The 247,096-nt window shown below is 47.0% G+C and overlaps 1 protein-coding gene across 2 annotated transcripts; it reads left to right on the top strand.

Annotated features, from left to right (window-relative positions):
- The first annotated feature begins 51,983 nt into the window (after positions 1-51,983).
- ADGRD1 (adhesion G protein-coupled receptor D1) lies at positions 51,984-233,194 on the top strand. 2 transcript variants are annotated; one of them, XM_040251588.1, is made up of 26 exons: positions 51,984-52,594; positions 52,684-52,720; positions 61,723-61,806; positions 63,960-64,055; positions 65,896-66,018; positions 80,492-80,671; positions 85,866-86,117; positions 89,056-89,120; positions 89,827-89,982; positions 94,901-94,960; positions 97,977-98,094; positions 99,329-99,439; positions 101,303-101,378; positions 116,632-116,773; positions 174,730-174,803; positions 178,981-179,104; positions 199,067-199,170; positions 200,793-200,904; positions 203,407-203,560; positions 209,172-209,238; positions 211,569-211,635; positions 222,581-222,672; positions 226,500-226,626; positions 227,882-227,923; positions 229,492-229,584; positions 230,957-233,194. In XM_040251588.1, the coding sequence occupies exons 1-26, from the start codon at positions 52,529-52,531 to the stop codon at positions 231,050-231,052; spliced, it is 2,718 nt and encodes a 905-aa protein (XP_040107522.1). In that variant the 5' UTR covers positions 51,984-52,528; the 3' UTR covers positions 231,053-233,194. The 2 variants fall into 2 exon arrangements, with proteins under 2 accessions (XP_040107522.1, XP_040107521.1); XM_040251587.1 differs by lacking the exon at positions 63,960-64,055.
- The last annotated feature ends 13,902 nt before the right edge of the window (positions 233,195-247,096 follow it).

Genomic DNA, 247,096 nt, shown 5'->3' with positions numbered 1-247,096 from the left:
AAGACCCTCTGATGAAAGTGAAAGAGGAGAGTGAAAAAGTTAGCTTAAAACTCAACTCATCAGAAAACTAAAATCATGGCATCTGGTCCCATCCTTCATGGCAAATAGATGAGGAAACGGTGGCTGACTTTGTTTTTTGGGCTCCGAAATCACTGCAGATGGTGATTCCAGCCATGAAATTAAAAGACGCTTACTCCTTGGAAGAAAAGTTATGACCAACCTAGATAGCATATTCAAAAGCAGAGACATTACTTTGCCAGCAAATGTCAGTCTAGTCAAGGCTATGGTTTTTCCAGTAGTCATGTATAGATGTGAGATTTGGACTATAAAGAAAGCTGAGCACAGAAGAATTGATGTTTTTGAACTGTGGTGTTGGAGAAGACTCTTGGGAGTCCCTTGGACTGCAACGAGATCCAGCCAGTCCATCCTAAAGGAAATCAGTCCTGGGTGTTCATTGGAAGGACTGATGTTGAAGCTGAAGCTCCAATAATTTGGCCACCTGATGTGAAGAGCTGACTGATTTGAAAAGACTCTGATGTTGGGAAAGATTGAAGGCAGGAGGAGAAGGGGACGACAGAGGATGAGATGGTTGGATGGCATCACCGACTCAATGGACATGAGTTTGAGTAAACTCCGGGAGTTGGTGATGGACAGGGAGGCCTGGCGTGCTGCGTTCATGGGGCCGTGAAGAGTCACACACGACTGAGTGAGTGAACTGAACTGAACTGAACTGAACTGATATAACATATAATAGTGTTAATTATATTTACCATGTTGCACATTATGTCACTAGTACTTATTTATCTTATGATTGGGAGTTTGTACCTTTGGTCACCTTCATCCAACACCCCTTCCTTCCACCCTCCACCTCTGGTAACCACAAAACTGATCTCTTTTTCTATAAGTTTATTTATCTGTTGGTTTTTGCAGTGTGTTTGGCCTACAATACTGTGTTTGTTTCTGTTACATAGCAATTTGATATTTCTATACATTTCAAACTGATCACCATGATGTCTAGTTACAAATACGTCACCATGCAGAGATATTCCTTAGTTGTTGACTACACTCCCCACACTGCACATTTCACTTCTATGACTCATTTATTTTGCGACTGGAAGTCTCTATCTCCCTTGTCCCTCCCTCTGGAAACCCTGTTTGTTTTCTGGACCCCTCAGCCAGCCATGTCAGGAGCCGGCCCTGTGCACCAGTAGGCTGACACAAGGTCTGGAGCTCCCAGCACTGCAACCACCCACACCTGAGCCTGGCTCTGCGCACAGTGGGACAGCAGTAGCCCCAGGACACCCCAGGGCTATAAAGAAAGCTGAGCGCAGAAGAACTGATGCTTTTGAACTGTGGTGTTGGAGAAGACTCTTGAGAGTCCCTTGGACTGCAAGGAGATCCAGCCAGTCCAGCCTAAAGGAGATCAGTCCTGGGTGTTCACTGGAAGGACTGCTGTTTGGTTTGGTGGTTCATGTGTTTTGTTTTTGATTCTACCTATAAGTAAAATCATATAGCATTTGTCTTTTTCTGTCTGACTTATTTCACTTAGCATATTAAATCCTCTAGGTCCATCCATGTTACAAATAGCAAGATTTCATTCTTTTTTATGGCTGAGGAGTATTCCATTACATATGTGTGTGTGTGTGTGTGTGTGTGATGTTGTCTTTATCCATTCATCTGTTGATGGGCTCTTAGGTTGTGTCCATATTTTGACTACTGTAAAGAATGCTGCAAATAAATATAGAGGTGCATTTATCTTTTTTGATTAATGTTTTTGTTTTCTTTATATATAACCAACAGTGGATTTGCTGGATTACATGGTAGCTTTAGTTCTAATTTTTTGATGAATCTCCATTACTATTTTCCATAGTTTATATTCCAGTGTACATTCCCACCAAGTGTATGAGGATTTCCTTTTTCTGCATCCTCACCAACACACTTCTTATCTTTTGGAAAACAGTCCTTCTGACAGGTGTGAGGTGTTTTGGCCAGTGTGGCTGGCCTCTGGTCTGGTTGGTGGCTTTGTGTGGTGGCTGCTGGTTACTGGTGCATGGGGTTGGGTCATGAGGTCGCTGACTGTGGAGCTCTGGGGTGTCCTGGGGCTACTGCTGGCCCACTGTGCGCAGAGCCAGGCTCAGGTGTGGGTGGTTGCTGTGCTGGGAGCTCTGGACCTTGTGTCAGCCTGCTGGTGCACGGGGCCGGCTCCTCACGTGGCTGGCTGAGGGGTCCAGTGCCTCGGAGCTGCTCTTGGCCTGTTGGGGGGTGGGGCCCAGGGTCTCTGGCTGCAGGGCCCTGGGGTCCCGGAGTTGGTGTCGGCCTGCTGAAAAGGGGGGCCGGTTCCTCACACAGTTGGAGCTGCAGGATCCTCATCTCCCAAACCTGATGGGTGGGGTGGGATCCCAAGGGGGCTGGTTAAGGGGCCCAAGGCCTCCTGGGTCTGGTGCTGGCTTCTCGTGGTTGGACTGGCTCTTGGCGTGGCAGGCTGTTGGGCTGCGGTGGTTGTGGGGCTGATGTCCACTCACCGGTGGGTGAGGACAGCTCCTGGAGCTGGTGCTAGCCTGCTGGTGGGTGGTGCTGGGCCTGGACGGCTGGCTGTGGGGCCCGGTGGTTCCCTGGATTGGTGCCATTGACCTGGTGTGCCATGGGCCCTCCGGGGGCAGGGCCAGGTCCCAGGTGGCTGTGAGCTCAGAGGGTCTTCATGCACCCAGCCTGTTGCTGGGTGGGGCTGTATTAGGGCCTGGTTAGACGCTTGACCTGAGGCATCCCCATTCTGGTGCAGGTCAGCTCAGAGCTAAAAAGGTAGCAAAATGAATAGGAATGCCACCTGCTGGCACCAGTGTCGATGTGGTAGAATGGGCTCCCCCCAAATGGCCATGCCAGTGTCTGTGTCCCCATGGCCTCCTGCCTCTCAGGGAGGCCCTCTAAGATCAGCAGGTGGGGCCGACCCAGGCTCCTTCCACATTCCTGCTTCTGCCCTGGATCCCGGGATGAGTGAGGCTCTGTGTGCACCCTGTAAGAGTGGAGGCTGTTTCCCTGTGTGTCTCCCAGAAGTAAGCCCTGCTGACCTTTAAGGCCAAATGTTCTGGGGGCTTGTCTTCTTGGTGAAGGACCTGTGTCCTGGGGAACCCAGTGTGGGGCTTAAACCCTTCGCTCCTTGGGGAGAACTTCTGCAACAGTAGTTATTCTCCTGTTTGTGGGTCACTCACCTGGGGGTGTGGGACGTGGGACTTAACTGTACTGTGTTTCCAGCCCTCCTAGCCATCTCATTGTGGTTTCTTTTTTTCCTTAAATAGGATTGTGCTTTTATTTATTCTTATTGCTGTGCATGGGCTTTAGAATGTGCAGGCTTCAGTAGTTACAGCACGTGAATTCCGTGGTTGCGGCTCACAGGCTCTAGGGCGTGGGCTCGGTGGTTGCAGCACATGGGCTTGGCTGCCCTGAGGCACGTGGGATCTTCCTGGACCAGGGATTGAATCCGTGTTTCCTGCATTGACAGGGGGATTCTTTACTACGGGGCCACCAGGGAAGTCCCTTTTTTCTGTCTTTGGTTGTGGTAGATCTTTTGTGTTAGATTCCAGTCTTCCTCATCAACAGTTGCTCTGTAAATTGTTGTGATGTTGGTACCTGTGGGAGGAGGTGAACTCAAAGTCTTCCTACTTCCTGTCCTGGCCATTCCCTCTCCAGTTTGTTTTCAATAAATGTATTGGAACTTTAGCAGGGCTTCTCTGGGGGTTCAGATGGTAAAAAATCTCTGCCTGCAATACAAGAGACCAGGGTTTGATCCTTAGGTCGAGAAGATCCCCTGGAGAAGGAAATGGCAACCCATTCCAGTATTCTTGCCTGGAGAATTCCATGGACAGAGGAGCCTGGTGGGCTGCAGTCCATGGGGTCGCTGGGAATCGGACATGACTGAGCGACTTCACTTTCACTTTTCACTTTCATGCATTGGAGAAGGAAATGGCAACCCACTCCAATGTTCTTGCCTGGAGAATCTCAGGGATGGGGGAGCCTGTTGGGCTGCCGTCTATGGGGTCGCACAGAGTCGGACATGACTGAAGCGACTTAGCAGCAGCAGCAGCAGAAATAACAAAGAAAAAGAAAGAAAATTTTAGGTATGTTATGAATGCATAAAACATATGTAGATGCTAGTCATCCTTACTGGAGAAGGCAATGGCACCCCACTCCAGTACTCTTGCCTGGAAAGTCCCATGGACGGAGGAGCCTGGTGGGCTGTAGTCCAGGGGGTCACCAAGAGTCGGACATGACTGAGTGACTTCACTTTCACTTTTCACTTTCATGCATTGGAGAAGGAAATGGCAGCCCACTCCAGTGTTCTTGCTTGGAGAATCCCAGGGACGGAGGAGCCTGGTGGGCTGCCGTCTATGGGGTCGCACAGAGTCGGACACGACTGAAGTGACTTAGCAGCAGTCATCCTTACATAAACTGAGTGATATTTCATATAAAATTAATAGCATGCTGGTTTTCTTACTGTTTTATAACTTTGGTTTCAAAGAATTACATTCCTGTACAGTATGCCTCTCTCTCTCATAATTTGAGAAACTGCCTATCAGCTATCATCACAGGGGAAAGGTTTTTAAAAATTATAACAAGGCTTTCCTGGTGGCTCAGTGATAAAGAATATACCTGTTAATGCAGGAGACACGGGTTTGATCCCTGGTCTGGGAAGATCCCACATGCCTTAGAGCAACTAAGTAACTAAGCCACAAGTATTGAGTCGGTGCTCTAGAGCCTGGGGGCTGCAACTACTGAGCCCGTGCTCCACAGCAAGAGAAGCTATCACAGTGAGAAGCCTGCTCACCGAGACCAGAGAGCAGGCCCCGCTCACCACAACTAGAGAAAAGCCCGAGCAGCAACCCAGACCCAGCACAGCCAAAATAAATCAATAAAATTAATTTAAAAATATAACAGCGTTGCCAATACTGTATTAAGAATAGGACTGTAATGCCTGGGGCCATAAAAATGCTATAATGATTCATTCATTAGTGTACAGGCTGAACTACCTTCAAGCAATCACACTGATCACACTAGGTGACCGTAAAGCATACTGTGGCTTCTTCATTATCAAGGCCTGAATTGTTATATCTGTAAATAAGTGCAGTTCCATTTTCACATTATCTTTTCATTTTTGATGTCAAGTGTTAGTAACACATGTAACATCTATAGTGTTTTATACAAAACAAAGCAGCATTGATGGTATACTGGCAGATGGACCATTCATTTCATAAACAGATGATGTAACTTTAAGGTGTTCACACAGTCAGTACCATAAATGCATTTTCTCTTCCTTAAGGCTTTCTTAATAACATTTTCATTTCTCTAGCTTCTATTATAAGAATACAGTATATAGTATGCCTAACATACACAATATGCATTGATCAACCCTGTGTTTTTGGTAAGGTTTCTGGTCAACAGTAGGCTACTCGTAGCTAAGTTTTTGAGCAACCCGAAGGTATATGAGATTTTCAGCTGTATGGGATAGTGGGGTAGTGGGTGGCGGAGGGTTGCCACGCCTGACAAGGGTTACACCTGTGATTTTCTTTTCCTGTCATTTCCTTGTCTGGCTTCTCTTTTTGTAGATTTTTTGATGTGGATCATTTGCAAAGTCTTTATTGAATTTGTGACAATACTGCTTCCGCCACATGTTTGGTTTCTTTGGTTGGCATGTGGGATGTTAGCTCTCTGACCAGAGATTGAACCTGCATCCCCTGCATGGGAAGGAGAAGTCTGGACCACTGGACCACCAGTAAAGTCCCTCCTTGTCTGGCTTTGATATCAGAGTAATGCTGACCTCATAAAATCAGTTTGGAAGTGTTTCTTCCTATTTTTTGGAAGTGTTTGAGAAAAATTGGTGTTAATTCTTCTTTAAGTGTTTGTAGAATTCACCAGGGAAGGCATCTGGTACTAGACCTTTCTCTATTGGGAGAAAGGTCTAGTTTTATTTTTTTAATTGTTTTTTATTGGAGTATAGTTGCTTTACAATGTTGTGTTAGTTTCTACTGTATGTTGGGAGGTTTCCGATTACTGATTTTAGTTAATAACCTTTCTCATCATTGGTGTGTTCAGATGTTCTATTTCTTTTCTTCTTTAATAATACATTTACTGATTTATTTTATTTTTTTGGTTGTGCTGGGTCTTTGCTGTTGTAGAGAAGCTTTCTCTACTTGCAGGGAGCAAGAACTACTCTCCATTGCTGTGGCTTCCCTTGTTGCAGAGCACAGGATCTAGGCACATGGACTTTAGCAGTTTCAGCACAAAAGCCCAGTACTTGCAGCTCATGGGCTCCAGAGTATTGGGTCAGTAGTTCCGGCACACTGGCTTGGTTGCTCCGTGACATGTGCAATCTTCCCAGACCGGGGATTGAACCCATGTCCCCTGTACTGGTAGGTGGACTCCCATCCACTGTACTACCAGAAAAGTCCAGATCTTCTGTTTCTAAATCACTCAGGGTATAGTTGAATGGACTTCCCAGTTGGCTCAGCAGTAAAAAATATGCCTGCCAATGCAGGAGACCCAGGTTCAATCCCTGGGTCTGGAAGATCCCCTGGAGGAAGGTATGGAAACCCATTCCAGTATTCTTGCCTGGAGAATCTCATGGACAGAGGAGCCAGGCGGGCTATAGTCCACAGGGTCAAAAGAGTTGGACACGACTGAACTGACTTAGCATGAATGCATGCATTGTTGAATATAGAAATTCCTAGACTTCACCCCATACTTAGAATCTTCAGAGAATGGTCTGGTAATCTGTTCTTTTAAAAAGTCCCCCAGAATTTCCTTACCACCAATCAAGTTTGGGAAATCACTGAGATGGTTCTCTTCTATCCAGAATGATGAAGTCCTCATTTCATCAGACAGTTTGCCAGTGGTTGTGTGCACCATCAGGCCTGGGCATGGTGTCCTCATGGGATAAACCTGTGCAGGGCTGCGGCTCTGCCTGTTTCATAAACAGATTCAGATCCACCATGTCTCCCGAGGCTGAGAAAAAAAAATTCTGTTAAATAAAAGGAAAACCTTGCCAAAGATCTCTGTAAAGTTTAAATGATCTGTGTACCTACACTACTTAAAGCAGCCCCGCCTGGCCCTAAGAGTGAGACCCAGCCTCCCCATGGTCCTGCAAGCACATCCTGACTTTCCTGGCTTGGCTGGTGCCTCCCTCCCCCTGCTCTCTCCTCTGGTTTGCTCCCAGGCCCCACATATGCCAGCCTCCTGGACACCCAGTGCCTTTGTTCTGCTGTTTTCTCTGCCTGGTCTCTGTTTCCCTGTAATCTCTCTCTCTCTCTTTAGTGGCTTAAAATAAATTTATTCTCTTAGGGTTCTTGAGGTCAGAGGTCAAAGGTTAAGGGGTTTCCATTCTTCTGGAGGCTTCAGGGGAGAAGATTTTCTTGACTTTTCAGCTTCAAGAGGCCGTCCAATTCCTTGGCTTGTGGGCACCCCCTCAAAGCCCCTGGACTTCTGCTTCTGCCCTCACCTCTCTGACTCTGACCCTCCTACTCCCTCTCAGAAGGACCCGGTGATGACCCTGGGTCACCTGGGTGGCCCAGGACCTTCTCACATCCGGAGCTTCTAGCTCGGTCACACCTGCACAGTCTCTCCACCCTTCGAGGGTGAATCCCACAGGTAAATCAGGATGAGGATGCAGGACCTCTTTGGGAATCCTTACTCAGTCGGGCACAGTGGGTGCCTCCATGGTTTGCACTGCACCCCCAACCTCCCCCCAGGAGCTCCGAGCCCTGAAAGGCTTCACACTGGGCTCGTCGGATCCCAGTCTCAGGCCACGTGGCATCTCAGAGCGGCGCCTCCGCGACTCTGCGGTGCCCTCGCCCAGGTCACACTCTGCGCTCTGCCTGCATGGCGGCTTTCACCGTGGCCCCTCCTTGTCTCATTTTCCTGTATCCGTTTAATGCTGTGTATTGAGCACCCATGTCAGGCCCTGTTGCAGACGCTCAGGACCATCGGCGAGTAAAGCGGAAGCGCCAGGCCTCAGGGCCTGGTCTGGATTGTCAGGCGTCCAGCGACTTCCTCCAAGTCCCCACTGCCCATCCCGCAGGCGCAGGGCCCTGCTCCGTCCTGTTCAGTTAGGAGTCGCTCAGGCAGGTGTTGGATGAATTCCCAGAAGAGCCACCAGGGGGCACTCATGCCCCACATTTGTGGCCACACACGCGATGGAAAGAACGATCCACGGTAATGACACCTGCAGTTTACATCAGGAAAGGGGATGTGAATGAACCTCCTGTCATGAATGACCGCAGAAGGGATGTGTAAGCCATTAGGGAAAGGAGGCCACCTGGTGTGTGATCAAGCGGAACAAGTGCGGTTTGGCTGCCTGGGCTGGGCCAGAGGACCTGGTTCCCTTTGGTATCAGTTTCCTTAGTTCTTGCCCAGGGATGTTTGTTCGCTGCCAGGGAGCCCTTGTAAGCACTCCAGAGCACTGGGACTTCGGGATGGTGGTGGACAGGCTGGTGTGTCTTCTGAAACGCCAGGAAGAGGCACGGGGGACTGGAAACCCTTTACGTTTGTCTACTTGAGCTGATGGCCTCCAGGGAGGGAGGATGTGAAGCCCGGGAACCTGAATGCAGGGCTGGCAAAGCGACCCTCCCACCCCCACGCCCCGCCGCCCCAGCAGTGATGCCGGTGGGAACCGTGGTCAAGCTGATGATGCTCAGCGTCACATCATGTCATGGTGGGCGGGGGAGGGGGGGCGGTGGTTTAGGGAGATGATTATGCCCTTGACTTGCATCCAGACATAATTTAGTGTTCTAAGCTTAAATGAGATTGAGTCTCTGGCAGACTAAGAGCTGAAAATAAAAAGTCCATCCAGAGAGCTAGACTTTGCAGCAATGTTCCCTGGGGAGGGCTTAGGAAGCAAGTTAATGGGGGGAGTTAACATGGGAGTTAACGTGGGAAGCACCAGGCGTCTATTTGAAGCTGGAAAATGCTTTGAGGTGTCAAGGTGCTTTGTAGGACGACACAGCTCTCTCTGCCAAAGCTGCTGCTTTGGGGATTCCTAAGATCTTAGAAGATATTGGATGCTTGGGAAGAAGAAAGGAGTATGGTTTTAGCAAAAAGATTCAGAGACAAAAGTCGTAGCTTTTTCCTTGTTTACCTGTGTTTTCTAAGGAGCCCAAGTGTCACCTGGGATCCTGTTCCGCCTCTGACTCAACAGGTCTGGGGTGGCCCAAGGGTCTGCATTTCTCACCAGCTTCCAGCGATTCTGAGTCTGTGGTTCTTGGACCACACTTAGTGTTGAGGCACAGCGAGGAGGGCATGTTAGGGAGATGATTTCACAAAGGATGTTGGCCAACCTCACTCCATTGGCCATCTGCCCTTTTAATCACCCTCTTTCATTCAAAAATATTGAGTGCCCACCACATGTCCCAGGGACAGGAGGGGAATGGTGAGTAAACTTGAACTTGACCCCCAAGTTGTTGGGGTTATTATTTTCATTTGGGAGACACAGAATCACTGAGATGGGCGATTGCTAGCTTTCAAGGCCACAAGCAACAAAGCGCAGCAGAGGGCTGTGGACACATGTGAGCTTGTGAGCTGGTTTCAGAAGTCAGGATGGAACCTTAGAGGTGATGTCTACAGGCTGAGTGGTGGTCTGCTGAGGGTGTCTTAGGTGGTAATGCGGGCAGAGGGAGCTGTGTGTGCAAGGCCCTGGGCAGGAGGGACCGGGGTCTCTTTGAAAAGAGAGGGAAGGTCCCCGTGGTTGGGACACAGTGAGAAGGGAATATCTGTAGCCAAGGCTGAAGGAGACAGCAGGACTTGGTGGGATGCTCTTTCTGTTGACTGGGTGATCCTTCCCAGGAAAATCAACAAAAGTCTACTGCATATTATGGTTTTTTCCAATAGTCATGTACGGATGTGAGAATTAGACCATAAAGAAGGCTGAGTGTTGGAGAATTGATGTTTTTGAATTGTGGTGCTGGAGAAGACTCTTTAGAGTCCCTTGGACTGCAAGGAGATCAAACAAGTCAATCCTAAAGGAAATCAGTCCTGAATATTCATTGCAAGGACTAATGCTGAAGTTCCAATATTTTGGCCACCTGATACGAAGAGCCAACTCATTGGAACAGACCCTGATGCTGGGAAAGATTGAGGGCAGCAGGAGTCGGTATCACCAACTCAATGGACATGAGTTTGAGCAGGCTCCAGAAGATAGTGAAGGACAGGGAAGCCTGGCATACTGCCGTTCATGGGGTTGCAAAGAGTCGGACACAACTGAGCCACTGAACAATAACAAAGCATCCTGTCTCCACAGTAAGTGCAGCCTGTCTTTATCTGACGGACTTATCGTTGCAAAATGTGAGCTCAGAACTCGGGGCCCAGGGAACGGAGAGGTGTGAAGGAATCTCCACATGAGGGCAGCAGACAAGCGGGTTTGCCGCCTACTCCCAGGACTGAAACTGCATTGCCATCGAGTCCTTCTGCTGAGATTCTAGACATCTTGGCAGAAACCCTCACAGACAGTCCATATGCACTATATCCCCACTGTCCAACTTCACTTCTTGTCAATTTCCAGGTGAAAATGACAGATGGAGAGGATGAAGGGCACCTGCTTTCTCCATCTCTCTTGTCTCATCCGGAGCGTGTGGCGGACACCTCCCAGTGCCGCTGTGGATGTTAATTCCCATCCTGACACGTTGCAGGGGTCCCAGCGGACACACAGAAGCTTTACCAGATGGTTAAAGTAATTAAATCCTGAATTAGCTCTGAGGGGGAGCAGAAGATGCCATCCACTCGAGGGGTGTGGGTGGTTTGGGAGACAGGTGGCCAAGTAAGCATGTGCGGTGGTTCCTCCGGATCTCAGAGGCATGAGGCTGCCCATCCTTTCTAATTCGGGGAAAGAAGCAGCTGGCAAACAGCCCTCTAGAGAGAAGGATGAAGGCAGTCTTCAGGTGAGACAACTTCCTGCCAGCGTCAATGTCACCGTGGCGAGGGGGACTGTTTGAGCCAGTGCACAAGCATAGCTGTTTCCTTTCTTACACTTTGTTTGGGTGGAGACAGTGACGGAGGCTCCAATTTCTCCATAATCTCAGGGCAGTGGGGGGTCAGCTGGCTTCCCTGAGGGTGTGGTTGATCGAGGTGGACACCATCGTGTGAGCAACCCAGTGGCTCATCCTCTGGCATCTAAGAAATAAAAAAGGCTTGTATATTTCCCTGCACTGAAATCAGAGCCGTCGATTGGAGTCATACATCTCTCATCCTGTCCTGGACTTGGCTCCGGGGTGTAAGGCAGGTGGCCATGAACGTGCTGGTCCTGTTGGACACATGCTGCTTAGGCTGGGTGGCCGGGGAGTGACTGGAGGTCCATGGAGGAGGAGTGCTGGTGGTCCTGTCGGACACATGCTGCTTAGGCTGTGTGGTCTGGGAGTGACTGGGGGTCCGTGGAGCGGGGAGTGCTGCTGGTCCTGTCGGACACATGCTGCTTAGGCTACGTGGTCTGGGAGTGACTGGGGGTCCGTGGAGCGGGGAGTGCTGCTGGTCCTGTCTCTCCTTTCTTCGGGGGCCCAGGGTTTGCTGTCCTGGCTTCCCGCACATGTGGGTGTGGCTGATGGAAGTGAGTGGACAGAACGTGATGCTTCCAGTCTTGACCTGGGAATCACGCCACAGCGGCAGCCGTTTCCTCGAGGGCCTGTCTGCTGGCTTGAAGTTGGTTGCTTGAAGGTACCCTGGTCCCTGGTCACCACACAGAGATCTGTGTGAGTATGACCACAATTTGGGGTCTGTGTGAGCGAGAAGTGGTGTGCGGGCATCGGCGATTCTGGATTTGCTTGTTCCTGAGGTTGGCATTGTCTTACCTGACACAGAACCAGGCTGTCTTTTGGGCTTCCAGGTGGCTCAGCGGTAAAGAATCCACCTGCAATGCAGGAGATCCACGTTTGATCCCTGGGTCAGGAAGAGCCCCTGGAGGAGGAAATGGCAACCCACTCCAGTATTTTTGCCCCTGGGAAATCCCATGGACAGAGGAGCCTGGCAGGCTACAGTCCACGGGATTGCAAAGAGTAAACAGCAACAACAGCAAGGCTGTCTTTCCGATCAGGGGCCGAGGGGCAGGAGGAGAACCAGCTGGTGGGGTGAGAGGTCATCCACACTGCCTCCAGACTCGTGTCGGTAACACCATCGCAGGGTGATCCATGTAACGAAACTGGAACCAAACCAGCCGTCAAGGGGTCACCAAGGCTCACCTCCACGGCTGCCATCTTTAGAGTGGCGGTGTGAGCTCCCCTGACCTTTCTCCTAGTGGAATCAGGTCTTATCACTGACACTCAGAAATCAGACGCTGCTTGTGGAATTCAGCACCGCCTTCACCGGCCCTTCTCTGCCAACACGCACTTCGTGGCCAAATGATGATCAGGCCAGGCTGTTTGGACTGTCGTAAATTTACAAGCCCATGTTCCTGCCAAGGGCGTGCCGCTTGGCCTCAGCATCCCATCGAGTTGCGGGGAGGAGGGGTTGCCGGCTTGGCTGACAACAGACAAAGTATGTGTAAACATTTTTCCCCTGCTGATATCAAGCGTATTAGTCAGGGGTCTTGGTGGGAAGCCAGAGACCGCCCCTGGCTCTCTTGTGCAAAAAGGAAAGTTTTGAAAAGGATGTTGAGGGTTCAGAGTCACTGGGGCGATGAAGGGTGGGGCTTAGAAAATAGAACTGACTGAGGGGGCTTGGGAAGGCTGGCTTGCAGGAAAAGCAGCAAGCCCAGGGTGTGAGCCTGCAGTGGGCTTTGTTCCCCAGGACGTGGAGGCCAGGGAAGAAGACCATCCTCACAGATCCTGGGCCACAGGCTTCCCACGAACCTGCCGTGGTGGGGAAGTGGAGGATTTGTCCTCTTCAGGCTCCAGAGTAGGTATGATGTCGCTGCCTACCACATTCATGTATAATGACAAATTCCTCCAAAACAACTAAGAAATTTTCTTTCTGAGAAATACCGTATGACATCTGTTATATGCAGAATCAAAAAGAAATGATACAAATGAACTTATTTGTGAAACAGAAACAGACTCACAGAGAAGAAATTTGTGGTTGCTGGGGTGAGTGGAGGGAAAGGATAGTTAGGGCGTTTGGGATGGATATGTACACATGTCTATATTTAAAATAGATAACCAACAAAGGGGCTTCCCCGTGGCTCAGTGGGAAAGAATATGCCTGCCAGTGCAAGAGATGCAGTTTTGATCCCTGGGTAGGGCAGATCTCCTGAAGGAGGGAATGGCAACCTATTCCAGTATTCTTACCTGGAAATCCCATGGGTGGAGGAGCCTGGTGGGCTACAGTCCGTGGGATCACAAAGAATCAGACATACACATACACCGCAAGCAGCCAGGACCTGCTGTATAGCACAGGGAACTCTGCTCGATGTGATGTGGCAGGCTGGATGGGAAGGGAGTCTGGGGGAGAATGGGTACATGTATATATATGGCCGAGTGGCTTTGCTGTTCACCCGAATCTATCTATCACAGCTTTGCTATACTCTCCAATATGAAATTAAAAGTTTAAAAGAAACACACACACAAGAAATTTTTTCTTTCTTTCCCACGGAAAAGTCTAGATAAGGGTTGGTGATGCTCTTCCATGAGGAGTTTCAGGGATGCAGGCACTTCCAACTTGAGGCTCAGAATGCTCTGCCTTCAGGCAAAGAGCGCAGATGGGAACCCCAGAAAGGCCTGGCCGGGATGGGAGCAGGGGAATGTAGGACACACGTCTCTTCTTATCATCACAGTCACAGAATTGGCGACGTCACCCAAAGAGACGCTAGGAAACAGAAGCAAAAGGATGCAGGTGAACTGTCAATTGAACAAATATGTGCAACCTAAAAGTTGAGAGTTAGGTTTTATTTGGTGGAAATGTTAGGACTCGAGCCCAGGAGACAGTATCTCAGGTGACCCCAAGAGAGTTGACTTCAAGGAAGCCGGGGAGGAGCCAGGCTATATACAAGTTTGCAGGGAGGAGCAGATTATCTGAACACTAAAAGATTATTGTTAATTAAGAGAAAACTAAATCTCTCACGGGCTTCCCCAACGGGTCAGCGGGCAAAGAATCTACTTGCAATGTAGGAGACACAAAAAAACTAAGATCATGGCATCTGGCCCCATTCAGTTCAGTTCAGTTCAGTTCAGTCGCTCAGTCGTGTCTGACTTTTTGCGACCCCATGAATCGCAGCACGCCAGGCCTCCCTGTCCATCACCAACTCCCAGAGTTCACTCAGACTCACGTCCATCGAGTCAGTGATCCCATCCAGCCATCTCATCCTCTGTTGTCCCCTTCTCCTCCTGCCCCCAATCCCTCCCAGCATCAGAGTCTTTTCCAATGAGTTAACTCTTTGCATGAGGTGGCCAAAGTACTGGAGTTTCAGCTTTAGCATCATTCCTTCCAAAGAAATCCCTGGGCTAATCTTCAGAATGGACTATTTGGATCTCTTTGCAGTCCAAGGGACTCTCAAGAGTCCTCTCCAACACCACAGTTCAAAAGCATCAATTCTTCAGCGCTCAGCCTTCACAGTCCAACTCTCACATCCATGCATGACTGCTGGAAAAACCATAGCCTTGACTAGACGAACCTTAGTCGGCAAAGTAATGTCTCTGCTTTTGAATATACTATCTAGGTTGGTCATAACTTTTCTTCCAAGGAGTAAGCATCTTTTAATTTCATGGCTGCAGTCACCATCTGCAGTGATTTTGGAGCCCAAAAGAATAAAGTCTGACACTGTTTCTACTGTTTCCCCATCTATTTGCCATGAAGTGATGGGACTGGATGCCATGATCTTCATTTTCTGAATGTTGAGCTTTAAGCCAACTTTTTCACTCTCCCTCTTTTACTTTCATCAAGAGGCTTTTTAGTTCCTCTTCACTTTCTGCCATAAGGGTGGTGTCATCTGCATATCTGAGGTCACTGATATTTCTCCCAGCAGTCTTGATTCCAGCTTGTGTTTCTTCCAGTCCAGCGTTTCTCATGATGTACTCTGCATATAAGTTAAATAAGCAGGGTGACAATATACAGCCTTGACGTACTCCTTTTCCTATTTGGAACCAGTCTGTTGTTCCATATCCAGTACATCATGGCAAATAGATGGGGAAACAAAGGAAACAGTCACAGACTTTATTTTCTTGGGCTCCAAAGTCACTGCAGATGGTGATTGCAGCCATAAAGTTAAAAGATGCTTGCTCTTTGGAAGAAAAGCTCTGACAAACCTAGACAGCATATTAAAAAGCAGAGATATCACTTCACGGCAAAGGTACATATAGTCAAAGCTGTAGTTTTTCCAGTAGTCATGTATGGATGCGAGAGTTGGACCTTCATAAAGAAGTCTAAGTACTGAAGAATTAATGCTTTTGAACTGTGGTGTTGGAGAAGACTCTTGAGAGTCCTTGGGACTGCAAAAACATCAAACCAGTCAATCCTAAAAGAAATCAACACTGAATATTCATTGGAAGGACTGATGCTGAAGCTGAAGCTCCAATACTTTGGCCACCTGATGCGAAGGGCAGACTCACTGGAAAAGACCCTGATGCTGGAAAGATTAATGGCAGGAGGAGAAGGGGCGACAGAGGATGAGATGGTTGGATGGCATCACCGACTCAATGGACATGGGTTTGAGCAAGCTCCAGGAGATGGTGAAGGACAGGGAAAGCCTGGTGCACTGCAGTCCATAGGGCTGCAAAGAGTCGGACATGACTGAGTGACTGAACTGAACTGAAATCTCTCACATGAAGAAATTTAGTGATCTTCTATATATGGGAAGATGCAAACGTCTGGGCTTGCTGAAATCATTTCTTTCATGTGCATCTAGCTACTTGGGGCCAATCCTTCTTTCTTTATTGTTCACATACTAATTCCTTGTTTACTGTAAGAGATGGCAAATGTAATGGTTGGCTGCCTCTCCATCCCCTCCAGCTCCTCAGTGCTTAGCGTGAAGGAAGTAGCTGATGGCTTCCAAATAGCCGGCTCAGTTTTACCTGGGCTCAGAAATTTACATTTGGAAAAGGCTTGTTTACTGGTAGAGCATAAAGCAGAAAACATTTCATTTCACAATACCATTAGGCCCTGCTCGAGGAGGCCCTCAGAGAAAGGATTAAAAAAATATGACCAGTATCAGCTTCTGGATTCCCAGGTGGTGTTAGTGGTGAAGAACCTGCCTGCTAATACAAGAGACTTAAGAGACCAAGAGTCTCCAGTTCGATCCCTGGGTCAGCAAGATCCTCTGGAGGAGGAAACAGCAACCCACTCCAGTATACTTGCCTAGAGAATCCCAAGGACAGAGGAGCCTGCAGGGGCTACAGTGTCCACAAAGAGTCAGAGCAACTTAGCACATATCAGCTCCTGGGGCTTGACAGGAGCATGTGGTACCCTGGGCATTTGAAGAGAGGGGGTGGGCACCAATGCTTGTTGAGGCGCTTATCGGACATGAGACACTTTGCTAATATAATCTCACTTAATCCTTTGGAGTAAATGTTATTCCTTGCACTTTACACAAAGAACGCTCACTACACAGGCTGCTGTGGTGTTTCTCAGCCAGCAGGAAGTAAGAGCTGGGACTCACACCCAGGTCGACCACTGCGAAACCTTTCCATCATGACCCAATATAAGGATCACGGGGCTCTGGCCTTCAACCTGGAATATACCCTCCTTTTTACTGGGAGGGTTTGGAATGAAAGTCTAGATTGGAATTAAGATAAATCATAGGCAGTCAAAGTAAGCAGCAGGGGTCAGAGGTTGAATTTCCCCAGGGAGACACAATTTCAGGAAAATCCTGCAAGGGTGGAGGGATGAAGAAGGGAAAGGGGAGAGCCTGGCTCAAGTGTGGGCGGTTATCATCAAAAATTTCCCTAATTGCCAAAAAAATGGACTGGGGGATGCCAAGAAAATAAAGTGCAAGTGTACTAGGCGTTGGCTTTTTTGGCAAAGCAGATTTGTCTGAAATCACTTTCAAAAGATATAAAAGGAATTGCCTCACACAGTGTGATCACTCCAGACTAGCTTTTATCTGTTTCTTCAGAAACATTGCATTTGAAGGAGCTGCATTAGCTGAAGATGGTGGATTGTCTGTTAATTGCTTTCTATTATAAATCGCAGGAACATTTAACTCCATGGGGGGAAGGCGGAATGATCGAGAAAGCTAAAAGTAGAAATGGTCTTTTTCAGAGTTGACAGTTTTGTTTTCCTAGTGAGGATGGATGTTTTCACATTCACAGAGAACCATTTTGTATCACTTAGGGTAATTACGGGAGCAGAGATTATAAAGCTGTAATAATCTCAGATGCTTGATAGGTTGAAAGAAGTGCCTGAGGCAGGTCACTTGACCTACTGGGCAAGGTCTGTTCATCAATACTCAGCTCTAATAAAAAAAAATTCTATCTTGATCCTGGAGTGGGGGAGGGGAAACATTGCCTTGCCTCTCTTTTCTTTAAACATGTGTTATGGTCTTTGTCCCAAGTGGTATTCTTTTCTTTGTCAAATCCCTATTGTTAATTTGTCAATAACCTCTCTTAAAGAAATTCAGACTGGTAGCCCTGGAGCCTTATTTGACTTGCACACATCTTTTCAGAATATTTGAATTAGTTGGCAATGTTGAAACATCAAAGACTTTTACATAAAATTTAGAATTTCCAGCTTCTCCAAAAAATCCACAAAAATCAGAAGATCTTACAAACTTGAGCCTTCATTTCTACCTGGCAGAAAGAACTGTATCCTCAAGGTGCCCCAGGAAAAGCTGCATAGCCTTCAAAACAGGTGCCAATTACTTTAAAAAATATATTTATTTATTTGGCTGTGCTGAGTCTTAGTTGCAGCACTCGGCATCTTCAGTTGCAACACGTGGGATCTAGTTCCCTGACCAAAGATTGAACCCTGGCTCCTGCATTGGGAACTTGGAGTCTTGGCCACTGGACCACCAGGGAAGTACCTGTATATTTGTTTTATTTATTTTTTTTATGAATTTTATGATTTTCTTGTGCGGATTCCTTTTTGGCGGCCCAGAGGTCAACCACTGCATCTTCCTCCATCCATCCCTTCCCTCACATTCCCAGCAATGTGTGGGTGTTCAGACGCCACCATATCCAACACTGGGGGGTAGCCAGTCTGTAATTTTAGCCACGCTGGGTGTGTGGAGTGGGAAGTCACGGTGGTTTTGATTTGCATCTTTCTAATGACTAATGTGTTGAGCAATGCTTCATGGGCTCATTGCCCTCTGCATCGCTTCTGTTTTGAAGGGTCATGATGCCGGAACAGGCTCTCTACCACAAGCTTTCCGGTTGTTTCCCGCCCTCCCAGAAGTACCTTGTCACATGCTCTCAGGGATACCAGCCCCAGCTGGGCAACTCCCATGCTTGGAGGACTGACTTCAGCTCCATGGGGACCCAGTGGAAGTCAGACACCTTGATCCCTTGATGGTAGCATCTTTGGAGGTCAACCTCCTTTCATGCAGAGCACATGGAGAGTTGGAGCCTTCTCATGATTTTCCATCAGGTGGCTTGAGCCTTTGTGTCTGGCCTCGGGTCAGAGAGTGGCTTAGAGACGTCATCACATAGGTGAACAAGTACATGGGGGTGGGGTATGATTGGCAAGCGGAGAAAACCCACAAATGAACAATATAAATGTTATCCTACCCAGTGTGTGCCCCCTTGCTGAGTCGCTTCAGTCGTGTCTGACACTGTGTGACCCCATGGACTGTAGCCTGCTGGTCTCCTCTGTTCATGGGATTCTCCAGGCAAGAATACTGGAGTGGATTGCCATGCCCCTCTCCAGGGATCCTACCTAGTACCGGGGCTCATTTATCCAATGAAATCCTCTGCTGATCTCTCATCTAGAAAGCAGTTAAAGAATACCATTTTTAAACATTTGGTAATATGTATGTTTCAATGCTACTTTCTCAGTTTGTCCCACCTTCTCCTTCCCCTTCTGTGTCCACAAGCCTATTCTCTATGTCTGTCTCTATTCCTGCCCTGCAGATAGGTTCATCAGTACCATTTTTCTAGATTCCATATATATGGGATGGGGTAGCGGGCGGATGGAAGGAGGGTTCAAGTGGGAGGAGACATATGTATACTTATAGCTGATTCATGTTGTTGTATGGCAGAAACCAACTCAACCTTGCAAAGTTGTTATCCTCCAAATAAAAAGAAAAGAAAAAGATAAATAATAAAAATGAAAAGAAAAAAAGAATCCCCTTTGCCTTCTCCCAGTGCCATTACATCATCCTCCTTGTACAGTGGATACGTCATGAGTAGAGATGCTCTTAGACTGATGGCTGCTTATTTCTGGCTGCTCATCACACACCACCTTCCATGGTCTTTTCTTTCATTCACGTGGGTCCGCTTTGTCTTTCCAGCAGGACTGTGAATTCTTTGAGTCAGGAGTCATCTGTTGTATTAATCCGTGTTCCTTCTAGCACTTACCAGTGAGCCATGTACCAGCCTCGTTTTCCGCAGATGGCTGATTCCAACAAGTCTAACCAGGCAGTAAAAAGTAGGGACTGTGGTTTTCCAAACATGGACCAGTTTCTTACTAAAGAAGGCAGACACTGCAACAGGGCTGCTGACGTTGCCCAAACAAACAGTTATTCATCTGAAGAAGCCCGAGCTAAATATAGAAGTAAATAGAGGTCAGAAGCTTTGAGAACATATGGCATTCTTTCATCTGCTATTTTAAAGTCTTCGAATTGGTAAAGAATATTCTTTATTTTCTACTTCTGAGAGAAAGTAAGGGATACGTTTGGTTTATGTGGTTTGAGAGGAGGTTTGTTTCTCTGCTGTTGATGGATCTCAGGTTCTTGAACATCATATGGGTGAATTTTATATATTTGGAAAACAAAAGATGAGTGAAGAATTGAATCTAATAAAGAAGAGTGCAACAAGCTCTTTTTTTTTTTTACCATTTAATTGAAGTATAGTTGATTTACAATGGTGTATTCCTTTCTGCTGTACAACAAAGTGATTCAGTTATATACATATATACATTCTTTTTCATATTCTTGTCCATTATGGTTTATCACAGGATATTGAATATAGTTCCCTGTTCTATCTAGTAGGACCTTGTTGTTTATATCCATCCTGTATATAATAGTTTACATCTGAATCCCAAACTCCCAACCTATCCCTCCCTCAACCGTCTCCTCCTTGGCAACCACACATCTGTTCTCTAGGTCTGTGCGTGTATTTCTGTTTCATAGATATGGTCATTTGTTTTATATTTTAGATTCCACATATAAATGATACCATATGGTGTTTGTCTTTCTGTTTCTGACTTGCTTCACTCAGTGTGATCATCTCTAGGCCCACCCATATTGCTGCAAATGGCACTATTTTGTTCTTTTTCGTGGCTGAGTAGTATTCCATTGTGTGTGTGTGCGTGTATACCACATTTTATTTATCCATTGACCTGTCAATGGACATTTAAGTTGTTTCCACATCTTGGCTATTGTTAGTCCTGCTATAACATTGGGACATGTGTATCTTCCCAAATTATAGTTTTGCCCAGATGTATGCCTATGAGCGGAATTGCTGGATGATATGGCAACTCCAAAATCACTGCAGATGGTGACTGCAGCCATGAAATTAAAAGACGCTTACTCCTTGGAAGAAAAGTTATGACCAACCTAGATAGCATATTCAAAAGCAGAAACATTACTTTGCCAACAAAGGTCTGTCTAGTCAAGGCTATGGTTTTTCCAGTGGTCATGCATGGATGTGAGAGTTGGACTGTGAAGAAAGCTGAGCACCGAAGAATTTATGCTTTTGAACTGTGGTGTTGGAGAAGACTCTTGAGAGTCCCTTGGACTGCAAGGAGATCCAACCAGTCCATTCTAAAGGAGATCAGCCCTGGGATTTCTTTGGAAGGAATGATGCTGAAGCTGTAACTCCAGTACTTTGGCTACCTCATGGGAAGAGGTGACTCATTGGAAAAGACTCTGATTCTGGGAGGGATTGGGGCAGGAGGAAAAGGGGACAACAGAGGATGAGATGGCTGGATGGCATCATCGACTTGATGGACGTGAGTCTGAGTGAACTCCAGGAGTTGGTGATGACAGGGAGGCCTGGTGTGCTGCAATTCACGGGGTCACAAAGAGTTGGACATGACTGAGTGACTGAACTGAACTGAACTGAACTGATGGCAACTCTATTTTTAGTTTAGTTTTTTTCCAGGAATCTCTATACTGTTTTCTATAGTCAAGCTGGTTTCTCCGAATGAGAAATCCTCCTATGTGGTCTAAACTTTCATGATACAGGATTTAGTAAAGTCATATGTGGAGTCATTCTTCTTGTAAAGATGTGAAATGTTATATATGAGACTAGATGACCTTTTTGACTTCTGGCCCCTTTATTTCCAGAGGTACATTCTTTTCTGAGTTTGCTGCCTATGCTTCCAGAACAGTTTCTATACCTTTGTATACACTTATGTGTTCCGTGGCAAATTATGTCACCTGCCACTACAGTAAAAAAAGGATTTGCAGTAATAAAGCCATCATCCATTGCAGCCCTGAGGGGATTCAGGATGGAGAAAAGCAGGATGCTGGTGCTACACTGTTAAAATGCATATCAAAAGAATCATTTCAATAAGCCCAAACTCTTACATCTTTGCATATATAGAAAAATTCTAAAATCATTAACTTGAGATGTCTGTTTTTTGTGACTGGCAGTAATCTTTTTAAAAAATTTTATTTATTTGGTTGCACACAGGATCTTCATTGCAGTACATGGAGTCTCTAGTTTGGTCTATGGGCTTGGTTGCTCCTAGGCATGTGAGATCTTAGTTCCCCAACCAGGAATTGAACTTGTGCCCCTTGCATTGCAAGGTGACTCACTGGACCACTAGGGAAGTCCTCTAGCATGAATCTTTTGATGTTTGGCTGCATTTTCCTCCTCACCAAATCTCCTATGTATCCTGCCCCCTCTCTGACTTCTTTGGCGCTGTCCCTCAAAGCGATCTGAAAGGCTAAAGCGATCCCAGGCTAAAGTCCTCAGTAAGGCCACCAAGTGAAATATAATTCTCAACTTTAAGGCTGTGAATTTTTTTCCAGTCAAAAGTATCTAGAGAAAAATGATGGTATGTGTGTGTGTACGTACTTTACATAAATGCATGCAGGCTTGGCCACTCAGTCAGGTCCTACTCTTTGTGGTCTCATGGACTGTAGCCTCCCATGCTCCTCTGTCCCTGGGATTTCCCAGGCAAGAATACTGGAGTAGGTTGCCATTTGCTTCTCTGGGAGATCTTCCTGACCAGGGATTGAACCCATATCTCCTACATCTTCTGCATTGATAGGTGGATTCTTTACCACTGAGCTACCTGGGAAACCCACTTTACATACATAGTGTCAGTTCAGTTCAGTTCAGTCATTCAGTTGTGTCCTGCTCTTTGCAGCCCCATAGATTGTAGCACGCCAGGCTTCTCTGTCCATCACCAACTCCTGGAGCTTACTCAAACTCATGTCCATCAGGTCAGTGATGCCATCCAACCATCTCATCCTCTGTCATCCCCTTCTACTCCTGCCTTCAATCTTTCCCAGTATCAGGGTCTTTTCCAATGAGTTAGTTCTTCACATCAGGTGGCCAAACTATTGGAGCTTCAGCTTCAGTTAGCATCAGTCCTTCCAAAGGATATTCAGGACTGATTCCCTTTAAGATGGACTGGTTGGATCTCCTTGCAGTCGAATGGACTCTTAAGAGTCTTCTCCAATGCCACGGTTCAAAAGCATCAATTCTTCAGTGCTTAGCTTTCTTTATAGTCCAACTCTCACATCCGTACATGACTACTGGACAAAACATAGCTTTGACTAGACTGACCTTTATTGGCAAAGTAATGTCTCTGCTTTTTAATATGCTATCTAGGTTAGTCACAACTTTCCTTTCAAGGAGCAAGCATCTTAATTTCATGGCTGCAGTCACCATCTGCAGTGATTTTGGAGCCCAGAAAAATAAAGTCTCTCACTGTTTACATACAAGTATATGGTTCTGCATCAATGGTTCTGTAACTTGTTTTTTTCATGAAGTATTTCTTGGACATCTTCCTAGATTGGAACCTGTAGATCTTAATCATTCTAAAGATCTAAATCTTAAATCATTTATTTAGCTACTTCTAAAGCATTTGGGGGTATGATGGGACCTCTAAAAATTCATATAATCTGACTTGGTTCCATTATCAGGGAATGAGTAATCTTGGATATTTTTAAGCTTCCTAAAATCCCCAATCATTTTGACAATTTCCCCCCTTAAATATCTGCAGCAAGTTCAGAGTTCCTTTTGGGAAAAACGGTAGAGTTCTTTTTAGCTAACTCAGGTTTGACTGCTCGTGCTTGAAAGGCAATACTTGAGAGACAGCGTTGGTCGGAACGGAAAGTTTCCTTTATTCAGGAGGCCCGCAACCTGTGTTAGTTACTCAGTGGCGTCTGACTCTTTTGCGACCCCATGGACTGTAGCCCGCCAGGCTCCTCTGTCCATGGAATTTCCCAGGCAAGAATACTGGAGTGGGTTGCCATTTCCTCCTCCAGGGGATCTTCCCGGCCCAGGGATGGAACCCACGTCTCCAGCATCTCCTGCTTTGGTGGGCGGATTCTTTACCACTGAGCCACCTGGGAAGCAACCTGGGGAGGAGGCAAACCGGTGTCTAAAAACCAAGATCGAAGATTCTGCTCAAACAGGAAAGTTTTTAAAAGGAGAATCATTTGGGAAGCAGGGTCAGAGTTTCTGTTATCCTCTGCTGTGTGCAGGCTTTTTCTGATTGGTGGGTGGTGAGGTAACAGGGTGGGGCTCCAGGAATCTTGCGCTCAGCCTGAAGTTATCATCCTCCACCTGGGTGGGGGCCTTAGTTCTTGCAGAAGAACTCAAAGACTTTGTTATATATCTTCCTTGAAGAGAAACCGGGACCCTGCCCTGTTGCTTCTGGACTGTTCCTCCTCTCTGCAACCCCTTCCTCCCCTGATTAGCAACAGTTGGTTTGAATCTGCCCTTTGAAACTCAGCAAGGTCAAGGAGGCTGAATGAAGCCTATTTCCTACAAACGAGAAATAGGGAACACAGAAATAATTTGTTTCTGGGAGGGTCCCACAGAGTCCTGCTCCCCTTCATTCTCCCCCATGAGGCTCCCTTGTTCTCCTATATGTTTGTTTCAGGAAGGGACCCTTCCAGGTCCCGAGAGTGAGCTCTTTTCTAACACCTGGAAATGGTCTGTCCAGGGATTCATGTGTTGACAAAGTAAGAGCCTGTTGGGAAGGGGTGCCTTGACAGAGAGAAGCAGGGTAAGGTAACCCAGGAGGACCGCTCTGTCATGTGGCTCGCAGTCTCAGCTTTTATGGTGATGGGGGTGGTTTCCAGCTTGTCTCTGGCCAATCACTGACTCAGCGTCCTTCCTGGGGGCACTGTGCATTCATTGCTCAGCCAAGATGGATTCCAGTGAGGAGGATTCTGGGAGGTTGGTTGGACATATGAACTGGCAATTCCTCTTGGCAATTCCTCCTTTTGACCTTTCCTGAGTTCTTTCAGATGGTGGTAGCTTGTTAGTACTGTGTTCCTTACCAGGACCTCCTGTTTAAGATAACTCATGCAAGTGGTTACTGTGGTGCGTGGCCAGGGCGGGTGGTTTCAGTTGGTGGTTCCCCTAACATGCTGACTTGTCTAGATTAACTGTTGCTATGCCCTCTCCCACTCTTTGATAACTGAGGTTTAAATGGACATGACTTCTCTGTGGTCTTTGTCAGAAACTGGTCTGAAGACAGAGTCACAGTGAGTCAGAGAGGGAACCCGGGCCTGGAGCTGCTAGCATCTTCCCACAGGTCTTCCCGCAAGGACAGGGTCTGAGGACAGCTGACATAGGGAGACAAAGCTGTGTAACAAGATGCCATTCAAGTTCCTGGATGCAGCTGTGCCTACAGCCAGAAACCGCCACTGGCCATTTCTTCCCTTGGACCAATAGGACATTTTCCTTTTGCTTCCATCAAATGGGTTGGCAGCAGGTATGGAACTCACTGGCAGAGCTTCTATGTCAGACTTTTTTTTCACTATTTTAGTATTTTGTTTTTTTTTTTTCTGGTTGTAGCATCTTCCATTGGAGAAGGCAATGGCAACCCACTCCAGTACTCTTGCCTGGCAAATCCCATGGACGGAGGAGCCTGGTGGGCTGCAGTCCATGGGGTCGCTGGGAGTCGGACATGACTGAGCGACTTTCACTTTTCACTTTCATGCTTTGGAGAAGGAAATGGCAACCCACTCCAGTGTTCTTGCCTGGAGAATCCCAGGGACAGGGGAGCCTGGTGGGCTGCTGTCTCTGGGGTCGCACAGAGTTGGGCATGACTGAAGCGACTTAGCAGCAGCAGCAGTAACAGCAGCATCTTCCATGATGCTCTTTCTTCACTATTTCTTTCAAACGTGCAGAAGACCAAAAAGGTCAAGTCTGTATACCACTTTTAATCATTACAGTAAATTCCTTACATACAAACAAGTTCCATTCTGAGAGCACCTTCGTGAGTTCAATTTTTTCATAAGTTCAAAAAAGTTAGCTAAGGTACCCAACTAACACAATTGGCTATAAGTAATGTACTGTAATAAGTTTATAATACTTTTCACACAAATAATGCATTAAAAAACACAAAAAATAAAAAGTGATCTTTTTGGTTTGTTTCTTAAAGTTTCTATTTTGTATTGGTGTATAGCTGATAAACAATGTTGTGATAGTTTCAGGTGAACAGCAAAAGGACTCAGACATACATATGTATGTAACCATTCTCCCCCAAACTTTCCTCCCATCCAGCCTGCCCTGTAACATTGAGCAGAGTTCCATGTGCTATACAGTAGGTCCTTATTGGTTATCCATTTTTAATATTGTAGTGTGTACATGTTCATCCTAAACTATCCCTTCCCCCCTATTCTTTGCTCCCCACCCCCAACAGCCATAAGTTAATTATCTAAGTCTGTGAATCAAATAAAACAGTTTTTTTTAATCTCACAGTACAGGACCTTGAAAAGTATAGTGAAAAAGTGAAAGTGAAGTCTCTCAGTCGTGTCTGACTCTTTTCGACCCTGTGGTCTATAGCCTACCAGCCTCCTCCCTCCATGGGATTCTCCAGGCAAGAGTACTGGAGTGGGTTGCCATTTTCCTTCTCCAGGGGATCTTCCCGACCCAGGGATCGAACCCGGGTCTCCTGCATTCCAGGCAGACGCTTTAACCTCTGTAAAACAGCTGACATACAGGGGCTGGTATTGAGTGAACAGACAAGAAGAGTCACTGACTGGAGGAGGGAGAGGAGGTGAGAGATGGTAGAGCTGAAGGAACGTCAACAATAGGAGACGGAGGGCAAGTTGCAGTTTCACTCATGCCTGAGGTTGATGGACTTTTCCATCTTTGAAAGTTCGAAACTTAAAGGTTCTTATGTGGGGCACTTACTGTACTTGCTTGACTGCCCCATGGTTACTATGGGTGCTGCATATTAGCTCATATTTGGCTTAGGTAATATGGCCCAAAAGAAAAAAAAAACCCTCAAAATCTAGCAAGAATTCTTTTCTCTGCAGCTATAGTGTAACCTATTTGGCAACACGTTTTACTGGGAAAGTAACATATGGAGAAGTTTTGCCGCCTCCTCATTACATTTATGTTTCCTTGTATTTATCATTCTTGAGTTCTTTCCAAAAGTTTACATCTAATTACTGCTACATCACATTCCCCCCCATCAAACAAAAAAATCGCCTGCCTTATAAATTGTTATAAACACGTTCACTGCACATTGATTTTGTTTTCTTGTTCCACACGGACTCACAATTTAAAAATTCTTCGTAAGGTGCCTCAGACTTTATTTCAGGCAGAGCGAAGTGTGAGTGGTACTATTTCTCCTCTAATGAGAGTCCTGCTGGGCATATTGGCCAGCTATTTCCATGCTTTATTATTGTGGCAAATGGGGAGGGACAATTGTTAAAAGGCTCAAGCAGGGACGGAATATGAAGGCTTTTTTTTTTTTAATAGGTTAAAGAAAGAAGCATTCTCCTGAGAGGAAGATGCTATGAGACTGGGAAGTTTTCCAAAGTCTTTGAATCACTGCACATGAAATCACTGTGAAAAATTTAAACCCTTCAGTGGTACATGTGAATGTGAGCCTGAATGTATATTTGAGAAAGAATGAAACAGGCAATCGTATGTTTTTTGTGTGTGTGGTTGTGATAACTATGTATTTGTGCACTAATGAATAGAAGACCCAGGTAGGAGTAACCTTGACAAATCTTTATGAAACATTTTTCTTTTGGAATATTTTGGACATAGAGAGGCTGCGCAGTGTAGTGGTTAAGAATGTCGGTGCCAGAATAAGACTCCCCGGGTTCCAATCTTTATACCCCTACACATAAACTGCTTGATCTTGGACAACTCACCACACCTCTTTGGGCTTCAGTTTCTCATCTGCAAAACATGGATGAAAGATAAATCTCTGGCACCCTCTCCTTGGTATACTTTCAGAAAAGATAAAACTTCTAATTAAAAAAGATACATGCACCCCAATGTCCATTGCAGCACTATTTACGACAGCCAAGACATGGAAGCAACCCAAGTGCCCATCAACAGATGATAGGTTTAAGAAGATGGAGTATTACTCAGCCATAAAAAGAATGAAATATTGCTATTTGCAGCAACATGGATGAACCTAGAGAATATTATACTTAGCGAAGTAAGTCAGAGAAAGACAAATATTTTGTGATGTCACTTACATGTTGAATCTAAAAAATAATAGAAATGAATCTATATACTAAACAGAAGCAGACTCACAGACACATAAAACAAACTTGTGATTATCAAAGGGGAAAGGGAGGGAAGGAATGATAAATTAGGAGTATGGGATTAATAGATACAAACTGCTATCCCTGAAATAGATGAGGGGCAAGAATTTACTGTATAGCAGAGGAATGATATTCAATATCTTGTAATAACCTTGTAATAATGGAAAACAATCTGAAAAGAAACAGAATCACATTTCTGTACACCTGAAACTAATGCAATATTGTATATCAACTATCCCTCAATTTAAAAAATAGCATATACTTCATTAGGGTTGTTGTAAGAAGTCAATGAACTGTTATAGGTAAGCGCATAGAAGGAGGTCTGCACAGGGTTATTGCTCCCTAAGTGTCTGCTTTGAAGAGGAGGATGAAGGTGATGAGGATGAAGATTCTGATGAAGAAGATGATATGACCTGCCATGGTGATGAGGGGTAGGATGCCTATGATGATGATGGCTACAAAGAAGGGAAATGATCCAGTCTACTTCTGCCAAGACTTTGCACTGTCTAGTAGTCGGCTTGATGGAGGAGCTCCTTGTGAGTGCTGAGAAAAAAATGTCAAAGGAAACTAAGGCTATGCTTGTTCAAAGTCTCAAAAAGGTCATTGTTTCAGATGTGTTTTCTCATTTTCCAAAATGAATGAAAACTTCCTCATGCCACTGCCTCTTCTTCGGCTCTTAGATTCTGGGTTCCTCTGGATATCCAGTTCAGCAGCTGCACAGATTTGAGGAAAACAAGATTGATTATAGACACAATCATGCTTTTGGAGCCAAATGCAAGGATTTTTTTTCTCCCTCTTTGATAATGACTGTTTCTATAGGTCTAAGTAAGGTGTGTTGACAGTCTGCACACTTCAGGTCAATCTGTCTTTCTGATTTATAAGCAATGGTTTATTATTTCCCACATAACAGCCTTCTTGGTGCTTCAACATCTTGGAAGTAACCTTCATTCTGAACTTTCAAATGACTTTTTTTTTTTTTTAACATTGCAAGAGATATTTAATAACCTGTATGTGGAAAGAATCTGAAAAAGGATATGTGTGTGGATCTGAATCACTTAGCTGCTGCTGCTGCTAAGTCACTTCAGTCGTGTCCGACTCTGTGTGACCCCATAGACGGCAGCCCACCAGGCTCCCCCATCCCTGGGATTCTCCAGGCAAGAACACTGGAGTGGGTTGCCATTTCCTTCTCCATCATATGACTTTTTGCAAATGATTTTGAGAGGATTTTCTTGACATTTTCCTGACATTGTGTGTAGATTACGATGTTTTAGCTTTATGTTATACTCCAGTTTTCAAATGGACTTTGGCCAATCCACCATTCCTCACTACAGGATATAATTTGGAATCTAGACCAACTGCTCTCAGAAGAATATACTATGGAGTAGTTTAATATGATTAATTTAGATAAATTAGAAACAATATGATTTTCCACATTTACAATTTTTATGTGTCATGTCTGATTGGAGAAGGGAATGGCAACCCACTCCAGTATTCCTACCTGGGAAATCCCATGCATGGAGGAGCCTGGTGGGCTACAGTCCATGGGGTTGCAAAGAGTCAGACGTGACTGAGCGACTGAGCACATGTCTGATAATCTCTGAGTACACGTACAAGGGAAATGAAGAAAAAGATAGTTCTTGCCATTACAGGAATAATTTAATAAAAAGAAAAGAAATAAAGTGCACCAATGATGCCCACGCAGCCTGCATAGGAACATTAATAACAGAATTGACTAGTTTGAAACAACCTGTAGGAGATTAGGTCCAGGATTCAGGTTATTGGATCGTTAATGACTGCAGAAAGAGTATATTTTTCTTCAATGATGTGGAACAATTCGCAACTGTTAAATGTGAGACAAACAGATGAGTTCAGGGCATAAAAACTTTGTAATTTCAAAAATTCTTCATGTTCTGAGGCAATTTCTTAAATATGGTTTAGAGGCATCCAAAATTTAGGGTTAAGGAAATAAAACTCATTCAGACTGGGACACATGAGCTATTTAGACATCTGAGTTCTATGACCTGGGTTACCCTACTCTGTGGCAAATGTGAAAATGTCCAGTAATTAACATTAGTGATTACTGGACAGATGTTTTCTATTGTCCCTTGACCCCCTGAGGCTGAGGGGTTGGACACTATTTCAAAAGTACAATTTGAGCGTTGGCATGCTCACAGTCTTCTTGCCACACCCCGTTTCCCCTGTACCCCAAATCTGTAAATGTACTACGGCCTTCCGTCCTCAAAACCATCTCTCCATCAGCAAAGTCATTCCAGTAACACCGTCTTTTTAAAATTTTTATTACTTTTCTCATGAGAGTAGTGTCAAACCCATTAAACGGTCAATGGCAGTCATCACTTTATTTTAGAAACACTGCTGAATGAGATAACCCATCTTCTCTGGAATTTTTAGTGAGTTGTAAGTCTTCATGGGAAATGCGGTTTACCAGGAATGAAATGGAACAGCTGGAAGTATGTTCAAATCTTTTCTCCCAGGATTTACGAAAGGTTTTAAGACCAGCAATACATAAGGCCCTCTTAGATATATTACCAGTTAAATCCCAAGTAAATTTGTCGTTTTTTGCTTTTCAAAGATAAAATGATAGAGTATCTTCTTTGGGACAATGTGAGATTACAAAAAAAAACCCAACCAACCAACCAAAAAAAGAAAAAAATAACAAATAAAAGCAAACCAAAAAAGCCAGTGTGCAAACAACAAAACACCCTGATGAGATTTCTGTTGGCCCACAAAGGGAGAGTTTTAGTCAGTTTGCTTTCCTCTCCTCTTTGACATACCCAGTAGCCAAAATCACATCTAATCTACTGAATTCCAAGTCATTTCATTCAAGAACAGGGTTTGGTTGGGGTCTGAGGGCTCTGAGGTTGATATTGGGTCTAATCATGCTCTAGGGTCTCAGAAGATAAGACTGGAGGAAGGTATCTTACATTCTGGGAAGATCTCTGATAGCTGAGAAAGGAAGAGAAGCGGAGAGGGTGCTTCCTGCTTGTTTTTTTCTAACGTTACTTTTAAGGAATTGACTGTAGTGTCAGCTGCCTGCTTTCCTGTTCTGTTCCAGCTCAGTTGGCAAGAGAGGAACATTCCATGGACACTTAGCAAAACACCACATTGAAAACAAATAAATATGGGTGAGCCCCCTAGGAGGATCCTAGGGAGAGGTCTACGGGGCCATGAAAGGTTCTTTTATGAACAACTCCAGCCGCTGGGGCCCAGGGACAGACACAGTGGGACCACTCCACTGAAGTGGAGATAAACACACTTCAGAAAGCAAACTGAGCAAGTGGGTGTTTCCACCCCTTAAAATTACAAGCCAAAAAGTCAAGAAGGACATTTTTAGTTATACAAATAGTTCCTAAAGTGGTTCTTGTGGGCGATGTGTGAATTCTCCAGAGCTCCACCAGCCCATGCTGTGGAGCAGATCATGGAGCTGTGATGTGTGATTCAATACTGAGATATGAGGATGCCAGGAGCTCTCAGGGGTCGCCAGGTCCCTTCTTCTGCCTCATAGCAGAAGTTTGCTCTTGCATCCCAGCTGGGAAGCTTTCACATTCTCTGATGTTCTTACAAGACCCCTGAGTCTCCTGGTGTCCAGGCCACTCCTTGAGGACCTCCAACATGGTGGAAGGGGGAGAATGTGCTCTAGTCAATCTGTCTTCACACTGGGGCTCACAGCTCACATCAGTCATCACCGAAGACCCACATGGGCCCTGGTAGAACGGGGGTCCCTTGGAATCTGGTTATCTATCTAATTCTGGATTTCCTGTGGGCTTGCGGTGGCTCAGAGGTAAAGAATCTGCCTGCAATGCAGGAGACCTGGGTTTGATCCCTAGGTAGGGAAGATCCCCTGGAGAAGGGAGTGGCAACCCACTCCAGTATTCTTGCTTGGAAAATCCCATGGACAGAGGAGCCTGGTGGGCTACAGTCCTTCAGGTTGCAAAGAGTTGGACACGACTGAGAGAGTAAATAACAAACAAATAAAGTGGGTTCAGTATTGCCCCCACCCCAGCCTTGATTCAAATCTCCTGCTGCCACCAGCCAGTTCCTTTTCAGGGTCCTTCTTGGTTTCACCATCTACTTGGTTGTTCAAACCAATAACCCAGGAGTCAGTGTTGACTTGTCAGAGTCTCTTCTTGGCCTTATCCAATCCATCATAATCCATCATCAACTCCCACCAGCTTTATTTTTCAAAAATACATCTTCATTCCCATTTCCACCACCCTGCCCAAACCACCATTACCTCCTGGCTCAATGTCCCCCAAAGCTTCTAAACTAGATTTCCTGTCTATGGCCATACCACCCTGGATGTGTCTGATCTCAGGAAACTAGGTATCCTGCATACAACGGTGCCCTGCCCTCCAAGTGTTTAGCATCTACACAGCCTCTGGAGCAGCCTTTTAAAAATATCAAGGAGCTCATCTTCTCTCCTCTTCAAAACTTTCCAGGGGTTTCCCACTCTCTGTTGAATCCAGTCCAGCCTTCTTTCCATGGTCTACAAGAGCTGTTCATGATCTAACCCTTGCATCTCCCACCTTCCTTTTGGACCATTTTACCCATTCTTACTGTGTTCTAGCCATGTCAGTTTTTCTAATTCTCATGGACACCAGGTCACTTTTGCCTTTGGGAATTATCTGGCATGCTCTTCCCTCAAGAGTTGTACATGCCTGGTTCCATCAAATTCAGTACTCAGCTCAAATATAACTTGTATAGCAAGGAAGTTTCTCCTGGATCATCACCTAGAGTCATACCTCCATTCCCTCTCCCCAGTCTAGGATACCAAACAGTGTTTTATTGTATTTAGAATACTTTTCACAGTTTTCTTATTTTTTGTTTACTTGTGTCTTATGTGTTTCTTCTATCCACCCCCCGCCCAATGGAATATATGTTCCTTGAGGGCAGACATTTGTTTTTCTTGTTCACTGTTCCATCTCCAGGAGCTGGTGTGCAGTAGATGCTCAATAAATATTTAACAATAAACAAATCCTCTGAAAAGGTAGTGGCAGAGGGACTGCAGATGATGAAGTGTTTTGTTCAGGGTCTTCTATGATGATGGGTTTATGGGTATATGTGAAGCTTATCCACAGATCACTTCTCCCAGCTGAAGCTTCTGTGAGGGTGTTGATGCACTAAAAATCAGTGTTTGGGGGGAAGGCAATTAGTGGGTGCAAGAAAAAAGGCTGATGCTTAGCCTTATCTCAAGACTTCTTATCTTCCATAATCACATGAGCCAGTTCCTCAAAGTAAGTGAATCTCTCTCTCATATCTCTCATCTCAGTACATATTTGCTGTCATTGTTCAGTCACTCAGTCTTGTCCAACTCTTTGTGGCCCCAGGGACTACAGCATGCCAGGCTTCTCTATCCTTTGCCATCTCCTGGAGTTTGCTTAAACTCATGTCCATCGAGTCGATGATGCCATCCAACCATCTCATCCTCTGTCGTCCCCTTCTCCTCCTGCCTTCAATTTTTCCCAGCATCAGGGTCTTTTCCAATGAGTCAGCTCCTCACATCAGGTGGCCAAAGCTTTGGAGCTTCAGTTTCAGCACCAGTCCTTCCAATGACAATTCAGGATTGATTTACCATCTATCTATACATATATACACTTATGTATATAGAATATACATATGATTATTTATTTATTCAGTTTACCTAGAGAACACTGACCAATACACCGTCTCTCTCTCCATCCCACAAATTTGTATTCAGCTTGAATTCTATTTAATAGAGAGTAGATATGACCCGGTCTTTGTGCTCTAGGAACTGATAATCTAATAAGAGAGTTAAGGACACAAACACTCAAAATTCAAGGCAGGATGTAATTGCTGACACAAGACAGGTGTAGACACAATACTCTGAGGGTTCAGAGAAGAGTAACAGACCTTAAAGTGGTTGGGAGGATTAATTCAGGAGCCAGGCTGTCTGAGCTCAATTACCTGTTCCCAATTTTATTACCTGTGTGATCTCTGGCAAGTTATTTAATGGTCTGTGCCACACTTTCCTTACTTACAAAATATAGAAATAATTAGTACCTACTTCACGGAATTATCAGAAATAGTAGGCAAAATAAAGCATGTAAGACAGCATCATAATATTAGAAGTATTCAATATGTAGGACTGAGGATGGAGCATTTTATCCTAAAGTTGGGACAATTTAAATTTTAAGGTGAAGATTGGAAAGGAAATTCCAAGTGGAGTCATGTGAACAAAAGGAGCTGGAAGGGGTGAATGACAATGGTTGAAATATTCGATTTGATTGGAAAACAAAAAGGAGAAGAAGATAATATTGGGAAATGATGTGGGAGCATAATAGCGAAGGACAGTAATAATCATCCTCTCTTTGGCATTGGCTTTCTTTGCGATTGGAATGAAAACTGACTTTTCCAGTTCTGTGGCCACTGCTGAGTTTCCCAAATTTGCTGGCATATTGAGTGCAGCACTTTCACAGCATCATCTTTCAGGATTTGAAACAGCTCAACTGGAATTCCATCACCTCCACTAGCTTTGTTCGTAGTGATGCTTTCTAAGGCCCACTTGACTTCACATTTCAGGATGTCTGGCTCTAGATGAGTGATCACACCATCGTGATTATCCGGGTTGTGAAGCTCTTTTTTGTACAGTTCTTCCATGTATTCTTGCCACCTCTTCTTAATATCTTCTGCTTCTGTTAGGTCCATACCATTTCTGTCCTTTATCGAGCCCATCTTTGCATGAAATGTTCCCTTGGTATCTCTAATTTTCTTGAAGAGATCTCTAGTCTTTCCCATTCTGTTGTTTTCCTCTATTTCTTTGCACTGATCGCTGAAGAAGGCTTTCTTATCTCTTCTTGCTATTCTTTGGAACTCTGGATTCAGATGCTTATATCTTTCCTTTTCTCCTTTGGTTTTCGCTTCTCTTTTTTTCACAGCTATTTGTAAGGCCTCCCCAGACAGCCATTTTGCTTTTTTGCATTTCTTTTCCATGGGGATGGTCTTGATCCCTGTCTCCTGTACAATGTCACAAACCTCATTCCATAGTTCATCAGGCAGTCTACCTATCAGATCTAGGCCCTTAAATCTATTTCTCACTTCCACTGTATAATCATAAGGGGTTTGATTTAGGTCATACCTAATATGATTTATAATCATAAGGGATTTGATTTAGGTCATACCTGAATTCCAAAGAAAGGCAATGCCAAAGAATGTTCAAACTACTGATCAATTGCACTCATCTCACATGCTAGTAAAGTAATGCTCAAAATTCTCCAAGCCAGGCTTCAGCAATACGTGAACAGAGAACTTCCTGATGTTCAGTCTGGTTTTAGAAAAGGCAGAGGAACCAGAGATCAAATTGCCAACATCCGCTGGATCATGGAAAAAGCAAGAGAGTTCCAGAAAAACATCTATTTCTGCTTTATTGACTATGCCAAAGCCTTTGACTGTGTGGATCACAATAAACTGTGGGAAATTCTGAAAGAGATGGGAATACCAGACCACCTGACCTGCCTCTTGAGAAATCTGTATGCAGGTCAGGAAGCAACAGTTAGAACTGGACATGGAACAACAGACTGGTTCCAAATAGGAAAAGGGAGTATGTCAAGGCTATATATTGTCACCCTGCTTATTTAACTTATATGCAGAGTACATCTTGAGAAATGCTGGACTGGAAGAAGCACAAGCTGGAATCAAGATTGCTGGGAGAAATATCAATCACCTCACATATGCAGATGACACTACCCTTCTGGCAGAAAGTGAAGAGGAACTAAAAAGCCTCTTGATGAAAGTGAAAGAGGAGAGTGAAAAAGTTGGCTTAAAGCTCAATGTTCAGAAAACGAAGATCATGGCATCCGGCCCCATCTCTTCATGGGAAATAGATGGGGAAACAGTGGAAACAGTGTCAGACTTTATTTTGGGGGGCTCCAGAATCACTGCAGATGGTGACTGCAGCCATGAAATTAAAAGACGCTTACTCCTTGGAAGAAAAGTTATGACCAACCTAGATAGCATATTCAAAAGCAGAGACATTACTTTGCCGACTAAGGTCCGTCTAGTCAAGGCTATGGTTTTTCCAGTAGTCATGTATGGATGTGAGAGTTGGACTGTGAAGAAGGCTGAGCACTGAAGAATTGATGCTTTTGAACTGTGGTGTTGGAGAAGACTCTTGAGAGTCCCTTGGACTGCAAGGAGATCCAACCAGTCCATTCTAAAGGAGATCAGCCCTGGGATTTCTTTGGAAGGAATGATGCTGAAGCTGAAACTCCAGTACTTTGGCCACCTCATGCGAAGAGTTGACTCATTGGAAAAGACTCTGATCCTGGGAGGGACTGGGGGCAGGAGGAGAAGGGGACGACAGAGGATGAGATGGCTGGGTGGCATCATGGACTCGATGGATGTGTCTGAGTGAACTCCGGGAGTTGGTGATGGACAGGGAGGCCCGGCGTGCTGCGATTCATGGGGTCACAAACAGTCGGACACGACTGAGCTGAACTGACCCTCTCTTTGGTGAGTAATTATATATCACCGAAGATTTCCAAGCAGAGAATTGTTGAAATGCTCTAAATTTCTGCAACAATTTATTGGCTCAGAAATCTTTGGTGACCTATACTATCTTAGCAAGGGCTTTCCTGGTGGCTCAGTTGGTAAAGAATCCGCCTGCAATGTGAGAGACCTGGGTTTGATCCCTGGGTTGGGAAGATCCCCTAGAGGAGGGACTGGCAACCCACTCCAGTATTCTTGCCTGGAGAATCCCCATGGACAGAGGAACCTGACAGGCTACAGTCCTTGGGGTCACAAAGAGTCGGACATAACTGAGCTACTAAGCACAGCACAATGTCTTAGCAAAACGTTTCTTTTATTTTGATTTGGGTTCTTTCCTCTTTATTTGGGTTTATTTGACTTTCTTTTCTAGTCTTAACATGGCAGCTTAGTTTATTGATTTGGGATCTTTCTTCATTTTAATATACTTATTTCATGCTATAAATTTCACTCTAAGCACTGGGTTAGCTGTAGTTCACATTTTTGTTGTGGTTTTCTTTTTGATCTGTTCAAAATATTTTCTGATTTCCGTTGACTGTCCGTCTTTTGCCTGTGGATTAGTTGGGAGTCTGCTGTTTAATTTCCAAGTGATTGGAAGGTTTTCTGTTCCTTTTCTCTTACTGATTTCTAGTGATAAAAAGAATCTGCCTGCAAATGCAGGCAATGCTAGAGACAAGGCTTCAATGTCATTATGTCCAGAGAGCATACTTTGTATGACTTCACTTATTAAAATTGGTCAAGATTTGTTTTATGGCCTAGGATTTGGTCCATCTTGGTGAATGCTTAATGTGCACTTGTGTATTTTGCTGTTATTGGGTGGAGTGTTCCATTAATGCCAATTAGATCCAGATGGTTGATCATGTTGCTTATTTCTTCTAAATCCCTTCTAACTTTCTGCGTCCTAGTTCTATCTGTTACTGAGAGAGTGTTGAAGTCTCCACATCTTACTCTGGCTTTGTCTATTTCTCCTTTGAATTCGTCAATTTTTTCTTCATGTGTTTTGAAGCTCTATAGTTAGATGTATACACATTTAGTATTGTTATATCTTCTTGATGAATTGACTCTTTTATATATGTGATATTCCTCTTTATCTTTGGTAATTTTGTTTTGATGTCTATCTTGTTTGATACAAATATAACCAGCCCATTTTTTTTTTAAGGGAGTTAGTGTTTGCTTGGGTGTCTTTTTCCACTATCTTACTTTTAACTTATTTATATCATTATGTGTGAGTAAGTTTCATAGAGCTAGCATATATTTAGGTCATCATATAAAATCTAACCTGACAGTTGTCATTAAAATTGCTGTGTGCTCAGTCGCTCAGTTTTGTTCGACTCTTTGTGACACCATGAACTGTTGCCCATCAGGCTCCTCTGTCCATGGAATTTGCCAGGCAAGAATACTGGAGTGGATTGCCATTCCCTAGTCCAGGAGATCTTCCCAATCCAGGGATTCAAAGTGCACTTCTAGCTTCTCCTGCATTTGCAGGCAGATTGTTTATCACTAGCACTGCCTGGGAAGCCCAAAATTGATGTGTTGTGTATAATTTATCATTTTAATTATTTTTTGTTTGTTTAATGTTTTTGTTTCTCTATTTCTTCTTTCCTGATTTCTTTTGGTTTGTTGGATTGTATCTTAGCATTTCATTTTATTTATTATTTTCATTTTGACTGTGTCTGTTTGCTCTAGAGATTACAAAATGCATTCTCAACTCTTCACAATCTGTTTAGAATATTACCAATTCAGTTTGAATGTAGACGTCCTGTCCCTCTAATGTTCTTTAACCCCAAGTTTTTGGGTTTTTTTTCTTGGCCACATTGCATGGCATGTAGGATCTTAGTCCCTCAACCAGGGATCAAAACTCTGTCCCATGCAGTTTTAACCACTGGACTGCCAGGAAAGTCCTACCCCTCTCTCTTTATGCACAATTGTCTTACATATTACATTCACATATGTTAATGACTTCATCTGTCAATATTGTTGTTGCTATTATTTTTATATTATTTTGCTTTCAACTGTTAACATGTTTTAAAACTTTCGGGGAGGGGAAGTATAGTATATGATATTTAGCCATATATCCACTTTTCCTGTTATTCTTTCTCTATTTCTAGGGAATTGAGCCAACAGAGAGTAAGTGGAGACTGACAAATAGAACCTAAATTTCTGATGACCTTGACTGAGTTCTGAATATGGCTGTATTATCCTCTGGACTTTTCACAACTTTTTTTCCCTGTTGTTGAAATCTGTTTTCAGTTTGATTTTCTGTCCTTTCTAATGGAAAGCAGCCTGGTTGACACAGGAGGAGGTTTTGGGGAAGGGTACTATGATAATTAGTTTTGGGAAGGAGGTAATATGATAATTCTTTGGTTGCAGTATAAGTTGTAACAGGCTAATAAATCACAAAATTGTGGGTGTAATTCAACTTGATTTCAAATCCAAATGTTTTTAAATTTTTTCTAGTTTAATTTCATTTGTAGTTTAAGAAAATCAGGATTAGAATATTTGTTGCTGTAGTCTCTCCTGGAATAAATCCCTTGAAATGCAATTCTACCTTTGAAGGTTTTTATGGATCTTGACATCGTTATTCACTGAGACAGACAGTAGAATATTAATTAATTGCCAGCTTCACTACAGTGGTCCAGCATGATTTCCTAAAAGGGGCAAGATGACTGTCCTTTTCTCTGCAGCTGATTTCATTTCTAAAGAGCAAGTCATACTGTTTGCTGAAGGATATGTTAATTACTCATATGATGATGGTGGTGATAATGATGTACAATTATTACTTAGTGACTCATTGGCGCTGGTCCCATCTGTTAATATCTAGAGTTGTTTATCCCTCAATTTCAGGTAGATGAAAATGAACATGGATTTGTAGGTAGGTACCCATGATTGTTTAAGTGGCCGAGTTTAGAACAAAGTGGGAAACTCACTGTGGACTGAGAAATCACTTAAGATGAGCAATTATGATGAGGTCAAAATTCATTTGTCATTTTGTATCAGTTGGAGATTATTTTCAAGTACACTTAACTGAAACTAGACTCCACTGGCTTAGGCAAATAGAGGGACAGGTATGATAGTTCATGATGTCATCAAAAGACTCAAGCTTCTGCTTACCCTTGTCTCTGCTGTTATTAGTCGACAGGACTTTGGGGACAGGTATATAATTTATATGTAGAAAAAATTGCCCCTTTTAGAGTACAGTTCTATGAGCTTGGACAAACACATAGGGTCATGTATCCATCACCATAGCAAGATATGGAACAAGCTGAACATCCCCTACTTTTTTTGCTTGTGCCCCTTTAGAGCTAGCATCTCCTTTCACCCCCACTCTGACAACCAACGATCTATTTCTTATCTTTATAAGAATGCCATATAAATGAATGTATTCTTTCACTTGGGATAATGAATTAGAGCCTTACGCTGCTGTGTGTATCAATATTTTTCCTTTTTAGAAAAATGAAGAAGTACTTTTATGGATATCCCTTTGATGGATAGAGTTTGTTGATCCATTCACTAGTTGAAGCACATTTGGGTTGTCTCTAGTATTTGTTGATATGCTATCAACATCCGCATGCAGGCTTTTGTGTGACCATGTTTCATTTCTCTTGGGTACATACCTAGTAGTGGGATTGCTGGGTCATATGATGGGTATGTGTTTGGTGGTGGTGGTGGTTTAGTCACTAAGTCGTGTCTGACTCTTGCGAATCCATGAACTGTAGCCCACCAGGCAAGAATGTTGGAGTGTGCTGCCATTTCCTTCTCCAGGGGATTGTCCCGATCCAAGGATCGAACCCTGGTCTTCTGCATTGCTGGCAGATTCTTTACTGACTGAACCATCAGGGAAGCTTTGGGTATGTGTTTAGGCTTATACAAAACTGCAGACTTGTTCTTCAAATGGCTGGAACATTCTCAGCAGTAATGTTCGAGAGTTCTTGCTGATTTACCTCCTCACCATCACTTGGCCTCGTAGTTTCTTTCCAATCTTATACGGGTGTAACAGTATCTCCTATTTAAAAACTTCTTTTTACAATTATTGTTTTGTATTTGGCTGCTTCAGGTCTTGGTTGCAGCATGCAGGGTCTTTGATGCCCCATGCGGAATCTTTTGTTGCAGTGCACGGACTCTGTCTAGTTGTGAGTTGTGCATTGATTCTAGAGTGTGGGGGCTCAGTAGCTGTGATGCCTGGGATTAGTTGCTCTGCAGCATCAGGGATCTTAGTTCCCTGACCAAAGATTAAATTCATGTACCCTACATTGCAAAGGATGCTAATTTTCCATCAAAATGCATCTTCCTTGGTGAAGTGTGTCCTCAAGACCCTTTATCCATTTTGTACTGAGTTGTTTTATTGAGACTTGAGAGTCTTTTATGAAAATATGCATTTTGCAAATATTTTCATCTAGTCTTCTGTCTTCATTTTCTTACCACTGTCTTTCTGAGAGTTTAGGTTTAACATTTAGTTTAGTTGGATGGACTTCCCTGGTGGCTCAGATGGTAAAGCGTCTGTCTATGATGAGGGAGACCCGGGTTTGATCCCTGGGTTGGGAAGATCCCTTGGAGGAGGAAATGGCAAGCCACTCCAGTACTATTGCCTGGAAAATCCCATGGACAGAGGAGCCTGGTAGGCTATAGTCCATGGGGTCGAAAAGAGTCAGACACGACTGAGCAACTTCACATTCACATTAGTTGGATGAAGTTCAGTTTCTCATTTTTTTTCTTTCATGGTTTGTACTTTTTGTATCTTTTCCAGTAAGTCTTTGCCTTACTCAAGGTCACAAATATTTCCCCTATGTTTTCTTCTAGAAGTTTTATATATTTAGATTTTATGTTTGGAACTATGATTCAATTTGAGCTAAGTCTTTGTTGCATGAAGAGGCTTCAGTTGAGTCTTTTTTTTTTTCCTTAATGTGAATGTCCAATAGTCCCAGTCCCATATGTTGAAAAATCTATCCTTTCTCCATTGTGTTCCCCTTGTTGAAAATCAATTAACAATGAGTTTGGGTCTGCTTCTGCATCCTCTTGTCTATTTCATCTATTTAAACATAAAATTTTTTTCTAATGCTATGCTCTATTGATGACTGCAGGTTTATAGTAAGCCTTAAAGCTCTCCAATTTTGTACATATTTTCCAAAATAGTTTTGACTAATGCAGTTTCTTTGTCTTTCCATATTCATTTTAGAATCAGTGTTGATTATATATATTTAAAAGGTGGGATTTTGATTGGGTTGTAGAATTGGAATATGAGTTGGATTATTTGGAGAGAGAATAGACATTTTAATAGTATTCAAGAATACAGTGCATCTTTCCATTTATTTAGGTATTCTTTGTACATATTTTGTTAATTTATATGTATTTCATTTGGGGGCACTGTATTATTAATGACATGTTTATATTTTAATTTCTAATCATTCCTTGTTAGCATGTCAAAATACAATAAATTTTTTATGTTGACCTTGTTTCATGTGACTGTGGTAAGCTCACTTGTTAGTTCTAGTAATTTGTATGCTCTAAAGTTTATTGATTTAAAGTGTACAATTCAGTATTTTTAGAGTATTGACAGAGTCATGTAACCATCACCATAATCTAATTTTAGAACATTTTCATCACCTCCAATCCAAGTAGCTCTCTTTCCTTTGGATTTCTAGTCTAACTCCATTGATTAGGGACCATACTTCATATGATTTCAGTATTTTATATTTGTTGAGGTTCTTTTTATGATCAACTTTGGTTAATGTTTTATGTGCATTTAAATGTTGGAGAAGGAAATGGCAACCCACTCCAGTACTATTGCCTGGAAAATCCCATGGACGGAGGAGCCTGGTAGGCTACAGTCCATGCGGTCACAATTGGTTAATGCTTTATGTGCATGTACAGGGATACCATTTCTCTGTTGTCGAGTGAAGTGTTTTATAAATGTCATTATACACCCCAGCAACGTACGTTGATAGATCTGTTGGTGTTGGTCAGGTCTGTATCCTTAGTGATTTTCTGTCTACTTATTTTATTGATTACTGAGAGAGGAGTCTCCAGATATAACTGAAGGTTTACCTCTTTCTTCTTTCACTTATACCAGTTTTTGTATCATGTATTTTGGTAGTTCTATTGTCCGTTGAATGTATATTTAGAGTTGTTATGTGTTGTTGCTGAATTCATCCCTTTGTAATGTAATGACTCTCTTTATCCCTGATAAAATCCCCTGTTCTGAAATCTACTTTGTCTGATAATATAGCCACTTCAGTGTTCTTTTGTCTAGTGTTTGCAAGATATATCTTTTCTGTCTAATTTTTAACCTTCCTGTGTATTTATATTTAAAATGTGTTTCTTATAGACGGTATATTTTTTGGCCTTTCTATTTTATCCAGTCTGAGAATCTTTGTCTTTTATTTGGTGTTTTTGGATCAACTAGATTCAGTGTGGTGACTGAATAAAATCTACTTTCCTTGCCAGTTCTTTTCTTTATTTTGCTAGTTATTTTCTATTTGTTTCATTCATCCTTCCTTATCTTTCTATCCCTCATTTTTGGTCTGCTTCTGGATGAATTCAGTTTACTGTGATTCTATTTTGTGTATTATTGGAGTGTGTGTTTAGTCACTCAGTTGTGTCCAACTCTTTGTGACCACATGGGCTGTACTGCGCCAGGCTCCTTTGTTCATGGAATTCTCCAGGTGAGAATACTGGAGTGGGTTGTTATTCCCTTCTCCAGGGGATGTTCCCAACCTGGGGAATGAACCTGAGTCTCCTACCATCTAAGCCACCAGGAAAGCCCTTATGTATTATTATTAGTTTATTATTTGTACTTCTGTAAAAATTTTTTTCTGGTGATTGTCCTGAGTTTTACTGCATTTTCTCCCAGTGGTTATCGAAGGATATATTTCTTTAATAGGTTACATGCTACTGTTAACTTAAAAAAATGCACAATGTGAGAGTTGTGAGTCAAATTTCATTTCGGGGCAAAATGAGGACTGCCGCCTGGGAGACAGCACCTCAGATAACTCTGAGAACCTGCCCCAAAGAGGCCAGTATATACGTGGTTTTGGTGAAGTGGGAATACATGCAATCAAGCACATATTTCTCCAGAAGATTTCTGCTAGTCTCATGAAGCTTTTGCTAGTCATGAGGAACAATTGTCACCATGCGGGATTTTAACGCTTTTCTAAATATGAGGAGATATAAGAACTGGGCTCATAGAATCTGCTCCTGAAAATATCTAACTATCGGAAGACCTGTCCTGCCAGACTTCCCAGAGCACAATGTGCCTCATTTCTGCTCTCCACCCTCAACTCCTCTCAGGGGCTGTTGAAGGTCAGCAGCTGCAGCAGCACATGACTTAATCCTATGGAGATAGATGGCAAGTGCCAATTTGTAGTTGACACCACCTTCCAATCACATTATACCTCTGTGTGTAGGACAGGCCCTTCACAACTGTACATTCCCACTTTCTCCCTCCCTTCTTCTGTGGTACTTCTCATACATCCTGCTTTTACACATGCTGTCAACCTACAGCATGTTCTACTCTTTTTTTGACAATTCAAGTTTTACAGCAATTAAAAATAAGAAAAATAGTCTTTCCTATTTAAGACTGTTGTAACCATTTCTGGCTATCTTGGGGGCTTCCCTGGTGGCTCAGCTGATAAAGAATCTGCCTGCAATGTGGGAGACCTGGTTTCAATCCTCTAGGTCCGTCCAACTCACTTTTTTAAAGTGCAAAATTCAATGACTTTTAATATCAAACCATGATTTGTGCAACCATCCCTGAAATTGTTCTAATTTCAGGACAATTTTATCATCTGTCAAAAGAAACTCTATACCCAGGATCAGTCACTTCTTACTCCCCTATTGTCAGTCTCTCCTTTCATTTTGAAAAATACTATTATTAAATACAGAATTTTGAGTCACAGTTTCCCTCTTCCTACCATCCCAAACTCCAGATATTTCACTTTATTGTCTTTTGACTCACATACTTACCAATAAGAAGGTTAATGTAATTCTTGTCTTTACTCCTCGGTATGTAATGTATATTTTTCTCTTATTTCTCTTATGATGTCACATGTCTAGGGGTGTGTGGTTTGTGCGTATGGTGTGTTTATCTGGTGTGTGAGGTGTGTGTGCATGTGGCATGAGGAATAGGCACATGCCTATGTGTGTTCTGTATGTGTGGACACGTGTGCATACATGCACATGCATCTCTGTGTTGTGTGCATGTGTGTGGCATGATGAATGTGCACATGCATATGTGTGTTGTGTGTGTGCATGTGTGTGCATTTGTGTGGCCTGTTTGGGATTTATCCTTTTTGGGGACTGTCTGCACTTCTTTAATTTGTGGTTAAATGTACACCATTATTTTCCAACATTCTTAGTTATTTGCTCTTCAAATATATTTTGTTGTCTCAGTTTCTCACTTCTACTTCTGGGATTTCATATACACATATGAGAATATTGTGACACTGTTCCTTCATGCTCTGGTTTCCAGAAGTTCCTTTTTTCACTTTGTGGTTTAGCTCAGATAATTTTAATCGACCCATCCCAGGGTTCACTGATTCCTTCTCTGTCTGTATTGCATCTACTTTGAGCTCCCAGAAGGAGTGTTTGATCTGTTATCTGTTTTATTTTTAGTGGCAGCATTTCCATTGATTCCTTCCTATAATTTTCATCTCTCTGTAGAATTTCCCCCTCTGTACATGAATACTGTCACACTTTCCCACTAAAGCATTTAACATATTAGTCACAGCTATTATTTAAAACTTTCTGATATAATTTTGATTTTTTAAAATCTCTAGATGTGGTTTTCCCTGCGTTTTTGTGTGTCATACTTTTAGAATAAATGCTGGGCATCAGGTGTAACACAGTGAGGACTGAGGTCAACAGTACTGCTGCTGGGAAAAGAGTACAAGAGCACCTGTCTGCTGGGCATTAATGTGTGTGTGTGCTGTAGTGCACACATGTGCTTATGCAGGCATATATTGCATGCATGCATAAACATGCATTTTAACTCATGACTGTGCACTACACATCTATGCATGTTATATGTGTGTATGCCTATGTGTGTGCATGCACAAGTACATGTTTGCTTGTGCACGTGTGCACATGTATGCTCATAATATATGCACACATGTGAACACATATATGTGTGTATACACGTGCACATGTATATGTATGTGTCTGCACATGTTCACGTGTATGTGTGTGCATGCATGAGTACAGGTTTGCTTGTGTGCGCCTGCACGTATATGTGTGCATGTGTGTGTACACACATTTGTATATGTATGTGTGCATATGCCTGTTTGCATGTATGTGCATGTTAAATCAGTCTGGTGGGGAGTGGAGCTGGCTTGGGTTCTGTAGTCATGGATACCGTCAACCCTGCCCTGGCTTTAGTCTCCTCTGGCATCACCTTGCACTTGGGGTGGGGTTGGTTCAGCAGAGGGAGTTCCTCACTGTTCCTGCTCCACTTTCTGTTCCAGGCCTTTCTCCTCAGCCAGAACAGCTCCCCACGCTCTCGCCTTTCCCATTCTGAGGATGCTGAGTCCAGCTGGCCTGAAAGTGTGGTGGTGGGAAGTCCGTTTCCCTGGTCAGCCTCAGGCTCAGGTTGCCCAAGTCCCTGCATTGTGGGCAGATGTCCTCAGTGCCTCTGCCCCTCTTTGGGTACAAGGGGACCTTTCTGCCCCTCTCTGGGGACAGAGAGTAGTGTCTCGCCTTCCTCCAGCCACGGCGGTTCTTCCCTGTACCCTGGGGTGCAGTGGCAGCTGTCTTTCTCCAGCAATGTCAGGATTTTGGTTCCTGGGGGAGAAGGTCCAGGCAGGTGTCATGCCTGTGGCATGGTGGCCACTCACTTCTCCTGTGAACCCCGCTCAGAGGCTGCCTCCCAGCTTGCACCACCAACATCTTCTTAGCACCTGCTGATTATGGCGAAGGGCCTGGGCTGGGGTGTGAACTCCCCTTTGTCTACAGCAACAAGGGGCCTTATGCTCTCATCTAGCTCACACCTGCCTTTCCAAATTCACTGCAGTTCTTTTGCTGAATTCTCCTTACCTGTGTGGGCCCCATTTCCTCATGCCCCCTCTCATGTGAGCCAAGACTCATGCACACCTCTCCTTAGAGGGGTCTGTCTTCCTCACATTTCAGGCCTGGTGGGCACCCTGACCTCTGCGTGCTAGTGGACTCAAGAAATTCTCACTTTTGTAGATGTGGAGGCTGCTCTTGTGATGAAGGGGGTAGTGCTCTTTCCAGCCTTCCATGTCCTTGGAGAAAAAGTTTGGGTTTCCATGCCCACGATCACAGGACAGCTGCTCCGTCTCTTCTCATCACTTCTGTGTTTGGGCCAGAGAAAAGGTAAAGGTCAGCAGGCTTCAGGAAGAGCAAAGGTCAAGAGTGTTTTCTTGGAAGGCTGTGCCACAGGCATCTGCCTATATCTCACTGTGTGTGGTCCCCTGGTCACCCCAGCTGAAAGGGAAGTGACTGTTTTTAACTGAGTTATAGGCACACTAATGCACTTATTATTATTATTATTTGGCCATGCAGGATCTTAGTTTCCCCACCAGGAATTGAACCCACGTCCCTGCAGTAGAAGCACAGAGTCTTAACCACTGGGCCACCAGTGAAGCACTCCCACCCACCCCCACCCCGCCCCCGCCCCGCTGCCCCATGCACTTGGGATTCTGCCTGGGGAGAAGGGAGAGACTGGATTTGGGGCAGGCAGTTAGCCATGTCTTCTAGGCAATCTTCTTAAAACCCTCCTCCCCAAACTCAACAATTTCTTAAGCTGTAACCCTCCCTTCCTCTTTGGAAATTGGATGAAAGCTATGGAACACTCTCCCCTCAAAAGTTCATGTCTTTGCATTCAAACAAAATTGTGCATGTGACTTCAGGGCGTTCAGTGACTCTATGAGGCTCTGCCTGCATGTCAGGACCTCCGGGACTGTCATGCCTGAGGCTTAGTCTTTTTCTTAAAAAATTTTAAATTGGAGGATAATTGCTTTACAGTATTGCATAGGTGTCTGCCATTCGACACAAATCCACCATAATTATATATACATATCTCCTCCTTCATGCGAAGAGTTGGCTCATTGGAAAAGACCCTGATGCTGGGAGGGACTGGGGGCAGGAGGAGAAGGGGATGACAGAGGATGAGATGGCTGGCTGGATGGCGTCACTGACTCAATGGACATGAGTTTGAGTGAACTCTGGGAGTTGGTGATGGACAGGGAGGCCTGATGTGCTGCAATTCATGGGGTTGCAAAGAGTTGGACACGACTGAGCTGAGCGACTGAACTGAACTGAACTGACTGATCTCCTCCCTCTCGAGCTTCCCTCCAACCCAGCCCCCCACCTCACCCCTCTAGGTCATCACAGAGCACTGAGCTGAACTCCCTGTTATACAGCAGCTTCCCACCAGCCATCTGTTTTACACATGGTAGTCTATTATGTCAGCGCTAATCTCCCAATTCGTTCTACGCTCCCCTTTCCCTGTTGTTTGCACAAGTCTGTTCTCTGTCTCTCCATTCCTTCCCCGAAAATAGGCTTGTCCATACCATTTTTCTAGACTCATATATATGCAGTAATATACGGTATTTGTTTTTCTCTTTCAGACTTACTTCACTCTGTATGACAGGCTCTAAGTTCATCTGCCTCTGATGGTCAATCTTATTCTTGGTTGCCCAGAAGCAGAGCCTGGGGTTGACAATGTGTGTGTATAGTTTTCTTGGAGGTTGATTCCAGACATGAAGGTGTTTACAGGGAAATAAAACAGGCTGGTGAGAAAGTCAATTCAAGGGGTTGTTATTGGGTTGCCAACCCTGGAGTAGAAGAGGAGGAGGTGTTTATCTGCTGGGTCTTGAGCCTACTGGGCAGGGCTGCTCCCTGTCAGTGAGTGCCCCACTTCTGGGTACTGATGCATGTGGCCACATGGCCCCCCCCATCCCCACATCTCATCTGTCAAGTGGGAGGGGCCCCAGGCGGGCAAAGACACACTGTGGGGAGTGAGGCTGGCAGGGGCTGCTATCAGGAAGATCATCCCAGTGTGTGGGACTAAGGAGTGAGGCTGACAGGACCAGCGGTGATGAGCAGGAGGGCCTGGGGTGCCAGCAGCCAAGCTCCACCTCTCTCTCCATCCCCTCTCCCTTTCTGCCCCTTCCTTTCTGTGCCTACAGGTCACTGAAGGACAAAGGACTGCAGCTTCTCAGATCCATCCCTTTCTCCAGGACTCTTGATCACCAGGGACAGAAGCCAAGCTCAAACTTCCTCCAGGGAAACGTGAATCAATTGGTGCCTGTCGGTGAAAACTGGCTCTAGCATCGCAGATCCAGGAGCTTGGCAGACACCATCAAATCTCTTAGTTCAGTCTGTCCATTCTTTCCACCATAGTAACTCTTTATAGTGGAAAAGCGGGTATGAGCAGCCTTAATTTAAGATCCTTCTGGATTATAGCAGCTCCAGTGTGGGTGGGGGGCCTCTTCTCTTCCAAGGTGCTGGTCTGGGAAGATTAGAGCCTAGCAGTAGGATGCATGACAATCACAGGCCCGGGGCACAGAGGTGCTGCAGGGGGGTTTCCACCCTGCCCCCGCCCTCCTGACAGAAGCACGTGGGCTGATGGAAGGTGCACCCTCCAAAGGAAGACCACTTACTTATAGCCACAGAAGGGGAAGGGGAAGGCTGGGCTGGCAGAAACAACACAGGCCCTTGGTACACCCCAGGCTACTTCCAGAATGTCTTTCCAGAATGTTCCTCCTTCCCTTGTCCCTTAAGAGAGAGAATTCCCCAACTCCCTCCCACCATTTCTGCAATGCATTCATCTCTCAAGCTCTAACCCTGTTGATTTCTATGGTGTCTGTGTGTTGCCTGTACCCCTAACACTGGCTGGGGGCATCATAGTTCTTCCTGGGGCAGCATCTCCATGGAACCCAGTGGGACAGGGTCACTGCCCAAGCAGCTCTTTACAAATGTGATGGTGTGTTGAAGGCTGTGTGGGCGGAGAGGTGCGGCTGAGGGAGAGGAGAATCAGGCATTGAGAATTCATCACCCTGCCAGCGTCTGGGGGGCTCTACAGGGCTCTTCATGATCTCCACGCTGTCCTCCTGCTCAGCAGGAGGACACATATCCAGCTGTGGGTGAATAATCCAGTTAAGCCCCTATTTTCAGTCGACTTTACACTTTGTTTCATCCCCGTAAAACTGTATTGAATAGAGCCTAATTGGAATTTAAGCTTCTTTTGATTTGTTTCAGCTTTATCACAGTATAATTGACAAAACTGTAATATATTTAAGGTGTGTGATGTGATGATTTGATATACATGTACACTGCGAAAGGACTCCCACAGTAGAGCTAATTAACACATCTGTCACCTCACATCTCACATATTTATCTTTTTTAGGGGGTGAGAACATAAATTCTACTCTCTTAGAAATGTTAATTACACCATATAGTCTTATCCACTAGAGTCACCATATTATATATTAGACCCTCATCTTATAATTGAAGGTTTACATTCTTTTACCAATCTCTGGTAAAGGGATTCACAAGGATGGGATTCTAGACCCACACTCCATCAGTATCTTTTCCAAAATCCCCCCACCATAGGAAAGGACGCTTTACATGAAGATGGGCTCATCTCAGCACCTGAAAAGGAGCCAAGAAAGGTAAGAGATGTGAATGAGCACAAACCTGCTATCCGGGATTGAGATGAAAAGCAAGTCCATGGGGAGTGAGGGCAGGTTCTGCTGACTTTGATTTCTACCCAGCCTTTATTGCTGTTATTGTACTGAGATGCCTCCTGTTATCTGATGGTCATTTTCAAAAAATGTTTATTGGAGTATAGTTGGCTCACAATGTTGTGTTGATTTCTACAAAGTAAATCAGTTATACATATACACATAGCCACTCTTCTTTAGATTCTTTTCCCATGTAGGTCATCACAGAGTATTGAGTAGAGTTCCTTGGGCTATACAGTAGGTCCTTACTGGTTATGTTTTATATACAGTAGTGTATATATGTCAGTCCCAGTCTCTCAATTCATCCCTCCGCCTTTCTACCCAGTAACCATAAGGTTGTTGTCTACATCTTTCACTCTATTTCCGTTTTGTAAATACGTTCATTTGTACCATTTTTTTAGGTTCCACATGTAAGTAATATCATGTGATATATGTCTGACTTTCTTCACTCAGTATCACAATCTCTGGGTTGATGGTGATTTTTATGGTTAAAAAAAGAACACAGCCAGCGTGGTTCAGTCTCAGTGATGGGACAGGTCCATTTAAACCGCAATCTGTCTAATGTTTTGCAAATTAAGAAGTGGACTAAGGCAAGTCTGCATTGGCTCCCCCTCCTCTTGCATCTTTCTCTTTCTTCCAGAGGGAGGCGGTGGGAGGGAGAGAAAGCAGATGAAATGCAGAGATAAAGGCTGTAAGTTTCCGCTGAGGCCATCGGCCTAGGCTGCAGGATAAAGGTGCAGTTACCACAGTGGAGTCGCCATTTTTTTCAAGTGCGAAGAGATGGAGAAACGTGCGCAGGAATTTTCTGGAACCCTGCTGCCGCTGTGCAGGGAAGTTCAGGCTATCAGATCATCTGAGAAGTTGTGGGCTACAGGCGCAAGTTAAAAATAATCATTTCACAGTTTTGACATCACTTTTTTTGGTTCTTCCCCATGGAGACTGGAGGTCATTTTCTTATTCTCTTTAGGAAGTACTTGGACTCTGTTCCCATTTAAAGTCAGGACGAAGGAGCTAATAATATTAGTTAACATTTAATGAGTGTTATTTTCTACTTTATAATAATAATCACAGCTAACATTTATTGAGTGATATGTTTTGTTTTGTTTTTGCTTGCAAAAAACAGCGAGCATTTATGGAGTGCTACATATTTTCCAAGCACTACTTTGAAAGCCTTATATGCATTATCTCATTTCTTGTTACAGCTCTTTGGAGCTGAAACTATTACCTCCATTTTACAGATGAGGAATTTGAAACAGAGAGGTTCAGTAGCTTGCCTAAGAACACACAGCTAGTTAAATGTTGGAGAGGGTGCAGGGAGGTAAGTTAATCAAGTATGTGTTAGTTAATCAAGTGTGTGTTAGTTAGGGGCATCCCTGATGGCTCAGACAGTAAGGAATCTGTTGGTATTTGTGTGGGTTAACTGTGTTACTTAACGGTGTTTGTGTGGGGACATGTATGCAACATAGATAAAAGTTTTAGTTTCTAGTAAAGTTAGATGAGGCTGGCTAAGGGTCCCTGGATGCTGTGGCTGCAGGGGAGATGTGGGGTTTGGTGTAATGGCCCAGTGCACCTTGTAAACAGTTTCATTCATCTCTGAAAAGGTTAAAGAGAAAAGTGGCCAGCATCCTGTGGGGGGCATGTGCTGGGGAATGGGTGTGGGTGTTTGTTTGTTTTTTTTTTCTATCCCTAGATCACCTTACTTTTTTCTTTGGGCAAAGAAGACTCAGCTCTAAATAGAGTTTATTGTCTGTTGTACATTTTGCATTTATTAATATTTACACTGACTTTGAAGGTGTTAAGGGAAGGCAGCTAAGGCATGTCCACACCCTGGCTCTGTCTGCTCTGCTTCAGAACCGCAAATCCTGAAAATAATTCCCACTTCTTCTTAACAGACCGGTGTTAGGACCCAGGAAGGATCCAGCAGCCGTGGGATATAAACAGAGGAGCAGAGCTGAACAAAGTTTGAGGAGAGAGCCTTACATCACTCACTCTCTCCACCCCGAGCGCCGTGCCGCCGCGCCGGGGGACAGACGGAGGTGTAAGCCTGAGTCACACCAGAACTTAGGCAGCGACGTGCTGGCCGGAGAGCCCCGGGAGCTCCAGACGCAATTCCTCCTGCTTCCAGGAAAAAAGGCAATGTCCAACTCCGGACCTGAATGGAGACAAATGACGGTTCTTGACAGAAAAAGAAAACCGTGAGGGACCCCCGATTGCCCCCTGAGCCTCGCCACTGCAATCCCAGCCCAGGATCGCTTCTCAGGAGTTTGGATCGAAGCTGTTTCTCCTCCCCTCATCCCGGGGCTGGTTGGTCGCTCCAATGTGTTTATTGATCACCGAAGACTCTCAAGTTTGGAGACAGGCAAGAAACACCTATTAACTCTCCACGACTCTACCTTCACTCTGCAGTTCACAAACTCTAGCTAAACAGATGGTGTTCTTCTTTCTGGAACCTGTGACAATGTCCCTTTCCCAAAGAAGTGAAAGTTAAAGGCAATTCTTTGTCACAGACCCTCAGGAATTCCACTTGGATCATATTTTCACCTCTGAAAAAACCATGAAGAAGCTGCTGCCTCTTTGCTGCTGGCACTCCTGGCTGCTGTTATTTTATTGTGATTTTCAGGTAATGTCCCCAGGCGGTGCTCGCCAAGACGGGAACAGATTTCTGCTGGGAGGTTCCTTGTGTCTTACAGTGTGATGTTTTGTGTGCAGGTGCACGGGGCCCATGCCAGGTCACAAGTCCATCCAGGTAAGGCAGCTTCCCTCATCTTCTGCTCACTACCTGTTCTCCCTGCCCAGGCCAGGGTCTGGAGGCAGTTTGCTTGTCTCTGAGGCTGTTGGGGAAGGAACCCTTCTTGGGCTCCGCTGGCCCCACCAGCTGTCCTGACACCTTGTCCCCTGGGTCACTCATCATCCTCCACCTCTGACTTGGAGAAGCAGGTCTCTGTGCCCCAAGCCATCTAGCTTCCTGAACACTTGTGATTCAAGAAACGGGATGTTCACAGGTGAAGCATCTTCTGCCTTGACTCAGGTCGTGCGTCTCCAGCGCAGATTCACTTGAGCTGCCTTAGAGCAGCTTTTGTCCCCATCCTTTTGTCCCTGCCCTCTTTTGTCCTCATCTCTCCTATGGGAGCTTGACTGCTCCAGCCCCTCCGATGAAACCCCTCGCCCACCCCCGGCTTTCCCTTTGCCATTGTGAGTCTTGTCTGGATGCATCACCATGAAGCTTTCCTTGGGGAGGACGGAAGAAGCGAGAAATTTTCCTTGCTCCTTCCCAGAGAAGGAGGCCTATGTGACCATGGTGGGAGTGCACTTACTGGCCCTTGTTCCCATTTGCTGCTTGGCTGGTACATGCATGGTGGAGGGGACCTCGCACTAACATCCCCAAGTCTTTGCCTGGGAGCCGTGAGAGCAACACTGACCTGGGGGTGAGCGTGCCTTTGGCCGTGATTATTGTCTAGAGCAGCCCTGCTGCCTCCACAACCCACCAGAGATGGTGCGCGCAGCATCCCCACGGTGTGAATCCAGGTCCCAGGAGATGGACCCCGGTCTGGTGGGAGCACCAGCATGGTGCTGGGTGAAGGTGGACGTGGGGTGGGGGTCTGTCCCCGTTGGAGTGACGCGGCCCTCACGGTGGGCGCTGGGGCATCCTGTCATCTCCCTGTCTTTACCTGCAGGTCTCACAGGGCTTGCCGCTTCTTCTTCTTCTTTTTTTTTTTCAAAAGTTTATCCTTAAATGTATAATAGGTCCCAAGACAACACTTCCTCCTAACTATAGGTGGCCACAGACATTATGGCAGGGAATCCAGATGTTTAAGCAGAAGTGGGACCAAGGATCGTCATTGCCTCAGGCACCAGGGCCGGCAGATTTTTCGCCAGATTTCTTTATTCCACCTGTGGCCAGGGCGTTTCCCTGGCAGCCTTCGCTTTTAGTTCCTCGGCTTTCTTCTGCCCCTCCTCCTGTTTGGCTTGGATGTCTTATCTTCCTCATCCATTCCTGGGCTTCTTCTTGGGCTGCTTCAGGGGCTTCTCCTTGTCACCTTTGCAGCTCAACATAGCACCTGCCGCCCCTTTCCCAGACCCTTCCAGGCTGTGCTGCTGTTTCTTTTTATCTGCACATTCAAGTTCAATCTTCTGTTGAAAAGAATGTGAAGGTGGTAAATTTTCGCCAGCTCCCCTTTCCTTGGCCAAAATGCTGAACGATTTGGGAATAAATCAATCATCTAGTGTCGTACTAGAGGGAGGCTGTGTGAGCCCTACCACTAACCCACGCCTCATAATGCACGCTGATTTCCCAGGGGAGATGAGGGGCGGGGTCTGGCCAGGAACATCAGGCAGAGTGAACAAAGCAGTCCTGAGACCCCAGCCCCGTCAGGGAGGAAAGAGAGCTGCAGGGAGGTTCCCACATTGTGCCTTTAGCCACATCTCCCCACATCCACTCACATCCTAGGCTCTCAGCTTCAAGGAGTGGCTTGAACCTGGCCTTGGTTTCATAGAGAGACTGTTCCTCTTACATCCTAATTTAGTGTAGAAGATGTTTTTCTGTTGGTCAACTAACTACCTTAGAGAAATTATACTAATACTGACAATCACAGACATGTTACTAAAAAGAAGCAATAGACAATGAAACCTGGGTGGGGAGAGTTCAAGTTCAAAACCCTGGATTTCTGATACATACATGTACACACACACACACACACACACACACACACACACACACCAGGCCTGGTTTTAAATAACTGGGATATGGTACAAACAGAACAGTCTTTGCACTCAAGTCGCAAAGAGTCTGATAGAGGAGATAGACAACAAATATAATAACAAACAAAAACTTTCAAATTATAGTGTGAGTGCCATGGGAAGACAAACAAGGGGGTTGGTAGAAAGAGTGGATGGTGGGTGATAAAAGGTGATCAGGGCAGGTCTCTCAGAGGGTGTGCCCCGTGGACCGAGGCTTGCAAGACAGAGCTGGTTATGCACAGCAAGAAAGCAAGCAGACTTCTGGGCAGGGGCGACAGCAGGGCGTCCTGCTGTGGATGAACTCGGTGTGTCATAGGCCAAACAGGAGGGGACCCAGTTGGCACGGGACTGGCAGGGACCAGTTTTCCTCTGTGTGGTGTAGATTTCTGTCCAGTGAAGTCAGTGGAACCCTGGAGACATATTCCGCACATTCAAGGGGTGAGGGCTTCCCTCTACTGACACAGAGAGTAAGTAACAGGGAAAGGATGGAATAGAAAAATCTGGAAGAAAAACTGGAAAGGAAAAATGAAAGCTTTTATTAATTTTCTTTCTGAATATTGATACCCCTCCCTCCCTCCCCCTCTCATCAACAAAACATTAAATATGGATGAAAAATTATTCCCGAAGAACTGATTTTTTAAAAAGGTATTTTATTGGCGTAGAGTTGATTTGCCGTGTCATGTTAATTTCTGCTGTACTTGAAAGTGATTCAGTTATATATACGTATATGTGTATATACATATATATTTTTACATACTCTTTTCCATTATGGTTTATCACAGAATATTGAGTATAGTTTCCTGTGGATCTTGTTGTTTACCCATTGTATATGTAATAGGTTGCATCTGCTAACCCCCAACTCCCAATCCATCCCTTCCCTCACTCCCCCCGCCTTGACAACCACAAGTCTGATCTCTATGTCTGTGACTCTGTTTCATAGGTAAGTCGATGTGTGTCATATTTTAGATTCCACATGTAAGCAATATCATATGGTATTTGTCTTTCTCTGTCTAACTTCATTTAGTATGAGAGTCTCTTGTTGCATCCATGTTGCTGCAAATGCCATTATTTCACTCTTTTTCATGACTGAGTAACATTCCACTGTTTACATATGCCACAACTTCTTTATCCATTCATATGTCAATAGACATTTAGGTTATTTCCATGTCTTGGCTATTGTAAGTACTGCTGCTGTGAAATAAGGGTGCATTCGTCTTTTTGAATTAGTTTTCTCTGGATAAATATCCAGGAGTGGTATTTCAGGATGGTATGTTAACTCTGTTTTTAGTTTTTGGAGGAACCTCATGCTATTCTCCATAGTGGCTGCACCAACTTACATTCCCACCAACAGTGTAGGAGGGTTCCTTTTTTTCCACACCCTCACCAGCATTTATTTAGTTGTAGACATTTTGATGATGGCCATTCTGACTGGTGTGAGTTTTGCAGTTTGGATTTGCATTTCTCTGATGTTTAGTATCTTTTCCTTTGCCTGTTGGCTCTGTGTATGTCTGAAGAACTGCTTTATAGTTGTGACCTAGGCTGGAAGTCTGTCTCTCTCAGTTTATTTTTTAGGGCTGGGGGATGTTTTGAAGACCCTGTATGAACCATGTTACCCCTCAGCTGTTGTCTTGTCTAAGTAGACATTTGGTCTGTTTAGGTTTCTTTGGTGAAAACCAGGGTGACTGTACAACCTGAAGATTCCATAGCACCTTCTTTTTGGGAAAATAGCTGAAGTGTCTATTTCACAAAAGAATGAGATCCTTTTCTTTTGACACTTTTAGGGTCATGGATTGTTTACTCTTTAGGTTGTAAAAGGAAATCTGTGTGTTCAATTCAGTTCCTTGATGTGTCTTATTCATGCCACATAATGTTTTAATTAAGAAAAAAACCTAAATTGTTGACATTACCATGTGGGGAGATTTCAAATTTAAAAAAATATGTATTTCTGACTTAAAAATATTTATATAGTATTTATATATTTGGCTGTTCTGTGTCTTAGTTGTGGCATGCGGGATCTTTAGCTACGGCATGCAAACCCTTTGTTGTGGCCTGTGAGATCTAGTTCCCCAACCAGGAATTGAACCTGGACCCTCCGCATTTGGAGTGTAGAATCTTAGCCACTGGACCACCAGGGAAGTCCCTCTGACTTCTTTTTGAAAGTGGCAGATCTGGCAATATTGGGCATATCCTTCTACAGAGGTGGGATCATTGGCTTGGGAAGAAGTCACTTTCTTTGGACAGGACACTTATTTTCTTCCCTGCCCAGCCTCCACTGCCCTGAGACCTGGGAGTGAGAAACTCGGGGGCGGTCCAGGTGTTTGTTCCCAGCACCTTTTCTGATCACCTGTGCCTTCCAAGTTGGAAGCCACAGTGAACATAATCCCTGGCCTCCCTGCAGGTAACTCCTCATGCCCCTGGCCCTCATGGATATTTCAGTTTGCACCTCCTTCATGACTTACTGGACAAACTCAGTGTTGATAGTTACATCTGGGCCATTTGGTGGGTAGCATGCAGGCCTTCTCATGATCACAGACCCCCCTCACCCAATCACTGATACTTCCCATCACTGGGCACTGGCTGGCAGGCAGGTGGGGGGTGCATCTTTCTATGTGAGCAAGACATGATCCCTTGATTCTATGAGCCTTCCTGCCCAGGATGGACATGGCCATTTCTCAGTGGAGCTGATAGGGAAAGAAATTTATTACCCACAGGCTTCACTTTATGAAAATGAAGATTCTGAAGATATAACATCTATTCTTTGCTTAAAAGATGTTATTTCCTTTCCTATTTTTTCCCCCAGATGAATTGAATATCAAGTCAATGATGTCTTCTCCTCTTTAAAATTAATATCCCAGGCTGGTCCGAAGGTAGTGAGTTATCTCAATTGATTGTTCACAGTCAGTTACAGATCGAACTCCTCGTTCTACTCTTCCCCCCTTCTCACTACTGCACTTGACTAGTCTAAAAAAAAATAAAAAATAAAAAATAAAATTAATATCCCAGATTTTAGAAAAAAACAATCATGGTAGAAAGGAAGATGAATATTTTTGATTTTTGCATTTCATATTCTTACTGTTGAGGTCCTGGAATAGAACCACTCATTTCCCAGAGGACATCAAGTCCCTAACAGGTACAAGAGAGTTAGGTGTGCACACAGCTACCTCTCTTTGGCCCCTATTGTAGAACTAGCTGGGTTCTTGGCTTCCATTTTTGATGCATGTTACATAACCCTGAAGGGACAGCCTCACAGATGCAAACTGTAAAAAGAACCCGATGATCTGGACCTGGGCACATGTTTGGCATCCTGGCAGAAATTCAGATGTTAGATGGAGTGCTTCAGTTTCCTCTGAAAGTTTCATGTGAACATTATCTATGGTCATTTTAATTGTGAAAGCAAGACTTAAATGGTTGTTAAAATACAGGTCCTAACATTCAATTGCTTCCCTGGTGGCTCAGAGGTTAAAGCGTCTGCTTCCAATGCGGGAGACCCGGGTTCGATCCCTGAGTCGGAAAGATCCCCTGGAGAAGGCAATGGTAACCCACTCCAGTATTCTTGTCTGGAGAATCCCATGGACGGAGAAGCCTGGTAGGCTACAGTCCACGGGGTCGCAAAGAGTCAGATGTGACTGAGCGACTTCACTATAACAGTCAATAAAACAGAAATGAAAATCTCTATTCTTACACCCCATTTCTCAATTTTGTTACCCCAAACTAATCTTCTCAGTTTCTAGAGTACACAGCCAAGCAGCCTCTCTTTCTCTTTTCCCTGCCCTCTGAAACACTGTATTTTATACAAAATAGTTCACAATAAACATATTTTTCTCACTTTGATTTTTTTAACTTAACAATATGACTAAAGAATATTCTATGTCAGTACATGTAAATCAGCCTCATTATTTATCCTAGCTACACCCTAGATCATTATCTAGATGTTCCATATTTATTTAGCCAGCCCTTTGTAAATGAGCATGTAGGCTGTTTGTAGGTTTTTGTTACTATTTTAAAAATTCTGCAACAAATACCCTTGTACATAGGTCTTTGATCATATGCATGAGAATATGGTAGATCTTTAGAATAAATTTCTAGGAATTAAATTGCTAGGTCAAACATCATGTGAGCTTAAGATTTTGATAGATATTGCCCTCCAGAAAGGTGAACTCCCACCAGAAAAGGTGGTAGAACTTGCCCACTTCAGTATGTTGTTGTTCAGTCAGTAAGTCCTGTCTGACTCTTTGCGACCTCATGGACTGTAGCATACCAGGCTCCTCTGTCCTCCACTGTCTCCTGGAGTTTGCTCAGATTCATGTCCATTGAGTCAGTGATGCTGTCTAACCAACTCATCCTCTGCCACCCCCTTCTCCTTTTGCCTTCAGTCTTTCCCAGCATCAGGGTCTGTTCCAATGAGTTGGCTCTTTGCATCAAGTGGCCAAAGTATTGGAGCTTCAGCTTCAGTAACAGTCCTTCCTAATGAATATTCAGGGTTTATTTCCTTTAGGATTGAATGGTTTGATCTCCTTGCAGTCCAAGAGATACTTAAGTCTTCTAATAAGTGTAACTTCATTTGCCAGTCTGATAAGTGAATAGGCTAGCTCGCTGTAGTTTTAACATGATTTTTAAAATTATCAGCAAGGCTGAACTTCTTATATTTCTAAAAGCAATTTGTATTTCTTTTTCCTTGAACTGTCTATGTCTGTTTTGTGTATAGTAGTTATATATTTTAATCCCAAATTTGTAATTTATCCCTTCCTCTACTTCCCCCTTTGGTAATCATATGTTAATTTTCCATGTTTGTGAGTCTATTTTGTAAATTAATTAATTTGTATCATTTTTTTTTTTAGATTCCACATATAAGTGATATCATTTAGCATTTGTCTTTCTCTGCCTTGTTTACTTCACTTAGTAAGATAATCTCTAAGGTCCATCCATGTTGGTGCAAATGGCATTATCTCATCGTTTTTTATGGCTGAATTGTACTCCACTGTATATATATGTACCACTTCTTCTTTATCCATTCATCTGGTGATGGACACCTAAGTTGCTTCCATGTCTAGACTGTTCTAAATAGTGCTGACATGAACACTGGGGGTGCATGCATCTTTTTGTATTAGAGTTTTCTCTGGATGTATGCCCAGGAATGGGATTTCTGGGTCATACGGTGGTTCTATTTTCAGTTTTTTAAGGATCCTCCATACTGTTTTCCATAGTGACTGCACCAATTAATATTCCCACCAACAGTGTGGGAGGGTTCCATTTTCTCCACACTTTCCAGCGTTCATTATGTGTAGACTTTTTTATGATGGCTATTCTGGTTGGTGTGAGGTGGTACCTCACTGTATTTTTAATTTTTGATAATTAATGTAGTATTTTTGATAATTAGAGATGTTGAGCATATTTAGTAGATATTTTTTGATTTTTGAGTTTTCTTTATTAAGAATAGGTCAAGTCAACTGGTGTGTCCTACATTTCAGGTGGATTCTTTGCCAGCTGAGTTACCAGGGAAGCCCTTCATTTATTCAAGGGTTCTTTTACATCCTTCAGTATGATGTGATTGTTTTCTTCATGAGAATGTTGTGCAGCTCTTATTCTTTTGTTCTTAAATGTCTTCTCTTTACTGATTGCATTTATAAATTTAAACCTTTCTTCTTTTTTTTAGCATTATTATATGAATACAAGAGAGCTATTCACATTTGCATATTTAATTTGTATCAGCCTCCTTCCTAAATTCTTTTACCATTTGTAACAGTTTTTCACTTACTAAATTCTTTTCTTATTTGTAATAGTTTTCCATTTTCATTATCAGGCATACATCATTTGAAAATAATGATCATATTATCTCTTCTTAAAAAATATTTTTTACAATGAACAACACAAAGATTACTTTGGTAATTTTAACTTTTCTGGGACCTGGCAGACATTAAAGGCAGTTGATTATTATTTAGTCATCTGGATCTTTATTTCCATTTCTGGGAACTGTTCACAGAGAATTAATCCAAGAGAAGATTCAAGTTAGGAGAACAGTTGAGTGTGTGATGGTGCAGCCTCTCCAGGGACTATTACTCAAACTCCATTATGAGAGTTAGAGAGAAAAAAAAATAAATGAAATAATTCATATGATATTAAGTGAGAAGAGCAGAATAAAAAAGAGCATGTCTACACAATATGATGTCTACTCAAAGCACAAGGACCCTAAAGGAGACTTTTAAAGGATTGATTTTTAGTATGGAGGAAGCAGAGCAATAATAGAAAGATCAAGATCAACTCAAGAGATGTATATGGAGGATTGTATCTAAAACCAGTTGGCTGGGTGACTGCTGAGGTGGCATTGTATTGCTTGTCTTAACAAATGGCTAGAAGTACAATTATTTCATAGATTATTGTTATACTGAAATAGGACGTATTTGTAAAGAATCTCACGCGATGTCTGCACAATATAGCTGCTGGCTTCCTCCTCTTTTTCAGCCTTATTTTTTCTCTCTTGTCTGACTGCATCAGCTATCTCTCTTAAAGTGTAGGAACTAACGGTGGGATCAGGGATAATGGACATTCTTATCTTTTTCTCTGACACGTGTGGGCATGCTCCATGTGTTGTGCCATTAGGCAGAATGGCTTTTATTTTCTTTTGGCTAAAAGATATCTATTCCTTTTTTTATTTTTTTTTAATTTATTTATTTATTTATTTTTAATTTTTACTTTACAATTCTGTATTGGTTTTGGCATAGATTGACATGAATCCACCACAGGTGTACATGCGTTCCCAAACATGAACCCCCCTATCTATTCCTATTTAGTATGTTTTATCCTGTAAAAATATTCATTTGTTTTTAATTTATTGAGTTTTTGAAACCTGGGAGTATGTGCTGAATCTATTCAAATACCTTTTGAGTACCTCCACAGTCACTCTGATAATTAATCCTTCCCCCAATTCCTGATGTAGGTAGTAAGTAGCTCCTTATGTCCAGATCTTTCTTTCCTAATAGTGATGTAACATTTTTATTCTTTTTTCCCCTCAAGGGTTTGAGGTCCTGGCTTCTGCTTCCCATTACTGGCCATTGGAAAATGTGGACGGGATCCACGAACTTCAGGAGACAACTGGAGGTAGACAGGGGTGGGAACAGAAACTGGGGCCCCATGGGCATCTCTTAGGAATTAGGGGCAGTCCAGAGAGACAGTGAACAACAAACAGCATCAGCTGTGAAGCCAGGATGACAGAGATGAATAGACATTTGTGTTGCTTCCCCTTAATAATTGTTATTGCAAAGTAATTTCACTAGAACTTTTATATGTTTTTATGATTAAAAGACAACATTTATGTTTCAAAATATTAAGATGTGCATTTTCTCCAACAACCTTAAAACAAAAGCAGCTGTTTTCAGCTTTAACCTGATGGATCAACCTCTGTACGAGTCAGGATGTATGTTTTCTAGGTAGACACAAATGGCGTAATCTACACGCCTGCCAAAGCAGGGACCCATTTGAACCTAAGGCCAAAGGTTGTGCCAGTGAAGACTAATGCCCTGTTTGTGGGGTCACAATTTCATTTAGCAAAGGTAATCCCACCCACCCATCAGCTCTTCCATGCTTCACTGACAGCCCCCCTGTCATTGAACATAACCTAAGATGCTTCCAGTGGTCTGCAATTCCATGGAAAATAAAGTTTCTATCTGATTCAGTTCAGACTTTTACCAGAAGGAGAAACCCCAGACATCCCTGAGTACTTTTTCCATCCCAATAAGATTTTTTTAAAGTGTAAGTTTTGAGTAATTTGAGATGTTCTGACATCTTAATTTTTATTCCTCTTGATTATGTCCAATGATTGATTTGTACAGCAGGAGGTTTCTGTACAACCATGCTAGCACATGCTCAGATTGTCTGCACTGGTTCTTTGCAATAGATTAAAAAAAGAAAACCCACATTGCTGCTTATTAGGATTCGCACACCAGCACACTGATTTGTTCCTTATTCCCAGGATGTCATGTGCTGCCATAAATTGTCACCTCAGATTCTAAAATGTCTTTCTTAAACTTTGCAAATCAGGAAGTATTACAGTGGATGTCTCTGCTGCTGGCATCCTTAAAGGCACTCAAAGAGCAGGGCCCTCCAGAAGGATGCTGTCCTCCTTCCTGTGCAGGGCTACCCAAAGCCCTGCCTTCATCCGGCATTATCTCTTCCTTGCCTGCATGTTGGGCAGCAATGGTGGCCATGAGGAAAACTTACACTGAACCATTGAGGCTTCATATATTCTCCAAATAGTCTGTGCTATAGGGATGGACTGTTCCTGTGGCAGTTCATTTTGTGACTATCTCGGGTCAAAAGAAATGGCTTCCCCTTGTCATAATCTAATTTTCTCTTATCAGGGCTTTTATTTTAAAGCCTTTGAAAGGAGATCATTCCAAGTGGAAAATGCATTGTCAAAATAGCTCCATGTTTAGCACCTGGGTGCTAACATTTCCGTAATTACTTTAGACAAGGGTTCAAATAATGATCCGTATAGTTCTCTCCTCACCCTGTCAACTCATCTCATTGTCATAGGTTATCAGATACAATTACATTGTGGTTGGATTTTGTTCACCCAAAATATTAATTTCCCATAAAACTCAAACTATATTGGTGTTTGTCTCGAAACACTCGAATAATGAAGGTTTCACTGCCCTTTTCCACTGGGTCTATTCTTTATGTTATAGTGTTCTGCTGGCATATTTCAATTTGATTACAGGCTTCTTAAGGCAAAAGAAAAAGGAATAGAATCCATCAGCACATTTTACTGCTGGGGACGGTTGAATGGTGTTGGAAATTATTGCGTGGATGCACTGCTTTGTTATTTGTTGCTGAATTAAATCTCTGTTGTTTTGTCCATTTGTCGTCATAACATGCAGTTGTTTTCATGCTGTGCTTCTGTTTCATCAGTTCTTGTGACATCACAACCGTTAATCCTTTTTGTTAAGGCTACTTTGTGGCCGAGTTCAGTTTCATATCTCTCAACTAAGTATCCGGATGGGAGTTGGGGCCAGCCCATTGGAACCAAATACAACAGCCACAGCACCCGAGCTTTGGGACAGCGTGGGGCTGCTGGAGTTGCCATGATGTTGACTGAATAAGTAAGCGGGAGGTGGGGCTGGGAGAGAGAACCCGAGCTGCTTGTGGGATGAAAGCACACTTATGGACGTGTATTATGTTGAGAGATATGTCAATTCCATTTGTTTTTTGTGTCACTCATTCATTGTGCTTTTTTCTTTTGTTGTTTCACCCAGCATCACGAACCCACAACCTCACTGTGCTCCCTTCTCATAATTCTACCTTTGTTTATACCAATGACTCTGCCTACTCAAATTTCTCTGCAACCGTAGGTGAGCATGTGTTACTTCTGTGTTAAGTTTGGATCTGCAATGAACTGAAAGGCCAATCCGATCTGGTTCTATATGAATTCACTATATCTTGACTAGCAAATGAGTGACTATCTTCCCAAGAGCCAAAGATTCAGGGTATTTGATGGTAAGGACTTAAGACCGCGGCTTAATTCTAAAGGAAGTATCACAGACTGAAGGATAGTAGGGTAGGGTGTGTCTATGCACTTTCAAGCAACCAGGGTCTTCCAAACCGGCTGCTTATTTTCAGAACAATACAGACATAAGATGAGATAGTTTCCAAAAAATAAACCTTGTTTGGATTTTTTAATGGATTATATTCTTTTGGGAAGGAAAAATATGCCCTTGAAATGGAAAATTAAAGTCAATTTTAAAATACCTCATCAAAAATTTGATGTCTTGCAAACACTAAAATCAGCATTTCTTCTGTAGCTGGAATTTTTTTTTTTTTAAATCATTAGAAGCTGTTTTCTAAAAGACACACCCACAAGAGTCATGGTTAAATGATTATCTAATTTAATAACCTCCAAGGCCCACATGTTTCATATTTTTCTTAGGCAGCACAGAACAGGACAGATAGTAGCAATTGGGCAGCTTTCTGGTCAGTATGGAAAGTTGGCTCAGATGATTTAGGTCTTGCTCCTGACCTTTTAAAAAATATATGACCTGGTCGTTCTTTCAACTATGGGGTGTTTCACTTCCAAAATTAATTTTGCCAAGCAAATAGTCTGGTTTAGGGGTTTATACAGCCTCATTCAATCCTGCAACTTCAAGTTGCCCATTTTAACTATGTAATATATAGATTCCCCATCCTCAGCAATAAATGAGATAAATTTTAAAAAAATGAATTTAAAACAGTAAGGAAAGACATTGAAATCCTTCAGATTGGTATGTACATGCCAATGGTTGTTAGAGAATCTGACCTGGGGTAGTGGTCAAGTCAAAGGGCCCCTGGCACTTCTGTCCATCTTCAGCTGGACCACCAGCTCTGAGGGCAGGACGCAGCAGCCACAGGGCAGAGGAGGCATCTGGGTGGTTTTGGTCCCAGTCAACAATGTGTGACTCGTCACCCTTGGCTTTTATAGTCTTCCCTTATCTATTCTGTAAACCACTTACATCACACTGACACCATCAGAGAGGTCTGCTATCAGAATGGGACAAACAAAATGATGGTGGAGCTGGCGTCCCCGCCAGGACTACTGGCCCTGCGGTCCAGTCACTGGCAGGCTCTGCTGGGATGACTGAAGTGTGGCTCTGAGTTTCCCTCCTAGAGCCTGGAAAGGAATTCTCTTAAAATCATGGGTCCCCATGTGTCGGATCACGGGCTTTCAGTGAGAGAATTCAGAAGGAGAGAGAGTGCAGGTATAGTTTTACATTTGAAATTGAATCTCAGAGTTTCACCTGAAAAGTCTCGCGTGAAGATGACAGTGAGAAGGACTCCAAAGTTGAGGACAGTAGGAGATTCTAACCATATAGCTCCTGGTAACTCAAATACAGTATTTATAATGTGGTCATATTACAATGCGTATTATACACTGGGATGATATTAATTACTAGGATACAATATTAATAAGATAGAATATTATTTAATATTGACACTAATACATTACGTATAGTCTAGTTCACAGTTATGAAATGTTAAATACCATTAATATATAATAATATTAAATAATATCTGTAATGTCATTGAATAGAAATATTTAATTATAAACAGAAATAAAACAGCATATTTGATCAAAGTTGTTTGTAAGCCTGACACGTCTCCAGACTCTTCATCTCCTGCAATTATTAATCTACAATGTTTGCCATTCTTCTTACTTAGATATTGTAGAAGGAAAGGTCAACAAAGGCATTTACCTCAAGGAGGGAAAAGGAGTCACATTTCTCTATTACAGAAGGAACAAAACTTCCTGCATCAGTAATCCGGCACAGTGTGGCCCTGAGGGTGAGTGATGCGCTCCAGTCTTTTCTTCCTTTCTTTCAAGTTCATTTCACTGCCAGGTACCGTCTGTTCCTCTGGGCTGTGGCAGATGTGGAGACAAAGTCCAGCTGCACCGTGCGTGTGCATGTCACGGACGGACTTGAGGCGAGGGGTGGGGATGGGGATGCAGAGACTGGTCCTGGAGACGGAATTAACACACCATTTCGCAGAGGCATGAGAGCAAAGTATTTAATCTTGTAAAGCAAAAAGCAACAAACAACAACAACCAAACCCCCCAAGAAACAGACGAAAAAGAAGCCTCCATGAAAAGCAGACACGGTGATGTCGCCGTGGACTTTGGATGGGACCATCGAGTTTGTGGGCAGGAAATTGATGGTGTGGCTCACGGGGCGTTATTTATGGCTCCAGGATGTTGGCCATGGGTCTGGGCGGGGCATGCCTTTTAAGACTCGTGCCATGGGTTCGCTTCTTTTATATCCGTGGAGATTGGAGGGGGCAGTGGTGAGAGCTGTCCCAGCCAAAGGTTGTAGGCCTATGGTTAAAATAATACCATGGGTGAAACACATAGGTACAAAAGAGAAGTTAGGAATCTATTCCTTCTTCTTCCTTTTTTTTTTTTTTTTTCTCTATGAAAAGTAACCAGCTCTCTAGGTTCTGGGCTTCAGAAAATGAAGATTTGAGCCACATTTCAAAATGTTCTGGGAAACTGTTCTCTACCATCCCAATCAGTTTCGAGCCTCCAAGTTCCATTATCCTAAGTAACTGAAAATTTTTCTTTCTAGGGAAAAAAAAAGAGTTTAATGCAAGCGGGTCCGAAAGCCCTAAGTCTTTTTGGGCATCCAATGGGCTTATCAAAACTGCCCTGTGATGAATTCATTGGTTACATTCCAGGAAAGCAAACAAAGCTTAACAAGGTGATCACGTGTGGGAGGATACATTTTGGACTTTGCAGAACCCAGAGTTTTGAGAAAGGGATTTGGGGTCTAAAACTACAGCCAGGTTTACAAACCCACAGTTCAAGCTGTTCCTGAGTTCAAGCAGCCCTATAAACACAGCAGAGTTGTTTATTTCTCTAAATTTAAAACAGCCCCGCCTCAGCTACAAGGACTAAGGGAAACAAGAGGGCAGCCGGTGCCTGCCCCACCCTCTCCCTGCCTTGATCAGGACGGCCGAGGAGGAGGAGCAGGGTATGAATGTGTTTCTGTCTCGTTTGTCTCTGGGTCTGAGAGGCAACAGTCTCTCTTTGGAAGAAAGGTGTCTCCACAGCCCCAGCTACCAACTGGAATTGACTCAGGTGGGAGGGGAAGGTCCCAGGAATTCCAGTAACTGGGCACTGGATAACCAGCCTTTGAATGATGACAATGATGGGACCAGTGGTGACTATGATACTGACCAGCTACTGGAAATCAAACTATCGGAAAACTTTACCTGAATTCTGAGGTCGTAAACTAGAGGCCTCTGAGCTCACCCTGCCCTGTGGCTGTGCCTGGTTTTGCAGGCATGGAGTTAAAATTTTTGATTAGCTGCCAAAGTTGAAAAATAGGATGATTTCACATAAAAACACAAATTCCCGGTTTCTCTTGAGAAATCTCCCTCCCTTATTCCGATTTTGTGGGGCTGAATGGAGGGGCCTTCTTTTGTGTTGGACATTGCCCTTCAGCTCATCACTGACTTCTGACCCTGTGATCATTGGACCTGTTGGACATAGAGCATGTTAATGGTTTGGGCTCCAGGGCCAGGTGGCTTGGGTTTCAATGGCGTTCTAATCCTTTCTGTGGTGACCTTGGGCAACCACCTAACTTCTGAGTCCAAATTCCTTACCTGTAACACAGGTCAGTCAAAGCCAGATTTTAGTTCCCTGCTCATGGGGTTGTTCTGAAGACTGGCACGTGGCTGGTCCAACACTGAGAAGCCCTTGGGGTCCTGTCCTGTATGGATGCCTCCCAATGTGCCTCCTGTCCCCAGGATCTCGGTCCTCACTTCGTCTGCCTGCTCAGATGTGACCCTCTGACGGGCTGACGTGGTTGGACCAGTCGTCATAATCACCCACAATCATGCATCGTTTACTTGGTGTCAGTGTCCTTGGACTGCAAGGAGATCCAACCAGTCCATCCTAAAGGAAATCAGTCCTGAATATTCATTGGAAGGACTGATGCTGAAGCTGAAACTCCAGTACTTTGGCCACCTGATGAGAAGAACTGACTCACTGGAAAAGACCCTGATGCTGGGAAAGATTGAGGGCAGGAGGAGAAGGGGACAACAGAGGATGAGGTGATTGGATGGCATCACCAACTCGATGGACATGAGTTTGAGCAAGCTCGGGAGTTGGTGATGGACAGGGAAGCCTGGCGTGCTGCAGTGCATGGGGTCACAAAGAGTTGGACATGACTGAGCGACTGAACTGAACTAAACTGAGTCATCTAATCCCATTACATGTATTAACTCATTTCATCCTCAAAAAAATGAGACAGAGAAGAGCTCACGTGGTATATAGAGCTGTAAACTTTGGCTTCATGTTCCCACCCTGTTGATAGCTTCTCGTGTGTCCTGGTTAACTGGAGCCTTTGAAGGTGTTTTTTGGGTGGCCACTTTTCTAGAGTATGGCCAGATACGTGGTGAAGCCAGGAAATCTCAAGTCAACTTTGGCCCCCTGGGGCTATGCTAGCAGGGGTCTTAATGTGACAGATGCTGAGGGAGGTTGGGTATTTCTTGATCCACCTCACTCAGTTTGGACTTCAGACAGGACCACCAAACATGGGTGTCATCCTAAGGATCACTGTAAGCATTGCTCCATTTTATTGACCATATCCTTTGCTCTGGGGAGTTTCCCTGGGGCCTCAATGAGCTTACATTTCTAGGTTTAAGGAGAATAGGATTTGAACAGGAAAAGTCCATCCAACATTTTTCAAATCAAACTCCACATAGCTTTTGAAGTAGGTGAGATGATTTCAAGTGCACTTTTAGTGATTAAACAATTTTTTTTTTTTTTTGCTTTGCTGGGTCTTTGTTGTTGCTTGAAGTCTTTCTCTAGTTGCAGAGAGCAGTGGCTACTCTGTAGTTGCAGAGCTGGGACTATATATATATATATATATATATATATATATGTTTGGCTGTGCTGTGTGACTTGTGGGATCTTAGTTTCCTGACGAGAGATTGAACCCAGGCCATGGCAATGACAGCACAGAGTCCTAACCACTGGACCACCAGGGAATTCCCTCAACACTTAAACAAAGAGAGAAACACTTCCCACACCCAGTCAAGCAGGTCAATTATTTTCATATTTGTGATTTCCCAATTCTCTTGTGGTCTCTGTTCATATTTTTGGCTGATTTCATTTTTTTTTAAAGCACGTTGTAGGAGACAGGGTTGAGGTTTGAACTTTTCAAAAAAGGATAAAACATCTGAGCAATTTAGCTGTTCCTTCTCCGAGTTCTCAGCTAGAACGTAGGATCTTCCTTCTCTGCCAGCTGCTCACTCTGAGATTTCGAACCCATGACCTGCTTATCTTAGGGCTTTTCTCCACCCACTTGGCCAGTTTCTCTTGTTTCTCTGAGCTGACTGTGTGACCTGCCTTTTGGCAAATTGTGCCTCCTGGGAAATTTTCTCATGGGCATTGGGTGCAAATGGGAGAGAGGCTCTGGAGGATCCTTTGAGAGAGAAAGTCTGTTTGAACATTAACCAAAGGAAGCACAGTCTGTGTTCCTTCAATACTGAGGCAACTCTCCTCCAACTCCCACGACCAGCAGAAATCTGCATGAGGAGGGAGTCTTCCTGGAGTGTTCCAGCATCTTGTTTCACTCCCCTGTAAAGCTTATTTTAATTTTATTGTTTTATTGGCTTTGCTTGGTCTTTGTTGAGGCACGTGGGCTTTCTTTAGTTGCTTTGCACAGGCTTAGTTACCCCTCAGCATGTGGGATCTTAGTTCCCTGACCAGGGATTGAACGCACATCCCTTGCATTGGAAGGTAGATTCTTAACCAGTTGGAAAGTGGATTCTTAACCACTGGACCACCCGGGAAGTCCTCCCTATAGACCTTGAAGGCTCAGCTCCAGTGTGGCTCTTACAGAGATGAGTCCCACACCACCTGCATTCCTCTTTGCTCTCATAGGTCCCTGTATGTCCCCCTCTGTCCCTTGCATCTTTGGTGATGACCTGTTCATTATGTGTCCTCCTTCTTGGACATTTAGCTCTGCAAGGGCAGGGACTCGTCTGTCTTGGTCACTGCTATATTTTCAGGGATGAATATCAGCACGATAGATGCTTGATCCCTATCAACTGAACAGATACATCTAGTCTGTCTTTCTGATGCTTAAATGCCTTTGAATGCTTCCCCAGCACATATCTGATGGGCCATCATTTGCATATCACCTGTGATGAATCCTTCTCCATCCTGAATGGGCCAGTCCCGTTTTTGCACCCCTCTGACTTTTAGAAACTTCTTTCTGATATTGGACTAAATTCATTTTGAATAATTACCTCTAATTCCACTTCACCTCTCAATCATCTTGGATGCCTGCCAGAAAGACCTTCTTCCTGTTTTACTTGTTAATTTTTCCTCCCTCTGGAAATGTACCCTTCTTTTTTTCCCTCTTATGCATTAGAGCTTCCTCTGCTTATAAACACCAAGAAACCTGCTACAACTCCATAGCAGCAGCTGGAAAATCTCAGCATCCACATTCTCTTCTCAGCATCGACAGGACTTTTTAGACCCTTTCCATTAGGTTACTAACTTCAACTTTGCATTAAGTCACTAACTTCAATGCCATCAACAAAATGGTAAGCTATTCTGAATGGTGTTTCAGGACAAAAATTTCCAGAAGGGCCTGACGGTTGGGCACAGATCCAACTTCTGTCTTCCTTAGATGATTGGGAGTTTTAGGGATGTTTGAAAGCCTGATGGAGCTTCAGAGAGAAGTATTCATTCACCACGTCCATTTCACAGATGGGGAGACTGAGGTCCAGAGAAGGCACAAGATAGCCTAGAGCCACAGGGTGATTTAGTGCCGAGTTTCTTGAAGTATTGTTGCTAGACCGTCAGCAGAAGAGTCCAGTCCAGTGCAGAGACTGTTAAATATGGAACTTCTCAGTGTCCAGCCCAGGACCCACTGAATCCAAATCTCTGTGGACAGGGCCTGGAGATCTGAATTTTAACCCAGGGTGATTTTCACGGGCCAAATCTCAGAACTGCTGAAGGCTGACTCTAGCCCACAAATGTGTTTTGTTTGCTGGCATTATGTTGGTTCTCACAAATTTTCTATTTTAACAAGTTTTCGGAATTGTTTTTTGGCAGAATGTATGTGCATGCTAAGTTGTTTTAGTCATGTCCAACTCTTTGCAACTCTATGGACTGTAGCCTGCTAGGTTCTTCTGTCCATGGGATTCTCCAGGCAGGAATACTGGAGTGGGTTGTCACACCCTCCTTCAGGGAATCTTTCCAACCCAGGGATCAAATCTGCATCTCTTAACATCTCCTGCATTGGCAGGCAAGTTCTTTACTACTGGTACCACCTGGGAAGCTTTCGGCAGAATGGGTGGGTTCAAAAAGCCTGCCTAACTGTTTGCAGAAACAGAGCTTCTCTCATGGCGCTTTAAATGTTTTTTTAAATTAATACTCAACTCCCCTGAAAGATAAAATTTCATTAAAAAGTCTCTACTTCTGTCTTCTCTTAAAAAATCAGTAAATCCTAGTGTTACCCACCCACCTGGCATCAGTTGGTTAGAGCTAAGGTGACTACCCAATGGTCTCCAGATTTCCTGAGTCCCTTGGACTCTCACAGCTTCCCTGGTAGCTCAGCTGGTAAAGAATCTGCCTGCAGTGCAGGAGACACTGATTCATGATTCCTGGGTCAGGAAGAGATTCCCTGGAGAACGGATAGTCTTCCCACTCCAGTATTCTTGGGTTTCCCTGGTGGCTCAGCTGGTAAAGAATCCACCTCTAATGTGGGAGACCTGGGTTCAGTCCCTGGGTTGGGAAGATCTCCTAGAGAAGGGAATGGCTACCCACTCCAGTATTCTGGCCTGGAGAATTCCATGGACTGTATATAGTCCATGGGGTCGCAAAGAGTCAGACATGACGGAGCAACCTTCACTTTCACTTTGGACTGTCAGCGCTCTGCTTGATGAGACTGAAGGGAAGTGGCCACTCACCTGTGGTTTTCTTAAAATAATATTGAGGAGAGAAATGGTGAGAGTGAATGAGAGTCCTAGAGCACCAGATATTTCTAGAAGAAATTAGACAGCCTTCTGGCGAGGCAGGAAGCGTAGGCATGAGTAGCATTTCATATGCAGGGCTTGATCTGACAAAGAGTGTGTCTGCAAGTTGAAAAATACGGCCTGAGCTGCCTACGGGAAACATGCTGGCTCTCTTATGGAGCCAGTGCCCCTGCAAAGACAGGCTTTTGAGCTATGGCCTCTGCCGTGCACATTAAAGTCAGAGAAACACTATCCCTCTGGGTCTCAATCACCTTTTTCTCTGCATTTCATTGATCACTTCTACCATTGCAGACTCAACTATGACTGAAGAGGCAGTTCCTCATCTTTCACCCAGTGTCTCTTCTGTTAACCAGGTTCTTCACCACTATGACATTTAGCTTTTTTCCTCTCCAAATTTTGCTCTTCATTATATCATTTCTCCCGCCCTATTTTGGTTATTACTTCCTTGTAATCATGGAGCTGAGGGGAAAAAAAATTTAAGGATACAGTGTGGAAGCTTCAGCATCTTCACCACTTCTCTATGTCAAGTGAGAATCAAGATATTTTCAGGAAAGACAATGAATTTGGGGCCATAGAGTTGATGCCTTGTAACATTTCTACTTTAAGAGTAAGGTCTCTTGCATTCACTTAACCATGTATATACAGCCTCATACTTTGCTCCTCAATTGTTCTATGATTTTTAGGATGAATAAGAAAGTCTTAGGAGCCATTCTCTGTGTTTTTTAGCACCTGGGTCTCTGCACTCTTGAGAACAGGTGAGAATAGATCACTTGAAAGTTTTACTGAAGAAATTTACACAGCCAGACATAATTCTATCCTTACAGTCCTAATGTGGACCAAAAAAAAAAAAAAGGCATGTCATCCCCTTAACTCAGTTTATATAAAATAGACTATGAAGGCAGCAAGGCAGGATGTATTTATGCCAAGGAAGTCCAAGGGTGGGTTATTTACTTTAATTGGTTGAGGTTGAATGATGCAATTATCTAAATTTCCAGTCAAGCTAGAATGTTTTTAAGACAGTTTTTAAGATTCTTAAATTTTTCTCACTTTTAAATTGCTTTTATGATTTTTTTTTTCTTTACTGTATACACGTAGCACCTGAACTATAAAACTTGGGCTTCCTGGTGGCTCAGCTGGTAAAGAATCTCCTTGCCATGTGGGAGACCTGGGTTCAATCCCTAGGTTGGAAGATCCCCTGGAGACCTCCTGGAGAAAGGAACGGCTACCCACTCTAGTATTCTAGCGTGGATTAATGGAGAATTCCATGGACTCTATAGTCCATGGGGTTGCAAAGAGTCAGACACGACTGAGTGACTTTCCTTCACTTACTAGATTCAATTGAAAAGTAAACTTATCATCCCCAAGAACTGAAACCCAATCATCATTTTCTTAAGTAGAAGATTCCTGTGTTGTTGAATTCCATGTGGGTACCATTGCCCACCAGAGGCTCTGAATTCGAGATGTGGCATTTCTTTGTTAAAACAGGGATTAGCAATTGTTACTTACATACAAAGGGACTTTGTTCTCATCATAATCAGAACTGAAAGATGACTGAGAAGGGATTAGCATCTCATACTGTGATTCCTGTTGTATAAAGGTGTGAAAGTGTTAGTTGCTCAATGGTGGCTGATTCTTTGCGACCCCATGGACTGTAGCCCACTAGGCTCTTCTGCCCATGGAATTCTCCAGGCAAGAATACTGGAGTGGATTGCCATGCCCTTCTCCAGAGGATCTTTCCAACCCAGGATCAAACCCAGGTCTCCTGCCTTGCAGGCAGATTCTTTACCATCTGAGCCACCAGGAAGCCCATATAAAGGCGTGCTGATATGCTAATATTCTCTTGGAGAATCTGTCCAAGACCAGAGTGACTGAAACTATCAACTCTTAGAAAGATGTAGGGAGAAATCATCATATCGCCCTGTACTCTGCTGAAATGGGGAGGTACAGATTACACTTTAGGGTCTTAAAAATCAGAGTTAGGAATCTGACTTGATGGCAGAAGCTTGCTGGTTGACTGCCACGAGGTGTCTGGGTCTTTTCCCGGCTTAGCCAGAAAGCCCAAACCTCCCCATCAGTGTCTCCCAGCCTGTGCTCCTTTAGAAGCTCTCAGCAGGCAGCCACTCCATAGAGATGCTCTGTTATCAGAACCCTGGACGTTCCTCTCCTCCTGCACAGTGGCCACACCACATGGAAAACCCGCTTAGAAGCCTACAGTTGGTAGATTCCCTTGATGTCTTCTATTTTTTCTACAAATAAAGAAACCAAGGCCCCAGTTCTGGAGGCTCTCTTGACCAAAAACTGGGAGAACATCCAACTCCCATGCCTGAGATACGCTGTAATAAAACTGGACTTTGAACCAGCCAGATCAGATTAAAGGCCTTCCCAACCGAGCAAAATCTCTTTTATTTTCTCTTATGAGATCCTTTTTATTTTGAGATAATTGTAGATGAACAGGCAGTTGTAAAAAATAATACACAGTGATCCCATGTACTCTTTATCCATTTTGATGAAGTTGAGTGGTTACGTTGAGGAACTTGAGATGGAGACTGTCCTGATTGTCTGTGTGGGGCAGAAACATCACAGGAATCCTTATAAAGAGAGAGGGCAGAGGGGCAGAGTTAGAGATGTGGAGGTGGTTTAAAGATGGCGGAGGGGCTATCTTCTTTACCCATTCATCTGTTGATGGACTTTTAGGCCCATCTATGTCCTGTCTATTGGGAATAGTGCTGCAACGAACTCTTGCATGCATCCTTTTCAGTTACAGACTTGTCCAGATATAGACCCAGGAGTAGAATTGCTGGACCCCATGGCAACTCGATATTTAGTTTTTTGAGGAACCTCCATACTGTTCTCCATAGTGGCTGTACCAGTATACATTCCCACCAACAGTGGAGGAGGGTTCCCTTTTCTCACACCCTCTCCCGCATTTGCTATTTGTAGCCTTTTTAGTGGTAGCCATTCTGACTGGTGTGAGATGGTGCCTCATCGTAGTTTTGATTTGCATTTCTCTGATAATCAGCAATGTTGAGCAGCTTTTCTTGTGCCTGTTGGGATGGCCTTGGTTTTGATGCCCTCAACTCCCCACTCCAGAACGTTCTTGAGCCTGCTCTGCTGGCTCTGGGTGGTTCTCATGGAAACCTGCTATCAGGTGGCTGACAGGTGTGGATGAGCTCATTTCATGCTATCACATTGTAGGTGGATGTGTGTCTCACACAGGCTGAGAGCCACCTCTGTCTTGAACCAAGTCCTCTTGGAAACAGAAAAGAAGAGAGCATCTCCTTGCTCCCTCTTCCCTGGTGGCTCAGATGGTAAAGAATCTGCCTGCAATGTGGGAGACCCAGGTTCAATCCCTGGGTCAGGAAGATCCCCTGGAGAAGGGCATGGCTACTCACTCCAGTATTCCTGCCTGGAGAATCCCCATGGGCAGAGGAGCCTGGCGGGCTACAGTCCATGTGGTTGCAAAGAGCTGGACCTGACTGAGTGCCTAACACTCACTTTGCTCCCTCTGCTCACCCTGCAGCAGCTTCCCCAGCACCCCGCCCCCCGCCCCCAGATCTGTCACCCAAGGTGGTGGTCAGCAAGGAGAGAGGAAGCCACGTGCACGTCCTTGTGGTGGTCTTTGGTGGACTTCAGGGTCAGGAAGGGGACTCATTCTCTGCGGACAGTCATAGTCAACTGAGAGTTTGTAAGCAATGGGAATTCAACTCAGCTAGGTTCGGGGGATTTATTGATAGGCTCCAAGTAAGACTGAGTTCTGGTTATTGACTGATGCATAAGAAGCACTCCCAAACTTAACAAGTGAAACATAATTTAGCATCACCTCTCACAGTTCTTGGGCTTGGTAGGGCTCTCGCATGGCTATAGCCGTGGCAGCCAGGACTGGGTCCCTGAGCTGGTTTCTCAAGACCACTTTCTTCACTCACATCTCTGGCACCTCCGGCTCCTCTATGTGGTTTCTTTCTCTACCAGCAGAGCCTGGACTTGTTCCGTGCTCCAAGAAGCCAAAAGCGGAAGTTTCCGGACAATTAATGGCTGTCTCTGGAACCTGGCCAGGCCCACTTCTGTCATTTCCTCTTGGTCAGATCAGCCAGAGGGCAGGTGGAGAAACTGGCCTACGTCTTGGTGGAGAATGGGAAGGTCGCATGGCATGAAAACAGATGGGCTGGGAGATGGGGTGGCTTCTTTGGGAAAATTCAGTCAACCACGACGAACTGGGTCCGGGTGCTTAGATGACGTCACTGGAAGCTCCTGTCTCCATCACTTTGGCTCTGTTCTCAGAGGGCTTTCCAGGTGTGATAGCAATGTTGACTCAGAGCCTCCAAGAGTCCCTTTTATCAGCTGATGCGTGGCCATCCCTGAACCAGTCACTGTGATTCGGACTGCTCCAGCCCGCGTGAGCCTGGGGCTGTGTAATCAGTCCCACTTGACCTAGAGGACACAGAGGTTCGGGGGGGAGTGGTGATTCTCCCCAAGAATGCTGTGCTGGGTGAGGAAGGATGGATATCCAGGCTGCTACATCACCTGCGGGTCTCCTTGCCCTCCCCGCTGGCCACTGCTCTGGTCCACCTTGAGTTACGAACACGCAGGACGTGGTGCCGAGTCTGCGGGTCTGGTCCTCTACCTGGAGAGATTCCCTACCCATTCCTACCTGCTGCTTCTGCCCCACTCACCACAGACACAGAGGTGATAATGCACAGCAAGACTTCCACATCTGTAGGCGTTTTTCTCCTCCATGGAATTCTTGAGAATCTTTGTTGTCTAATTCAGTAAGTGAGCTGTCTCCCAAAGAACATCATCTCCAAAAAAGGATAGAGAGATGACAGGCACGGATTCCAGAGCCCGACTGCCTGGTTCCAATGCTGACTCTATCACTCGCTATGTGGCCTTAGACAAGTTGCTTTACCTCCCTGAGCTTCAGTTTTCTCATCTGTAAAATGGGGACCATACTAACCCCTACTTCACAGGGTTGTTGGGAGGATTAAAAGAGTTAACTCATGTAAAATTCTTGGGACATTTTATTTTGCACGAAGTAAGTTCTTAAACAGTAGAAAAAAGTAAAGAAAAAAGAAAATAGTAAGTTCTACTGTTTAAGAACTTACTTTTCTTTCTAAAGTGTTCTTTATATAGTAAGGACATTTATTTCTTGCTTGTTAAATGTTTTACAAATATTTTTTTCCTGGGCTGTCATTTGTCTTTTGACTTTGTCATGGCTTTAAGTTTTTTGGCTTGCAGAATTTTATAATATTTATGCATTCAAATGTATCCATCTTTTCTTGGGACAGCTGGAATTTCTTCTGTTTGTTTGTTTTATCAAGAAAGAACTTTCCTCTCTTTACTTTTGGGATGGATGAGGATTTAATGCTCATAAGAAGAAAAGTGTTGAATCAATTTGTCAATACTGCACTTCTTTTTCCTTTAGACTTTTTCTTCTTTGTATTGACAATTTCAAGTGCAAGAAGCAAAGTTCCTGAAAATACTAATATTAAAGGACTCATTGTGAATCTTTGAAGACTCCATGAGGACGTAAATTGATGTTTAAATACAAGCTGTTCCTCAGACAGAAATGATTATTTCTTATAGAAACCATCATCTGCTTCGATCTTCCCTTATCTAAGGCCAAATTGAATGTTTTATGTTTAATTTTTCTTCCTGGACAGAAAGACATTCCGCCAAGACAGGATTGAGCGAAAGGAATTTTTCAATGCAGCAAAGTGTTTGGGAAAAAAATGGACTTTTGTGAATCCCACTGGGGATCGTTTCATAACAGAAGTTTCACAATGTGCTGTGTTCGTGTCCCTGTGAAATTAGTTGTTTCTGAGTGGATAGGCAAAGCAAAGAGGCTTGGGGTTTTGTTTTCGGACTCTATGCCCCTGCAGTGGATGGCAGACAGAAGACCTGGGGGATCCCGGGCCTGGGACTCCCCTCCACCTGGTGCCTTTGCAAAGGCAAAGAAGAACAGTGTCTGGAACAGCCCAGATGCTCTCTGGACAACCTACCAAAGTCCTGTCATTTAGTTGCAGTGACCCGTGTCCCAGGACACTTTTGAGGACTTTTTTCTTTCCTCAATAGCCCTGAGAACATACTCCTGGCGACCTGAAACTGCTCTGTAGTCTCTCTGAGCCTCATCCATTATTTCAAGTTTCATCTTTTTTAAAAAAAATTATGATATTGTTTTACGAATTTTTTAGAGACACATAGTATTATGATGTACATATTACTTTACTAGCTTTTAAAACGTATTTATTTATTTATTTTTGGCTGTGCTGGGTCTTCGTTGCCGCACGTGGGCTTTCTCTAGTTGTGGCAAAGTGGAGTTACTCTCTAGTTGTGGTGTGTGGGCTTCTCATTGAGGTGGCTTCTCTTGTGGAGCTCATGCTCTAGGGTGCATGGGCTTTAGTACTTGTGGTGTGAGCTTAGTTGCTCTGTGGTATGTGGTGTCTTCCTGGACCAGAGATCAAACCTGTGTCCCCTGCATTGGCAGGTGGATTCTTAACCACTGAACCACCAGGGAGTTCCAATCTTGGGCCTGTTTTGATCAGCCCTGAGTACCTCCTCTCACAGCATCTTTGAAGCCTGGACTAGGTTGAGGGGGCCAAGGCTGCCTGATTTATTTCCAGCTATTACAAGCTGTGCCCGGCAGGTTGCATGCATTCTCTCTCTCACACACTCACACAGTTTACTCACAAACAAAGAAAGGGTAAATGTTACTGGAGTTGGAGAAGCAGAGTGGGGGTGATTGGGCTCCAAAGGGCAATAACAGGAGCCTCTAGCTGGTCTGGCCTTTGTCGGCCCTCCCTGGGGAGCCTGCCCCTCTCCCCTTCTCCCTCTTCCCTTGTCTGCAAGGTGATCCTGGGTCAGGTCTTCACCATTAAGAGCTGGACTTGGCTGTCTTGGCTGCCAGGGCCTCCATGGGCCCTGCTTTGTTGGAAATGAACAATTATAGGTTTCATAACCTTTCAAAGTGGGCTTCCTCTTTGACTAAAAATGCTCTACTGGGAATCTATTGTAAAGGCATATAATCTGAGATGTGCAGAGAGGTTTAGTTTCCAGTTCGGTTTGGGAAGTTAAAAGTTGGAGAAAACTTAAAGACTTAGTCATGGGGAGATTGCTGTTTAAAAAAAATCTACAGGACTTCCCTGGTGGTACAGTGGATGAGAATCCTCCTGTCAATGCAGGGGACATGAGTTCGATCCCTGGTCTGGGAAGGTTCCACATGCCGAGGGGCAACTAAGCCTGTGTGCTGCAACTACTGAAGTCTGCGAGTTTAGAGCTGGTGCTCTCCAATAAGAGAAGCCATTGAAATGAGAAGTCTGCACACCACAACAAAGAGTAGCCCCCATGTGCCGCAACTAGAGAAAGCCCTCGAACAGCAGTAAAGACCCAGTGCAACTAAAAATAAAATAAACATATAAAAAATTTACAGTTCTTGCTTACTTATTTGTTGCTTTGCTTATTGGGTGCACCAAGCAGTTTGCAGGCTCTTAGCTCCCCAATCAGTGATTGAACCTGTGCCCTCTGCAGTGAGAGCAGAGAGTCCTAAGCACTAGGTCTCCAGGGAATTCCCTACAGTAACTATTTAGAATGTCATGTTGTGATATGACAAAACAAAGATGACATCAAGGCACATTTATGAACATTGGAAGGAGTCTATGATACCACAAGTTTAAAAATGTGGCTTATAAACCAGTATGAATGAATTGGTTCCTTTCTTTGTAAAGTGTTTATGGAAGAGGTTTTGGAAGGATCTGCCTTAATAGATGATGTCTGTGCATCAGATTTTTTGAATCTAATCAGAGTCAGTCTCTAGTTTAGGGACCTTGGGCAAACCAACCTTAGTTTCTTCATCTGCATAATGGGGGTGGTAACCTCATTTTGTAATATTAAAATTTTAAGAGGTATATGCTCAGTGTTTAGTCCTGTCTGACTCTTTACAAACTGGTGGGCTCTAGCCCACCAGGCTTCTCCATCCATGGGATTTTCCAGGCAAGAATACTGGAGTGAGTTGCCATTTCCTTCTCCATATTTAAGAGGAGAGCATTTGTTTAAAACCCTTAGAAAAGTGTCTGGTACCCAGTGAGCTCTTAATAAATATTACCTGTTATTATTGTCTGTATTTTCTGCATTGAACATACATTGTCTCTAGAATGAGAAAAAAATTACCTTTTGAATGAACATCAAAAAGCAGGGAGACCGACCTGCTTCTGTGAGGTTAAGTCCCATTCACTTTTCATTAATAATAACCGCACCTCTTTCCTGTCCTCAGGGGTCTCCTTTTCTTTTTTCTGGAAGACACAAGGAGAACAGTCCACATCAATCCCTTCTGCCTATGGAGGACAGGTCATTTCCAACGGGTTCAAAGTCTGCTCCAGCGGCGGCAAGGGTTCCGTGGAGCTATACACGCATAACAAATCCGTGACGTGGGAGGCCAGCTTCAGCCCCCCAGGTAAGGGCGCCACTGGCCTGAAAGATGCTCCTGGGAGGTCGGGGAGGGGGGAAGGCGGGAGGAGGCCCGGTGTCCCGCCCCCTCCACCTCCTGATAGGAAGCGGATGAACCCAATGGATGTAGAGCTGCGGGACGCTCTCCTTGGGGCACGTGAGCCCATTCCTAGTCCAAGGGGCTGCTTGGGAAGACTTACCGGAAAGGGTGAGATAGCATCCTTTGCTTAGATGTCTGCCTGGTTAAGGGCCACGATTCTGCAGCCAGGCGCTTGGATTCTGTCTGACTGCAGGCAGTGTTACTGCGTCATGTTAGTGCATGGGAGCCTCAGTTTCCGTGCAGTGAAGATATTAATGATACTTCGCTCACAGGCTAGAATACAGCTGTCGGCCCAGTGCTTATTGTTTCTCCTTTTCCTGTCTTCCCCTTCTTTCTCCTGCATCTTCCTTTTGCCTTCTCCTCCTCCTCTTCTACTCCTTTTCTTCCCTTCTTCTCTGGCCCTCCTCCTTCTTTTTAGTGGTGCAAACTTGCAAATGTTTCGACTTTGATGTGAAAAAGCCTTTGGAAAAGAGGGGCTGATGATTGAGGGAAAGAAAGGATGCTGGAGGAGAGGTGAGGGCACCAGGCAGGGAGGGGCCCCGGGATTCAGGAAGGACGCTCCAGGACCTGGGAAGGGGAGGTGGAGGGACGGGGAGCTGGGTGTGTGCAGATGTGCCTGAGATCCTAGGTGGGTGTTGGAAGGCCACATGGTTCTGTTCCACAGATTCCTGTTTTCTCTGGGGGCACAGTGCGATCCTAGCTGACCAGGCAGGAGGGCAAAGGTGTGGGGCAGGCACCTGGGGGAAGCTGGAGGTCCGTGAACTAAGATGGAGAGAGGTGACCAGGGGCTCAGAGCATCTTCAGGTGGCATGGAGGGGGCATCCAGTCCAGACTGCAGACTAAGAAGGGAATCTCGCAGGTGGAAGGCAAACTGAGAGTCTAGAATGATCTCCTCCAGGAGAAAGTGATGACATTCCTGACCTAGTTAAGGAAAACTCATTTTCTGGACCACTTCAAGGAAGGCTGCGTGTCTCCATTTTTTTTTTTTTTTTTTAAACATGGAGCCAAGCAGCCTGGGTCAGGTCTTGCTCTCTGTACCTCTGTACCCTCTCTGCCAGCTGTGTGGACCCGAGTGCCTTACTCACCCACCCTGTGTCTCAGCGTCCTCAACTGTATTGTCAGCACAGTGGCAGTATTAGGTCAAAGGGTGACTGTCAGAGTGAAGTGAATTAACACACAAGGAACCTGGAAGAGACCGGTGCCCAGGGAATACCAAATGCATTTGCCTGATTCTGCTGGTACTATAAGCTGGGGTCAGGCTTGTACCTCTGGAAAGGGGGCAAATTCAGCGCATGCGGACTTTGCGAGAACTCTGCGTGTCTGCCCTCTCTGATCCTCAGGGCCAGAAATCGTCTCTGCCTCGCCTCTCCTTCCTGACGCGCATGTCCTGCACCTTGTTCAGAGCTCTTATCATGTTCTAACTGCTATCAGTCTCTTATGTAACAGTCTGCTCTCCCTGCCCCTTTGGGGCTGACACAGTATCAGGTACTGAGAAGGTTTCTTGGTATGTTTTAAGGTCAAATCTATTGAACCCTGATTGTTCATCTACCCAGAGAAATGGGGAGAATTGTAAATATTTCTGCCTGACATTGTGCTCTTATTTGTTCCTTGAAGGTATTTTCACATTCAAGGACAATGATACTTTTCTAAAAATTATGAAATGAGAAACATTTTTATTTTTTATTATTAAAAAAATGTATGTATCTATTTACTTTTGTCTGTGCTGGGTCTTTGGTGCTGCGTGGGGGCTTTTCTCTAGTTGCGGTGAACAGGGATGTTGCTAGCCAAAATCTGGGACTTCTCTACCCACCAAAGCTGAATAAAAAAACAATATGAAAACAGAGTTTGAAAGAAATAGAAAGGTGGCTTTAATTCTCAGCCAGCAGAGAGAGTAACACAGTAGGCTTATACCTTAAGAATTGTGGCCCCCCTCCATGAGGAGTCTAGGGGTTTATATAAGGCAAGGGCTCACAGTCAGGAGTCAGTGATGAGGAACAAGGTGGTAGGATCTTGACTTCTTCCTCTTGCATTGTTTCAAAGACAGTCATAAGCTGGCTTCAGTAACCCAGTCATTGAGTCTGGCAGTTGGGCGGCTCTGTGGCCTTCTTTATGATATGTAACTGCACGGGGAAGGGTGTTGTAAGGATAAACACCAGATACGGGATGGATTTAGCATAGGCAAAGGGAAAAATGTGAATTGTAGCTTCTGCAGAATTAGGAGGCAGAAAAACAAACTTTGATACAGACATGCAGAGTTAAGAGCAACTGAAGTAAAAAAAAAAAAAAAAAAACTAGGAATATTCAGGCCTGCTTACTGTTCTCTGTATCTTCTTTGTTCTCAAGAAAGGGAAAGACAAAAACTCATTCTCTGTTTTCCTTTTCATTGCAACAGGGGCTACTCTCTAGTTACAGTGCGTGAGCTTCTCACTGCGGTGGCTTCTCTTGTTGCAGAGCACAGGCTCCAGGGCTCGTGGGCTTCAATAGTTGCAGCATGGGGGTTCAGTAGTTTTGACCCAAGAGCTTTAGAATGCAGGCTCAATAGTCGTGGAGCATGGGCTCAGCTGCCCCATGCCATGTCGTATCTTCCCAGGCCAGAGATGGAACCCATGTCCCCTGCATTGGCAGGTAGGATCTTTAATCACTCACTGGACCACCTGGGAAGTCCTGACAGTGATACTTTGGACCTATCTGGGATCCATGCTCTCTGGAGACTGAAGGTTAGAAAGTTGACCAATCCTGAGCGAGAAGCCTGGGGTAACTGCTTACACATCCTATAAAGGGCCCCTTTCAGCACAGGTCACTGGGTGCATCTGAACACCCACTACACAATGAAATGAGGCCCTCTGTGGGGCCAGCTGTTGTCAAAGTCCGGCGAAATTTCTTCTTGTGGGTCAATGTGGTTCTCATGCCAGAGCCATGAGTCACCACCAAGGCTCCTGATGGAGGGTCTGGCGGAGCCAGGAGTGGTCTCTCCTCCCCCACGCTGCCATCACACGCTCAAGGTCAGGGCGGAGTTGGGTACCGGTGGCCTGAGGGCTGAATCAGGCTCTCAGGTTTGTCTCACTCACCTGCCTGGGGGTGGTCTAGGCTGGATTAAAAAATATTTTTGAACAAGTTAATTTTTTATAAATAAGCTCTCCTTTTTAAAAAGTTTACTTTTTTAATTATTATTTTTTTGACATGTACAGACTGGACCATTAGTTATTATTTCATTTAACTTAAAATGGCAAAGGATATCTTTGAATAGGCTTCTGGGCTTTGGGGAGTGAGAGTAACTTCTTTCCTGAGCTTCTAAGACTGAGGGGAGTCAGATGTGTATTATGACCCAGGTGTGTGTGTGCTAGTTGCTCAGTTGTGTCCGACTCTTTGTAACCCCATGGACTGTAGGCCACCAGGCTTCTCTGTCCATGGAATTCTCCTGGCAAGAATACTGAAGAAGGGTTGCTATTCCCTTCTTCAGAGGATCTTCCCAACCCAGGGATCGAATCCCGGTCTCCTGAACTGCAGGCAAATTCTTTACCATCTGAGCCCCCGGGGAAGTCCATATTTTGACTTCAGTTCAGTTCAGTTCACTCAGTCGTGTCCGACTCTTTGCGACCCCATGAATCGCAGCACGCCAGGCCTCCTTGTCCATCACCAACTCCCGGAGTTCACTCAGACTCACGTCCATCGAGTCCGTGATGCCACCCAGCCATCTCATCCTCGGTCGTCCCCTTCTCCTCCTGCCCCCAATCCCTCCCAGCATCAGAGTCTTTTCCAATGAGTCAACTCTTCGCATGAGGTGGCCAAAGTACTGGAGTTTCAGCTTTAGCATCATTCCTTCCAAAGAAATCCCAGGGCTGATCTCCTTCAGAATGGACTGATTGGATCTCCTTGCAGTCCAAGGGAACTCTCAAGAGTCTTCTCCAACACCACAGTTCAAAAGCATCAATTCTTCGGTGCTCAGCCTTCTTCACAGTCCAACTCTCACATCCATACACGACCACAGGAAAAACCATAGCCTTGACTAGACGGACCTTAGTCAACAAAGTAATGTCTCTGCTTTTGAATATGCTATCTAGCTTGGTCATAACTTTTCTTCCAAGGACTAAGCATCTTTTAATTTCATGGCTGCAGTCACCATCTGCAGTGATTTTGGAGCCCCCCAAAATAAAGTCTGACACTGTTTCCACTGTTTCCCCATCTATTTCCCATGAAATGATGGGACTGGATGCCATGATCTTCGTTTTCTGAACATTGAGCTTTAAGCCAACTTTTTCACTCTCCTCTTTCAGTTTCATCATGAGGCTTTTTAGTTCCTCTTCACTTTCTGCCATAACGGTGGTGTCATCTGCATATCTGAGGTTATTGATATTTCTCCCAGCAATCTTGATTCCAGCTTGTGCTTCTTCCAGTCCAGCATTTCTCATGATGTACTCTGCATATAAGTTAAATAAGCAGGGTGACAATATACAGCCTTGACGTACTCCTTTTCCTATTTGGAACCAGTCTGTTGTTCCATGTCCAGTTCTAACTGTTGCTTCCTGACCTGCATACAGATTTCTCAAGAGGTAGGTCAGGTGGTCTGGTATTCCCATCTCTTCCAGAATTTCCCACAGTTTATTGTGATCCACACAGTCAAAGGCTTTGGCATAGTCAATAAAGCAGAAATAGATGTTTTTCTGGAACTCTCTTGCTTTTTCCATGATCCAGCAGATGTTGGCAATTTGATCTCTGGTTCCTCTGCCTTTTCTAAATCCAGCTTGAACGTCTGGAAGTTCATGGTTCACGTATTGTTGAAGCCTGGCTTGGAGAATTTTGAGCATTACTTTACTAGCATGTGAGATGAGTGCAATTGTGTGGTAGTTTGAGCATTCTTTGGCATTGCCTTTCTTTGGGATTGGAATGAAAACTGACCTTTTCCAGTCCTGTGGCCACTGCTGAGTTTTCCACATTTGCTGGCATATTGAGTGCAGCACTTTCACAGCATCATCTTTCAGGATTTAGGACTCAACCAATGACTTACTGTTATAAGGGAGAGAAATGTTTGTAAAACTAGGATGACCACCGAGTGTTGAGGTAGAACCCACGTATTCAGAAGGGTGTGTTTGCTCTTTCTCAGGCCACTATTGGACTCACGTCCTGTTTACATGGAAGTCCGAGGAGGGCCTGAAAGTCTACGTCAACGGGACCCTGAGGACATCAGACCCAAGTGGAAAAGCGTCTCCTGCCTACGGGGAGTCCAATGACAACCTCGTGCTGGGGTCTAAGGACCAGACCAAGAGCTACGAGAACAGAGCTTTTGACGAGTTCATTATCTGGGAAAGGGCTCTGACACCGGATGAGATCGCCATGTACTTCACAGCTGCCATTGGTCAGTGAGAGGGGAGGGGCTGTGAGCCAGATGTGACGTCAGCTCTGGGGGGCGGGGACCTTCCTACCTACTGCCCCTTTACCAGCAGCAGATAGCTCTCTGCTCTCTCCTGCTGGGCTGTTGGTACTGCAGGCTGACTGCGTCCTGATCAGTTTTTTCTAAAACTCCTTCTCCCTAAGATGGAGGAATTCATAATTTACCAGAAACACACTGAGGCGAATATTCTCATGCTGGTCACCAGGGAATTTTTGAAGTTTGTGATAGATGGTTATGGAAAGTTTTGGGAAGCAAGTGTTCCCGGTCCATTTGATCCACAAATGTTTGCCACATGCCTTCCGCGTGTCATACTCACCCATGGACCCTCAGAGAGCCCCTCTGCCTACCTCCCTTCCTGCTCAGCACAGAGTGGTGGTTCAGACCAGGGACCTGGGAGACTGGCAGACCTGGTTTCAAAGTCTCGCTCAACCACGATGAGCCGTGGGACTTGGGAAGTCACTTTGTTAAAAAATTGAGGTAAAATTCATGTGATGTGAATGTCACCATTTTACAGCACACGATTCAGTGGTACTTACTATGTCCACATGTTGTGCGACCATCCTCCCCAGAGAAACCCCGCCCCCATGAGCTGTCCTCCCCATTTCCCCCTCCCCTGCCCCTGGCAATCACTGACTTTCTTTCGTTCTCTCTGGATTTACCTATCCTGGATATTCCATATACATGGAATCATATAATATGTGAACTTTGGTGGCTCAAGTGATGTCGCTAGGGAATCTGTCTTGGACTTTGCCTTCTTTTGTTTTCTTGTGGTGCCAGGATGGCTGCCATCCCTCCAGGAGCACATTCCTACCCCCCCAATCCCCCCGGAAACCTTAGCAGGAAACAAGGAACTTCTTTTTTCTGTCATCTACTACAACCCGGCTGGCCATCACTGTTGTTGGCCCACACTGACCACGAACCGATTACTGTGGGTGGGGATGTGGAATATTCCGATTGGCTTAAGCCTGGGTCACAGTCCACCCCACTGAAATGGCAGTGAGGTCAGGGCTCCCCCAACCAGTCCCCCTCCAGAGGACAGTCAGGGCGCTGATCTCGGAGCCACTGTGTAAGCAAAACCAGCCTATATCCACAGCAGCCTCTGATGTCTCCATCTTTCACCGAGAAAACAGAATCCATTCCCTTTCACAGAGGTGCCACAAGACAAAATATACCATCCTTTAGGAGGAAAAAGGATATCAATCGACAGCAGTTTATTGCCTAAGATTCCAAGATTTGTCACCTAGAGACCAAGATAGCATCTGTACTTGTGTTATTGAGAGTCTCAAACGACTCCTGCCTCCCCAGGAGCTTACTGTTTTAGCATCACTGGAAAGAGGCTTTAATGTTCCTGGCCCTTTTAGCTGTCACAGCAAAACCTGTCACCAGGACATCTCTGGGCTCAGGGATGTGGCCTGTCAGTCTCCCCATCCCCACCTCCACCCCAGCTCTCCAGGCCCTGCTGCCACAGTGCAGTGTGTCAGGAAGTCCCTGCAACTGAATCACGTGTGTGTGTTCACCCTCAGTCTTCACATTTGGGGAGGGCTCTGTGCGATTTTGGGAGACTGGAGAAGTGCTCTTTTAATACTTGTGTATCCTGGGGGCTTCAGGCCCTACCTTTACTGAACCAGAACTGGACTCCTAATCCCACATCTCTTGGGGATTTGGTTCTGAAGACAGAGGCCATGATGTAAATCCTGTATTAAAAAGTGTCCCTCAAAGACCCCTGAAGACCTGGTGTGGGGCTCCTGGACCATTACTTAGTCCAGCTCAGCTGGGTTCAGGGCAGCTGTGCTCAGACAGACAACTGAAATCCAGGCTGAAATCCAGCTGCCATGGTGCTGTGCCCACAGGACAGGGTAGAACCTGTTCTTTGCATAAAGATCTGTCTGCACATGAAGCTGTGAGCTAGGCTGCAGGTGCCCAAAGAGGGAGCATTTCCCTGGGTGAACTGTCTGGAGGGGGCCCTTCTCCTAATCCCTTAGCTCGTGACAAACAGGCAGAAAACAGTAAATCATGGCATGCGTCTTGTTTCTTTTTGACTGTGCTGGGTCTTCATTGCTGTGCATGGAATCTCACTGGTCAGTGAGTGGAGGCTACTCTTCCTTGCGGTGTGCAGGCTTCTCATTGTGGTGGTTTCTCTTGTTGCAGAGCAGGGGCTCTGGGCGAGAGGGCTTCAGGAGTTGCAGCTCGAGCACTTAGTGGCCCTGTGGCATGGGGGATCTTCCCAGACCAGGGGTTGAACCTGTATCACTTGCATTGCAAGGTGGATTCTTAACCACTGGACCACCACAGAAGTCCCATGGCTACATCTTTGGTTTTGGATGTCTTTCTGATTGTGGTCATTCATAACTGACCACATGGGTTCTTGAATAGAATCCTCTGGATGGGAGGGGCTCAAGAAGATGGTCTCCCCACCACTTGACTGGGTTCCAGTGTCATCTCGCTGGAAGGGAAGGGGCCAGGTTTCCTATCTGTCCTAGCCCAGTGATTCACAACCCTCTGTATTTTATGTCTAACTAGTCCACAGGGCAATGGAAATCCATTTCTTTTGCTTCTTTATTTATTTGAAATTGGTGCAAGCTTGTATGAAATCATCTTTTTATATGATATTTTGCCTGAAGGGTGTTTCCAAGCAATTTAGACTATAAATGGAAAAATAATTTGATCTGTGAAAATCCATACCATCTCCCCATTTGGCTGATTTATTAGACCTTTATCTTTCCAGAAGCATTCCTACTCACAGTGTTCTCAGGCTCTCTTAGTTTGTGTCTGAAACTGGTAGATTTTTGTAAAAGAAAAAAAGCAAAAAAACAACAACAACAAAAAACAGGCCTTCCTGAGGATGAATGAAGTGACCACGTTTCAGTCCTTAATTAAGTATTATTATTATTTTTTTTTCTAGGAGAGCAGCTTTCGCTGTCTTCAACATCACCCAGCTTCTCCGTGACACCCACAGTAAACACCATGGTGAGCAGATGCATTTAGTTTTGCCCCCCATCTTGGTGATGTCTATTTGCGTGGATTATGTGCCAGGAGAGTGGGAATCCCATTAGACCAACTGGCTCTGTCTTGGTAGCCAGCGTTAGCACTAATTCTTGACGCTCAATGTGACTGAAGGGAAGACCCTCGGCTCCCCCTGACCGGTAGCCTCAGGTGCCCACATGGAGTTAACAAGACTTACAAGGATCACCCAACATGAGGCTGTTTCTTGGTGCACTTGGCACCATGACTGGAGAGTGAGAAGGAGGTGGCCTGGACACTTAGCTTGTCTCTGCATCATCTTCTTCTGATGTTTGAGGAAAGGATCCATTCCTTTATAAAGTGTTCCCTTCTGATATGAGCATTTGTAATCAAGAAACTTTCCTTCCATGAGAACTTTAATGTAACAGTGAGGGAATAGACTCTAGAACCACCTGTTTGGGTTCAAATCCCAGTTCTCTCATTTATTTCTGCATAATATGCTTAGTTTCATCTATCAATCACGTGTGTATTTCATGAGGTGGTTGTAAAGATGAAACGTTAATATATGTTAAATGGTCACAAGAGCATATAGGAAGTGCTATCATCATGATTATTATGGTGTGAGAAGCATGAGGCCCAAAGGACAGACTGAACTTCTGTAGACATCTTGGCTTTAGTCCTTAACAGAACTCATGTCACTGATTTCTTTCAGGTGCCCACCGATGCCTACCATCCCATCATAACCAACTTGACAGAGGAGAGGAAAAACTTCTGGAGTCCTGGAATTGTTTTGAGTTACCTTCAAAATATGTCCCTCAGCTTACCCAATAAATCCCTCTCAGAGGAGACAGCATTCAACCTCACCAAGGTAAAGGCTATGTGATTTCTGTGCCCAGTTGATCAGGGATGGCAAACTGCCAGACCATGGCTGACAAGTGTGTCTTGTTTGACCTACATGGAGCTGAAAAAATCAGAAACTTTTATATAGAAGTCTGGATTTCAGAATTCTTATGAACAGCCAGATGGCATGGACTGCACACTGTGTAGTCAGCTCTACACAACTCGGTGGAGTTTCCTTCAGATGAGACTCGACTCTTCATCTCCTTTTCCCAGTGTCCAGCCAGGCTGTCCTGTCTCTCCATCTACCTGGCCCCTTCTCATGCCTAGTGGCTTCAGTCATGTCCGATTCTGTGACCCTATGGACTGCAACCCACCAGGTTCCTCTGTCCGTGGGATTCTCCAAGCAAGAATTCTGGAGTGGGTTGCCAATACCCTCCTCCAGGGGATCTTCCTGACCCAGCGATCGAACCCGGGTCTCCTGCATTGCAGGAAAATTCTTTACTGTTTGAGCCACCAGGGAAGCCCCACTTGACCCCTGTAGGCATCTGAATTTGCAACTCTGGCTCTAAACTCTGCTACCTCCCTTGGCAACAGCTAGAATGCAGAGTTGGGTCTTTGGCAGATTTAGCCATGGGGTCCTAGTGTGACCCCAACGCTGTGACATATCTCAATGGGAATTTCCAGAGTTATTGAAAACACTTAGTGAATGCATCGTGTATGGCACTAGAACCAAGGTACTTTACATTCTCCTTAAGATCTTTCCAGGTCAAGGTAGAGGGGGATGCTGGGCTTGTATGGGCCTGATAACTTCAATCTCAGCACAGGGCTCTTGGCTGCTGATATCCAGAGAAAAGGAATGTGAGACTGTTACACTTCAAAAGTGTAGATAAGGGTGAAGAGCAGGATGTATAGGGTCTGATTGCTGGGCTGAACATCCCTCTGCTGGTTACTTACTGTGCACCCTTGGTCAAGTTACTTTATATCTCTGCCTCACTTTGCTCATCTGAGATACGGGGAGATAATAGTAGTACTTACTTTATTGGGTTCTTAGAAGGTTCCTATGTGCATAGTATGACTCTGGCACTTTTTAAGACTTCTCAGTCCTTCCTGGCTTCCTTGCTGAAGACAAACCCAAAGAAGCAGCCAAAGAAGCACGGGAAAGCGTGTGTTCAGTAAACAAGACGTCTTGATTTGCTAGGAGGCATTTGTCCCAGTAGCTCTCCTGCCCAGGTGAGAGAAGCAAGAGTAAGCCTTCTCAGATTTTGTTCATTCATTCATAGAATGTGGTAAGTTCTGGGGATCCATGATGACCAAGAGCTACTTCCTGCTTCCAAGAGGCTCAGGACTGAGAGGGTGAAGATGGACCATGGAGTCTGAAAAGTTTCCTGAGCTGCAGCCGCTCAGTGACTCTGGAGTCAGCCAAGCCTGGGTTTAACGCTTAGATCTATGCTGTTTTCAAGCCTCAGTTTCCCAGTCTGTGACATAGGGATACTTCGATGACCCAAGTCTGTCTCTGTTAGAATGGTTTTGGTTGCAAGTAAGCAGTAATATGACCAAGTATTTTAAAATAGGGGCATTTAATTGCTTCACTCCAGGTTTGATTACTTCAGTCTTTCGTTCACAGCAGGGATCTAGGTGGCAGAACTGCAGTTCCCTTGGCATTCTATTCTATTTCCAAGTGACTGAAATGGCTCCAAACACTACACCTCACTGACAAATACCAGGAGGAAAAGGAAAGGCAGGGGGCACTTCTGTCTTTTCAGGGCAGGAAATTCTTTCCTGTGGTTCCCCTTGCAGCTCCCCTGACATGACCACGCCTAGACCAATCACTGGCCAAGGGAACGGAACTGGCTCTGTGGCTCAGACAATCATATGGAGAAATGGGCGGGGCCAAGACAGCCCTGTATAAGCATTTCCAGGCTTCCTGCAGGGAGCACTTCTGGGTTCTTCAGTTGAGCTCAGTGGGTGGGAGTGAGGCTATCCAGAGGGAGGGTCGAGGCCCTTCTGTAGTCTTGCAGGGATGTCTATATGGGAACATAAAATTCCATGCAAGTCTACACAGGAAACTGTGTTAAAGCTGGGTGATTTACTCTTTCAACTCCCCTGTTTCCCCTCAGATACATTGGATAGCGTCAGAGGCAGCAAAATAAAATGCTTTCAGGAGCCAGATGAACAAAGTAAATGTATATTAGGTCAGACAGGCAATAAGGAGGAGTAGAGACTGTGGCTCACTGGGAAGTACCCACCCATGGGGAGTTCAGTTCAGTAGCTCAGATTTGTCCGACTGTGACCCCATGAATCGCAGCCCGCCAGGTCTCCTTGTCCATCACCAACTCCCGGAGTTCACTCAGACTCACGTCCATCGAGTCCATGATGCCATCCAGCCATCTCATCCTCTGTCGTCCCCTTCTCCTCCTGCCCCCAATCCCTCCCAGGATCAGAGTCTTTTCCAATGAGTCAACTCTTCGCATGAGGTGGCCAAAGTACTGGAGTTTCAGCTTTAGCATCATTTCTTCCAAAGAAATCCCAGGGCTAATCTCCTTCAGAATGGACTGGTTGGATCTCCTTGCAGTCCAAGGGAACTCTCAAGAGTCTTTTGCAACACCACAGTTCAAAAGCATCAATTCTTCGGTGCTCAGCCTTCTTCACAGTCCAACTCTCACATCCATACATGACCACAGGAAAAACCATAGCCTTGACTAGACGGACCTTAGTCGGCAAAGTAATGTCTCTGCTTTTGAATATATTATCTAGGTTGGTCATAACTTTTCTTCCAAGGAGTAAGCGTCTTTTAATTTCATGGCTGCAATCACCATCTGCAGTGATTTTGGAGCCCCCCAAAATAAAGTCTGACACTGTTTCCACTGTTTCCCCATCTATTTCCCATGAAGTGATGGGACCGGATGCCATGATCTTTGTCTTCTGAATGTTGAGCTTTAAGCCAACTTTTTCACTCTCCTCTTTCACTTTCATCAAGAGGCTTTTTAGCTCCTCTTCACTTTCTGCCATAAGGGTGATGTCATCTGCATATCTGAGGTTATTGATATTTCTCCTGGCAATCTTGATTCCAGCTTATGTTTCTTCCAGTCCAGCATTTCTCATGATGTACTCAGTTCAGTTCAGTCGCTCAGTCGTGTCCGACTCTGCGACACCATGAATTGCAGCACGCCAGGTCTCCCTGTCCATCACCAACTCCCGGAGTTCACTCAGACTCACGTCCATTGAGTCCGTGATGCCATCCAGCCATCTCATCCTCTGTCGTCCCCTTCTTCTCCTGCCCCCAATCCCTCCCAGCATCAGAGTCTTTTCCAATGAGTCAACTCTTCGCATGAGGTGGCCAAAGTATTGGAGCTCAGCCTTAGCATCATTCCTTCCAAAGAAATCCCAGGGTTGATCTCCTTCAGAATGGATCTCCTTGCAGTCCAAGGGACCCTCAAGAGTCTTCTCCAACACCACAGTTCAAAAGCATCAATTCTTTGGCACTCAGCCTTCTTCACAGTCCAACTCTCACATCCATACATGACCGACTAGATGGACCTTAGTCGGCAAAGTAATGTCTCTGCTTTTGAATATACTATCCAAGTTGGTCATAACTTTTCTTCCAAGGACTAAGCATCTTTTAATTTCATGGCTGCAATCACCGTCTGCAGTGATTTTGGAACCCAAAAAAATAAAGTCTGACACTGTTTCCACATCTATTTCCCATGAAATGATGGGACCGGATGCCATGATCTTCGTTTTCTGAATGTTGAGCTTTAAGCCAACTTTTTCGCTCTCCTCTTTCACTTTCATCAAGAGGCTTTTTAGCTCCTCTTCACTTTCTGCCATAAGGGTGATGTCATCTGCATATCTGAGGTTATTGATATTTCTCCCGGCAATTTTGATTCCAGCTTGTGTTTCTTCCAGTCCAGCGTTTCTCATGATGTACTCTGCATAGAAGTTAAATAAGCAGGGTGACAATATACAGCCTTGACGTACTCCTTTTCCTATTTGGAACCAGTCGGAGCCTTCTGATTTTAACCATTATGTTTATCTCTTCTGATTTTGCAAGCAAAGCAAAACCCCAGAATTTTAAAATGGACTCTCACCCATTAAAAGAAAAAATTGGGCAGCTAACAAATTTAAAAGCAGTTGTGTACAAACCAAATAAAAGACATTTATAAATTGGATGCAGCCTGAGGGTCATCAGTTTGAAATCTCTGGTGGGGGCCGTGTGGGGATGGATACTTGACTCTGAGTGTCCTTTAGAGGAATCATGTGGATTTACCCCAAACCCCACCAATTTGGATTGGATGAGAAATAAAAATCTTTGGCATCCATTATCCAATTTTCCACGATGTCCTGGCTTCTCACCACCAATAGCTGAACAAGAAAGTGAAGAGGAATTTCTTATGCTGCATAATAAGGTGGCCATTAGCCACACAAGGCTCTTGAACACTTGAACTGTGGCCAGTTCAAATCAAAGTGTAAAATACACCCCGGAGCTCTAAAATTTAGTGTAACAGAAGAATGTAAAATATCAAACTGGTGATTTTTATATTGATTGCACGTTGAAGTGATATTTTAGCTATATTTGGCTAAGTAAAATATATTATTAAAAAGTAATTTCACCTATTTTCTTTTAACTTTTAAAAATGTGGCCACTAGAAAATCTAAAACAAAAATTTGGCTTGCATTATATTTCTATTCAAATGAACTGCTCTAGATCAGGAGTCAGCAACCTAAATACTTGCCACTGACTAATGAGTGTCACCTGGAGCAAATAAGATACCATCTATCAAAGTGCTTTGTAAATATAATCTGATGCACTGATGAGAGCTATTTTCGTTTACTGCTGTATATATGCAAAACCCAGCCTGTGGTTGATGGAGATGAGAAAATGAAAGGTCTTATGATTTTGAGGCTTAAGAATATATGCTAAGCAGTGTCATCCTGTCTGCCTTTAGACTTTCTTAAACACCGTGGGAGAGGTTCTTCGGTTGCCCAGCTGGACTGCTGTATCAGAGGTAAGAGAAAAGAACATTTTGGTCTTCAGAAGTACCTTGGGAACCATTTTGTCTTCCTTGAAGTGGCATAAATATGGCCCAGTTCACATCTATAAGAGAAATGATGCATCTCTCAGTCATGAGATCTGGGATATTAGAGCCCATTTCGACAGGATATGTGATTAATTTTCAATGCTCTGTTTTCTCTATGGATCAGAGCTCTGCAAACATCAGTACATGGTGCAGTCCTCAACACAGAGCAGGGAAATGGTTGGATTTCTTCATGAGGGTTGTATGCTTGTTTATCATTTGAGTAGGTTTTTTTTTTTTACCATCACATTGTCCTTGAATGGTAATAAAACATATTTGATTAAAGATCACTGTATTAAATGAGAAAAATCAAACGTGATAATATACACTTCATGATTATGAGTGATTATATGTAGAAATCAAAGCAGCTTCTCCTTTTCTCTGTATTCTAAAGAATTAGGAGAATAAAATGCTTTTTCTTTTCTTTTTAAAAATAACTTTCTTGATTTTACTTACCCGTATTGGATTCATGTCAATGTATGGCAAAACCAATACAGAATTGTAAAGTAAAATAAAAAATAAATAAATTTAAAAAAAAAGAAATAAAACATGTGAATATGTTTGGAGTAGTTAGAAAATGCAGATAATAAATACGTATAAAATAAAAATCACCTGAAATTCTCAGACTGAGTGATGATGATTGTTCATATTCTTATATATGTGTGAAAGTGAAGTCGCTCAGTTGTGTCCAACTCTTTGCGACCCCATGGACTGTAGCCTACCAGGCTCCTCCATCCATGGGATTTTCCAGGCAAGAGTACAGGAGTGTATTGCCATTTCCTTCTTCAGGGGATCTTCCTGACCCAGGGATCGAACCCGGGTCTCCTGCATTGTAGGCAGACGCTTTTACTGTCTGAGCTACCAGGGAAGTCATATATATTTATGTGTGTGTGTGTGTGTTTCTTACAATCTAGTTTTCAGTTCTCTTATATGCATATAATAGAAATTTCTCTCTCTATTTCTCTCTTTTTTGGCCACAACATGTGGTTTGTGGGATTTTAGTTCCCTGACCAGAGATTGAACCTGCACCCTCAGTAGTGAGAGCACAGAGTCTTAACCATTGGACTGCCAGGGAATTACATATAATTATATATAATTCTTATATGCATATATTCTGTAAATATGCTATCTGAACTTACTAGTTTCTCTTTAATTAGAATCTTTCCTAATGATAGTAAGTATTCTTCAGCAATGCTGTATAAGTCAGGCTAGGTTAGGCTATGTCACCGTTACAAATAGACTGTACATCCCAGTGGCTCCATGCAGTGGACATTTAGTTCTCATCCATGCCAAATATGATGTGAGTCTGGGGAGCCTCTTCTCTGCCCAGTGACCTGATTCCTGGCTCTGCCCATTTTCTGAGGCTACTGTTTCAACATGTGACTTCCTGGGTTGCCCAGCAGGGGTGGAGAAGCGGGGAGGAGGAGAACTCTTGACTGTCTTGCCTGGAAGGGCTCCAAGCACACTGTTATTTAAAGTACTCCTTCTCCTGAACTCCTATAGTGTTTAAAATGTATCTGCCAGTTTGTGGCAGAATGGCCTCTTCTTCTCATTATGAGTGAGATTGCTCCAAGATTTACACCTGAACTTTTTATTTGAACAGCTTCAGATAGAATGGGAAGAGACTTCACAGTGGCAAGGGAAGAGAAAAACAGTCATGAGCTTAAGATCAATATAATATTCCCTAGAAACAAATTCTGTTTTAAAAGACACAGTCCTCCAAAGTTGATGATTTCCGGGGGGACAAAACTGCCACCTAGCAAGCCCCCAGGAGATGGCCAAGGAGGACCTGAGCAAACATACTTTCAGCATCATTTTACATGAACTTTTTCTGAATGCTCTGCCACAAAATGTGAATAATCATGAAACTATTCAGATTCAGGCAGGCTCTGCTGTGTGTTAAAGGGAAGGTATGAATCAGCCACTACCCAACAGAACTGCATGCCAGAAACACAGATTTTCATGTGCTTAACTGTGCTTGGCTGATTGAAGTCAGGCCATGGGCCTGAAAGAATATGTCTAAAATTGGCCTCCATGTTCTATTTCCAGCTCATTAGACTCTTATGGAGCATATGTTTGTGAGAGAACGCCTGGGACACTTAGCAACAGATGGATGCTTTTTTCAGAAGGGCGGGAAGGAGAGAGGGGTGTGATGGCAGAGATTCACACACCACACCCTCAGGGGAACTGAGATGCCCCCTCCCTGCTAGACATGTGTCTGAGGATAAGGGGCAATCAGCCCAGTCTGAGCAGGCTGCAGAGATACAGGGTGTCATGGAGGGACTCCCTGCCTCCTTGGGGGCAGCGCCCACTAGGATTGCCTCTGCTTTGGGGACTCAGAGTGGAGAGGACCTTGGAAAAAGGAAGATACACACCAGGCTTGTCAAGGAGGCCAGGGATGACTTGGGTGCTGGCACTTTCAAAGTACCCTCCCCTTTGTGGAGATTAGGACAGAACTGCTATCTTCATCCTGGAGGGTGTTGGGAGCAATGAGCCCCCTCCTCATGAAGCAGAAGAGGATGGAGTAGGGGGCACAGATCAGAGAGATGCCAAGGTCCCCAGTGAGTTCAGAGTGGACCCAGGACCAGGTCCGGTCACTCTGTGTCTGAGTGTGGAAGCCTTGGAGCTGATGCTCTGCTGACTGGGGTCAGCCTCAGCCAGTATTCACGTTGTGTGAGCTCTGCTGGGGCGGGTGACCTCAGCGGTCCCCTCCACGCCTGTGAAATGGGTCAGCGGTGTGACTGTTTCTCCTCTCACCTGGTTGTCGTGAGGCCAGAGCTTGGCTGGAAACATCACTCAGCCGATGCTGGGTGTCCTCCTCTGCAGGAATGTTGACAGTGAACTTGAAGCTTGATCTTGTGCGTTTGTGCGTTTGATGCCTCCAACTCATGCACGTGCTGAGTGAGCTCCATCTTCACGTCTCCTTCCTGTCATGATGTTGTTTCAGGACAGCGCTGTGGTGCCGGGCTTGATAGACACCATCGACACCGTCATGAGCCACATAACTTACAACCTGCAGGCCAGCAAGCCCCAGGTTGCCATCGTGGGTTCCTCGTCCATGGCAGGTAGCTCGGCAGTGGGGGTGTGGGTGAGGCTGGCTGTGCAGCAAGCGAGGGCGGGTGGAAGCGGGGGTGCAGGCAATGCCACCTGCTTGTTGAATTCTGCTGCACTCCTGCATTTTCTTGCGTGCACCCAGGTACGCACAAACCTCACATGCCGTCCGTGGAGATGCACCTCTTCCTTGTCCTAAACTACGTTGCCTGATGTGCAGTGACATTTTGGAGGAAGACAGAGTTAGGTCGGAGCAACTGTGCTCAGCTGGGATGTGCACATAGGACCACGGGAGCCTTTGAGACTGACTTAAGGGCCAGATTCATCTCGGTGACAACTGTCTCAGTGCAGGGCAGGAGATGAGCGGCAGCAGCCCCCAGAGTGTCTGTGGGGGACCAGGTTCCCTAGGGTCAGCTGCAGGTTTCTCCAAGATATTGGTCACATGGTCCCCTACAAGTGGACATCATGGTTCTTGATATTTTCAGAGTCTGTCTAGGGAGCATGTGTGCATGCTAAGTTGCTCAATCATGTCCGACTCTCTGTGACCCCATGGACTATAGCCCACCCGACTCCACTGTCCATGGGCGTTTCCAGGCAAGAATACTGGAGTGGGTTGCCGTTTACTCCTCCACAGGATCTTCCTGACCTAGGGATCTGACCTGCATCTCCCGTGTTGACAGGCGGGTTTTTTTTTACCACTAGCACCACCTGGGAAGCTTGGTACCCTAATATTTTATCACCAGAGCCACAGTTCTGGAAAGGAAGCTTCATTCACTCACTTGGGTTGGTTTTAATGGGAGTTTGTCAGCCAAGGCAGGTCCCTCCATGCGCTGATGCTTTTAGCCTCACTTAGAAGATGAGTGTCATGGGCATTTCACTTTCCTGTGTCTTGTGGGGTCCCCGGTGTGGAGGAGGAGCCCTGCAGCACGGGGGTCTCCCTGCCAGATTGGATGCGGTCAGTGCTGAGGCATCTTAAGCTAAGGGGCTACCCTGAGGGCAGAGGGGTCACCTCAGGCCAGGAGCCCCATCCACCCCCACACACAGCGAGTGGCAACCAGACAGGTCTGCCACATGGTCACAATTACTGCTCTGGACACTCATTTTTTAGGTTCTTGTTTCCCAAAGGTAATTACACTCCCCAGGAGAGCTCATTCTGTCAAAAGAAAGCAAAAGCAGATGGGATTTTACAGCCCAGTTTCCTGCCCTGGAGTTGACTGACTACAGCTTCATCTCTCTGGCTTGTTTTAGACTTTTCAGTGGCCAAAGTGCTCCCCAAGACCCTGAATTCCTCCCACTACCGCTTCCCAGCCCGGGGGCAGAACTACATCGAGATTCCCCACGAGGCTTTCCACAGCCAAGGTGAGTGCAGCTTGGGACCCTTGCAGAGGGACTCAGCCTGTGAGCTGTGACCAGGCCGAGGGGCTGCCCCGGCCCTCCTCCCTGTGCCAATAGGGCCAGGTTTCCGTGGTGGGAACACAGTGCGTCATTGACGCTCCTCAGATGTCTTCATCATGCCAGCTCCTGGGATGTCTTCATCATGCCAACTGCAGTCCAGCCTTCTGCACTGGGACGGAGGAGGCAGGCTGGCAATCTGCATTCTACGCTTGCTCACTGGAGGATTCCTAGCGGATCATGAGCTGATGTGGCCACCTCCCCTCCCTGCTGGGGTGGCCTCAGGCTGGGTGGCTGGGTGAGGGATTTTGTCTGCTCAGGAGCCTGGGGTTCTCCTCCTGGGCAGTTGAAGTCAAGGTTAGTGATGGGACAGCAGCCAAGGTGATCTCAATTACTCTCTAGGGGGGCCCGGGTGGCTCTGGCCATTTTTGCTATCATGACTGTCCCCCTGCCCCTTGAAAGATGACTGTGTCTCTTGGTGTGTCATTCTGTCCCAAGGACCTTGGGCAGTCAAAGGAGTTGTGGATTCTCGGCACCTGTCCATCTGGCCAGAGGCCCACGCTTCCCATTCTGCCTTCAAGACTGAGGACCAGTCTGGGTGGTGGTCCCCCCTCCAGCTCGGGGCCCTCACTCCCCAGCCCTTGGGAGCTGACCTCTGCTCCCTGTACCCTCTGGTTTGCTTTGTGAAGGGTGCTCAGGGATGTCGGGGTGTCCTGCTCTCAGGGGACTGTTCTCCCACACTCGGAGTGGACTGTAGAAGGGAGAGGTCCAGGGGCAATGCCAAGGTTGACCTAACGCATACCACTGCACGTGGGGTCTCATCTCATGTGGCTGCTTTTACTATTAGAAATCCCCAGGTTTTCAGAATCAGCGAGATCGCAGCCTCATGTGGTCTGCCCACATGGAAACTTCTCAAACTTGGCAGTAGAACTAACTGGTCACAAGCACCAACACCGTGGCTGAAATTCCTGGGCTCGAATTCCAGTTCAGCGACTCAACTGGGCAAGTTACTGAACCTGCCCGGCCTCCATTTCCTCATCTGTGACTTAGGGGACAGTCTTAGTATCTGCCCCAATCTTTTGTGGTGAGAATTAGAAGAGACAGCTCTTACGCCAGTACTTGGCCCATAGTAAATGTGACGTGGATTGTTAATATACATTCCTGAAGTTTCAGCACACTCAACAGATATCCTGAAGAACTCAGGAAGCATTGGGGGACTGGCTCCTCCCAACCTCCTATTAAGCTAGTGGAGGGAGGTAACAGAATGGATGATTCCTGTTTCCAAGTTGGAATAGCACAGAGAGGTGGGACCCAGCAGAAGGAGTGACAGGTGTCTGGGTGACTTGTCAATCCTGCATCCACTGCCTCACTGGAGTGCTGAGATTGCTGTAAATACTGCAAACACAGATAGCCCATAACATTCACTCATGGCTGCAGCGCTATCGCCTGGTACAGCCAACCACAGCTCAACCGGGCTCTGCCTTCGGAGGGGCGTGGTATTCCTGGAATGTCTACCCACCCACCCATCCACTCTCTGCCAAGAGTTGTAGCATCCACGTGCCCAGAGATGGCTCAGGGGCGGAGCAGGGAGTGGTTGCCGTGGTTGCATTCACAGTTGAAGGGTGGAGTGGAATCTCTGCTCGAACTCTGTCCTCATGGTCAGTTCTGCCCCTGAATGTCCCTCCCCTTGCCCTTGAGGAGCTGCTGGGTTCCCGGGTCTGAGATCGACACTGTGTGTTGCTAGGCAAGCACTTTTGATGGGGGCTTTGTGTTTCTCTTGTTTATCACTGGGGATGCTGACGGATGTCTGGTCGTCTGCTCTTTCCCCAGCCTGGACCACCATCGTGGGGCTTCTCTACCATTCGGTGCACTATTACTTGAGCAACATCCAGCCGGCCAACACCAAGTGAGTTTCTGGGGGCCAGGTAACATGGCGTGGGGAGGGGGTGCCTGTTTGCTGGGTAGCAGAGCACTGGGACACCCTCACCTCCCTGCCACCAGAGGCTCATGCAGTAATGTGTCCGCGAACTCGTGCTGCCAGTGCCTGGTGTTTCTCTGTTAGAGCAAAGGAAGAGGACGCAGGGACGCCTGCAATGGGGATTCAGCAAGCCTCAGGGGCATGGGCTGATAGTGCAGTGGTCAGGAGCACTGGCTGAGTGACCATTCCGCCTGGAACTGCGTGACCTTGGACAAGTCAGTTGACCCCTCTGAGCCTCAGTTTCCACTTCTGTAGAATGGGAAATGAGCAGCACATGCCTACATCAGTCAAGACTGTATTGGATATATCAGCTTAGGCAGAAGGGAACTGAGGGCTCATGGCACTAAGAAGGGCAGGAGTAGTCAGCTTCAAGTATGGCTGGATCCATGGACCCAGAAGATACTGCTATGACCTGGTCTCTCCTTTCCCTGCCTCTGCTCTCCCCCATGTCAACTCATTTCCTGGCAAGCCCCTTCATAGAGGTATGGCTGGCTCCCATAGATTCAGACCCATGTGGGTTTGGGTCCTGAGATCTCAAGAAGGAAAGTAATTGTCTTTTATGAATGAAAAGTCAGTTTCATTCAAAATCTAGAAGAGACTGTGATTGGCCAACTTGGGTCACATGCCCATCCTGGCCCCCAGGCATGGTGGGAGAAGATCCTGCTCTCTCATTGGCCATGTCTGTTCACATGACCTTCTAGGATTTGGGGGTGGAGCAGCTAAAAAGGGGACGACAGAGGATGAGATGGCTGGATGGCCTTACTGACTCGATGAACATGAATCTGAGTGAACTCCGGGAGTTGGTGATGGACAGGGAGGCCTGGCGTGCTGCGATTCATGGGGTCGCAAAGAGTGGGACACGACTGAGCGACTGAACTGAACTGAACTGCACTGAGCAGCTGTACTCAGACCACAGGGAGGGCCTGGTTCCCTCAGGAAAGATTAGGCATGGGGCCTGTTCCTCCCTTTCAAGGGGTCCCTTGGAGGGGACAGGGAAGTAGAGCCTAGGGCCGGGGCAGAGAAATTGCCAGTGAGGTATGAGCCCAAGGGGCCCATTTCTACAGTTAATGTTTGGAAGGCAAAGCCATTTCTGTTGGCCGCAGATCCGCCCTAGACGGGGGCCCTGCAGAGGGCAGCAGACAGGCTCTGGTCCATCTCTCTTCCCGGTGTCTGGCACAGCGCCCGGTCCAGAGTGGAGGCTCTGAAAAGGCGCCTGGAGACAGGGCTGTGCATCTCAGAGGGAGCCGCACAGCGCCTCCACCCCTGGCCCTGACGAGGCCCCGCTTCCCTCCCCTGCCAGGACCACGCCTGGGAAAGCTGATTGTATGAGAAAGCGTGTTCCTGCAAGCTCACTATCTCTGCTGATGGGAAGGCGCTGCGGGGGCGGGTTTCGGACGCTGGTGCGGCTGCTGGGTATTTGGAGTCCTGTGTGATGGAAAGCAGGCAGCTATTTTTAGCCGCTTACAGATAAACGAGAAATGATAAATACTTTCTAATGATGCAAATAGTCCTGTTATCATGGGCTCTCTCAGAAGAAGCCTCTTCTCCCACCTGATACCAGGGACCAGCTCTTGCTACAAAACCCTGGGCTAGGCCTGCGGGAAGCAGGCAGTCGTGGTTTAGCTGACTTGGAGCGAAGCCTTGCTCTGGGCGTGATTGGTGGGGAGAGCCTGCACATTGTCAGATCACTTTTAACCTGGCACCATGGGCGTGCTTTCCAGAATTCTTCAGGAAAGTCACAAAGGAAGCAACCTGCTTTCCTTGAAAATATGCCCTCTAGACTATTTGGGGGAAATTTCTCCAAACCCAAGATTATGAATGAATAGTGGACCCAGCCTTAGCCCCAATTTATGTATTTACCTCTCACTGCTGGAGGTTCAGACTGAAACAGACTTTTCAGTGAAATCCATAAAAATGTGTATTTCTGGGGATGGCCAAATCCTTCTGTGGTTTGGAGTAAGGGTGTGGGGAGGACCGTGTTTATACCACATCTGCAGCGCCCCTCATCCTTGGGAAAGGGGACAAAGGCAGGACTGAGGGTTACAGATGGCAGTGGGTACTTTGATTCACTGTGACCAGAAACACACTCTCTCTGGGTGTTGGCAAAGTTTTGCATAAAGGTCCAGATGGTTAATATTTTTGGCTTTACCTCCTATACTGTTTCTGTCACATCTGCTGTGTAAAGGCAGCCCTGGACAATACATAAAGAAACGGGTGGCTGAGTGCCAGTAAATCTTATTTATAAGGCCAGGCAGTGCCTATGGTTTGCACAGCTCTAGTGGGCACTGTTATATCGGTGCTGGTGGCAGTGACAGGGACAAGGCTAAGTATGCCCTGCTGTGGGGAGTCGAACCCCATGCTTAAAGTTTGACCACCAGGTGTGATTGTCCTCCATTCTAAGCAGGGGTCTTCAAGCTCCTGGATCTAATGCCTGCTGATCTGAGGTGGAGCTGATGTAATAATAAAGTGCACAATAAATGTAATGCACTTGAATTATTCCAAGACTGTCCCTCAACCCCACCCCTTGTTCATGGAAAAATTGTCTTCCACAAAACTGTTCCCTGGTGCCAAAAATATTGGGGACCACTGATCCTAAGGGCTCCAACCCTCCCATCCCTCTCCTCTTGCTGCCCAGGGGTCTCCAGGCAGAACTCCCTGGAGCCTAAGGACCCAGGGCGCCATGATCTGCTCTCACACCCTCTGCAAGTTGTGGGCTGAGAGACTCACACAGGCAAAGAGCCCCCCAACTCACAGCCCTCTACCCACTGAAACATTAATACCATGGACCTCTGAGCTCTGCCAGCAGTGAATGCAAGCATTCAGTTATTTTCCCAAAGACTTCTGTGAGTTCTGAGTTAATGGTTTAAGAAAAGCTTGGTGCCCTTGAACATGATATGTAAGCTCTTCCTTTGTCATTGCATAAGATGCTTGGCTGTTCTCCCATTTTCTGCCTTTAAGATGATTATGAAATTCCATGCACAATTGGAAGCAGATTAATACAATTGCCTTGATAGTGTTCTGGTGTTCCCACTTGCTTGAACAGCTGACATCATTCCACTTCAGTTTTGTGTTATCACCCTTACACATTTATGTTTTTCGGGTGTGAGGTTGAAAGGATGCAGTGAAATCATGACATCCTTTAAACCTGCCTGGGGTGTGGAGTCAGCACATGAGATTGATGGGATAGGAGGGCGACAGGGATGGATGGGCTCTTCCCCCAACCCTTCGTTTTTTGACCACTCTGGGCCCCTCTGATGTCTTCTCTGGGGCAATGACTGACCATCCACAGGTCCTGGATTGGGGCGTCCTTTGTCCCTGCATGGGCCTGGACACAAGAGATCCTCTGAAGTCCCTGTCTCTGGTCCCATAGTGATGAGAAATGTTCAATTCTTACTGATTCTCATCCGTCATGTGGGCAGCTGGGACAGCTGTTCCTTCAAACCAGCGATCCGAGCTGGATAGGGTGCAGAGTCACCTGATCCTCCTCCATAGATGGGCCTGGGACTCAGAAGGGATGGGACTCAGAAGGGATGGGACTCCTTGACTGAAGGGCTGGGACTCGGGCCTCTGGATTTCAGCCTCTCAGTGATGGACTCACTTGTGCTTCAGAAGGATATGTTCCAGGGGGTAGACTTAACTTTAATGTCTGCATTTCTTTTTATTCTTAATGCTACGTGTTTTCATTTCTTTTTTGGCCATGCTGTGAGGCATGTGGGAGCTCCCCGGCCAGGAACTGAACCCTTGCACCCTGCATTGGAAGCATGGAGTCTTAACTGCTGGTCCTCCAGGGAATTCCCCTGTCTTCACGTCTTTGTAAAGCCAAGCCATCCAGGCAGAAGGAATGACAGGGTCAGAATCACCGTGTAGCAGCCCATGGTATAGCCACTGATTCGGGCAGTCATCCTCAATGCTGACACCCCTGGGCGAGGGGTTGTGTGGAGACAGGGTTCTTCCCTGTTGCTCCACAGAATACCTGTTAATCACTATGTGAGAAGGTCCTGGAGAGCAGAGACCACTTTAGTCAAGGGGTCATGCTCAGTCTCACAGACATCGGGGCAGGCTGACGTCCTGCATCCCCTGATGGGAAGCAGTGGCAAGAGTCATCCTGCCCCCAGATGCTCGGCCTGATGCTCCCCATGAAGAAACAGTCAAGGGCTATTTTGTAAAACCTTGATTTGGACTGTCACGTGTCCATGCAGTGAAAGCAGTAACAGGAGCAGGGCCTGTTCAAGGTCAGAGGGGACTGGGGGGACATGGTGACTAAGTGGATGCTGCCCCTTCCTTGACAGGAAAGCAGAGCTCTGACAGACACCCTGGGGACACTGAGGATGCTGGACTGTAGACTGGGCACCAGATCACGGGTTGAAGCTGGGTCAGATTTCTGAGCGTGGTGATGGTTAGGGTGGTTATGTAGGAGGCAGTCTTTATTTTTAGAAGATACACTTAAAGTATTTAGAGTTGGAGTATCATGATGTACTTTCTGATGATTCAGCAAAAAGAAGGGGTATGTGTGTGTGTGTGTGTGTGTGTGTGTGTGTGTGTGTGTGTGTGAGAGAGAGAGAGAGAGAGAGATGCCAGACAAAGCAGAAATGGCAGAATGGTGGGAGCTGGGAATCCAGGTGCACTGTTTCTAGCATTTTCTGTTGGCATGACTCTTGCAATGCAAGGTTTGCAGAGGAGGGTCCTGGTTGGGGCAGAGATTCTGGTTCTTGCCATTCTCTCTTGAGAGACCCCACTGAACTACTTTATTATATTTTGGCTGTGCTGAGTTTTTGTTGCTCTCTGGGCATTTTCTCTAGTTGCAGTGCATGGGCTTCTCGAGGCAGTGGCTTCTCTTGTTGGGGAGCATGAGCTCAAGGGCATGGGAGCGCAATAGTTGCTTGCAGCTATTGCAGACACAGGATCGAACCTGTGTCTCCAGCATTGGCAGGCAGATTCTTTATCACTGAAACACCAGGGAACTACTTCTTGATACCAAGAACTTAGTGACTTTTAGAGCTTACCTGGGCACCACGGAGGTCATGTCCATCATCCTGGTGGATGCTCTCTTTTTCTGTCAGTCAGAGGCTTCTCATACCGCTGGAGAATTCTCCCAAGTCTCTCCAAGGCTCTGCCCCACATCTCCATGTGCAGCACCTTTCAGATCTTTCAGGAGGTTTAAGTTTCCTCTGCTTAGCATCTCTTGTCCCCTCACTGCCACCTCAAGCATCAGTGAGAATGCAGCTCTGATAGAAAGGAGGGAGATGGACTCCAAAGTGAGCAGGACACCATGTTTGAGCAGGAACTTGCTAGAAAAGGAGTTCATTTACTAGGAGATATTTCCAGTTTTACTTTTTGTATTAAATCTCCCTGTACAACCTGGTTTACCTGTTGCTGTTGTTCAGTCACTCAGTCGTGTCCGACTCTTTGCGACCCTATGGACTGCAGCACGCCAAGCTTCCCTGTCCTTCGCCATCTCCTGGAGTTTGCTCAGACTCATGTCCATTGATTCAGTGATGCCATCCAACCATCTCATCCTCTCACCCACTTCTCCTCCTGTCCTTGATCTTTCCCAGCATCAAGGTCTTTTCCAATGAATTGGCTCTTAGCATCAGGTGGCCAAAGTATTGGAGCTTCTGCTTCAGCCCCAGTCCTCCCAATGAATATTCAGGGTTGCTTTCCTTTAGGATTGACTGGTTTGATCTTCTTGCTCTCCATGGGACTCTCAAGAGTCTTCTCTAGCACCACAGTCCAAAAGCATCAGTTCTTTGGTGCTCAGCCTTCTGGTTCGCCTGTGGGGCCCTCATACCTGGAGTGGTCTTTTAATGAGACTACTTTTTCTTGTTCCACGCATGCTGATTTCTCTTGCTTGAGGACCAGAACTCATCTCTCCATATGCTTGGGTGTTCTGCTTGCAAATTTCAAAGTTCCCAGATCTGCCCTAGAGATCCTGAAATCTTCCATCCTCTTTATGCTTTCTTTCTTTTTTTTAATTTTTAAATTTTTGCAATGTTACGTTGGTTTCTGTGGTACAACAACTCGAGTCAGTCATACATATGTCCCCTCCGTGTTGAGTCTCCCTCCCCTTCTGCATCCCATCCCACAGAGCACCAGCCTGGGCTCCCTGTGTTATACAGCAACTTCTCACCAGTTATCCATCTTACACAGGACAATGTATATATGTTGATGCTACTTTCTCCATTCATCCCACTCTCTCTGTCCCCCATGGTGTCCATGTCCACAAATCCATTCTCTACATCTGTGTCTCCATTCCTTCCTGCAAATAGGCTCTTCAATATCATTTTTCTAGATTCCATATATATGTGTTAATACATGATATTTGTTTTTCTCTTTCTGACTTACTTTGCTCTGTATAACGGGCTCTAGTTTGATCCACTTCACTAGAACTGACTCAAATTCATTCTTTTTTATGGCTGAATAATATTCCACTGTATATATGTACCATATCTTCTTTATCCATTCATCTGTTAATGGACATCTAGGTTGCTTCCATGTCCTGGCTATTGTAAACGGTATGCAATGAACACTGGGGTACATGTGTCTTTTGGAATTGTGGTCTCCTCAGGGCATATGCCAGTAGTGGGATTCCTGGGCTGCGTGGTAGATTTATTCCTAGTTTTTTAAGGAATCTCCATACTGTTCCCCATAATGGCCATTTCCATTTCCATTCCACCAACAGTGTAGGAGAGTTCCTTTTTCTCCACATCCTCTCCAACATTTATTTTTTGTAGATTTTCTGATGATGGCCATTCTGACTGGTGTGAGATGATACCTCATTATAGTTTTAGTTTGCATTTCTCTGCTAATTAGGGATGTTGACAGTCTTTTCATGTGTGTTTTGGCCATCTGTATGTCTTCTCTGGAGGGATGTCTATTTAGGTCTTCTGCCCATCTTTTGATTGGCCTTTTTGCTTTTCTGATATTGAGCTGTGTGAGCTGCTTATATATATTCTGGAGATTAATCCTCTGTCAGTTGTTTCTTTTGCAGTTGTTTTCTCCCATTCTGAGGCTTGTCTGAACCTTGTTTATTGTTTCTTTTGTTGTGCAAGATTCCTCCTGACCCACCTCCTAGAGTCATGGAAATAAAAACAAAATAAACAAATGGGACCTCTCCATGCGTAATCTAAGGCACAGATGACCAGCAGAGGGGTCGTGGCTCAAATGTGCTGAAATATGTGAGGGTGTAGGGCTGGACTTTGGCCTGTGTCAATCAGGTCCCCAGGGGGACCAGATGGGTAATTTGGGGGAAGTTAGAAGGAGAGGCCATTTGCCAGGCTGTGCTCAGGGTGTGCTCCCTACTATAAAGGATAGAGTAATAACAGGAGGGCTTCCCAGGTGGCTCAGTAAAGGGGGTAAAGAATCTGCCTGCCAATGCAGGAGACTCAGGTTTGATCCTCGGGTTGAGAAGATCCTCTAGGGGAGGACATGGCAACGCACTCCAGTATTCTTGCCCAGAGAATCCCATGGACATAAGAGCCTGGCGGGTTACTGTCCATGGGGTCACAAAAGAGTCCACATGACTTAATGGCTAAACGACAACAGAATAACAGGAAGTGTTCTCAGAAGGAGGGAGTGGGGTGTGATGCTGCCACCCTGGGCTGATGGGGTCTGGAGAACACAGCTCCTAGGGCAAAGATGCAAGGGTGTGGGGAGGGGCACCATGCCCTTTTCGTGACCCCGCAAAAATAGTGCTGTCTGGGTCTCACTCTCTTCTCCGACTGGCTCTGATTTCCTGTGGGTGCTGCCACTGGCTGAACGTCCCAAAGCAGAGGGCAGGGCCTGTACAGGGGAATACAACCATGTGGCCCCTACTCCCGGGACTGTGTTCTTTGCCATTTCTCCCCTTGCATCTAGAATGAGCCTGTTTTCTTATCCAGAAAGGCCCCCAAGCCCTGGTACAGTCAATTCCAAAGTGACAGATATTCCAATCTCCAGGTGTTACTGCTCCCCAGATAACAGGTTAAAATAAAAGAAAATCAAGCCTGGATCAGATTTATGAAGACATGGGAAAAACCTTATTAAAACTGGAGGTACCAGAGAGGTTAAATGAAGTCATAAAAAACCCTCTTTTTATTATGAAAAAAAATCGAACATCTGTAAAAACAAAAGAGACGGTCATCACCGGGTTACAACCAGGACCACCCACAGCCGTTTGGGCTTCCTCTGCCCAACCCACTCCCTCACCCTGGCCCCACCAATTATTTTGAGGCAAATCTCTGACATCATGTAGTTTCATCTGTAAATATTTAGTCTCTATTTTTAAAAGACAAAGACTTTTAAAAATACAGAATAAACTCCATGCCATTATCCCATCTAAAAAGTAAACAGTAATTTCTTAGTCCATCTGATGTCTTGTCATTGTCAACTTGGGTGGTGGTGTTGGGATGGTGGGCTGCTTCTGGCTCAGCCACCATGGACCCCGACCTGGGCCTCTCTGCAGGGCAAACCCAGCCAGAAGGAAAGGCCTCCCTGGCTGCATGAGAAGTGAGTCACTGGAGACCGTCAGTGTAAACCCATCCGTATTGGGAAATCGTACTTTTCCAGATTAAAAATGCTCCTAAGGGCACACTGTAGACTGTTGAGTCTGATATCAGTTCCTGTCCTTAAAGGCAGTGTCTAGTAGGCTGCATTTGGCCGAATCCACGTGTTCTGGGGCCAAATCCAGGAATCCACTCAGGACTTGCACTGTGTTTGTGGAGAGAAGATTCTCCATGGGTTTTCCATTTTTTACATGTTTTTCTTAAGATTTTGATCTAAGTCATCATGGTCTGTCTGTGAGAAGATTAATTCACTGAACACATTAGTTGAGAACCTACTGTGTGTCAGGCTTGGTTCTAAGGGCTTAGAGAGCTGTGAACAGAATGGGTAAGAAGCCAGCCCCCGGTGGAGCTTACATCCTAGTGGGAGATGGCAGCTGACCTGATGAACTGTTCGAAAATGGACGTGGATGGGGAGAGGGGAGATGGGACACATACCGATGAGTTTGTAGGGTCTTGTGCTCATGGTTGTGATTTTGCTGTTGGCGAATATATAGTCCTAATTTTTGCTAGACAAATAATTTCTATTATGTTTGGTGGAATTACATACATGCTGACTTCACACAGAGAAGCATGGACTGTGAGGTGTTGGCAAGCATTTCACCGTATCTCAGTGGATACTGCACTGAGCTCAAAACATCTCAGCTCCCTGAAATCCCAAGCGGAGAGGCGGTCTACCTGGGCAGCCTCATTGTTCTGCAAGAGAGCAGGCCTCTGTGTCACCGAGGACCGCATCTTTCTATCTTTGGGTCTGAACTGGTCCCTGGTGACAGCCAGCCAGTCTTAACTTTCCATACCAGTGGCTGAACTCCCTGGCTTTTTAGTGGGGACAATATCACCTCCAGAAGGTGAAAATTGGTTTTGAGGGCAAGGAGTCTGAGAATTACAGTGGCTATGGCTCTGCAAAGTTACCTAAAGCATATTGAAGTACATAAGCAGATTTCCTCTATGTCTGTGGTACTGCGATTTCACAGGATGGGCAGGTGTTGATGGAGTAATGGTGGGGTGTTTGGAAAAATGGGTCTAATAGGACTCTTTCTGCTGCTGCTAAGTCGCTTCAGTTGTGTCCGACTCTGTGTGACCCCATAGACGGCAGCCCACCAGGCTCCTCCGTCACTGGGATTCTCCAGGCAAGAACACTGGAGTGGGTTGCCATTTCCTTCTCCAATGCATGAAAGTGAAAAGTCAAAGTGAAATCGCTCAGTCGTGTCCGACTCTTCTCGATCCCATGGACTGCAGCCTACCAGGCTCCTCCATCCATGTGAATTTCCAGGCAAAAGTACTGGAGTGGGGTGCCATTGCCTTCTCTGAGGACTCTTTAGGGGGCCATAATGAAAAACAATGGCTGAGAACCACGAGCTAGAGTGAGACTTGCTTTTCAGTGTCTTTCACTTTTTTAAACCTGTGTGACTTATTCCATATGTGTCTGGTAGCTTGGGGCTTGCACAGTGATGTCTTTCCAGAGAAGAATAATCAGAAAGCAAATCAATCATGTTCTCTGAGTTTCCAGCAGCTCCTCAGCTTTCCAACCTTGGTGATATTCACAAACACAAGGAATCCATGCCTCTGTTTTGCTACAGGGAATATTTTCTGTTGGAAATACCCTTCAGTTCAGTTCAGTTCAGTCGCTCAGTCGTGTCCGACTCTTTGCGACCCCATGAATCGCAGCACGCCAGGCCTCCCTGTCCATCACCGACTCCCAGAGTTCGCTCAGACTCACGTCCATTGAGTCCCTGATGCCATCCAGCCATCTCATCCTCTGTCGTCCCCTTCTCCTCCTGCCTCCAATCCCTCCCAGCATCAGAGTCTTTTCCAGTGAGTCAACTCTTCGCATGAGGTGGCCAAAGTACTGGAGTTTCAGCTTTAGCATCATTTCTTCCAAAGAAATCCCAGGGCTAATCTCCTTCAGAATGGACTGGTTGGATCTCCTTGCAGTCCAAGGGACTCTCAAGAGTCTTCTCCAACACCACAGTTCAAAAGCATCAATTCTTCGGCGCTCAGCCTTCTTCACATGACCACAGGAAAAACCATAGCCTTGACTAGATGGACCTTAGTCGGCAAAGTAATGTCTCTGCTTTTGAATATACTGTCTAGGTTGGTCATAACTTTTCTTCCAAGGAGTAAGCGTCTTTTAATTTCATGGCTGCAGTCACCATCTGCAGTGATTTTGGAGCCCCCCAAAATAAAGTCTGACACTTTTCCTACTGTTTCCCCATCTATTTCCCATGAAGTGTTGGGACCAGATGCCATGATCTTCATTTTCTGAATGTTGAGCTTTAAGCCAACTTTTTCGTTCTCCTCTTTCACTTTCATCAAGAGGCTTTTTAGCTCCACTTCACTTTCTGCCATAAGGGTGATGTCATCTGCATATCTGAGGTGATTGATATTTCTCCTGGAAATCTTGATTCCAGCTTGTGTTTCTTCCAGTCCAGCGTTTCTCATGATGTACTCTGCATATAAGTTAAAGAAGCAGGGTGACAATATACTGCCTTGACGTACTTCTTTTCCTATTTGGAACCAGTCTGTTGTTTCATGTCCAGTTCTAACTGTTGCTTCTTGACCTGCATACAGATTTCTCAAGAGGCAGGTTAGGTGGTCTGGTATTCCCATCTCTTTCAGAATTTTCCACAGTTTATTGTGATCCACACAGTCAAAGGCTCTGGCATAGTCAATAAAGCAGAAATAGATGTTTTTCTGGAACTCTCTTGCTTTTTCCATGATCCAGCGGATGTTGGCAATTTGATCTCTGGTTCCTCTGCCTTTTCTAAAACCAGCTTGGACATCAGGGAATTCACGGTTCACGTATTGCTGAAGCCTGGCTTGGAGAATTTTGAGCATTACTTTACTAGCATGTGAGATGATTGCAATTGTGTGGTAGTTTGAGCATTCTTTGGCATTGCCTTTCTTTGGAATTGGAATGAAAACTGACCTTTTCCAGTCCTGTGGCCACTGCTGAGTTTTCCAAACTTGCTGGCATATTGAGTGCAGCACTTTCACAGCATCATCTTTCAGGATTTGAAACAGCTCAACTGGAATTCCATCACCTCCACTAGCTTTGTTCATAGTGGTGCTTTCTAAGGCCCACTTGACTTCACATTCCAAGATGTCTGGCTCTAGATTAGTGATCACATCATCATGATTATCTGGGTCATGAAGATCTTTTTTGTACAGTTCTTCTGTGTATTCTTGCCACCTCTTCTTAATATCTTCTGCTTCTGTTAGGTCCATACCATTTCTGTCCTTTATCGAGCCCATCTTTGCATGAAATATTCCCTTGGTATCTCTAATTTTCTTGAAGAGATCTCTAGTCTTTCCCATTCTGTTGTTTTCCTCTATTTCTTTGCATTGATCGCTGAAGAAGGCTTTCTTATCTCTTCTTGCTATTCTCTGGAACTCTGGATTCAGATGCTTATATCTTTCCTTTTCTCCTTTGCTTTTCGCCTCTCTTCTTTTCACAGCTATTTGTAAGGCCTCCCCAGACAGCCATTTTGCTTTTTTTGCATTTCTTTTCCATGGGGATGGTCTTGACCCCTGTCTCCTGTACAATGTCATGAACCTCATTCCATAGTTCATCAGGCACTCTATCTATCTCAATGAAACCAAGCCATGCCTATGGGGCAACCCAAGATGGGCGGGTCATGGTGGAGAGGCCTGACAGAATGTGGTCCATTGGAGAAGGGAATGGCAAGCCACTTCAGTATTTTTGCCTTGAGAACCCCATGAACAGTATGAAAAGGCAAAATGATATGATACCAAAAGAGGAACTCCCCAGGTCATTAGGTGCCCAATATGCTACTAGAGATCAGTGGAGAAATAACTCCAGAAAGAATGAAGGGATGGAGCCAAAGCAAAAACAATAGTTGTGGATGTGACTGGTGATAGAAGCAAGATCTGATGCTGTAAAGAGCAATATTGCATAGGAACCTGGGATGTCAGGTCCATGAATCAAGGCAAATTGGAAGTGGTCAAACAAGAGATGGCAAGGGTGAACGTCGACACTTTAGGAATCAGCGAACTAAAATGGACCGGAATGGGTGAATTTAACTCAGATGACCATTACATCTACTACTGCGGGCAGGAATCCCTCAGAAGAAATGGAGTAGCCATCATGGTCAACAAAAGAGTTCGAAATGTAGTACTTGGATGCAACCTCAAAAGCGACAGAATGATCTCTGTTCGTCTCCAAGGCAAACCATTCAATATCACAGTTATCCAAGTCTATGCCCCAACCAGTAATGCTGAAGAAACTGAAGTTGAACGGTTTTATGAAGATCTACAAGATCTTTTAGAACTAACACCCAAAAAAGATGTCCTTTTCATTACAGGGGACTGGAATGCAAAAGTAGGAAGTCAAGAAACACCTGGAGTAACAGGCAAATTTGGCCTTGGAATGCGGAATAAAGCAGGGCAAAGACTAATAGAGTTTTGCCAAGAAAATGCACTGGTCATAGCAAACACCCTCTTCCAACAACACAAGAGAAGACTTTACACATGGACATCACCAGATGGTCAACAAAATGAGATTGATTATATTCTTTGCAGTCAAAGATGGAGAAGCTCTATACAGTCAACAAAACAAGACTGGGAGCTGACTGTGGCTCAGATCATGAACTCCTTATTGCCAAATTCAGACTTAAATTGAAGAAAGTAGGGAAAACCACTAGACCATTCAGGTATGACCTAAATCAAATCCCTTATGATTATACAGTGGAAATACCCTTAGGCAGGGTATTTCCATGAAGGCAGGGCTAGGGTTTTAAATCTTTTTTTTTTTTTAATTTTGGACTATGCTTGGTCTTCTTTGCGGCATGCAGGCTGTTTGTGGAGGCACGTGGACTTCTTTAGTTGTGGTGTGCAGGCTCAGCAGTTGTAGATTCTTAACCACTGGACCACTAGGGAGGTCCCAGGGGTTTTAAATCTTTACAACAATATTTTTAAAAAACATCTCACATTGACAATTCCAGGAATAGTTCTGTGTGCTGCTGGGGACCTGCTCTTTTTTAGGGACTGATGTTAGGGGCTTGTTCAAAGAGCTGGGTCCCATGGTGATGATGGTGGTGTTCGGGGGAGATGCGTGGGTCTCATTGGCTCTAGTCCTGGTCACCAGCTTTGAGTCTAGTTAACAGGTAAAACTAGTTGAGGGAGGAAGTAGATTGTACACCCAGCTCCCAGGGATCTGCTTGATGTTATGAAGATGATTCTGTGAGTATAAACACAGGGAAGGGACAGAATCCCCATGCAAAAGTCCAGATTAGGAAAGAAACCAGCAGATGACTGGGTGACCTGAGTCGGGGCTGAATGACTTCATGTCGCAGGCATCCTAGTGAAATGTCTGAAATTCAGAGCAAGGCAACAGACATTTGCTGATTACTGACCATATATCAGGCAGGGCGAGGGTGAGGGCTAGATAAGCAGTCACCAAAAACACAGTGTTCAGAGTGGTGTTCATTCTTGGCGTCATTCGTGTGCTACAAGTGGCAAACCCTGAATGTGAACACCTTCTTAGATCTTGCACCCCAAGTTCCTTGTTTCCCTCATCCTAGTCCTGGCCCTGAATGTCATTTCAGCTTCATAACGCCATGAGACAAGTACTATGTCTGTCAGCCAAGATTCTTTTGATTGGGCATAAGCAACAGAAACCCAGGCATAAGCTGTTTTAAACAAAAGGGGAGTTTGTTGTATCACATAAGCTGAAAGGTGCATGGACAGCTGGCTTCAGAAGCAGCTTGATCCAGTGTCCAGCTGCTATCTCTCAGCTTTTCCTGGGTGTGGACCTCCTTCCCAGTCAGTCTCTCTGTTCATGATTATAAGCCACTGCTGGAACCTCTGGAGAAGGAAATGGCAACCCACTCCAGTGTTCTTGCCTGGAGAATCCCAGGGACGGGGGAGCCTGGTGGGCTGCCATCTATGTGGTCGCGCAGAATTGAACACGACTGAAGCGACTTAGCAGCAGCAGCAGCAGCTGGAACCTCATGGTTCCAGACTGACATCTAACAAAGAGAAGTGGGGATCTCTGACCCAGCATTTCCATCTGAATCTTGTTACTTCTCTTCGGATCTTAGTGGCATCTGAACAATCAATATGGTCTGAGGAATGCAGTGCACTGATTCACTCAAATTGTGATAGCGGGGTTTACTCTTGAGTTAAGGATGGAGGTCCCTCCAAAGCGTATGGGCTACAAGTCAGGAAGGGGTGGTCACTTGGAGGGAAGCTGAGGTGCCTTTATCAGGAGAGGGATAAAGGGCTACTGGGTGACAAGACAACAGGTGTCCATCACATTACTGTTTGCCACAGTGGTTTATAATTTGGGCATGGCAAATTCCAACAGATAAGTCACTTGTCCCAGGTCAAGTGAATGTATGGCTGAGATTTAATCTCATTGTTTTGATCTTCCTGTTCTTCCCCACTTCCTGGATTACCACTTCCTTCTACTAGACTACAGACTCTGTGAGGTCAAGGGCTCCATCTCACCTTTGGTACCGACACCAAGTCTTGGAGCAGAATGTGCTATTTGATAGAAATCAAAACTCCACCCCCAAAAGATTTCAGTCTCAAAAGTCTCAGGCTTAACATGAAATTTTAAACTCAAGGTTTTTTTTTTTTTTTAATTTCTGTTTTGTAATGATTTTTCATTTGTTCCCAAGGATTGCTGAGGCAGCAAATTACAAAAACTGCTTGCTCTCTGCGACCAGCTATCTGATCTCCCTGGAGGTCTCCCCGACGCCGAAGCTCTCCCAGAATTTATCGGGCTCCCCTCTTATCACTGTCCACCTCCGGCACCATTTGGTGAGTTAGAGTGAATTTGTCCTCATTTCTGCTCTTTGATTTCCTTTTGCAGCAAGGAATATTTGATCGTCTGTATGATTGTAGAAAGAATCTTGGATGGATTGGTGCTGGCCAGAATTAGGATTTTGGCATCCATTTTTGTGATTATTTTTGAACAGCAGTGGAAAGTCCCCTGGATAGCTCTGGGGTTGGACACACAGTATTAATTTTGTGTAAAAAGGCCTCTGAGATCAGACGTTGCTTTCATAGATGTATGCACAGCAACTGTGGCTATTTCTGTTTTACAATAAATGTTGTCTTTGGAGGAGGGGATACCTTGGCTCATTCTCACTTAGTTGATAGCCATTAGCAAGACAGAGAGCTTGGTTCTTTCTGGGAAACACTTTAGCATTTTGAAGAGACGTTTCTATGCTTTCAGTTTTGAGCTATTTGTTTTGCCCCGTTGTAACTGTGATTATCTCCACCTTCACTCTATCTTTGTGATAAGAATGACAGGTGTATCAGGGACACGGAAGTGCACCTGTCCTTTAAAAAGTGTGACTTTCCTTGTGCCAGGATCGTGCACTATGGTTGAAGCTTGACGTTTTCAAGGAATTTATTAAAGAATGCAATATATGTATTAAATTTTTATTGAAGTTTAGTTGATTTATAATGTTGTATCCATTTCTGCTGTATAGCAAAGTGATTCAGTATACAGTCTTTTCCATATTCTCTTCCCTGATGGTTTATGATAGATGTTGAACGGATGTTGAACTGTACATTAGGACCTTGTTTATCCATTCTATGTGTATTAAGAACTCAATCCACTTTTGATCCTTTGAAGTCCTACAAAGACCGTTCCCGCCAGGATCTTCTATTTTGTTCCATTTTATACTGTTCCATCCCATTCTGCCAACATTATCTGAAGACCTACTGTGTGCCGACCCCTGTGTCTGTCTACCTGTGTTTTTATCACCTCCTCAATGAGACAGCATTGAGGGAAGCTGATGAGTCAGGACAAGCTGCTCTCACTGCAGCTCCTGCCTCTCCCTGCCACCCCCCAGCCATGGTTCCCCACGAAGGTCAGGCCCCTTCTCGGTTCCCTCAGAACCCAGTTCTGCCCATTTGTCCACACTTTCCGGCCAGTGTCTGTCTGCACTTGTGCTTTCCCAGGCAGATAGACACCACCAGACAGCTGTTGCTCCATTCCCTCTTTCATCCTGACCATCTTGCTGATTGGGATTGGAATGAAAACAGACCTTTTCCAGTCCTGTGGCCACTGCTGAGTTTTCCAAATTTGCTGGCATATTGAGTCCAGCACTTTTACAGCATCATCTTTAGGATCTGAAATAGCTTAGCTGGAATTCTAGCGCCTCCACTAGCTTTGTTCATAGTGATGCTTCCTAAGGCCCACTTGACTGAGCACCCCAGGATGTCTGACTCTAGGTGACTGATCACACCATCGTAGTTATCTGGGTCACTAAGATCTTTTTTGAATAGTTATTCTGTATATTCTTGCCACCTCTTCTTAATATCTTCTGCTTCTGTTAGGTCCATACTGTGTTTTATTGTGCCCGTCTTTGCATGAAATGTTCCCTTGGTATCTCTAACTTTCTTGAAGCGACCTCTAGTCTTTCCCATTCTCTTGTTGCCAGAGAATGTTTTAAACTACTGCACAATTGCACTCATCTCACACGCCAGCAAAGTAATGCTCAAAATTCTCCAGGCTAGGCTTCAGCAGTACATGAACCAAGAACTTCCAGATGTTCAAACTAGATTTAGAAAAGGCAGAGGAACCAGAGACCAAATTGCCAACATCTGTTAGATAATAGAAAAAGCAAGAGAATTACAGAAAAACGTCTACTTCTGCTTCATTGACTATGCTAAAGCCTTTGGCTGTGTGGGTCACAACACATTGTGGAAAATTCTTAGAGATGGGAATACCAGACCACCTTACCTGCCTCCTGAGAAATCTGTATGCAGGTCAAGAAGCAATAGTTAGAACTGGACGTGGAACAATGGACTGCTTCCAAATTGCGAAAGGGGTACGTCAAGGTTGTATATTGTCACTGTGCTTATTTAATTTATATGCAGAGTACCTCATGCGAAATGCCGGACTGGATGAAGCACAAGTTGAAATCAAGATTTCCAGGAGAAATATCAATAACCTCAGATATGCAGATGACACCACCCTTATGGCAGAAAGAGAAGAGGAACTAAAGAGTCTCTTGATGAGAGTGAAGGAGGAAAGTGAAAAAGGTGACTTGAAACTCAACATTCAAAAAACTAAGATCATGGCATCCGGTCCCATCACTTCATGGCAAATAGATGGTAAACAATGGAAACAGTGACATACTTTATTTTCCTGGGCTCCAAACTCACTGCAGATAGTGATTGCAGCCATGAAATCAAAAGACACTTGCTCCTTTGAAAAAAAGCTAGACCGCATATTAAAAAGCAGAGACATTATTTTGCCAACAAAGGTCCGTCTAGTCAAAGCTATGGTTTTTCCAGTAGTCATGTATGGATGTGAGAGCTGGACCATAAAGGAAGCTGAGCACCGAAGAATTGATGCTTTTGAACTGTGGTGTTGGAAAAGACTCTTGAGAGTCTCTTGGACTGCAAGGAGATCCAACCAGTCCATCCTAAAGGAAATCAGTCCTGAATATTCATTGGAAGGACTGATGCTGAAGATGAAGCTCTAATACTTTGGCCACCTGATGTGAAGAACTGACTCATTGGAAAAGCCCGTGATGCTGGGAAAGATTGAAGGCAGGAGAAGGGGATGACAGAGGATGAGATGGTTAGATGACATCACCGAGTCAATGGACGTGAGCTTGAGTGAATTCCAGGAGCTCGTGAAGGACAAAGAAGCCTGGTGTGCTACAGTCTGTGGCATCTCAAAGAGTCAGACACCACTGAGTGACTGAGCTGAACTGACTGATCTCGCTGACTCCTCGCTGCCTCTCTCATCACTCCTTCCTCCTCTGCTCCATGGCCAACCTTCTTCAGGAACCTTCCCTCCATCCCTGGCCACCGACCCACCCAACTGCAACCTGCTCCTTCCCCCTTCTCTCGTCCTCTTCATCCACCTGCAAACAGTCTTTACCTGAAAATGTTCCCCCACCCTGTCTCTCTCCTCTCTCTTTTTGAAAATCACAAAACATTAAAAAAAAAATGTGGTAAAATACACATAAAATTCACCATCTTGACCATTTTTAAGTGCACAGTTCAGTGGTGTTAAGCACGTTTCACATTGGTGCGCATCCTTTACCACCGTCCCTCCCCAGAACTCTCCTGATTTCAAGAAACCAAAAGTCTGTCCTCATTAAACGCGAATTCCCCCTCCTCATCCTCAGTCCCTGCTCGGCACACACCCTTTTCCTTTCCATCTCTGTGGCTTTGACTACTCTGGGCCCTTCGTGTAAGTAGAATCAGAGAGGATTTGTCTCTTCATGTCTGGCTTATTTCACTGAGCATCAAGTCCTCAAGGTTCATCTGTGTGATAGCAAAAGTCAGAACAGAATGTCCTCCTTTTTTTGTTTGTTTTTTCTTTTTCTTTTATGGCCTCACTGTGAAGCATTCGGAATCCTAGTTCCCAGACCAGGGATCAAAACTGTGCCCCCTGCAGAAGAGCAGAAATTTAACCATTTGGACTGCCAGGGAAGCCCCAGAATGTCCTTCTTTTTAAGGCCGAATCCTAGTGTATGGTGTGGGTGGACCACGCTTTGTTCATCCACACATCCATCAGTGAACACTTGGGCTGTTCCCACATTTAGGCTATTGTGCGTAATGCTGCCATGAACATGTGTGTGGGCAAGCATTTCTCCCAGACCCTACTTTCAGTCCTTTTGGGTATGTCCTTGCAGAAGTGGCTTCGCTGGATCCCATGTTTCAGTGGTCTTATTCAACACCCACCTCCCCCTTCTCTTCTTCAACCTAGGTTGATTTTTACCATTTCCACTTTCTATACACATTTTCACACTGCAAAGATGGTCTCACATGTCTTCAGAGGAGCTTCCCAGGTGGTGCTAGTGGTAAATAACCCATCTGCCAATACAGGAGACATATAAGACTCGGGTTCCATCCCTGGGTTGGGAAGATTCCTCCAGCACTCATGCCTGGAGAATCCCCATGGACAGAGGAGCCTGGTGGGCTATCATCCATGGGGCAGCAGAGAGTCAGACACGACTGAAGCGAGTTAGTCTGCACGCAGCGCATCTCCAGAGTCCTCTGCTCGCCTGCGCTCTGTCAAAGCCCACCCCACCCCCTGCAGCCCCTGAGGCTCCCACTTCCGGGTCTGCAGGACATGTCCCCCCCTTTCTCTGGTATCAGCCCCTCCTCCACTGCACCACCTGCTCCAACTCCGTCTGCAGGAACGTTTACCTCTCTGAATTCATGGGGTTGCCTTGATTTCAGACACCACTTCCGGACTGATGTTCCTGGTGACGCAAAACCCACCTCTCCCCCTGGCCTCACTCCTATTCTCCAGCAGGTTTCTCCACCCCAGGGGTGCAGGTGGGCACGTTACCCCCCAGCCTGCATGTCCTCTGTGTCTGACCTCCTGTCACTGTATCGCCTTCTCTCTGCTCAGAGTTTGGCGCCCTGGTGCCCTCCTGGCTCCTGGTCTCTGGGTGGGGCCAGCTGTGACCCTGTTTTCTGAGCATCCCTCACCTTCTCCCTCCCGCTGCCCCGCCCCTGGTTTGGAGTCTCACTGCTGGTTTGGTTCTGCCTGAGCTAGAAGCTTCCTGACTGTTCTTCCTGCTTTATTCTTCCCGAGTTCCCAAGCTTATCTTCCAGAAACACGTGCCAGGTGGTCTTACTCAGCTATTTAAAATCTTTCAGTGACTCAGGTTTCCCTGAAGACGCATTTCAACTTCGGGCCGCGCGGTCAGTCTTGAGTGGACCTTTCCAGTGTAACTTTCTGCTTGAACCTCTGTCCAGAGGAACAGAAACACTCACTCTCCTGTGAAGTCTGGGCCTGGTGGCCTCTGCCTTTGTGTGTGCCTCTCCTGTTATCTGGAAGGCCTTCCACATCTCTGGGGTCTAGTCCCACCCGTGTCAAGGTCACTGGAGTCATTACTGCCTCCTCCATGAAGCCCTCTCTGATCTCCCCAGGGAAGAACCCCGTCTCCCGCTTTAACGGCTTTGCTCTGCACTAGTGCCGCCTCCGAGGATCGCATCTTACTATTTATGCAAACTGACCATCTCTTCTTTTTTGACATTTGTGTGTAAGAAGTTTACTCAAGAGGGACTGCAAGCTTGACTTATATGGGAAAGGAAGGAAGGCTGAGTAGAAGGAGAAGGCTGCCTGTGATGCAGTCTCAACAAAGACTGAAGGTGACCCCGTGATGAGCTCTGAAGCTGGGATGGCCCTTCAGAATGGTCCCCTTGAAAGTTAGGGGCTCTCACCTTTAGTCCAGTACATGACTGAGGGCTGTTTAGGAAGGGAGTGACCTTGGACAGGAAGCTCTTACCTACTAAAAGCAATTCTGGCAGTTGAGGACTCTCAGTAGCTGAACTCACAGCAGTTGTGGGTGTACAAAAAGTATATGTAAAAGGGCAGGGTAGCTAGAGAGGAGTGGGAATCAAAATAAGCGTTCAAACTGACCATCTCTTAAACCAGCCTGTGCAATTGCGGGCAAGCTGTCCTGGACCCCATTTGGAACCATCGATTCCTTCCTCTTGATGCCTGGCATTGAGCTTTGGCTCAGAAAATATTTGTTGAACGAGTGCTGAGCTCAGAGGCAGCAGCACCATGTAAGTAGCTCTGTCCTGATTTGTGTTATTTGTGTGTATTTGTGTGGCTCCTCTTTCGATGGAGAGGATGCTCACCCGGGCCAGAGGCTCTTCCCCAGCTGCCATCCAGAGGAGGCAGCTAACTAGGCAACATGAGCTCGGCGGGCTCGCCTGTTTTGGAAATTTGGTTCTAGTGTGAAACAGAGGCATTTTTAGTGCTTCTGGTGTTGGCGGTTTTATGATGTGGCATGGAGGTATTGCAAGTCTCTAATCCAAGTGCATAAAAGCAGAGAAGGCTTGCTCTGAATGATTCTGGAAGCAATGTGTGTTTGAGGTTGAAGTGGCCCTAGGAAAGGGGGCTGTGAGTCTTGGCAGATGTCAGGGGGCATGCTGAGCTGGGGCTGCAGGTACTGGGGAGTTGGGGGCTTGGGGACAAGGTCCTGAAGCTGAGATAGGAGGCTGAGCAGGCAGGGGAGATGGGGACAGAGGACTAAATGCAGGGCTTCTTGGTGTCCAGACCCCCAGAGAGTTCACAGGGCGTGGATGTCCATGTGCACACACACACATCCCCAGGACGCACACTGCCACACAAATAATATGTGCACAACCAGATCCAGCACACATACAGACACACACACACACAGTACACCCACCTAAACACACATATATGCACACACTCTGATGTAGCACACATACAGACACACATGCACACACAACCCCCAGGACTCCTCCAAACTCCCCTCCCATCCAGGCTGCCACATAACACTGAGCAGAGTTCCCTGTGCTATACAGAAGGTCCCTGTTGGTTATCCATTTTAAATACAGCGGTGTGTACATGTCCATCCCAAACTCCCTAACTGTCCCTTTCTTCCGTCCTTCTCCACCCCCTTGTCCCCAGCAACTGTAAGTTCATTCTCTAAGTCTGTGAGTCTGTTTCTGTTTCGTAAATGAGTTCATTTGTACAGTTTCTTTTTAGCTTTCCCATATAAGGGATTTCATGCAATATTTGCCCTTCTCTGTCTGACTTACTCCACACAGTATGACAATCTCTAGGTCTATCCATGTTGCTACAAATGGCATTATTTCATTCTCTTTAATGTCATGCCACTTGATTCTTTACATTAAAACAATGTTCTCACTAGTTTTTCTTTTTTTAGGAAACCAACTGAAGTCAGTTACAAGTACAGTGAAATAAATTAGAATCCACTGCCCTGATATCAAGGGGCTTTGCTTGGAGACCCCAGTGCTCATTAAGTGTTCTGTGTTGCCTGTGGGTGGGGACCTGGGTCAGGTAGACCATGATGGCCAGTGTGGCCTGGGCTCCTGCTCCACACCTTGTTCAGAGTTGATATGTTGGGCGTGCCTGGTACCCAGAGTGTGTATCATCAAAGCCCATGCTCAAACCATCACAGTGCCTTCTTACTTCACATTCCTTGCTCCCCAAATCACCAAACAGACCAGATTCTGACCCATCCTTTGGCTGATGCCAGTTGTGCTGATTTGCAGGTCTCTGCTTACGGGTTCCTGCGGCTCCTCTGAGTGTCCTGTCTTGCATGGGGAACCTGCAGGGCTGTGACCCTTCCCAGCTCAGAGCATGTAGCCAGGCAGCTGGCAGCGGGGTACAGACTGTTGTGATAGACAGTCCAATTGAAGGGGATGGGAATGGGGAGCAGATGTACACCACCCTCGAGAAGTTACTGAGGGCACTTCCTTGCTGTAGTCAATTCTGGGGCAAGTGCCAGAGTCCCCTGCCTAAAAGATGCTTCAGAAATGGCAGAGCTCTGGCCAGTTAGAATTGTGCTTAGCTGCTAGTCAGAACCTTTATTTGAGAATCAGGACGGAACGGTCATCTTTCCTTGGTCAATGAAGATGTGTGCCTGCATGCTCAGTCGCTCAGTCGTGTCCAACTCTGTGACCCCATGGACTGTAGCCCACCAGGCTCCTCTGTCCATGGGATCTCCCAGGCAAGAATACTAGAATGAGTTACCATTTCCTTCTGCAGGGAATCTTCCCAACTCAGGGATCGAACCCGCATCTCTTGCGTCTCCAAAGAGGATGAGACCTTTGTTACCCTCAGAAAGAAGCAGACTGAGAGAAGCAGATTCTTTGGAAACTTTGAGAATTAAAAAACCAAAAGTCAGTATCTTGAAGCACTAAGTGCTGTCAGTTTCAGTGGCTGTTATCTAAAATTCACCCATCTATTGGCCTTCGCTCCATCTGACTGTCAGTCCCAATGACAGGCCATCCATCCGTCAGGCTTGTCATAAAGTTTGGAAGGGATGGAGCCCAATATTGGTGATGTTCCAGTAGCAGGACTCTGGGAAGTGGTCAAAATGGAGGGTCTGTCCCTCTGTGTATCTGATACCATCTCCCGGAGGACCAGTGACGGGGCTGTGGACAGAGCCAGACTGTGCTGGGTCTGCCTGCCTCTGACCCGAGGCTGCCGTGTGCCTCTCAATGGGAGTTGCTGCGGCCACCATGGGGGAGGAGACCCAGGCAGGATGGGGACCACAGTGACCAGCCCAGATACTGGGGAAGGTGTGGCTGCCATTGCAATTCACAGTGTGAGCCTCATGTGGAAGGGGCTGGTATTGCCCACCCGAAGTTATTTCAGAGTCAGAGAGGTGAGTAGTCTAGGGAGTAGTAAGAAAATCTGCATCACAAAACTATCACAGGTATAATTTGTCCTCCGAGAAGATGTTTATTCATTGGCTCATACACTAACTCAACAAATACAGCTGTGTGCTCCCCAATGGGGTGCTAGCCTCCCTGCCTCTGTTTCATCCTTAGTAAGCCAGGATAATGACACCCACCTAGGAAGTAGTTTGGAGAAGGCAATGGCACCCCACTCCAGTACTTTTGCCTGGAAAATCCCATGGACGGAGGAGCCTGGTGGGCTGCAGTCCATGGGGTCACTAGGGTCGGGCAGGACTGAGCGACTTCACTTTCACTTTTCACTTTCATGCATTGGAGAAGGAAATGGCAACCCACTCCAGTGTTTTTGCCTGGAGAATCCCAGGGACGGGGGAGCCTGGCGGGCTGCCGTCTATGGGGTCGCTCAGAGTCGGACACGACTGAAGCGACTTAGCAGCGGCAGGAAGTAGTTAGTGCGTGTTCAGTTCATAGTCTGCAACAGGAGCAGACTCTGGCTTTGGCTGACTTTAGTGAAGAGAGAGTTTTCCAGAAGGGCACTTTTAGCTCGCAGGACTGGAGGAGCTCCGCCCAAGGGTGGTCTGGGCTGGTCAGGGACCCTGTGCTGGTGCTGAGTGAGGGTCGCCTCTCTGTGCATGTCCCCTCGTCACCATGGGAGGCCCCAGGAGAGAGCAGGAGGGAGGGTGTGTAAGTTGGTCTGCCTGGACCATGAGCCTGTCCTGGGCCAGAGGGTGGCAGGCAAGTGGGTGCAGTTCCCCCAGGATCACCTGTGAGGGCTTGTGCACCTTGACTACTGTAGCATCTAAACAATGGAGTGCAGCTCCCCAAGCTGTGGACTGTGAGAGCAGAAGCCCTGATGAATTCTAGCACCTGGACTTCTATCTGACTCTCAGGATGCCCAGGTGCTTGTGGACTAGGGCTCTGAAGGGAGCCCTGGACTCCGCCCTGGGGGGAGCTGGGACCCATGTGCCCTTGGGATTCCGTACCCTCTCAAGCCGTCTGGCTGCCTGGGCTGAGCCGTGCAGTGTGCGAACATGGCTCTGGGACACCGGGGCCTTTGGTCCTGAGGATGGGAGCGTGCGATGCGGCTTCCTCGGCGGTAATGCCACAACGTCCGATGTTCTGAAAAGAAGCCATACATCTGGATGTAAAATTGCATCTCTGGATTTGTATTGTTGGCAGCTCATTCAAATTTGCTTTAAACATTTTCAACCAAAATGCATACATCTGTGGGTTGAATTGGGTCAGCTGATCACCAGTTAACAACCTCTGTGATTTTTTCTTTAGATTTTTATTTGAAATGATTTTAGACTTAAGGAAAAAAGGAAAAATTGCAAAATAAGACAGAGTTCCCATATACCCAGCTCATCCTAATGTTAATATTTTAAGGTACAATTCTTTTTTAAAAAAAATATTGATTTTATTTTTGGCTGGGCTGGGTCTTCGTAGCTGCACTTGGGCTTTCTTTAGTTGTGGCAAGTGGGGGCTATTCTCTGTAGAGGTGCGAAGGCTTCTCATTGTGGTGGCTTCTCTTGGTCCAGATCACAGGCTGTAGGCACCCGGGCATCAGTAGTTTCAACACTCAGGCTCAGTAGTTGTGGCCCGAAGGTTCTAGAGCAGGGGCTTGGTAGTTGCAGCTGGAAGGTTCTAGAGCATGGGCTCAGTAGTTGCAGTTCAGGGAAAGTTGCTCCAGCGCTTGTGGAATATTTCCAGATCAGGAACCAAACCTGTATCCCCTACATAGGCAGGCAGGTTCCTATCCACTGTACCACCAGGGCAGTCCTAAAGTACAATTCTTAAAACCAGGAAATTAGCAGTGATATTAGGTAGTCTACAGTTGTGCTTTGGATCATGTCAGCTTTTCCACTTAGGACCTCACCTGTCTCCTCCTCACCTCCCAGTGTGTCGTGGTTCCTTAGTTTCTTGGTCTTTCAGCACCTGGACACTTGAAGAGTCCAGGATGGTCACTTTGAAGAGCATCCCTCAGTTTGGGATTACCTGATGTTTTTCTCACAATGGGTTGAGTTTAGGTGTCTTGGACAAGAGCACCATACAAGTGGAGTTTTGCCTTCCTTGTTGCATCACATCAGCCTGTGTGAGTTTCCTGTGGCTGCGGTAACAAAATAGCCCAGCTTGGGGGTGGGGCAGGGAGCAGTTAGGTTAGACAGTAGACATTTATGGTCTCATGTCTTGGAGGCTGGAAATTGGAGATCAGGGTCTCAAGCAGGGTTGGTTCCTCCTAACGCCTCTTACCTTGGCTTGTCGATGGCTATCTACTCTCTGGGTCTTCATGTGATCTCCTGTGTTCCAGTCTGTATCCTGATCTCCTCTTCTTATAAGAACACCAGTCATATGGGATTACAGCCCACCCTAATGATCTCATTTATCTTTATTACCCCTTTAAGGCCTCATCTCTACACACAGCCACATCCTGTGGTCCTCTGGCCTAGGTCTCCAACACAGGGATTTTGGGGGCACAGTTCAGCTCAAACACAGACATTAAAGATGGTATTCATTATCACCAGTGATGCTCACTTTGATTGCTTGGTTGAGGGAGGTGTTTTCCTAGTTTATCCACTTTGAAGTTATCATTTTCCCTTTGCAAATCATAATCTCTTGTCACAGCTGTCTTATATCTCATGATACTTTCTCCATGAATTTTAAGATCCAGTGATGGTTACTACCTGCAAAAGTTATTACTGTAGTGTTTGCCAAAGGTTTATTTTCTATGTCCATCATTCTTTCTACATTTATTAATTGGAATTTTAATACAAGGGCACCTCATTCAATTATTTATTCATATCAATATATTTTAGATACTTATTTTTGCTCAATAAGCTATAATCCAATACTATCATTACTTATTTTGTTGTTTACATTGTCCCAGCTTTGACCTTTGGAGCCTTTTCCAGTTGACTTCTGTGTCCTTTTGATATGTCCTCATCATTTTTGAGTCTTTCCTAACTTTCTAGCACTAGAGATTTTCTAGGCTCATGGAACCCACCATTTCTCCATGGAGCCCTGGTTCATTTTATTGGAGAGTAGTGTTTGGAAACCAGGATCTGGGTGCCCAGTGTGCTCATTTCCGTTGTTGTTCAGTTACTAAGTCATATCCAACTCTTTGCAAGCTCATGGACTGCAACACACCAGGCTTTCCTGTCCTTCACTTTCTCCCAGTGTTTGCTCAGATTCCTGTACACTGAGTCAGTGATACTATCTAACCATTTAATCCTCTGCCACCCTCTTCTCCTTTTGCCTTCAATCTTTCCCAACATCAGGGTCTTTTCCAGTGAGTCGGCTCTTCACATCACATGGCTGAAAGATTGGAGCTTCAGCTTTAACATCAGTCCTTCTTCCAGTGAGTATTCAGGGTTGATTTCTTTTAGGATTGACTGACTGGTTTGATCTCCTTTCTGTCCAAGGAACTCTCAAGAATCTTCTCCAACACCATAATTCAAAGGCATCAGTTCTTTGATGCTCCCTCTTTATGGTCCAACTCTCATATCCGTAGATGACTACTGGAAAAGCCATAGCCTTTGTCAGCAAAGTGATGTTTTTGTTTTTTAATATGCTCTCGAGGTTTGTCATAGCGTTTCTTCCAAGGAGCAAGTGTCTTTTAATTTTGTGGCAGCAGTCACTGTCTGAAGAGATTTTAGAGCCCAAGAAGATAATATTTGCCACTGTTGTCACTTTTTATCCATCTATTTGCCATGAACTGATGAGTCTGGATGCTATGATCTTAGGTTTTTAACTGTTGAGTTTTAGGCCAGCTTTTCCACTCTCCTCTTTCACCCTCATCAAGAGGCTATTTAGTTCCTCTTCACTTTCTACCGTTAGAGTGGTATCATCTGCATATCTGAGATTGTTGATATTTCTCCTGGCAATCTAGATTCCAGCTTGTGATTCATCCAGCTTGGTATTTTGCATGATGTACTCTGCATATGTTTCTGCTGGAGTGTTATTGCTTCTTGATCCTCTGAACAGAATTTGGAAATGTATGTATGTATTTAAACAAGCAAACACATGCATCATATTATGTATTTATATTAATCCATCTGTATGTTTTTCTAGATTCCATATTGAGCCTTTTCTCACATCCTTCATTCTCCAAAACTGGCTGTCATGATTCTCAGTGTTTTTACTGGTTTGTGTAAGCCCCTCACACATACACAGTAGTTCTGGGATTGCTAACCCACCCACTGTGGGAAACAAATGTACCAAGTAGAGGACGGTATTTGTTTCTATTCTCTCTGTCATTTGCTTACACTATACAGTGAAATTCTCTTTTATAAAGTTACCTAGGTAGGTTTCTTTCTTGCCTGTCCCTTCAAGTGATTTAATCATTTGTGATACAGTTAGATTCATCTGTGGTTGTTTGTATTCTGTGATGGTTGTGCCCTGTTCTGGCTGATTTTAGCTATTGGTTTATTTGGGAAGTATGTGGAATGTTACCATAGTCCTAAGGGCTAGGTCTCCATAAGCAGGTGCACTCGGAGGAGTGGCGCCCTCCTCTGCCCTACTCCTCCTCTGCTCCTGCCACTCCATTCCCACCCACACCCTCGAGGCAAGCAGTTCTCTAAGTTTCTGGTTTCTCCTTCCTGTGTTCCATTTGTGCTGAACAAACAGGTGCATGTGTGTTTTCTCATATTTCCTTCTTCATTCCATGAAGGATAGCATGCCATAAAAACTCTTTTTAAAAAAAATTATTTTATATTGAAGTATATTGTTTTACAATGCTGTGTTAGCTTCAGGTATGCAGCAAAGTGACATATACATATATATATATATAATCAGTTCAGTTCAGTTGCTCAGTCATGTCCGACTCTGCAACCCCATGAATCGCAGCACGCCAGGCCTCCCTGTCCATCACCAACTCCCGGAGTTCACTCAAACTCACGTCCATCGAGTCGGTGATGCCATCCAGCCATCTCATCCTTGGTCGTCCCCTTCTCCTCCTGCCCCCAATCCCTCCCAGCATCAGAGTCTTTTCCAGTGAGTCACCTCTTCGCATGAGGTGGCCAAAGTACTGGAGTTTCAGCTTTAGCATCATTCCTTCCAAAGAAATCCCAGAGCTGATCTCCTTTAGAATGGACTGATCACCAGTCACATCCACAACTGTGTATTGTTTTTGCTTTGGCTCCATCCCTTCATTCTTTCTGGAGTTATTTCTCCACTGATCTCCAGTAGCATATTGGGCACCTACTCACCCGGGGAGTTCCTCTTTCAGTATCCTATCATTTTGCCTTTTCATACTGTTCATGGGGTTCTCAAGGCAAGAATACTGAAGTGGTTTGCCATTCCCTTCTCCAGTGGACCACATTCTGTCAGACCTCTCCACCATGACCCCCTCATCTTAGGTGGCCCCACAGGCATGGCTTGCTTTCATTGAGTTAGACAAAGCTGTGGTCTGTGTGATTAAATTGACTAGTTTATGGTTTCAGTGTGTCTGCCCTCTGATGCCCTCCTGCAACACCTACCGTCTTACTTGGGTTTCTTTTACCTTGGACATGGGGTATCTCCTCACGGCTGCTCCAGCAAAGCACAGCTGCTGCTCCTTACCTTGGAGCAGGGACTCCTCACTGCCGCCCCTCCTGACCTAGAGCGTGGAGTAGCTCCTCTAGGCCCTCCTGCGCCCGCGCAGCCACTGCTCCTTGGACATGGGGTAGCTCCTCCCAGCCACCGCCCCTGGCCTTGGGCGAGGGACCTTGTGGGCTACAGTCCATGGGGTCATAAAGAGTCGGACACGACTGAGCAACTAACAGATTAACAGACAGATATGGGGAAAGAAATCTGAAAAAGAATATGTGTGTGTGCATATATATAGACATATACATATATATATACACACATATATCAGTTCAATCGCTCGGTCGTGTCCAACTCTTTGCAACCCCATGGACTGAGAAGCTTGGCATGCTGTAGTCCATGGGGTTGCAAAGAGTTGGACATGACTGAGCGATTGAACTGATATATGTGTGTACATATATATGTATTTGTCTATATATATGCACACACACATATTCTTTTTCAGATTTTTTTCCCCATATCTGTCTGTTAATCTGTTAGTTGCTCAGTCGTGTCCGACTCTTTATGACCCCATGGACTGTAGCCCACAAGGTTCCTCTGTCCATGGAATTTTCCAGGAAGAATACTTATATTAAGTATAGTTTCTTATGCTATACAGTAGGTCCTTGTTGGTTATTTTATATATAATAGTGTGTTTATTATATTATATATATATTATAATATATTATATTATAATAGTGTGTTAATCCCAACCCCCTAATATAAAAACTCTGTTGAACTTTACAATTTTTACAAAAGATCCATTCGTTTACTTTTGGCTGCATAGTCTTCCTTGCTGTGTGAGTGCTTTCTTTAGTTGTGGCGAGTAGGGGCTACCCTTCGTTGCTATGTTTGGGCTTCTCATCGCAGTGGCTTCTTTTATTGCATAGCGCAGGCTCCAGGACATGCTGGCTTTAGTAGTTGTGACACAAAGGCTTAGCTGCTCTGCGGCATGTGGAATCTTAGTTCCCGGGCCAGGGATCAAACCTGTGTTCCCTGCATTGGCAGGAAGATTCTTAACCACTAGATCGCTTTTTCACTTCACAGTTTACCCTGGAAATTACTCTAAACCAGTTCATGGAGATTGCCCACATCTTTTTTTTTCCTTTCCATTGCGTAGTACTCTGTTGTGTGGCTTTATTCAACCGTCCTGTGGTTATCAACTCCTGTCTTGCATATGGGCATTTGAGTTGTTTCCAGTATTTTGTAAGCGGTTTGTTAGAGTAAAAGGTCTTGTGCATCCTCCTGTTGTGAGAGGTACCGCCTCTATTCTAGGCTCTTGGGAAAGTGTGTGTCTACTTGCAAATAGACCCCAGGCTGCTCCCTCCTCCCCTGTCACGGCCTCTGTCTGTTCTGGGGCAGTGGAGTGACAAGTAACAGAGACAATGGGAAGAGCTGAGTCTCTACACAGGAAGTCACTTTGAGAATGGATGCTGCCGGCCAGATTCCTTCTTCCTGGCTGCTCTGGTGATCTGCATGTCTGTGTTTAATTAATTTCTGAAAATGCAGCATTATGAGCTGTCAACCACAGGTGATATAGGATAGGTCTCACAGATTAAATATCTCACTCCGGTTATCACCCACATGACCCAGATGAATAGCAGTGCGGGGAGCAGCAGAGCCTGGAACTAGCCGCCCCATAGAGACAGAGCGTTCCTGGCCTCCAGCACAGAGGCTCCGGAAGGTGTGGGTGGGAAGCAGGTGCAGACAGCTCTGCCTGAGCTGTGCTGTGTGACCCGGGGCCTGGCTGGAGGGAGATGGGGGTTGGCTTCAAGGGGTGTTCTCTGTATGATGCAGGGAACCCAAAGCCAGGGCTTTGTGACAACCTAGAGGGGTGGGATGGGGAAGGAGGTGGGAGGGGGGTTTGAGAGGGAGGGGACATATGTGTACCCAATGCCGATTCATGTAGATGTATGGCCAAATCCATCACGATATTGTAAAGTAATTATGCTCTAATTAAAAAACCAACAAAAAGCCACTGGCCTTCAGGTGTGGCTGGAGAAGCAACACCAGATACAGCTGAGTGTTGCTGTGCTTTTTGAAAACTTTTTTTTTTTTCTTTAAGAACACCACCCTTCCAGACTCTAGCAGCTACGGAGAGATGTTTGGATAAGCATCCCTTTATTCTAGAAGGCTCTGGGCAGGGGCTCCCGATGACACTGTCTCTCCCTGGTTCTTGACACCTTCTTGTCGCTGGAGTGGTTCAGAAAGTGGTGTGCATTAAAGGAGTGAGGTGGTGGGGGACTCAGTCCTCCAAAAATACATGTTCTCTTTCTTGGTGGAGCTTGAATTCCAGCTTCTGCTGGACTTGCTGCAGCTGCTGGACATTTTGTAGAGGTTTACTTTTTTTTTTTCCTTCTCTGAAATCAGGAAGGTGCCAGTTTGGAAACCAGAGAAAAAGAAAGGGTGGATTAAAATGCAATCCCCATTTTAATAGTGGGTTACTGTAGTTATTTTTAAAAAAGAAAGTTTTCTGTCATCCAGAGGCGAGGCAGAGAGGAATTTTTATCAAACCAACCGAGGACGATAATTGAAGCTTGTCTCAGCCAAGCGTTCTCCAGGGTTTTGGAGGTTTTTCTTTTGAAGGATACTTTTACATTTCTGAGGATGTTTTTGGAGGCATGCTTTTTTAAGTTAAAATGATTTGTCCGATGGGAAATGTTTTTTGTAGAGGCCCATGCCAGCGGGCAAAGTGGGGGTGAGCGGGGCTCAGTTGAAACGTGGGGGCTGGGGGACTGTCCCCATCATCACAGTGGGACACGTGGCTTGGAGCTGCTGCACTTTATTGCATCACCGGGGACAAGTCTGATGTGGCTGGCATCTTTTCCTGGCACAAAGCAGGAGCTCCATGAGGTCTCCAAGGGACAGTGGCCACAAGCCTGTCCTGGGGGTCTTGTAGAGGACACTTAGTGAAGCCCAGGCATGCAAGAGGGTGACCCACCAGAGGACCCAGGTCTGTGTTTCTGGGACACATAACCATGCCATTCTGTCCACTTCCAGATTCGTCAGGTACTGTCAGTTAGTCTGAATGGTCAGGCTGCAGAGGGCAAGTTGGATCGGGGCATTTGTGAGCCCAGCTTGGCCTCTGACCCTGGGCAGTTGAGAGGACAGAGGACTCAGTTGCCACCTCAGCCTGTCCCCTTGTCCCCCGGTTGTACTAAGCTTTCCCGTCTAAGCAGGACAGATTTCCTCCCTGAAGAATCTTGGGGGGCACCTTGACCCCTGAGTCGGCATATGTCTCATCAGCCAGGATATTTGAATAGAGAACCTCCGGGGATGGACCCCAGGTGGGTCCTGTGTGACACCGAGCTCCGGCATTAATGTCCCCACAGCACAGAACTGTGGCTCAGATGCGCGTGGGCACTTGAGATGGCCAGCATCACTTTGATGAGATGTGTGTCAGACAGGGCTTCTTGTGTGCAGAACTATTGAAGTGGGGCATCACGTGCACCTGGGCAGCTTCCCTGACCTCTACCCATGCAATGCCGGTAGCTGCCTCTCCCAAACTGTGACAACCAAATACATCTCCAGATGGTGCCAGAGACCTCCAGAGACTCCCTGGTGTGTTGTTGCAGCAGCAGCAATGGCCAGATTGTTCTCAGTGCGGTGTAATAGTCCACCCAGTTTATTTCTCCATGATGAATGGATTTGGTCATTTCCCACTTTGTACTCTTAAAAATAGTCGCTTTTCTATGCTTCTTAAATTTTAATATTCGGAACCAGATTGAAGAGAGAGGCACAGAAGTGGGCTGATATTATTGTAAGGAATGAACTCTCCTGGCTGGGGTCATGGCATGCAGCTGTTACTTCTCTAGGGTTTGTTGTGGAGGAGAAAATGGTTTTACTTTGTGTGAAACAAAAGTTTTATTTTCTTCCTAGCGTCATTCTTTGGTGCACTAGGGACCTAGGCTATTCCTGGTCTGCAGACTGCCTTGCACACCATGGTGCCTACATATGGGTATTAAAAAACACACATGTGCCCACACGTGTGTGCACACACACATGCAAACATGTAGACACACATGTGCACACACATACACATACATGCGCACACCCACACATAGCTCAGTATCATTTGGAAGTCCCCCAGTATGAACACCAATATGAATGAGCTTCCTGGAGGAGTTTCTGGGTAAATGTTTTGGTCTGCACACAGCTTCCTGTCATGGGGCCGTGCTTGTTGTGGTGTCTACTTTTTAATGTCTGTTTTCATGCCAATAGCTATACATCGATCGTTTTCATGGTTGCATGATAGCCTATTTATTTATCATTCTTCCATTGTTGTCTATTTAGTTCATTGCATGCGTTCATGATTATAAACAACTCTATAATGGGCCTTCTGTGCTCTAGTTCAGTTATCTCTTTAGGACAAGTTCTTAACAAGTAAAATTGCCCTGCTCAATGTCTACTCATTACTGTTCTTCTTTGAAAATTTCTTTTGGGATGTTTGAGCTAGATCTCCATTTCCTTCCCAAGGGAGCAAATGGAATCAAGGAATCCAAATGTGAAAGCTGAGAGTTCAGATTATTCAGAGCAAACTTCTCATTGCCTCCCAGTTTGAAGAGCAGATGTCTTATTCAAGTAATAACGGACTTACAGGAAAGCACACACAGATGTGTGCAGTGTGACACTTTTGCAGAGCAAACACACTCATGAAATCATCTCCTCCCATCAAAAATTGAGCATGGCCAGCATCCCAGAGCACCCCTCTGGGATTCCCCCATCAGACCATTTGGGATATTACAAAGAGTGCTGCTTGAACATGTCTGTGACATTTGGTGACTGTGTACAGCCATTTCTGCCTGGCACAAGCTTAGGAGAGGAACTGCTAGGCCATAGGGTGTGCATACGTTCCTTGAATAGGCAAACGCCAAACCAGTTCCCCAGAGTGGATTGCTGTTTCCACTCTCCCACCAGTGTGAGAATTCCAGCTGCCAGCACTTGGCATTGTCTGCTGTTTCCAGGTTAACTATTCTGTTGGTTAACAGTGTCTCATTTTGGTTTTTATTTGCTGTCCCCTAATGACTAATTCCTTGGAGGAAGAAACGGCAACCCACTCCAGTACTCTTGCCTGGAAAATCCCATGGACAGAGGAGCCTGATAGGCTACAGTCCATGGGGTTGCAAAGAGTCGGACACGACTGAGCGACTTTACTAATGACTAATCCCTGGGTTGGGAAGAGCCCCTGGAGAAGGAAATGGTGACCCACTCCAGTATTCTTGCCTGGAGAATCCCCATGGACAGAGGAGCCTGACAGACTACAGTCAATGGGGTCACAAAGTGTCATGTGACTGAGTGTGCACACACGCACGCGTGCACACACATGCACAGGCACAATGACTAATGCAGTCAATCACCTTTTTATATACTTATTGACCATTGTGATATGCTTTTTTTTGTCCATATTATTCAAGTCTTTGGCCTACTTTTCTATTGGATGTCTGCTTTGTCCCCCTTATGATTATTTTAGGCATTCTTTATATTTTGAGTATGAGATATTCATTGAATATATGAATTGCAAATATCTTTTCCGACTGGATCTTGCCTTTTTACTCTTAAGCGGTCTCCTGGTGAACTGGAGTTTTCAATTTTAGTGTGGTTAACTTCATCAAGCTCTCCTTTTATGCTTCATGCTTTTTGTGTCCTGGTCAAGGAATGTCGCCTCACCCAAAGTCATGAAGATACTTCTCTGAGCTACATGAAAGTTTTATTGTTTTCTCTCTCACCTTTAGATCTAGTCCTTCTGGAGTGGTTTCTGTGTGCTATGAAGGAGAGGTCAAGATTTATTTATTTTTCCCGGGTGGCTATCTAATTTACCTCGCTCTAGTTGTTGAAAAGATATGCTCCCCCCCGCCCCACTTTTTACCCTGCGGTGTCACCTTCGTCATAAATCAGTTCACTGTTTACATGCAGTTCTGTTTCCGGACCCTGCCCCTACTTCACTCTGTATTCTGTGCCAACACCTCACCCTCCTAACTGCTGCAGATTTCTGAGAGATCCTGAGATGGGCTCAGGGCGCCCAGCTTGGTTCTTCTAAGGCTGCCTTGACAACTTTTGGTGAGATACACATTTTAACATTTGATACACATTAACACACACATTTGATACACAAAATGCCCTTCAGAAAGCTTGTAACAATCTATGTTGTCCAGAAGAGGCACCTATTTCCCCACAGGATTGCAAATTCTCTTGGCAAGAAGTCTCCTGCTGCTCTTGTATTTTTATTTGCATTTCTTTGATTACGAGCGAGGCTAGACACCTGTTCCTATTGAATCAGTGATTTGCATTTTTATTGCTTATATCCTTGGTTTCCTTATTGACTTCTAAAGGCTGTCCGCCTCTCACAGTATTAACTCACTGTCTCTTATGTTTTATTTTGACTAGTTTGACTATTTTTTGCAAGTTAAACATTTTTAAATCCTCAAATGTACCTACCATTTTCTCCAGAAGAAGGGTGTGTTTAGTTTCCTACTGCTGATGTAACAAAACACCACAAAACTAGTGGCTTAAAACTGCGCAACCTAATATACAGTATTTGTTTTTCTCTTTCTGACTTACTTCACTCTGTATGACAGACGCTAGGTCCATCCACAGCTCTACGAATGACTCTGTTTTGTTTCTTTTTATGTCTGAGTTAATATTCCATGGTATTTATGTACCACATCTGCTTTATCTATGTGGATGAACCTGTTTGCAGGGCAAGAGTAGAGACACAGATGTAGGGACACAGTGAGGCGGGGAGGAGAGGGGGGGGCAAACTGAGAGAGTAGCGTTGACATATATACACTACCATGTGTGAAACAGGCAGCTAGTGGGAACCTGCTGTATAGCACACGGAGCTCAGCTTGGTGCTCTGGGATGACCTAGACGGGTGAGATAGAGGGGTGGGAGGGAGGTCGAAGAGGGAGGGGATATATGTCTACATATAGTTGATCCACTCTGTTGTAAGGCAGAAACTGTTTTTTTTTGGGGGGGGGCAGTTTATTTATTTATTTTTAATTGGAGAATTGCTTTACAATAGTGCTTTGGCTTCTGCCATACACCAACATGAATCAGCCATAAGCATACATATGTCCCCTCCCTCTTGAACCTCCCTCTTACCTCTGACCCCATCCCACCCCTGTAGGTTATCACAGAGCACACAGCTCCCTGTGCCATACAGCAAATTCCCACTGGCTGTCTCTCTCTCTTTTTTTTTTTTTAAATTTATTTATTTTTTATTTTACTTTACAATTCTGTATTGGTTTTGTAGAAACTGTTTAATAACACAACATTGTAAAGCAATCATTCAATTTAAAAAATAGACAAATGAAACACACACACACTTTATCATCTTACAGCTCTAATATTGATCCCCTTGGACTGAAATCAAGATGCCAACAGGTCTGCATTCCTTCTGGAGGCTCCAGGGGAGCTCTGTTTCCTTGCAGCTTCTAGAGACCCCGGCATTCTTTGGCTCATCGCTCCCTTCTGCGTCCAGAACTAGCAGCACAGCATGTCCAAACCTCTCTCTTTGACCTCGGCTTCCGTCGTCACGACTCCTCTGTCTCTGCCCCTCCTTCTCCCCTCTTGTAAGGACCCTGGGGATCATACCAGGTCCTTACATAACATCTAGGATAACCTCCCCATCTCAAGAATTTTAACTTAACCCCATTTGCAAAGGACTTCCCTGATAGCTCAGGTGGCAAAGAACCTGCCTGCAATGTGGGAGACCCGGGTTCAGTCCCTGAGTTGGGAAGATCCCCTGGAGGAGGAAATGGCAACCCACTCCAGTATTCTTGCCTGGAGAATCCCATGGACAGAGGAACTGGATGGACTGCAGTCCATGGGGTCACAAAGAGTCAGACACGACTGAGTGACTGGGCACACACCACCTGCAAGGCCCCTCCCCCTGTAAAATAACATTCCCAGATTCTGGGGATTGGAATATGATCTCTTTGGGGGAGGGGGCACTGTCTTGTCTACCACAAAGGGTAGTTTACGAGACTAGTACGTCAGTAGGGCTACTGAAACACTCAGGGAGGGTGACCAGGTTGCTGTGTTGACATCCATCATTCTGGGATGGGCAGACTTCTCTAAGCCATGAGATTTCTGTGCCCAGACCTTTCATTCTGATTAGTGTAATGGGTCACAGAGGCAGATACATGCACCTTGTCCCTCCTCCACAGAGGAGCCTGCTCAGCTGTGCCTCAGGGCTAGGATGCAGGATGTCAGCCTGCTTCCCTAGGAACCGTGGTCCTCCCACTTCCATGGAACAGTGCTCTCCCCCTTCTTTTGTGGACAAACGTGGATGCTGGATACTTTAGCATGTATCGCCTGCCGTGTGTCCCAGTCACACTGAAAAGAAACAGAAGACCAGTAATCCTACATTTGTGTAGAAGCCCATCAAACTAGCCAGTTTGCCGAACACAGAACATCTGCTGTGTGCTGACAGTGTGGTCCTGGAGTGACCATGGGTACCAGGCTCCTCTCATCTCTCAGTGAATCTTAACCATGTAGCATCCACCTGTAGGGCATTATGGCTACACCTAGGCAGAGGAGATGCTGCTTCTCATTCTGTGCTTTTGAAATCACTACACAGACACCCTGGGAACAAGGACTAGGCAAAGCTTTGGTCCTCACTGCCTGCAGTTCTAGTTAAACATGGATGGAAAGGCCTGTTTGAACTCCCTGTGTTTAGTTTTATGGCTTTTCCTGAGAAAATTGCTGAGATTCAGTGCCTCCCACTGGTTCATGTCTTTCCAGTTCTTTCTCTTGGGCCTGCCCACTTTCCTCCATGCAGATCACTGGGCTGAGGCCTTTGAGAGCAGAGCCAGCTTGGGTGGGGGAGGAGTGAGTGGCAGGTGTTTGCCCAGCTCAGCTAAAACCCTGGGTTATCATCTTATTCCCTCCCTTCAGGCCTGGCTTACTGTCTTCCAGGATCTGAGTTCATGGGTCCTGGCGGATTTTGTGGGATTGATGGAAATTCTGGGACTTGGCTGGATGCACCTACATATTGGCCCCTTATTGGCATGACTTGTTCACAACTCAAGACACCATGCAGTCACATCACACAGTATGTTCTTTTCAATTGATCACCCCTTTACCCGACTCTGTGTTCCCAACACCCATATTTAATCTCCTGTTATTTCTCATTCATTCTCATGCTCTGTCCCAAAAGGTTGGGTCTTAGCAAACACCAGCCTTCCACCCTTAATTCAGTCCTTGTCTTCCATTAGGTCACTGGCTTCAGGGGCTTCAGCCTAGACATCCCCTCCGTCAAGGAAGGGATGCTTCTAGGCCACGTTTCCTTTCTCTGCCACTGACTTGACTGGAGCTCCCAGGTCTACCGCACAGAGCTCTGAGACTTTGCCGCTCACGATGGGGGTGCCGACTCCGTGTCCCCAGAGACCTCAGGCTCCTTAGGCAAAGTGACCTACCTTCCCTCCAGGGACCAGCTCTGTGTGCCAAACAGTGGGGTTGCTTTTGTGCATGCGTGCTGAGTCCCTTCAGTCGTGTCCGACTCTGTGACCCCGTGGACTGTAGCCCGCCAGGCTCCTCTGTCCATGGGATTTTCCAGGCAAGAGTACTGGGGTGGGGTGCCATGCCTTCTTCCAGGGGACCTTCCAGACCCAGGGATCGAACCCAGATCTCTTATATCTCTCCTGCATTGGCAGGTGGGTTCTTTACCAATGGTGCCACCTGGGAAGTCCCATGGCTTTTGCTGCTGCTCAAAAATCTACAAGATATTGGCATCCCCCACCTCCTACATCCAGGGTGTTGACCTGCTGTTTAAGTGACTCCTCTGTGAAAGGCCACGTGGGCAGGATGCCTTTGAGATAATCCCAGCTGGCCTCTTTCCTGGTGCAGATTCTAACAGCCCCATCCCTGCCACTGACCTTTTTGGGCTATGCCATGGCATATGGGATCTTGGTTCCCTGACCAGGGATCAAACCTGTGCCCAATGCATTCACAGTGTGGATGGAATCTTAACCACTGGATCACCAGGGAAGCCCCATGATTCATACCCCCTTGAACCTCAGAGAGAAGAGGTGATGTTTCCATCCAGATGCAGCCCTGAGCCCTTCAGACACAGCCACGAGAGCTTAGCCCAAGGAATCAGCACAACCTCACAAGCTCTCGCCTGCAGGGGTCTTATCAGCTCCATTCCTGCCCCCTGCCACTGGGCTGCTGCTCCCAGGCTGGCTGGAGCTGCCCTCCTGCCTGGGGTCCTGATCAATTTCATGAGTTCTCTTCAAAGACAGTCTCATAAATCCACCCTTTATTGTTCAACTTTGGACAGAGGAGCCTGGCAGGCTACAGGTCATGGGGTCGCAAATGTTCTGACACGACTGAGTGACTATCGCTCTTGTAATTCCATTTAGACCCTCCCCATGGAGGAGTCATCTAACGGATTCTGACACTGAAAGTTCAGCTTTGTGGTAGGTTTCACAACTCAGTTGTTTTCCTGGAAATATATCTGATGCCTCAGCTGAAGCTTCCAGTCATCATCCTGTGACTTTTATGATGACCAATGGCAGCCAGGTAGCTTAGGAGGTATATGTGGGAGTTCCAACTACAAATCCCTCTGCTTTCCTCCAGTGAGGCAGCACAGAGCACTGACCCTGCAGCTCTGGTAATGCTTGGTGGGTTTTCACCAGTGATCTCTCTCCTGCCTCCCCTCCCCGTCCCGAGGCAGTTATGTTTGTTGGAGAAATACCGAGACTGTCCCCACAGCCACTTCAGTAGTCTGATCACTCTCCTCCCCAATTAAATAAAACTGTCATTAACACTCGTTTCTGAAATTCTTGATGAGTCTGTTGTTCCTCCCCTGGTGGCTCAGTGGTGAAGAGGCTGCTGGCAATGCAGGAGATGAGGGTTCAGTCTCTGGGTCGGGAAGATCCCCTGGAGAAGGAAATGACAACCCACTCCAGTATTCTTGCCTGGGGAATTCAGTGGACAGAAGAACCTAGTGGGCTACAGTCCATGAGGCTGAAAGAGTCAGACAGGACTTGGCGACTAAGCCACCGCCTGTGGTTTGTGCAGAGAAACGTGGTGAGATTTGCCTGCATTTATCACTCAGCCATGCAGGAGCCGAGCTGGCGATGCTGTTTTCTGTTTTGTTCGAGAGCCGGCGTTTGGGTGGGTCCCCTCTGAGCTCATCCAGATGGGGTTGGGATGTGGTTTGGAGCAGCAGTGGCAGGAGTTGGGGGTGGTGGTGGTGGGGAGGAGTCTGAGGAAGCAGAGGTTTCCAGAGCTGGCCATGTCCTCGGCTGCCTTCGTGTCGGGTGGGAATCCTGCAAGCTGGCAATGCAGACACTCCTTCGTTCATTCAACAAACACTGATTTGGAGCCACGCCCGTGCTCTGCTCCTCTGTGGGCTCTGGGGGGCACAGATGAGCAACACAGACTTGCCTGCTAGTGGTGTTCTCTTTCCCACTGCGGGGGGTGGGGGGGGTGAGGGGGGGTGGGGGGAGGGGACGTGGTATTCAATTATTGATCTTTTCTCTTTCGAGGTTAGCCTGGATACATGGAATTCTTATGTGTGGCTAGGCTGAGCCGGAAGTGTGTGCCCCGGGCACTTCTTTGATGTGAAAGGGAGTGAGCACTCCTTTTCTCTAGCTAACAGGAGTTGGGGTGATGGGGGCTTGGGGCTGCCACTCTGCCTGCCGTGGGGAGCACAGACTGTGGGTGGGGGTGACCACAGAAGGGGAAGGGACGTGAACCTAGCCAGGGGCTGGCCCAGCTGCATGATGCCCGGTGGTGTTTCCGTGGTTGCCGCATCTGCTTGGACAAGGGTGTGTGTGGGGGTGACAGCTGAGTCAGGTTGGGGCCTCAGTGGAGTGGGTGAGGGCTGGGGACACACACAGAGTCACCCAGTGCTGAAGAAAGTTCTGGGTGTGTTGATGACCTGGGGCATCCCTGCCTTCAGTGTAGGCGATGCAGGAGATACAAGTTCCATCCCTGGGTTGGGAAGATCCCCTGGAGGAGGACATGGCAACCTGCTCTGCTATTCTTGCCTGGAGAATCCCATGGACAGAGGAGCCTGGTGGGCTATGATCCGTGGGGTCACAAAGAGTCAGACATGACTGAGGGACTGAGCGTGTACTTGCCAGGACAGAGCCTGCCCTCTGCTGGCCCCACCACAGGGACGGCTCTGAACAGGAGCAAACAAGACCAGCCTACTGGCTGGGTTCCCAGCTTGTGTCCCAAATCCATTCCTGTCCGGTCTCCACGGTCCTTGCCCAAGACTGTCATCTCCCTTTCAACTGCATGACTGTCTACCCACTGCCAGACTTGTCCCCTCTACACACAGCATCCAGAGGAATACACTCAGTCCTCCATACCAATCTTGGATCAAGAGTATTAGAAAAGCAAATTCCAGAAAGTTCCAAAAGGCAAAACTTGAGCATACTGTGTGCTGGCAACTGTTTGCATAGCGTTTATATGGAATTTGCAATGAATTATGCAGTATTTACATTGTGTTAGGTGTTCTAATGGGCTTCCCTAGTGGCTCAGTGGTAAAGAACACATCTGGCAATGCAGGAGATGCAGCTTCAGTCCCTGGGTCGGGAAGATCCCCTGGAGAAGGGCATGGCAACCCACTCCAGTAATCTTGCCTGGGAAATCCCATGCACAGAGGAGCCTGTTAGGTTACAGTCCATGGGGTCGCAAAAGAGTTGGTTATGACTTGGCAACTAAACGACAGCAAGAACAGATGTTTTAAGTATTCTAGAGATGATTTGAAGTGTGTTGGAGTGTGTGTATAGCCTAAGTGCAAATATTACACCATTTTAAATAAGTGACTCAAGCAGATTTTGGCGTTTGAAGGGCATCCATGAGCCAGTCCCCTGCCGATACTGAGGGACGACTGTCTTTGAGGTGTCCATCGCATCATGTGACTTCTGTGCTTTAAACCTTTCCCCACCTTCTTTGCATTTTGAATAAGATCTAAGTCTGCAGATTCTTATCTTTTCTCTCAGCCTCATTCTGTGCCAGCCTCCTGCCCCCTCTCTGCCTTAGCCACAGGGCCTTGGCACGTGCTACGTCTGCCCACAGCTTAGATCAGCTGTGTTGTCATGCTCTGAGAGGCCTTCCTTCCCTGACCCACCTGGACCGGGTGGGAGTCACTGCTGCGGCCCGTTCCCTGGCGGCACTCACACTCATCATGCCATCATTTGGGGAATGCTTGTCTTTCCCCCTGAATTGGATTCTTGTGCGTTTTTCCTTGTCACGCTTGTGCAGCATGTGGTGCCATCGCAGGATCTCTTGATGACAAGGACACTCAGCTTGGAGAAGTGGGGTGACCTGCTCCTGGTGCTCCAGCTGGGAAGTGCTACGGGGACTGTAGCCACCCAAGCGCTGCCTTAAAACACAGCCTGGATTCTCTGTGGAACAAATGTAACCTCCAGTCAACATCTTTGAACTTGGTCTGTGTTTTATGCCATGAACAAGACAAATACGCCACTCAAGACTTAGCTCTTCTGCATTATGTTGTTGCTGTGATGTTAATAGCTGGACCCAAAACATGATGTTTAGTTGTTTAAAGATCTGAAAATAGGTCCATCACTTAATTGGAGTGATACTGTTATTATTTTTTTCTAAAGGAACTCATATTATAGTAATGTTAATGGAAGTCAAAATAAAGGAAGAAAAATTTTCCTAGATATGGACCTATTAATACCTTACACACACACACATGCACTTTATATTGCGGAAATTACAAGGTAGAGAAGTTTTTGTGCCCTCAGTTAATTATTTCCATTATATCTATAAAAGGCAAGATGATTGCTTGGAGATTCATTCACATCAAAACCAATAGACAGAAAAATTATGACACTATTAAGTGCTCTTAATCTCCTTCTTGTTTATCTACTCTAAAAAAATAATAATAATAAGCAAAGCTTTGAAAACAAATCCGTGTCAGGGAAGCATGAAGCTGCTCCTGTCTCCAGCCTGCCCACGTGGGTGCTTGTTTGCACCATCTGCTGCCAGGGGCTCGGTGACCCAGCACTGGGCCGACCCCACATCCCTGCCAACTGAATGGGTCCCCAGCTCAGCCCAGGCAGCATCTTTGCTGTTTTATTTGGTATCTCAGAGTGAGAGTTGTGTTTGTTGGAGACTGTATGTATTTTCCAAACTAGGCTTGACAAATCTAGTTTTTCAAGCAAATCGGGAATTTTTAATGAGAAATTTTCCAAAATTTTGGAACACTGTTCAGGCCATGTAAAATGCGCCTGGAGGCCGGGATGGGCCAGCTGCAGGACTGCACTTCCCGCGTGTTGCTCACAGATAGTTTGCTCTGGGACAGTGGAAACACAACCAGGAGAGGGGCTCTCTGGTGAAGATGGAGGGAAGGGATTCAGTGGGCTCAGACCTTGGTGGGGCATGGATAAGGAATTCCAGAGCAGGCAGGAGGGGTAGGGCTCTGCAGGGGCAGTGACTCCTTTCTGTCCTGAGGGGATTAAGGATGCTCTGGTGACACCAAGTCAGATGGAGGTGGAAGGGGAGCTGGTCAGCTCAGGGTCCCTCCAGGGGTGAGCCTGGTTTTCCAGGAGGATGGACATCACCTCTGTGTTGCCCCTGTCTGCCCACCACCCTCCACGTGATTGTGACACCAATAACAGTAGTGGCTCCTGAGCCCTCCCCTGAGCTGGGGTCTGGCTGGAGCTCCTCTCAAAGGGATGAGCCCACCCCACTGTCTTCCTGAGAGCACACCCTCTCTCCTCCCCTACTGAGGCCAGACAGCCAGGGGATTGTACTGGGATCCTGGGCAAATGTGATGAACTAATGCTCCCCAGGGCCAGCCCCAGAGTGGTCCAGTGGTGAGACACATGGACACTCACCCCTGTCCCCCAAGCTGTGAGACCTGCCCCTGCCTGGTTAGAGTCAGAGGTAATGGAGGGGCCACCTTCCTCTAACTCTGTGGCAAGAGCAGTGGCCCCGGCAGCCATGCCTGGGACTGACCCTTGACCTTGGAGTCAGGAGAAAACTGGGCATGACTAGGAGCCCCCCATCCCACGGATGGGGCAGCAGCAGTGGGGCACACATCCTGTCTCCTTGCCCTGTAGATTTCCCCAGAGAAGCTGCTTTTGCATAAAACCTGATTTTTCACTACGTGCATGCATGCATACTAAGTCACTTCAGTCGTGTTTGACTCTTTGCAACGCTATGGACTGTAGCCCACCAGGCTCCTCTGTTCATGGGATTCTTCAGGCAAGAATGCTGGAGTGGGTTGCCATTTCCTTCTCTAGGGGATCTTCCCCTTCACTGTGTACAGCACTCAAAGAAGAAGAAGAACAGGTACAGGCTGAGCATGTGGGGGTGGATGCACCTCTGGGCCCTCATATGGGGGAGGGGCAGAGAGCACCCCAGTCCTTGGTGGGGGAGGAGGAGCCACTGACCTCTTGTTAGGGACCTTGAGACAAAATTCATAAGGATGCACATGTGAGGGAGAGGCCTATGTCTGGGGCTGGACAGAACAGGTTCCCCTAGGGGAGCCCCAAAGAGAGGCTGCTGGCTGATCTGGGGATCCACTGCCTTCTTCACAAGGACAGTGGGCGCAGGCAGGAGGTGGTCAATGGAGGGTTCAGCTCTTCCAGGGCCTCATCTAAGCTCCCATCCCAGAAGGATCCTCACAGCAAACACAACTGCTCTGGTCTCCAGGACCAGGGACATGGGGGTGGGGGTGGGAGCCATGCATAGGCACGGGTTCCCTGGTTGGGACTGCATGGGCGTCACATGGGAGGATTGTGACTTAGCGCTGCTCAGGGCCCACGGAAGCTGCTCAGAGACCGTGGAAAAGCGATGAAACAGGGAAACAAGTGTCACCCCTGCAGAGATGCTTGGAGGAACAGCTGGGCACATCAGACTTGAGGGGCTGGATTTGTGTTTATCAGGAGGGAGCCGTCCCCAAGCACACCCCACTGACAGCAAGATGGTGACATGAGGAAGAGCGTCCACCTGGCGAAGGTCAGCTCTACCCGGGGTCTGGAGAGGGCTTCCTGCTTTAAAATAGTGAACTCATTGCAAACACTTTAAGATTGGGAGATTTCTCAAGAAAAATCTGAGTTTCTGTCCGTTTTCTCCCTTGGAATATAAAGGATGGGAGATGGTGGCCCAAACTTACTTCTGAGCCACTGTCCCCTGGGCTCCAGGTCCCTGCAGAGGCCCACCCCCTGCAGAGGGACTGGACTGCTCTGGGCATCACCCCCTTGGTCCTGCAGAAACTCATGTGAGACCCCTGAAATCACTCTCTCTGCACTGGGGTGAGGGGTCTGTTGTAGCTCCGTGGGTTTCCCAGGCTCTGGAAGAGATGGATGGGGTATGTTGTCCCTCTAACAGGATTTGGAAGTGTTGATCATGAGACATGGGTCTTCCCTGATGGCTCAGACAGTGAAGAATCCACCCGCAATGCGAGAGACCTTGGTTTGATCCCAGGGTTGGGAAGATCCCTTGGAGGAGGGCACGGCAACCTGCTCCAGTATCCTCCCTGGAGAATCCCATGCACAGAGGAGCCTGGCGGGCCCTAGCCCATGGAGTAGCAAAGGGTGGGACGTGACTGAGCGAGTCTGAGACCTGTGCAGCTGGTGGAGAAGCGCTTTGTCATTGCCTCCTAGCTCTCCCCTCCCCCTCCTTCCTTCCCACCCTCCCCTTCTTCCCTCCTCCCCTCCTCCCTGTTCCCCTCCTCATCCTGCCTCTCTCCCTCCTCCCCTTCCTTCTTACCCCCCTCCTCCCCGTTCCTCCTTTATCTTCTCCTCTTCTTCCCTTCCCCCTCCTTCTCCCCCCACATCCTGTCTCTCCTCTCCCCCTCTCCATCATCCTCCCCCTCCTCCCCTTCCTCTTCCTCCCTCCCCCTCCTTCCCCTTCTTCTCCTCTGCTTCCGCCCCCTCATTCAGAAGGAGCTGACACTCACTCATTAAAAGGAACCTGCTTGTGAATCATGGATTTGATGCGTGATTATGTATATTTCAGTTACTTAGTAAAACAGGTTTACATTATTTCTTAAGACGAGGGTAAAATCTTAAGCACTAACATCCATGACATCTTGTGCTTGGCCAACATTTTTCAAATATACCTGGAGATATATTACTATTAAATAGAAAATGCTGACATTTCTCCTCCCTGTGTGGACCTGACATCACCTGCGGTGCCCGTGGTAGACGGCCGGCCCCTCGGGAAGCTGTGGGCTGACTCGGGGCTCAGACAGCCCTGGACAGTTCCCGACATGCCCCTGGATTTTGGGCAAATGGTGTGATTTGGGGTAAATTGTGCACCTGTGGGAGTTTGTTGTCTGCACTGCAGGGACCACAGTAGTAATGTCTGTTCCAGCCTTGTGGGGCAGTTGGCAGGACCCATCAGAGGCGAATGTCGCCGTGAACCTGCAAAGTTGTGTTCACACTTGGCTCTGAGCTTGCACAGTGGTGGCCCTCGGACCACCTTCAGCTCATAGATGACCCGGGCCCTGTTTCAAACAGTTTTGAAACCATTGCCAGTATCAAAATCAGGGGATTTTTAACCTTAACATCTTAACTTCCAGGTTCTCTCCAGAAACCCGAGCAGGTCCTGCTGCCTGGTGGGATGGTGGGGCTGTGTGATAGCTGAGTGGTGGCTGCATTGTCCCACTGGCCTCCCCTGTGGACACCTGAGTTATGACCTCGGTCAGCAGGGTGGCCATTCCTGGGACCGCCCTCCTGTGTTCAGGGTGGGTGTTCCGTGTGCAGTTACTGGGAGGGGGAGCGGGGAGCAGGGACTTCGTGCAGCATATGAAGTCGGAGGCGCTGGTCCCTGTGGGGGTGAGTTTGAGAATGCAGCCTTGGGCTGAATTAAGGATCTGTCTGTTCTTCCTCATGTGAGAGCCCCCAGGGCCCAGACTTCTTAGAGAGCGGGCTGTGCACGCTGCACTCCACCTCCGAGGCCCCAGGGCAGCCTGAAGTGTCACCCACAAGTCCTCTTTCTGGCCCTTGGCCCCTCCCGCACTTCTGTCTTGCTCAGAGGGGACCAGACCAGGGCGGGGCAGGAGGCAGACAGGTTGCCCCCTTGGCTCATCAACCTGGATTCTGGAAACAGCACTTCTCCTTGGGACTGGTGGGAGTCCTGAGCCCCAGGTTATGAACTGAGTGATGAAGTCAAGGATGGAAGGGGAGGTGAGGACACGCCAGCTAGGGCGGGAGGCTGAGGAAGCTGCTGCGGGTGGGAGTGTGTGCCCAGCAAAGGGTAACCCAGCAGACAGAGGCTTTCCAGGTCAGTGTCAGGGGCCAGAACCCCTAACAGGCAGGGGATGACAAATGGGGAGATGACTCAGAGGACATGGCCCATCTGAGGTCATAGCTGCAAGGGGCTGCAAGGCCAGAGGCTTGTATGGAATCGTCTTATTTTCAAACACTGGCAGCTAACCCTTGCATTCCCACCCTTCCAATTGCCATGTTCTGTTTTACTTTTCTCCATAGCACACAACAGAGTCTAAATATTATGTATTTCATACATTTGTCTTGTCTTCCTGCACTAGAAAAATAATTCCATGGAGGTGGGACATAGACATTTTGCTCACTGCTGTATCTCATCTCATAGCAGACATCTAATAAGTGTTTGTTGAATGAATGATGGATGTGTAGGCTGAAGAAAAAAATGCATCATAGTTTCTGACTTCATATATTTTCCATTCGCCAAAAAAAAAGTTCCCATTAATCACTTTCCAAACTGAAGACGTTTTGTTTTTGCAGGAAATACCTGCCATGTATAAGGGATGTCCCCCACCTTGTGCTGTCTGGGGGGCCCCTGGGGGGACAGCTCCTTGTTTATGGGATGACCTAAGTGAGCAGGAGGACGGAATGTTCGTGAACTATGTCCTGAGCATGTGTTTGGTTCTGCAGCACAAACTCTGAAATTTGCGTTTCTTCCAAGCGAGTTGAGGGCAGGATTCAGGCCACAGTTTGACAGATGGCTTCCAGTCAGATGGATAATTTGGTTTAGTTGGGGACATTTAAAAACCGGTCAGTTTCATGGAAGTTCCAGTCACCAACGCTGTTGGGGAAAACTCAAGAGTTTGGGGCGGGGCAGGGGGTGCCTCCCTTGGTGATGACAATTGTCTGAGCTGAGTGGCCTCTGGCTCCTTACGTGGAGGGGGTGGGTTAGGGAGAGTTGGGGGGTGGAGGTGTCTCCTCCCATTGGCCTACCTGCGCTTCAGTTCTCTTACCTGTCACTGCCTGTCTCCCTGGGAAGGTGGTTTTATTATTCTTGCTCTCAGCTGGGGGCCTCCAGGTCTCCTGAGTCTACCCAAAGCCAAAGGAAGGGTGGAGCTGGGGGAAGCCTGGGGTTGGGACAGAGGCGCACAGGGGTCAACTGAGGCCTTAGCATCCCCAGAAGCAGCCAGGACGGTATTAATTCTTTGTTATTGTTGTTCAGTCATTAAGTCGTGTCCGATTCTTGAGACCCCATGGAATGTAGCCCGCCAGGCTCCTCTGTCCATGGGACTCTCCAGGCAAGAATACTGGAGTGAGTTGTCATCCTCCTCCAGGGGATCTTCCTGACCTAGGGATCAAACCTGCATCTCCTGCACTACAGGCGGATTCTTTACCATCTGAGTTCTTTGCTGTTATATAAACCACTCCCATCTGTTTTCATTCACTTCCACGACTCTGGGAAGGAGATGATGGAGCAGGTGTGCTGAGCTGGGTGGGTCAGGACCTGAGTCTGAGAGCAGGCAGAACAGGAGGGGGCCTAGTGTTTGGATCCTCTGGAGGAAAGATGGCTGAATGAGCCCAGTGCTGGTCCTGTGCTGCCCCACAGCCTGTGTGGGCACAAGACGGCCATGGTATGTCAGTGCACGGCCACCTCAGGGCAGGTGTGTCACTTTCTGCAGTCAGGTGTGCACGTAACACTAGGGTTACGGGTGACACTCCTGGAGGAGACCCATGTGGGTGTCAGCCACATGCTCTCATGCCCAGGAGGTGACTGTACCTGTTCTCATTTGCTCCCTGGAGGGAGCGGGGTTGAAAGGCAAGAGACCCACAGCCAGGAGGCGCTGGTGGTTCCTGTGAGCCCCTCGCCACTGCCCAGCCCTCGCACCCACACCTTGTTCGTTGGGTGGAGGGTCTTCCGGGGACCGTCTCTAGTGCTGCCACCCTTGGTCGGCTGCTGGGATGGAAGCTGAGATGATTGGGGTCTGGTCAGCAGCCCTGATAAGAGAAGGAGCAGAGGCAGAGGGGATTTCAGCTGTGAGATATGGAAATGGCCAGCACTGCCTTCATCACCAACTGTGTCTTGCTGAATTGGGGCAGGAATTCTCGTCTTTGAGGACAGAGGCTGGCATCAGCGGGAGGGGCGTTCCTGCCACGTTCTGGGTGATGCCATGCATGCCCCACTTCCGTGCTTCATGGCAGGCGATGAATCAGTGAGAGAAGTTTTGGCTTCCATCTATGGGGTCACACAGAGTCGGACACAACTGAAGCAACTTAGCAGCAGCAGCAGCAGCAACATGACATCCTCATCAGTCCTCACCACCTCCCATGATAGTGGCTTGAACAGCAGGCTGTTTCTCTCTCAGGGGGTGGGGCTCCACTTGTCATCCCCACATCACACATCGGCATGGGGGGAGATGGTGGGGCTGGGGGCTCCATCAGCTCCTCTGCAGGAGGCTCCTGACACCTCAATGCAGTGTGTCCACCCATCAGCATTTAGTCACGGGGCAACTCCAGCTTCACAGGAGGGACGTGTGGTCACTGTTGGTGGTCAGTCTGAGAGCCTTTCCCTGCACAATGGAGAACAGATGTTCATCTGTCACAGACCTCTGTCTTGCTCCTCACCTGGCGCTCAGGGTTGTGTATCCTGTTTGCTGAGAGGGAGTCTGTGAACACAGGGTCAGTCCAAGACCAGTGACCTTTCTGAGACTGCATGGGGGCAGAGACAACCCTGGGTGGGGAGTCCCGGTCATCTGGGAGTCTCCCCTCCTTGGGGAGGGTGTTTCCCTCAACTGTCCTGCAGCTGGCTGGGAAGGCACGGCCACCCATCCTCTGGGCTCAGAGTCTAGCTGTAGTTCTGGTGCAGCCCAGATGTGCCTGGGGCTCACCCGACCCTCCTGGGTTTGAGCCCCCGACCTCCAGGAAGTGATGGTATGGGAGAGTGCTCGGGGTGCAGCCCTGGAGAGAGATGCTGGTGCTTTGGGCTCCTTGAACTTGTAGGATGGAGGCATTCCAGGCATCCCAGCTGACGCTCAGATCAGTGACTCACTCCACAATGATAATAGGTTGCTGATCCAGGAACTTTTTGTAGCTCACATCAAAGGTTCTTGTCCTCGTTTGTGGGCAGGATGAAATCACTTTCAGATGTCGGTATGGATCTTCTGCACAGCACGGGACAAACCTGAATTCAAGGGCATCCAGAACCAGGCCTGTAGTCCTGGGCCTGGACAGCAGAACCTGCCTTCTCTTCTCCACGAAACTGTGAAAGGAGGAAGACCTTCTCTTCCACTTGCCCCCTCTCTTGCACTTCATTCTTCTGAAAGTCCTGGCGCTCAGAGTGCAGTGGGGAGGCCGGCTGCCTTGTTCTCCTCCAGATCCTCCATGGTGCTAAGCCAGGCCCCTGCTTTCCCCATTGGCTGAGTGCAGGCTCTGAAGCTAACCCCCATGTTAGCTCTGTCACGAAGTCCCAGCTCTGTCATAGGTTACTGTGTAACCTTGAGCTGGTTGCTAGAGGTCTCTGTTCTCAGTTTCCCCCTGTGTCCAATGGAAGCCGTGATGCTGTCTGCAGACAGGCATGAGGGCTACGTGAGCCCCAGGTGTGAAGCAGGTGTGGCAGGGCTGGCTGGTGACTCAGTGGCTCTCAGGAGGGAGCAGCGGCCAGGTTCAGCCCTGATGCCCGCTCTCAGCATCATTTGTTCACTTCCAGTCCACCCTTGTGGTTTTGCATGTCTGCACCCCACACACTTGTCTGCCTTCATAAGGTTTTCTTTAACCTGCACATCTGCTCTTCTCTCACTCTCTTCGTGGTCTGAAATGCTGGGAATGAAACGGTCATCATAGTCTTTTCTGTGTTAGATACGAATGTAACAAAGACATAGCCTTCATCCACACACCCCTTCCGAAATGATCAGGTGCTCCTGGAGGTGTCAACCGAGCTGGCTTCTGGTGGCAGCTGGGTAGGGATGTTTGCCCTTCCTGCTGACCACGTGGCATAACCGTGAGGCTGACCAGATGGCATAACATGTGGAGGACACATGCTTTGTGGGTTGGGTGTGATACCAGGGTCACCCCTGAGGACATCTGTGAGTGAAGGTGAGTCTGGTACCCAGCTCTGTTGGATGAGAGCAAGATGTGAGCCCCTCACCAAGGACTGGCTACATCTTTGCTTGGGGCTGGTGGTGAGACCGAAAGTCTGTCACCTGAAGGAGAGGTGTCAGGGGAGGTGGAGCAGGGGGAGGTTGAGCAGTGGGAGGTGCACTAGGAGGAGACCAGAGCCAGCACTTGAAGCCTGAAGTAAGTCAGGGCTTATGAGGTTACCCTGGGTGATGCAGGAAGGCATCCACCCACTGCTTCAGCTCTGTCTCGTCACTGTGAAACTAGGCAAAGATGCTTCATTTGCAAGGTATTTGGAGCATGTATTGGATCCACGAGGTTCCAAGAATTTGTGCAGAAAGCTGGGAATTTAGCAAGTCCCAGTTGCCTCAGTGGTAAAGAATCCGCCTGCCAGTGCAGGAGATGCGGGTTGGATCCCTGAGTCAGGAAGATCCCCTGGAGAAGGAAATGGCAACCCACTCCAGTGCTCTTGCCTGGGAAATCCCATGGACAGAGGAGTCTGGTGTGCTCCAGTCCATGGAGTCACAAAACAGACAAGACTTAGCGACTAAACAACAAAAACAGCGTCTGGGACGGCACTGCACTTGTGGCTGTTGGTGGCCCGTTACGCAACAAAACAGCAGACCTCTCGTCTTTTCCACAAGAATTATCACCATCATCACCGCCATCACATCATCATCATCATTGCAGTTCTCAAGACTCACTGGCTGCGTTTGTGGCAGGAAGTGCTGTGAACTGGGCGGGCCAGGAGTTCTGGGGTTGCTCCAGCTACAGTTTGACTTGGATTTTCTAGTCCAGATTTCCGGAAGCCGAAAACCACTCCCGTGGTTCTCCACTTCTGATGTTCACCATCTGTGTTTAGCTGGAGGAACAAGGATACGGTCTTCTTGGTGAGGCCGTACCAGTGTAACATTGAGGATTCTGCCAGTACACCCCAGGAAATGAGAATTCATTGTCTCTTTCAATCGATTCCAACAAAGGCTGCTGGCATACTTCACTGTCTTTTCTACAATCTGATTTGACAGAGAACTTGGGTGTTTGTATTTAAATGATACATTTCCATTGAGAATCCTCTGTTGAAACAGACTGGGAAATCTGAGTAACAACATAGACTTGTCTGGAGTGTAAGATCTTTGGGACAGCAGTAAATGTCTGAATTTCTAAAGGTTCTTAACCTTTCTTCACTAATAAGGAGCTATTTAAAGGAAGACACCTCGCTGGTGGCTCAGTGGGAAAGAATCCACCTGTCACTGCAGGAGACACGGGTTTGATCATTGGGTCAGGAAGATCCTCTGGAGAAAGAAATGACAACTCACTCTGGTATTCTTGCCTGGGAAGTCCCATGGACAGAGAAGCCTGGCGGGCTTCACAAAAGAGTCGGACATGACTTAGCGAGTAAATAACATGTAAGGGAAGAGAGGAGCTTCTCTTTTCCAGGATGCCTGGGACAATGAAATGATACTCACTTGAGAAGGGACTCAGGCTTGTTTCAAAGGATGTTTCCAAACCCGTATCTCACCCAGCAGTTTTTAATTAAATGGTTCACACTGAGTTCTCCTCCTCACATCTCTGCAGAAATCTCATCTTTCGTAGTCCGACCTGGTAAGTGCTGATCTGAGAACTTCCAGATGACTCCTGGGGTCTGTTGATAAGACCAAAAAAGACAAGGTGTCAGGAGGGGAGGAGGGTTCCCAGGAGCAGAGCTGAGGGAGGTCACTGCCCACACCACATGCTGGAAAAGCTTTGCCTGTAAGTGATGCCCTCTGGAGGTGGTCACCTCTGCCCAGGAGCTCACATTCCATCTCTGGCTGCTCTGAGTCTCATCCCAGAAGCTGGCTCAAGGGCTGGAGGAAGAACAGGTGGGGCTGCAGCTGCAGGAGGGCCCGAGAGCCTACAGTGAGTTCAGCTCTGGAAGAGCTGGGGTCCTGAGCTGTTCTGGGAGTGCTCCTTCCCAGCCTCCTGCCACTCCACTGACTGCTGTAGTCACTCCTCATTCATTTCTCTCGTCTGCGCCTGGACTCAGCATACCTTCCGCTTGGGGCAGGAGCACTGGTCTTTGTGGAGGCAGAGTGACTGCTCCTGTTCACCATCACAGAAGAGCCAGCGACCCTTCCAGGGCTTTCCTCCTCCTGGGGCCGACTGGCTTCTCTTTCAGTGAATGGTCAGGAGGGGAAGGTGCACGGATTAGCTTAGACCCAGGTCACGTGGAGCTGTCGAGAGAGAGGGAGAGTGAGGAGAGACCCACTAGAGTGAAGTCGGGGGAAACTGAGGGGTGTGAGGGCAGATTCCGAGCATCCAAAGTAATGGGAATCGAGGGCGCTATCCTTTCTTGGTGGCTTTATGGAATCGAGTCAGGAAGACGGTTTCATGAACTCTTTAGGGGATCATAGGAGCCTCTGGAGGGGTGAAGGACAGCTGTGACATCACCCACCGGACCGGCTGATCCTGTGGTGGACTGAGCGCTCCCTGCATGGTGCGTTCAGGAGCCGCGCCCTTGTTCACAGCACAGAACTCACTTGAGGGATACTCCACCAGCCACGGGGTCCCCTCACATGCACAGAGCCTGGGCCTGTCCTCTCTCAGATTCAGGCACTGAGACCTCCCCTGTAGGGTGTAGGTTTTTCCAGAGCGTCATTTCCAGCTTTTCTTGCATTTGCCTTCCTGACATTCTTCATGGCATTGCCGCTGTCACGGCAGAACCAAGAGTGTTCACCGACCGGATCCCCCTCCTCGCTGCCATCTGTTGGCTTTTTCTTTCGTTTTCCTGTGCACATTTGCATCTTCCTTTTTGTCATATTTACATCATGACAAATGAGAAGTGTTTTTTATTTTTTCCTTGGAAATGCTTTTTGATTCAATGCTGCTAAATTCTAGCAAAGTACTATGCCAGATCAGGAAGATGTTTATCTTTAAGTAAGAGCCTTGTGTAGAAGCAAACATGGTGGTTTGGAAAAATAAATCTCAAATGGCTTTTATACCATGAGAATAACAGGTGTTCATTTCACAAGTAATTGGTCATGTTCATATTTTAGGACCTTCGGGATCTGGCTTACAAAATCGTTTTCTGTGAACTGATCACATTGAAATCTTTAGTTCTTCCCACTGAAATGCAAATGTTGTCTGGCAGAGATGGAGTGTCAGCGAGATGATTAATATCCCTGTGGACTGCGACACCGTTTTGCCAGTTTTGTATCTATTAAGCAAATTTATTTCAGTGTTCCTGATGGTCTCATAGATGCATGATTCTTTGAATTTTCCTTTGAAGTGATACTAACATTTAATGATTGCTTCATTCATTAATGAGTTAGATAATATAGTTTATAGATATTCATTTTATATGGCTTCCCTGCTGGCTCAGATGGTAAAGAATACTCCTGACCGTGCAGGAGACTCGGGTTGGATCCTTGGGTCTGGAAGATCCCCTTGAGGAGGAAATGGCAACCCACCCCAGCATTCTTGCCTGGGAAATCCCGTGGACAGAGGAGCCCGGTGGGCTACAGTCCATGGGGTTGCAGAGCTGAACATGACTTAGCCACTAAACAACAATAATTCATTTTAATTCCACAACCTCATATGGAAAAACTCAAACGGGCTTTTTGGCCAACCCAGTTTATCTGTTTGAGAGTCATGGTTTTACCCTTTTCAAAGGTAGGCTTTTAATATGTGGGAAGAGAACTTCAAGGGAAAGGTTTTATGCATTCTCTCTTGCTTTAAGAAAAGGATTTTTTTGTGTGTGTGAGTTTAAGGCCTGGGGAAATTTGGGTTCAACCACTGTATGGGCTTCCCTGATAGCTCAGTTGGTAAAGAATCCGCCTGCAGTGCAGGAGATCCTGGTTCGATTCCTGGGTCAGGAAGCTTCCCTGGAGAAGGGATAGGCTACCCACTCCAGTATTCCTGGGTTTCCCTTGTGGCTCAACTGGTAAAGAATCCGCCCACAATGCGGGAGACCTGGGTTCAATCCCTGGGTTGGGAAGATCCCCTGGAGAAGGGAAAGGCTACCCACTCCAGTATTCTGGCCTGGAGAATTTCACGGACTGTACAGTCCATGGGGTCACAAAGAGTCAGACACGACTGAGCGACTTTCATTGTCACTTTTGTATATAATATATGAGCTAACAGAATAGAACAGCAAACAGGAAAGTGGGAAGCAAAGATGATTAACAGGAATGTCTCACAGCGCACACTGAAGAGAGTTCTTAGACTGTTCAAGAATGCAAACTGTGGGCTTCTAAATTCCTACTTTCTTTTCTAAGTAAAATTTCTCTTCATTCATGAAAAATAACATCATTTTTATGTGGTTTATTAGAGGGTTCAAGGCGGCAAACCTGATTTATTATTATTATCAGCCACAGAACCAGGCTGTAAAACAGATCAGAATTTTATAACCTTTAAACCCATCTTGTTATTTGCATAGAAATTAAAGTATTACACTCCCTGGGACCTTCCCATGTGACCCCCAGGGGCATACCTGTAATTGAAATTTCCTGATTATGTGCAAATCCTAAAAGTTTTTACGCTGAGACTTCTGCTTTGTAGTTTGTGATATGAAAATTATATTTTTCCCTCCCATCTGAGGATGCATATACATGAGGCACCATTTACCTTTTTTAATTGAAAACTCTTTTCAGAGATACATTCGAGGTTATAGGTTGAGTTTATAGTCCTGGAAGCTTTTCAGACTATAGGAAAACATTCCACTGTGTGAGAGCAAGAACCGATGTGGTTGATTGATTTAGGGACCATCGCCCTTCCTTTTCCCTTCATGGAGACCGTTGTCAGGGCGGGAGAGAAGGGCAAGAAGTTCATTTGAGGAAGATCAAACAGATCAGTGTTGAAGCCGTATTTTAAGTCTAGCTTCTTTTTTTCCCTTCTTGTATCACAGTTCAAATAACATTAAAGTTTGTGAAATATCTTTGAAAAATTCAACCCAGGTATCCAGGGAAAAAATTTTTAACACAAATATTCTATGAGCAAGAGGCATGTGGGAAGAAAAAATTTCCAGAAGGAGACCTGGGGGCAAAAGCTGATCACTTTGATGTGGATGTGGGATGGACTCTGACATGGAGGGGCAGGGCGTGGAAGCCTGTGGACTGACCCTCTGTGGGGCCATCACTTCCCTTTGTTCTGGCCCAGACCACACAAGAGATACTTGTGCTTCAAAGTGGGAACAAAACACACGCATCTCAGGATGCAAAGAGTGGCGTTAATGTAGCAACCAGGGCCCCGGGAGATGGAAGGAGGCCCCAGGGAGGAAGTGAGGGAGCCTACTCAGCCTGCGCCTGGGTCTGCCTGCATCTGTCTGTGCTGGGCTTGCCTGGGAATCATACGTGGTGACAAATAGTTGAGATCCAAGGTGCTGGGAGGAAGGAAGGATAATTACGAATCCGGTAGTATTGTCCCCAACAAGGAGAGTAACAGTCTATCACCTGTGATCCCCTTAGCTGGTTTACCAACAAACTGTGTTCCTCTGCAGATTTCAGCTAATCAAAATGAGGCTTAAATATTAAAATCCCGGGCTTAATGGTTGGGGACATTTTATCTCCTGCTTGAGTTGTATTTATTCCAGCTAGAAAGCTTGGCTGGGTGATCGCTGATCTGATGCTAAACTTTTTTTTTTTTTTTAATTGGGGTAGAGTTGTTTTACAATGTGGTGTTAGTTTCTGCTGTACAACAAAGTGAATCAGCTGTATGTATACACGTAACCCTTCCCTCTTGACCGTCTCTACAGCCGCCCCATCCCACCTATCTGGGTCATCACAGAGCTGTAGAGCCGAGCTCCCTGCTATACAGCAGATTGTACGGTACTATCCCACTAGCTATTTATTTACGTCTACCTATAGAGATGGTAGTGTGTATATGTCAGTCTCAATCTTCCAATTCATCCCCCCGCTTTCCTCCACAACACTGAGTCCACACATCTGTTTTCTACATCTGCGTCTCTATTCCTGCCTTGAAAACAGGTTTTTAAAACCGTTTGTTTTGGAATAATGCTTGATTCACCAGAACATCACTGAAATCAAGGTGCAGAACCAATTACCACCCAAAACATCTCCTTTGGTTGTACTTCCTTCCCCTCACCGTCCCTCACTCCTGGCAACCAACGATCTGTTTTCCATCTTTATGGTCTTGTCATTTTGAAAAGGGTGCCTAAATAGAAGCATACAGATGTTGCCTTTTGAAATTGGCTTTTTTCACTCAAACTAATGCCCGTGAGATCCATGCAAACTGTCACGTGTATCACTAGCTTAAACCCTTTTGGCCGAATGGTCATCTGGGGTCTAGATAAACTGCAGTGTTTAGCCAGTCACCCACTGAGGGATGTTTTAGTTGTCACCCGGTTTTGATTATTACAAGTAAAGCTGCTGTGAAGAATCATGTATGGGTTCTTGCGTGGAAGTAGTTTCTATTTCTCTGGGGTAGATTCCCAGGAGTACAATTGCAGGACCATGGGATAAGTATTTTCAATATTTCTTAAAACTTCCAAACTTGTTTTTAGAGTGGCTGTGCCATTTCACGTCCCCACCAGCAATGTGTGAGCGATTTAGTTTCTCTGCATCTTTGCCAGTGTTCCGTTCAGTCAGTCTTTTATTTTAGTTGTTCTCATTGTGGTCTGAATTTGAATTTCCCTGAGGGTTAGTGATCCTGAAAATCTTGTCTTCTGCTTATTTGCCATCTGTGTATCCTCTTCAGTGAAATGTCTGTTCATGCCTTCTCTCCCTTTTCTAATTGGATTCTTTGTTTTCTTTTTTTTTTTTACAATTGAGCTTTGAGAATCCTTTATGTATGCTTGATATGACTCCTCTGTCAGCTGTATGGTTTGCAAATATTTCTCCTAGGCTGTGGTTCATCTTTTTATCCTCTTAACAGGGTCTTCCACAGAGTGTGAGGTTTTAGTTTTTATGAAGCCCGATTTATTTATTTTTCAATTTTATGGAATGTATTTTTGGCGTCATAGCTCAGTCCTCTTCAATGAACTCTAGGTTCTGAAAATTTTCTCCTGTTATCTTCTAAACGTTTTCTAGCTTTATGTTTTACATTTAAGGAAGGGCTTCCAGTGGCTCAGTGGTAAAGAATCTGCCTGCCAGTGCAGGGGACATGGGTTCTACCCCTGGTTGGGGAAGAGTCCACGTGCCATGGGGCAGCTAAGCCCTTGTGCCACCGCTACTCAGCCAGCACTCTAGAGGCCAGGGAACTGCGACTACTCAGCCCCTGTGTCACAGCTGCTGAAGCCCGCTTGCCCTAGGAACCATGCTCTGCAACAGGGGAGGCCACTGCATGGAGAGGCTGGCACACCACAACTTGAGAGTAACCCTCCCTGCCGCAACTAGAGAAAAGCCTGCACAACCGTGAAGACCCAGCACAGCCAAAAATAAATAGATAAATAAGAATTATCTTAAAAAAAACATTTAATGTAGGATCTATTTTCTGTTAATTTTTGTGTAAGGTTGGGATTTAGGTTGGGTTATTGATTGACTAATTGTCCTATGGATGTCCAGTTGCTTTGGCATTATTTAGTGAAATAGCTAGCCTTCCTTCATTAAATTACTTTTGTTCTTTTGTCAAACGCCAATTCACTGGATTTGTGTGGAACTGCCTCTGGGTCTCTGCTCTGTCCCACTCATCTACTTGCTGACTGTCAGGATGTGTCTTTATAACATTTTCTTTCTGAAAATCCACCCTGTATATTACGGCAATATCATTAGCTCAGGCTCATGGGTTCATACAGAATGTATTTTGAGGCACTGCAAGAAAAATCATGGCATTTATTTCTTTTTTTAAGGTGTATATTTTCTCATGGGAGGAGATGATCCCAGAAAAACAAGGATTTCATGTTTTCCATAGAAAAGACATTTTTGCTACTTGAGTGAACTTGTCCTAATTCAGACAATTCCTTAGGTGTCTTCCACTCTCCCCTCTTGGATTAGGAAAGAGAGGGCAAAGAGGGTCTCCTTTGGGATTTAAACCCTCCAGGGTCAAGGTGCCCCTTTTGGGTATAGCTGGCCTAGCTCTGAGGTCTGTGAGGCACTGTTCCCTGGAGGTTTTCTGGGGACACCTGCTGTCTCTGTGGTTAGCCTGAGGGGGGAATAATTGGGTGAGGAGGGAGGTGGGAATAAACATTAGGGATCTGAGACCAGGACAGTTGCCTTTGTTCTTTTATATTTGAATCAAACTGGAAGCAAACCTATGTAGTAATCCCAGACTTTTGAGAGCCATAAATAAACAAGCTGTCTAGCATCAAATAGTCCTGAGTGTGTGGCTCAACACAAGGTTTTCCTTGTGTTTTAAAAGCAAGAATCTGGACTTCTCTGGTTCAGTGGTTAAGAATCCACCTGGCAATGCAGGGGACTTGAGTTCTATCCCCGGTCCGGGAAGATCCCACATGCCACAAGGCAACTAAGCCCAAATGCCCCAGCTACTGAGCCTGCATGCCCTAGAGCCCACGCTCCGCAACAAGAGAACCCACCACAATTGGAAGCCTGGGCACCACAACTGGAGTGTGGCCCCTGTTTGTCACAGCTAGAGAAAAGCTGGCCTAGCAACAAAGACTCAGCACAGCACCGCCCCCCCCCAAAAAACAAACAAAAACCAGACAACCAGCAACAAGAAAAAACAAGAATCTTTGCAGCCCATTCATGTGAAATAGGGATGGAGACTTTCAGAAAGAACCCTAACCTCCAGGCTGACAAGAGCTTATAGCTGCCTTCGTCCCCACACATTCCTGCCTCTTTCTGCTTCTGTTTTCCGCCCCTCACCCTGCCTTCCCTGGGATCCATCTCTCTGCTCTGAGACATCGCAGCTGTAAATGCCACATGCAAGAACAAGCCTGGGGATGTGTATAGCTTATGTCAGTGCGTTGTCCACTGAGACCTTCCTGACTCCTGTTACCTGGGCCACGGGGATGATGTGAGAACATTTTCTGTTCAATTTGAAGCGGGCTGTTCTAATTCCAGATTCCCGTGTAACTTCGTGAGGTTTTTCCTTTTTTTTTTTTTGCGCTGGAAGCAGCAAAGCAATTTTCTCTCTGCATGTTTCCTTCACCTGCCTTGCAGGTTTACACACTGAATATAAACCGTGAATGTGAGAATCAGGAGGCTGGGGGCCTCACACTGGACCCGTGAGATTTAACAGAGGAGAGAGGACTTGAGTCTGGAGATCACAGAGGATCACATTTAGAATTTAATTCCTTTCTGTCACCAGACCTGCCCCTGCCCAGAACTCCACAGGGACAGTGAAGGCGGAAAAACTCAAGTTTCCTGCAAATGTGGGACTCCGCCTTCCCCAGGCCTCTGGATGCGGTCCTTGGTGGGCATCTCTGACATGCTCCTGATGGCCATGGGTGTGCTGATGTGTCCCGCCCAGGCCCTTCTCGGTGTCTCTGGCTGTGCTCAGCTGCACGTGGAGGGAAGAGGCAGGTCTGGAGGCTGGGGTCCATCTGGGACTGAGGCCCAGCTTTCCTCTGAGGATGAGAACAAGTGTGTATGTCTGTCCACAGACAGGACAGACAAACTTAAGCCCAAAGGAGCCTCTCTTGGCTGGTGGGCCTTGCAGGGTTGGTGGAGATGGGGATTCAGGCAGCATTTGAATGGAGAGAGCCTGGGGGCTGTGGATAAGGGCCTCTGATGAGCTGATCACACACTGAGGATCTTGGGAGGGTCTGAGTGCAGCGCCTGTGTGTTCTCAGTGCCCCAGGCATGGCCCACTCCTCCTGGGAGCCAGAAAGGGCAAAGCCCAGCGTAAATGGTGCTGGAGTTGGGGGGAGGGTGTGGAGCCAGAGAGCCTCGCTGATCCCCTGCTCCATGAGATCAAAGGTCTCAGTTTCTCAGCCCACCTGAACTTTCACCCTCAGCATTTGTGCAACTCAACCCACCAGGCTGCCTTGGTCTCCCCATCCAGAGGTGAATCTCAGGGGTCTCTTTTGTCGGGCTCTGCCTTGCCCCAATCCTGCCAGTGCTGGAACCTGTCTTACCATCTTCAGGAGGGGCTGCTTTTGCTGTGCTGTGCTGCCTGTGATTCTGTGAGTGAAAGAAACACCTGAAAATTCCAGAAGGCTGAGGCTGGATGAAGGGTGCCCCCTGTCATCCCCCACTCAACAATACCTCTGTCATTCTTGTTTCCATAAAGTGGGGATACGTTTCAGCCATGCAGAGGCCTGGCCCGTGGCTCATGAGATAAGCCTGGTCAGAGAGGAGGGTGAACAGCAGAGGGGGCTGCTCCAGACCTCCTGCTGACTAACAGCCGGGCACACATGCCTGCAGCTCTGGGTGGGGGGCAGCGGTGAGCTAAGACCTTCGCCATTGCTTCCATTGTTCAGTCGCTCATTCATGTCCAATTCTTTGAGACCCCCTGGACTGCAGCATGCCAGGCTTCCCTGTCCTTCACCGTCTACATGAATTTGCTTAAGCTCACATCCATTGAATTGGTGACATCATCTAACCATTCATCCTGTCATCCCCTTCTATTGCCTTCAGTCTTTTCCAGCATCAGGGTCTTTTCCAATGAGTCAGCTCTTTCCATCAGGTGGCCAAAGTCTTGGAGCTTCAGCTTCAGCATCAGTCCTTACATGAGTATTCAGGGTTGATTTCCTTTAGGATTGACTGGTTTGATCTCCTTGCTGTCTGAGGGACTCTCAAGAGTCTTCTCTAGCACCACAGTTTGAAAGCATAAATTCTTTGGTGCTCTGCCTTCTTTCTGGTCCGCCATTGCTTTCAGTTCAGTTCAGTCACTCAGTTGTGTCCGACTGTTTGCGACCCCATGAATCGCAGCACCTCAGGCCTTCCTGTCCATCACCATCTCCCAGAGTTCACTCAAACTCACATCTATCGAGTTGGTGATGCCATTCAGCCATCTCATCCTCTGTCGTCCCCTTTTCCTCCTGCCCCCAATCCCTCCCAGCATCAGAGTCTTTTACAATGAGTCAACTCTTCACATGAGGTGGCCAGAGTACTGGAGTTTCAGCTTTAGCATCATTCCCTCCAAAGAACACCCAGGGCTGATCTCCTTTAGAATGGACTGGTTGGATCTCCTTGCAGTCCAAGGGACTCTCAAGAGTCTTCTCCAACACCACAGGTCAAAAGCATCAATTATTCAGTGCTCAGCTTTCTTCACAGTCCAACTCTCACATCCATACATGACCACTGGAAAAACCATAGCCTTGACTAAACAGACCTTTGTTGGCAAAGTAATATCTCTGCTTTTTAATATGCTACTTAGGTTGATCATAACTTTCCTTCCAAGGAGTAAGCATTCAGTCTTGGAAATTTGTACCTTTCTAAGGCAATGACACCCCACTCCAGTACTGTTGCCTGGAAAATCCCATGGACGGAGGAGCCTGGTGGGCTGCAGTCCATGGGGTTGCTAGGAGTCGGACACGACTGAGTGATTTCACTTTCATGCATTGGAGAAGGAAATGGCAACCCACTCCAGTATTATCCCAGGGATGAGGGAGCCTTGTGGGCTGCCGTCTATGGGGTCTCGCAGAGTCGGACATGACTGAAGCGACTTAGCAGCAGCAAGAATTTGTCCATTTCTTCCAGGTTGTCCATTTTATTGGCCTATGCATGCTTATAGTAGTCTTTTATGATCCTTTGTATTTCTGTGGTGTCAGTTGCGTTTTCTCCTTTTTCATCTCTAACTTTATTGATTTGAACTCTCTTCTTGATGGGTCTGGCTAAAGGTTTATCAATTTTGTTTATCTTCTCAAAGAATCAGCTTTTCGTTTCATTGATTTTTTTTTAAAGATTTTTTTCATATAGACCATTTTTACAGTTTTTATTGAATTTGTTACAATATTGCTTCTGTTTTATGTTTTTGTTTTTTGGCCCTGAGGCATGTGGGATCTTAGCTCTCTGACTGGGGCCCAGAATCATGTCCCCTGCAATGGAAGGTGGATTCTTAACCACTAGGCCGCCAGGGAAGTCCTAGTTTCATTATTTTTGGCCAATGTTTCCTTCATTTCTGTTTCATTTTTGTGCTGACTTTTATGATTTCTTTCCTTCTACTAACTTTGGGTTTGGTTTGTTCTTCTTTCTCTAGTGGCTTTAGGTATAAAGTTAGGTGCTTATTTGAGACTTTTCTTATTTCTTGAGGTTGGATTGAATTGTTATAAACTCCTCTCTTAAAACTGCTTTTGCTGCACCCCATAGATTCTGGGTTGTTGTGTCTTTGTTGTCATTCTTTTTTTTAATGTATTATTTGATTAGATGCTCAACATCACTAATGTCGACTGGAAAAAATAGTCACAACCTAGAAACTGAGATTTATGTTTTATTTGGTGGGAATTTTTAGGACGTCAAGCCTGACACTTGAAGCTGTCATGCAACAGCATCCCAAGTGACTCCGAGAGAACTGTTCCGAGGAGGTGGTGGGAAGGAGTCAGGTTATACAGACGCTGGCAACAAGGAGCAGTTAGGTTGAACAACAAAGTATTGAGGAAAACCAGATATCTCAAGTTAAGGAATTTGGTACTTTTCTATGTATGGGAAGATGTAAGAGTCTGGGCTTACTGAAATCATTCTTTTCATACGCATCTCAGCTCTCTGGGGCCAGCATCCTGTTTTTTTCGTGTCCCAGCCTCCTCGGTGTCACAGTAGGAAGTGGCTGCAGCTTGATGGCTGCCAAATCACAGGCCTCATTCCTCCTGGGCCCTCTCTGGGCTCAGAAACTCACATTTGGAAGGCCAGAATTGCTGATAGCTGTAACATCCTTGTTTATTGATATGGTGGGAAACACTCCATTTCTCACTAATTAGAGACATGCAGATCAAAACTACAATGAGGTGTCACTTCACATTGGTCAGAGTGGCCATCATCAAAAGTATCTACAAACAATAAATGCTGGAGAGGGTATGAAGAAAAGGGAACCCTCTTGTTCAGTTAATGGGAATATAAGTTGATACAGCCACTATGGTGAACACTATGGAGGTTCCTTAAAAAAATAAAAATAGAACTACTCTATGACTCAGCAATCCCACTACTGGGCATACACCGGAAAGAACCCAAATTCCCAAAGACCCTTGCATCCCAGTATTCATTGCAGCCCTATTCACAGTAGCCAAGACATGGAAAGAATGTAAATGTCTATCAGCAGATGAATGACTAAAGAAGATGTTGTGCGTATACACAGTGGAATATTACTCAGTCATAAAAGAAACAAAATTGGGTCATTTGTGGAGAGATGAATGAACCTGCTGCTACTGCTGCTAAGTCGCTTCAGTCGTGTCCGACTCTGTGTGACCCCGTAGATGGCAGCCCACCAGGCTCCCCCATCCCTGGGATTCTCCAGGCAAGAACACTGGAGTGGGTTGCCATTTCCTTCTCCAATGCATGAAAGCGAAAAGTGAAAGTGAAGTCGCTCAGTCATGTCTGACTCTTAGCGACCCCATGGACTGCAGCCCACCAGGCTCCTCCGTCCATAGGATTTTCCAGGCAAGAGTACTGGAGTGGGGTGCTATTGCCTTAGTCTGTCATAAATCAGAAAGAGAAAATCTCATATATTAACACATACATGTGGTATCTAGAAAAATGGTACAGATGAACCTATCTGCAGGGCAGAAATAGAGATGCAGACATAGAGAACTGACATGTGGACACAGTGGGGGATGGAGAGGGTGGGACAAACAGAGAGAGTAGCATTGACATTTATACACTGCAGCGTGTGAAATAGACAGCTCGTGGGCAGCTGCTGCACAGCACAGGGAGCTCAGCTCGGGGCTCTGTGATGACCTAGAGGGGTGGGATGGGGCATTGGGAGGGAGGTCCATGAGGGGAGGGAATATATGTATACATACAGCCAACTCACGTTGTTGTACAGCAGAAACTAACACAACATTGTAAAGCAACTCTACCTGTCCCGCCCCCTGCCTCCAAATATACTGTCCTCTCTGCCTAGGAGATGAGAAAGGAAGGCATTGACCTTGCTTGTGAAGCTCTCCTCAGTTCCACAGCAACTGGGATAGGAATGAGCAGATCCTGCCTCCTAGTTAGAGGGCGGTTTGGCGAGTGATGCTCTCATCTCATTTAAAGGGCCTCTGTGCTTGGTTAGTCGCTCAGTCGTGTCTGACCCTTTGCAACCCCATGGACTGCAGCATGCCTCTATCTGACCACAAACAAACAAAAAAAAAAGTCCTCTATCTGACCACAAACAGAAAAACAAAACAACCCCTATAGAAATAGATGCCCAATGGCACAAAGCAAAAGCCGAAGATGATATAGAAAGTGACATGGATATGATGTAGCTTTTGAATTTTATTGCTTGTTTTATTGTTTATCTCTTAATTATTAAGAATTTCATGAGGGTGCTGGTGGGATAACGTGTTTTTCAGACAGGTATCAATAGCATGAAGCCCTGGCTGAATCACTGACATTTTTAGATGCTCTCCTGAGATTTTAAGCAAATGATCTTTTCTAATATATAAAGTGGGAGTAATGATTCCTACTTCAGAGCGTGTTGTGAATAAAAGTTGTAAGTACTCATCTACCATGTTCAATCCATAATAGGCACTCAGTGAATAGACTCTATACTGATTATTCTATGATTAGAATTTTCGATGATTTTCAATAAAGCCAATCTAAGATTAAAAAAATAAAGTATATTGGAGGATGTGTGTAGGTTATATGCAAAAACCACACCGTTTTGTACAAGGCACTTGAGTATCCATGGATTTGGGTGTCCTCAGGGGTCCTAGAACAAGTCCCCCACAAATACCCAGGGACAATTGTCCTTGAATGAAAAGCAAGCAAGTTTCTAAATGAGGAACATTCATAGGCTGCTGTGGGGTAGATTTTCTCTCTTCTAAGGTGTGTCTCTCAGATAGAGACCTCTTGCCGAACCTGCAGCAGACAGTGAACGCCTGATTAATCCCACTTGCTTCTCCCCAAATGGGAAACCGTTATGGTTGTTTGTGGGAGTCTCAGATCCCATAGGAGATGTTCCTTGGGGCCCATGTAGCCTTTCCCCATGGGACTTAGGTGCTTAGGAAGAGATGTCTGGTGAAGAATCAGACTTTCCTTGTAGACCACAGGGCTCTGCAGGGTCCTCAGCCTCAGGGCCCAGGGAGGTCAAGGTGGCTGCTGCTTCTCCCCCTTCCCCGATGGGGACCCCCATTTCCTGGGTCCTGGGATGACTGGTGGGGATGGTTTTCATGATGGCGGGACAGCATCTCCCACATCTCTCTGGGAAAGTGGGCCATGACCTGGCGGACCCGCCCTTCTTTCTCAGGCAGCACCACGCCCGGTGAGTTCACACACACCCTTCCTTCCTCCTGTGCTCCTGGGAACTGTCTAGTCTTTCCTGGAGGCGTGCTGAGAGCCTTTGTTCCATTTTGGCTGCAGAGTCCAAACAGAAGGAGGGGATCTGCTTTTCCCATCGCGGGAGCCCAGCCGGGAGGAACCCAGACGGGGTTTCCTGTTTCGGGTGTGATCCTGGCCCCAGATCCCGGGGAGCGCTGTCTGCTCTCCACCCTGCCGACCACACAGACGCTTGGCTTCTGGGTTGCGCCTGATTTTTAAATTCCCCTTGAAGAGTGATTTAGGTCCAGAGTCAGAGGGTCAGGGCTCCAGTCTCTGTGCCACTCCCACGTGGAAATACTTCCTTGTGCTCAGAGCAGAGCTGGCGATGAGAGAAGGGGTGGCTCCTCGTCCTGGGGAAGCCCTCAGGGCCTCGGACAACGTTGCTGGCTTGCTCTTTCTAGTCCTGGCTGCTCTAACGTTTATTCCATTACACAAGCATCACACAAACGCATTCCTTGTTTAAAAATGGTGCATAGTAAACAAATGGGACCTAATTAAACTTAAAAGCTTTTGCAAGGGAAAGGAGGCCATGACAAAATGGAAAGACAACCTACTGAAGGAGAAAAGGTACTTGCAAATGATATGGCTGATAAGGGGTTAATATCCAATGTATACAAACAGCTTATACAATTTGACATTAAAAAAAAAAGATTTAAAAATAGACAGAAGGACTGAATAGATGTTTTTCCAAAGAGGAAATGCAGATGGTCAACAGGCATGTGAAAAGATGCTTAACATCTCAAGTCAGCAGAGAAATGTAAATCCAAACCTTGAGGAGTTATCATATCACACCTATCAGAAAATGGCCATCATCAAAAAATAATGCAAATAGCAAATGAAGATGTGGAGAAAAGGGGATACAGTGTTGGTGAGAGTGGAAATTGGTGCAGTCACTGGGGAAAACAGTATGTTGTCGTTCAGTTGCTAAGTCGTGTCTGACTCTTTGTGACCCCATGGACTGCAGCACATCAGTGGGCCTTCCTGTCTCTCACCATCTCCCAGAGTTCACCCAGGTTCATGTTCATTGAATCAGAAAATAGTATAGAGATTCCTTAAAAAACTGAAAATAAGAACTCCCATATATATGACCCAGCAATTCCACTCCTGGGTGATGTCTAAAAAAAAAACCCCAGAGCACTAATTTGAAAAGATACATGCACCCCAATGTTCACAGCAGCATTTACAATCTCCAGGGTGTGGAAATGTCCATTAACGAATGGATAAAGGAGATGTGGTATATATACGCAGTGGAATACTTCAGTTCAGTTCAGTCACTCAGTCATTTCCAACTCTTTGTGACTCCATGAACCACAGCACGCCAGGCCTCCCTGTCCATCAGCAACTCCTGGAGTTTTCCCAAACTGATGTCCATTGCGTTGGTGATGCCATCTAACCGTTTCTTCCTCTGTTGTCCCCTTCTCCTGCCTTCAATCTTTCCCAACATCAGGGTCTTTTCAAATGAGTCAGCTCTTTGCATCAGGTGGCCAAAATACTGGAGTTTCAGCTTCAACATCAGTCCTTCCAATGAACACCCAGGACTGACTTCCTTTAGGATGGACTGGTTGGATCTCCTTGCAGTCCAAGGGACTCTCAAGAGTCTTCTGCAACACCACAGTTCAAAAGCATCAATTCTTCTGTGCTCAGCTTTCTTCACAGTCCAACTCTCACATTCATACATGACCACTGGAAAAACCATAGCCTTGACTAGATGGACCTTTATTGACAAAGCAATGTCTCTGCTTTTGAATATGCTGTCGAGGTTGGTCATAACTTTCCTTCCAAGGAGTAAGCGTCTTTTAATTTCATGGCTGCAATCACCATCTGCAGTGATTTTGGAGCCCCCCAAAATAAAATCTGACACTGTTTCCCCATATATTTGCCATGAAGTGATGGGACCAGATGCCATGATCTTAGTTTTCTGAATTTGAGCTTTAAGCCAACTTTTTCACTCTCCTCTTTCACTTTCATCAAGAGGCACTTTAGTTCTTCTTCACTTTCTGCCATTAGGGTGGTGTCATCTGCATATCTGAGGTTATTGATATTTCTCCTGGCAATCTTGATTCCAGCTTGTGCTTCATCCAGCCTAGCGTTTCTCATGATGTACTCTGCATATAAGTTAAATAAGCAGGGTGACAATATACAGCCTTAACGTACTCCTTTTCCTATTTGGAACCAGTCTGTTGTTCCATGTCCATTTCTAACCGTTGCTTCCTGACCTGCATACAGATTTCTCAAGAGGCAGGTCAGGTGGTCTGGTATTCCTATCTCTTTCAGACTTTTCCACAGTTTATTGTGATCCACATAGTCAAAGGCTTTGGCATAGTCAATAATGCAGAAATAGATGTTTTTCTGGAACTCTCTTGCTTTTTTGATGATCCAGTGAATGTTGACAATTTGATCTCTGGTTCCTCTGCCTTTTCTAAATCCAGCTTGAACATCTGGAAGTTCACAGTTCACGTATTGCTGAAGCCTGGCTTGGAGAATTTTGAGCATTACTTTACTAGTTTGTGAAATGAGCACAGTTGTGTGGTAGTTTGAGCATTCTTTGGCATTGCCTTTCTTTGGGATTGGAATAAAAACTGACCTTTTCCAGTCCTGTGGCTACTGCTGAGTTTTCCAAATTTGCTGGCATATTGAGTGCAGCACTTTCACAGCATCATCTTTTAGGATTTGAAATAGCTCAACTGGAATTCCATTACCTCCACTAGCTTTGTTCGTCGTGATACTTCCTAAGGCCCACTTGACTTCACATTCCCAGAATGTCTGGCTGTAGATGAGTGATCACACCATTGTGATTATCTGGGTCCTGAAGATCTTTGGAATACTTACTCAGCCATAAAAAATAATGAAATTTTGCCATCTGCAGCAACATGGATGGAGGGCATGATGCTAAGTGAAATAAGTCAGACAGAGGAAGACAAATATCGTGTGATATCACTTGTAGGTGGAACCTAAAAGAATACCACAAACTAGTGAATATAACAAAAGAGAAGCAGACTCACAGATATTGAGAACAAATTAGCGATTGCCAGTGGGGAAGGGTACATAGTGGTGTCCTGGAGAGGTCTGGTGTTACTCAGGGCCAAGGAAGCCTTGCTGATACTGGGTGGGGCTCACCTCCAGGTTCTTATTTGTATTTTTGACTTTATGGGTTTTACATGTTGCCGTTTCCCTGCTAATGACCTTCTGTGGTTCTGAATGGCTGCAGCCACAGGGCTGTCTGTGAGCACAAAGGTCACAGCAGACTGAGACAGGAGGAGCGGCAGAAGAGGGAGCCTCTGGCTAGCTTTTAGTGGTTCTCAAGTTCGTGTGAGAACCTGAAGGACTTGTGAAAACCCAAAGGCTGTTCCCACCCCGAGAGTTTCAGGTTCTGTGGTGGGGCCCTGGGATGCTGAGGTTTCTGTGGGGACCATACTTTTTTTTAAAAAAAGGTTATACTCCATTTACAATTATTATAAAATATTGGCTATATTCCCTGTGTTGTACAGTTTATCCTTGTGGATTGTGTTTATGTGTTAATTGCTCAGTCATGTCTGACTCTTTGTGACCTCATGGACTGTAGCCCACCATGGAATTTCCCAGGCAAGAATACTGGAGCGGGTTGCCATTTTCTACTCCAGGGGTCTTCCTAACCCAGGGATCAAACCTGCATCTCTTGTGTCTCCTGCATTAGCAGGCAGGTTCTTTACCACTAGTGCCACCTGGAAAGCCCATCCTTGTAGCTTATTTTATTTTTATTTATTATTTTTTTAAATTTTTTCTTCTTGTAGCTTATTTTATTCCTGTTAAGTTGTTCAGTCTTAAGTCGTGTCCAACTCTTTGCAACCTCATGGACTGCAGCACGCCAGGCTTCCCTGTCCTTCACTGTCTCTCAGAGTTTGCTCAAATTCATGTCCATTGAGTAAGTGATCCTCTCTAACCATCTCATCCTCTGCTGTCCTCTTCTCCTTTTGCCTTCAATCTTTCCCAGCATTGGGCTCTTTTCCAATGAGTTGGCTCTTCGCCACAGGAGGCCAAAGTACTGCAGCCTTAGCTTCAGCATCAGTCCTTCCAGTGAATATTCAGAGTTGATTTCCTTTAAGACTGCCTGGTTTGATCTCCTTGTTGTCCAAGGGACTCTCAAGAGTCTTCTTCAGCACCACAGTGTGAAAACATTTATTCTTTGGTGCTCAGCCTTCTTTATAGTCCAACCCTCACATCTGCACATGACGACTGGAAAAACTATGACTTTCACTACATGAACCTTTGTTGGCAAAGTTTTGTCTTTGCTTTTTAATACATTGTCTAGGTTTGTCATAGCTTTCCTTCCAAGGAGTAAGCACCTTTTAATCTCATGGCTTTTAATTTCATCATCATTGTCCGCACTGATTTTGGAGCCCTAGAAAATAAAATCTGTCACTGCTTCCACTTTTTCCCCCTTCTATTTGCGATGAAGGGATGGGACCGGATGCCATGATCTTAGTTTTTTGAATGTTCAGTTTTAAGCCAATCGCCCCTCCTCCCTTTCCTTACCCGCTGGTAACCACTAAACTTGTTCTCTATATCTGTGAGTCTGTCTCTTTTTTGTTATATTCATTTTTTTGTTGTTATTCAGTTACTCAGTCATGTCCAACTCTTTGCAACCTCATGGACTGCAGCATTCCAGGCTTCCCTGTCCTTTATCATCTCTTGGAGGTTGCTCAAACTCATGTCTATTGGGTCGGTTATTCCATCCAACCATCTTGTCCTCTTTGTCCCCTTCTCTTCTTGCTGTCAATCTTTCCCAGTATCAGGGTCTTTTCTAATGAGTCAGCTCTTCGCATCAGGTGGCCAAAGCTTTAGAGCTTCAGCATCAGTCCTTCCAGTGAATTTTCAGGATTGATTTCCTTTAGAATTGACTGGTTTGATCTCCTTGCAGTCCAAAGGGCTCTCAAAAGTCTTCTCCAACATCACGGTTCAAGAACATGGTCCAACTGTCACATCCATACATGACTACTGGAAAAACCATAGCTTTGATTATATGGACTTTTGTTAGCAAAGTAATGTCTCTGCTTTTTAATATGTTGTCTAGGTTTGTCATAGCTTTTCTTCCAAGAAGCAAGTGTCTTTTAATTTCCTTGCTGCAGTTACCATCTGCAGTGATTTTGGAGCCCAAGAAAATAAAGCCTCTCACTGTTTCCATTGTTTCCCCATCTATTTGCCATGAAGTGATGGGACCAGATGTCATGATCTTCATTTACTGAATGTTGAGTTTTAAATCAGCTTTTTCACTCTCCTCTTTCACTTTCATCAAAAGGTTCTTTAGTTCCTCTTCACTTTCTACCATAAGAGTGGTGTCATCTACATATCTGAGGTTATTGATATTTCTCCCAGCAATCTTGATTCTAGCTTGTGCTTCATCCAGCCCAGTATTTCGCATGATGTACTCTGCATATAAGTTAAGTAAACAGCGTGACAATATACAGCCATGATGTACTCTTTTCAAAATTTTGAACCAATCTGTTGTTTCATGTCTGGTTCTGACTGTTGCTTCTTGACCTGCATACAGATTTCTCAGGAGGCAGGTCAGGTGGTCTGGTATTCCCATCTCTTGAAGAATTTTCCACAGTGTGTTGTGATCCACACAGTCAAAGCCTTTAGCATAGTCAGTGAAGCAGAAGTAGATGTTCTTCTGGGATTCTCTTGTTTTTTCTATGATCCAACAGTTGTTGGCTATTTGATCTCTGGTTCTTGATTTATCAACTGGGAATTGATTAGATACCGTTTATTCTGGTTTCCTATGGAGCTGCTGGCTTCCTGAGCTCCCTGGCAAGATTCTTGGAGAAGCCTCTGTGTGTTGCTGAGGGCAGAGCAGCTGATACTAGATACCCCAAGTTGGCATCCAGGAGTAGCCTGGGGACAAGACTTTCTCTCTTAGGGGAGTAAGAATCCTAGTAACAGGGTTGTTGATGGATCTGTTCACTTGTTCATTGGTTCAATAAGTATTTAGTAAGCACTTGCTGTGTGCCAGACACTAGGGTAGGCGCAGGGGATATGAGGAAACGAGACAGCCACAGGTTCTCTGTGTGCACGTTCTAGAGAAGCCAGCAAACAGGAAGTAAGTAAATATGCAACATGCTGTGTGATCAGTACTATGAAAACTTAGTAAGAGGAAAGGGTAGGTTGAAATTGATTTGAATGGGCAGGCGGGTCTCCTGAGGAGAGACCTGAAGGCAGGGAGGAAGAGCTTTCTAGCAGAACCCAGCAAGTGCAAAGGACCTGAGCGCAAAGGAGCCCTGATATGTGTGGGCAAAGGAGCGCCATGTGAGAGATGGGGCTGGGTGACCCACCTTCTCTGTCCACAAGGGTTGCAGCGGAAAGTCAAAGGCTTTGTGTGTCCACAACCTGGGGTCTTGGGCGTCGCGAGCGTTTGGCTCTCACATCAGTGTTGGCAACTTGTCTTCTTGGCTGTATCATGAGGTGTGTCCATCCTCTCTCATTTCAGACTCAAAGGCAGTACATTGAGGCCACCAATGAGAGCAACCAAATCTTCCTGTATTGTGCCTTCCTGGACTTCAGGTACTGTCTGCGTGGGAGGGTCCCTGGGCAAGGAGGGGGCAGAGGAGGGGATGGAGGGAGTTGGAGAAGAGTGAGGGGGGTGGCCAGGATGTCCATGCTCAATTACACACCTGACCAGATTATGATCTACTCTTATTTATTTATTTTTGCTTCTTATCTTCTCCTTTTCTTACTCCATTTGGACTTTTCTGTTTATTTTTGATGCCATTTTTTCTCTGCTATTGACTCCTGGTGTCTACTTCCTTTTAATTTTTTTGTAAGGTTGCCCTAGAGGGCTTAGAATATATATCGTTAATTCATCTGTGTCTACCCGCCAATAATATTATACCACCTCACATGTACTTGGAGACAATACAACGATTGTTTCATAACTCTTCTTGCCCATAATTAGTACTATTCTTATTATACATTTTATCTTTACAGATGTCATAAATGTACAGTATGTTGGGAGTATTGTTACTCTAGGTAATTAGTTGTCCTCTAAAGCATTTAAAATTAAGAAAGTGATAATTGTAGGGACTTCCTTGGTGATCGAGGGGCTAAGACTCTGAGCTCCCAATGCAGGGGTTACAGGTTCAATCCCTGGTCAGGGAACTAGATCCCGAATGCCACAACTAAGACCCAGAGCAGTCAAATAAATAAATAAAAATTAATTTCCCTTCATGTTTTCAATCTCTAGCTATTTTATTTCTTTGTGTAGAACACACTTTCTGTCTGGTATGTTCCTGAAACTCTTCTTGTAGTGCGAGTCTGCTTACGGTAGCAAGTCCTGGTCTTATTTTTCTGAGAACATGCACTTTTATTTTTGAAAGATGGTCTCATTGAGCTTAGAATTCTAGGTTATGTTTTTCCTAGACTTACACTTTAGCAAATGATAGCGGCAATATGTTAAAGCATTATTCTTTTATTTTTTTATTTTTAAAATATTTTTCTATATTTGTCTTTTTTTGTTTTATTTATTTATTTATTTATTTTTAATTTTACTTTACAATTCTGTATTGGTTTAAAAAATAAAACATTACTTAGAAAAGCACATGTGCTGTTGGGCCTTTAGATCTTATCCTGATTTCCTTTCCTAGAGCCTGCAGTAACACAGCGGGGAGAGTTTTGTGTGTATTTTTCAGTAACTTATGCATGTTTTATATTTACGCTCCCAGGAAACATATGGTTGTTTAGTTCCGTGTTGTATCATTCCACCATCCTTTCTTGTGGGCATTGTGCCCACATCTGAAGAATACACATAATATGTAGCATTTTCATATTTATATATACACATTCCATTTATGCATGTGGGTGAATGGTTTTCTGCTCAGATGCCAACTTCCTCGGTCACAATAGGTATTTTCCTGTTGTTTGACATCGCTTGGCCTGGCTTCCATGGCAGATTTATTGACGCACAAACTGGGGAGCGAGGCTTCTTGTTTCCTTGGGCTCCCTGGGACACAGCTCTCTTCACGCAGGCAGAGGTGACACTAGCCGGGGCTCAGGTCCCCTGGCTAATGAAGACATCGTCATGCCCTCATGGCTCCGTTTGGGAAAATGTGACTTTCATGGTTGGCTTTTAATTCGTCGTCACTCTTGGCGTCAGTGCAAGGCACACTTTCCACCCCTGTGATCATGCTTCCCAGATTCTGTGCCTGCTAGTTTTCCAGTCACCCTCTAATTCAAGTGTGGGACTCATATATTCAGTAGACAAAGGTCGCATACAGCCCAGCAGCGGGGGTCTCTGGCTTTCCTCAAGGAATGGGAGCCAGTTAGCCCTCATAGGTGGCATGGTAGGGGAGGGTCTGCCCATCTCTAAGGCCCTTTTATTCTGATCTCATCGGGGGGTGGCGGCTCTAAACTGATAGGTCCCAGTGGTCCTGGCTGTGCTGTCTGGTTTCTGCTAAATGCCCCCACCTCGCTTGTCATGAACCTCGCCTCCAAAGCCCCTGTTCCCATGTCATCAGGCTCAGCACCACCCCGAGTCCCTGCCCAATGACCCTTTCAACTCCACCCACCCTTAGGTTGCATGCTGCTCAGGGCTCACCCAGAGTTACGATCACAGTATCCTCATGGGGAGACCATCTGCCTCAGGGATGAAAATAAAAATGCTGCCCGTGTGTGCTTCGTTCACTGGGCGTGAGCAGGAGCAGGCAGGACTGTCTTTATACATCACCCTCTGGGATGGCCGCATTTCTCATCCACGGCTGATGTTGTCATGAAAACTGAACATAAAGCAAAGCGAAACTAGAGCCTTTAAACTGCTTCAGCTTTATAAAACCTTTCCCCAAGGGCCCCTGCCTTTGGCCAAAGCAAAGATTTGTCTTTGTTGATCATTCAGAGTTGCAGTTTCTGGGAAGAACCATTTAAGCATCTTTTTTTTTTTTTTTTGATTTGAAAATATAGAGCAGTACAGAGAAGAAAATTGTAATTGCTAATATTCTCACCCCGTTAGCATCTGAGCACCCTTGCTTCAAGTAATTTTTGTCTTGGTTTGTACTTGAAGAAATGATGCAGGTAATATGTCAAAATGTGACTGTTTAAAGAATTAGAACATTATAAAGAAAAGCAAACATGTAAAAGATGTTTGCATCTTATCCTAGTCTTTTGCCCTCTCTGTGGGGAGTTTTCTGAATAACTTATGTATAGTGTGTACTTATATTCATAGAAAATATTTGATCTTCTTTTGTGTCATGCCCTTGCTTCATTATTATGCATTCCACATTGGATGTTATGTTTGTGTGTTTTATCCGTATGAACACATGTTGCTTTTTACTAGTGTTTATGCCTTATCCAGGTCCCTGAGGTAGACATTAGTGTGAAAGTGTTAGTCGCTCAATTGTGTCCAACTCTTTGCAACCCCATGAACTATAGCCTGCCAGGCTCCTCTGTCCATGGGATTCTCCAAGCAAGATTACTGGATTGGGTAGCCATTCCCTTCTCCAGGGGATCTTACTGACCCGGGGATCTTACTGACCCAGGGATCAAACCTGAGTCTCTTGCATCGCAGGCAGATTCTCTGTCTGAGCCACCAGGGAGGTGGACATTAGGACTTTAAAGTGTTCTCTAACATCACCCGTCATTCAGTAAATAACCCCAGATGTGTCCCTGTGCACATAGCTCAGAATTCTCTAGTTGGGGTTGCTGGGTTGCAGGACCTACACACTCCATTTTTATGAAATTTTTACTGAAATATAGTTCATTTACAATGTTGTGTTAATTTATTCTGTACAGCAAAATGACTCAGTTATATATACATATACACTCTTTTTCGTATTCTCTTCCATTATGGTTCATCACAGGATATTGAATATAGTTCCCTGTGCTATATGGTAGGACCTGGTTTATCCATTTTATATATAATAGTTTGCATCTGCTAAACCCAAACTCCCATCCCTTCCCTCCTCTTCCCCTCCCCCTTGGCAACCACAAGTCTGTGCTTTGTGTCTGTGAGTCCTTTTTGTCTCTTAGCTATGTTAATTTGTATCATATTTTAGATTCTACACATAAGTGATATATGGTATTTGTCTTTCTCTTTCTGACTTATTTAGTGTGATCATCTCTAGGCTCATCTGTGTTGGTGCAAATGGCATTATTTCATTCTTTTTAATGGCTGAATAATATTCCACTGTATACACGTACCATATCTTCTTTATCCATTCATCTGTCAGTGGACATTTAGGTTGCTTCCATGTCTTGGTTATTTTAACTAGTGCTGCCGTGAATATTGGGATGCATGTATCTTTTCAAATTAGAGTTTTGTTTGAGTACATGCCCAGTGAAGGAAACCATAAGCAAAAAGAAAAGACAACCACAGAATGGGAGAAAGTATATGCAAATGATGTGACCGACAAGGGGTTAATTTCCAAAATATACAGACCGTTCATACAACTCAGTAACAGAAACAAAGACACACGATAGAAAAATGGCACAAGACCCGCATAGACATTTCTCCAAAGAAGACCTTCAGGTGGCCGAGAGACACTTCATGTTTATTGGACGTCAGACCGGTGCTTTCCAAAGTGATTGTGCCAACATGGCTACACAGCTTCCCCCTCCCAGAAGGAAACAGGTGCTTGTTCCCTTGTGGCCCGATCAACAAGACTCATCCGCCTGATGAGTGAGAACAGTTTCTCAGCCCCTGGGGCAAGGCTGGGCGGTTGCTTCCCACTGACCTTTCCTTCTGTGTCCTCAGCTCCGGAGAAGGCATCTGGTCGAACCGGGGCTGTGCGCTCACGGAAGGGAACCTCAGCTACTCCGTCTGCCGCTGCACGCACCTCACCAACTTTGCTATCCTGATGCAGGTGGTCCCGCTGGAGGTAAGCGCCAGGCAGGGAGGGGCTCCTGGGCTGCGAGGAGGCGCGCTTTCTCCATCAGCCCGCAGTGGAGGCCGGGTGCAGGTTTTCCTTGTCAGTGCCTAGGGGTTTCGGTTGCAGCAGGGCAGATGGGAAGAGAAGCCCAGTGGCTGGGGACATCTGTGAAGCTCCACTTCTTTGGTGAAAACTCCTTTGCTCTAGGTTTACTCAGGCAGCATCTGTGCAGACCCTGGGTCCCTCTCGAGGGTTCCTATGCAGCCTGGGAGGTGGTCATTGCAGCATTTTCTGCCTTTGGATCACTGGGTTTTGAAACCCTTCCTGTGCCATGGGATCCAGCAGAGCGTGGTCCTCAACTATAAGCAGTGTGCCTGGCTGTCCAGAGAAGGTGTTGCCAGGAGCATGTATGTCCAGGGTGGCCACACCATGTTCTCTGAGCATTTCTGCCATGACATAGGAAACCTTGGGCTTTGGACCTGTTTCTAAGGGACCTGACTTCCAGCTCCAGCAGGAGTGAGTCCTGAGGTGGGGGAGGAGATTCCCAGCTGACTCCTGGGTCCTCCTCTCCAAAGGAGGCCAAGATGTCTACCCTCACGTTAAGGATGGGAGAGGCCCCTCCTGGTGGGTTTCTCTGCTTCAGAATATTTCATCTTTATTACCTATTTGGCTTGGTCAGCACTAAGGACCGGAGATTAATTTCTTGGGTTCAAGGCAAGCATAGCTTTTAAGAGGAGAGAAAAATGGCCTTTAAAAATGCAGATGCCCTAAGTATAGCCCAATAACAAAACTGGAAATTGACATTTGTACAACCCATAGGGTTTATTCAGACTTCTCTAGTTCTCTGTATGGCAGTTTTATCATGCGTAGGTTCATGTACATGTCCAGCCAAAATATAGAACTGTCCCATCAACACAGGCTCCCCTGGGCAACCCCTCTAATTTCCCATCTTCTGTCCCAAACCTCTGGCAACCACTAATCTATTCTCTGTCTCTAATTTTGTTACTTCAAGAATGCTATATAAATGGAATAAGACAATATATAGCCTCTACGGATTGACTTCTTTACTCTGCATAATATCCTCGGAATCCATTCCAATTGTATCAGTAGTTCATTTTTCAAAATTGCTGAGTAGTATTCCATGGTATAAATGTACCACAGTTTGTTTAACCATTCACCTAGTTTGTTGACGCTTTTTATCATGAAAGGGTACTAAATTTTGTCAAATACTTTTTCAGCATCAACTGAAAACATGTGGCTTTTTACCCCTTAATTCTGTTAATGTGGACAGTTTTTTTTTTCTCACAATATTGATAGTTCTTTATTCAGTCCAACTACAAGTCCTTTGTTGAATAAGTGATTTACAAATACTTTCTCCCAACTAAGTTTTTGTTATTGTTGCTATCCTTTTTGCAGCTTGCCCTTTTTTTCGAGGTAACAACATTGGTTTATAACATATGTTTCATGTGCAACATTATTTTTCTGCTTCTGTATACATTACATTGACAAAGTGGCAAAGGCAATTCAATTTCTCTGAGAAAGAATAGTCTTTTCAACAAATGTTATGGGAGCATCCATAGACAAAAGGCTGTATGTTCCTACACAAAAGAATGACTCTCAACCAAAACCTCCCAGTTTCTACAAACATTAATTTGAAAGAGATCCCAGACAAATATAAAATGTGAAACTATAGAACTTTTAGAAAAAAAAAAAGAAATCTTTAGGACCTAGACCTGGGTGAAGAGTTCTTAGATTTAATACCAAAAAAAAGGAAGAATTGATGAATTAGACTTCAGCATAATTAAAAACGTCTCCTTTTTGAAAGACTCTGTTAAGAAGATACAGAGATTTTGAAGTAAAAACAAAAGGCCTTGATAATCATGGATAGTTAGGCAAAAACAGGAATCTTCAACCTGGCCTTCCAGATACCTTAAAGTATGTCAGAGCTTAAAATCTACTAAAAAATATTATCTCAGGACTTCCCTGGTGGTACAGTGGATAAGAATCTGCTTGCCAATGCAGGAGGCACAGGTTTGATCCCTGGTCCATATGTCTGATCCCTGGGAAGATGCCACATGCTGCATAGCATCTAAGCCCATGGGCCACAGCTACTGAGCCTGCGCTCTAGCACCAGGGAGCCACAGATACTGAGCCGGCGTGCTGCAACTACTGAAGCAGGCATGCTCCGGATCCCATGGTGCATAACAAGGGAAGCCACCTCAATGAGACGCGCACTTGCCGCAACTAGAGAAAGCACTTGGGCGGCGACAAAGCCCCGCTGCAACCAAAAGTAATAAAAGTAATTAACTAATAAAAAAAGAACATTGTCTCAAACTGCCTCTCCCTACCTCCCCTCCCCCCATTTCCTTCCCCCACACTTGTGCTTATATAAGAACAAGACAGATGTTAGGTGGGCCAAACCTTAGACTTACTAAAAGTTTATCTTACCCGATGACAGAGCAATTCTACAGACAGGAATGAAGAAATGACAAGAGTTATGTGCAGAAGTGTTCGTAGCATCTTTGCTTATAACTCAGATCTGGAAATCATCCAAATGACCACCAACTCTATACCAGATAAAATCTTATATAGTCATAGATGGAATAATTACAACAATGATAATGATATGGCATGAACTTTATGTTCCTCTAAAATTCACACATTGGAATCCTAATACTTAATGTGATGGTCATGAACAGGATTAGTCCCCTTATGAAAGAAACCCAAGAAAGCTCTTTTGCCCCCTTCCACCATGTGAGAACACAGAGAGAGTTTGGCAGTCCACAGTCTGTGGGCCCTCACCAGAACCTGACTGTGTTGGCACTCTGATCTCAGACTTCCAGCCTCCAGAACTGTGAGAAATAAATTTCTGCTGTTGAAAAGGCAAAACAAAATTGCAAATGCCCTGGGATGGGATTCTCTGAACCACAATGGGTCCCTGCGCGTGATGGCTTCCTTGGCTTCTTAGGGCCCCAAAGGAAATTGAGTTTTCCTGGTTGGGGCGGGAGAGCATCAGGGTGATGGGATGCCTCCTGGGATCTCCTAAGAAGCAGAGCAGGTCAGGCACCTAGAGACAAGTTTGGTTTCACCCCATACTGTGTTTTGGAAATTGAAAAATTTTATTTATGGCTCTGAATTTCTGGCTCCTTTTGAAGATTTTGGGTGATGCTGGGACAGAGTTCTCAGAATAGTGAGGCAAGAGCTGGGTAAGGACCTCTTCTTCCTCCTTCATCAGCAGACCTGAACGCTGCTGGGAAGTGAGATGCTAGCATAGGGTGAGTCTCTTTGGCCATATGACCTGCCCTGGTAGGCACTCCGGTAAATCCACCCCCAGTAACAGGGACCCACTCTCTCGGGGCACATCCATTCTTGGGTCTGTCTGTTTATGAACAGACTCTATTCTCCTGAGGTTTTGTAGTCCAGGTGCTGCATATATTGGGTGTCAGCAAATATTTGATAAGCCCACGATTGTATCAGTTTTGTTAGGGAAGGAGAGATTTCTATAGCAACACCCAGGCTGCAAGCGGTGTTTACCTAAGGATCGAAATCTCATCCACCATCATTCGACAAATACCCATCAGGGACCTAAGGTGTCAGGCTTGGAGTTTCATTTGTAAACAAGAAAAGCCATGCGTTTCTGCTTTGGAGTAGTTTATATTCTAGTGGGAAAGACAGATCATAAACAAATTAGCAACTAAATAGGTAATTTCAAAGAGCAATAAGTTTAGGAAGACCTTTGGGGAGAAGGATGGAAGAGATGGCAGATGGGGAGGAGGGAGATTGTGGGGAGGAGGCAGGTGTCTCAGAGGAACTGACAATTGAACGGCCAGAAGAGGCTCATCTCTAGAAGGCCTGGGAGAGGAATCTTCCAGGTTAAGAACCAGCAAGTTCAGAGGACAGGAGGCAGGAATAGATGAGGTTGGTGTATCATGGAGGGAGGGCAGTGAGCATGGGGATTTTTCTGTTTGCAAAGCACATCATGGGTTTTCCAAGCAGACTGTGAATTACTTATGGAGACTCTGGAGAGGACTTCTGGGCGATCCGTCGGAGGACATGGGGGGCCTGACACCCTCTGCACAGTCCATGCGTGTACATGCCCGATGCTGTCTATCTGGACAGACGACCCCCTCTGCTCTTGTGATGAAGCATCAAGTGAGAGTTGGGTTAGCAGACTTTTCAGCAACCCCATCAGACAGAGTCGCCAAGAGCCTCTGGGTTTTGCCTGGGAATCCTGATGACACATGAAATGAAGCCCAGGTCTGACATGTCTGGGTCCTCTGGATAGTGAGTTTTTAGAGGTTCAGAGCAGGTGGTTCTATCAGAGGCCTGAGGGGCATGAGCCCATCTCTCCGCCCAGCACCCTTCATGGTGAGTCTTTGTCCAGGCAGGTAGGAGCCCCAAACACTCCCAGTGGGAATGTTTTTTTAAAGGTGTGACATTTAGGGATGAGTTGATTGGTGCTCCTCCCTTTCTGTTTCCATCCTTCCCGCGTGCTCAGTTAAAACCCTTTTTCTTTTCAACCTGCAGTTCTTTGATCCTAAATCAGGGAGCATGCTGGGTCGGGAACCAATGGTAGCTGGGGAGACCAGCCGGGGGCAATTGCTAGTGATTTAAAGAAAAATGAAATAAGACAACAAGAGTGCCTTGAAGTGGAGAGGGTAAGTCCCTGTTTGTGGGACCCAAGCATCAGCTACTTTGACTGCAAGAGGTGGGCCCACTCTAGCGGTCCTTCCTTTCTCTGCCTCCCTTGCTTGTCCTGGTCCACAGGTTCTGCTACCACTCATGTCTCTTAGCACATCAGGCCCCAGAAAGTGAGGAGCACCAGGAGGCTCACTCCCCGCCTTCTGTCCTCCACACCACCCCTTTGTTCTCCCTCCTGCTAGGGCCTTGAACCTCACGGCTCCCTTAGCATCCCTCTGGTGTCACGGGGAAAATCCAGCCACTCTCTTTAGCTCCTGGAAGAGGCACTGTGCTGCCTCCAGGCAGAACCTATGTGATCCTGTGGCCAAGCCCCCTTCCTTGACAAGTGGAGAAAGTGAGGCCCAGAGGGTGGGGTGGCCCAGCCTGTCATCCATCCAGTCATCAGTGAATTGCTGAGGTCCAGGTGACCCCTAGGCTTTGCCTTTCCTAGAAAATTCAGTGCTCAAGATCTTGAGTGGGGATGGAGACACAGCATGTGAAGGCAGTCATGGTAGGGTAAGGTGGGAAGACAGAAATGGCCCCACGGGGCCTCCTGAGCTGGGGGTGATGGGTAGAGACCTCGAGGGACGAAGGGACTCCGAGTGGAGGAGCAGCAGATGCAAAGGCCAGAGCAGGAGTGGCCAGGGGCTGGTGCAGCTCCCAGGAAAAGGTGCCAGGGGCTTCAGACCTGAATGTCCAGGGGGCTGAGAGTGGTGTGAGTGGGGGGCGTCATGGAGGGTGGGGGCGAGGTGAATTGAGACCCCTCACCCAGCTGACCGGGCAGCCTCTGTGGATGCAAATGCCCCTGCCCCTTTTTCGATTGAGAAAAACTGGAGATTAGTTTTGTGCAAAACCTCTTGCTTGTTTAGATGTGTCCTTAATCATCCTTTCTAGGCCACGTGTCAGAGGTGGGCCTGGCCCAGTCCAATGCCCAGAGACCAGCAGCCTGAACTGCACGTGCTCAGGGACCACTGGGTCTTGTGAAGACGCTGACCTAGGCTCCACAGGTCCGGGTGGGACCTGAGTAGAGCTCAGGCTCTACTGGCTCCAGACTGCTCTCTGAATAGACCCTGGGTGCAGCCATCTCCTCTGTAAAAGTCAGGTCAAGCTTGTGCTCACGTCCTGTGAAAATGGCCAGGCCGATCATTACAGATATGAAGGGCAGGTTAGGCTTAGTCTGATTCCAAGTGTGTGCTCACTAGAGGGTGGAAACGGGTGATCTTGGGTGATTTTGATTGGGGTCTGAAGGGAGGGAGTTGGACAGATCCCCGCCGGGAAGTTAGGTGCAGAGGAAGCTAGTGAGACTGCCTTTGGGGAGAGGAGTTCCAGGGACACAGGAAACAAACAAGACAGTGAGCCGCAGGCTGGGCAGACCCAGAGTCAGCAGGGCTAGTGTTCTGCTCTGCAGGGGGGGTCTTCAGGGTGCTCCCCTGACAAGGGCAGTTCTGGAGTCACTGGAGGCAGCTGTGGTCCAAAGGTGGGTCACAGAGCTGGGTGCCTGCTGATGACAGGCACCGCTTTGGGGTCTGTTGCCTCCTTCAGGCCTTGCCGTGGGGGGTGGGACCTGTCACCATCACCATCACAGAGAGGGCTTGGGGGCTTGCCTGAGGTCACCTGGGGACAGAGTCTGGAAATGAGCTCTGCTCTCCGACCCCAGAGCTTAGCCTGGGGGCCATGCCCAGGGACGGCCCACAAGCAGAGCTTCCTCCTCCGCATCTGTTACATGCGTGTGTGTGTGCTAAGTCACTTCAGTCATGTCAGACCATGCGATCCCATGGACTGTGGCCCACCAGGCTCCTCTGTCCATGGGATTCTCCCAGCAAGAATACTGGAGTGGGTAGCCATGCCCTCCTCCAGGCGATCTTCCCCAGCCAGGGATTGAACCCGCATCTCTTATGTCTCCTGCACTGGGAGGCAGATTCTTTACCACTAGCGCCACCTGGGAAACCCCGATCCTTAAAATACCAAGGACTAAATCTAATTTCCTGTATGATGTGGGTAGGTCTGCAGAGCAGTGGGAGTGGGCAGGGGCTCCCAACACTCAGCAGGAAGTTGTGTTTGTGCCTGTGGGTGGGAGAGGATGGAAGGGAGGAGCTCGGTCCAGGAAACTAAGAAACCGGGGTCACGGAGCATCTGTGATTACAGATCCATCCCTACTGAGCAGCGATGCCAGATTTAGACAGCCTGTGGGTGTCTTCGTGGAAGCAAATCATATCTACTCATTGCCAGGAAAGGTCGATTTGAAAATGGTTTAAAATTATCCATGCTAAAAATGAACATTTTCATGAACATTTAAAAAAAAACAAGGCAGTTATCACAAGTAGATGCCAGATCCGTGGTGCTTTTGGAGAATTAGTAAAAACAGCACAGATGGTTTTATTTTCCTGATGTTGAGGCTGAATCTTCCTAAGCTCTGCCTCCCGGCCCTGGTCTCAGGCTCTTGGACAGGTTCTCACTTCCAAGCTTACATCCACCTGTCAGCCCTTCTCTCTGTCCGTCTCTCCTGGCTCCTCTCCCACCCAACTTCCTCCTTGGTGGTTGGCTCTTGGAAGACCTTTCCTCCCCGAGTGAGTCAAATAAGAGTCAAGAGAGACTGGGCTGAACCCTGGCCTGTGTGATACACTCCCGTTGATGAACTTGTGTGGAATGATCCCAAATGAGTGAGTAACAATTCACAGCTTGGAGAAGCAGTTGCTAAAGACTGAGAGCATATCATTGAGGGCTCCTTCCTGACTCCCAATGCCATGTGGCTGAACAAGTGCGTGGTTGAGGGAGTCAGTTCCACATGGGAGAGGAGCTTAGGGAAACACAGAGTGTTCTCCCTGGATGCTGGAATGCTGAGTGCGTGTGGGTTTAGCCTGTAACCCCGATTCCCAGGCATAGGGACCTCAGGTGCACAAACACAGATGCTAGAACCTCCCTCATCTCCAAGGACTGACCAGCAGGGGTCGCCGGGGACCGAGGAACAGAGGCTCCCACTGTCGGGCTGCTCAGGTGGGCTGGTCCAGGCGGGGTCTGGGGATAGGGGCAGGTGGGTTTCTTGTTGAAGCCACGGTAACCGCAGTGTCAGACTTATGAATGGAATTTATAGGCAGGGAAATCAGAACAGGCAGGATTTGGAGGAGGTGAGAACAGGGAAACTGGAACAAAGGCTGAAGGTATATTGCCTTAGGGGGCATTCAGTCCTTCCTGTGTCTGGGATCCCCATCCGAGGCTTGCATTTCAGAGCACAGGCTTGCTGTCTAATGTGGGAAAGCTGTGCTATGACAGTCATGGTGATGGCTGAACCTGGTGATGCCCAAGGTGAGGTGGTCGTGGGCACAGCCCCGAACTGGCGGGAGCACTGGAGGCCCACGCAGCACAGCTCAGACTTCCTCCAGGGCGCTGGCCCCTGGCTCCCTTGTGGGCTCTTTCAGAGCAGCCTGAGTGTAGGTATCTATCCTGGGTGGGGGCAGGAGCTCTGTGCCAGGACAGGTGCCCCTGGGAGAGCTGGACCCCAGGGGCCCCCTCACCTTCCCATCAGCCAGGGAGCCTGGGGAAGGAGCAGTTTCCTAAGACAGGGTCACAGCCCGTGGTCTGCAGGCTGACTTTGGCCCGTAGACCTGTTCTGGTTAGCCCTTTTGTCCATGAAAATGAAAGTGTTAGTCGCTCAGTCATGTCCAAATCTTGTAATCCCATGGAATGTAGCCCGCCAGGCTCCTCTGTCAATGGGGTTATCCAAGCAAGAATACTAGAGTGGGTTGCCATTCCCTTCTCCAGGGGATCTTCCCAACTCAGGGGTCGAACCCAGGTCTCTCAAATTGCAGGCAGAGTCTTTACTGTCTGAGCCATCAGAGAAGCCCCCCATTTGTCAATATTTCTTTAAAAAATATTTTATTGAAGTATAGTTGATTTACAATATTGTATTTATTTCTACTGTACAGCAAAGTGACTCAGTTATGCATGTATACCTATTTGTTTTCATTATGGTTTAATCACAGAATATTGAATATATTTCCCTGTATGATACAGTGGACCTTGTTGTTTATCCATCCTATATATAACTGTTTGATCTGCTAACCCCAAACTCGCAGCCCTTCCCTCCCCCAGCTGCCTTCTCCCTTGGCAACCACAAATCTATTCTCTATGTCTGTGAGTCTGTTTCTGTTTCATAGATAAATTCTTTTGTATCATATTTTAGGTTCCTCATATAAGTGATATCTCATGATATTTGTCTTTGTCTGAAAGACCCTGATGCTGGGGAAGATTGAGGGCAGGAGGAGAAGGGGACGACAGAGGATGAGGTGGCTGGATGGCTCAATGGACATGAGTTTGGGTGAACTCTGGGAGTTGGTGATGGACAGGCAGGCCTGGCGTGCTGCGATTCATGGGGTCGCAAAGAGTCGGACAGGACTGAGCAACTGAACTGAGCTGAACTGATTTGTCTTGGCTATTGGAAATAGCCCTGCGGTGAACTTAGGGGTACATGTACCTTTGTGAATTATAGTTTTCTCCAGATACATGCCCAAGAGTGGGATCGCTAGATCGTATGGTAGCTCTAGTTTTAGTGTTTTGAGGAATCTTCATACTGTTCTCCATAATGGCTCTACCAATTCCCAGTAACACTGTAGGAGGGTTCCTTTTTCTCCGCATCCTCTCCAGCATTTATTTGTAGACTTTTTAACGATGGCCTTTTTGTCATTTGTCGATACTTCAAAATTCAGTTATTATCTAAAATTTTGGATTTCTAGTTTTCTTTTTTTTAAAAAAAAAAAAAAAAAAGGAAAAAAAGATCTGACCACAGAGAGCTTCCACTCCTGAGCAAGCAGTCAGGGCTCCTGCAGGCAGAGGTCTGCACTGCAGTTCTGCACAGCCCCCAGCACTCCCTATTGCCTTCCTCACGCTAGGGGCCATTCATCGTCGTGTTCGCATTGTGCTTTTAGGGAGGCAGCAAAACGCTGCTTATTCTTTTCTAGGGAGGAGAAATGACATATCCACTAAGAGGAACTTTAGGAAAAGAAATGAAGATAAAGATGTTTCTTTTTGGAAGAATAGTCTTGCTTGTTTATTATGTATGCAAGCTCCCAGATGGCCTCATGAATTTATATAAGCTGCCTCTCTGAGGGCAATGGTGTTTGCGGTCTCTGACTCAGAGGAGTCCATGTCCTGAAGCAAACTCCAGGTTTTTCTGGGCATTTCTAAATCTAGCCACTGGTGGGAAAGGAAGGGCACGGCTAGGGCACACCACGCCTTCCTGAGACTGGAGCTGCAGTGGTGGTGGGTGGGGGCACCTGCTTTCACCAGAGCCCCTCCCCCATCTCTGAGGGCCCATGTCCACCCTGGCCAATGGTTAGAGGATCGCCTGGGCTGCAGCCACCTGAGGCCATGCCCCCAGCCCTGGCTGCCAGGGAGGGCACAGGGTGGGTGTGGGGTGGAACCTAATTACAAGGCAGCCTGGGGCTAGTGAACTGCCCCCTCTCTGAGCTGTATTTGTGGTCCTGGTGGGTGTATCAGAGACAGACAGGGCCAGGATTTAGTTGGTGCTGGCAGAGGGCTCAGTTCACCATCAGGAAGTGATGTCTCCAAGTGTGCACGTCACTTACTCTGATGAGTACCTACTGTATACAGCTCTATCCCTAAGCAGCGGCCCCATTCTGTCTCTTGGTCAGTTGAATGCTTGGTTCATCCCCCGACACTCTGCATGGCTTTGGGCAAGTGCCTTCTCTGAACCTCAGCTTACCTGCCTGACATGAGTGGGGACCCTCTCCTTGTGGAGTTGTAGTAGTAAGTCAGATGCATCTCAGCCCTGAGAACTGAACTCCAAGCACCCAGTTGTGAGTACTGAGTTCTGAGCACCCCACCCCAGGCACTCAGGCTGACTGAGACTGCAGTGATGTCAGCAGTGGCACCCGCCTGGGATGTGGTCAGTGGAGCCATGTCAGAGAGGAGTAGGCAGGGGACTGGGGTGCCCTGAGCCTGGGGACCCCAGACCTTCCTACATGGCAGTGTCAGAGCACGTGTCCCAGCGTCATCCTTCTCCTTTCATTCTTTGAAAGGACAGCAGGGTCCTGTGCTCTGGGCACAGAGTCCAGACTACTATTTCCCTGTTAATGGGAGTCCTGTGAGAGGAGGGAGCTGAAAAGTCTCTTGTTTTGCCCTTTTCTCTCCCAGGGTGTAAGGCCTCACCCTGTGGGTTTCCACAGAAGGGGGCTGTCCTAAATGCGTTTCTCTTATGGATCCAGAAAGTCTCCCTACATCACGCTTCAGTTCCCTGGTCTGTTATGTAGCAGAAGGGGGAGCTGACAGGCTCCCACTGGGTCCTGGCTCATCCTCTGGGCTCTGACTTGCACACCTGCCCTCTGTGCGTGTGTGTCATTTGCTCAGTTGTGTCCGACTCTTTGCAACCCCATGAACTGTAGCCCACTGTGTTCTTGGGATTCTCCGGGCAAGAATACTAGAGTAGGTCGCCATTCCCTTCTCTGGGGCATCTTCCAAACTGGGGATCGAACCCAGGTCTCCTGCATTGCAGGCAGATTCTTGACCATCTGCACCACCAGAGAAGCCCTCCTGCAGATTCACCAGCCAAGCCCTTCCAGGCTGTGTGTGGACTACGAACTTCCTCTTCTGACCCTGCACCCTCCATGGAGCCTGAGAGCCTGGGATGGTGCTGAGCTGGGCCCTGGGGACTGCAGAGAGTGCCTCCCTTCTCCCTCCTCCCCACCCCTACTCACTCTCATCTCTCCCCCTCCTCCCTCCGCCCTCCCCTGCCCCTCCCATCTCTCTTCCTCCCCCCTTCTCTACCCCTCCCATTTCTCTCCCTCCCACCTCCCTCCAGGGCTCCCAGGGCCCTTTCCTTGAGTCCTCGCCTTGCTGCCTCTCTGGGGTGGGCATGTTGGCTGAGCTCTGGGGCTGGGCCACTGCCTGTCACCCATCTCTCCCCCTGGAACCCCAGGCATGCAGGCACTGGGCCAACCTGGGAAAGAGTTGCAGGAGGAGGGATCAGATGTTCGGGAAGCTCGGCTTGTCCATGAACCTGACCCTGCTGTCCTGGGGACAGTGCCTCGCTGCGGGCTCAGCATCCCCTCCTGGCAAATTTAATTATCCTCCTGTCCTTCAACCAGACCCAGGCTACTACCTTAGAGGAAAAGCAGCCATTGCTTTATTTATCCTAGACTTTTCTGAGAAACCTCTGATCTGGAGCTGCAGGGGGAGCTGACAGTGGGATCCCGAGGGCTCCTGTCTCCAAACCCCCCTCAGGAGGGAGAGCTCGCTCCCTTGGGGGAAGGGGCGGTGAGGGTAGCGGCCAGGAGCAAGGATGCAGGGGTGGAGTCAGGGTGGAGCCGGGGGCATCTCCATCTCGAGGTAAAAAGACTGCTTTGAGGCCCACCTGCCAGAGGGAGGGCCACAGGAGGGAGAGACAGAAGGCAGGGCAGAGAGCCCAAGGGTTCTGTAGCCATTCAAAGTGGTCAGCTCTGGGCTGGAGGACTGAGCTGGGGACTGAAGTGCGTTCTGACCCAGATCGGGTGCACTCTGCATTTTTTTGTCATAAACGTGATGGATCACCACGTGGTGGTGGGAAAGGGAACCCTCTTGGAGAAGTTCCCTCCCCCCATGTCAGGGGAGAGGGGCCCTGCAGGAGCCTGAGGACTCCTTGCAGGACTGAGACAAAGCCAGGGCCAATGTCTCAGGCTATGTTTGCTGGAAAGATGCCACGCTACTTGGGAAAATGCACTAAATAGCACAGAAGACGGAGGTGAACTCATGGGCCCCATCCCCTCTCGTATCTCCCAGCCCCCTGCCCAGAGCAGGGCCGACTCTGTCACCTCAGAGACAGTCTCCGTGTCACCCTCTGTTCCTTACACACAGAGTAATGTGCTGTAAAAACCAGCCTGTGCTTTTGAGAGACGTATCAGCACATCCTGGCGACTGCTTCATCTCTGTCTATGCGGACCTGCCTCATTCATTTTCACCACTGGGTCCCCCTCTTCCCCCACCCTCAACCCTGGGATTTCTCTAAGCCTCTGTGGATCCATGTCAGGTGACAACAGTCTTTGGCTGCTGCAAACAATAAATATCTGTGAGCAGACACCCTTTCCGGCACTGCAAGTGCGTCTGTAGGACAAATCACCGCAGTGGACTTGCTGGGTAGAGCAGCCCAAGGTTTGAACTTCTCGTAGGTGCTTGAAGCCACCATTTATGGGGAGGTCTGCTCCGGCCCCGCCTCTGCGCAGAGAGCGTCGGGGTGGCTGGTGTGTTGGATCCATGTCATCCCATCGTCCACATGCCTCCCGCAACAGTTGCTCTGTGTGCTTTGCAATCTCGGTTCTGAGTCCCGCTCCCCCACCCCCACCCCCACATGTAAAGCCGGAGATCACACAGCTTCCAGTTAGCATCTTGGGAGCTGGCAGCCTCCCAGCCATGCTGGCAGGCTCAGGGGCAGAGGCACGGGCTCCCTGACTCCCACGGCCCAGCTGCCCAGGGCTGGATGCAGGAGGGATCCAATCCCCAGGACCCTGGGCATGTCTGGATCCTGGGCCTTTGCTCTCAGACCCACCCCTCCCCCTGCTGGACTCAGCATCCTAGGGCTGACCAGAGCTGGCTACTCCTCGGGGCCCTGGCAGGAGATGGGAGGGGTGAGACCAAGTGCTGTCCTCTCTCTCCTTGAGCCTCAGGCAGCTTTCCTGGCAATGGTCTTGTCTCTGCAGCCTCCTGCTGGCAGCTCCTCCAGCCCGTGGCCTTGGCTTCCCCAGGTGACCTTTGACCAGGGCAGGTGGCTTCCGGCTGTGATTTAATTAATACCTGGGTAACACCATCATTCCTGTGGCATCTCTGTTCTCCTTTGCAAACATTGCTCTGAATTAAATTTCTCATTTTTTTTTGAAAGGCTAAAGTAGTTACTGTCTTCCCAGTCAGCCTCAGACTGGTACGCAGCTGTATGACTGAGTGGAGATGGTTAAGACAGCCCCAGGGGCCTGGTCTGGGTAACAACGGAGTGAAATGGCTTAGTCCTAGTCCCTGGCTGACTCTTCTGATGAGGTGACTAGCCTGAGGAAGGCAGGTCGATGACACCTTTTTAAAGACATGGACCCAAGTCTTCGTGCACACTGGTTTCACCCCCCACCAGTGCACCCCTGTAGGCCACGATGGTACCCTTCAAGCAACCAAGAAGCTTGGAGCTCTGGTCTCATTTCCATCACTGGAACGTAGTGAAAGTCACCTGCAGGCTGGACTGCGTGTAGAAGGTGTTGCTGGTGAAACCCACAGATGATTAAGCCCAGGGACTGTTGTCAAACCTCGTCTGCCCAGCGAGCCACATGCTCCTCCTGTCCAGGGCTGAAGGAAGGCACATGGTTTAGCCAGGGTCAGAGGGGACCAGCAGAGGGGCAGGCTCCAGCAGAACCTGGGTCCCAGCAGAAGATAGACCAGAAGGCAAGACAGAGCAGGCCTTGCAAAGAGCCAGAGGTGGGGTGGTGGAGGCAGGGGAAGCTGACGGAACGCAGGGTCCAGGAGCAGTGAGGCGCTGAGAGCATCTACAGCCGGGCTGACCCAGTGAGTGGGCTGCATGCTCTCAGCTTGTCCCCACTTGTCCTTCACTCTGCTCGGCCACAGGTTCCCTTGACAACTGGCTTCCTGCCGAGCCCAGCCAATGAGAGGCAGGCATGCAGTGATACCCTTCTGCTCTCTGCTCAGATGCTCCTATGCTGCCCATGGCCCCTCTGTGGTCCCTGCTCCCGCCGTACCACCCTCCCCCCATGACCCCAGCTCAGGGGACAGGCCTGTTGTGTTTCTAGCTCTTCAGTGGTCCTAGCTCTGCTCACATCACCCCCTCCTGTTGTCCTTCCCACCTTACAAGGGTAGAAGTTCTTGCTGTGGCTGTTCTCTGGGGACTGTCCCCATCATCTCCTTTTCTGAGGGTTCCCATACTTTGTCCCCCACTTCCTATGTTCAGTCCCCTCTGCTGAATTCCTGGGAAGGCCTTCCTTTCCTGTGTGAAAGAGTAAGTGAGTAAGGCGGTGAGGCAGATGCTGGCGGGACGGAGCACTGGGGGGCTTGCAGACCCAGGCAGAATGAGGATTTCACTCTGAACGCAAGGGTGCCCAGGAGATGGGTGAGCTCAGACCCACGTCTGCTGAGTGGAGACTTGGCTGAAGATGGTGTGCAGTCGGGGAGCAGCGAGGCAGTCCAAGAAGTAGAGGAGGTTAAGACAGAGGCTCTGGAAACTGAGGATAAGGAGAGATGTATGCCTAGTGTTAGCAGAGGAGCCAACAGGACTGGGTGGGGATGAGCTCTGAGGGGAGAGAGAGGACCTGGAATGACTCTTACATCTAGGTACTCCCTCCCGTCCCCGACAATCACCTCCAGCAAGGCCTCTGATTATTTCCATCTAAGCCTGATCAAGCTCAGAACTAGTGACCTTATTTATTCACTCATGTATTTATCAGTATCTGTTTGCGCCTTTGTTCATTATCTGCTTTCCTTACTGCAGGTTAAGCCCCAGGCTTGACACTCAGTGGGTGCTTAATACATGCTTGCTGCCGATGGGGGTACAGGCCATCTGGGGTCAGTCCAGTACTGCCTCGCCAGCTGTGCAGTGATGGGCAGGCACGTTTCTTCAACATGAGAACTGGGATGCCACTCACAGCCTCCTCTGCTGGTTTGGTGCCTGTATACAGTAGATGCCCAATAAAGGCCCTTCTGTTCTCCCCATCTTAACCATCCAGTCTGCTGTGAATGCTTCATGACCCCAGGTGAATCTGATCTTTGGTTCATCTCTTGAAGATCTGGAGTTTGCCAGTCCTTGTCAGAGGCTGGGGATTTGGACAGGAGCCAGAGAGACAACCCTTGTCTCCATGGACCTCACCACTAGAGTGCACCCTGCTTCCGGTTCAGGAGGCCCTTGCCTGTCCTCACTGTCTGCTTCCGGTTGCATGTTGGGGCCGATGTGAAGCCTGCTTTCCCTCCTATCCAACTTCACAAGGCATAGGCTGTTGGCAGCTTACAGCAGAGCCATGTTTAACATAGGTTCACTTAACACACTGGCAAACCAGTGGGCTGAACATGCGTTAAAGTTATCAAGCTCTTATATAAAAAGAGGGGGAGTAAACCCTTCAGGCAAGCAGAGTCTCTCAGATTATCCCAACACCAACACACACATTCTGCTCTGTGGATTTGACAGCTGTTTTAAACAAGAAAAATCTGAAGACCCCAACTTCTGCAGGCCGGTTCCTCCTGTGGTCTGCCCCAGTGTTACTCCGACCACTGTGCTGAAGAATGATGTATGAGGTTACCTGCACACACCATGGCTTGCAGGGGACCTGAGAGGTTTTCAAAGGTCCTTCTGATCACCTCTCATTTTCCCCTCATAGGCTTGCTTTATCATGCAAGTGCCGTTTAAAGTATGACCTTCTGATATATTAATAGCTTGCCTTATGCTCTGTATGAGCATTTTGAGACTGGCTAAGAAGGCAATGGCACCCTACTCCAGTACTCTTGCCTGGAAAATCCCATGGACTGAGGAGCCTGGTAGGCTGCAGTCCATGGGGTCGCTAAGAGTCAGACACAACTGAGCAACTTCACTTTGACTTTTCACTTTCGTGCATTGGAGAAGGAAATGGCAACCCACTCCAGTATTCTTGCCTAGAGAATCCCAGGGATGGGGGAGCCTGATGGGCTGCCGTCTATGGGTCGCACAGAGTCGGACACAACTGAAGCGACTTAGCAGCAGCAGCAGCAACCAGGATGATAGCTCTGCTCAATGGAGGAGACTTATCTCATTTTTAAAGTGTTCCCTATTGTGGTTGGCTTAAGACTGGCTTTGGTGGGGTTGGTAAAAGCTGTGATGAAGAGCTGGTTGATGGTGAGTTTTGATTAATGGTAAGGTTGGTTGATGGGTTGAGTTGGTTGATAATAGAGTTGGCTGATGGTGGGGTAGATTGACAGTGGGGTTGGCTGATGGTGAGATTAGTTGATGGTGGGGTTGGTTGCTGGTGGGATTGACAGATGATGTGGGGTTGGTTGATGGTGTAGAATTGGTTGATAATAAAGTTGTTGATGGTGAGGTTGATTGATGGTGAAGTTGGCTGATGGTGGGGTGGGTTGATGGTTGAGTTGGTTGATATAGGGTTGGTTGAGGGCTTCTGTTGTAACTCAGATGGTAAAAATAAATTACTGCAATGCAAGAGACCCAGGTTCGATCCCTGGGTCAGGGAGATCCCCTGGAGAAGGGAATGGCTACCCACTCCATGATTATTGCCTGGAGAATTCTATGGACAGAAGAGCCTGGTTACAAAGAATTCTTTGCATCAGGTTGCAAATAATCAGACTGAGCAACTAACACTTTCAGTTTTTCCACAGGTTGGTTGACAGTGGGGCTGCAGGGCATATGGTAGAGTAAGGGGTATCTGTGGGTATGAGGCTAGGTCTGGACTCTCATTTATCAGAAGCACTAGGCAGAGCCTGTGTGCAGAAAGCAGGTAAAGATTTCAGTGAGTGTGGCTGGCCAGGTATAGCCCTCACATCTGGAAGCTTTTATGCTGTGCAGTGAACCTCACATGCGCCCACAGGAAGCTCACTAGGGCTCTGTGAATGGAGGAGGTAAAGTTTCATTATTTTTCTAAGAGGTATACACACAATGATGTACATTAAGTAGATATTTTATGGTGAATCAATGAAGGAGTCAGGGGAATAGACTCGAGGGCTCTTTCTGCCCTGAAACCTTCAGCAAATGAACCCTCATTCTCAGTAGTACCTGCTGTTCTCAGAGCTGTGGGTGATCAGGCAGCGGAAGTTTCAGGAACGTGATCTCTGTCCTCAAAGAGCCTCCCATCTCTCTGGGAGAGAGAAGACTTCCCCCCATGAAATGTGACTGGTGTCAGAGAGTGGGATGCTCGCACTGTGGGGATGTGAGATGTTTGGGCAGTAGAGCAATGAACAGGGAGGGGGATGAGCTGAGACCTCAGGGTGCAGAGGACTCCATGCACAGAACTTGTGCTCCGGGGCCAGACTAGGGAGGGGACTTCCCAGTGGCAGTGGGGTGAGCATGTCACCAAAGCCAGACTACCTTGTTGATACAGACATGCTGGTGTATTTCATTTGCCAGCATTTCCACTGGTCATTTAAGTTAATTTCAATTTAGTGAGTGCTGCTGAGGTTGACCTCAGTTTCTAAGAACAGTTGATGGCCTGCTGATGTCTATAAACTCTGGTAACCAACACTTCACACCTTCTCTAGGCAAGGATCATTGTAACGGTGACAAGACACTTCTATTGTCTTATGAGACAGCAAGGAAAGATGACATATTCAGTATAATGTTAGTGTTTCTTCTTTGGGTTTCATTTCCCTTTCTCAAAAGCATCACTTGAAGTAACAGCACTTCCAAAGACGTACTCTTTTCCCCTCCCCCAAAGAATTTGAGAAATGCCAAGTTTAACACAACTCTCTCTCGCTATATATATATATTCACCTGTAGGATTTCTCAGAAGCCTTAGATTGCTTATATTCACCAAAACATCTTTAAAAGCAGACAGAGAGTGCAACTTTCCTGAAACTTATCTAAAACCAGAAACGTCATTTCACAGAAGACCAGTGACAACATCTCACAGGAATTAGAGTGTTGAGTGATACCGTGTGGGAGCATGGCTCCAGGAATATATTTCCGTTTGCCTTCCTAGGGGATCTGATGACTCGGGGAGGGGTAGGCAGTAGGCTCACAGAGACTACTGTGTGTTCCATCTGCAGATGGGGAAGTTTAGGATTCAAGATCTTGTGATGTTGCTGAGAAGGAAGGCTGCTGGAGTGGCCCCACCCGCCTAGGAAGCTTGCCGTGCTGCAAAGATAGGAGTTACTCACAAGGGCCCTGCCTTGACGTCTAGGGCTGCTGGGTCCAGGCTTCAGCCTCCCCTGCCTCCCTTCAGCCAGAGATCTGAAATGTTTCCTGACCCCTGGGGATGAGTTGAGTGACTCAAATCTGAAGGAAGTAGACCCCATTAAGTGATGAGTCCTCAGGCACAGACCTGCTGGCTCCCAAACTGTTCCTTGGGATCCACTTACATTTCCTGGTGGGGCCTCCTGTGCCTGTAGCGTTTCCCGCATCCTGGCCAACAGCCCTTTTACAGATCTCAGTGTTTCCTCCTTCTGTTCCTGGTTAGGTCCCAGGTGGCTCAGTGGTAAAGAACCTGCCTGCCAATGCAGGGGATACAGGTTCATTCCCTGGGTTGGAAAGATCCCCTGGAGGAGGGTATGGCAACCCAGTCCAGTATTCTTGCCTGGAGAATCCCCATGGATAGAGGAGCCTGGTGGGCTACAGTCCATGGGGTCACAAAGAGTCAGATGTGACTGAAGTGACTTAGCATGCATGCTCAGGTCCCAATGAACAGGGAAGAAGGTAGTTTAGCTGGAGGTCAAGGTTCTGGGTGTCCTGGACAAGGCTGGAGGGTCCTTGATGTCTGGGGCTGGACACAGATGCAGAACGAACTCCAGGCTGGGTCTTTGATGCTGGTGGAGGAGCCATGAGCCCCAGCAGGAAGTGTACTGCAGCGACCTCTGCTGGAAGCTGGTCTTCCAGTTGTGTGGCTTAGGGAGCGCGGAGTTTCTTGGATCCCAGGTTCAAATGTGTGTGACCTTGAGATGCTAGCTCCTGGAATCTTGGATTGGTCTCTTAAGTGAGCTGTGGTTTCTGTCACCATCCTTTGTGACTTTGCATCCACTTAACCCACTGAGTTTGTTTATGCTGTAGATAATTATCCCTATTATCAGGGATAATAGCAAACTCTTATGTCGCTCTGAGCATCTTACATGTGTAAATTCATTCCTAGGTCATTGACTGGGAACAAGAGCATGTTGTGACTTGAACCAGGGCCCATGGGTCAAGCTCTTAAGCAAACACTACATCTCCTGGGCAGCTGTGGATGTCACATTCTAGACAGGGAGGCACAGAGCAGGCAGGCTGCATGGGGATGGGTGGGGGAGGGGTAGGCAGTAGGCTCACAGAGACTGGTAGGTGGAGGAATCTGAGTGATTGGTGGAGCCTTTTGGAGCATCTGAAATGTACAGAACCAAGGGCCAACATCAAAGGCCTCGCCCTCTTGATGGCAACAGCAGGGTATCTGGCAGAGGCAGGGACTGTCAGTCACCACCAACTCAAAACGGCCCGATGACTACCTGGTGCTCAGCTGTGCATTAGCCCGGGACCCTTTCCAACCTGAACTCTACCCCCTCTTCTCAGTCCGGCTCGGGCGGCACTAACCACTGGGCCAGTTCCCCTGTAGGACCTGGACCAGATGGCTGACCACCTCCGCTCTGCTTCCCGCACAGCTCACACGCGGACACCAGGTGGCGCTCTCGTCCATCAGCTACATCGGCTGCTCACTGTCCGTGCTCTGCCTGGCAGTCACGCTGGTCACCTTCGCCGTGCTCTCGTGAGTCATCTTCTGCTCTCCCCCGGGGCCCAGGAGGTTGGGCAGCTTCGTGAGAATGTCAGTGCCACCCCTGCCCACCTCGATTTCCCTTCTGGCACTTGTACTGGGCTGGGGGTGGGGGTGGGGCAGCAAATGCTGGCCTCCGTTTAGATTCTGCACACGGTGTGTGACAGGTGGATGGTTGTTCCTCAAGTACCTTTTGTTTTGAGATCTGGGGTGTGGGGGGCCTGTGGGGTGCTGGAAAAGACGGAGGAGAGAGGAGGGGCCGTCGAATTGGAGGGCACCTGGCTTGAGCTAAGCCGGAAAGTTCTGGAAAGGTCCCCAGCCCACAGGACTTTCTGGCCTTTGACCAGGTGAGTGCCAGAACAGAGGACCCCGCCCCCTCGCCACCCAAAATGTTATTAAGGCAGCCAGATCCTTGTGGGGCTGGGCTGCTGGAAGCCCCAGGGGTAAGATCCCTGGAGGACCCCTTCCCCTGGCTGAAGTCACATCAGTCTGGTCAGAGCTTGAGGATACCCCCAATGCCCCGCCACAGAGTGGATACTGGCAGCTAAGTCTGCCTATGGCTCTTTCAGGACTGGGACAGAAAAACAAGATCAGAGCCGAGAGTCTGGGCAGTCAGCTGGGAAGATGGGTTTGCACACTCCCCTCAGAGCTGTTGGACCTCTAAGGAGGGCTTGTTACTCACACCTGGATGGGCCTCAGTCTCAAGGGGTGCTCAGGTGCTTCCTCTGCTCATGGGGTTCCTCCTGGAAGTTGGCACCCCTCCTCACCTGCCCTGTTCCCTGAGGACACTGGTCACCTGGGGTCCCCGGTTTGGTTGGTTGGTCCAGGGGCTGCAGCCACAATGGCAGGGGAGGCTGTTAGCTTCCCTGGGCCCCTGCTGCAGCCCACCAGGGACCTGGGCACTCTGAGGGGTGGAGCGGGGGTACCCAATGTACACAGGAGCTTCTGGTGGGATCTGAGCCAGGTGAGGGGAGATGGAGGTGGGTTTGGAGGGGCCTTAGTGTTACGTTCGGGATGTTCCTGCTTTGATTCCCTTGTTTCTCAGCTATTTACTCAGCAAGTCCAAACCCATCACCCCCGCCCCCTACTCCAACCCACTCAGGCCTATAGTCACCTGTAAGGACGCAGTTGCACCCAAGACAGTAAAAGCATGCTTGATTAGGGGCGGGGGTGGGGAGGCAGATGACAAGTGAGGATGCGAAGGCCTGAACACACATCTCCACAGCTGTCTGAGCTCTGAGGGCAGTTCAGAGAGGAAGTGGGGCTCCCTCAGGCTCAGGAAGTTCTCTCTAAGGGGAGACCCGGGGAGGGACTTTACTGCAGAGTAATAGCTGGTGCAAAGACCCCAAGGATAGAGCAGGCTGGGGATCTTGGAGAACCAGAAAAAGGAGTCTGTGACCAGAGGAAGGAAAGAGCTGAGTCGGAGTGATGGGCAAGGGCCAGGTCCTGTAGGGCCTGTGGAATGAGCTGGGTCATTTCCAGGAGTAATAGCGATGCACTGAGGGTTCATAACTGGAAGTGGCAGCACCCAGGCAGGCTTATCAAGGCCTCTTTGGTGGTCCTTGGAGGAGCAGTAGGGGGCAGCCACAGCTGAGCTGGTGCCTCTCTGCCCCCAGCTCGGTCAGCACCATCCGGAACCAGCGTTACCACATCCACGCCAACCTGTCCTGCGCTGTCCTGGTGGCCCAGGTCCTGCTGCTCATCAGCTTCCGCTTCGAGCCGGGCACGGTGAGTGGGTCCCCTGGGTCCTAATGTGTCCACAGTGGGCCTCCCTCCCATCCCCTCCTCCCACCACCAGGGGGGCATCAGCAGGGGTGGCAACTGCTGGTTTCAACTCCGAATTCAGACCACTAGACAGCCAGGCTGTGGTTCCTCTGGGAGAGACAGGGAAGATGACCGGCATGAACTGGCCTCCCTGCTCACATCTGTCTTGGTAGTGAAGACAGGAATGGCCCTGACTGCATGCTGGGCACTGTGCTGAGGGCTTACGTAGATCCACTCAGTTCATCCTCGTATCAAGCCCAGGAAGTGATGCCATAGAGGCAGGACTGAGGCACAAAGGGTTACAGTGACTCGCCCAAGTAAGTGCCAACCAAAGTCTGACTTCGTGCAGTCTTGCTGCAGACACTGCTCTGACCGCACACAGCCACACCCCTCCTCTGCCTACCCAGGGCAGGTGCTCTCCACAAACGGACTGTGAAGACCTAGACCTACATTTCTGTACCCTTTGACTCAGGCAGGGAATTCTCTGGGGAGCTAGGAAGTCTTAGATCTCACAGTAAGTCAAATGCTGAGGCCAGAATGACCCAGGCTTGGGTGACGTGGGTTATAAGCCTGGTTGATGAGAAGGAGAAGCAGAGATGGGCTTGCTCTACACTAGGACAGAAGGAGACCCGAGCTGTATGAATCAGTGGTCCTGGGATACAATCACATTTGGCTAAAGGAAGATGAACTCTTTATCCCCCTAAGTGAGGGTCAGCAGAGCCTCTTATCCTTATGCCCAGGAGGGTCCTCAGCCCACCTGCCTGTCCTGGGGCTGGTGCCTAAAGAGAGATCCACTCTCCTCTGCCCGCAGGTTTAGGGGTTCAACCAAGCATCTAAGAAGTTCTTGGCTGTGCTGTGGACCGATGAACCTGCACCAGCCTCATTCTCTCCTACAGGATGCTTTTCAAACTCCACTGTGGGTCATCACATGGGATTTTCTTAAAATGTGGATTCAGGTTCAGCAGGATCTGGCGTTCCTGTTTCCATCCAGCATCTGGGTGATGCTGATGCTGCTGGCCCAAGCCACACTGAGAGGAGTGAGCTCCCACGGTGTGATGGCCGCAGGAGGGGAAGTGGCCCAGGCATCCACTGTCCAGATGATGATCCCAGGGACCCGGGAGTATTCTCCCTCTCAGAGCCTATGTGTCTGAAATCCAAGGCAGGGCTCCAGTGGGTGGATCTGCTTGAGTGATCCACCCATTGGATGACCTCTGTGACAGACAGGAAAGGTGACTATGGTGGCTGGTCTCATCAGAGCCTCTGTGTGTGTGTATAGGTGATGAAGGTGCTCCCCAGATGAAAGGGTAAGCTGGTCCTAAAAGACACAGAGCCATGAATACTGGGACCACAAAAATAATAGATATGTCCCATATTTATATCTAACTTTGACAGAGCCTGATGACAAGAAGCACAGCATTTTAGCAACTTGTTCCTTTTTCTTCCCCTAAGAATTAACTGTCCAGGGGGCCTTGGCAGGACAGGACATAGAGCCCCCACAGAGATGGTTGTTCTTGGTTTTCATCTTTGTTTTCCTCCCGACTCCTGGTTCCCTGGCCCTTTGATCTGAGCTCAGGGTTGGGTGGCTGTGGACTTACAGAGAGCATAGGGGCTGGGGCGGGGTGGGGGTGGGGCGGGGGAGCGGTGTGTGAAATTTCTGATCGAGGTCCCAGGGAGAATCTGAGGCCACGTGGCTGAGCCTGAAGCTGTGGCCGTGACACTAGGAGTAAGAGGGACCAGATGCCCCGTGATGCTCTGAACAGAGGAGAGGAGCACAGCTGCCCAGTCAGAGAGAAGGCAGGTGGGCCTGTATCAGTGCCCCGAACAGCCAAGAAAAGCAGACATTACAGATAGTTTGTACATCTCTGTTTATTACACACCATTGAGGGTAAACTCCAGAGAAGCGGCTGTGTCGCTCAGGCTGTTCAGTAACCAACACCTTGAAGTAGAGAACTAAAACAGACACGTCACATGCTGATTTCTCTCTTCCCCTCAATTCCATGCCCCTCATACACTTTGCTCTGCAGCACCTCCCGGCTGCAGAGCCAAGGTTACTTCCTAAGCGCCAGGCTGGGGTCCTTAGGTCTGGAGCTATAAGGGAAACCCGCTTGCTGATGGCTCCACCCACTCCGGAGCTCAGGCCATCTGCCTGGCCAGTCACATGCCCGCCCCTGAACCAATCCTGTGGCAGGGATGGGATATTTATGCTGATTGGCCGGGGCAATTCCCTGCCCTCTCATGAACCAATCACTGTGCCTGGGAAGGGTTCTGATTGGCTACTGCTTGAGTCACGTGCTCCACTCAAATCACTCCTCTGGGAAAAGCAAAACATGACTCTCCAGAAAGAAATGAAGCCACATGACCACAAGGCACCCCCAGAAAATCTGTGGAGGGAGGTTGAGACAACAGCAGACACGCACTGCTCACACCCTGAGAGAGCTTATTTTCTATGCATTGCTTTGATCCTAGGCCCCGTGCCAGGTGCTGGCCATGCTCCTGCACTACTTTTTCCTGAGCGCCTTTGCGTGGATGCTGGTAGAAGGGTTGCATCTGTACAGCATGGTGATCAAGGTCTTCGGATCCGAAGATAGCAAGCACCGCTACTACTATGGGATAGGATGGGGTAGGTGGGGATGGGATGGGGAGGTGGGGATGGGATGGGGCCGGGGGCAGAGGTGGGTTGCGATTTCATCTTCATGTGAAACACCTTGAAGAGGCCAGGTACTCTTAGTCTTGAACTTCCCCACAACTCTTTTTCAAAAAAGTCAGTTCCCATGGGGAGTGCTTTGGAGTGTTCTATTCTAATGGTTGGCTTCCCTTCTGTCTAGAAAAGATCTCAGAGGCATGCTCCCGAGCCAGTGCGGCAACAGTGGCCTGCTTCTCTTGGATTGACACCCAGCTTTAGTGTGGGGTGCTGGGCGGGGGAGATAGCCTCTAATACCACAGTATATGGGTGCCCTGGGGTGAGGGCAGTCGGGTCCCTGTGTTCCCAGCCGGTCACACCGGGGGTGGGCTCTGTAGACTGTGGGCTGTGGTTGGCGGCGGAAAGGAATTCCGATCTCTTGGTTGCTCTTACTTGGAAGAGAGTTTCTGCATCGTGGTGCTAGGGAGAATGAGATATGCAGGCAGTCTGCCCCAGGGAGATATTGTGGCTTTGGATTGGGCCCTGGGGGAGGGCGTCTGTCTTGTTAGCCATGCCTGCCTAGAGTGGAGCAGATTGTAGCCCAGGTGTCCTAGTCTCTCTGTTTTCCTCTCTGTTTTTAGTAGATTTTCTTGAATACATTGTTAATTTGCAGTAAGCCCTTAGGAAAATTTACAGAGACTTTATATGCATATGTTTTTTTCAAAGCTAACTTTCATCAGTTACGGTGGTCCTTTACCCTGGGAGTTACCTCCCCATGGCCATGACTCCTTTGTTGAACTTCCTGCTTGCCCATCTTGAGGTGGAGCAGCAGAGCACAGGAGACCCTGCTTCCTGCCAGAGTAATGGACACCTGGTATTCTTGCATTTGCTATAAAGCATTAGTCCATCATCAGGGACCTGCTACTCCTTTCTAGTTTTCTTGCAATAGATTTAGTTTTCACAGTCCTCGTGGTGCAGGGAGCAAACAAACATTTTCTTTTGTGTTTTGAGCTGGCTAACGGAATGGGGAGAGAGGAAACTCACGGGCCCCACTCAAGCATAACTGTCTCCTTCCATGCTGCTGTAACTCCCTGAAAGAGGCGGGTTTCTCCTGCCTGACTTCTTCATTTAGTAAGCATTTAGTAAGCTTACTAAATGCTTCATTTAGTAAGCATTTACAGGATGGTGTGTGATCAACCACCTGTGATGACTAGTTTCTTTATGGGGAAATGGCCATACAGTTTAGATTTGTGTGTATGTGCGCATGCACACACGTGCACGTGCACACATACACACCCCATAGCCACAGCAAAGACGGTTGAAATGGATTAAGTGTGGACTTTGTCTCTGCAGTGGCAGGAGCCATCTATGTTGGTTCAGGGTAGAGGTGGGGGTCACAATCCAATCCAGCCATGAAGGATGGCTTCTTTAGCCTGCAATGTATTAGAGGAAAAACAATGAAATATTTGCCAATATATAACAATGGAGAAGGTTTACATAAAATTATGGGGTTCTTTTGAAAAATGAGGAGATCTGGAAACCCTGAGTTTCCATTCCTGCTTGAAGCAGTGGCTGTGACTGTGCGGTTTCTGGTCCCAGTGGCTTCCTTGTGGATGTTCTTAGGCCTCCACAGCCTCCATCAGAGACTCCCTGCAAACAGAGGGCTGGGATGGGTTCCAGCAGGCCTGCCACCTCTGTCTTCAGTCTGCGTCCCCTTAACTGATTTCATCAGGGCTCAGAACTGCATCCTTCCTTCACATTGGTTAGACTTAGCTCTGGGCCTGAGTACAGACAGCCTGCAGGTGGCTGGACTCTCTCAACCTGCAGTTATTAACTAGGAGGAAGCTGGAGGCTGAGCCAAGGCCCTGGGGGTGTCACACTGTAGGAAGGATCCCCCAGAGAGAGGCCACTTCCCTAGAGATTTTCAGCCTGCTCTTACAGCGACCTTCAAACGGTATCATTTTTTGAAACTCAAGGATTGTGGTTTTAGCTGACTTGGAATTGGGGGTGTCCCATGAACAACCTACCCAAGGTTTTTCTATATGTTAGGCCCTATGCTTGGACTTGTAAGGTGGGTGAAATGTAATCTCTGTCCTCAAGGAGTCCACCTGGGAACTGGGAGATGAGGTGAGTGATAAACAGTTGAGTGTTTGTTTACGTGTCGGTGCAGCAGATGTGAATCTCTGACCACAAATTCCGAAGTGGTCAGAGAAACGATCATAAACTCAGAAGCGAAAGAAATGCAGCTTGCTTCATTTTTCTCTGTTAGGATTTCATTTCTTTTGTGAGCGTCCACTCATCTAGGCTTCCCTGGTGACTCAGATGGTAAAGAATCTGCCTGCAATGCAAGAGATCCCAGGTTCGATCCCTGGGTTGGGAAGACCACCTGGAGGAGGGCATGGCAACCCACTCCAGTATTCTCGCCTGGAGAATCCCATGGACAGAGGAGCCTGGTGGGCTACAGTCCATAGGGTGGCAAAGAGTCGGACACGACTGAGTGACTAACACTTTCACTTTCACTCACCTAGGGTTGAAAACTTCATCGTAGTTCATTTTGGACCCTGCCTTTCTCTGAAATTGTGCTGGTGTCCCAGGGAAGTGACATAGTACCAAGCTCTTGGGAGGTGTATCAGTCAGGACAGGCTAGGTCACGCTGCCATAACAAGCAGTTTCCAACTCACATCGGTTGAAAACAGCAACATTTGTCTCCTGTGTACACTGTGTGTCCTCAGTGGGCTGGTGGGCGCAGAGGGGCTCTGTTCAGGGCAGTCCCTCAGAAGCTCAGGGTGATGGGGAAGTTGCTGCCTTGAGCCATAGCTGGGTGCTATGAGAGAGAAGATGGTCTGGGTGGATATCACCCTGGAAATTAAACACTTAACTGATAGAGGCATGTGTCCCTTCTGTTCACAACTCACTGCCCAGGAGTTGATGATCCAACAGCCTTGGATATGGAAGTGCAAACCTCCCACGTGCCCAGAGCGAGGCATCCAGAATACAGCCTCAGTGACTTCTACCAGAGGGTGGACCACTTGTCTCCTGGCATTGTTATCTCTCTGCCCCTTTCTGCTGAGACATCCCTGCCCCTCTGTTGGATTTCATATTATCCATCCTCTCCATGCGTTGCTCCGTGTGTCCAGGTTAATATTTCATAGCAATGCTCCTTATGGTCACTCCTTACATCACCCCTCCCCACTTCCCTGGGTCTTAGGAAGCAACAGCCAGTGTGGTTCCTCTGAAAGGTCACCACATTCCAAAGAGAACACTGCTTTCTTTAAAAGATCTATTTATTTACTTAGTTTTGGCTGTTCTGGATCTTTTCTGCTGCGTGGGCTTTTCTCTAGTTGCAGAAAGTGGGGACTACTCTCTAGTTCCGATGCATGGGCTTCTCATTACTGTAGCTTCTCCTGTTTCAGAGCACGGGCTCCAGGGCATATAGGCTCAGCAGTCGTGGCTCCCAAGCTCCAGAGCACAGGCTCAATAGTTGTGGACGGGCTTAGTTGCGCCATGGCATGTGGGCTCTTCCTGGACCAGGGATTGAATCCATGTCTCCTGCATTGGCATGTGGGTTTTCTACCACTGAGCCACCAGGGAAGCCTACAGAGAGCACTTCTTGAGCTCCATATGGTCAGCATCCTTGGACAGGGCCAGAGGGACTTCAAGTTGTTTGCGGAAGCAGGTCACGTGTCTGCATGGGTTATTGAGGTGTGAATTTCAGATGATAGCAACAGTGGAAAAGACATCTGAGTTTGTTAGTAATAGTGGAGGTTATTGTACAGAGATGGGCTTTGTACATCAGTGCCTCCTGGATCACATCCACGGCCTCAGCTCGTGTGGTCCTCACAGTAGCCTGATGTCACCTCCATTTACAGAGTGAGAACCTGGTGACCCAGGGAGGTTCAGCCGAGCCCTTGAGGCTGCGCAGCTGGTCCAGGGTGGCCCTGGGGCTAGAACCACGTGTCATTTGGCTCCAAAGCCCAGGCTCTTCCTGCTGGCTGATGTCTGCATCCTGCTCCCACGCTCCTCCTCCTGCTGCCTGTGAATTTTCCTTCTTAACACACGCTCACCCGATCCCCATGGCTCCTGCAGCATGTTTCAGAGAAAGCAGAGAGTGGAGCCTGCCCTCTTCTCAGACCCTTCTGGTCACCTTTCCGTGGCCTGTCCTCTGCAGGACACAGAGGATGGTGCAGGGGAAGCTGTGACCAAGGACTGTCAGTGTAGCTTTGGGGATAGTGGGAGAAACACATCACACCGCAGTTGTGAAGGCAGAAAAAGAAACTTCGACTCTTCCATTTAACTCTGGGCAATAAAGAGATGACAGCCTCTGACTTGGGCCCCCGCCACGGCCAGGATCAGCGGAGAGAGGTGTGGCGGCTCCAAGTGAAGCCTCAGCCACTGAGTTTGAAACTCCATCCTCTCTGGCACCTCCAGTTCTTCCTGCACCTTTCAGAACCCACCTGAACGGGGCCCTGGGGACCCTGCATGGCCCCGTGTGCACCTGCCAGGCTGTCCTGGGGGCCCAGTGCTGCTGCAGCACCCACTTCTCCTGCAGCCCAAGGCTTGGGCTTCCCCAAGTGAGCCGGGCAGTGGGGGCTCCCTGTGACATCTGAGGAAACTGAGGCCCTCAGTGAGTGGGCAGCAGGGTGGGGGCCTGGTCCCAGGTCCCCGCTTGTCTCCTGTGACTCTGGGTCCATCAAGGCAGGAGGCCTGCAGCCAGTGGCTCCAATACCTGGAAAGGCTCTGGCTCCTATGAGGTCGTGCACGCGAGTAGAGAACCCAGTGTGGTAGCGAGTCAGTAGCGAGAGGCGCACCTCCTCCTGGCCCCAGCACCTCTCCGCAGAGCGTGCTCTTTTCCTGTGAGAGCCCGGCAACTGTCTTGTGCAGACGTCCTGGGATGCAGACTATTTTGACATCAAGACAAAATGTTTCAGAGATGGGATGATTTTCCAGAAACTCCTTTTCAAGATAATTTAAAATTGATCCTCAGAGGGCAGGAGTGCTCTCTGCTGACCGAGCCACCAGACATCCCAGGAGGGCTGTGGTGCCCTTGAGGTGCCCAGGCCTGGAGTGAGTGGGGGTGGGGGGAGAGGAGCAGGCTTCCCTCTGGGTCCTGGAGCAGGTCTCCCATGGGTGGGACAGACTCAGCTCAGGGGTGGGCGACAGAAAGCCACTTGTTGTATTCCCCCACCCTTTTTCCCTCAGAATCTGCCAAGTGCAGTTTCCTGGTCGGGAGCCCTTTCTCCTGGAGGGGAGGGTCAGTGGGTGGAAGGGACCCCTTGCTGTCTCCGCACCCCTCGCCGTCCCTTCCTTGCAGGGGAGCAGAGGGAGACCCTGTGTTCAGAGCACTGATCAGTTAGAGGCCCGGAGGATGCACGGCTGCTTTCTGAGCAGCCAGAAGCGATTGTTTTCAGATATAGAATAGATTCATAACGGATCTGCCCTAAAATGCACCCGTGTGTTATCTCTTTGTTTAGACTCTAAGTCCTTGGAGGCTAGAGGCTGTTCTGTGCCCTTAGCACTCAGCACAGTTTTTTTGTATCCATCAGGTATAAAATGAATAAATGCATCAAAAGAGACTGGCGCTAATACGGTTCTCTGCTCTCATTTTCTGCAGGTTTTCCTCTTCTGATCTGTATCATTTCAATAGTCTTTGCCATGGACAGTTATGGAACAAGTAAGAAGTAAGTAAAATGGTGATTCCTGTGTTGGCAGGACTCCCGTGGGGAGGGTCCCCATGGCCCCGGCTCATTGTCCTCCTATGTTCTTCTAGGGGAGGGGTCGTCCAAGGCTGGCATCTTCCAGCCCTGACAGTTAAAAAAAAATGTGTTTTGGGCTTTCTTCCACCTTGAAACTAGCAATGAGGGGATCCTAGTGCCTCCAGGACTGGGTGGCCGGTACAGGTTTCTAATGGGAACTTTCCATCCATGCAGTTTTCCTAGACATGCTGTCTGGTCACCTGTGGAGCCCAGTTTTGTGTTGAGTCCTTCCCTTGGTTGGTCAGCAAGTGCCTAGTTCATAAGAAGTCTCATTCAGTTACAGCCGAGCGAACATAAGACTGTGCGTGTGTAGACCGGTGCACGCCAGCAGTGGGCCCCAAGGTTCTCCTCATGGGGGCGGCAGCAGATGGGACCCTGTATGTTCTAGACCTCATGCCACTGTTTTGAAACTGCAGCTGGTGGGTCCAGAGTTGAATCAAGAAGAGGCTGGGTTGGTGCTGTGCAGCCAGGCCAGGTGTTCAGGTTCTAGAAAGTTGATTTCCTTTCCTCCCAGAGAGAAAAAGGTTTAGCTCAACTGTCTTTAGGAGGCTGCCCCCTCAAGCCACTGAGAGAAAACACCATGGAGAGAGTTTAAGAAGAGAGAGGGCGTTAAACATGGTCATAGCTTCAGCCTGAGATAATTTCTCAACCGAGTCACTAAACTGGGAGGAATCTGGCTTATTCCACTTTAGGGCAACAATTTCCTGGAGATGAGGCTTTTAAAGAAAGTGCTGTCTGAGTGCATACTGAAAGAAGAATGATTAAACAACCACTGTTCTGGCCCATTCCTTGCAAGCCTGCATGGTATCCGAAGTCAAGGCACAAATTAAAAGAAGAAACTTCGTCTCAAACACATCTCGTTGGCATTTGTTCAGTTTCTTTCCATCTGGGAGTGCAGATGCTGGCCGCCCACAGCGTGTGGCTCAGCTCCAGGGTCTGAGTCTGTTATAAGCCTCTCACCCACTCACGTGCCTGAGAGCGAGGCAGCCTTGGCAAATGTCCAGAGGGTCACTGAGTGTCTGGTGGGGACGGGGGATCTGAGGATGCTCGTCCACTTAACACTCTGCATGACAATGGTGGAAAGCATGGGCTTCCTCCTGCAGAGTCATCACCCTCTCAGGGAGCCTGGGTTGGAGCTGCCCCTCTGCAGAGGGACCACTGTACTCGCCGTGTGTTTCCACGAGAGATGCGGCATCCTCAGACAGGAGGCTCTTCTCTCCAGGGTCTGGGTTCCAGACAGGAACAAGCCTCTTACAGGCACTGTCACATATCTGGGGCACTTCATGTCTCCTGATCCAGGAGGTCTCGGAGGGAAGGACTGAGGCCAGAAAGGCAGGTGCAGGAGCATGGTCTTGGGTCCCCTAACCTCCCTGGGCCTCAGCCTCCCCCTCTGCAGGGCGAGCATCATCACAGCACCTGCCTCGGGGGGTGCTATGGAGTTACAGGAGATGATATGTCTCTGGGTTTGCAGAGCTCGGGGCAGAGGTCAGGCTCCTTGAGTAGGTGTGAGTGAGTGACTAGGTGATATTCATGTCCTGAGTCAGTGAGGATGTGTCGTGGGCCTGACCAGATCCCAGCGGGTGTGCCAGGCCCCTGGGGCTGCGCCCAGATCCAGGGAGGGATGTGTCTAAGGGACACCCAGGCTCTTGGCAATTCTGAGGCTTTGGAGAGAAATGAGGTAGTAGAATGGCTGGCGGTCCTGCCTGAGCCCCTGGAATCACATCTCGGAATCCAGGAGGAATTTCACAACCTTAAAACTGGACCCTACATCCCAGGCAAGGCTTCTCTGGAAGTCAGAGCCATGGCTGGGATCCACTGGGGAACCATTCCTCTCAGCTGAGTGGGCACCGCCAGGAGGGGAACCGACAGACAGCTGATGAGCCGATGAAGATGGTCAGTCCCGTGTCACATGATGCCTCCTCACTTCTCCAATAGACAAAAGCCTATTTATTTATCATAATAAAATTAAAGCCTCTGTTGGATTTTGGCTAGACTCTTCAGAGATAGTGAAATTTTTCACTAACTAGGTGACCTGTAAAAGCCTTCCTTTCCCTGAGCCGGTCTGCAGACCCAGAATGTTCTTCCCAAGAGTGGAATGCTCTTGAAATTGTGAGCAGGATACAGGCACGTCTGTTGGGATTAACGGCATTATTGTCACCATGCCCACATCGTCCCTGTCCTGTTCTGGATGCAGGGCCCCTGTGCTGGAGTGGGTGGGGTGATGCACTGAAGTAACCTTCTGTCTCCCTCCACAGCTGCTGGCTATCACTCGGGAATGGCGCCATCTGGGCCTTTGTGGCCCCTGCCCTGTTCATCATCGTGGTATGTACTCTGTCCTGTGGGCACGGAGCTGGGCGGGGCTGGAGGTATTGGAGGAGAGGGAGCACTGGGCTGTGTGGAGACGGGGCTGGGGTCCCTGGGAGTAATGTCCAAGGCTGTGGCATCATCAGTCCTGTTACAGCCCCTTCTTGTGGCCTGTGACCCAGAGCCTCATTACCCCAAGAAATACTTGGCAAGGTCGGCCATGTTTTCAGATGTAATGCAGACTGGACTAAGGCCCTTGGTGCTTTTCCCACCAGAGCAACCGGTATGGGTGTGCACCCAGGAGGGGCAGTGCAGACCCAGCTGGTTCTTTTCCTTCTCACTGTTCTTTCATAATTTCCTCACACGCACATCTCCATGGTCGTGGAGATGCAGGATCCAAGGCTGCGCTAGGAAATTTTAGTCAAAGCTCGCTGGGAACCACAGGTAACAGAACTCCTGTGATTATGAAGGACCTACTCAGAAACGCTGACAGAAATTGGGATTTATAAACTCATAGTCAGGAATGCTTGCCGTGGCTGCTGGGTTCAAGGTTCAGACGTGGCCATCTCCATGGGTTTCTGGCTTCTCACATCTCAGCTCTGTTTTCCTATAAGTTGGCTCCATTTTTAGGCTGCCCGAGATGCGGACCATACAAAATTCCATTATCTGTCTTGGGGGAAAAAAAAAAAAACTCCTTTGCTCTTCTTGTTATTGTTCTGCTGACATGTCCTACAAAACCCTAGGATCGATTCTCATCATTTCTAATGGGCTTGACTTGGAACTCTGCCTGCCATGGACCCCCTCATTGAGGTCAGAGGAGCAAAATGCTCTGATTGGCCAGAAGAATGGAATGTTCTGATTGGCCAGCCTTCACTGAGGCCAGTGGAAGCAGAATGTTCTGATTGGCCAGAGGAACAGACTGTCCTGATTGGTCAGCCCTCCCAGAGGAATGAAATGCTCTGATTGGCCAAAGTTCTGAAATGCTCTGATTGGCCAAAGTTCTGAAATGCTCTGATTGACTAGGCATAGGTCGCAGTTCTAACCCTGGGTCCTTATTCTTGGTTTCTGGTGAAGTAATTTAACGTTAATGATAAAGCCTCAAATTTATAGAGATCTTTTAAAAAAGATGTTTTTACATTAAATGTCTCTTTTCCTTGCCCTTAAAATAGTTACTTGAAGAGATGGTGATTTCTGTTTTATAGAGGAGCAGATTGAATGATAAACTCCTGGCCGGTGATTGCAGCTGTATTGCTTTAGGCGTGCCCCTCTTCTCTTCCTCCCCTTCTCCTTGCCGTCTTCCTCTTGGTATCTCTCCTCTTCCTTCTCCTCAGGTACTAGTAAACCAGCTTGAGCTCTTTTGAGCAGAAAAGGCTCAGTCTTGGGAAGCACAGGGGAATCAGATTCGGCTGGTTCTGGGCACTCAGTGCTGTCAGCTGGTATCTCCTACTCACCTCATGGCCCTGCTGCCTCCTTGCTGGCTCCATCTGGATCAGGCAGGCTTTCCTGGCAAGGACGTGATGGAACTGGCACCCTGACAATATCCTCCAGCTCTGCAGCTCAGGGTTGGGGGGAGGCACTGCTTCCAGCTGTCCCAGCAGCAGTCCCAGGGCAGATTCTGATTGGCTCCTGTGGGTCAGGTGCCTGTCCCAGAGCCAATAACGGAGGCTGAGATGGAGACAGATGATTGTTTGGGCCTGAACCACATGACTGCCCAGGGGTCACCCCCCCTGAACTCCAGGGTCTGGAGGTGGGGGTTCTCAGGAAGCCCTGTGGGGAGGGTTTTTTGGGGAGAGGGGAACAGCGTCCTTGCACCCTGCTCAGTTTCTGGGATCTGGTCAGGGGTGAGGCATCCACATGCTGTCCCAGTCTGAACATCTCTCCCCTCAGGTGTTGGGGTCTGACACCGGGGAACCTCCCCCACATCCCTCCTGCCCACCCTGAGCATCCACAGAACACACTCTTCACACTCTGAGCCAGGGCTCCAGGGCATGCTCTCCACACACCTCCAGGCTGTGTTTATTACCTCTCCAAAGGGTGCTGTCTTTGAAGCATGCTTGGGTGACCCTGATACTGAAGGCATGGGAAGGGACTCCAGCTGGAGACACTTGTGCCTTTGGTGTCCTCATTCATCACCTCCCAATCCTAATGACAAACCGAACTTCCCATGTCACCAGTGATGGCAGTGAAAGGATGGACTTAGAGAGGGTCTGTGGACGGCACTGAAGCCACCACCCTGCTCCCCTCCCCGACAGGGATATTTCCTAAGTATTGTGAAGCCAGCCCTCCTTTCTCTCACCCCCTGCTCTCTTTCCCAGCTGCTGATTTGAAATCTTCTTTTTGACTTTGTTGCATATTCACTGGCACTGACTGAAGCCGTGGGCCCTGGTGGTTAATTAGAAATGTGTCCAAGGGAAGATGCCTGAAGACGTGGCTTCCTGCTTCTTAATTAAAATTCCACTCAGGCATCCTCATGCCACACGAGGTGCAGGAGCATCATCTTGGTAAAGGATTTCCTGAAGGGCAGAGAGGGGACCTCAATGTGGTGTCCTTGTCTGTTTGGGCCTGGAGGGAGGGTGGGTGGTGCCAGCCCGGCACGTGATCCCCTTGTTCTGGCTGCACTGACTCGCTGCCCTCCATGCCCATCTCCTTCCAGGTGATGTGGGCTCTGGGGTGTCCACAGGTACAAGCAGGAGATGGGGAGTGGGGGCGGGGTGCTGCAAGCCTCCTGGATCCCCAGTGGTCCCAGCGCTCAAGCGTCTGTGCCAGAGGTGAGGCGGGGCTGCACTCCCAGCTCTGTGGGGCTTCAGGGCCCCTGGGCTCTCTGTAGGATCCACGTGGAGCTCTGGTGGGAGGGGTGGGCATCAACCAAGTGCCCCTCCTGATACTGTGCCTCTCCTGCCCGGGGTGGAGGGGTGACCTGTACGGATGTGGATGAGACTCAGAAGAGGGGGGCCCAGGAGTGCATCCCTAATTCCCTCAAGCAGGACAGTGGGTGGCAGGGGCTGCTCCACCGCTATAGGCCACACTCCTATCTGCAGCGCTAGTGCAGCCTTGGCCACAGACTCCCTGGGACCCAACACTGTCCCTCTGCCTTCAGCTCCTCTGTCTCACAAGAGCCATTGTCCAAGGCACCCCATCTCTGATTGCTGGCTCCCTTGTGGTGCTTGGGTGTTTTCTTTGTCTGTCACGGGGGGTCAGAATCACGTAGCTGGGTCACCGTCATGAGGGAAGGGGGCACAGCTGTCTCTGCAAGGCCAGGGCGATGCACACCTGCTCTGTGAAGGAGGGCTCCTTCCAGGAAGGGCCGCCAGGTTGGGGAAGGGGTGGGACTGTCAGCTCAGGTGTCCATCCTCTGCGTGAACTCCGAGCTCCAAACACAGACCCGGGTTCTTCAGTTAATTGCTTTCAGCTGGGGGAGGTGGCATGTTACTGTGGTGACGTGTCCCTGAGCTTTCAGTCCAGGCTGTCCCCTGTCCCGGGGCTGTGTGAAGACTGTCTACAGTCATGTTACACCGGGCCTTTCACAGGATGACAGAGGCCCCCATGAGCAACCCAGTGGGCACTCTCGCCTCCTGCTCCTGGGGTCAGGGAACACCCTTCACTGTGTCACCCAAATGGAGACACAGGCTCAGACTGACTCCAGTCCCCCCGACAATTAAACCCTCCTGGTCAGAGCATGGATGGTGGGCGGGGGTGGAAGGGAAGTAGTTGAATGTGTAAGTCCCCTGTCCCTGTTCTGTCTATGTGCTGACCTGACCCACCAGGTCTGGAGGGCTCAGCAGCATCGCCCCCTCCCGGACTCCCTGGGTGATCTGAGTGTTTCATCTGACTTGAGTCAGTGACAGCAGGGGATCCAAGGCTGCCCTGCCTGGATCCTTACTCCCCACCCATGCAGCGTGGGGTCCGGCTGCAGCAGTGTCCCCACACCTTGAGTCCTCCAGGATCACTGGAGCCCCACTGTCCTTCCGGGGCGGGGGGCGTTACCTTCAGCCCCACCCCAGCCCCACTCCTCGACATCAGCCATCAACACCTGAGGACTGCAGTTCTCCAACTTGTTAGTAAGGGAATTACTGGGGCGCTTGGGAGCCGTTCCCACCTTAGAGGTTCTAGATTTACTGGATGTGGGCTCCAGGACTTCTCAGAGCTCCAGGGGATTCCACTGTGGAGCCAACTTGAGGTCTGAGGAGGGCCAGGGGAAGTCAGGGAGCCCTGGATGACGAGGAGGGAGGTGTAGGCCTAGAACTGTTCAGCGACTTCACAATCGAGTGCAGGGTCAGCGGGCTGTGGCCCACGTGGTAAATCCTGTGCAGCAGCACAGGTGATTACTTACAAGTTGTCTGCAGCAGCTGTCACGCTGCAGCCATTGAATTGAGTTGTTTCAGTAGAGACTGTGAGGCCTAGAAAGCCAAAAGTATTTGCTACTTGGACCTTAAGAGAAATATCATGCAGACCCTGGGCTGGGGGATGCAGTGGAGGGGTCCAGAGACCCAGCCTCTCTCACCATTAGGGCTCACCTGGCTGGGGTTGGGTGTGTCTCATGTTCCTTGTCTCCTCTGAGGACCCTGGGTTGTGCGTGTTGAGTTGTTCCCTATTGTTCCCAGGGCCCCCCTGAAGACAGCAGTTTTCAGGATCACAGGTAGGGCCTGGCCCCATTGTATACAGTGTGCACAGCTCTGTCTGGGTGCAGGTTCACATGACGGATGCAATAGGATAGGGTTCCCTCCAGAAGGATTCGTGTCTGGGGGCTACCTGCTTGCATATCCCATGCATATAAAAAACACCCAGCAATTTTAAACTAAAACACTTTGGCAAGGTACAGGTTCATGTTGGGGCATGTGGTTTCTGTGTGTCCTGGTGAGGTTGGTCTTGGAGGGGCAGGAACCTGGGGGACAGAGATTGTCACAGTGATGCCTGCTGGGCCCATGGCAGGGGCTGGGAAGGGCAGATCCAAGCCCCTCTGGGAATAGCCCACCCTTCACCCCACTGTCAGATACTGACCCTCCTCCCAACTGTCCCTTCACAAACCATCCTACCTGATTATGAAGGGACACGTTTGTCATTCCCTGGGTGACTTCAGTGAGCCTGAGTACAGATGTACCTATGGGGCCAGCAGGTCTTACAGAAGCAGGGACACAACCTGAGCCACCTAAAGGGCTTGTTCCATGCCAGCCCCACTGGGGAGAGAGCCTCCAGCCCAGGGAAGAGAAAAGTCTAGAGCTTTAAAGTCCTTCTCTCACATGAAACAATGGACTGGTTCAAAACTGGGAAAGGAGTATATCAAGGCTGTATATTGTCACCCTGCTTATTTAACTTATATGCAGAGTACATTAGGTGAAATGTCAGGCTGCATGAGGCACAAGCTGGAATCAATAACCTCATATATACAGATGATACCATCCTTAGGACAGAAAGTGAAGAAGAACTAAAAAGCCTCTTGATGAAGGTGAAAGAAGAGAGTGAAAAAGCTGGCTTAAAACTCAACATTCAAAAAACTAAGGTCATGGCATCTGGTCCCATCACTTCATGGCAAATAGATGGGGAAAAAGTGGAAACAGTGGCAGATAATATCTTCTTGGGCTCCAAAAATCACTGTGGACGGTGACTGTAGCCATGACATTAAAAGACGCTTGCTCCTTGGAAGAAAAGCTATGACAAACCTAGACCGTGTATTAAAAAGCAGACATCACTTTGCTGGCAAAGTTTTGTCTAGTCAAAGCTGTGGTTTTTCCAGTAGTCATGTATGGATGTGAGAGTTGGACCATAAAGAAGGCTAAGTGCCAAAGAATAAATGCCTTCAAACTGTGGTGCTGAAGAAGACTCTTGAGAGTCCCCTTGACTGAAGATCAAACCAGTCAATCCTAAAAGAAATCAACACTGAATATTCATTAGAAGGACTGATGCTGAAGCTGAAGTTCCAGTACTTTGGGCACCTGATGTGAAGAACTGACTCATTGGAAAAGACCCTGATGCTGGGAAAGATTGAGGGCAGGAGAAGAGGGTGATAGAGGATGAGATGCTTGGATGGCATCACTGACTCAATGGACATGAGTTTGAGGAAACTCGGGGAAAAGGACGGGGAAGCCTGGTGTGCTGCAGCCCATGGGTTTGAAAAGAGTTGGACACAACTGAGCAACTGAACAACAACCACCTCTCACCTCGGAAGAAGCCAGAGTGGTTGTGTGACTCTACAAATCCAAGTGCATGAAGATACATAGATACAGACCCAGTTGTCATTTAGTCACTAAGTCATAGCCAACTCTTTGTGACCCTGTGGACTCTAGCCCACCAGGCTTATCTGTCCATTGGATTTCCAGGCAAGAATACTGGAGTGGGTTGCCATTTCCTTCTCCAAGGGATTTTCCCAACCCAGGGATTGAACCCTTGTCTCCTGCACTGGCAAGCAGATTCTATACCACTGAGCCACCAGGGAAGCCCCATGGATACAGTTACCAATTCCTAATACAGATACAGAAATGGGTACAATTACAGTTACAGGCATATAAATACAGAGTCATAAATGCCTATAGGGACATAGAAACAAGTACAGATACAAACTGCAGCATTTACCATGTCTATATGTGTCTTTATACTTTCATTGGGAAATCGTGGCCACATCCCAGTGATTTTTCATGAATACCTGAGTAGCCTGGAGTCAGGTCGAGAAACAGCATGGTCTGAACCCCAGAAGCCCTGCCACATCGTTCCCTCCTCCCAGCAGAGGTCCCCATGGTCTTGAGTGTATATCCTCCTCCCGCCTCTTTTTCTGCTGAAATGCAGCTTGTGAATTATTGGTTTGACGTTCTGTCATCAGTAGCTTGTTGGCTGTTCTAATGCAGAGACACTCAGTTGATGAGATACATGATATTCACATTATAGACGCCTTACTGCAGGGCCTTTCCCAGTTTGCAGCCAGGCACAAGCCAGGGCGAGTGAAATGCAGTGGGGAACCGGATCCGTTTCTGCTTTGTATTTTCATGAAAATACAGAGATTTGTTTCGCCTACAGCCACCGTCTCCCACTTAACTGTGCGTTGATGCGGGATCACAGGTTCTCCGCGCCTTCTCTCGTATTGCCATGGCGGACGTGACTGTCTTACCAACTCAGAGGAAGCATGCACACCAGATGAAATCAGACAGGCCCATGCTGAAAGAGAGAGAGGGGAAATAAATAAACCCCAGCAGAAGCTTTGGAAAGATGGGCATGATGATGAATTATAATAGCCAATCATGTGGCAGCTTAACCATTATTGAAACGCTTCCTTCCGGGTCTTAAATACAGAGACCAGGAAATAACACAAGATCTGAAATTAGATCAGTCACTTGTAGCATTTCTATATCTGTGAAATGATTTGCAGTAATCTGATCATCCATTTAGCGACCACATCACGGAGTCTGTGAACCATAGCCTGAATCGTCTAGCTTCACACCTGAGAAGTCTGGGGCAGGGTCCCAGTTCAGCCTCCAAGCCAGCAGAGGGAGGGGGCGGTTGTGTTGTGACCTCTGGGGCCACATGGGGTGTTCAGGCTCCTCCCCTGGCGTCCCTCTCCCAGGTTCTGGGCTTTGTGGCTTCTCCATCCTCTCCCCCAAATTATTGGGACCCTTTGTGGTTAAGCCTGTTTTCCTCCTGAGACTAAGGCATCACTGAGACAGTCACAGGAAAAGGGATTTATGTTAGTCCCCTTTCATAATTTAAGTAATTTGACTTTTGAACATTAACACACATGGCTAAAAATTTGAAAGCAAAGCTTAATAATATATATGAATAGTCTCTGCCCATGTCTCTCTCTCAGCACTCTGGTTTCCACCCACCTCCCCAAACAGATGCCCCTGGTGCTAACTTCTTGTGTATCCTAGGAGTGCTGTGCAGATATAGCTGAATATAAATATACATGCACCTTGTTGTATGCATTTTCTGCATGGAAAGTGCTGCCTTGGTCCATAATGCATCCAGGGAACAGGCTGCCCATGGTAGTCCCCCAACCTGCTCCTTGTCCGAAACAATTCAGGTTGTTTCCAGTCTTTTCTTGTTACAGACAAGGCTTCAGCTTTGGCCAGTGTGTGAGGAACCCAGGATATAAATTCCCAAAGTGAGAGAGGCAGGACTTGCTGGATAGCAGATGGAGGACCACGCTAAGCATTCTTCCCCCGGAATGCAAGGAATTTACTGGAGGAAGTATACGGGGGAGAAACCCAGACATATCAGAACTCTAGAAATCAACCAAAGGCATAGAAACTGAAAAGCGTTTAATCACGAAAATTGTGAGTCTTGGTGAGAGAAGCAGGGTCTGTGCTTTCGATTCGCCACTCCGGCTGATAGTCTCAACTCCGTGACACAGCTTTTCGCCTCCGGAGACGACTGTGCAGTGTCCGCCTGCCCTCAGAAGAGGCTGTTTGCAGACCTCCCTGAACCTCAGTGTCTGGAATTAAAATTCACATTCTCTTCTGTTTTGTAATGGTTATTTTTGGCTGCATCGTGTCTTTGTTGCTGCACGTGGGCTTCTCTCTAGTTGAGGTGCACAGGCTTAGTTGCTCCGTTGCCTGTGATACGGGATCTTAGTTCCCAACCAGGGATCAAACTCATGCCTCCTGCCTTGGAAGGTAGATTCTTAAGCACTGGCCCACCAGGGAAGTCCCTAAAATTCCCATTCTTAAAGCGGCTACCAGTTAGTTCCCTCACTCTCTAGTCACTGTCCCACTTGAATGGGCTGCCCCCATGTTTTTCACATCCGTGCTGGCCCACCTCTCCCTCGTCTGCTGAGTGTGGCTTTCCTGTGGGTGTTGCCCGGTGTGGAGTGGGGAGGGCACTGGCGTTGCTGGATATTCGTGTTTGTCAGCTTCTTCCATCTTCCCTGACCTTGGGAGATGTCCACCTTTAACCTCACTTTACAGGTGAGAGAATGGCAGTGAATGAGGGGGCCTGACTCTCTGGAGCCAAGCTGCCAGTTGTGGAATTGGTCAGTGAAGACAGGGGTCCCACTGACAGCATGTTTGTATTTGCTATAAAGACTAATGGGGCTTCTCAGGTGGTTCAGAGGTAAAGAATCCACCTGCCAATGCAGGAGACACAGGACATGTGGGTTTGATCCCTGGGTGGGGAAGATCCCCTGGAGGAGGAAATGACAATCCACTCCAGTATTCTTGCCTGGAGACTCCCATGGACAGAGGAGCCTGGCAGGCTACAGTCCCTGGGGTCGCAAAGAGTCAGACACAAATGTATGATAGACACACACACATGTATAAAGGCTAATAAACCCTTATTCACTTATGTGATGGTGTGAGCAAGGGGCTGAATGGGCAGAAGGGCCAGCTTCCTGGTGCTCCATCCCAAAGAACAGTGCAGGCAGGGATGCTCACTGATGGAGAGGCTGCTGCTGAGTCCTGGACCAGGGAGCCAGGGAGGAGGAGGTAGGAGGAGAGCTGGGAGTGGAGAAGGTGCGGGTCACTGAGGCAAAGTGGGGAGACATGTCTGCAAGACTCCTGAGATAAGGGGTATCAGCAGAGGTGCTTTGGAAAGGCCCCAGGACCCCCTAAGAAGACACTGAATGCAGGTATATGTGTGGCATGGCCCGTCAGGGTGGGAGGGGCATGAGTCCCTGCCTGCAACTTCCTTCAGACCTTAGGATGCTCTGCTGTGCCCCAGGTCTGGGATGGGGAGGGCCACTTTCCCTAGGAGGCTTGCCAGGGAAAGTCTTTGTTCTTACCTGTGGTCAGGCTTGGAAGTTCACACATGGCCAGGAGCCAGATGCCTCAGTGATTCTGTAAATGACCTCTGAACTTTTCAAATACAAAGATGTCTCCGGCCACAGCACAACCCTGGATTCCAGCTGGCGTGGATCCTGTAGCGGAAAGAAATCTAGAGGGAGGGGACACTTCTGCTGTCACCTGCCTGGTCAGACTCCTGTTCAGGACCCTGGAGAGCTGCCCACAGGAGAGGACAGGTCGTGTTGGAGCCACTGCCACCGACCCTTCCAGTCCCCCGCCCCTAGCCCTCAAACCCCAAGGGGAGCCTCCCAGCCCCCCAGACCCCAAGGGGACCTTCCCTAGCAAGGAGGGAGCACTGGGCAGAAGATGAAGAATCCTTTACCATGGCCTCTGTGGATCCCACAGCTGGGAGCCTGGAGTGGGGGCAGGAGGTGAGAGTCAGGCTGTACTGGGGCTTTGGAGATGTGATTTCCTATCTTTCCAACACTCAGACTGCACTGTGGGTGTTATTGCTTATTAAGTGGAAAAACTGAGGTTCAGAGGACTTCAGTGTCATACCCAGGGAGTACATGGTGAAAGGAAATTGGAACCAGTTCTGTCTGATTCTGAAGTTCACAACTCCTTACCTCGGTGCTGAGTGGAGTGGTGCTTTCTTTCTTTCTTTCAATATTTCTTTATTAATTTTGGCTGCACTGGGCCTTCATCGCTGCACACAGGCTTTCTCCGGCTGCAGCGAGCAGGTTGCTGCTCTTTGTTGCGACGTGTGATCTTCTCACTGCAGTGGCCTCTCCTGTTGTGAAGCATGGGCTCCAGGGTGTGCAGGCTTTACTGGTGCGTGGGCTCAGTAGTGTGGCTCGCAGGCTCCAGAGCGTAGTCTCATTAGTTGCGGCCCACGGGCTTCATTGCCCCATGGTATGTGGGATCCTCCTGGACCAGGGATCGAACTCGTGTCCCCTGCATTGCAAGGAGGACTCCCAACTACTGGATCACCAGGGAAGCCTGAGAGGTGCTTTCTTTGATGTACTTCTGGGGACTAGCCCTGGGATGTTGAGCTGTCTTTCTCAAGCGTAGATGTGTGCTCCTGGAAGCAGTCTTGCAAGGGATCTGTGTAGGTGAAAGTTCAAGGAGACTGTTAGATTTCTCCCAGAGATGCCAGCTGTTTGCTTGAGAAGCCCGGCTGGGGAGTGAGTGCCGCCAGGTGGACTCAGACGTCCTGCAGGTGCGCTCCAGCACTTACCTTGTCTCCTGTGCTCCTTGTGCAGGTCAACATTGGCATCCTCATCGCGGTGACAAGGGTCATTTCACAGATCAGTGCTGAGAACTACAAGATACATGGAGATCCCAGCGCCTTCAAGTAAGCTGGACCCGGGGCTGTCAGCCATGCCCCCTACCCCTACTGATGCTCTGGGGGTGGCAGGAGGGCGGGTCACACTCTTGGACTCACTCTGTGTCCACTTGACATCACAGGGAACACAGGGCTCACGCTCTCATCTGTCTCAACCAGGAGCAGCCCCCTTTCCCAGCTTGCTGCCCGATCTGTGAAAGAGGGGGTTTATTAGATGCTCCTCCAGAGACAGCTTCACCCCTAGAGTTAGAGGAGCTTGTGGTGGGGTTAGGAGTTAGGAGTGGTGGGGTACAGTGGAAGGTTCTCAAGCCTGACTGTCCTGCTGCATCGGTCTGGCTCAGCCCTTACCATCTGCTGAGACCTCATGGGCTGTTCAACCCCATAGCACCCTGCTTTGCTGATCTGTGTGGTGGGGGTGACAGCGGCCATCTCAAAGGTTGTTGTGACCTGTGCTGGGGCTAATCCATCCACAGAAGGAGCAGGCGTCTCCACACTCACATTTGCTGCCTTCTGGGGTTTCCCCACCCCACTGTTGGGGATCTGCTGCTTGCAAGTGTCAGAAAACCCAACACAAGCTGACTCAAGCAAAAGGCATATCTATCAACACAGGCAACCATGAGTCTAGGAGCGAGTCTAGAATGGCTTAGTCCAGGACCCAGTCCGCCTGCATTTCTCTGCCCCACATCATCTACTGGCTTCACCCTGAGATGAAGTGCCTCCTGGTGACAAAATAGCTGCCAAAGAAGGTTCAAGTCCATGTGAAAGTGTGTCTCTTTCCTTCAAAATCAGACAGAGGTCCTGAGCCTGCAAGCAGACTCAGACCAGGCCATATGCCCACCCATGAATCAGTTACAGTGGATGGACGTCAGCAGTTAAGCCAGGCCTGAGTCACACGGTCCATCCTGGCTTTGGGGTGCAGGCAGCACCTCTAAACCACAGGGCCAGGAAGTGGGAGAGGTGGCTCCTTGCAGGGAATTTAGGGGCTGTTACACAAATAGGGAGGGATTCCCAGGTGATGCTAGTGGTAAAGAACTGGTCTGTCAGTGCAGGAGAAGTAACAGATGTGAGTTTGATCCCTTGGTCAGGAAGATCCTCTGGAGAAGGAAAAGACAACTCACTCCAGTGTTCTTGCCTAAGTATCCCATGGACAGAAGAGCCTGGCAGGCTACAGTCCTTGGGGTCACAAAGAGTCAGACATGACTGAAGTGACTTATAAACACCGCACAGTTACTAGGCAGCTGGCATTCTGTAAGTTACTTTAGCTACACTCCATCTCTTCTGATCTGAAAGGGAAAAGAGTAAATATATCTGCAGCAAATCGATAAGACAATTATTCTGTAATGAATTCCAAACACTGTAAATTAGCTTGACAGGTAGCTCTGGCTTCTCGGACCTTTTCAGCCCCTGGAAACCTTGGAGATGCTTCTGGGTCGGGGTCACTTGCTTTCCTCTTTCATCAGCGAGAACAGGCAGTGCTGCTCCATGAAGTGGCCTGTCCCCAGCCAAGGGGCCTGGCCAGGGAGGAGCCCGACCATCCCTCACCCCAGCCTCAGTCCCTAGACCCTCCCCTCCATGGAAAGGGCCCTGATCTGTCTCCAGCACAGGCTCTTGCTACCCCTCTGACCTGGCACCCAGGGGACCACTGGCCTGGCTGTGTCCAGAGCAGCCTAGGTCTCAGCTCACATCCACTCCTCCTCTCTGGCCCCTGTCCCCTCTTTATGCATCATGGCCCAGGAGGCAGCTGAGCCCATGACCCGCCTGCTCTCCATGGGGACCTGGTCTCGGAGTAGAGGCTAAAACATGGGAGATGGGGCTGTGATCTGGAAGGTATTTCTGCCTCTCTGAGGAACCATGACTGGGGCAATGCCTCTGTGCCCTCCCGTGTCCTGTGTCCTTCAGGTGACACAACGGCCGACCTCCTGGAGAGAGTCCAGCCGGTCTCTCTGGACAGACCCCTGACTCTGATGTCACCCAGTACTGACTCCTCCTCTTCATGTGGTGCAGCTGGACCCTGAGTACTCTCTCACTCCCTTCTTAGTGTCATTAGAGTGACCGTCCCCTCCCTGGGCTGGTGAAGCAGGAGCCCGGAAGCTGGGCTGGAAGATGCAACACAGCCTCCTTGGGACACTTCCGGCTCCTCGTCTCTTGGATTCAATCTAAGCCTCTCCTTCCTGCCCATGAGCTCAATGTTCAGTGACTAATGGGATCAGATGCTTCCTCCGGAGCCTTAATGGGCTGCCTTCTACCTGCTTTCTCATCTCTTATTGATTGGTCATGATTTCAGACTCCCCAGAAAGCAACAGAGAACATTCAGGTTTCCCAGTGAGATCAGGGACTGAGGATGGGCAGGGAGGTGTGAACCACGTGGAGCCTTGGGTGGTTAGGGGATGCAGGAGATGGAGCCCCACGCAGGCCCTGCCCCTGGTTGGGCGGGGCGTCAAGTCACGTGCTTGCTTGCGTGCGTGCGTGGTGCGTACGTGCGTCGTGCATGTGCGTGTATGCACAGTGTCCCCTTGCCCAGGCCTTCGACTCCTCCATCTTTGACAAGACCTGGCAGCTTGGTTAACAAACCCTCAGAGAGCCTCAACTAGAGGAGTTTCTCCCAAGATTCTTATCATTTATTGCTCTATTTTTCAAAGTAAAAATGAACCATCCCTTTAAAGTAGCACATTTGATACCGATTTGTCGGCGGCTGCTCCTTTCAATTACAGGTTTTCCCGGGATCTAAAGATTGAACCTCAATCATTCATGATATTTTATTTCCCAGACTCAGGTGTTTTAACGATGTTAACATGAAAACACGCGGCGGCAGCTTCCCTGAGAGCTGACAGGCGGGAACAATCCTTGGTTTCTCAGGAATTTGCGGCCAGGTGCTGTCAGTGCTGGGAGCTTGGCTTTCTGACCCAGAAGTGCCTTGGGGCTGTTACACCACCTTCCGGAAAGGGTTGGATTCATGTGCCCCACATCCGCGGGCTCATCCATGTGCTCCTCCTTCATCCGTTCAATGACCACTTCCGCAGGTCCTGGCGCCTTGCTGCGCTTTGGTGCTGCGGAGATGCAAAGTCCAGCCTCCAGACAACTCACCCTCCAGTGAGCGAGACCGTGTCAGCTGCTGCGCTGAAGGACGAGGGGTGTGCCAGTTGCTGATCTGGGCAGCACGGCTCCCATCAGCCTCCACACTTTTCTCTAAAGCTCACATGCAGAGCCTCCATCCACCCCCATCCCCATGGAAAGCTGAGCTGTTTCAGGAGTCAGGTAGCCTGGGCTTCAGTTAGCATGTGATTTGCAGGGCATATCAGAAACAACCAGGATTCGGACAACCTCATGGGCACTGCCTGAACACCAGCTCTGTCTGGGCTTTCCAGACACTGGGGGACCGAGATCCTTCTTCTCGAGGAACTCACATTCCGAGGGGGAGCCTCTGGGCTGCTGCTGCAGATGCCCCAGCACTGGGTGTGTCTCCCACCACACTGAGCCCCACAGCTCTGCTTCCCTCGGTGACACCTGGAATCTACATTTCTGTCAGCATCACCACCGGCTGAGTCAGGGTGGCCATCCCGAGTTTGCCCAGTGGACGTGCTGGCTCCCAGATGCCCAGAACGGGCTGCAGTCCAATCGGAGCAGAACAAGCTCTGGGTCAGCTTGCCCAAGGGCTGGCCTGGTGGCGACGTTGTTTTATACATCTGCGGTGGTCAGCTCCTCACCCAGGGTCTCCTGAAGGGAGGAGCCAGGTCTCACTCCTAGCAGCAGCTTTGTCTGCTCCCATCCGGAAGCCTTGCATCTGGACCTTCCCTGCCTGCCCATCACCTGAGTGCCCATCCCTGTTTCTTTGGCAGGTTGACCGCAAAAGCTGTGGCCGTGCTGCTGCCCATCCTGGGAACCTCGTGGGTCTTTGGCGTGCTTGCTGTCAACAACCAGGCCATGGTCTTCCAGTACATGTTTGCCATACTCAACTCCTTACAGGTGAGGGTCCAATGGGATTGTCAGCCTGGGAGCTGTCAGCTTTGTGAATAGATGAGTGGGTGCAGGTTGCCATGGCAGCAGGAGGGAGACACTCTGATCTGTTCCCTCCACACGCATTCACCTTGTGAGCCCGTAGGCTGGGAGCATCCCAGAGGACAGAGGCATGGATGGGGCACACACCAGGGTCTCTGAGCAAAGAGAACCTGGAGGACCCCATTTACAACAGGGTTGCCTCATCTTTCAGGGCAGTACCTGTGGGAGATACATCTAGCCTGAATGAAAGATGGTCAGCATGTGGGTGGCTCCCGAAAGGGAGCTGGGCATGGAGGGTTGGTGAAGAGGGAGGTGCCTCAGGTTCTGAGTTCTCATCTGCCCTCTACATGGAACGACAGAAAAGGTGACAGCCTGGAAACTGGAGATCTGAGATGCTCAGAGTCCGAGTCCCCAGACCCACGAGCCCCTGATGGAAGGATGGAGGCGGATGCTCATTGCCATCCATAGCCTACACAGCCGAGCTGCAGGCTGAATCCTGGCAAACGTCACTGCGGCCCAGCCCAGTCCTCACCGTGATGTCCTTACTGCCTCTGGGTCTTCATAACCAGCAGCTGTGTTGCACTTTTAATCTGTAATAAGCCCCTATACACAGCTTCCTTCTGGTTATCATGGTGACAGGGGATGGGTTGTCGTGGCAGCAGCCCTTACATACCACAGGTCCTGGGTTCCTCATTTATCCTCTGTGTCCTGGTCTCCACTTCCATAAAATGGGAACAGTAATAGGACATGGGGCTGCTTTTAGCACTCAATGAGATGAAGTGTTTGCCTAGTGCTGACACAGAGGAGCAGTCTCTAAATGTTTGAGGACATCCTCATCTTGCATCTGTTTTCATTGTCATCATCATCCTTGGTCTGCTGGTGAGGACACAAGGGCTGTTTAGCTGCTAGGCTCGTGCCCTCCCACCTGTTCTCCCCAGCAAGTTTGCCCCTCTTCCAGGTTAAGCCAATCTGGGCATGTCCCTGTCTCTGTACCTTGGTCATGGTGTCTGCCTAAATCTAGGTTAGATTACAGGACACCCTACAGGACATTCTCATAGTTTCATGGTGAAGCATCACAGCTTGCTCCCATCCTCTCCAACACCAAGCCATGCTGATGCCACTCTCAGAGTCCCTGGATGACATTGGAAAGAACCCTCAGAAAGTGTTTGTAACAAAAATGCAAGTGGCTCTAATTCTGTGTTTTCTTTCCTTTCCTTCCCAGGGATTTTTCATCTTCCTTTTTCACTGTCTCCTGAATTCAGAGGTATGTCTGCTCCACTTCCTGCCAACACCAAGCTGGTTTTTCATTTCTACAAGGGCACAGAGAGCAGGAAAGGTGTGGCCTCATCTGGCTGGTTTCTGGGACTGTAACCCTGAATGAGCTTTGGTGTCTGTAACAGGTGGTGTGCAGGCGGCTGCTTTCCATCAGTCCCTCCTACCTCATCCTGGTTGCTAAGCAACATACACAAATCCTCCCTCATTGATGTCACCCAGGGGCTGCTGGCTGCATGGAGGACCAGGGGAGATGGAGGCAGAGTGGAATAACTGAGCTGGAGACTCAGGACCTTGCTTGGCATCTGGTGTATTAGGGAGAGTGAGATGCAGATGGGCTCCCAGCAAACCCTCCCCCAAGGCATACAGAAAGCTGGCCTAGGGTTTAAGGAAGACTCTTGACTACAGGGATTGGAGAGGGGGCTTTTGTGATGCGGCTTCCAAGGGCACTGGGGCACCTGGAGTGGTCTCATTCCTCCTGGTGCAGTCTGGGCCATTGCACCTTCCATATACTTGGCCACGGAGATGGTGCAGGCTGCTCTGGATCCCATCTCTCAGGACCAGTAATCCATAGGAAAAGTTTTACCCTTACATTGTGGGTTTGGTGCCATGTTCCTCAGCATTTGAGCCAGGTGGCACTAGTGGTAAAGAGCCTACTGGCCACTGCAGGAGACATGAGACGTGGGTTCGATCCCAGGGTTGGGAAGATCCCCTGGAGGAGGGTATGGCAACCCAGTCCAGCATTCTTGCTTGGCGAATCCCATGGGCAGAGGAGCCTGGTGGGCTACAGTCCATAGGGTCACAAGGAGTTGGTCATGATTGAAGTGACTCAGCACACACACACACACATACACACACATACCAGGCCGGAATTATGGGGAAATGCCTCTGCAATGATGATTGAGAAGAGGGTGGGAACACCCACATTTGTGCTCTTTCAGGAGATTCTGTCCATTTGCACAGGAGAGGTCAGGCAGAGAGGAAGGAGATGTGGGGATGGAGCATACAGGGTGAGTTGCCCAGGACGATGGCAGCTGATGGAAGAGGGAGGTCACATGATTGCAAAGGTCACACGATTGCATAATCAGGCTGAGACTGATCCATGTGGCAGAGGGGGCAGGAAGGGGAGCAGCCTCAGAACCACACACAGCCTGCCCCACACATGCATTTGTTCATTTACTGCTCTGGGTGATGTCTGTGTCAGTCACATGCCCTGCCCCGATGCTGTTCATTGTTGAGCACGTCCTGTCTCTTCATCCAGAGCCATGAGTTCAGCAAAGACCAGGAGATCCAGCTTTCTCCCCGTGCAGGGCTGGGTATGGTGGGGGTTGGTGGGGGCAGCATAGTCTGTATCTGCCAAATGAATCAGTGACACACATCGCAGCTCTGGAACCACTGGCTATTTGGGCCTAATACCTCCGAATCCTGTCTCACCCCGTGTGCAGTGTTCTGGGCCTGGCATCAGCACAAATTCCTCAGGACCTTTTAGAATGACCTCTTATTGTTGCTTTTTCCACTTCTGAAATTGCTTCCACTGAGCCTTCCATTCTGCCTTTGAAGGTGAGAGCCGCTTTCAAGCATAAAACCAAGGTCTGGTCCCTCACGAGCAGCTCCAGCCGCCAGGCCAACGTGAAGCCCTTCAGCTCGGACATTGTGAGTGTGTGTGGTATCTTGTTTACACCCCTCCTGCGCCGGCTCATCCTTCTCTGAGTGCCTTCCATCCTTGGCCCACCTTGAACCAGGGCTCTTGTTCCTTGTCCTCATTGCCTGCAAAGCCAGTCCATGCCGGCCGGGGACTAGCTCCAGTTTCACTGAGCTGCACACAGCTCCCACCTTGCTGAGGACCAAGGGGTCCCGAGCCTGTGTTTTTCGAGTCCTGAGCGCCGGCCCCTCTGCTTCCTCCTTCCCTAAGCTCCATTGTCTGCACCGTCTGTGTTGGGGCAAATGGCTGCCCAGGTCGAGGTGATGGAGGCTTGGCTCAGGTGCTGGTGCTTGGTGGTTGACCCTTTCATACCTGACATAGGCCGGCAGGTGGCACAAGCTGATGTCATACCCCAACAAGGTCCCATCCTCATGAAATCACCTGAACCTCTCTCCTCCACTTTCCAGGACCAGAACTTCTTATTTTGACTCAGGGGGATGGAAGGTCAGTTGACCAAGAAGCAGACACTGGACGCACTGGTGTCCCACAGAGGCACCCAAGGCCCCTGGCACAGCCCGGCCTTTACATCAGGGTTCCTCCCCCTACAGATGCCTGAAAAATTGAGCATGAATGATCAGGGGTCTGAACAAGCCACGCACTTTGCAGTGCTGGGCTTGGATGTGTGGTTCCTTGTCCTCTGCCCTGCAGACCCCTGGGCAGGGCCCCGAGGCAGCCTGGAGCAAGCGGTGTCCTGCATTCTCACTGCGGTGCAGCTCCCTACCTGTCAGGCCCTTGCTCAGGGATCCCATCTCAGGAAGTCTTTCCTGGACAGCACTGAACAAAGGTGCTCCCTCCCTATTCCAGCATCCTACACCTGCCTGCCACTCCAGGGAATTGTTCAGTTTATTCATTTGCTTGATGGCCATTGTCCACCTCTCCCATCAGAATGTAAGCTCCGTGAGAACAAAAGTCTGATCAGCTTGGCTCACTGGAGCGACCTCAGAGCCTACCTCAGTCCCTGGTGCGTGGCCTGTTCCATAAATAACACAGAGGGAATGACTGGATAAGCAGATGGACAAATAGGTTTGCGAATGAATGAATACATGTGCGACTGAATGAAGGAAGGAAGGAAGGACAGAGTGATGAGTGAATGACTGCAGGGTTGGGTGCACCCCAGAAGCTGGGAGCTATGAGGCAGACAAATGCTTGCCGAAAAGGTGGAGAAAAGTGCTCATTTTTCTGGGGAGCAGTGCCCCTTCCTCCCACTAGGGAGGATTCTTGGCAGCTTTCTGGCCCAAGGCTTTGCTCTCCACACTCCCGGGGCGCCATGGGTTTCTCGTCTGGGAGTAGAGTCTTCACTCCTCACTCCTTTGTGGTTTGCAGATGAACGGGACCCGGCCTGCTACGGGCTCCACCAGGCTCAGCCCCTGGGACAAGAGCAGCCACTCTGGACATCGAGTGGACCTGTCTGCCGTGTGAGCAGAGAGGCTGAACACCCGGCCGGCCTGCTGCTCAGAGCCCCTCTACCTGCTGCAAACAGAACACAAGCAACGCTCCGCCATTGCCACTGGGACCCTCTCCTCGTTACCGTCTGGACGCTGGGGTCACAGCCCTGAGAGAGCTGTTCTCACCTGTGACCTGCCCATGTGACAGAGTCCGCCAGTCTGCCTGCAGCCTGATACACAGAGGAGGCGGGTGGGACCCTGGGGCACACGCTTCCCCTTCATCCCTGCCAGTGCACACGGAGCACAGGACCCTCCACGCTGGGCACACAGGGGCCATAGCACCAGGGGAGAAGGTTAACCTCTGCCTTGTGATGGGGACTTTGGACCAAAGTCCTGGTGTCTGCAGGGGAGGGTCGGGCTGAGGCAGCTGCCCATGAGCATGTTTTCCACCTGCCGACTCCACCCAACAACAGGGTCCCCAATGCCAGGCACCTGCTGAAGAGTGACTCTTTCTGCAGGGTGGCGCCAGCCTGGGCCAGCCCCATGTCTGCTCGCATGGCTGTGCTGGGCCTCTCCTGATGCCCAGGGCTGTGGGGTGGAGACGCTGGCTGCCCGGCCCCTATCTGTGCATGGGGATCTCACCAAGGTAGAGAGCTCCACAGAGGGTGGGGCTTCTGCTCCGAAAGCATCTCAGCCCCTTCCTCATGAGTGTTGGCTCTTCAGGTTCAAAGTCAGCCTTAAAATCCACCCCCTCCTCCTTTCCTGGCACCTGAGCCTTCTCTGTGTTCACGATGGGCCAGAAGAGCCACTGTTTTCCAAGGCATAACATCACTAGGATTTCTTCCTCATCACTTGCAAATGCTTTTCCGGTTTTCCAAAGAGTGGATCACAGTGGGGAGTAGCACGGTACAGTACGTGACTGCACATCGCTGCAAAGACACCTTGATAAACGGAGCCACGTGGCAGGCTGCTCTTGAGTGTGGGGGAGAATCAAGAGCCCCTGTCCTGACCGACCTAGGGAGGTGGGGGTAGCATTGGCTGTGTCTTCTGAGTTGATGTTTATTTATAGACCTAGATCTGGACTCAGCTCCCTAGGAAACGGAACGATCCTTACGACCCCATGTTTGGGCGAGATCCTGTGGAACGCTAGGGTTTGCGATCCTAGATGTGAACCAAAACGCCATGGAATTGTTGGGAAACAAGACTACGAAAGGTTGCACTGTGATGCCAGCACTAAGAGTGCTTGTGAAATGTGTGGGTAAGAAATTCCAACCTGTTTTTGATACTGGAAAATCTTCCTTGAAAACTGTGACGGCGATAGCATTAAAGCCCCTTACCCCCACGACCATCCTGCCCCATCCCCTCACCTCTGCTTGGTCCCCTGGTGAGTTCCTATGTGGTTTTGTAGATCTTTTCCCATCTTCCTCTGCACCTTCATAAAGGAACTGCCCTGATGACGATGAGTGTTAACAGTCATCTTCAAGCATCTCCTGCTGTGTTGAGCGTGGGACACAGTGGCATGTTGATGGAGGGGTTAACCTCTGTTCCTCCACAGGGAGGAGGGGTCCCCAGATGCACCAGCCTCGGCACCTGTGACAGTGCCCTGTGTGGTCCCACAGATGTGCCTTGGGGGGTGACCCTGCCTGATGCAGGCAAAGACCCCAGTGTTTGGTGAAAAGCATGGCTGGCCCCCGCTCTGAGTGTCTTGTGATTCCAGAAGCCAGGTCACCTGTAACTTGGCATTATATCCTTGTGCCCTGGAGCACCTAGAAGTGAGAACACTGTATTCCTAAGACTTACACTTGGATTTTTTCTTTTTCTTACTTAGTTTCTGGTGAAGCAAATCAAATAAGAAACTGTCTTTATTTTACATAGAATTCTTTGTTTTTGTTTTTTTTTAAACTCTGCATATTCACCCTACACAGCTAATATATCAGGAGAAGTAATGAACAACTTTTTATTTCTAAAGAAGGAGAGTAGTGCACTTTATTTATAGGCTATATATTTTGGCTTCTGCGGTACTCTATTATCTACACATAATTTGGCCAAAGATAAGCAATTGGAAAGAATTGTGTTTAAAGTAGTTTATAGCACAGAAAAGGTGACGGATGCCACTATGTAGTGAATATATGTTGTGACTTTTATGAAATAAACTCTTAATGTCCTTTAAGTAAAATGTTGTCCTCAGTGTCTTTTGCTGGTGGAAGGCAAGCAAGACTGTGTGTCTCTTGACAAAAATCTATCAGGAAAGACACGTGGGTAAAATCCTATCCTGGGATTCACTCGACAGACTTCTATTCAGTGCTTTCTATGTCCTCAGCACATTCTAGCTCTGCCGACTCTGCCATGGACGATGCCCCACCCTATCCAGAAGCCTCCCTGGGTAGGGAAGAACAGACAGTAGAATTTTTGCAGCCCTGTGTTCCTCAGGCTAATGTATTGCACAGAATATTGGTGCTTCTCTTCTTTTTTAAACTTACCAACATATTTTATTTTAGCTGCTGCTGCTGCTGCTAAGTCACTTCAGTCATGTCCGACTCTTGGCGACCCCATGGACTGCAGCCTACCAGGCTCCCCTGTCCCTGGGATTTTCCAGGCAAGAGTACTGGAGTGGGTTGCCTTTGCCTTCTCCATTATTTTAGCTAATATGTCAAAAATATTTCAACACAATATTAAAGAATTATAGAGCTATTTTATATTCTTTTTATATACCAAGTCTTTAAATATGGTTTATTATTTTTTATTAAAAATTTTTGTACAGTTTTTAAAGTTAATACTCCATTTACAGTTATTACAAAATATTGGCTATATTCCCCGTGTTGTACAATATAGCTTTGTAGTTTATCTTACACCCAATAGTTTGTACCTCCCACTCCCCCACCCCTATACTGCCCCACTGCCACTGGTGACCACTAGTTTGTTCTCTGTATCTGTGAGTGTGCTTCTTTTTTGTTATAGTCACTAGTTTGTTGTGAACCCCTAGTGGCTCAGACAGTAAAAAATCTGCCTGCAATGCAGGAGAACTGGGTTCAGTCCCTGGGTTGGGAAGATCCCCTGGAGAAGGGCATGGCAACCCACTCCAGTATTCTTGCCTGTAAAATACCATGGACAGAGGAGGCTGGCGGGCCACAGTCCATGGGATTGCAAAGAATTGGACACAACTGAGCATGCATGTACGGCATAGTTTGTTGTATTTTTGTAGATTACACACACAGACACACACACACACACACACACACACACACACACACACACACACATATACACTGGTGCTTCTTCATGGGAGGTTCAGAGACCCTCCCAGCTATAGTTATTCATTTGCTTTGTCACGTTGCTTTTGGTTCTTTTTACACATGATCTACTCGGTCCTACATCCTGTATGCTTTGCAGACATCTGCTTTTAAACTTGATGTACTGACGTACTGTAGGTACTTCCTTGGTGGTCCAGTGCTTAAGAATTAACTTTGCGATGCAGGGGAAGTGGGTTTGATCCCTGGTCGGGGAACTAAGATATCACATGCTGTGGAGCAGCCAAGCCCTCGTGATGCAACTACTGAGCCTATGCACTCTGGAGCCTGTGTGCCACAGCTAGAGAGTCCATGTGCCGCAACGGAGGATCCCACGTGCTGCAGCTAAGACCAAACATAGCCAAATAAATAAATAGTGTAACAAAAATTAAGTTGATGTACTCTCTTAAACTGTTTTGCATATTACTAGGTATTATTCATAATTATAATGTATATACATAAACATTTAATTACATGTTATATTTTACCAAAACTTTGCACTATTTTACAGTGCAATGATTGCTATGCTTCTGTAGCCTTCCAGGCTCCTCTACCATGGAATTCTCCAGGCAAAAATACTGAAGTGGGTAGCCATTCTCTTTTCCAGTGGATCTTCCCAATCAAGGGCTCGAACCCAGGTCTCCTGCATTGCAGATGGATTCTTTACCAGCTGAGCCACCAAGGAAGCCCTCTATATTATATACAACATATATAATAAGTATTTAGTTATATTCATATTATATATGCATTTAATGTATTTTATATCTATTTTACATAGATTGATGGTTATTGGTATCTTTGAGGTCTTTCTGCTTATGACTTTTTTTCTTATGTTGATTACTATCCAGGTTAAAATTTCAAAACTGGATTTTTGCATCAAAAAGAGTAAATAATTCCATCACTCTTGAAACATTTTGCCAAAATATTGAAAGTCATTTCTCACTGCCAATGATGTTAGTAATATTCTCGTTTTCCAAATGTTTTACCAGCAAAGAGCATTATCAGTGTTTTTATCACCAACTTAGTATATTTGAAATGTCACGATGTGCATTTCTCTGCTCACTCCTGGGGCTGAGGTAGCTTGCACATGTGGGCTTGCTTTTTCCTCTTTCTCGTAGAAGCGGGGCATGAACGCTCTGACTCCACAGGGGAAACGTTTCCCTTCTTTGTGGCACTTCCTCGCTGTGCTCTGAGAGCATCTCAAGTCAGGTGCTCCGAAGGCCGAGGTGAAGGGGGCTTGTTGAGGGTCGGAGTCAGATGATGCCCCCATACCAGCTGTACTGCGCGAGCATGGGCGGGAGCCTCCTGCTCGCGGTTTAGGTCCATCTTGGAGACGGGTCAGCGCACTGGGCGCCATTCCGGCTCTCTCTTGGGGAGATGGAGGAGGCGGGTGCAGGCCGGGTGAGGTGCCGTGGCTGCCTCTTCTGCCGCAGATTTCCTCCTCCGTCAGCTGCGAGGCCTGGGTGTAGTGGATGGGGCAGGGAGCCCCCAGAAAGGATGCCTCAAGGTGGAGCCCCATCGCAGTCCTAGGGAGGTTCTGATGCCCTCCGGGTCCCTGCGTCCCTTCCGCCAGAGCCCACAGACCTGCCTTTCGCAGCAGTGTTCTCAGGCCATCTTTCCTGCAGAGATTCCTCAGAACCTGGAGTCCAGGCACAGAGGACTGTTTTTCTGGGCTGCAATTGGCCTTTAAAGTTTGGGGAGTTTGGGTGTGAGTCCTGTATGGCATGGCTCGGGGGCGCGGTGGGTAGAGGTGGTGCTCCATTCTCATTATTGGCTAGTTTCCTGCTTCCTGTCTTTTTTTCTAACTTTATTATTATTTTTAACTGAGGTACAGTTGACATACAACATTATAATATTGTTAGGTGCACAACATAATGACTTGGTATTTGTATACACTGCAAGATCATCACAAGTCTGATTAATATCTATCATTATATGTTGCTACAGAATTTCTTTTCTTGTGATGAGAACTTTTGAGATCTATTCTCAAAAACTTTCAAATATGCAAATAGAACATTATTGACTACAGTTACCATGTTGTATGTTATGTCCCCAGGACTTACTTATTTTATAACTGGAACTTTGTACCTTTTTAATCCCCTTCATCCATCTCACCTACACTCAGCACCCTACCCTACTGCCCAAATCCCTATCTTTGGCACTATCAATATATTCCCTGTTTCAATGAGTTTGGCTTTTTCAGATTCTTCCGGTAAGTGAGATCATACAGCTGTTATCTTTCTCTGCCTGACTTATTTCACATGGATAAATGTCCTTTGGGGACATTCATGTTGTCTCAAACTGCCTGATTTCCTTCTTTAGGCAGCTGAGTAATGTTCATTGTGTGTAATATATATTCACATGTATCTATGTCTATGTGCCACATTTATTTATCCATTCATTCCTTGACATTGATTCTGTATCCTGCAACTTTATGGAATTCATCTGTTAGTTCCAACAGTTTTTGGTGGAATATTTAGGGTTTTCTAAAAATCCTAATTTCATTTTTTGCATTATGATTTGGATGATTTTTATTTCCTTTTCTTGTCTTAATTTTCTGGCTAGTATTTCCAGTGTTATTCAACTCCTGTGTTGAATAAGAGTGGGCATCCTTGTCTTGTTTCTCATCTTAGAGGGAAGGCTTTCAACCTTTCATTATTGAGTATGTTATTTGTGGGCTTGTCAAGTATGGTCTTTATTATGTTGAGTTTTTAACCATGAATGAATATTGTATTTTGCCAAAGAGTTTTCTGCATCTATTGAGATGGTAATATGATTTTATCTTTTATTCTATTAATATGGCTTATCCCATTATTGATTGAATATGTTGAACCATCCTTGCATCCCAGGGATAAATCATGGTGTATTATTATTATTATTTTAAGATTCTATTGAATTCAGTTTGCTAGTATTTTGTTGAAAATTTTTCCATCTGTATTTATCAGAGATATTGGCCTGTGATTTTCTTTTCTTGTAGTATCCTTGTCTGGCTTTGATATCTTGGTAATACTGGCCTTGTACAATGAGTTTGAAAGTATTCCCTCCTTTTCAATTTTTTAGAAGAGTTTGAGAAGGATGGTGTTAGTTTTTCTTTACATTCTTGGTAGAATTCACTGGTGAACCATCTGGTCTTGGGCTTTCTTTTTTTTGGAAGGTTTTTGATTATTGATTCAACCTCATTACTTAATATTAGTTGGATTTTTTTGTACTTTCATGATTCAGTGTTGGTAGGTTGTATCTTTCTAGGAATTTATTCATTCTTCTAGGTTTTCCAATTTGTTGGCATATAATTGTTCACAGTATACTCTTACAATTCTAGTATTTTTGTGGTATTAGTTGTAATGTACCCTCTTTAATTTCCAGTTTTGTTTGAATCCTCTATCTTTTTGTGTGTGTGTTTGATAACTGTCTCTCAGCTCTAAGTGTTCTGAGGCTTTCTCAGACCTGTTCTATGGACACTCCTACTCCATACATCTTATTCCCTCTTGTGATAGAATTCTTAAGCTCACACACCTTGTCTCCATCCTGCAAAGCTTCGGGCTAAGTACTGAGCTTTCTTTTGCTGTTCCAAGGGTGGCGCTGATTGCTCAGATTTGTGGGGTTTCTCCCAGGCTCACATAGTCAGGCCGAATTTCTGCATATGCTCACAGTCATCTTTCAAAAACCTACTCTTGGGGCAGTTGGCAGTATGCACAGGGATCTGCCACATGGTGTGTGTGTGTGTCTGTGTGTGTGTTTGTGTGTCTGTGTCTGTGTGTGTGTTTGTGTGTGTGTATGAGAGAGAGACTCATGGAGCACTGAGGGTTCCTGTGGGCCAGCTTGGGGATTAAGGTCCAGCCTCCTGATGGAGTCTGTAATGTGTCGGAGTCTGTGTCTTTTTCATGCAAGAGCCCTTGCTGCTGTTCTCCCAGCCTGCTTCCTGCCCCTGGTAAGGCAACACATCCTAGCATTTTGCATAGGATGAAAGAGATGTGAGGCTTTGGCAGCATGAACAGTTGGGGAAGCCAGGTGCTCACTCATACTCTCTCGTTTTACCCTGTGGGAGAAATCAGAGTCCAGGAAGCTCTCTCTTGGCCCCAAGTTGTGCAGGGAAACTGCTCTTCTGCATTTTCAGAGTGTCCAATTTCAGATTGTTTTGTTCTGACAATACCTGGAACTTCTCCACTGGACTTCTGGATTTCCACAAGGCTTTCTCCTCTGTCGGTGGTTGTCTAAACGGATGATCTTTGGAGGGAAGATGGTAGAAAACTCTTTGTCTGCCATGATGATGTCACTCCAGAGCAGATGCTTTGATAAAGTGAAATATATTAATTTTATCTTTTGTCCATTATACTTTTGGTGTTATGTCTAAGAAATATTTAACAAATCTTAGTTTGAAAAGATTTCCTCGTATATTTTCTTCTAGGCATGCTATAGATTTTTTTATTTTATTGAAGTATATTTGATTTACAGTATTGTATTGATTTCTTCTGTACAGCAAAGTGACTCAGTTATATGTATGTATAGATATACATAAACATATTCTTTTCCATTATGATTTGTCACAGGGTATATAGTCTATTCAGTTTGTTTTTCTCTTTTATGGCTGAGTAATATTCCCTTGTATATATGTACCACATATTCTTTATCCATTCATCTGTCAATGGACATCTAGGTTGCTTCCATGTTTTGACTATTGTGAATAGTGCTGCTATGAACATAGGGGTGAATGAGTCTTTTCAGAAATTCAGTTTTATCTGGATATTTACCCAGAAGTGGGATTGGTGGGTCATATGGTAGCTCTATTTTTAGTTTTTTAAAGAACCTCCATACTGTTCTCCATAGTGGCCGCACCAATTTACATCCCCACCAACAGTGTAGGAGAGCTCCCTTTTCTCCATGCCCTCTTCAGCGTTTGTTATTTGTAGACTTTTTGATGATGGTCGTTCTGACTGGTATGAGGTGATGGATACCTCACTGATTTACATTTCTCTAGTAATTAGTGATGTTGAGCATTTTTCCTGTGCCTATTGGCCACTTGTATGTCTCCTTTGGCGAAAGTAGACATGTTATAGTTTTAGATTAAAATTTAAGTGTACAATCCTTTTAAGATTAAATTTTGTATAAGGTTTGAAGTTTGAGTCAAACTCATTCTTTCGCCCATCAGTATACTCATGGACATCCAGTTGGGCCAGTCTCCTTCATTTGAGGTTCTGTCCTTTCGCCGTTGAATTGTCTTTGCTCCTTTGTCAAAGATCAGTTGATTGTATGTGGGTGGTTTTCATTCTGGGATCTCTTGTCTGTTCCATTGTCCATTGTGTCTGTTTTTTTCCTACCAATACCACACTGTCTTTGCTTTTTACAGCTTTACAAGAAGTCTTGAAATCAGGAAGTGGTGTGAGTCCCCAAACTTTGTTCTCCTTCAGTATTGTGTTGGCTATTCTTGGTATTTTGCCTAGAATTATATTCATATAATTTTTAGAATCAATTTATCAATATCTCTAAAGTAGGTTGCTGAGGTATTGATGGGGATTGCAATGAGTCTATAAATCAGTCTTGAACAGTTGATTTCTTAACATTATTGAATCTTTCAATCCATGAATATGGAGTATCTTTTTATTTATTTAGAGCTTTAGAATTGGTATAACATCTTTAAATGCTTGGTAGAATTCAGACTGACTGACTCTTGGGTTCCAAAATATTTTTATACTATTTTTTTAAGTGATTGCTCTAAAGTTTGCAAAACAGATTTCAAGTAATCTAAATTCATGTTCAAATAAGAGTGTACCACTGTTACTTCAGCCACCTTTAACACTGCAACCTTATTCCTCCCTTCCATTCCTCATGACTTTGTTGTCATTCCTTTCCTTATGGGATAATCATCTAATACCTTGTTACCCTGTGTGCTGTGCTCAGTTACTCAGCTGTGTCCGATTCTTTGCAACCCCATGGGCTGTAGCCCACCAGGCTCCTCTGTCCGTGGAATTCACCAGACAAGAATACTGGAGTGAGTAGCCATTTCCTTTTCCAGGGGATATTCCCAACCCTGGGATCAAACCCGGGTGTCCTGCATTGTGGGTAGATTCTTTACCATCTGAGCCACCAGGGAAGCCCTCTTAACATATTAATAATGGTTATTTTACGTTTCCTGTCAACAACTGTGTAATAATATGTGGTCTAGTTTTGATACTTGTTTTGTTGTTTTACTTGCCTTTTGTAGTTTTAATTGCCTTACAATTTTTGTTATTGAAAGCTAAACATATTGGTACTGGGTATTAGAAACTGAGGTAAATAGGTCTTTAGTGTAAGGATTTATGTTAATCTGACTAGAAGCCGAGCTGTGTTGAATGTTCACTATAGCTGTAGGTGCCTGAGCTTCAATTCCTTCTTTACTCTTGACTTTGAACTCTCGCTATGGACTGTACTCGTCACAGAGCCTGCATCTTACAGCACTTTCGACCTAATGTATTAATTAATATACTGGCTCTTTTTTGCTGTGATGTTAATACATGAGGTAGGAGAAATGTCCCATAATATTATGATAAATCTCCATTGTTAGAGGGTCTGTGTCTAGGGAGGTGACTCTCAGAACTGTTTCTTCCCTCTCTGTGGAGACAGGAAGCCCAGAGGGGGCTAAGAAGTCAGGAATGCCCTTCCCCCCAGACGGAAAAAGGCTTTGATAAAGCCCTTCCTGCGAAAAGTAGGGCAGTTGTTGATAATATGATGGGAGTGAGCTATGATTCCTTGTTTTCTGGCTGCCATTTTTTTTTCTGTCACTTAGCCAAGTGCACATTGGCTGCGGTGAAGATGCTTTCTCTCCTCCCTGACCTCTTTATCACCTCCGTGGAGACTCAGAGACCTTAGAACAAAGAAGCCAGCATGCAGGGTCTCGACTGCAGTTCCCAGGGCTCTGATCCTCCCTCCTGGATTCTTTGGTGTTGCATAAATCCCCCTGGGATGTGAACTCAATGCTGGAAACAAGGCAGAAAGGGGGTACAGAATCCTCAAATCACCCAAGGTTAAGTTCCCACCCAGGCAGAGTGGGATCTGAAACAGAAAGGTCAGTCTCTTCAAGTCAGTGTGACTTTTGAGTTCAAGCTGCAGCAGCTTGAACCCCATCCTCCGAACAGCAGGAGCAGGTCTCCATCCAAGACCCCTTGTTCCTTGTTGAGAGAACTCTGAATCTTCTAGGTGACTCAGGGAAGGGTAACCCAGCCCCAATGCAGGGGCACATCCTGATGGGTCTAAATGGCCTTGGTAGATCATTGGTTCACATAGCCACCAGTGGTTAAGACTCCCCGCTTCCAATGCAGGGGTTGTGGGTTCAATCCCTGGCAGGGGAACTAAAATCCTGCATGTGTGCAGTAACACCAATAAATAAATAATAAAAAATTAAAGATATTTTTTAAATGGCCTTTGTGGTCCCATTCTCCTTCCCAGGGGTCGGTTTGCTCAAAGGCATGGGATGATGTGTGAGGGGACACTGGTGTCTGCCCAGGAAACCTGGAGCCATGGTGTGACACAGGGCAGGTGGCCAGGCCACAGCTGACCCCCAAGGATAGCTGTGGAGAAGATGGAGAGGACTGGGGCTCCTGTCTGCAGGCAGACTGGCTTTGTGGATGGTCCTGGAGGTGCAGCCGGGAGAGACACCAGCAGAGTTCCCTGTTGCTCACAGCTGGGCTCCCGTCCATGTCCCCAAGCAGCAGGAAGGGCCCTGTGTGCCTCTTGCTTGGTGCTGAGGGAGGGAGGACAGAGGGGAGTTGCAGCCCATGGGGCAGGGACACCACTCAGAGGCTGCCCTGTCATCTCCCCAAGCCCATTCCTCCAGCCTGGCAGCCATTCTTGGAGGATACTTCATCACGAAGAGTAATGGACCAAATGCAGTCTGTCCAGATAAACGAGTTAATGGCCTCACGGCTGCATCTGTGTAACTTGTTCACTTAATTGGATATTCTGGAGCTTCCTCTGCTTCAAGCTGTGTTTGTCAATTAAACAGCAAGCACCCTTGACCCCAGGTTCTATTCCTGGTTTTACAGATTCCCTGGGGTGAGAGAGCTTTCCTAAGTGTATTGACTTTCTCCCTTCTCTCCCTGCTGGGTCCTATAGATGGATGCTGTGCTGTGTTTAGTTGCTCAGTCACGTCTGCCTCTTTGTGACCCCATGGACTGTAGCCCACTAACCTCCTCTGTCCATGGGGGTTCTCCAGGCAAGAATACTGGAATGAGTTGCCATGTCCTCCTCCAGGGGATCTTCTCAACCCAGGGATCAAACCCGGGTCTCCCACATTGCAGGCAGATTCTTTACCAACTGAGCCGCCAGGGAAGCCCTATAGATGGATACTGGGCAGGTTCTTTCCACATGGGATGGAATGAATGCTCACATCTGGCCCTGCTGGAAGAGTTACTTTGACTTTCCCAGCACTCATCCCAGGACACAGGCTGTGGGTGCCATGGTTTTGTGTGAAGCTGGTCCCCAAATTTGGAGGTGGCTGAGAAGGTTGAGAGAGTAGAGTCAGATAAGGACAGTGGCTTTAGCCAGAATGTAGATGTGGGGGCTGGCACTCAAGCAGCCATCTTGGAACATGAGGAAGAATCAGCTATTGGGGAATTCCTAGACACAAGACAGAGGAGCTTCCTTCCCTATGACCAGGAACAATATTGCCAGTGCTGGCCACACTTCTCTAGGCTTGGGTTTTGTGAGGGAGAGTAGCTTCTGTCTTGTGTGAGCTCCTGTGGACTATGGTTTGTAGTTACTCACAACTGTCTTGCCCCACCCAATGCAGCCACAGTGGGTACATTTCTTCCTTCTGTGCTGTGCTGACCGGACAGGGCAGCTGCTGTCCAGCTCCTCAGAGAACAACGTGCTCACGAGTCCCCTGGGGTTGTTGACACTGCGGATACTGATGCCGGGGCCTGGGATTCTACATGTCTGACCTCCCAGGGGATGCCAGGTATATGCAACTCCCTCACCACACCTGGGGCCTAGAACTCCTCTGTCTCAAGTCTCAACCCAGGTGTTCTCACCGTCCCACCCAGGATAGCTCCTGCCCGGCTCTGCCCACAAGAGCAGCTGCTGGAGAAGAGCAATCAACAGAGAGGATTTTCATGTGATGGGTCAGTGGGGAACAGGGGCTCTGCAGTGATGTGGGTCCTGGAGGAAACCCATCACCTCCCCTCACCTGGCTGCTTCTGCAAGCTTCATTCCACAGCAAGAAACTGGGCCATCGTGATATGAGAGGCCCAGAATGGGTCCAAAGGATGAGTTAATATTTGAAGCAGATTTTCTGAGCCTTTTCTGGGTTTTCAGAGTGGTTTCCCTTCTACCTTCCAAAGGTTGGTTAGAAATTGAAGGCTGCAGCCTAGGATCCCTGATTATCATTCCATCCATTCGCATCCAAAGATGCTCAGTCCCCTCCCAACTGCTAGTCAGCCTGGACTCAGAAGGTCACTCTCCCTCCAGCCCTTCCCATCCTCCCTGTGGCCTCTGCACACACCCTCACTGTAAACACTGCTGGGGAAAGTGCAGCGCCTGGACAAGAGAGCGGGGCTGCAGAGACTGTCTCCACAACCTCTCGCTGGGGGCCCACGGTCCTCAGCGCCTTCTCTCATTACGACACTGCTCCACAGGGAATGGGTCTGGGCTTCACCAGCTCCTGTGGTGAATCCTCAGACCTCCCACTCATACTTGTGCAGTCTTTCTGGCCAGCTGAAAGATTTCTGCTGCTTTGTGTGTGAAATCTCCATATCACATTTTTTTTTTTTTGAGCAATGAATCAAGCTTTAGGGACCTCATCTATGTATTTGTTTGCATTTATGAATTTTTAAAGAGTATTTTCTTGAGTCAGAAGTTTCAAGATCAGGGATTATGGGGAAAAATTAGCCAGTGAATATTAGACTCCAGGTACACTAATATATTTAAATTAATTTCCAACTCTCATAAATTTCCATAGCTGTAATCAGTGCTAAAAGAGTTTTTTTGGGGTTCTGTTATATCATCATAATTGTCATCTTTTATATCCATCCCCAATCATCCAAGAGCTAACGACTCTGTTTGGATGATAAGAAGCATTTAAAAATGTTTTCTTTTTATTATAAAAATGCATAATCATTGTAAAAATGTGTTAATTATTGATGAGCAAAAGGAAGAAAAAGAATCACCTATTAATATGATTCTGCCAGTGAGACAACAGTGATAAATATTCTGTGGTTTTTCAGATTGTGTGTATGAGTTTGAGTGTGTACACACATACCTGTGTGTGCATCTATCTCAATGACAATGGATTTTGCACACACTTTTTTGTACCTGCTTTTCCATAACAATTAAATGTATCAATAGAGTGTAGCTTTTTAATGACATCAAATCATTCTTCTGCAGCAGGAATTGTCCTCTGGCTCACAGAGTCCCCCGAGGAGTCTTTTTTTTTTTTTTTTTTTTATTTTTAATTTTTACTTTACAATTCTGTATTGGTTTTGGCATAGATTGACATGAATCCACCACAGGTGTACATGCGTTCCCAAACATGAACCCCCCTCCCACCCCCCTCCCCACAACATCTCTCTGGGTCATCCCCGCGCGTCAGCCCCAAGCGTGTCATATCCTGCATCAGACATAGACTGGTATTTCGATTCTTACATGTTATTATACATGTTTCAATGCCATTCTCCCAAATCATCACACCCTCTCCCTCTCCCTCTGAGTCCAAAAGTCCGCTATACACATCTGTGTCTCTTTTGCTGTCCTGCATACAGGGTCATCATTGCCATCTTCCTAAATTCCATATATATGTGTTAGTATACTGAATTGGTGTTTTTCTTTCTGGCTCACTTCACTCTGTATAATCGGCTCCAGTTTCATCCATCTCATCAGAACTGATTCAAATGTATTCTTTTTAATGGCTGAGTAATACTCCATTGTGTATATGTACCACAGCTTTCTTATCCATTCATCTACTGATGGACATCTAGGTTGTTTCCATGTCCTAGCTATTATAAACAGTGCTGCGATGAACATTGGGGTACATGTGTTTCTTTCAATTCTGGTTTCCTCTGTGTGTATGCCCAACAGTGGGATTGCTGGGTCATAAGGCATTTCTATATGCAATTTTTTAAGGAATCTCCACACTGTTCTCCATAGTGGCTGTACTAGTTTGCACTCCCACCAACAGTGTAGGAGGGTTCCCTTCTCTCCACACCCTCTCCAGCATTTGTTGCTTGCAGATTTTTGGATCGCAGACATTCTGACTGGTGTGAAGTGGTACCTCATTGTGGTTTTGATTTGCATTTCTCTTATAATGAGTGATGTTGAGCATCTTTTCATGTGTTTGTTAGCCATCCGTATGTCTTCTTTGGAGAAATGTCTATTTAGTTCTTTGGCCCATTTTTTTATTGGGTCGTTTATTTTTCTGGAATTGAGCTGCAGGAGTTGCTTGTATATTTTTGAGATTAGTTGTTTGTCAGTTGCTTCATTTGCTATTATTTTCTCCCATTCGGAAGGCTGTCTTTTCACTTTGCTTATGTTTTCCTTTGTTGTGCAGAAGCTTTTAATTTTAATTAGATCCCATTTGTTTATTTTTGCTTTTATTTCCAGAATTCTGGGAGGTGGATCATAGAGGATCCTGCTGTGGTTTATGTCAGAGAGTGTTTTGCCTATGTTCTCCTCTAAGAGTTTTATAGTTTCTGGTCTTACATTTAGATCTTTAATCCATTTTGAGTTTATCTTTGTGTGTGGTGTTAGAAAGTGATCTAGCTTCATTCTTTTACAAGTGGTTGACCAGTTTTCCCAGCACCACTTGTTAAAGAGATTGTCTTTACTCCATTGTATATTCTTGCCTCCTTTGTCAAAGATAAGGTGTCCATATGTATGTGGATTTATCTCTGGGCTTTCTATTTGGTTCCATTGATCTATATGTCTGTCTTTGTGCCAATACCATACTGTCTTGATGACTGTGGCTTTGTAGTAGAGCCTGAAGTCAGGCAAATTGATTCCTCCAGTTCCATCCTTCTTTCTCAAGATTGCTTTGGCTATTCGTGGTTTTTTGTATTTCCATACAAATCTTGAAATTATTTGTTCTAGTTCTGTGAAAAATATCGCCGGTATCTTGATAGGGATTGCATTGAATTTGTAGATTGCTTTGGGTAATATACTCATTTTCACTATATTGATTCTTCCGATCCATGAGCATGGTATATTTCTCCATCTATTAGTGTCCTCTTTGATTTCTTTCATCAGTGTTTTAAAGTTTTCTGTATATAGGTCTTTAGTTTCTTTAGGTAGATATATTCCTAAGTATTTTATTCTTTTTGTTGCAATGGTGAATGGAATTGTTTTCTTAATTTCTTCTTCTACTTTCTCATTATTAGTGTATACGAATGCAAGGGATTTCTGTGTGTTGATTTTATATCCTGCAACTTTACTATATTCATTAATTAGCTCTAGTAATTTTCTGGTAGAGTCTTTAGTGTTTTCTATGTAGAGGATCATGTCATCTGCAAACAGTGAGAGTTTTACTTCTTCTTTTCCAATTTGGATTCCTTTTATTTCTTTTTCTGCTCTGATTGCTGTGGCTAAAACTTCCAGAACTATGTTGAATAGTAGTGGTGAAAGTGGGCACCCTTGTCTTGTTCCTGACTTTAGGGGAAATGCTTTCAATTTTTCACCATTGAGGATAATGTTTGCTGTGGGTTTGTCATATATAGCTTTTATTATGTTGAGGTATGTTCCTTCTATTCCTGCTTTCTGGAGAGTTTTTATCATAAATGGATGTTGAATTTTGTCAAAGGCCTTCTCTGCATCTATTGAGATAATCATATGGT

Source organism: Oryx dammah, unplaced genomic scaffold (assembly GCF_014754425.2).
Source record: "Oryx dammah isolate SB20612 unplaced genomic scaffold, SCBI_Odam_1.1 HiC_scaffold_12, whole genome shotgun sequence".
In the NCBI taxonomy this organism is placed as follows: Eukaryota; Metazoa; Chordata; class Mammalia; order Artiodactyla; family Bovidae; genus Oryx; species Oryx dammah.
This window is presented reverse-complemented; position numbering and strand designations above follow the sequence as displayed.

What these genes read in the sequence shown, in the direction of transcription:
- ADGRD1 (XM_040251588.1), top strand. Translation starts at nt 52,529, where the DNA reads ATGAAGAAGCTGCTGCCTCTTTGCTGCTGGCACTCCTGGCTGCTGTTA. An exon ending in TCCACCTCCGGCACCATTTG is followed by an intron (nt 116,774 to 174,729) that starts GTGAGTTAGAGT and finishes CTCTCATTTCAG; the next exon opens with ACTCAAAGGCAGTACATTGA. An exon ending in TGTGCCTTCCTGGACTTCAG is followed by an intron (nt 174,804 to 178,980) that starts GTACTGTCTGCG and finishes CTGTGTCCTCAG; the next exon opens with CTCCGGAGAAGGCATCTGGT.